Raw genomic sequence first — 288358 nt, forward strand, 5'->3', positions numbered from 1 at the left:
GACATGTTAGGGATTTGCCACACTGTCACGCAGATGTTATCTGCATGGCAAATCAGGGATGTTCATGGGTGGAGCCGATTTTTTGGCGCGAACAAGTCGGAACCAAGAACACAAACCCGAATTTGAAATGCTAAACAAATTCGCTACTCACTACTCAGGACCCCAGTGCTGCAAGGCTGCAGTGTTAACCACTGAGCCACCGTGCTGCTTTTAGTATCCTATATGAACTGAAATTCGGTTTTTGGTTTTATTGTTTTTTCTCTGCCCCTCTTTTATTTCCTTTTACTATCCTCTCTACTCTGTATTTCTGGGTGTAAAATTAGCCTTTTTAGATGATCAGATTGCAGATTTTAGTAATTTCCGTGCAAGAATGAAATAGATTGGCCTCGAAGTCTTTACCCATTTTCTAACTTTTCACATGTTTTGGTCACCTTTTCATCAACTCATTCTGCCTCTCTTCCCTTCTCACCATTTGTTTCCTATTTTAACAGTCTACTATTTTGGCAATATAAAACACCAATCGGCTTCACCAGTATAGGCATTTCCATAGCTGTGAGCTACTCTGAATTATTACCCGCCTTATGCCACTTTGCTGCACACTCCGTGAAATCTGCAACATATTTGGGGGATGTGTTCAATGTGTCGGAGAGGAAATGGTAAGAATAATTTTAGACTGTGGTCAAGGTTTCTAGTGTAGGAGAGATGAAACAATCCCTGGACTCTGGCACAATCTAGGAATGCAGCTGCACCCTTTCTGGCCTGAAGTGTTAGGACATGCCAACGTCAGCTGTGTCTAAACACATTCTTTATATAGCATATGTGTTTCCTTACAATAACCAGACGAGGCGTCCAGTGCTTCAAACTTGAAGACTTCAGACTTGAAAGGAAAGCTACCACTTCACTCAACTCCAACAGTGTTATTAAAGGTTATTGTGAAGAAGAGTCCAGCCCACCCACTACGTGGTCCTCTAATATGCAAACTCAGTGGTAAAGTAGAGACAGAGCGTAAAAGGCTCTTGACACTGAGTCATCGCAGCGTCACTTCAAAACTTTCGTGACAAGTCGTTTTGCGTCCTGAAATCTTACGACAAACCTCAGGGGGATACACACCTTCTTACTAAGATACTAGGAAGCGATGGAAATTCCTCACTTGGAGATAGACTTATTGACACATCCACATAGTTGCGGAATTACTCACTGTTATGGGCTTCGTTTCCTGCTACTGAAACAGCTGTGTTGTCTTTTAAAGGTATCTGAAGAACACTGAATATTTTTCGGGAAGATGCAGAAAGATGTAGGAAGAGAGAAATAAATAACTTGCTCTTTGCTGTCAGCGGTAACATCTTGTTCTGACAGCTGTGAGGGTGTAGCTATGGAATTAGGATTAGAAGAGTCATTTACAAAGTTGCAAAAATTATCTTATTAGAATGGAGACAGGGTGAGCCCAGACTTGGAAAGCCATCAAACCACGTGCAATTAACAGAAATGTATGCTTAGAAAAATTATATCTTTCAGAGCAAGTTTCTGTTATATACTTTTTTTTATACTTTGGATTTTTTAAATATTTTTATATGATATAATTTAGCATTCGCCCTGACCAATTATACAATTGCTCACTTGTTAAGGGTTCATTCACACATCAGTTTTTCAGGTAAGAGTTTTATCCATTTTTTTCACAGATAGCACTCATACCTATGATAGTCTATGGGGATGTTCAGATTAATTCCTCAGAGCAAGTGGTCATTGCAAAATCGCAGACAAATGTCTGATATTGATCTGAGTGTCAGATCAAAATTGGCAATGAAAGTCTATGGGTCCACAAAAAAATCAGACAACGCTCAGATAGGGGGAAGGAGGAGAAACTTTATTTTTCTAATCAGTGAAAGAAAATTATGAAACTGATGGAAATGATGAAAATGTGATGAAACTCTCATGGACCGTATTTTTCGGACTATAAGATGCACCGGACCATAAGACGCACCTAAGTTTTAGAGGAGGGAAATAGAAAAAAAAATGAAAGCAAAAAATGTGGTCATGATGCACTGTTATGGGGGAGGGGGTCTGCTGCTGACACTGGTATAGGGGTAATGTCCCCCAATTCTGTATATATATCCCCCATCCTGGTATATACCCCCATCCTGGTATACATGCCCACCCCCACTTTCTGTTATACGTGCCCCCCCATCCTGGTATACATTGTCACTAGTGTTGAGTGAGCACTAAAATGCTCGGGTGCCCGAAACTCGGGCCGAGCTCACCTTGATACTCGGGTGCTCGACCCGAGCAACGAGCCCAATGTTAGTCTTTGCGAAAAGAAAAGAAAGGGCGCATGTGTAGACTCACAGGGCTATTTATATAATTTAAAAAGTGCCAGTACACTCACCTGTGATGCTTGTGTACGTCTACACAACCAAGATTAAGCGTGTGATTAATGAGGCTCCGGGTCACCTCTATTTGTAGTACCGTCCTGTCGGTGTTTGCCTCGCAACTCCGTGCTCCTCAAGTGGTCACACGATCCTGCTGGACCAGATACCACGTCACCGCAAGTCCTCAGTAGTTTAACCCGGTGGCTGGATAACCGCAGGTCCTCACACATCCAAATATGCCCGGCTGCTCCTGCCGCTTTGGCTCCGTATGGAGATATTTCACAAGTAAACAATGGTGCAGCGGTCTCAGGGAGCGCCAAAGGAATACTGGACAATTTAATAGATGGCAACCGACTTTTATTCTTCCTCCAATACCACTACCATTGGCAGTGGTATTGGAGGAAGAATAAAAGTCGGTTGCCATCTATTAATTTGTCCAGTATTCCTTTGGCGCTCCCTGAGACCGCTGCACCATTGTTTACCAATGTTAGTCTTTGGGAGACCCGAGCATTTTTGCGGCGGCACCCCCGGCAGTCTTTTAAAAGCCTAACAAGTGCCCAAAACGATAGTGACAGTGCTCAAATGACATGGGGACAGCATGGGGATCGCCCCAGGAAGCATTTCTGACCCCCAGGTCAATGCTGTCAACAACGTGGTCAGAGGTATTAAGCCATTTTACGGGCTCAGAATAAAAAATTCAAAAACGAAACTGACACGGTTGTCCTGTGAAATAAGTTCCTTTCCAGGGTAAAGACTTGTGTATAAGGTAAAATAAATAACCAAAAAAAAAATACTCCTCCACACCTTGGGCTATGTTCACAAGTAGCATTTTTTATGAGTTTTTTCACTTTTGTATTGCTTTCAAACGTGAAAAATGCATTCACTGGGAAATGTCATTTTAACATTTTACAATCTTATCTGGCTATGTGCTGTGTGACACATGCATACAGTGCTGAAAAGACATGGGAACAGCATAGGGAAGACCCCTGGAAGCATCTCTGACACCCAGGTCACAGCCTAAAAGTGTGGCCATTAGAAGTGATCCTTGCCGCATCAGGAGATGCAGACTTGCAACTATCCCCGTGCAAGTCCTTGTTCCAGGGCAGTGTTCAATTGTACCTCCCCCATTCCTTGCAATGCAAGCGCAAATATGCAGCCAACCAACCACCCACCCAACCACCCGCAGGCTGCAATACCATACTGCTAGCTTTCACTTGAAATGGGGCCTTTTAGTTTGGTGGAGGCCGAAGCTGGCCACTACCTCATGGCTGCTTCGGCAGCGAGATATCCATACTCAGTCCCCAGCCGCCCGGCGGTGGGGTGTCCACGCTCGGTACCCAGCCGCTAGGGGGCGGCTGGGTGTCCATACTTGGTCCCCAGCGGCCCCGCGGCCGGGTGTCCACACACGGTCCCCAGCCGCCTGGGGGCGGCCGGGTGTCCATAAACGGTCCCCAGCCGCCCCTATTTATCCTGTTACCTTGCCACACACTTTTCTTAGCCTGGCCTGCTTTAGGGCAGCATTGGATGAGCCCACAAGAGAACCAGATTCCTCCGGTGGGCCCTGGCTTCTCCATCAGGGGAGTTGAGAGTGCCAAGGTGAGGAGCATGATGATGATAGAAGTTAGCACCTGCTTTGTTTTCTTGGAATGCAAGCGCATGTATGTAGTAGCGGCTAGGCCTGAGGTGTTCAGCGCTTTGGCACATATCCTACCTGCTCCGAGGATTGTTGGATGTTTTCCTGCTATTATCCCAGTTCTATGACTCCCGTTAAAACAAAGCTTCAGGTGATAAATGATGGATGAGGTGGTGGCAAAGGAGAAAGAGCAGGAGGAACAGGGACCATTCACATCAATATCAGGCCAGTCAACCACACATGTCTTGTAGGATATGTTTCTGTACCAAAAGGAGCTGTTCGGCTACACAGTTATAGGGAATACAGTGAGTGCAATGCCTACCAAAAATTTAGAGGCACTCCAATGCCCCTTGGAAGTGACATGGAGGTCAGAGGGCCTTAACTAAACCATTTTTTCCATTTATAGCAACTGGGTCTCCTGTGCACTGTTGGCCTAAGCAGTGAATGGAAGGCTTTCCAAAAATTAGGAGGAACTGCAATGCCCCTTGAAACAGAGGTGGATTACAGCGTACTAAAAATTTTCTACCCATTATTGGGGAGTGGGTCTCCCTTAGTGTTCGCCTATGCAATGAAAAGCAAAAGCTGACTAAAATTAGGAGGAAATGCAATTCCCTTTGGAAGAGTCGTGGAGGTCGCAGTAGCTTAACAAGAATGTTTTAATGCCCCTTGGAAGAGACGTGGACGTAGCAGTAGCTTAACAAGATGGTTTTAATGCCCCTTGGAAGAGACGTGGAGGTCGCAGTAGCTTAACAAGCCGGTTTTAATGCCCCTTGGAAAAGTGGTGGAGGTCACAGTAGCTTAACAAGACGGTTTGAATGCCCCTTGGAAGAGTGGTGGAGGTCGCAGTAGCTTAACAAGACGGTTTTAATGCCCCTTACAAGAGCCATGCACTACAGCATGTTACAAACATTATTCCCATTATTGGGGAGTGGGTCTCCCAAAGTCTTTGCTTATGCCTTCCAAGCAAAAGCTGCCAAAAATTAGCATGGAGGAACTTGCAATGACCCTTACAAGAGCCATGCAGTACAGCATATTACAAACATTATTCACATTATTGGGGAGTGGGTCTCCCATAGTCTTTGCTTATGCCTTACAAGCAAAAGCTGCCAAAATTAGGATGGAGGAACTTGCAATGACCCTTACAAGAGCCATGCAGTACAGCATGTTACAAACATTATTCCCATTATTGGGGAGTGGGTCTCCCAAAGTCTTTGATTATGCCTTCCAAGCAAAAGCTGTCAAAAATTAGGAGGAAATGTAATGCCCGTTCGAAGAGTCATGGAGGTTAGAGTTAATTAAAAACAACATTTCAATGCCCCTTGGAAGAGCTGTGGAGTTGAGAGTGGTTTAACAAGACCCTTTTAATGCCCCTCGGAAGAGACGTGGAGGTCGCAGTAGCTTAAAAAGACGGTTCTAATGCCCATTGGAAAAGTGGTGGAGGTCACAGTAGCTTAACAAGACGGTTTTGATGCCCCTTGGAAAAAAGGTGGAGGTCGCAGTAGCTTAACAAGACGGTTTTAATGCCCCTCGGAAGAGACGTGGAGGTCCCAGTTGCTTAACAAGATGGTTTTAATGCCCCTTACAAGAGCCATACAGTACAGCATCTTAAAAATATTATTCCCCTTATTGGGGAGTGGGTCTCCCATAGTCTTTGCTTATGCCTTGCAAGCAAAAGCTGCCAAAAACTAGGATGGAGAAACTTGCAATGCCCCTTACAAGAGCCATGCAGTACAGCATATTACAAACATTATTCTCATCATTGGGGAGTGGGTCTCCCATAGTCTTTGCTTATGCCTTACAAGCAAAAGCTGCCAAAATTAGGATGGAGGAACTTGCAATGACCCTTACAAGAGCCATGCAGTACAGCATATTACAAACATTATTCACATTATTGGGGAGTGGGTCTCCCATAGTCTTTGATTATGCCTTCCAAGCAAAAGCTGCCAAAAACTAGGAGGGAATGCAATGCCCGTTCGAAGAGTCGTGGAGGTTAGAGTTAATTAAAAACAACATTTCAATGCCCCTTGGAAGAGCTGTGGAGTTCAGAGTGGTTTAACAAGATGCTTTTAATGCCCCACGGAAGAGACGTGGAGGTCTCAGTAGCTTAACAAGATGGTTTTAATGCACCCCGGAAGAGACGTGGAGGTCGCAGTAGCTTAACAAGACGGTTTTAATGCCCCTTAGAAAAGTGGTGGAGGTCACAGTAGCTTAACAAGACGGTTTTAATGCCCCTTGGAAAATGGTGGAGGTCGCAGTAGCTTAGCAAGAAGGTTTTAATGCCCCTCGGAAGAGATGTGGAGGTTGCAGTAGCTTAACAAGACAATTTCAATGCCCCTTGGAAAAGTGGTGGAGGTCACAGTAGCTTAACAAGATGGATTTAATGCCCCTCCGAAGAGACGTGGAGGTCGCAGTAGCTTAACAAGACGGTTTTAATGCCCCTTGGAAAAGTGGTGGAGGTCGCAGTAGCTTAACAAGATGGTATTAATGCCCCTTGGAAGAGACGTGGAGGTCGCAGTAGCTTAACAAGATGGTTTTAATGCCCCTTGGAAGAGACGTGGAGGTCGCAGTAGCTTAACAAGACGGTTTTAATGCCCCTTGGAAGAGACGTGGAGGTCGAAGTAGCTTAACAAGACGGTTTTAATGCCCCTTGGAAAAGTGGTGGAGGTCGCAATAGCTTAACCAGACGGTTTTAATGCCCCTTGGAAAAGTGGTGGAGGTCACAGTAGCTTAACAAGACGGTTTTAATGCCCCTCGGAAGAGACGTGGAGGTCGCAGTAGCTTAACAAGACGGTTTTAATGCCTCTTGGAAAAGTGCAGTAGGTCGCAGTAGCTTAACAAGACGGTTTTGATGCCCCTTACAAGAGCCATACAGTACAGCATCTTAAAAATATTATTCCCATTATTGGGGATTGGGTCTCCCACAGTCTTTGCTTATGCCTTCCAAGCAAAAGCTGACAAAAATAAGGACGGAGGAACTTTCAATAATGGCAACACGGACCACGGTCACCCTGGTGGTATAGTGGTGGTGGAGGCTGAGGATAAGGAGAAGAACATAAAACAGCTGAAATGAGGAAGCGTATACCCATGTGTGGGTGTGAAGCGGTGCATGTGAATACACCTCCCGAAATAACACAGTGGATTTGACTTTATGTTACTCTGTTGTCATTTGGTGGTGTTGAGAAGTCTGGCCCAATCCAGCCCTTGTTCATTTTGATAAGGGTCAGCTTGTCAGCATTGTCAGTTGACAGGCGAGTGTGCTTATCAGTTATAATTCCCCCAGCGGCACTAAAAACACGCTCCGATAACACGCTAGCGGCAGGCAGGCCAGGACCTCCAAGGCGAACAGAGTGAGTTCATTCCAAGTGTCCACCATGTATACCCAATAATTAAAAAGCACAGAGGAATCACGGAGGACGCTGATATGGTCGGCAAGGTACTCCCTCACCATCTTTTGAAACTTTCCACTCCTTGTGAGAGTACCCCGCGCCTCAGGGTCTGTCCGAAGGGAGGGTCTGAGAAAACTGTCCCAGAACGTTGACAGTGTTCCCCTGCCTCTGCTGGATTGGAGTTGCGTCTCTCTCGCATATACGCCTTGGTTGGGCAACGAATTTTGACCTCTGCCGCTAGCGTGCCCAGATGGGAATTTTTTTAACATTTCTGCAGCAAGGGCTTTCTGGTACTGCCCCATTTTTGTAGACCTCTCCACCTCAGGAATAAGAGAGTGAAAGTTCTCCTTGTAGGGGGGTCTAAAAGTGTCACCAACCAGTAATAACTGTCACCCAACATTTTGACAACGCGAGGGTCACGGTTAAGGCAGCGTAACATAAAGTCAGCCATGCGTGCCAGACTGGTAACGGGCAAGACTTCCGTGTCCTCACCAAGATGACGACTGACCATGCTCTCCTCCTCCTCCTCCTCCTCCCCCCTGTCCTCAGGCCACCCACGCTGAACCGACAGTATGACAGTTGTACAGGTACTACCGTCTACAGCGCATGATACAAGCTCCTGTTCTTCCTTCTCCTCCTCCTCCTCTCCCTCATTGTCCCCCAGTGCACGTTGGGATGAGATGAGGCAGGCCTGTGTGTTATCAACCGCTATGGCTTCTTGATCCATCTCATCATACTCTGGCTGCAAAGCCTCCTCTTTAATTCTCTGCAGAGAGCGTTGCAAAAGACAGACAAGTGGAAAGCAGACGCTAATGATGGCGTCATCGCCACTCACAATCTTGGAAGACTCCACAAAGTTTGTCAAGATGGTACATATGTCAGACATCCAGGTCCACTCCTGAGGCCTTATGTGTGGAGTCTGACCTGGATATCGACGGCCTTGTTGCAGCTGGTACTCCACAACTGCTCTCTTCTGCTCACAAATCCTTTGCAACATGTGGAGGGTCGAGTTCCAATGTGTGGGGACATCACACACCAGTCGGTGTGATGGAAGCTGCAAACGCTGCTGCAACACAGCAAGGGCAGCGGAAGCTGTAGCCGACTTGTGAAAATGAGCTCCCAGGCGGCGTTCTTTGACGAGCAGATCGGGCAACTCGGGGTACGATTTAAGAAACCGCTGAACCATGAGGTTTGTAACGGGTCTGGGAGGCGGAACCTCTGAGCTACTATACAAGGGGGCGGTCCTTGTAAGGGAGCGGGTGGCGACCAGGGAAGACGGGCAGGCAGTCACAGCAGGTGACTGGGACAGTCTCTGGGTGAACGCGGTGGAGGTCATGGCAAGTGACCGGGGTAGTCTCTGGATGAACGGGCAGGAGGTCACGGCAAGTGACCGGGGCAGTCTCTGGATGAACGGGCAGGAGGTCACAGCAAGTGACCGGGGCAGTCTCTGGGTAAAGGGTAGGTACGACCTGTGATGGCTGAGTCTCCAGGTAGGCTAGCAGGCAGATGGTAGATGTGTGCTCCCAGGTGAGCAAGCGAGAGTCTCTGGATAAACGGGTGGTCACAGCATGTGACGGCGGAGCCTCCAGGTAGGCCAACAGACAGGCAGCAGATGAGCGCTCCCAGGTGAGCGGGCAGGAGTCTCTGGAATGGCAGGTGGTCACAGCACGTGACGGCGGAGCCTCCAGGTAGGCTAGCAGGCAGGTAGCAGATGTGCGCTCCGAGGTGAGCGGGCAAGCTGGTCCATAGACAGACTGACAGGAGTAGGAAGGCAGACCGTCGGACCTCAGGCTAGCAAGCAGGTAGGACGAATGTCAGGCAGGAAACAGACAGCAAACTGGCAGGTTTCTGGCAGGTAACTGGCAGGTAACTGGCAAAGGGACCTGAGGGCTGAAGCAGAGTAGTGAACAGTGCAACAACATTGCTCGGGCACCTCCATTTTGGAGGAGGTGCCTTATAAATGGTGAAGTACTCCGGCCATTGGCCGGGGACTCCTTAGAACGGCGCACGCGTCCCCTTTAAGAGGGAGGGAGCCCGCGCGCGCGCGCCCTAAGCACAGTGGCCGGGAAGGAGCGCGCGCTGCCAGCAGAGCGGGAGGAGGACGCCGGGCTCGGAGCAGAGGGGTGAGGGGAACAGCGTCCCTGCCTAGCAGAGGGCAGGGACGTCGGCGCTACAGTACCCCCCCCTTTAGGCCCCCTCTTTTTTAGGCCAGAGAGAAATTTAGCTAGGATGAGAGGGGCATGGATGTTCTCCCGGGGCTCCCACGTTCTCTCTTCAGGACCAAACCCCTTCCAATCTACTAGAAAAAAGGTCTTCCCTCTTACCCTTTTGGTGGCCAGAATGTTCTCTACCTCAAATTCGTTTTCAGCGGAAATCGGAGCAGGAGGCGTACCTGTAGACTTGGAAAAAGAGTTAAGTACCACAGGTTTGAGGAGAGATACATGGAAGGAGTTAGGGATCCGCAAGTTGGCCAGGAGTTTCAATTTATAGGCCACCGGGTTGATCTGACTGATGACCTCCAGAGGACCGATGAACCAAGGCCCTAACTTATAGGAAGGAATCTTGAGCCGGACATACTTGGACGAGAGCCAGACCTTATCCCCTGGACGGAATTGAGGAGGATCCAGACGTTTTTTGTCAGCATGTCTTTTCATATGCTCGGATGACAGAAGGAGTGCGGACCGGGTACTCTCCCATATGGAGGAAAATTTGTTAACAAGAGATTCCGCAGCCGGATTGTCCACCGAGGTGGAGACGGGAAATGGGATCCGAGGATGCTGACCGAAGACAACAAAAAACGGGGATTTGGAGGAAGATTCGCTCTCGTGATTGTTGTAAGAAAATTTGGCCCATGGCAGGAGATCCACCCAGTCTGAATGGTGGGCATTAACGAAGTGCCGGAGGTAACTGGTCAGGTTCTGATTGATCCGCTCCACTTGACCATTAGACTGTGGGTGGTAAGCGGAGGAGAAGTCCAGGGTGACGTCTAGCAGTTTACAAGTGGCTCTCCAGAAGCGTGAGGTGAACTGTACCCCACGATCCGACACGATGTGGAGGGGCAGGCCATGAAGACGGAAGATGTGGCGGATAAAGTCTTTAGCCAGCTCGGGTGCAGACGGGAGGCCTGGCAGGGGAACGAAATGAGCCATCTTGGAAAAGCGGTCAGCGACCACCCAAATGACCGTACAACCGGCAGAGACGGGGAGATCAGTTATAAAGTCCATTGCTATATGCTGCCAGGGGGCAGCAGGTACTGGGAGCGGAAGGAGACGACCGGCTGGCAGATGTCTCGGAACCTTGTTGCGGGCGCAGGACACACAGGCAGAAACAAAGTCTATTACGTCCTTGTGCAGGGTAGGCCACCAGTAGTGCTGGGTAATAAGCTGGAGGGTCTTTTTCTGACCGGCGTGGCCAGCTAGTTTAGACGAGTGACCCCAGTGTAGGATCTTCTCCCGATCAGGTACTGATACGAACGTCTTACCGGGAGGGAGACGATTTAGACTCACGGGAGCCACCTGCATTACTCTGGCGGGATCGATGATGTGTTTCGGTTCTTCCTCGAGATCAGACACCAGAAAGAATCGGGACAAGGCGTCCGCCTTGATGTTTTTGTCAGCCGGGCGAAAATGAAGAATAAAATCAAAGCGAGCAAAAAACAAGGACCACCGAGCTTGGCGCGGGTTAAGTCTCTGGGCACGCTGGAGATAAGCCAAGTTCTTGTGGTCAGTGTAAATTATTACCGGGTGAAGAGCCCCTTCGATCAGGTAACGCCACTCCTCCAATGCCAGCTTGATGGCCAATAACTCTCGATCTCCTATGGAATAGTTGCGCTCAGAAGAGGAGAAGAGTTTGGAGAAGAAGCCACAAGTTACCATTCTCCCGGAAGATGATTTTTGGGTAAGTACCGCTCCGGCTCCAGAGGAGGAGGCGTCAACCTCCAGGAAGAACTGCTTGTTCCATCTGGGCGATGCAGCACCGGGGCGGAAGAGAAGGCCTGTTTTAAGGAAAGAAAGGCCTCCTCTGCTTCGGGCGGCCACTCTCTGGGATTAGTGCCCTTACGGGTGAGCGCGGAAATTGGGGCAGTCCGGGAAGAGAAGTGCGGTATGAAGAGGCGGTAGTAGTTGGCGAAGCCCAGGAACCGCTAAATGGCCTTCAACCCCTCCGGTCGGGGCCACTTCTCGATGGCAGACAGTTTCTCTGGATCCATTCGCAGGCCGGTCTGAGAAATAATGTAGCCCAAAAACGGAAGCGAGGTCTGCTCAAAGAGGCACTTCTCATATTTAGCGAAGAGGTGATTCTGCCTGAGCCTGAGCAGGACCTGACGAACGTCTCTCCGGTGAGTCTGGAGATCCGGAGAGAAGACCAAGATGTCGTCCAGGTACACCACTACGCAGGAGTAGAGAAGGTCCCGGAAGATGTCATTGACCAACTCTTGAAAGACGGCAGGAGCGTTACAGAGACCAAAGGGCATTACCAGATATTCATAGTGGCCGTCCCGGGTGTTGAATGCAGTCTTCCATTCATCCCCTTGACACGGACCAGGTTGTACGCCCCACGGAGGTCCAGTTTGGTGAAGATTCTAGCTCCCCTCAGACGATCAAATAATTCTGGAATGAGCGGAAGGGGGTACTTATTCTTCACCGTGATCTGGTTAAGGCCTCTATAGTCTATACAGGGACGGAGAGAGCCGTCCTTCTTTTTTACGAAAAAGAAGCCTGCTCCCGCCGGGGAGGTAGATTTCCGGATGAATCCCCTGGCCAAATTCTCCTCAATATATTCGGACATCGACCGGGTCTCAGCAGCGGACAATGGGTAAATACGCCCACGGGGAGGCGTAGTACCGGGTAACAGGTCGATAGGACAGTCGTATGGTCTATGAGGGGGTAATGTCTCTGCCTCCTTTTTATTAAAGACCTCAGCAAATGACCAATAGGGAATCGGAAGTCCAGGTAGATTAGTTGGGGTAGGAGAAGGACGGGCGGGATGAACAGGAAACAAACAAGTCTTATGACAGTCCTGTCCCCAGCGAAGGACTTCTCCGGTCTGCCAGTCAAGCACGGGTGCATGTCTCTGGAGCCAAGGTAGACCTAGTAAGAGGGCGTGAGAGAGTCCAGGCAGAACATGAAAAGAGATGCTCTCAGAATGCAGCATTCCCACCTGCAGAGTTATGGATTCGGTGATGAGTTGGATGGGACGTGGTAAGAGGCCCCCATCCACAGCAGCGACAGATAATGGTATAGCCAGAGGTTTGGTGGGAATGCGGTATTTTTCTACCAGGGCCTGTGAAATAAGATTCCCGGCCGCTCCAGAGTCAAGTTGGGCTAGTTCGAAATAACGATTCTCCCCGCAGATAATTAAGACTGACAGCAGCAGAGATGGAGAGGATTTATTCTTGTCCAGGTCGACCTCTCTGAGCGAACCTAGACACAGGCGTTTCCCGACCTCTCCGGGCAGGTACGGATCCGGTGCTCCTTACTGCCACAGTAGAAGCAGCTCCCCTCGGCACGGGGTAAGTCCTGAAGGGTTTTGAACATCTTGGTCTGGTCGACCTGCATAGGCTCAGGAGAGTGTACCTGGGGAGAAACGGAGGGAGTGACGGGTTTCTGAAAAGTAGGAGCTAGACGTGGAAACCTCCTCTCACGGGTGACTTCTTTGGCACGCTCCTGGAACCGTAGGTCAATCCGGGTGGCAAGAGTTATTAGGTCATCGAGAGTGGTAGGAATGTCTCGACCGGCGAGTTCATCTTTAATACGGCCGGACAGACCCTCCCAGAAGACAGATACCAGAGCGTCGTTATCCCAGGCCAGCTCCGAGGCAAGGGTACGGAACCGTATGGCATATTGGCCCACGGTGAGACTTCCCTGACGGAGGCGTAGCAGAGATGATGCGGATGAGGTCTTCCGTCCAGGTTCGTCGAAGACTTTCCGGAAAGCCGTGAGAAAGGCAGGCAAGTCGGACACCAGGGGGTCTCCTCTCTCCCATAGAGGATTTAGCCAGGCCAGGGCCTCTCCGGTGAGATGGGACATGATGAAGGCAATTTTGGCCCGGTCGGAGTTAAACTGGTGGGACAGGAGTTCAAAGTGCAGGGTGCACTGAATTATAAAGCCCCGAGCCTGAGCGGAGTCGCCTCCGAAGCGAGGAGGTGCAGAAAGCCGGTGTCCGGGGTAGGATACCATAGTATTGGTGGGCAGCGGAGCTACCGGATTGCGAGTCATGGCACTGGCGGTGGTTGCTGGTGGAGCAGTCAGAGTGTCCAGGCGAGAATTGACATTCCCCAGGTGACCCAGGATGGACTCCTGTTGGGACCTCTGACGGGACAGTTCATGACACAGGTCCGAGAGTGAGGGAGCTTGGGTGCCACCGGGTTCCATGGCCCGAGCAAACTGTAACGGGTCTGGGAGGCGGAACCTCTGAGCTACTATACAAGGGGGCGGTCCTTGTAAGGGAGCGGGTGGCGACCAGGGAAGACGGGCAGGCAGTCACAGCAGGTGACCGGGACAGTCTCTGGGTGAACGGGCTGGAGGTCACGGCAAGTGACCGGGGTAGTCTCTGGATGAACGGGCAGGAGGTCACGGCAAGTGACCGGGGCAGTCTCTGGATGAACGGGCAGGAGGTCACGGCAAGTGACCGGGGCAGTCTCTGGGTAAAGGGTAGGTACGACCTGTGATGGCTGAGCCTCCAGATAGGCTAGCAGGCAGATGGTAGATGTGTGCTCCCAGGTGAGCAAGCGAGAGTCTCTGGATGAACGGGTGGTCACAGCATGTGACGGCGGAGCCTCCAGGTAGGCCAACAGACAGGCAGCAGATGAGCGCTCCCAGGTGAGCGGGCAGGAGTCTCTGGAATGGCAGGTGGTCACAGCACGTGACGGCGGAGCCTCCATGTAGGCCAACAGACAGGCAGCAGATGAGCGCTCCCAGGTGAGCGGGCAGGAGTCTCTGGAATGGCAGGTGGTCACAGCACGTGACGGCGGAGCCTCCAGGTAGGCTTTCAGGCAGGTAGCAGATGTGCGCTCCCAGGTGAGCGGGCAGGAGTCTCTGGAATGGCAGGTGGTCACAGCACGTGACGGCGGAGCCTCCAGGTAGGCTAGCAGGCAGGTAGCAGATGTGCGCTCCCAGGTGAGCGGGCAAGCTGGTCCATAGACAGACTGACAGGAGTAGGAAGGCAGACCGTCGGACCTCAGGCTAGCAAGCAGGTAGGAGGAATGTCAGGCAGGAAACAGACAGCAAACTGGCAGGTTTCTGGCAGGTAACTGGCAGGTAACTGGCAACGGGACCTGAGGGCTGAAGCAGAGAAGTGAACAGTGCAACAACATTGCTCGGGCACCTCCATTTTGGAGGAGGTGCCTTATATATGGTGAATGAAAAAATCACCGCACAGCTGTTGATGAGTGGTGCTCGAGTAGGGGCCGAACCCGTAACGTATAAGAATAACCTCGGCACTCAATGGATATGCAAAGAAGGTAATTTTATTATGCAGTCCACACAAAAAAATAAACGTTTCGGTCCCAGATCCCATTGAGTTGCATTTATACTTTATGTTATAATCCTTGAATGTATTATTTTGTTTTCATTTTATTATTTTCTGACTGCATCTACTTATTTTGCAGCAATACTGATGAAGGTCAACTGTGACCGAAACGGTTATTTTTTTGTGTGGACTGCATAATAAAATTACCTTCTTTGCATATCCATTGAGTGCCGAGGTTATTCTTATACGTTACGGGTTCGGCCCCTACTCGAGCACCACTCATCAACAGCTGTGCGGTGATTTTTTCATTTATCTGATTTACCGGTCCACCTGCACGCTGTCGGGATATGACTTCCAACACTTTTTCTTACAACGCGGAAGAAGCCTCTTCCATACTTGCACAAGCTAATTTATCTTGTGATTTTTTGAGGGTCCCCCCTAAGGAAACCAGAGGTCGTGATCTTGAAAAAGAACAGAGACACCTCACCAATCTTGAACTTCACTGTGCCACCCTTACAGAATATCTGAGGGTCCAACGTATACCCAGAGGTCTCAGAGTACCCTTAAGACCCACCCTTTTCTCTGATCTACCGGATTACTGCAACCGTTTTGAACAGATTCTTAACAAATGTTCACTTGATCTCATGACATTAACTGTAGACTTTCTAAATAAGGCGATTTCTTCAACGAGGGATCAGATCAAGAACACCGAGAGACAACTCTCATCTACATTCAATGCTGATGAGTGGTCCACCTTACAAGCTAAGATTAAAACTAACATTGATCTACACCGACAGGAAACCGAGACCCGGAAAAGACAAAAATTCCAGAGAGACACTGAGGACTACGAACTACAAAGAGTCTACCGATGGCAAGAGAAACGTACAACGGGGGGAAATTCTCGCCGTTTTTTCCACTCATCAACAGATATCTCCTCTTCAGGTTCAGAGACCAACAGAAGAGACCAATCTGTTTCCTCTTCTCGTTTTTTAGGACAGTACAAAAGACGCCCATCCAGAAGAAGACGCGAAGAGGCGGGCAGCATCAGAGGAGGCATGGATTTCACCAGGATAACTCGCTCGCAGACCCAACGCCCCTGGTGGTAAATATATCATCTAAAACCTTGAACGGTGCCCAAACCTCCCTATTACAGAAAGGACTTTCCTTTTGCCCCTCTTATCGCCCGAATACCTTCAAACTGGAGATGGAACTTCAACGGTTCTATCGCTCACTTAGATTGAAGGTTCATTTTGCCCAAACAACCGGTCCTGTAGCCACTGATCACGTGTCAGTATCTTCCTCAGAACCCCAGGTAGCCATTACTTCCAAAAGCCTAGGCCTCTATACTCGCAGCCCATATAGACCACCTCAAGGCTCACATGCCCTCGAAACATTCATTGGTTTCGTTGACAGTGCATTTCAGGACCTTCGGTCCAAAGCTGACAGAGGCAAGTTACACTACGAATCCAATTTATCATCTCTTGACCAACAGGCACTTAACAGCCTGAGACAGGACAAAAACATCATTATCAAACCCGCTGATAAAGGGGGTGCCATAGTGGTGATGGACAGTACACAATACATCGCTGAAATCGAACGACAACTTAACGACTCCACCACGTATCGCCGTCTATCTCATGACCCCACCTTTCAATTCAGCAAATTGATCAAGACTGTTACTGACCGATTTGCTGGAGCCGGTGTTATTGACACTAAAACATGCGAATTCCTCACTAAAACACACCCTGTGACACCGGTCTTCTACATACTACCGAAAATTCACAAAAGCTTAATAAATCCTCCGGGCCGACCGATCGTAGCCTCCACGGACTCTCTTCTCTCTCCTCTGGCCATTTTCCTGGAGAAAATCTTGACTCCTCTTACTCAGAGAAGTCCGGCTTTTCTACTGGATACAGGAGCCTTCCTGACGACACTGGGTAATTTGGGACAAGTGCCCCCAGAAGCTTTATTAGTCACATTTGACGCCCGAAATTTATATACATCTATACCTCACGACACCGGTATAGCCACAGTCAAGACTCTCATGACCGAGTCTTCTATAGATCCTTCCATCATAGACCTCTCCATCGAGTTACTCACACTCGTCCTCACCAAGAACTATTTCTTATTTCAGGACACCTACTACCTTCAGATTAAGGGCACTGCTATGGGCTCCAATGTGGCCCCCCCATATGCGAACTGCTACATGGCCAACTTTGAGAATTGCATGGTGTACACAAACCAATTATTCCAGTCATACTCCATCGTATGGAAAAGATTCATTGATGACATTTTTTGCATCTGGGCCGGTCCATTGGAGTCCCTTGAGTTATTTCACAATTTCCTGAACAGTGCATGGCCTGATTTGGGCTTCACCATGACACATGACAAATTTCAGATTAGCTTTTTAGACACCTTGGTACTTAAGGACACTGAGGGGCGCCTTAGCACAGATCTTTTTCGCAAATCGACGGACCGGAATGGTCTACTACATTTTACTAGCAATCATCCCAAACCTATGAAAACATCTATCCCCAGATCCCAGTTTAAAAGGGTCGAACGTATTGTCTCAGATCCAGACACAAGAAATCTTCGATTACAAGAGATGCAATCCAAATTTAGAGAACGGGGTTACCCCTCTTCCACTCTCCAACTCGGAACAGGGAATTCCAGCAACAATACGGCTTCGGGCTCCAAGGAACGCATCCCTTTTGTTCATACATTTCATCCTTATGCCTATCTGATTCACAAAACCATAAAAAAACATTGGCACTTACTACAAGAAGCACACCCTACCATATTGTCATTTAAACAACCTTTTATGCCCTGTTTCAAAAGAGCTCCCAACATCAAAGATGCACTGGTACATGCTGATATTGGCAGCAACAAAACAGGCCAGACACAACGCTTTCTCTGCAATCCTAAATCAGGCACATTCCCATGCCTTCATTGCCATCAATGCAATAATGTGCTTAAAGGCAGTTCCGTTTTTCATCCCCAGTCAGGCAAGAGATACACTATCAAAAATTACTTCACATGTGACAGTTCGTTTGTGGTTTACCTCATTAAATGTCCGTGTGGCATGATTTACATTGGAGAAACCACACAACCTATAAAAGATCGTATTTCTAAACACAAATCGACAATCAGATGTAGAAATATGTTACTACCGATCCCGCACCATTTCATTACAGTAGGACATAATATATCACAACTTAGATTCCAAATCCTGGAACAGGTACCACCATTACGCAGAGGTGGTAATCGGATCTTACGTCTCAAACAAAGGGAAGCATTCTGGATCCACGAGTTGGATTCCAGGACCCCCAAAGGTCTGAACAGGGAATATGACTTATCTGCTTTCATCTAATAGGATACATAGTACCCTGCTCTATATCGTGATTTTATGCTCAGCCACGCTGTTTTCTGTAATGTAACTAGTTACTCTGATTTATATTGTCATTCAATGTATCTCTTTAACATGACTATATTTCTATAGTATATGATGCACAATGCTCGGTTTACATGTACTCATTCGTTGTTTCTTTTCTCCCTAGAAAGCCCTGCCTTCCATTCCTGCTCTCCCCTCCAGTCCCCTCCTCCGTTTCCTTGACTACTGCGCTTGCCCAGATCTCCTGATTCTCTCGGCCGGTCACTTCCTGTTGGTGGAACGCAAGCCTCTGGACCGCACGCGTCACATCCGGTGACGTCACTTCCTCTTCCGCTCTAGCGCGCTCTGCAGCGCCTCGTTCCTCTCACTACATATATAAATAGGGACCCTCCACACCTCTTACCTGTGCCTTCTACTAGCGGGGGATACCGCGTAGCTCTGCCCTCTTCACCCAGGTATAGTACTGTCTCTCCCTGGACATACACTGCTCTTCAGCAAGCGTCTCACCTCTTTAAATTTATACGCTTCCAGGAAGCCTTGTTACCTTTTGTGCATATCATACGAACGGGGGATACCGCGTTATATAGTTCTCCTCATTCACTACTACTTCTACTACTACTCAGGTATTTTTACTATGTCTTTTAGACTGTGTGTCTCCATTATACCTGGCGCCTTACCTCTGCATATACTTTTACACAGGTAACTCCAGAAACCTTTCTTCTGGACCATCCAGCCACATACACCTTCTCCTTCCTCTTGGTATGTTTTCTTCCGCCTCTATTAACTACATCCTCCTCTACCCTACATCCTCCTCCACCCTTATTCCACTTTCCTTCCCAGATCCCATTGAGTTGCATTTATACTTTATGTTATAATCCTTGAATGTATTATTTTGTTTTCATTTTATTATTTTCTGACTGCATCTACTTATTTTGCAGCAATACTGATGAAGGTCAACTGTGACCGAAACGTTTATTTTTTTGTGTGGACTGCATAATAAAATTACCTTCTTTGCATATCCATTGAGTGCCGAGGTCATTTATATATGGTGAAGTCCTCCGGCCATTGGCCGGGGACTCCTTAGGACGGCGCGCACGGCCCCTATAAGAGGGAGAGAGCGCGCGCGCGCGTGCCCTAAGCACAGTGGCCGGGAAGGAGCGCGCGCTGCCAGCAGAGCGGGAGGAGGACGCCGGGCTCGGAGCAGAGGGGTGAGGGGAACAGCGTCCCTGCCTAGCAGAGGGCAGGGACGCCGGCGCTACAAGGTTAAGCACATTAGCCAGGCATGGTACGTGTATGATCTCGCCTCACCTCAGAGCAGCCACCAGGTTACGGCCATTGTCACACACGACCATGCCTGGATGTAGGTTCAGCGGTCTCAGCCACAGATCTGCCTGCTCTTTCACAGCTGTCCAAAACTCTCAAGCAGTGTGAGGTTTCTCACCTAAGAGTATGAGTTTCAGCACAGCCTGTTGCCGCTTGGCGGAGGCAGTACTGCAGTGCTTCCAGCTTGTAACTGATGTGGTGATATCTGAGATTGAGGCTGAACATGAGAAGGAGGAGGAGGAGGATGATGCGCATGAGCTGTACACTGTGGGGGCAGCTGTGACTGACATAGGGCCCACAATCCTCGGTGTGGGGAGGATGTGTTCCGTCCCAAGGTCCGACTGGGTCCCGGCTTCCACTATGTTTACCCAGTGTGCCGTGAGGGAGATGTACCGTCCCTGGCCACAAGCACTTGTCCACGTGTCTGTTGTCAGGTGGACTCTCCCAGTAACTGCGTTGTTGAGGGCACGGCAGATGTTTTGGGACACCTGCTTGTGTAGTGCGGGTATGGCACACTGGGCAAAATAGTGTCGGTTGGGGACCGAGTACCGAGGGACGGCCACCGCCATAAGGTTGCGGAAGGATTCCGTCTCCACCAGACTAAAAGGCAGCATTTCCAATGCAAGCAGTCGAGAAATGAGCGAATTTAGCACTGTGGCCTATGGGGCGTTGGCTGCGAATTTTCGCTTTGGTTCAGAGCTCTGGGATATGGACAATTGAACGCTGCGGTGGGACGTGGACGTGGACGTTGATGCTGTTTCTTGAGAAACTGCCATAACAAGTGAAGACTGAGAGGAGGGGGCATCTTTGCATGCAGTATGGACAGGGGATTGCCTTGCACACACAACAGGGGGTTCTATTGCTCGCACAACAGCGGAAGAAGCAGTGGTGACACCCGCTGACACTGGTCGTGGACCCTGGGGTTCACCCCACAAAGTCGGGTGCTTTGCTGCCATGTGCCTGATCATGCTGGTGGTGGTCAGGCTGGTAGTTTTCTCACCCCTGCTGATGCTGGCATGGCAGGTGGTACAAATGGCCTTTTTAGGGTTATCAGCAGAGTCTTTAAAACAATTTTAGACTCTGGAAGACCTAGAGGTTGTACTGGCAAAGTCCCTCGTGTTGGTGTTAATGGGAACTGTTGCCTGCCTTCTCTGTGCGGCCACCACACTGCTTCTTCCTGCCTGTTGGGGTACTCTGCCTCCCTCACCCTGTGTGCTCCTGGCCTCGCTCTGCATTTCCTCCTGCTACGTTGGGTCAGTTTCTAGATCATCCACCACCTCCTCCTCTTCCACTTGCGCACCACAATGCTCCTCCTCACTTCCTGGCAATTGTGTCTTGTCATCGTCCACCTCTTCTGACAAATTGCCAGCGTCGACTTCCTGTGGCCATGGCTGTTCAAATATTTGGGTATCGCTACATGGGATCTCCTCTTCCACCACTTCAAGTGGAGCAGGCGAGGGGCACAAATCTGGAAATGGACCAGTGAACAGCTCTTCAGAGTGTCCAAGTGTGGGATCAGTTGCTGTCTGACGACACTCGGCATGGTGGGAGGAAGGAGCATCAGGGTGAGGAGGAGTATGTGGTCGAGGCTCACGGCTACTAAGATTTGACCGTTTGGAAGACAGACCGGAGGTGGTGGTGCCCAGGTAACTGGAAGTATTATCTGCTATCCAATTAATAACCTGTTCACACTGAACAGTTCGCAATACTAGTGTTGTTCTGTGCTTCCCTAGTAATACGGTCAAGAAGTGGGAGCGAGAAGATGTGGCTGTTGGTTGTGGCACATTTTCACCTTGGCCACGGCCCGGTCCTCTTCACGCACCATCACCAGTTCCATGTCCCTTGCCACGCGCCTTGCCCATTGTAAAGGAAGTAAAATAGCTTACACTCGCACTATCAATGGAAAAAGGGTAATAGAAAGTAGATTAGAACCGTAGAAGAGGAAAACCACACTTCTATTTCTCTGGCCTACACCCGACCCTTTTAAACAATCTGAACAATCAGGGAGAAACTATTACTGTTTTTCTTTACGGAAAAAATACCAAAAGCTGAATAATAGAGATTTTTTACCGTGGAATGGCAAAACCACAGTTATTGTTTACTGAGGTATACCAGACAATTTTAAATAGATATATTTGCGGCTGAACCGTGAGCGACACACTCAAGCTGTTTATTTTTAGGTAAAAATGGCCCAAAAGTGGATAATACAGAGATTTGACCCGTGGAACTGCAAAACCACAGTTCTATTTCTCTGGCTTACACCAGACTATTTTAAACAGATATATTGGTGTCTGAACAATCAGGAGACACTATTACTGTTTTTCTTTACGGCAAAAAATGCCAAAAGCAGGATAATACAGAGATTTGACCCGTGGAACTGCAAAGCCACACTTGTATTTCTCGGGCCTACACCAGACTATTTTCAACAGATATATTTGTGTCTGAACAATCAGGGAGACACTATTACAGTTTTTTTTTTACGGCAAAAAATGCCAAAAGCAGGATAATAGAGATTTTTTACTGTGGAACGGCAAAACCACAGTTGTAATTTACTGGTGTATACTAGACTCTTAAAAAGATATATTGGTGTCTGAACAATCAGGAGACACTATTACTGTTTATCTTTATGGCAAAAAATGCCAAAAGCAGGATAATACAGAGATTTGACCCATGGAAATGCAAAACCACACTTCTATTTCTCGGGCCTACACCAGACTATTTTAAACAGATATATTTGTGTCTGAACAATCAGGGAGACACTATTACTGTTTTTCTTTAAGGAAAAAATACCAATCGCTGGATAATAGAGATTTTTTACTGTGGGACGGCAAAACCACAGTTACAATTTACTGGTGTATACCAGACTCTTTTAAACAGATATATTGGTGTCTGAACAATCAGGAGACACTATTACTGTTTTTCTTTATGGAAAAAATACCAAAAGCAGGATAATACAGAGATTTTTTACCGTGGAACAGCAAAACCACAGTTATAATTTACTGGTGTACACCAGACTTTTTAAAAGATATATATTTGCGGCTGAACAGTGAGCAACACACTCAAACTGTTTTTTTTTACGTACAAATGTCCCAAAAGTGGATAATACAGAGGTTTGAACCATGGAACTGAAAAACCACACTTCTGTTTCTCTGGCCTACACCAGACTGTTTTAAACAGATATATTTGTGTCTGAACAATCAGGGAGAAACTATTACAGTTTATTTTTTACGGTAAAAAATGCCAAAAGCAGGATAATACAGAGATTTTTTACCGTGGAACAGCAAAACCACAGTTATAATTTACTGGTGTATACCAGACTTTTTTCAATATATATATTTGCGGCTGAACAGTGAGCGACACACTCAAACTGTTGTTTTTTAGGTAAAAATGGCCCAAAAGTGGATAATACAGAGGTTTGAACCGTGGAACTGCAAAACCACACTTCTGTTTCTCTGGCCTACACTAGACTATTTTAAACAGATATATTTGTGCCTGAACTGTCACAGACATACTTTTTTTATTCTTGGGGGAGGGGGGACACCAAAAGGTTAATAAGACGGGTATTTGTACAGTGTGAAGGAGGAAAAAAAAAAAGAGGATTTAAATTTTAAAAACAGGATTTTTCCTGGCCCCTCAGGACCTGGAGCTAAGTCCAGAAATTTCAGCAACAGGAGCACACAGGACTATAATGCAGCATTTGCTGGTATAACCACTGCATCTCCTATACAGCCTGCCTGCCTGCCTGCCTGATATTTGGGATGGATATTAGTCCTGAGAAGGACTGTTCATTTGATTTGGCAGCCTTTACAGACCCTACAATAACTATTTCGCAGTATAAATCTCTCCCTAGCTCAGCAGCGCTTTCCCTACACTAGCTGATCCGGAGCGACTGTGTCCAAGATGGCGGCGCCCGGTTTTAAATACTCGAGGTGACGCTGTGCGGCCAGCCAATCAATGTAATGCCCACAACCAACATGGCTGCGGCATTACAGTGACTGGCTGGCAATCCCAGCATGTTCATTGGCTCCGTAAAGAGCGCCCAACATGCAGGGCGGAGACCCAAGTTCCCGCCCGAGTAACCCGGAAATGCTCGGTGATCGCCGAACATCCCGAGTAGCGTGATGCTCGGGCGAGTACCGAGCAGTTTCAAGCATGTTCGCTCAACACTAATTGTCACCCATCCTGGTATGGATTTGCACCCTCATCCCCATCCTGGTATACATGGCACTCCCATCCTGGTGTAATGCAGGTGTCAGAATGCAACGCGCAGAGTCACAAAAGGAGAGCAATCAAATAGCTATAAATAACTATTTATATATATATATATATATATATATATATATATATATATATATAATTAAACAAAGCTGACAGGGATTGCAACAGGGGTTAGTGATGAGAACACTATCACAATAGCAATTACAATAGCAATAACGCACAATACATCACACTAGCAATAACAATAGCAATAAAATCCTTCTCTAAAATACTGTATCTAGCCCAAATATGGGACTAGCACTGAAGTTCACTGGTTCTGCAAATGGCCCTAGCGGGGGTCTCCGGTTATTCCCGCTAGGCCTTTAAGTCTTTTTCTGACAAAGTCAATTAGATCCCGTTTGGCTTGTTCCACCTCACCCGTCCCCTTCCCAACCTGATACCCTAAACCCGATTGTTCCCAGTACCGTGAGGGAGCGGTTGAAGTGACAGCTGTTAGAACCCTCCTGTTAGTTTTTTTTTCTATTTTGTTGGTCACATGACTTTGTGCCTATATGATCCAGCTCCGCCCTTCTGGCCTTGCTGGACTTCAGTGTTTCATTTACTCTTAAGCTAGCCAGGTGCCTTGTACCTAACTCAGTAGTTTGCTTGGTCCTTGGACCACTAGTACTTTTGTTTATTTGTCTTTGCTCTGATACAATTTCTGCTAGGAGGTGTCCATCTATATCCCAGTCCTTAGTTCTTGCAGGGACCCCTCCCTTATATCTATAGGTCTGTGTTCAGACTAGCCAAGGACTTAGGCGGGTCTGTTCACAAGAAACAGGTCCCCCGCTGCATCATAGGGAATCAGCTTAGTCCTATTGTAGGGACAGTTTTCCTATCTTTCCTTAGTCATTGTAGCAGTTCATAACAGTAAGTTGAGCCCAAAACAAAAATAATACACTCTAAGGAAAGAAATCAGATATCAGCATGGTGTCGGTTCAGGACTTGGCTCATCGCCTACAGGGACTGTCTTTGGAGGTGGCCGAGCTCCAGCAACACTTGAGTAGCTGTCCTGGAGCGCATTTTGTGGAACCGAAGGTAGGACTGCCAGATTTTTTTTATGGTAAACATCAAGATTTTTTTTCCTTTAAAAACGCTTGTTTATATTTTCGTTTGAGACCCAGATCCTCTGGGAATGAATCACAGCGCATTGGGTTTATAATGTCACTTTTGCGCAAATAACCACAGGGATGGGCCTTTTCTCTCCAACCTAATGATCTGTGTTTTAGATCAGTGGAAGATTTTTTTTCTGCTATGGGGTTGTTGTATGATGATCCTGATCGAGTCTCATCTGCTGAAACTGAATTAAGACGTTTGAAGCAGGGATCAGGTGATGTGGAAAATTATTGTACATACTTCAGAAGAAGGTCGGCCGAAGAGGAATGGAATGACTCGGCATTAAAATGTCTGTTTCTTGCTGGTCTAGGTGAAAGGGTTAAGGATCTGCTGATTGCCTTCCCAACACCTAGAACCTTGCAGGAGGCAATGCAATTAGCTATATGTGTGGACAGGAGACTGCGTGCTAGGATTAATGAAGAGAAATCTACTGCTATGGCAGCTCCTAGTTTTCAGAGGGTCTGCTCGGAAGGTGGAGAACCGAGGGAGATTGGGGCGATGTCACCCCATTCTCAGGAATAAGACCGCAGGTTTGCTAAGGGATTATGTTTTTATTGCGGTAAATCTGACCACTTTATTAAGAACTGTGTGCTTCGTTTGAACAAAGAAAAAAAAAGGTCAGTTACGCCCGTATAGCCTGTTTAAACTCAAAGGGAGTATTTCTTTCTGGGAGCACCTCGTTTCAGGAGGAGTTGATCAAATTTTGGGTATTTGTGGATTGTCGTTCTACACTCAATGTGATTGATATGGGATTTTTGGAAAAACTTAAATTAGAATCCAAACCTTTGTCATCTCCTATTTCTGTGGTTGCTGTTGATGGCCCTCCTTTGAAATGTATTGCTCACATGGTTTTTGAATTTCCCCTCACCATTAATGGTATTCACCAAGAGAATTTGGATTTGGTGGTATTAAATAATTTGCCTTCTCCAGTGGTTTTGGGGTTACCTTGGTTAAAATTGCACAATCCTGTACTGGACTGGTCTACTCATGAAATTAAGTCTTGGAGTCCTAAGTGTTATGATAAATGTTGTAACGGTCGCATTGCTGCTGTGGAAAGAGGGGAATTACCTGTACCTATTCAGGATTTTTGGAAGGTTTTTTCTGAGGAGGAGTCGCAAGTTTTGCCTCCTCATAGGGACTATGATTGCACCATTGAGTTTGTCCCTGGAGCTACTCTTCCCAAGAGTCGCTTATTTAATCTGACTATCCCTGAGAGAAAGGCCTTGGAGGAATACATACAGACAAGCTTGGCCGCCGGTCACATTAGACCTTCTAAGTCTCCTGTGGCTGTTGGATTTTTTTTTGTAATAAAAAAAAAGGACGGCGGTTTACGTCCATGTCTGGAATTTCGCGAAATTAATAAAATTACCGTACGCAATTCCTACCCACTGCCATGAATTCCTGACTTGTTCAACCAGTTAGTGGGGGCCAAGTGGTTCTCTAAAATTGATCTCCGGGGGGCATGCAATTTGTTACGAATGAAGGAAGGTGATGAATGGAAGACTGCTTTTAGCACTCGGTGGGTCATTTTGAAAATCTGGTTATGCCTTTTGGTCTTACCAATGCACAAGCGTTTTTTTCAGAACCTTATTAATTACATCCTAAGACTGTTGATCGGTAAGAATGTGGTGGTGTATTTGGATGACATTTTGATTTATTCGCCGGATCAGGAGTCTCATTGGAAGAGCATACATGAGGTATTGCAGTTGTTAAGTGACAAATCACTTTTTGCTAAGCTGGAGAAATGTGAGTTCGCTGTGCAGAGAATCTGTTTTTTTGGGCTACATTATCTCCAGCGAGTGCTTGGAGATGGACCCGGTGAAGGTTCAGGCGGTGCAGGAATGGCCTAGGCCTATTGGTTTGAAATCGATACAGAGATTTTTGGGTTTCGCCAATTATTACAGAAAATTCATTAAGAATTTTTCTATAATTGTTAAGCCGCTGACCGATCTCACCAGGAAAGGTGCGAATATGGTTCAGTGGACTACTGAGGCCATTGAAGTTTTTGTGTATCTCAAGGAGAGGTTCAGTTCTGCCCCCATCCTTATGAAGCCTGATGAGACCAAGCTTTTTTTGGTCGAGGTTGATGCCTCTTCGGTGGGGGTCGGTGTTGGTTTGTCTCAGGATAAACAAGGATGGAGTACATCCCTGTGCTTTTTTTTTCAAAAAAATTTTCTGAGACCGAACTTAATTACGATGTTGGTAATCAGGAATTGCTGGCTATTAAACTCACATTTGAACATTGGCGTCATCTCTTGGAAGGTGCTAAATTTCCCATTCAGGTTTTCACTGATTATAAGAATCTGATCTATCTTGATGCTGCCAAGCGCTTGAATGCCCGTCAGGCTAGGTGGGCACTTTTTTTTTCGCGGTTTAATTTTTCTGTTACTTACATCCCGAGTACCAAGAATGTAAAAGCTGATGCTTTATCTCGCAGCTTTTCTCCCATGGTTGGTACCGAGGAGGAGGAGAGCATTTTACGGGAAGGTGTTGTGATAGCAGCATTGGACTCCGTTTTGGAAGATGGGATTCTGAAAGCCCAAGAGGATGCCCCGTCTAACACTCACCATGGGAGGTTGTTTGTGCCTAGGAACTTTAGGAGAGATTTGTTTGTTGAGTGTCATGAGTCTCGGTTGGCAGGTCATCCTGGAATTTCTGAGACTAAGAGACTTATAGGTTGCAGTTTTTGGTGGCCTGGGTGGCAGAAGGAAGTCATTAAGTGGGTGCATCAATGTACTGTGTGTGCTAGATCTAAGTCTTCACATGCTCCTGCTGCGGGGTTGCTTTGACCTCTGGAGGTTCCTAGAGCACCTTGGACGCATCTTGCTATGGATTTTATTACTGACCTTCCTGCCTCTGAGGGATTCACTGTCATCTGGGTGGTCGTGGACCGTTTTAGCAAGATGTGTCACTTGGTTCCTTTCATCAAACTGCCCAGCGCTAAGACACTCGCTAAGGCTTTTGTTAAGAAAATTGTCAGACTCCATGGCGTTCCTACCGACATTGTTTCCGATAGGGGACCTCAGTTCATGGCTCGTTTTTGGCGTGCCTTTTGTGACAGGTTGGGAGTTCATTTGTCATTTTCATCTGGATATCATCCTGAGTCTAATGGACAGACAAAAAGAAAGAATCAGGATGTTGAACAGTTTTTGCGTTGTTTTGTGGCTGACAATCAGGAGGGGTGGTCTGAGTTTCTGCCACTTGCTGAATTTGCTCTTAACAACCATACATCCTCTTCTGCTGGGTGTTCTCAATTTTTTTGTTGTACTGGGAGACATCCGTCGTTTGGGTCATTCTCCAAATTGGTATCGGCTGTGCCGGAGGAGGAGAATTTTTCCGGTGATTTGGAGAGAGTTTGGACTGATGTACGTTGTAACCTTCAAGAGGCTAACAAAAAATCTAAGAGGTACTTTGACAGGAAACGTCAAGAGGTTTTGTTTCCCGTTGGTGACATGGTTTGGTTGTCCTCTAAGAATCTGCGGTTGAAAATTCATTCTAAGAAATTGGGCCCGAAGTTTGTAGGGCCGTTTAAGGTACTTCAGGTAGTTAACCAATCTGCTGTTAGGTTGGAGGTTCCCACCTCCTGGAAGATTAATCCGGTGTTTCATGTTTCCTTATTGAAAATAGCTGATGTTTCGGATACGGACGCCACTGTCTCTGTTCCTCCGGTGGTGGAAGACGGTGAATATGAAATTTCTCGCATTCTTAATTCTAGATGGCATAGAGGGAGATTGAAGTATCTCGTCGCTTGGAAAGGTTTCGGTCCCGAGGATAACTCCTGGGTAAAGGCGGATGATGTCTCTGCTCCTAGACTTGTCGGAGCGTTTCACAAGAGGTTTCCTTATAGACCTGGGCCTGGAGGATCTGGAGGATCCTCATAGAAGAGGGAGTACTGTTAGAACTCTCCTGTTAGTTTTTTTCTATTTTGTTGGTCACATGACTTTCTGCCTATATGATCCAGCTCCGCCCTTCTGGCCTTGCTGGACTTCAGTGTTTCATTTACTCTTAAGCTAGCCAGGTGCCTTGTACCTAACTCAGTAGTTTGCTTGGTCCTTGGACCACTAGTACTTTTGTTTGTTTGTCTTTGCTCTGCTACAATTTCTGCTAGGAGTTGTCCATCTATATCCCAGTCCTTAGCTCTTGTAGGGACCCCTCCCTTATATCTATAGGTCTGCGTTCAGACTAGCCGAGGACTTAGGCGGGTCTGTTCACAAGGAACAGGTCCCCTGCTGCATCATAGGGAATCAGCTTAGTCCTATTGTAGGGACAGTTTTCCTATCTTTCCTTAGTGCTTGTAGCAGTTCATAACAACAGCCCTGTTTAGTGATGACACTCGTCGGCTTCTGCTGACATGATCTCTCCGGCACAACTTGTTTCTATCCTCTCTTTGTCCTGTCAATCGGGGCGGTTTACCACATCGTCGGTAGAAGGGTCTTGTATATTTCCTTAATGTCATATTCAAGTCCTGGTCCTCTTCCGTAGCCGTGACACCCGAGGGACTGCTGCACTGAATCCCGCACTCGTTCACCGGCAGCCACCAGTCTTGCCTCACGGGTCTCTCACCCCGGTCTCTCTCGCTGGTTCCTTCAGCCCGTCCGGCCTGCGTCACGTCTCTCTCTGTGTCTGGCGCCCAAATCACCTCAGGCACTGCCCACTCGACCGTTAAATTTTGAAATCCTCTGCTGGAGGTCACCTGACCAGGTCCAGCGTGCAAACTTGAAATGCTCACCAGATGGCGCTCTTTCTCCTTATTACATACATCTCGCATTGATTCTCTGAAAGTCTTTTCTCCTTCTATTACACTGGTATGCATGGCACCCCCATCCCCTCATCCTGGTATGCATGGCACCCCCATACCTTCATCCTGGTATGCATGGCACCCCCATCCTGGTATGCATGTCATCCCCCATCACCGTGCAAAAAATAAAAGGATTCTACTCACCTTTCTACCCTCTGCTCCAGTGCTGCGTCCTGTTCTTTTGCCAGCAGCTGATCTCAGCATATGAGCCACGCATTACATCACTGCCATGCGTCCTCACATGCCGAGATCAACTGCCGGAATAGTCACTGCTCTCCACGCTGGAACTATGGACATGGGGAGCAGTGACTATTCACTCTCCTTAATAGCGTGCACAGTGTCAGACGTCAGCCCAGCCATGGCTCCTGCAGCGGCCGGGCAATCACGTTTTCCCGCTATTAAAGAGCATGAATGCTCACTACTCCCCATGCCCATGGGAGTGGGGAGTAGTGAATATTCATGCCCTTTAATAACGGGCACACGTGACCACCAAGCCGCTGCAGGAAGCTGGCGGCTTGGCTGACACTGTGCATGCTATTAAGGAGAATGAATATTCAGTGCTCCACATGCCCATGGGCTTAGTGAATATTCATTTTCTTTTAACAGCGGGCACATGCAAGAGATAAAGCCGCCAGCTCCAGCCTCCTGTGCCTCGCTCCTCCACCACTGCCTCTCCCTGCCCATCCACAGCCACAGCAACAAGTATACATTTGGACTATAAGACGCACCTCCCACTTTCCTCCAAAATTTTGTAGGAAAAAAGTGCGTCTTATAGCCTGAAAAATACAGTATATCACTGGTGAAACTCGATCTGCTTTTCTCATACGCCAAAGAAACTGATGTCTGAATGAGGCCTTACTTTGTTCTGTAGACTATGAAGAATTCATTAAGACGTCCAATTTTTGCGTACGAGTGTTATCCATGATTTTTATAGATCGCACTCGTACCTGTGTTAGTCTATGAGGCCATTCATATGTTTGACTTTTTCCGCTGACCGAAAGGTCCTTGGAAAATCATGGAGACATGTTCGATTTTGATCCGAAGGTCGGATGAAATTCAGCAATGAAAGTCTATGGGTCTTGAAAAAAATCAGACTGCACTCGGATGACAACAGACAATTTTTTTTTTACATTTTTCCACATACGAGAAAATCGGATAACACTTGGACCACACTCTGATCAGAATAATAGGTTATTTTTTCTCGTATGAGGAGACATTGTTTTAGACAAAAAATTGGCAGTGCAAGTCTTTGAGTCTGTGAAAAAATCTGACAGCATTCAGATGCCATACAAGTGCTGTCTGCTTTTCACAAACTGATAGATAGGAGAAACTTTTTTTTTTCTCATCAGTGAAAAAAACTGATGAAACTCTGACCAAACAGATGAAACTTCGTCCGTTTTTTTCATATCTCAAAAGAACTGACGTCTGAATGAGGTCTAACTTTTCTCTGTAGACTAGGAAGGAGTCAACAGAGTTACCTAAAATTCAGAAAAGACACTTAAAGTGGATCGGTCATCAGATATTCCTTCAAATATGTATAGCAATAAACAGACCTGATGAAGCTGGTGTATTTACATTGGAAATCCATTTAGGAATAGCTGAGTAATTCTAATATTAAAATAAGCATTTTTGAGCTACAGTTTGAGTTATAAAATTATTATTTTAATAAGAGACAGGAATACTTTCAAAAATAATTTTACAGCCATTCTAAGATGGATTTTCAAGGTGAATACACCAGCCTCAGGAGGTCTATTTAACACTATATATATATGTAATGTGAATTCTGATAACAGTAGGTCTAAGGGCCCCGTCACACTAAGCGATGCAGCAGCGATCCCGACAACGATACGACCTGTCAGGGATCGTTGCTGCATCGCTAATACATCACTGGTGAGCTGTCAAACAGGCAGGCTCACCAGCGATCAGGGGAGCAGCGATATCGTGGAAAGAATCGTTCCACGATGTCCTGCTCCCGTTACCAGCCTGCTGCAAGCAGGAGCAGGCTGGTAACTATGGTAAACATCGGGTTACTAAGTGCGCGTGTGCCCCTAGTAACCCGCTGTTTACCATGGATACCACTCTGCTACGGTGCGCGGGAGCCTCAGCGCACCGTAGCAGAGTGGTATCCATGGTAAACAGCGGGTTACTAAGTGCGCGCGTGCCCCTAGTAACCCGATGTTTACCATAGTTACCAGCCAGATCGTTGGTCCCGCTGGTCACACACAGCGATGTGTGCTGGCCAGCGGGAGGCCAACGACCAAAAAATGGTCCAGGACACTTTGCAACGATCAGCGACCTCACAGCAGGGGCCTGATCGTTGCAAAGTGTCACACACAGCGACATCGCTGGTGAGGTCGCTGGTGAGTCACCAAAACCGTGACTCAGCAGCGATATCGCTAGCGATATCGCTATGTGAGACGGGGGCTTAAGAGATGTTTCCAGTGTTGTATGTAGTTTGTAATGTGAAATCTGGTGGCAGATCTGCTGTAATGACAGATGAAAGCTTCATTGTGTGGCAGAGGCCTTAGATAAAGCAAGATAGTGGGATTTTACATTGTATTCAGCTGGGGTGAGAGGCTGCACTTCATCTCTCCTTGAATGTTATATTACAGTTTTGACGCTCTTATGTCTTTTTTCCCCATTCATTGCAGCTGCCATAAAGCGCTCATGCTGTGCTGCACTATTTATACAGACAGAACAGGAAGGAAGTGAGGGTCTGAAATATTCCGTCCCCCGGGGAAAAAATATGATTCTAAGATACATTTTTTCTCAGACCCACAACTAACTAATGAAAAAGAATAAATAAATTAGGCCTTTTTATTTTTAAATCAATAATTTGAGTTAAAATTATGCTCATATATGAAATAATAATATTAAAGATTGCAAATAACATGAGCAAAGTAAAAATAAAAAAGGAATCCTAGAAACAGACATTTTAAAAGGGAATGTTTCATCCATTGGAGAATGTTGTCGGCACACACTGGTGAACTGCCTATTATGTGTGATGGATCCCGCTTTGTGTACTATACATAGAAGTTATCTTTCACAGTAATTATGTCTGTAATCATAATGAGACTGCTGAAAAGCTATCTCTATGAACATTTTCAGAGGCTCAGTGGCCAAAGTAACATCTGCAAGATTTTTTAATACATGGAGAATGTGAAAAAAATATCATCCAAAATTCTTAAACATGTTTAATAAAAAATATTGCTAAAAAATAATTTCAATTTCAATATGAACTTAAAAACAACCTTAAATGCCAGTATGGAGGCTGGAGCACCAAATACTATACATTGTATTCAGATTTGATACGTGAGTATTTTGACCATATCAATTTTATGCAAATTTTTATATAAACCTGATTTCTTATTGAATGGAGAAGATCAGGTGATGTGTATTTGTGTAATGAGAAGGGTGAAGCTTAAGGCCAGAGTCACACTACCATGTAACACCACCGAGTGCTATGCTATAAAACATCACATAGCACTCGGTCCAGTGTTATTCTATGGGGCAGCTCAGATCACCGTTTTTTTTCTCAGGCGTATTTGGCGTGCGTGCAAAATATATGCATATATAGTGCGAGACTTGCCAATGCAAGCTTATAGATGCGAGAAAAAAAATCAGACGCCACACGGACCATCCATATGCCGTCCGAGCTTTACTGATACATTACCATTCTGCAACATAGAACACTGTAAATGCTCTTGTAAATGATTGGGGAATAATAGTTGTAGAGAAAAAAAAATGCATTGCATACGGATGCCATACGGATACATGGGCGAGAAAATATTGCATCATCGCATTGCAATCGCATTACACACGGATTACCATACGGAGAACACTCATGCAACTCACGGCAATGAGAATCAGAATGATTTTGTCTACATGTAGTGTGACTCCGGCCTAGGGATACAGCTCCCTTTATCAAGCGACTTGTTTTCCTCAGGCAAAATGGGCCAAAAATCGAACTTATCTGACTCCGAAAAGTCCAAAATTGTTACAAGTCTTACAGAGGGATGCAACACTCCTGAAACTACTTAAATATTGGGGTGATCACAGAACCATCAAAAGTTTTGTTACAAATAGTCATCAGGGTCGCAAGAAATGTGTTGAGTAAAAGCTGCACATTAACTGTCAAAGATTTGAGAAGAATCATACTTGAAGTGACCAGGAAGCCACTATCCTCCAGTACTGTCATGTTCCAGAACTGTGATCTACCTGGAGAGCCCAGAAGTAGAAGGTGTTCAGTCCTCAGAGACATGGCCTATGTGAGGAGGCTGAGCCTGAACAACACTGAACAAGGCACTGAAGGGGAAAAGTCAAGACTGGGCCAAGAAATATCTGATTGTTCAAAGGTTTTATGAACTGATGAGTTGAAAGAGTGACTCTTAACGGACCAGATGGATGGGCCCGTGGCTGGATCAGTTACGGGGACAGACCTCCCTTTCCACTCAGATGCCAGCAAGGTGGAGGTGGGGAACTACTATGGACTGGCATTATTAAAGATGAGCTAGTTGAATATTTTTAGGTTGTAGATGGACTCAAAATCAACTCCTAGATCTTCTGTCAATTTTTAGAAGACCCTTTTTTCAAGGAGTGGTGCAGGAAAAGTTAGCATCTTGCCAGAAAACCACAATTTTATACAGGACAATGCTCCGTCACGGCATTGAAGTCTCCACCATTCTGCTGCTAGTAAAGGCCTTAAAGATGACAGAATAATGACATAGCCCCTTCCTCACCTGACTTAAACCCTAATCAGACCTTGTGGGCCCTTATTAAATAAAAGATTTAAGGTGAAGGAAAACAGTCACCTCTCTGATCAGTGTCTGGGAAGTGGTTGTTGGTTTGCCCAAAGAGTTGATCTCACATAGAATGAGAAATTTACAGACTCTATGGATGAAAGGCTTTTGACTGTTATTGAAAAGAAGGGCCGCTATATTACTATATCGGTCACTGATATTTTTTGGAATGTAGGAAATGTATTTTTGTACATTTTGAGGCGTTTTCTTTATTATTCTCACTGTAACAGATGAAAATAAACTATTGAGATGGGAAAATCTTTCAATTTTTTCATTTACTTGTCCAGTAGTTCTACATGCACAGATATTCTCCTAATAAAGACAAAGCCTCACTTTTACTTTCTTCAATATTCTGGATTCAGGTTTATTGAAGGGGATATCCGGGGCTTTAAAAAAAAATGTACCTAAGTTGCTACCTACTTGCTTGCTGTGCCCAGAGCCGTTCTCCACCGGCACAGAGCTGTCACAGACTTCCACTATTGTCATGTCAACAGAAGGGCAGTTTTTTTTCCTGTTGACAAGGGAGGACTACTGGTGTAATGCTGATTGACAGCCGGCTCCCCACTGCCTAATAGGGTGAAGCCGGCTGTCAATCAACATGACACCAGTAGTCCCTCCCTGTCAACAGGAAGAGAAACCGCTGCTGTGTTGACAGGGAGTAGCTGACTCTCCGACAAGAGCGATCAATGACCGGCGCCAGGTACAACAGGTAGATAGTAGTATTGAGCGAGCATGCGTCAAACTGCTCGGTACTCGCCCGAGCATCTCACTACTCGGGATGTTTGGCGAGCACCGAGCATTTCCGGGTTACTCGGGCGGGAGCTCGGGTCTTTGCCCTGCACGTTTGGCGCTCTTTACAGAGCCAATGAACATGCAGGGATTGCCAGTCACTGTAATGCCGCAGCCATGTTGTTTGTGGGCATTACAGTGATTGGCTGGCCGCACAGCGTCACCTCGAGTATTTAAAACCGGGCGCCGCCATCTTGGACACAGTCGCCCGGGATCAGACAGTGTAGGGTCAGTTCTGCTGAGTTAGGGAGAGATATATAGAGCGAAATAGGTAGTTTAAAGGAGTCTGGTGTAGGCCAGATAGCTAGAACATTGGTTTTGCAGTTCCACAGTTCAAATTTCTGTATTATCCTGCTTTTGGCCTTTTTTCCGTAAAAAAACAGTAATAGTGTCTCGCTGACTGTTCAGACACAAATAGATCTGTTTAAAAGATTCTGGTGTAGGCCAGATAACTATAACTGTGGTTTTGCAGTTCCACGGTTCAAATCTCAGTATTATCCAGCTTTTGGCCATTTTTCCGTAAAAAAAAAAGAGTAATAGTGTCTCCCTGACTGTTCAGACACAAATATATCTGTTTTAAAGATTCTGGTGTAGGCCACATAACTATAACTGTGGTTTTGCAGTTCCACAGTTCAAATCTCTGTATTATGCAGCTTTTGCCCTTTTTTCCATTAAAAAAAGCAGTAATAGTGTTTCGCTGATTGTTCAGATACAAATATATCTGTTTAAAAGCTTCTGGTGTAGGCCAGATAACTATAACTGTAGTTTTGCAGTTTCACGGTTGAAATCTCAGTATTATGCAGCTTGTGGCCTTTTTTCCGTTAAAAAAAACAGTAATAGTGTCTCGCTGACTGTTCAGACACAAATATATCTGTTTAAAAGATTCTGGTGTAGGCCAGGTAACTATAACTGTGGTATTGCAGTTCCACGGTTCAAATCTCTGTATTATGCAGCCTTTGGCCTTTTTTTCCGTAAGAAAAACAGTAATAGTGTCTAACTGACTGTTCAGACACAAATATATCTGTTTAAAAGATTCTGGAGTTGGCCACATAACTATAACTGTGGTTTTGCAGTTCCACGGTTCAAATCTCAGTATTATGCAGCTTTTGGCCTTTTTTCCATAAAAAAACAGTAATAGTGTCTCCCTGACTGTTCAGACACAAATATATCTGTTTAAAAGATTCTGGTGTTGGCCACATAACTATAACTGTGGTTTTGCAGTTCCATGGTTCATCTCTGGATTATCCAGCTTTTGGCCTTTTTTCCATAAAAAAAAAACAGTAATAGTGTCTCGCTGACTGTTCAGACACAAATATATCTGTTTAAAAGATTCTGGTGTAGGCCAGATAACTATAACTGTGGTTTTGCAGTTCCACGGTTCAAATCTCTGTATTATGCAGCCTTTGGCCTTTTTTCCTTAAAAAAAAACAGTAATAGTGTCTCCCTGACTGTTCAGACACAAATATGTCTGTTTAAAAGATTCTGGTGTAGGCCAGGTAACTATAACTGTGGTTTTGCAGTTCCACGGTTCAAATCTCTGTATTATGCAGCTTTTGGACTTTTTTCCGTTAAAAAAACAGTAATATTGTCTCGCTGACTGTTCAGACACAAATATGTCTGTTTAAAAGATTCTGGTGTAGGCCAGATAACTAGAACTGTGGTTTTGCAGTTCCACGGTTCAAATCTCAGTATTATGCAGCTTTTGGCCTTTTTGCCGTAAAAAAAACAGTAATAGTGTCTCCCTGACTGTTCAGACACAAATATATCTGTTTAAAAGATTCTGGTGTAGGCCAGATAACTAGAACTGTGGTTTTGCAGTTCCACGGTTCAAATCTCAGTATTATGCAGCTTTTGGCCTTTTTTCCGTAAAAGAATACAATAATAGTGTCTCCCTGACTTTTCAGACACAAATATATCTGTTTAAAAGATTCTGGTGTAGGCCAGAGAAATAGGTAAGGCGCGTGGCAAGGGACGTGGAACTGGACGTTCTGGTGATGGTGCGTGTAGAGGACGGGGCCGTGGTCAAGGTGAAAATGTGCCACAACCAACAGCCACATCTTCTCGCTCCGACTTTTAGACCGAATTACTAGGGAAGCACACTACAACACCAGTATTGTGAACTGATCAGTGTGAACAGGTTATTAATTGAATAGCAAATAATACTTCCAGTTAACTGGGCACCACCACCTTCGGTCTGTCTTCCACACGGTCAAGTTTTAGTAGCCGTGAGTCTCGACCGCATACTCCTCCTCACCCTGATGCTCCTTCCTCCCACCATGCCGAGTGTCGTCAGACAGCAACTGATCCCACAGTTGGACACTCTGAAGAGCTGTTCACTGGTCCATTTCCATATTTTTGCCACTCGCCTGCTCCGCTTGAAGTGGTGGAAGAGGAGATCCTATGTAGCGATGCCCAAATATTTGAACAGCCACGGCCACAGGAAGTCGACGCTGGCAATTTGTCACAGGAGGTGGACGATGATGAGACACAATTTCCACGAAGTGAGGAGGAGGATGAAGGTGCGCAAGTGGGAGGCAGAATACCCCAACAGGCAGGAAGAAGCAGTGTGGTGGCCCACATAGAAGGAAGGCAACAGTTCCCCGTAACACCAACACGAGGGACGTTGCCAGTACAACAGGTAGGTCATCCAGAGTCTGGAATTTTTTTAAAGACTCTGCTGATAACCCCAAAAAGGCCATTTGTACCACCTGCCATGCCAGCATCAGCAGGGGTGACAAAACTACCAGCCTGACCACCACCAGCATGATCAGGCACATGTCAGCAAAGCACCCGACTTTGTGGGGCCAACCCCAGGGTCCACGACCAGTGTCAGCAGGTGTCACCACTGCTTCTTCCGCTGTTGTGCGTGTAAGAGAACCCCCTGTTGTGCGTGCAAGGCAATCCCCTGTCCATACTGCATGCAAAGATGCCCCCTCCTCTCAGTCTTAACTTGTTATGGCAGTTTCTCAAGAAACAGCATCAACGTCCACGTCCACGTCCCACCGCAACGTTCAATTGTCCGTATCTAGAGCTTTGAACGAAAGCGAAAATTCGCAGCCAACGCCCCACAGGCCACAGTCCTAAATTCACACATTTCACGACTGCTTGCGTTGGAAATGCTGCCTTTTAGGCTGGTGGAGACGGAGTCCTTCCGCAACCTTATGGCGGTGGCCGTCCCTCGGTACTCGGTCCCCAGCCGACACTATTTTGCCTGGTGTGCCATCCCCGCACTACACAAGCACGTGTCCCAAAACATCTGCCGTGCCCTCAACAAAGCAGTTACTGGGAGAGTCCACCTGACAACAGACACGTGGACAAGTGCTTGTGGCCACGGACGGTACATCTCCCTGACGGCACACTGGGTAAACATAGTGGAAGCCGGGACCCAGTCGGACCTTCGGACGGAATGCATCCTCCCCACACCGAGGATTGCGGGCAATATGTCAGTCAGAGTTGCCCCCACAGTGTACAGCTCTTGCAAATCATCCTCCTCCTCCTCCTCATGTTCAGCCTCCATCTCAGATATCACCACATCAGTTACATGCTAGAAGCACTGCAGTACTGCCTCAGCCAAGAGGCAACAGGCTGTGCTGAAACTCATAAGCTTAGGTGATAAACCTCACACTGCTTGTGAGTTGTGGACAGCTGTGAAAGAGCAGGCAGATCTGTGGCTGAGACCGCTGAACCTACATTAAGGCATGGTCGTGTGTGACAATGGCCGTAACCTGGTGGGGGCTCTGAGGCGAGGTGAGATCACACACGTACCATGCCTGGCTCATGTGCTTAACCTCGTGGTTCAGCAGTTTCTTAAATCGTACCCCGTGTTGCCGGATCTGTTCGTCAAAGTACGCCGCCTGTCAGCTCATTTTCAGAAGTTGGCTATAGCTTCCGACGCCCTTGCTGTTTTGCAGCAGCGTTTGCAGCTTCCGGCACACCGACAGGTGTGTGATGTCCCCACACATTGGAACTCGACCCTTCACATGTTGCAATGGATTTGTGAGCAGAAGAGAGCAGTTGTTGAGTACCAGCTGCAACAAGGCCGTCGATATTCAGCTCAGACTCCACACATAAGACCTCAGGAGTGGACCTGGATGTCTGACATATGTACCATCCTGTCAAACTTTGAGGTGTTCACCAAGATGGTGAGTGGCGACGACGCCATCATTAGCGTAAGCATCCCTCTTGTCTGTCTTTTGCAACGATCTCTGCAGAGAAATAAAGAGGAGGCATTGCAGCCAGAGTATGATGAGATGGATCAAGAAGCCGTAACAGGCAATTACACACAGCCCAGCCTCATCTCATCCCAACGTGCATTGGAGGACAATGAGGGAGAGGAGGAGGAGGAGGAGGAAGAACAGGAGCTGGTATCATGCACTGTTGATGGTAGTACCTGTACAACTGTCATACCATCGGTTCAGCATGGGTGGCCAGAGGACAGGGGGGAGGAGGAGGAGGAGAGCATGGTCATTCGTCATCTTGGTGAGGACACGGAAGTCTTGCCCGTTACCAGTCTGGCACGCATGGCTGACTTTATGTTACGCTGCCTTAACTGTGACCCTCGCGTTGTCAAAATGTTGGGTGACAGTCATTACTGGTTGGTGACACTTTTAGACCCCCGCTACAAGGAGAACTTTCACTCTCTTATTTCTGAGGTGGAGAGGTCTACAAAAATGGGGCAGTACCAGAAGGCCCTTGCTGCAGAACTGTTAAAAAAATTCCCATCTGAACACGCTAGCGGCAGAGGTCACAGTTTGTTGCCCAACCAAGGCGTACAGGCGAGAGAGACGCAACTCCAATCCAGCAGAGGCAGGGGAACACTGTAAACATTCTGGGACAGTTTTTTGAGCCCCGCCCAGCTTACAGGCCCTGAGGCGCGGGGTACTCTCACAAGGAGTGGAAAGTTTCAAAAGATGGTGAGGGATTACCTTTCCGACCGAACCAGCGTCCTCCGTGATTCCTCTGTGCCTTTTAATTATTGGGTATCCTAGCTGGACACTGGGAATGAACTCGCTCTGTATGCCTTGGAGGTCCTGGCCTGCCCTGCCGCTAGTGTGTTATCGGAGCGTGTTTTTAGTGCCGCTGGGTGAATTATAACTGATAAGCGCACTCTCCTGTCAACTGACAATGCTGACAAGCTGACCCTTATCAAAATGAACAAGGGCTGGATTGAGCCAGACTTCTCATCACCACCAAATGACAGCAGAGTAACATAAAGTCAAATCCACTGTGTTATTTCGGGAGGTGTATTCCCATGCACCACTTCACACCCACACATGGGTATACGCTTCCTCATTTCATCTGTATTTTGCTCTTCTTCTTATCCTCAGCGTCCACCACCACTATACCACCAAGGTGACCATGGTCCGCGTTGCCAGCATTGCAAGTTCCTCCATCCTAATTTTTGGCAGCTTTTGCTTGGAAGGCATAGGCAAAGACTATGGGAGACCCACTCCCCAATAATGAGAATAATGTTTTTAATATGCTGTACTGCATGGCTCTTGTTTGCCAGCATTACAAGGTCCTCCGTCCGAATTTTTGGCAGCTTTTGCTTGGAAGGCATAGGCAAAGACTATGGGAGACCCACTCCCCAATAATGGGAATAATGTTTTTAATATGCTGTACTGCATGGTTATTGTTTGCCAGCATTGCAAGTTCCTCCGTCCAAATTTTTGGCAGCTTTTGCTTGAAAGGCATAGGCAAAGACTATGGGAGACCCACTCCCCAATAATGGGATTCATGTTTTTAATATGCTTTACTGCATGGCTTTTGTTTGCCAGCATTGCAAGTTCCTCTGTCCAAATTTTTGGCAGCTTTTGCTTGGAAGGCATAGGCAAAGACTATGGGAGACCCACTCCCCAATAATGGGATTAATGTTTTTAATATGCTGTACTGCATGGCTCTTGTAAGGGGCATGAAAACTGTCTTGTTAAGCTACTCTGAACTCCACATCTCTTCCAAGGGGCATTAAAACCGTCTTGTTAAGCTACTGCGACCTCCACCACTCTTACAAGGGGCATTAAAACTGTCTTTTTAAGCTACTGTGACATCAGCGACTCTTCCAAGGGGCATTAAAACCGTCTTGTTAAGCTACTGTGACCTCCACCACTCTTCCAAGGGGCATTATAACCGTCTTATTAAGCTACTGTGACCTCCACCACTCTTCCAAGGGGCATTAAAACCATCTTGTTAAGCTACTGTGGCCTCCACCACTCTTCCAAGGGGCATTAAAACCGTCTTGTTAAGCTACTGTGACCTCCACCACTCTTCCAAGGGGCATTAAAACCATCTTGTTAAGCTACTGTGGCCTCCACCACTCTTCCAAGGGGCATTAAAACCATCTTGTTAAGCTACTGTGGCCTCCACCACTCTTCCAAGGGGCATTAACACTGTCTTGTTAAGTTACTGTGACCTCCACGTGTCTTCCAAGGGGCATTAAAACTGTCTTGTTAAGCTACTCTGAACTCCACGTCTCTTCCAAGGGGCATTAAAACCGTCTTGTTAAGCTACTGTGACGTCCACCACTCTTCCAAGGGGCATTAAAACCATCTTGTTAAACCACTCTGAACTCCACAGCTCTTCCAAGGGGCATTAAAACCGTCTTGTTAAGCTACTGTGACCTCCACCACTCTTCCAAGGGGCATTAATACCGTCTTGTAAAGCTACTGTGACCTCCACCACTCTTCCAAGGGGTATTAAAACCGTCTTTTTAAGCTACTGTGACCTCCACCACTCTTCCAAGGGGCATTGAAACCGTCTTGTTAAGCTATTGTGACCTCCACCACTCTTCCAAGGGGCATTTAAACCGTCTTGTTAAGCTATTGTGACCTCCACCACTCTTCCAAGGGGCGCTAAAACCGTCTTGTTAAACCACTCTGAATTCCACATCCCTTCCAAGGGGCATTAAAACCGTCCTGTTAAGGTACTGTGACCTCCACCACTCTTCCAAGGGGCATTAAAACTGTCTTGTTAAGCTACTGTGAACTCCACCACTCTTCCAATGGGCAGTAAAACCATCTAGTTAAGCTACTGTGACCTCCACCACTCTTCCAAAGGGCATTAAAACCGTCTTGTTAAGCTACTGTGACCTCCACCACTCTTCCAAGGGGCATTAAAACTGTCTTGTTAAGATACTGTGACCTCCACGTGTCTTCCAAGGGGCATTAAAACTGTCTTGTTAAGCTACTCTGAACTCCACGTCTCTTCCAAGGGGCATTAAAACCATCTTGTTAAACCACTCTGAACTCCACAGCTCTTCCAAGGGGCATTAAAACCATCTTGTTAAGCTACTGTGACCTCCACCACTCTTCCAAGGGGCATTAATACCGTCTTGTAAAGCTACTGTGACCTCCACCACTCTTCCAAGGGGTATTAAAACCATCTTGTTAAGCTACTGTGACCTCCACCACTCTTCCAAGGGGCATTGAAACCGTCTTGTTAAGCTATTGTGACCTCCACCACTCTTCCAAGGGGCGCTAAAACCGTCTTGTTAAACCACTCTGAATTCCACATCCCTTCCAAGGGGCATTAAAACCGTCCTGTTAAGGTACTGTGACCTCCACCACTCTTCCAAGGGGCATTAAAACTGTCTTGTTAAGCTACTGTGAACTCCACCACTCTTCCAATGGGCAGTAAAACCATCTAGTTAAGCTACTGTGACCTCCACCACTCTTCCAAAGGGCATTAAAACTGTCTTGTTAAGCTACTGTGACCTCCACCACTCTTCCAAGGGGCATTATATCCGTCTTGTTAAGCTACTGTGACCTCCACCACTCTTCCAAGGGGCATTAAAACCGTCTTGTTAAACCACTCTGAACTCCACAGCTCTTCCAAGGGGCATTGACAATGATCCAAAACACCGCTCCAAATCTACTCAGGCATTCATGCAGAGGAACAATTACAATGTTCTGGAATGGCCATCCCAGTCCCCAGACCTGAATATCATTGAACATCTGTGGGATCATTTGAAGAGGGCTGTCCATGCTCGGCGACCATCAAACTTAACTGAACTGGAATTGTTTTGTAAAGAGGAATGGTCAAAAATACCTTCATCCAGTATCCAGGAACTCATTAAAAGCTACAGGAAGCGACTAGAGGCTGTTATTTTTGCAAAAGGAGGATCTACTAAATATTAATGTCACTTTTCTGGTGAGGTGCCCATACTTATGCAACTGTCAAATTTTGTTTGAATGCAGATTGCACATTTTCTGTTAGTACAATAAACCTCATTTCAAGGCAGAAACATTACTGTGTCCAACACTTATTACATATATCAAACTGAAATAGCTGTTGCAAAAACACCAATCTTTATAAAACATTAAGCTTAAGATTAATAGGGGTGCCCAAACTTTTTCATATAACTGTACATGCGCTTGCATTCCAAGGAACAGAAAGCTAAGGAGATGGAAGGCCTCATGATCATGAATAATTTACTCATTGTGTAGGAGGCCGACCACTGCTGCTGTCTACCTTCTCAACTTTGTGTTGAAGCCTGATTGACCAAGGACCCGCAATCCTCTATGTCTGGAGGACGTATTGCATGCCAGTGTCCAACTGTGTCCAGGCTTCCACAATATTAACCCAGTGTGAATGCGTCAGTCAGATGGACCATCCCTGGCCACATTCACCTTTCCACGTGTTTGTGGTTAGGCTATTGTTCAAATAGGGGCGGCTTGGGACCGTTTATGGACACCCGGCCGCCACCAGGTGGCTGGGGACCGTGTGTGTGCACCCGGCCGTGGGGCGGCTGGGAACCAAGCGTGGACACCCGGCCGCCGGGCGGCTGTGGACTGAGTATGGATACCAGGCCGGCGATGCAGCCATGACATGGTGGCCAGATTCCACCTCCACATGCCTAAAAGGCCCAATTTCAAGTGCAAGCAAACAAGCAGTATGGTATTGCAGCCTGGGGGTGGGTGGGTGGCAGGCTGCATACTTGCGCTTGCATTACAAGGAATGGGAGAGGTACAATTGAACACTGCCCTGGGACAAGGACTTGCACGGGGATAGTTGCAAGTCTGCATCTTCTGATGCGGCAAGGATCACTTCTGATGGGCACACTTTTAGGCAGTGACCTGGGTGTCAGAGATGCTTCCAGGGGTCTTCCCCATGCTGTTCCCATGTCTTGTCAGCACTGTATGCAAGTGTCACACAGCACATGGCCAGATAAGGTTGTAAAATGTTAAAATGACATTTCCCGGTGAATGCATTTGTCACGGTTGAAAGCAATACAAAAGTGCAAAAACGCATAAAAAATGCTACTTGTGAACATAGCCCAAGGTGTGGAGGAGTATATTTGTTTTTGGTTATTTATTTTAACTTATACACAAGTCTTTACCCTGGAAAGGATGTTCCTTAACATATTTCACAGGAAAACCGTTTCAGTTTCATTTTTGAACGTTTTATTGTAAGCCCGTAAAAGAGGCTTAATACCTCTGACCACGTTGTTGACAGCAGTGACCTGGGGGTCAGAAATGCTTCCTGGGGCGATCCCCATGCTGTCCCCATGTCATTTGAGCACTGTCACTATCATTTTGGGCACTTTTTAGGCTTTCTACAGACTGCCCGGGGTGCCGCCGCAAAAATGCTCAGGTCTCCCATAGACTAACATTGGGCTCGTTGCTCGGGTCGAGCACCCGAGTATCACGGTGAGATCGGCCCGAGCTTCGAGCACCCGAGCATTTTAGTGCTCGCTCAACACTAGTAGATAGTTGCCTCTCTTAGCATTTACATACCTGTTATTGCTAAGGCACTCTTTTTGTTTTGTCTTAACATCCCGGATATCCCTTTAACCTCTTGGATTGACCGGCAGCATTGTAATGGTTCAATAATAAAATAAATCAGCAAAAGTACAAATTGCCTACTAATTGTGCAGACAGAGTATAAGCTATTGACAGATGTACTCACTCTTTGTTCACTGATATTTTGGCCAGTCATTGTGCTTATCAAGTTTTGATATTTTTAGGGTAATTGGAGTATGATCAGAGCAAAATTTCATATGAACCTAACCATGATTCTTCAACAGTATGTTTGAAGTATGTTCAGTATCATAAATCAAAAATCCAAATATTCAGTAATAAATTATTTATTTTACTCACTTAGATAGCGCCGTCATGTTCCACAGCGCTATACAGATATTATCTTCACTATTCACTTTGAGGCTGGCAATTTAATTTCTTTATCTCTTTGGATTATGGGAGAAAATCCATGTAGATATGGAGAGAAGATACAAATCCATTGTAAGATGTTGTCTATGTGTAAATTTGAACTCAAGAACCCCGCGCTGCAAAGCAACAGTGCTAACAACTGAGCCACCATACTACCCAATGTATACAAATTATCTCTATTGCAAAGCACCTAGAAGATATCCTATAAGTTATTGTCTGACCCTTTAATCAACCTGGCACATTACCAGGGTTAAGTGTCAACCCAGTAACTCATTTACAGACAGCTGTTTCGAGGTGCTTGATTATCATCAGTATAGAGCAGAGTCTATTTGGCCTTCATTCAGCAGGAGAAAGATAATTTGCATACTTTTCTCCAAAGAAGCATTGCCTGTAAGATGCCATATTCTGCTGGTCTCTTTAGAAGGATTTAATACTTTCCCCATGCTGACTCAAGGGAATCTCATTCAGCTAATCAGAGTCTTCTACTCCACGTGGATTAGGGGAAAGCTCACCGAAACAACTGCCTGTAGATGAAGCTCTAACTCATCTCTAGTCATTTTGTAAGGCTTGTAAAGAAAATGATGTGTAAGGCAACTCTAACTAACTTTCCTATGTGGAAGGAGTGAGAAAACTCATTTGCATATTTTTCTCCTATGGAGCTGTTATGATCTGCAACAAGTACTAAGGAAAGATAGGGGAAAGCTGTCCCTATAGTAAGACTAAGCTGAATCCCTACGATGTAGCGGGCTGCCTGTTCCTAGCGAACAGAACCGCCTTAGTCATCGGCTAGTCTGAACGAAGACCTATAGCATAAAGGGAGGGGTCCCTAAAAGAACTAAGGACTGGGACAAAAATGGGACACCTCCTAAACTGAGAAGTTGTTGCAGAACACAAAAAGACAAACAGACAAAAAGGTACTAGAGGTCCCAGAAGGACAAAACGAACTGACAGAGAAGCACCTGGCTAGAGAAACAGTTAAACACTGAAGTCCAGCACAGCCAGGAGGGCGGAGCTGGAATATAAAGGCAGGTGGTCATGTGACCGCAAAACACAAGATGGAAAAACAAATAGGAGGGTTCTAACAGTACCCCCTCTTTTATGAGGATCCTCCGGATCCTCCAGGCCCAGGCCTATCTGGAAACCTCCTGTGGAAAGCTCTAACAAGCCTAGGAGCAGAGACATCATCCGCCCTAACCCAGAAGTTATCTTCGGGACTCTTCCAGGAGACAAGATACTGTAATCTCCCTCTATGCCATCTAGAATTCAGGATACGAGAAATTTCATATTCGCAGTCTTCCACCACAGGAGAAACGGTGACAGTGGAATCCCTATCTGATACATCAGCCTTTTTCAACAAGGAAACACGAAATACAGGATTAATCTTCTAGGAAGTAGGGATATCCAACCTAATCGCAGACGGTTTAACAACCTGAAGCCCTTTAAATGGACCCACATACTAAGGACCCAGTTTTTTAGAGGAAATCCTCAACAGCAGGTTCTTTGAGGACAACCAAACCATGTCACCCACAGTAAACAAAACCTCCTTATGTTTCCTGTCAAAATATTTCTTGGACTTCTTTTTAGCCTCTTGAAGGTTTCAACGTACATTAGTCCAAACTCTCTTCAAATCACCGGAAAAATTCTCCCCCTCCGGCACAGCCGACCCCAATTTGGAGAATAAACCAAAAGACTGATGTCTCCCAGTACAACAAAAAAAAGGAGAACACCCAGTAGAGGAGGATGTATGATTGTTAAGAGCAAATTCTGCGAGAGGCAGAAACTCAAACCACACCTCTTGATTGTCCGCCACAAAACAACGCAAAAACTGTTCAACATCCTGGTTCTTTCTTTCTTTCTGTCTGTCCATTAGACTCAGGATGATACCCAGACGAAAATGACAAATGGACTCCCAACCTGTCACAAAAAGCACGGCAAAAGCGAGCCACAAACTGAGGTCCTCTATCAGAAACAATATCCGTGGGAACGCCATGAAGCTTGACAATCTCCTTAACAGACGCCTTAGCGAGTGTCTTGGCGCAGGGCAACTTAATGAATGGAACGAAATGACATATCTTACTAAAACGGTCCACGACCACTCAGATTACAGTAAAACCCTCGGACACAGGAAGATCAGTAATAAAATCCATTGTGAGATGCGTCCAAGGCGCACTAGGAACCTCCAGAGGGCAAAGCAACCCCGCAGCAGGAGTATGTGAAGCCTTTGACCTAGCACACACAGTACATTGATGCACCTACTTGATGACTTCCTTCTGCCATCCAGGCCATCAAAAACTGCGACTGATAAGTCTCTTACTCTCCGAATTTCCTGGATGACCTGCCAACCGAGACTCATGACACTCCACAAACAAATCTCACCTAAATATTCTAGGCACGAACAACCTCCCATGGGGAGGGTTAGATGGAGCACTATTTTGAGCTTTCAGAATCCCATTCTCCAAAACGTAGTCCAATGCCGCCACCACAACTCCTTTCTGTAAAATGCTCTCCTCCTCCTCGGCACCTACCGTAGGAGAGAAGCATCGGCTTTAACATTCTTAGTAACAGGGATATAGGCAAAAGAAAAATGAAACCGAGAAAAAAAAAGTGTCCTCCTAGCTTGATGGGCATTCAAGTGCTTGGCAGCATCCAGATAGATCAAATTCTTATGATCTGTTAAAACCTGAATAGGAAATCTAGCGCCTTCCAAAAAATGACGCCAATGTTCAAACGCAAGTTTAATAGCCAGCAACTCTCGATTTCCAACATCATAATTCAGTTCGGTTTCCGAAAATTTTTTCGAAAAGAAGGCACAAGGATGTACTCCATCCTTGTTCTCCTGAGACAAAACTGCTCTGACCCCCACCGATGAAGCATCGACCTCAACCAAAAAAGGCTTGGTCTCATCAGGCTGCATAAGGATAGGGGCAGAACTGAACCTCTCTTTGAGATACTCAAACGCTTCAATGGCCTCAGTAGTCCACTGGATCGTATTCTCACCTTTCCTGGTGAGATCGGTCAGAGGCTTAACAATTACAGAAATATTCTTAATGAATTTCCTGTAATAATTGACAAAGCCCAAAAATCTCTGTATAGATTTCAAACCAATAGGCTTAGGCCATTCCTGCACAGCCTGAACCTTCACCAGGTCCATCTCAAAGCCCTCGCTGGAGACAATGTAGCCCAAAAAACTAATTTTCTGCACAGCGAATTCACATTTCTCCAGCTTAGCAAAGAGTGAATTATCACTCAATAACTGCAAAACTTCACGTACACTCTGCCAATGGGACTCTAGATCTGGTGAATAAATCAAAATGTCATCCAAATACACAACCACATTCTTACCAATCAAAGGTCTCAGGATGTCATTAATAAGGTTCTGAAAAAATGCAGGTGCATTGGTAAGACCAAAAGGCATCACCAGATTCTCAAAATGACCTACCGGAGTGTTAACAGCAGTTTTCCATTGATCACCCTCCTTCACTCGTAACAAATTGTATGCCGCCCGGAGATCAATTTTAGAGAACCACTTGGCCCCCACCAACTGGTTAAACAAGTCAGGAATTAACAGCAATGGGTAGGAATTGCGTACGGTAATCTTATTAACTTCACAAAAATCTAGACATGTATGCAAACCCCCATCCTTTTTTTTAACAAAGAAAAATCCAAGTGCCACAGGCGACTTAGAAGGTCTAATGTGACCAGCAGCCAGGCTAGTCTGTATGTACGCCTCCAAGGCCTTTTTTTCAGGGATAGTCAGATTAAACAAGCGACTCTTGGGAAGTGTAGCTCCAGGAACAAACTCAATGGCACAATCATAATCCCTATGAGGAGGTAAAACTTGCGACTCCTCCTCTGAAAAAACCCTCCAAAAATCTTGAATAGGTACAGGTAATACCCTTTTTTCCACAGCCGCAATGTGACTATTACAACATTTATCATAGCACTTCGGACTCCAAGACTTAATCACATTAGTAGACCAGTCCAGCAAAGGATTGTGCAGTTTTAACCAAGGCAAACCTAAAACGACCGGAGAGGGTAAATTATCTAATACAATACAAGTCCAAAATTTCTTGGTGAACTCCATTGCTCCATTCATAGTGAGGGGAAATGCAGCAACCTTGTGAGTAATGCATTTCAAGGGAGTGTTATCAATTGCAATCACAGAAATAGGTGATGACAAAGGTTTGGATTTCAATTTAAGTTTTTCCAAAAACCCTTTATCAATGACATTAAGTGTTGAACCATAATGCACAAATACCTGAAATTCAATCAAATTTTCCTGCAAAGTACTACTCCCTGAAAGAAATACTCCTGCAGAGCGTAAACAAGCTATACGGGCATAACTGACCTTTTTTTTTCCTTTACTTAAACGAAGCTCACAATACTTAATCAAATGGTCAGCTTTAACACAATAAAGACACAATCCCTCGGCGAACCTCCGGTCTCTTTCCTGGGAGGGGAGCGACTTCGCCCCAACCTCCATCGGTTCTCCGCCGTCAGAGCAGATTTTATGGGGACTAGGACCTGGCATTACAGGAGTCTTTACCTCATTCTGTCTAAATCTCAGTCTCCTATCCACATGAATAGTTAATTGCATGGCATCCTGCAGAGTCTCAGGTGCAGGGAATGCAATTAGCAAATCCTTAACCCTTTCACTCAGACCAGCAAGAAATAGACATTTCAGAGCAGGATAATTTTCAACATCACCTGACCCCTGATTCAAACGCCTGAGTTCTGCCTCAGCAGATGAGACTCAATCAGGATCATCATATAATAGCCACATAGCAGAAAAAAATTCTTCTACAGACCTTAAACATGGATCATTAGGTTGGAGAGAAAAGGCCCACCCCTGTGGTTCTTTGCACAAAAGTGGCATAATAAAACCAATGCGCTGTGATTCATTCCCAGAGGACCTTGGTCTCAAACGAAAATATAACAAACAAGCATTTTTAAAAGAAAAAAAATCTTGCTGTTTACCATAAAAGACATCAGGCAGTCCTACCTTGGGTTCCACAAAATGCGTTTCAGAACAGCTACTCACGTGTTGCTGGAACTTGGCTACCTCCAGAGACAATCCCTGCAGGTGTTGAGCCAAATCCTGGACAGAAAACATACTGATCCCCTAATTTCTTTCCTTTTAGTTTTTTTGGGCTGGACTTACTGTTATGATCTGCAACAAGTACAAAGGAAAGATAGGGGAAAGCTGTCCCTATAGTAAGACTAAGCTGAATCCCTACGATCTAGCGGGCTGCCTGTTCCCAGAGAACAGACCCGCCTTAGTCCTCGGCTAGTCTGAACGAAGACCTATAGTATAAGGGGAGGGGTCCCCAAAAGAACTAAGGACTGGGGCAAAAATGGGACACCTCCTAAACAGAGAAGTTGTTGCAGAACACAAAATGACAAACAGACAAAAAGGTACTAGAGGTCCCAGAAGGACAAAACGAACTGACAGAGAAAGGCACAGAAGCACCTGGCTAGAGAAACAGTTAAACACTGAAGTCCAGCACAGCCAGGAGGGCGGAGCTGGAATATAAAGGCAGGTAGTCACGTGACTGCAAGACACAAGATGGAAAAACAAACAGGAGGATTCTAACAGGAGCATTGCCGATAAGCTCTATACTTAGCTAATCTGTAAGCTCCCCCCCTTTACATGTCGGTTTAAAACCAGTATCGGAAAAAACGGTACTGGTGACATCAGTGTGACATCACTATGACAGCGTTTTTCCATTATGGATAAAGAAAGAATGAAATTACAAAGTTTCTCCCATACTTTGCAATGTTGCACATGGAAGCCACATGAATGCCATCCGTTTGCTGTACGTGTTTTTCTTGGACCCATAGACTTGTATATTGCTTCCCCGATATTTCATAAATAAGGTAATATAGATTATTCATAAACCAGTGATGTGTTATCTGAGTCAATGTAAACTTTGTTAGCTCTGTATATGTCAATATTTGGCAATGAAATAAATCCCACAATACACCTATAGCAAAAAAGAAAATTCTGGCGCTCTTCTTTTCTTTACATTTGGTCATTGCACATCATTCATCAGAAAATTGTGATCTGGACTGATCACTGTATTGGGGAATACTATACTGCTCAAAAAATAAAGGGAACACTTAAACAACAGAATATAACTCCAAGTAGATCAAACTTCTGTGAAATCAAATTGTCCACTTAGGAAGCAACACTGATTGACAATCAATTTCACATGCTGCTGTGCAAATGGAGTAGACAATAGATGGAAATTATTGGCAATTATGAAGACACACTCAATAAAGGAGTGTTTCTGCAGGTGGGGACTACAGACCAAATCTCAGTACCAATGCTTTCTGGCTGATGTTTTGGTCACTTTTGAATGTTGGTTGTGCTTTCACACTTGTGGTAGCATGAGACGGACTCTACAACCCACAGATGTTACTCAGGTAGTGCTGCTCATCCAGGATGGCACATAAATGTGAGCTGTGGCAAGAAGGTTTGCTGTGTCTGTCAGCGTAGTGTCCAGAGGCTGGAGGCGCTACCAGGAGACAGGCCAGTACACCAGGAGACGTGGAGGGGGCAGTAGGAGGGCAACAACCCAGCAGCAGGACCGCTACCTCCGCCTTTGTGCAAGGAGGAACAGGAGGAGCACTGCCAGAGCCCAGCAAAATGACCTCCAGCAGGCCACAAATGTGCATGTGTCTGCACAAACTGTTAGAAACCGACTTCATGAAGGTGGTATGAGGGCCCGACGTCCACAGATGGGGGTTGTGCTCACGGCCCAACACTGTGCAGGATGCTTGGCATTTGCCACAGAACACCAGGATTGACAAAGTTTCCATTGGCGCCCTGTGCTCCTCACAGATGAAAGCTGGTTCACACTGAGCACATGTGACAGACGTGACAGAGTCTGGAGATGCCATGGAGAGTGATCTGCTGCCCGCAACATCCTGCTGCATGACCAGTTTGGCAGTGGGTCAGTAATGGTGTGGGGTGGCATTTCTTTGGAGGGCCGCACAGCCCTCCATGTGCTCACCAGAGGAAGCCTGACTTTCAATAGGTACCGAGATGAGATCCTCTAACCCCTTGTGAGACCATATGCTGGTGCGGTTGGCCCTGGGTTCCTCCTAATGCAGGACAATGCCTGACCTCATGTGGCTGGAGTGTGTCAGCAGTTCCTGCAAGATGAAGGCATTGAAGCTATGGACTGGCCCGCCCGTTCCCTAGACCTGAATCCGATTGAGCACACCTGGGACTTTATGTCTCACTCCATCCACCAACGTCATGTTGCACCACAGACTGTCCAGGAGTTGGCGGATGCTTTAGTCCAAGTCTGGGAGAAGGGAGGAGGGCAGCATGGTGGCTCAGTGGTTAGCACTGCAGCCTTGCAGCACTGGGGTCCTGGGTTCAAATCCCACCAAGGACAACATCTGCTAGGAGTTTGTATGTTCCTCCCATGTTTGCGTGTGTTTCCTTCGAGTTCTCCGGTTTCCTCCCACACTCCAAAGACATACTGATAGGGAATCTGTATTGTGAGCCCTGATGGGGACAGTGTCTGTAAATTGTCTGAATTGTAAAGCACTGCGGAATATGTTGGCACTATATAAATAAAAAGATTATTATTATTATTATTATTCATTCAGATCTTGGATGTGTTATTTGAGTGTTCCCTTTATTTTTTTGAGCAGTGTATATGCATTTGCCTTTCGCTAGGGGCACATTTGGTATATGAAGGATGAGGGCCACATGCAGGCTTGGACTGACCCACAGGAGAACAGGAGAATCCTCCGGTGGGCCCCTTTGCAGGAGTGGGCCTCCACCCTCTTATATGAGCGCCCTCTTATATGAGCACAATATACTTGAATCACTACAGTATGTACAGAAAAAGGCAGCATCTTATTCATTTAAGAATCTACCCAGTTCATTGTTATATAAATTTGTGATTGAGGATAATGTCACAATTGCATGTAGCTGAAAAGCGGGGCCCTGGAGTTGGTTACTTGTGGGCCCTTGGCACCCCTGTCTGACACTGGCCAAACTTCTCCCAGCTCGAAATTTGGACAATACTACCTTATAGTTTTTAGTTTTACTGAACAAATTCATTGGTGTATATTACATTTTGGCCTTTTAAAGGCATCTGACATACAGTACAGACCAAAAGTTTGGACACACCTTCTCATTTAAAGATTTTTCTGTATTTTCATAACTATGAAAATTGTACATTCACACTGAAGGCATCAAAACTATGAATTATATACTTAACAAAATAGTGTGAAACAACTGAAAATATGTCTTATATTCTAGGCTCTTCAAAGTAGCCACCTTTTGCTTTGATGACTGCTTTGCACACTCTTGGCATTCTCTTGATGAGCTTCAAGAGATAGTCACCGGAAATGGTTTTCACTTCACAGCTGTGCCCTCTCAGGTTTAATACGTGGGATTTCTTGCCTTATAAATGGCATTGGGACCATCAGTTGTGTTGTGCAGAAGTCTGGTGGATACACAGCTGATAGTCCTACTGAATAGACTGTTAGAATTTGTATTATGGCAAGAAAAAAGCAGCTAAGTAAAGAAAAACGAGTGGTCATCATTACTTTAAGAAATGAAGGTCAGTCAGCGCGAAAAATTGGGAAAACTTTGAAAGTGCCCCCAAGTGCAGTTGCAAAAAGCATCAAGTGCTACAAAAAAAACTGGCTCACATGAGGACCGCCCCAGGAAAGGAAGACCAAGAGTCACCTCTGCTTCTGAGGATAAGTTTATCCAAGTCACCAGCCTCAGAAATCGCTGGTTAACAGCAGCTCAGATTAGAGACCAGGTCAATGCCACACAGAGTTCTAGCAGCAGGCACATCTCTTCAACAACTGTTAAGAGGAGACTTTGTGCAGCAGGCCTTCATGGTAAAATAGCTGCTAGGAAACCACTGCTAAGGACAGGCAACAAGTAGAAGAGACTTGTTTGGTCTAAAGAACACAAGGAAGGGACATTAGACCAGTGGAAATCTGTGATTTGGTCTGATGAGTCCAAATTTGAGATCTTTGGTTCCAACCACCGTGTCTTTGTGCGACGCAGAAAAGGTGAACGGATGGACTCTACATGCCTGGTTCCCACCGTGAAGCATGGAGGAGGAGGTGTGATGGTGTGGGGGTGCTTTGCTGGTGACACTGTTGGGGATGTATTCAAAATTGAAGGCATACTGAACCAGCATGGCTACCACAGCATCTTGCAGCAGCATGCTATTCCATCCGGTTTGCGTTTAGTTGGACCATCATTTATTTTTCAACAGGACAATGACCCCAAACACACCTCCAGGCTGTGTAAGGGCTATTTGACCAAGAAGGAGTGATGGGGTGCTACGTCAGATGACCTGGCCTCCACAGTCAACAGACATGAACCCAATCGAGATGGTTTGGGGTGAGCTGGACCGCAGAGTGAAGGCAAAAGGGTCAACAAGTGCTAAGCATCTCTGGGAACTCCTTTAAGATTGTTGGAAGACCATTTCCGGTGACTACCTCTTGAAGCTCATCAAGAGAATGCCAAGAGTGTGCAAAGCAATCATCAAAGCAAAAGGTGGCTACTTTGAAGAACCTAGAATATAAGACATATTTTCAGTTGTTTCACACTTTTTTGTTAGGTATATAATTCCACATGTGTTAATTCATAGTTTTGATGCCTTCAGTGTGAATGTACAATTTTCATAGTCATGAAAATACAGAAAAATCTTTAAATGAGAAGGTGTGTCCAAACTTTTGGTCTGTACTGTAGCTGAAAGAAAAAATATGGTTAGCAAATAGTGATGAGCGAATGTGTTCACCACTGTTCTGTACTCACTCGAGCACCTCACTGCTCGAGATGCTCGGCGCTCTGCAAGTATTTCCGGGTTGCTCGGGAGGAAACTCGGGTCTCCTCCGTGCATGTTTGGTGCTCTTTAGCGTGCCAATGAACATGCAGGGATTGCCTGCCACACACTGTAATGCCGTGTTGGTTGTGGCATTACAGTGATTGGCTGGCCGCACAGCATCATCTGGTCTATATCAGGCCTGGCGCCGCTGTGCTCGTCACAGTCACTCCGGAATCAGACAGTGTAGGGAGAGGTGCTGCTGAGTCAGGGAGAGATTTGCTTCTTCATAGTTAGTATAGGTATTCCACAACATATATCTATAATATCCATCTGAACTAACTAATCAGTGGTGATAGCAGGAATTAGGCAGGCGGGCAGTGTATGTGGCAGACTGCAGTGCATATAGTGCAAGAGGGTCCATTGAACGTCCTGTTAGTCTAGGTATTCCACAACATATACAGTATATATGAGCTAGGCAGGCAGGCAGTGTATGTGGCAGACTGCAGTGTATAATACAGCACAAGAGACTCCATTCCAGTCCTGTCTGCAGCTTCTGTTACAGATATTTCTACAAATAGCACCAGGTATCAGGGGTCAGGGATAATTATTTTTTTGATCTTAATCCTGATTATTTGGTTAAAAAGCAATCCAGAGAACACCGTTTCTCTCCTCCATTTGCTTGTTGGCACTGCAGAATACAGCCAGATCCTTTCCATATTACAGCACTAAAAATCCATATATTTAAAATTGTGGTTTGTCCATCACATGGATCACATATAAGTGCGCTGAAAATTCTGCTATTTCTGGCATCCATTGAAATTTTATTGCAATGTGTCAGGGAAGTTATTGACATGAGGTCGCTGTTAAAATTAGTTACCTACAGGCCAGCTATTTAAAACTGTGGTTTTCCGTCACACGGATCACATATCACTGTGGTTCAAATCCAGCCATTTGTAGTGAACGTGGAAAATATTGTCCTCCATTTAAAATGGGCAAGGCACGTGGGACGGGGAAGTGGACGTGACGATGATGATGGTGCATGCAGAGGACGAAGCCTAGGCCGTAGGCTAGCTGAAATTGTGCCACAACAAACACCCACATCTTCTCGCTCGACCTTCCTGTCCCAATTAATAGGGGACCGCAGAGCACCACTATTGAACACAGAGCAGTGAGAAAAGGTTATTGGTTGGATAGAAGATAATGCTTCCAGTCACTTAGTCACCACCACCACCACCCTGTCTTCCACAAAGTGAAGTCTCAGTAGCCGTGAGTCTGGACCGCATATTCCTCACCCCGTTCCTCCTTCTTCCCACCATGCAGAGTGCCTGGAGACAACTGATCCCACACTTGGACACCCCGAAGAGCTGCTCACTTCTCCTTTAATAGATTCGGGCCTCTCGCCCGGTCCACTTGAAGCGGGGCAAGAGGAGATCGCGTGTAGAGATGCCCAAATATTTGAGCAACCACGGTCACACGAGGGTGATGGTGGGAAACGGTCACAAGAGGTGGATGATGATGAGACACAATTGCCAGAAAGTCAGGAGGAGGACCAGGGTGCGGAAGTGAAAGACGAGGTGGTGGATGATATAGTAACTGACCCAACCTGGCAGGGGGACATACAGAGTGAGGACAGCAGCACAAAATGGGAGGGAGGCGTAGCATCACAACAGGCAGGAAGAAGCAGTGTGGTGGCCGCAGACAGAAGGCGGGCAACCGTTCCCCGTAACATCAACACGACGTAAGTTGCCAGTACAACTGTTAGGTCTTCCCGAGTCTGGTTATTTTTTAAAGACTCTGCCGATAACCCCAAAAAGGCCATTTGCACAACCTGCCAGGCCAGCATAAGCAGGGATGGCAAAACTACAAGCGACTAACCACCACTAGCATAATCAGGCACATGGCAGCAAAGCACCCGACCAAGTGGGCCGAACCTCAGGGTCCAGCAACAGTGTCTGCAGGTGACACCACTGCCTATTCCGCTGTTGTGCGTACACGCCAATCCCCTGTCCATGGTGCATACCAAGATGCCTCCCGCCCTGCAACTGTTGTTGCACACTTTCAACTAGCACCATCAGCAAGCGCGTCTACGTCATTGTCCCAGGGCAGTGTTCAGTTGTACCTACCCCTGTCCTTGGAATGCAAGCGCAAATACGCAGCTAACGCCCCACAGGCCACACTACTAAATTCACACATTTCGCGAATGCTTGCCCTCTAAATGTAGCCTTTTAAGCTCGTGGAGATGGAAGCTTTCCGCAACCTCATGGCGGCGGCTATCCCTCGGTACTCGCTCCCCAGCCGCCACTATTTCTCCCGGTGTGCCGCCACCTCATTACATGAGCACGTGTTCCACAACATTAGCCGTGCCCTCAACAACGCAGTTACTCGGAAAATCCACCTAACCACGGACACGTGAATAAGTGCTTGTGGGCAGGGACGGTATATCTCACTGACGGCACACTGGGTTAACATAGTGGAAGCCGGGACCCAATCGGACCTTGGGACAGAACGCATCCTCCGACGCCGAGAATTGTGGGCCCTGGGTCAATCAGTGTTTCCCCCACATTCTCCAGCTCCTGCACCTCCTCCTCCTCCTCAATCTCTTCAGCATCCATCTCTGAAATGACCACATCAGTCGCTAGCTGGAAGCACTGCAGCACTGCCTCGGCCAAGCGGCAACAGGCTGTGCTGAAGCTAATATGCTTAGGTGACAAACCACACAAAGCTGAAGAGTTGTGGACAGCTCTGAAAGAGCAGGCAGATCTGTGGCTGACACCGCTGAACCTACAGTCAGGTATGGTCGTGTGTGACAATGGCCAGAACCTGGTGGCGGCTGTGAGGCGAGGCGAGCTCACACACGTACCAAGCCTGGCCCATGTGCTTAACCTCGGCTCACTGACTGGTGTGTGATGCCGCTAGCGTTTTATCAGAGCGGGTTTTTAGTGCCGCCGGTGGAATTATAACTGATAGGCGCATTCGCCTGTCAACTGAAAATGCTCACAGGCTGACTCTTATAAAAATAAACAAGGACTGGATTGGGCAGACTTCTCAAAACCACAGAATGATAGCAGCGTAACATAAACTCAAATACAGTGTCTTTTTTTGGGGAGGTCTAACTCTATTCCCATGCACCTCTGTCTTCACACCCAGACATGGGTATACACTTCCTGATTTTGTCTATTTGTTCTTGTCCTCCTCCTTCTTCGGATCCTCATCCTCCACCACCATATCACCACCATATATACCATATCAACATATCTACGTCTCTTGCAAGGGTCATTGGAGTTCCTCCAAATTTTTGGCAGCCGTTGCTTTGCTGCATAGGCAAACATTATGGGAGACCCACTTCCTAATAATGGGAACATTGTTTTTAGGAGGATCTCTGACCTTTACATCTATTGCAAGGGGCATTGGAGTAATTCCACATTTTTGGCAGCCCTTGCAGTCCCTGCATACGCAAAAACAGTATAGGAGACCCACTCGTTAATAATGTGAACAACAATGCATAGCCGGCTGATGCCTCTCTAACATCGAGGGTCGACTGCTGGCCCTTTAAGAATAGTAAGGGCCGCCTGATGGCCCTATAAAAATAGGTTTGTGACTTTCAGAGTCCCTTCATCATAAATGAAACAGGATGCGTCTGATGATGTGTCACACACCACATGGCCAGATAAAGTTGTAAAATGTTAAAATTACATTTCCCGGTGAATGCATTTGTCTTGAAAGCAATGCAAAAGTGCAAAAACACATAAAAAACGCTACGTGTGACCATAGCCCAAGGTGTGGAGGAGTATTTTTGTTTTTGGTTATTTATTTTGCCTTATATACAAGTCATTACCCTGGAAAGGATGTTCTTTAACATTTTTCCCAGGAAAATCCATTTTGGTTTTGTTTTTGTATGCTTTATTGTGAGTCCGTAAAAGTGGCATAATATCTCTAACAACGTTGTTGACAGCAGTGACCTGGGAGTCAGAAATGCTTCCAGTGGTCTTCCCCATACTGTTTCCATACCATTTGAGCACTGTTTTCATCGATTTGGGTAATTTTTAGGCCCTCTGCAGACCCCCGGGGGGAGCTGATGGAAAAATGTTCAAGTTTCCCATAGACTTACATTGGCTCGATACTCGGACCGAGTACTTGACCAATCCAATTTGCTCGACTCGAGCAACGAGTCCCCGAGCATTTTAGTGCTCGCTCATCACTATTAGTAAACTATAAAAACATGACTATGATAGTTTCATGCAGCAACATGCATTGACCATTGATTCCTAGAGTATGCACTGACTGAGGAATGCAAACATGTGTGATAGTTTGGTGTGGTGATCTATTTAAACTGCTTCTCTTTGAAATCCTTATTATCTTCAGTGAAATATAATTTGGGGAAAATACATTAAAGGGTTTTCACCTGGTGTAGACACAACGGAGACCAGACTTATTCCATCCTGTATGAGTGAAAAAGTGTGCAACAGCTTCGACTAATGGCCGTGATTCAGAGCTGACTCATCTGGTCCTCAGTCTCCGCTCCTTAAAACGTAATTGTATGTGAAGTCTTTTCAAACAAACAGGTATTTTTATTACTTTGGTATGGTGCCAATTTGTGTTTTGAGGAATAAATTGAAAATAAGTTAATAAATAAAGTGTTTTATAAGAGATCTTGATGTAATGCACAACTGGGGAATTGTGCCATTGACTAAAGTTTGTTATGTGTTTATTGGTCAAATTTAGAATTGCTCATTAAAGTGTTAATTATTATAATGCTACATATGGCACAAGTTCTGCTTTTTGACAATGCGAATGTACCAAAAATTTGTGCAATGCATGAAAGCTGACCAATTGACTGTTACACGTAAAGTGATAGTAGTAGCATCACGTCAAATTATAAAGAGTCCATATCTCGGTAGAAAGTAACATAATGATTTGCCCTGCCACATTGGGACCATTGCCATGCTATACTGCTCCTATGTTTCAATGGGTTGTTATCCCACTAGCAACATTTATCTCATAGCCATATGATAGGTGATAAATTTATGATTAGTAGGGGTCCAACCATTGAGAATCCAACTGATCTGGAGAAAAAGCGTCTTATTTACCCATGTTCACATGCGTGACTACTGCCTTATTCACTTTTAAGAGTATACGGGAATAGTATTGCATGTTGAATGAAATTATTTCCTCTATTTGCACTATTGCTTCTATCAGACAGGAAATGTGGGTCCCCCTTCTCAGTATCATTGGGGTCTCAGAAGTCAGACTCTCACCAATCATTTATTTAAACCTAGAGTTGACCGAATCTATTAAAATTTGACTCAGACAGGTTTCGCTCACATTTAGTGCGAATCAAATCTGCAAGAGAAGAGTTAAAAAATAATAAACTTTTATTAATGCCTCTCTTTCCCCTCCCCCATACCTGCCGTGATGGATTTACTCCACACCAAATCCTAAGATCAGCTTCTCTACCATCTTCTTCTTCCTCCAGGACTTTCGGCAGGTGTCGTCTTTGACTAGGCTTCATGGGTCACAAGGGGTGTGATTTTTAAAATTGGAAGACCAGATAGGGAGTGGGGGGGGGCTGTGGGACATGTATTAGTAGGGCCCAGGAGAGCAGAGTATAAAAGGTGATTTTTTATCCCCTTCCCTGCCCTCTGAATACAGCAAATTGAATCCTCAAAATTCAGATGCTACATTCCAAATTTTGGGTGAAATTCATAGCAAGTATTGGCATACTCTCACTTTTGTTTAGAATTAATCCTTAGAGTTATCCTCCTGGTAGGTGTTATATTTTGTTTGAAATTTGGTTTCTGTCCAAAAAAATGTTTTTTTTCCCATATTTTTAATTGGATTTTGCTTTGTTTTACACAGAAGCAGAGCTGAGATCATCATCTTTTTACTGATGACCAATGTTAAATTGGGTTGACAACCAGAACTATACTGTTCCTTAGTCTGATTAAGAATTTAGAACATCTTAATCACCACTCAACCAGAATCAGGCATTGTTTATATAAAGATTAGTGATGAGCTAGCATGTCCTGTTAACCCACTCCGTGCTCATGATTTGCAACTGTTTGACAGCTTTAATGCATGTGAGGAATGCCTGTTTCTTAGGCATTCCTCACATGTATTAAAGCTGTCAAACAGTCGCAAATCATGAGCACGAAGTGATTAAAACATGACACCCGAGCACGCTGAAGACACTCGGAAAACACCGGAGCATGCTCGTAAGTCTCGAGTAATGAGCATGCTCGCTCATCACTAATAAAGATAATAAATAATAATAGATGATTTGGCCATTAGTGTTTGATCGGAGATGAGGTTTGTGGTACTATAGCCGGTTCAGCAGTGCATCAGTCCTGGGCCATCGTCAGTGAGAGGGCCTGGTTACAGCTGCTGCTCACTATGTAAAGAGCGGTGACTGAAGCCACGCCTCTGACTGAAAGCCGGAGACTGCCGGAAGGAAAAAAGTTAATTTCCTCCTGGTAGTCGTTCTCTTGGTGTTGCGGCCGCACAACTTTAGAGCACTGTTAACCTGCAAATTAACCCCATATCTGCAGATTGAGAGGGTTTCTTTTTACATGACAGGTTCCCTTTAAGCACTCAGGTCCTCAGTACATTTCTATAAATTTACATGGCAGGCTGAGCTGCTGCGGTTCCTTCCACTCCTCAATAATATCACTCACAGGTGATGGGGGAAGATTTAGGAGGGAAGAATGTCATGATCTGACTTGTTACACCGGTGGCTCCTATTACAGGACCGCGCTGGTATCAGTGATCTCTGCACCACCCGCCATCCTGTCACACGTTATTAAAGGCAGACGGAATGGTAAGGGGGCCAGATGTTATATACCAAGCAGGGCCGGCTCCAGGTTTTTCTGGGCCCTGGGCGAAAGAGTCTCAGTGGGCCCCTTTAACACATACCACGATTCATGATGCAGAGATACGGCGGAGAAATATATATATATATATATATATATATATATATATAGTACAATGCAAGGATTTCAATTCTTACATTACATGAGTGATATCTATTGTAAATTCCACAATAGCTCAGAAACTGGTGAATTGCTCCATACGGAATACTGGCCCCCATATAACGCTTCATACGGAATACTGGCCCCCATATAACGCTTCATACGGAATACTGGCCCCCATATAAGGCCCCATACGGAATACTGGCCCCCATATAAGGCCCCATAAGGAATACTGGCCCCCATATAAGGCCCCATAAGGAATACTGGCCCCCATATAAGGCCCCATACGGAATACTGGCCCCCATATAAGGCTCCATGCGGAATACTGACCCCCATATAAGGCTCCATGCGGAATACTGGCCCCCATATAAGGCTCCATGCGGAATACTGGCCCCCATATAAGGCTCCATACGAAATACTGGCCCCCATATAAGGCTCCATACGGAATACTGGCCCCCATATAAGGCTCCATACGGAATACTGGCCCCCATATAAGGCTCCATGCGGATTACTGGCCCCCATATAAGGCTCCATACGGAATACTGGCCCCCATATAAGGCTCCATATGGAATACTGGCCCCCATATAAGGCTCCATACGGAATACTGGCCCCCATATAAGGCTCCATACGGAATACTGGCCCCCATATAAGGCTCCATACGGAATACTGGCCCCCATATAAGGCTCCATACGGAAAACTGGCCCCCATATAAAGCTCCATACGGAATACTGGCCCCCATATAAGGCTCCATACGGAATACTGGCCCCCATATAAGGCTCCATACGGAATACTGGCCTCCATATAAGGCTCCATACGGAATACTGGCCCCCATATAAGGCTCCATACGGAATACTGGCCCCCATATAACGCTCCATACAGGATACTGGCCCCCTTATAAAGCTCCATACAGGATACTGGCCCCCATATAAAGCACCATACAGGATACTGGTCCCCTTATAAAACTCCATACGGAATACTGGCCCCCATATAAAGCTCCATACGGAATACTGGCCCCCATATAAGGCTCCATACGGAATACTGGCCCCCATATAAGGCTCCATACGGAATACTGGCCTCCATATAAGGCTCCATACGGAATACTGGCCCCCATATAAGGCTCCATACGGAATACTGGCCCCCATATAACGCTCCATACAGGATACTGGCCCCCTTATAAAGCTCCATACAGGATACTGGCCCCCATATAAAGCTCCATACAGGATACTGGTCCCCTTATAAAACTCCATACAGGATACTAGCCCCCATATAACGCTCCATACAGGATACCGGTCCCCTTATAACGCTCCATACAGGATACCGGTCCCCTTATAACGCTCCATACAGGATACTGGTCCCCTTATAACGCTCCATACAGGATACTGGCCCCCATATAATGCTGCATGCAGGCTGTTACCCCCCACATAATGCCCCATACAGGCTGTCCCCCCCTTATAATGCTCCATGCAGGCTGTTACCCCCCACATAATGCCCCATACAGGCCCCCCCCTTTTAATGCTCCATGCAAGCTGTTACCCCCCACATAATGCCCCATACAGGCAACCCCCCCCCTTATAATGCTCCATGCAGGCTGTTCCCCCCCACATAATGCACTATGCAGGTTGCCCCCCCTTTATAATGCCCCATGCAGGCTGTTCCCCACCTTATAATGCCCCATGCAGGATGTCCCCCCCTCTCTTTATAATGCCCCATGCAGGCTGTTACCCCCCACATAATGCCCCATGCAGGATGCCCCCCCCCTTATAATGCTCCATGCAGGCTGTTCCCCCCCACATAATGCACTATGCAGGCTGCCCCCCCCTTTATAATGCCCCATGCAGGCTGTTCCCCACCTTATAATGCCCCATGCAGGATGTCCCCCCCTCTCTTTATAATGCCCCATGCAGGATGCCCCCCCCCCTCTCTTTATAATGCTCCATGGAAGATGCCACCCCCCCTTCTCTTTATACTGCCCCATGCCTCCATACATTAAAAAAAAAAATCAAATACTCACCTCCCTTCTCCTCACCTGTTACCTGCTGCCCGCTGCCCGCTGCTCGGGTCCGAACTCCAGCGTTGTCGGCGTCTTCCCGCTCAGCGCTCCCTGTGACGGCTCAGGGGAGGGCGCGGTGGAAAGACGTCACCACGCCCTCTGACGTGAGACGTCACAGGGAGCGCAGAGCAGGAAGACAGCTGATCTGCGGAGGCACGGGGAGAGGTAAGTATCCAGCTGCCGGGGCCCTGAGAAAGCGGCGGAGATGGGCGGGCGCTGACACCGCTCTCCTCCGCCCATAGTCCAGCGGGGTGCTGCCTGCTCAGGGCCCCGGCATTTGCCCGGGTGCGCCGGGTGCTGACGCCGGCCCTGATACCAAGGATGATGAGTCTTAGTGAAAAATGAATTAGTTCAATTATTAAATGGTGTCCCGGAACTTTCGACCCTATATTGACCATACGTTAAAGGAAGACTGTACCCACATTTTCTAATTTCATGTGTCCTTCTCATACTGTAACTTTTTCTGCCTCTCCTATCATTAGTTATTAGATCCAGGTCCATATATGAGGAATAATGACCCAATGCTGACAATTTATTCCAATGTGTCCAGCAGGAGTAACAGAGGAACTGCACAACACCAAGCTCTGTCAAAAGATGCTCCAGCATTTTTCTTTCATGGGGAATACAAGTATTTAATAATAATAATAATAATAATAATAATCTTTTTATTTATATGGCGCCAACATATTCCGCAGCGCTTTACAATTCAGACAATTTGCAGACATTATCGGCAGATAAATCATAGTATCAGTGGGACCGCTTTAGCAAATGAATATATCACTTATGGAGCTACATATATAAACTCAATACCTACGGTTATGACAATATACAAAATATAAGTATATATATTCAAAATACATTAAAAACATTTTCTTTAACAAAACTAAACAATGTTGTATATACAAGTTTATCTCAACTGCTCTTTTATACAGGCAGTATTTGGTATCTCTAAGTATACAGTGTTTTGGTATATACTTGTATAAAGTAAAATCTTCACATACACGCAGTAAGATATGTAGCACTACCTGCCCACTGTAAATCTAGGTCATGGTGTCCAATTGAGCTTGTATTCAGAAAGTAGTCTATCTACATGCTACACTGCTCTTTAGAGTTATCTAAAGCTAATGAAAATGCAAATTGCACAGCATGTAGGATTTTCAGAAACTCTGCAGAGTCCATGGGATTTGCAAAATCCAGGCTGGACAGCTGCAAGCTATAGAGTTCTTAGAGGATGGAAAATCCTTGTTGAAACATACAGTACGGTCTTGAGTTGCAGAAAATAAATAATGTACATGGCAGAAAGAACTGGCCCACTGCATATTAAAGAAAGCTTCATTGCAACAAGCACTTCAGGATGTCTCTGCGGAAAAATATACAGAATGATAGAATATCAGCTTATAAAGTGAGTGATAGTGCAATTAGATAGATAGCGATATATGGGATAGATAGCGATTAGTGATGAGCGAGCACTAGAATGCTCGGGTATTCGTTGTTCGAGTCAAGCAAATTGGAATACTCGAGTGCTCGGTCCGAGTAACGAGCCCAATGTAAGTCTATGGGAAACTCGAGCATTTTTCCGGCGGCTCCCCCCTGCAATCTGCAGATGGCCTAAAAATTGCCCAAATCGATGGGAACAGTGCTCAAATGACATGGGAACAGCATGGGGAGGACCCCTGGAAGCATCTCTGACTTCCAGGTCACTGCTGTGAAAAATGTTGTCAAAGTTATTATGGCAATTTAACGGAATCACAATAAAACATACAAAAACGAAACCAAAATGGATTTTCCTGGGAAATATGTTAAGGAACATCCTTTCCAGGGTAATGACTTGTATATAAGGCAAAATAAATAACCAAAAACAAAAATGCTCCTATGGGCTATGTTCACACGTAGCGTTTTTGATGCATTTTTGCACTTTTGAATTGCTTTTAACCAAGACAAATGCATTCACAGGGAAATGTAATTTTAACATTTTACAACCTTATCTGGCCATGTGGTGTGTGACACATGATCAGACACATGCATACAGTGCTGAAAAGACATAGGAACAGCATAGGGAAGACCCATGGAAGTATCTCTAACTCCCACGTCACTGTCTAAAATTGTGCTCATCAGGAGTGATCCTTGGCGCAAGCGAAGATGCCTCATGCCATGGACCTGTAATTGCAGACTTGCAACAATCACCGTCCACGTCCTTGTCTCATCGCAGCATTCAGTTGACCCTACCCCATTCCTTGGAATGCAAGCGCAAGTATGCAGCCAGCCAAAGGCTGCAATAATAAATTGCCAGATTTCTGGGCAGCTGCTTGAACTTGAAATGTGGCCTTTTAGGTTTGTGGAGGCGGAAGCTGTCCACAACCTCATGGCGGCGGCCGGGCGTCCATACTCGGTCCCGAGCCACCACTATTTCTCCCGGTGTCGTCTCCGCCTTCCACAAGCATGGATTCCACAACATTACCAGTGCCCTCCCCAGTGGACTTACTGGGAAGGACCGCCTAACCACAAACACGTGGACAAGTGAATGTGGCCAGGGACAGTACATCTCATTAGAGCCAAGTCCACAGTAAAAAAGCAGCCATAAAGTGTCCAGGAACCTTCCCACACACTTTTCTTAGCCAGGGCTGCTTCTTGGCAGGGTTGGACAAGCCCACCAGAGAACCGGAGACTCCTCCAGGGGGCCCTGGCTTCTCCTTCAGGAGAGTTCATAGTGCCGAGGTGAGGCCATGATGATGATAGAGGCCACCATTTGCTTAGTTTTCTGTTACTTGGAATGCAAGCGCGAGTATGCAGCCAGCCACCCACCCACAGGCCGCAATAGTAAACTGCCCGATTTCTGGGAAGCTGCTTGCACTTGAAATGTGGCCTTTTAGGCTCATGGAGGCGTAAACTTTTCACAACCTCATGGAGGTGGCTGGATGTCCATACTCGTTTCCCAGCCGCCGCTATTTCTCGCGGTATCGTCTCTGCCTTCCACAAGCGCGGGTTCCTGAACATTACTGATGGTACTTTTCTGTGGGAATCTGCTTGCCTCCTTCCAGCCTGGAATATTTCCAGTAAACTATGGCATGACGCCAAGGTATTAGCACTGCCCCCAGTACCAGTAGCGAAGTCATCTCAATTTCCTTCTCAGGAATCGTATTTGGTAGACTGAATGGCTGCCCAAATACATTAGTTTCTCACAAAGGAGCTGAAGATAGAGTGGCAGTAGGTACAAGTTTCTCCAGCCTGTTAGATATCAGAGGGTGAACGGCAGCACATTGGCTCAGTGGATAGCACTGAAGCCATGCAGCGCTGGGATCCTGGGTTCAAATCCCAGCAAAGACAACATCTGCAAGGATTTTGTATGTTCTCCCCTTGTTTGCGTGGGTTTCCTCCTCAGTAAAAAAGCAGCCATAGAGTGACCTTCCCACACACTTTTCTTAGCCAGGACTAATTCTTGGCAGGGTTGGACGGTCCCACCAGAGAATCCTCGGGTGGGCACTGGCTTCTCCATCAGGAGGGTTCATGATGATAGCGCAAACTTTGCTGCAGCTATGGGGCTCTTGAGCGGGGGAGAAACCTGAGCTCTCAGAATCAAATCCTCTGGTGGGCCCAATGTTTTTCAGTCTGAAACTGCTTCTCAGTGGGAGTTGTACTTCACCACTGCCATATTCTTTAGTTCAGTGAAAGGACTGGCATAGAGGGAAACCGTATCTGCTCTGGCTGTCATTTCTCCGTCACCAGGTTCCGCCCATTGTCACACATGACCATGCCTGGCTGTATGTTCAGTGGTAAGAGCCACAGATCAGGCTGCTGTGTTACAGCTTTCAATAACTTTGCAGCAGTGGGTGGTTTGTCACCTAAGCATTAAGCATGTTATCTTCAGTACAGCCTGTTGTCGCTTGGCCAAGGCAGTACTGCAATGCTTTCAGCTTGTGACTGATGTGGTCATTTCGGAGATGGAGGCCGAACTGGAGGAGGAGGTGCAGGAGCTGAACAACGTGATTATATTGAGGCTACATTGGCGAGTCTGGCTTTTATAATAAAGAAAGATACTACTGTGTTTCATTTATTTATTTTTTTTACGTTATTTTTTAAGACAAGTGCATTCAGCAGGAAATATCATTTTAACACTTTACAATCTTATCTGGCCATGTGGTGTGTGACACATCATCAGACACATCCTGTTTCATGTATGATGGAGGGACACTGAAAGTCACAAAGCCTATTTTTATAGGGCCATCAGGCGGCCCTTACTATTCTTAAAGGGCCAGCAGTCCGACCTCGCTATTGTTAGAAAGCCATCAGCTGGCTATGCTTTGTTGTTCCCATTATTAATGAGTGGGTCTCCTATACTGTTATTGGGCTGCCAAAAATTTGGACGCTACCCAATACCCCTTTAAAGAGACATAGAAGAGGGTCTCAGTAAAAAAAAAATGTTCCCATTATAAAGGAGCAGGTCTCCTATAGTGGTAATGCCCATGCTGTGACTGCAAGAGCTGCCAACATTTGGGAAAAACCCCAATAACAATTTAAAGACACATATAGGTGGGCCACAGTATCGAGTAAGACATGTTCCCATTAGAAAGGAGAGGGTATGCTATTCAGTTATAGGATATGCAGCGAGTCCAACGGCTGACAAAATTTAGGAAAAACCCTATTAACAATTTAAAGACACATAGAGCTGGGCCACAGTAACGACATGTTCCCATTAGAAAGGAGAGGGTCTGCTATAAAGTTAAAGGGTATGCAGTGAATGCTGCCAAAAATTTGGAGGAGCTTCAATGCCCCTTGCAATAGACATAGAGGTCGGAGGGCCTCCTGAAAACAATGTTCCCATTATTACAAAGTGTGTCTCCCATACTATTTGCCTATGCAGTGAAGCAACGGCTGCAAAAAATTTGTAGGAACTCCAAGGCCCCTTGCAAAAGACGTAGATATGTTGCTATGGTACATATGGTGGTTATATGGTGGTGGAGGATGAGGATGCAGAGAAGGAGGAGGACAAGAGTAAATAGACAAAATCAGGAAGTGTATACCCATGTCTGGGTGTTAAGACAGAGGTGCATTGGAATAGAGTTAGACCTCCCAAAAAAAAGACACTGTATTCGAGTTTGTTTCTCTGCTCTCATTCGGTGGTGTTGAGAAGTCTGCCCAATCCAGCCCTTATCCATTTTTATAAGAGTCAGCCGGTCAGAATTCTCAGTTGACAGGCGGATACGCCTATCAGTTATAATTCCACCGGCAGCACTAAAAACCCGCTTTGATAAAACGCTAGCGGCAGGGAAGGCCAGGACATCCAAGGTGTTTAGAGCCAGTTCATGCCACGTATCCAGCTTGAATACACAATAATTATAAGGCACAGAGGAATCATGGAGGATGTTGGTACAGTCCGCAAGGTACTCTCTCAGCATCTTCCGCAACTTTTCCCTCCTTGAGAGTACCCCGCGCATAAGGGCTTGTGGGATGGGAGGGTCTAAGAAAACTGTCCAAGAACTTTGACTGTGTTCCTTTGCCTCTGCTTGATTGCATTTGTGTCTCTCTCATACTCCTTGGTTGTCCAATGAACTGTGACCTCTGCCGCCAGCGTTTTCAGAAGGAAATTTTTTTAATAATTCCGCAACAAGGGCCTTCTGGTACTGACCCATTTTATTAGGCCTGTCCTGCGCGGGAATAAGAGACAGAAAGTTCTCCTTGTAGCATGGGTCTAGAAGTGTCACCAACCAATAATGACTGTCACCCAAAATTTGAACAACGCGAGGGTCACGGGAAAGGCAGCATAACATAAACTCAGCCATGTGTGCCAGACTACAAAGAGGCAAGAATTCCGTGTCCTCACCAAGAGGGCAACTTACCATGCTTTCTTCCTCATCCTCCTCCTTTTCCTCCTCCTCCCTATCTTCAGGCCATCCACGCTGAACAGACGGTATGACAGTTGTACAGGTAGTACCATCTATAGCGCAGGAAACTAGCTCCTGTTCTTCTTCCTCCTCCTCTTCCTCAGTGTCACCCAATCCACGTTGACCTGAGATGAAGCTTGGCTGTGTGGAATCACCCTGTATGGTTCCTTGCTCCATCTCATCATGCTCCGCCTGCAATGCATCCTCTTTAAATGTGAGCAGAGAGCGTTTCAGAAGACAGAGAAGCGGGATGGTGATGCTAATTATGGCGTCATCGCCGCTCACCATCTGGGTGGAGTCTTCAAAGTTTTGGAGGATGGTACATATGTCTGACATCCATGTCCACTCCTGAGGTCTTATGTGTGGAGTCTGACCTTAATAATGAAGGCCTTGTTGATGCTGGTAGTCAACAACTGCTCTCTTGTGCTCACAAATTCTAACCAACATCTACAATGTAGAGTTCCAATTCGTGGGGACATCACAGAGCTGTCGGTGAGCTGGAAGCTGCAAATGCTGCTGAAGCACTGCAAGAGCGGAGGAAGCTGTAGCTGACTTTCTAAAATGGGCAAACAGACGGCGTAGTTTGACAAGCAGATCTGGCAGATCCGGTTAGGTTTTGAAAAACCGCTGAACAACAGCCTCAGAGCTGCCACCAGGTTCCGGCCATTGTCACACATGACCATGACTGGCTGTAGGGTCAGCGGTGTCAGCCGCAGATCTGCCTCCTCTTTCAGAGCTGTCCACAACTCTTCAGCATTGTGCGGTTTGTCACCTAAGCATATTAGCATCAGCACAGCCTGTTGCCCCTTGGTCGCGACTGATGCGGTCATTTTGGAGATGGATGCTGAAGAGGAGGAGGAGGAGCAGGAGCTGTAGAATGTGGCGGCAACCCTGATTGACCCAGGGCCCGCAATGCTCGGCGTCGGGAGGACGTGTTCCATCCCAAGGTCCGACTGGGTCCCGGCTTCCAGTATATTAACCCAGTGTGCTGTCAGCAAGATGTACCGTCGCTGCCCACAAGCACTTGTCCACGTGTCCATGGTTAGGTGGACTTTCCTAGTAACTGTGTTGTTGAGGGCACGTCTAATGTTGTGGGACACGTACTCGTGTAATGCGGGGATGGCACACCAGGAGAAATAGTGGCGGCTGGGGACCGAGTACCGAGGGACAGCCGCCATGAGGTTGCGGAAAGCTTCTGTCTCCACGAGCCTAAGCACAATCATTCGCAAAATGTGTGAATTTAGTAGTGTGGCCTGTGGGGTGTTGGCTTCGTATTTGCACTTGCATTCCAAGGATTGGGGTAGGGACAACTGAACGCTGCGCTGGACAAGGATGTGGACATGCTTGCTGATGGTGCTAGTTGAGAGTGTGCAACGACAGGTGCAGGGCAAGAGGCATCTTGGCATGTGCCATTGACAGAGGATTGGTGTGCATGCACAACAGAGGAACAAGCAGTGGTGTCACCCGCAGACACTGTTGCTGGACCCTGGGGTTCGGCCCACAAAGTCGGATGCTTTGCTGCCATGTGTCTGATCATACTGTTGGTGGTAAGGATGCTAGTTTTGAAACCCTTGCTGATACTGGCATGGTAGGTGGTGCAAATGGCCATTTTGGGGGAATATACAGAGTCATTAAATTATAACCAGACTTTATGAAGACCTAACAGTTGTACTGGAATCTTCCGTCGTGTTGGCGTTACAAGGAACGCTTTTCCGCCTTGTGTCTGCAGCCACCACACTACTTCTTCCTGCTTGCTGTGGTGCTACGCCTCCCTCCCCCTGTGTGCTGCTGTCCTCGCTCTGTATGTCCCCCTGCCAGGTTGGGTCAGTTACTATATCATCCACCACCTTCCACTTCTGCACCCTGTTCCTCCTCCTGAATTTCTGGCAATTGTGTCTCATCATCATCATCATCCACCTCTTGTGACAGTAATTGCACTTTCCCACCGTCGCCTTCGTGTAACCGTGGCTGCTCAAATATTTGGGCATCAGTACACGCGTTCTCCTCTTGACTCGCTTGAAGCTGGCCAGGCGAGTGGCCTGAATCTACAAATGGAAAAGTGAACAGCTCTTCTGAGTGTCCAAGTGTGAGATCAGTTGTCTCCGGGCACTCGGCATGGTGGGAGGAAGGAGGATCAGGGTGAGGAATATGTGCTCCAGACTCACGGCTACTGAGACTTGACCAGGTGGTAATGGTGGTGGCTAAGTGACTGGAAGCATTATCTGCTATCCGACCAACAACCTTTTGACACTGCTCTGTGTTCAATAGTGGTGTTCTGCGGTCCCTAGTAATTGGGATAGGAAGGTTGAGCGATAAGATGTGGGTGTTTGTTGTGGCACAATTTCAGATTGCCCACGGCCACATCCTCGTCCTCTGCATGCACCATCACCATCACATTCACTTCCCTGTCCCTTGCCATGCACCTTGCCCATTTTTAATGGAGGACAATATTTTCCACATTCACGAGAAATGGCTGATTTTGGAACGCAGTTATATGTGATACGTCTGACAGAGAACCACAATTTTAAATAGCAGGCCTGTAATTTGCTAATACTATTCTTCACAGACACCTAGTGTGAATAGCTTGACAGACACACTGCAACGAAATGAAAATGGAAGAAATGTCTGATTTTGGAACACTCTTATAGGTGATATATCTGACAGAGAAATATGGTTTTAAATGGTAGGCTTATAATTTACTAATATTATTCTACACGGAGACCTAGTGTGAATAGCTTCACTGACACACTGCAACAGAATGGAAAAGGAGGCAAATATTTTCAGTTCAAATTTCTGGATTTTTATTGCTGGAACAGATCTGGCTTTATTCTGCTATGAGAACAAGCAAATGGAGCAGAAAAATGGTGTACTCTGGATTTTTTTTAAGCAAATAACCAGGATTAAGATGAAAAAAAAAAATTTCCTGGCCCCTGATATCTGGGGCTACGTCTAGAAATATCTGTAATTATTACAGCAGCAGCAGACAGGACGTTCAATGGACCCTCTTGTGCTGTATCATACACTGCAGTCTGCCACATACACCACCTGCCTGCCTAGGATTGATTGTATGCAGCTGGATTAGTCCTCAGAAGGACTGTTAGTTCAGATGGATATAAATATATGTTGTGGAATACCTATACTAACTATAAACAAGCAAATCTCTCCCTGACGAAACAGCAGCTCTCCCTACTCTGCCTGGTTCTGGAGTAGACTGTGAAAAGCATGGCGGCGCCCTGTCTTGTATACACCTGATGATGCTGTGCGTCCAACCAATCACTGTAATGCCCACAACCAACATGGCTACGGTATTACAGTGCATGACAGGCAATCCCTGCCTGTTCATTGCCGCTCTAAAGAGCACCAAACATGCAGGGAGGGGATCAGAGTTCCTGCCTGAGAAACCCGGAAATACTCGCCGAGCGCCGAGCTTGTCGAGCATAGTGATGCTCGGGGGAGTACCGAGCAGTGGCGAGCACGTTCGCTCATCACTAATAGCGATATATGGGATATATAGCGATATATGGGATAGATAGATGCATAACTGGAGTCCTTTGGGCTCGATTGCAACTTTTGGACCACCTCCAGCTGATGATGAAGAAAGATCAGTTTTGTTAATATACGCATTTCAGAGTTGAACAAACTCCTTTACCAGGAAGTAATGCAAACTGCTCTTAACTGTTAAACACCATCACCTCCATTGGATATCTTCTTGACCAGCAGAATTATCCTTATATCCCTCTCTACTATTCCTATAAAATAATTATGTCCTTTGTGTCTCCATTCAATAAATTATGTCCTCCGTTGTGCCCCCATATAATAATTAGGTCCTTTATTGTCCCCACATACAATAATTATGTCACCTTTTGTGCATTCATATAATAGGCATGTCCCCATTATGCCTGCATTCAATAATAATATTCCTCTTTGCCTCCATGCAATAAACATACAAAAGTAATGTCTCATTTGTGCCTCTACACAATATTAATGCCCCCTTTGAGCCCTACCATGCTCCAATTTAAAAATGAATAAGTAAAAATAACCTTTTACCTTGCTCCTACAAAGAGCGCCAATGTGCTCAAACTTCTCCTTGGATTCCTGAGGCCATGAGCAGGTTAGATGAAGTGTCATTGTTGCAAACAATACTCGCTCATGACTCACGTACCTTGGATGCGACCATAAAGGGAGACTCCTCTTCCCACTCACTCGTCCACTCACCGATCGCTAAAGGCCAACAATGAGCTAAGCACAACCCACAGACGGTCCTCACATCTCTGGTACACTTTACGCTGCCACCACTCACTGTTTTACCAGGTCAGTGAGACTTTTGCACTGGGCAACATACTGGTATACATGCATACCCAACTTTCTCAAGATCCTGAATGGTTAACTACTTGCACTCTGACTACAAGGTAACACAACCAAGCTTTTTCTCTCCTTGAGGTCATGGGTAAGTTAGAGCAATGAAGAACAAACTGAAGTACAGAAGCAGAAAAAAGAAGTACAGTACTTAAAAAGGTTTCAAAAGATGTAATAAAAAAGACAAACAGTACATAAAACAGTCATATAAAAAGGATAAGTAAAGAAACCTTTCACAAGTGCATCGTGAGATTTTTTGTAGGGGAGACACCGCCAAAAAAGTTGTGGTACAAAATGACCATATGCATGTGACTCTTCCTGATCCGATTCTGATATTCAGTAGATGAGATGTTAAAAAACATCTCACCAGTAGTGTTGAGCCACCCCCGTAGTGTTCGGGTTCGGTTCGATTCGTCGAACACCGGGATGTTCGAGGAACTGTTCGTAGAACTGTTCGTCGAACACCTTAGAACACCGTCGAACACCGTTAAAAGCAATGGCAGGCAAACAAAAACACATAGAAACACATAGAAAACACCTTCAAAGGTGTCCAAAAGCTGACAAACTGCTCAGAAGACACTCTCTTTAAAAAAGCCGGCCGGCAATTCAGCAGCGGCAGACACCGGTACCCGACAATTTAGACAAGAAGGAATAGAGCATCACACATAGATTAGATAGATAGAAACATGTCAGTCACACATATAAGAAGCACAGTGACAGTGTTGGTTACTGTACTTGTCATTTAGTGTAAAGGATTTATTAAAAAAAATATTAGTGTTTTCATGCACCATCTCTTTAAAAAAGCCGGCCGGCAATTCAGCAGTGCTACCCAACAATTTGGAACAGAAAGAATAGAGCTTCACACATAGATTAGATAGATAGAAACATGTCAGTCACATATATAATAAGTACAGTGACAGTGTTGCTTACTGTACTTGTCATTTAGTGTAAAGGATTTATTAAAAAAAATATTAGTGTTTTCATGCACCGTCTCTTTAAAAAAGCCGGCCGACAATTCAGCATCTGTACCGGACAATTTAGAACAGAAAGATAGAGCATCACACATAGATTAGATAGATAGAAACATGTCAGTCACATATATAAGAAGTACAGTGATAGTGTTGGTTACTGTACTTGTCATTTAGTGTTAAAATAAAGGATTTATTAAAAAAAAATTGGCGTGGGGTTCCCCGTAATTTTAGGCTCTAGCGGAGGTTAAGCAGACAGCTGGGGCAGATGTTTGAAGCCTGGGAAGGGGGTAATACCCATGGAGCTTCCCAGGCTACTAATATCTGCCCCCAGCTGAATACCTAGCCTTTAGTAGCTATTAAAATGGGGGCCGCCCAAAAAAAAGGAAGTGGGGTCCCCCCTATTTTAATAGCTAGCAAAGGCTAGGCAGACAGCTGGGGGCTGATATTAATAGCCCAGGAAGGGTGCCATGAATATTGGCCCCCTCCCAGGCTAGAAACACCAACCGTCAGCCGCCCCAGAAATGGCGCATCCATAGGATGCGCCAATTCTGGCACTTAGCCTCGCTCTTCCCACTGCCCTGTAGCGGTGGCAGTGGGGTAATAGGGCTGGGGTTGATGTCAGCTTATAATGCCAGCTGACATCAAGCCCAGGTTAGTAATGGAGAGGCGTCTATAAGACACCCCCATTACTAACCCCATAGTCAAAGTTAAAAAAAAAACACAAACACCCAGAATAAAGTCCTTTAATTCAAATAAACACACAATTCTTTATTGTTCTAAATTAAACCATTCTTACCGTCACGCCCATTCCAGCTGAAGCCAACGATCTCCTGCAATAAAAGAAAAATAATAAAGCAACATCATCCTTACCTTTCCATGGTTCGCAGGACAGCTTCAGCTCTGCTACATCGAGATGACAGGCTGGACTGCAGCAGAAAGCTGCCATCCTGCCTGTCATCCCGCAGACACTGAGAAGCGCAGGCATGCTTGCGCTCCTCAGTGTCTGGCTGTGACGGCATCCAGATGAGCCGAAGTCATGTCCAATGAACTCGGCTCACCTCATGCACGTCACTGACAGCGTGGGAAAATTCTCCTGCACTAAGCGCTTCAGCGTAAGAACTTTTCCACGCTGTCAGTGACGTGCATGAGGCGAGTTCATGTCCAATGATCTCAGCTCACCTCATGTACGTCACTGACAGCGTGGGAGAATTCTCACGCTGTAGCGCTGAGTGCAGGAGAATTTTGCCACGCTGTCAGTGACGTGCATGAGGTGAGCTCATGTCCAATGATCTCAGCTCACCTCATGTACGTCACTGACAGCGTGGGAGAATTCACACGCTGAAGCGCTGAGTGCAGGAGAATTTTCCCACGCTGTCAGTGACATGAGGTGAGCCGAGTTCATTGGACATGACCTCGGCTCATCTGGATGCCGTCACAGCCAGACACTGAGGAGCTCAAGCATGCCTGCGCTTCTCAGTGTCTGCGGGATGACAGGCTGGATGGCAGCGTTCTGCTGCGGTCCAGCCTGTCATCTCGATGTAGCAGAGCTGAAGCTGTCCTGGGAACCATGGAAAGGTAAGGATGATGTTGCTTTATTATTTTTCTTTTATTGCAGGAGATCGTTGGCTTCAGCTGAAATGGGCGTGATGGTAAGTATAGTTTAATTTAGAACAATAAAGAATTGTGTCTTTATTTCAATTAAAGAACTTTATTCTGGGTGTTGTGATTTTTTTTAAATACTTTACTAGAAATTCATGGCGGTCATGTCTAATATTGGCGTGACCCCATGAATTTCGGGCTTAGGGGCAGCTGATAATACCAAGCTGGCCCTAACCCCTTTATTACCCAGTGAGCCACCGCACCAGGGCCCTGGATGAGTTGGATACAGCGCTAGAAGATGGCGCTTCTATGAACGCGCCATTTTCCGGGGTGGCTGCGGACTGCAATTTGCAGCGGGGGGGGGGGGGGCAGAAAGCTTGGGTCTCCCTGCGCTGCGGATTCCAGCCCCCAGCTGCCTAGTTGTACCTGGCTGGACACAAAAATAGGACGAAGCCCACGTATTTTTTTTTAATTATTTCATGAAATTCATGAAATAATTAAGAAAAAAAGGCCTTCCCTATATTGTTGTGTCCGGCCAGGTACAAATAGGCAGCTGGTGGTTGGGGGCAGCCCGTTCCTGCCTGCTGTACCTGGCTGGACACAAATATAGTGCGAAGCCCCACTTCAATTTTTTTCAATTATTTCAGGAAATTCAATAAATAATTTTAAAAAAATTGACGCGGGGCTTCGCACTATATTTGTGTCCAGTCAGGTACAGCAGGCAGGAACGGGCTGCCCCCAACCACCAGCTGCCTATTTGTACCTGGCCGGACACAACAATATAGGGAAGCCCTTTTTTTCTTAATTATTTTATGAAATAACTTAAAGAAAATTGACGTGGGGCTTCGCCCTGTTTTTGTGTCCAGCCAGGTACAACTAGGCAGCTGGGGGCTGGAATCCGCAGCGCAGGGAGGCCCAAGCTTTCTGGGCCACCCCCGCTGCAAATTGCAGTCCGCAGCCACCCCGGAAAATGGCGCGTTCATAGAAGCGCCATCTTCTGGCGCTGTACCCAACTCATCCAGGGCCTTGGTGCGGTGGCTCACTGGGTAATAAAGGGGTTAGGGCAAGCTTGGCATTATCAGCTGGCCCTAAGCCCGAAATTCATGGAGTCACGCCAATATTAGACATGACCACCATGAATTTCTAGTAAAGTATTTAAAAAAAACACAACACCCAGAAAAAAGTCCTTTAATTGAAATAAACACACAATTCTTTATTGGTCTAAATTAAACCATACTTACCATCACGCCCATTCCAGCTGAAGCCAAAGATCTCCTGAAATAAAAGAAAAATAATAAAGCAACATCATCCTTACCTTTCCATGGTTCCCACAACAGCTTCAGCTCTGCTACATCGAGATGACAGGCTGGACCGCAGCAGAAAGCTGCCATCCAGCCTGTCATCCCGCAGACACTGAGAAGCGCAGGCTTGCTTGCGCTCCTCAGTGTCTCTCTGTGACGGCATCCAGATGAGCCGAGTTCATGTCCAATGAACTCGGCTCACCTCTTGCACTTCACTGACAGCGTGGGAGAATTCTCACGCTGAAGCGCTGAGTGCAGGAGAATTTTCCCACGCTGTCAGTGATGTGCATGAGGTGAGCCGAGTTCATTGGACATGAACTCGGCTCATCTGGATGCCGTCACAGAGAGACGCTGAGGAGTGCAAGCAAGCCTGCGCTTCTCAGTGTCTGCGGGATGACAGGCTGGATGGCAGCGTTCTGCTGCGGTCCAGCCTGTCATCTCGATGTAGCAGAGCTGAAGCTGTCGTGGGAACCATGGAAAGGTAAGGATGATGTTGCTTTATTATTTTTCTTTTATTGCAGGGGATCGTTGGCTTCAACTGGAATGGGCGTGATGGTAAGTATGGTTTAATTTAGAACAATAAAGAATTGTGTCTTTATTTCAATTAAAGGACTTTATTCTGGGTGTTTGTGTTTTTTTTTAACTTTGACTATGGGGTTAGTAATGGGGGTGTCTTATAGACGCCTCTCCATTACTAACCTGGGCTTGATGTCAGCTGGCATTATAAGCTGACATCAACCCCAGCCCTATTACCCCACTGCCACCGCTACAGGGCAGTGGGAAGAGCGAGGCTAAGTGCCAGAATTGGCGCATCCTATGGATGCGCCATTTCTGGGGCGGCTGACGGCTGGTGTTTCTAGCCTGGGAGGGGGCCAATATTCATGGCACCCTTCCTGGGCTATTAATGTCAGCCCCCAGCTGTCTGCCTAGCCTTTGCTAGCTATTAAATTAGGGGGGACCCCACGTCATTATTTTGGGGGGGTCCCCCATTTTAATAGCTAGTAAAGGCTAGGTATTCAGCTGGGGGCTGATATTAGTAGCCTGGGAAGCTCTGTGGGTTTTACCCCTTCCCAGGCTTCAAACATCTGCCCCAGCTGTCTGCTTAACCTCCGCTAGAGCCTAAAATTATGGGGAACCCCACGCCAATTTTTTTTTAATTAAATCCTTTTTTTTAACACTAAATGACAAGTACAGTAATCAACACTGTCACTGTACTTCATATACATGTAACTGACATGTTTCTATCTATCTAATCTATGTGTGATTCTCTATTCCCTCTATTCTAAATTGTCGGGAACCGCTGCTGAATTGCCGGCCGGCTTTTTTAGAGAGACGGTGCATGAAAACACAATTATTTTTTTTAATAAATCCTTTACACTAAATGACAAGTACAGTAAGCAACACTGTCACTGTACTTCATATATATTTGACTGACATGTTTCTATCTATCTAATCTATGTGTGAAGCTCTATTCTTTCGGTTCTAAATTGTCGGGTACCGGTGTATGCCGCTGCTGAATTGCCGGCTTTTCATGTTTCACTGTGAGCACTATTCCCATCGATTTGGGCAATCACTGTAATGCCACAACCACCATGGCTGTGGCATTACAGTGAGTGGCAGACAATCCCTGCATGATTGGTGCTCTAAATAGCGCCAGACATGCAGGACACGCTTTTGGTGCACGAACAGTTATCGAACATAACCTCGAACAGCCGAATTTTTGCAAATCGTTCGGGTTCGTTGAACAACTCGAACACCGCCCAAAACAGCTCGAATTTGAGATTGGCGAACAGTTCTAGTCGAACACCGCTCATCTCTACTCACCAGACCCCTGACTCCTCCCTCAGCTGAGGTAAGAGGAGCACGGCTGATCAGATTCGATTCTAATCCAGTTTTAGCCCTCATTTCTGCTGTGGGTCATATTTTTGCCCCGGAACCTACTAGAGAAACAATATGGCCATTAAATTACTGAACATCCTTCAAGTACCGTATTCTATACATAACACACATGAATATGAAATATTACGCTACTGTAGGATATCACCCAACTTTTGCAATTTTACCTACAGATGCAAATATGTTCCCTGATCATGCATATATTCACGGATTCTGTAAAACTATAATTATAATACAAAATATATATATATATTCATTTACCTTGTCCTGACTATGCAGTAGAGCCAGAAAGGCTGCACAAAATGAAAGCATTGAAGCCCCTGCTTTTAACACCTATGTGCCTGTGGAGGCATACAGGGAAACATCTGCTGGCCCAAATGGTTATACAACATTGACAGCTACTAGTGTTGAGCGAGCACTAAAATACTCGGGTGCTCGAAGCTCGGGCCGAGCTCGCCGTGATACTCGGGTGCTCGACACGAGCAACGAGCCCAATGTTAGTCTATGGGAGACTCGAGCATTTTTGCGGTGGCACCCCCGGCAGTCTTTTAAAAGCCTAACAAGTGCCCAAAACGATAGTGACCGTGCTCAAATGACATGGGGACAGCATGGGGATCGCCCCAGGAAGCATTTCTGACCCCCAGGTCACTGCTGTCAACAACGTGGTCAGAGGTATTAAGCCACTTTTACAGGCTCACAATAAAACAAAAGTGAAACTTTTTTCCTGTGAAATATTTTAAGGAACATCCTTTCCAGGGAAAAGACTTGTGTATAAGTTAAAATAAATGACCAAAAACAAAAATAGTCCTCCACACCTTCGGCTATGTTCACAAGTAGCATTTTTTATGCGTTTTTGCACTTTTGTATTGCTTTCAACTATGACAAATGCATTCACCGGGAAATGTCATTTTAACATTTTACAACCTCATCTGGCCATGTGCTGTGTGACACATGCATAAAGTGCTGAAAAGACATGGGAACAGCATGGGGAAGACCCCTGGAAGCATCTCTGACTCCCAGGTCACTGTCTAAAAGTGTGCCCATCATAAGTGATCCTTGCCGCATCAGAAGATGCAGACTTGCAACTATCCCCATGCAAGTTCTAGTCCCAGGGCAGTGTTAAATTGTACCTCCCCCATTCCTTGCAATACAAGCGCAAGTATGCAGCCTGCCACCCACCCACCCCCAGGCTGCAATACCATACTGCTTGCTTGCTTGAACTTGAAATTGGGCCTTTTAGGCATGTGGAGGCGGAATCTGGCCACCACGTCATGGCTGTGTTGGCGGCCTGGAATCCATACTTAGTCCACAGCCGCCCGGCGGCCGGGTGTCCATACTCAGTCCCCAGCCGCCCCGCGGCCGAGAGTCTACATGGTCCCCAGCCGCCTGGGGGCAGTCGGGTGTCCATAAACGGTCCCCAGCCGCCCCCATTTCTCCTTGGAACATCCCCCCACACACTTTTCTTAGCCCGGCCTGCTTTAGGCAGCATTGGACGAGCCCACCAGAGAACCAGACTCCTCCGGTGGGCCCTGACTTCTCCATCGGTGGAGTTGAGAGTGCCAAGGTGAGGAGCATGATGATGATGACAGAAGTTAGCATCTGCTATGTTTTCTTTTAATGCAAGTGTAAGTGTGCAGCCTGCCACCCACCCACCCCCAGACTGCAATTCATACTGCTAGCTTGCACTTGAAATTGGGCCTTTTAGTTTAGAGGAGGCCGAAGCTGGCCACTACCTCATGGCTGCTTCGGCAGCGAGGTATCCATACTCAGTCCCCAGCCGCCCCTATTTTTTCCTGGTGTGCCTTATACATAAGATTAAGCGCGTATACCAAAACATTACCTGTGCCCTCCCCAGTGCATTTAGTGGGAAGGAGAGCCTATTCCGCTGTAGTGTGTGCATGCCAAACCCCTGTTCATGGTACATGCGAAGATGCCTCCCACCTTGCACCTGTCGTTGCAGACTTGCAACTATCCCCATTCAAGTCCTTGTCCCAGGGCAGTGTTCAATTGTACCTCCCCCATTCCTTGCAATGCAAGCACAAGTATGCAGCCTGCCACCCACCCACCCCCAGGCTGCAATACCAAACTGCTTGCTTGCTTGCACTTTAAATTGGGCCTTTTAGGCATGTGGAGGCGGAATCTGGCCACCACGCCATGGCTGTGTCGGCGGCCTAGTATCCATACTCAGTCCCCAGCCGCCTGGTGGCCGGGTGTCCCCGCTTGCTCCCCAGCCTCCAGGGGGTGGCCGGGTGTCCATACTCGGTCCCCAGCCACCCTTATTTGTACCGGTAACCTTTCCCACACTTTTATTAGCCTGGCCTGCTTTAGGGCCGCATTGGCCGAGACCACCGGACTATCAGACTCCTCCGGTGGGCCCTGGCTTCTCCATCAGGGGAGTTGAGAGTGCCAAGGTGAGGAGCATGATGAGGATGATAGAAGTTAGCATCTGCTTTGTTTTGTTGTAATGCAAAAGCATGTATGTAGTAGCGGCTAGGCCTGAGGAGGTCAGCATTTTGGCGCATATCCTACCTCCTCCGAGGATTGCTGGATGTTTTCCTGCTACTATCCAAGTTCTATGACTCCCGTTAAAACAAAGCTTCAGGTGATAAATGATGGATGAGGTAGTGGCAAAGGAGAAAGAGCAGGAGGAACAGGGACCATTCACATCAATATCAGGCCAGTCAACCAGATATGTCTTGTAGGATATGTTTCTGTAACAAAAGGAGCGGTTCGGCTACACAGTTATAGGGCATACAGTGAGTGCAATGCCTACCAAATATTTCGAGGCACTCCAATGCCCCTTGGAAATGACATGGAGGTCAGAGGGCGTTAACTAAACTTTTTTTTACATTTATAGCAACTGGGTCTCCTGTGCACTGTTGGCCTAAGCAGTGAATGGAATGCTTTCCAAAAATTATGAGGTACTGCAATGCCCCTTACAAGAGCCATGTGTGGCACCCCAGGGGTCTGGTCACCACAGTAATAGAGATTACGTCGGAGAGCAAGTGGGAGGTTTCCTGGTCAGCATCCCTTAAACATGCAACATCCTCCTGCCCCAGTCCTGGGAGGGGAGAATTCTGCCCTTATAAACTGGATCTGGGGTGGGGTTGAGTGAGTCAGAGAACAGAGACCAGTCAGAGTCAGAGTGAGAGCACGGGAAAGTAACAGCAAGGAGCTCTGTAGGAGCTAGGAGCTAAAGACGAGGGGCTGGAAGCTGAGCAGAGCTCGCCCTGGCAGAAGACAATAGGAACCGGACATAGGAGTCCAAAGCTGTGAGGACTTATATATCCAGCAGCAGAAACCAGCCGGCAGGGGATTTCAGGTCCTCTGGCCATAGAAGCCTGGAGGCTCAGTCACAAGCAAGGGACCAGCACCGCCGTCGTGGAGCGGAGGCTAACAGAAGGCCCCAAGTCACCAGCCATACGGGTGAGCACTACACGGTACACTCAGGGACGTGGGCTACTTCTAACCGCTTACAGCAAGGTAGCCAGGAAGAGTGCAGACAGACGGGGAGGCCTACAACTCCACCTGGCCAGGGGAACTCCTGCTTGCTCACAGACTGACCAGGCCTCTTATGCTAGCCAGTACTCCCGGGAGGGTCTACCTTATAATCATCAGTAAAGACCCTGAACTGCACTGCAAAGACTCTGAGTCATTCCTGCTGCGCTCATGCACCATCACCCCCATCATCCACACTCACTGCCCTGAGGCTATACTCCTCCCGAGGGGAGTTATCCCATTTTATGCTGCGCACACAACACCAGCCTCAGCGGTCTGCCTCGCAGCGGTGGTACTCCCTGACCGCAATCCACGGGTGGCGCAGTCGGACAATTAACCTCAAAACCTAAGAAAGATTGCCACTGGTTTGACCAGCCTGAGCCACGGGACCGGGTCACCGCCACGGAGACAACAGACCCCAGAGACCCGGCACCGGGTATACCACACACGTGTACACACGGCCCAGGGGGCACGTCACATGCAGTACAGCATATTACAAACATAAGTCCCATTATTGGGGAGTGGGTGTCCCATAGTATTTGCTTATGCCTTGCAAGCAAAAGCTGCCAAAAATTAGGACGGAGCAACTTGCAATGCCCCTTACAAGAGCCATGCAGTACAGCATATTACAAGCATAAGTCCCATTATTGGGGAGTGGGTCTCCCATAGTATTTGCTTATGCTTTCCCAGAAAAAGCTGCCAAAAATTAGGAAGGAGCAACTTGCAATGCCCCTTACAAGAGCCATGCAGTACAGCATATTACAAACATAAGTCCCATTATTGGGGAGTGGGTCTCCCATAGTATTTGCTTATGCATTCCCAGCAAAAGCTGCCAAAAATTAGGACGGAGCAACTTGCAATGCCCCTTACAAGAGCCATGCAGTACAGCATATTACAAACATAAGTCCCATTATTGGGGAGTGGGTGTCCCATGGTATTTGCTTATGCTTTCCCAGCAAAAGATGCCAAAAATTAGGACGGAGGAACTTGCAATGCTGGCACCCTGGTGGTATAGCGGTGGTGGCGGCTGAGGATAAGGAGAAGAAGATTAAACAGCCGAAACGAGGAAGCGTATACCCATGTGTGGGTGTGAAGCGGTGCATGTGAATACACCTCCCGAAATAACACAGTGGATTTGACTTTATGTTACTCTGCTGTCATTTGGTGGTGATGAGAAGTCTGGCCCAATCCAGCCCTTGTTCATTTTGATAAGGGTCAGCTTGTCAGCATTGTCAGTTGACAGGCGAGTGTGCTTATCAGTTATATTTCCCCCAGCGGCACTAAAAACACGCTCCGATAACACGCTAGCGGCAGGGCAGGCCAGGACCTCCAAGGCGTACAGAGCGAGTTCATTCCAAGTGTCCAGCTTGGATACCCAATAATTAAAAGGCACAGAGGAATCACGGAGGACGCTGGTACGATCGGCAAGGTACTCCCTCACTATCTTTTGAAACTTTCCACTCCTTGTGAGAGTACCCCGTGCCTCAGGGCCTGTAAACTGGGCGGGTGTCAGAAAACTGTCCCAGAACTTTGACAGTGTTCCTCTGCCTCTGCTGGATTGGAGTTGCATCTCTCTCGCCTCTACGCCTTGGTTGGGCAACGAACTGTGACTTCTGCCGCTAGCGTGTTCAGATGGGAATTTTTTTAAGAGTTCTGCAGCAAGGGCCTTCTGGTATTGCCCCATTTTTGTAGACCTCTTCACCTCAGGAATAAGAGAGTGAAAGTTCTCCTTGTAGCGGGGGTCTACAAGTGTCACCAACCAGTAATGACTGTCACCCAACATTTTGACAACGCGAGGGTCACGGTTAAGGCAGCGTAACATAAAGTCAGACATGCGTGCCAGACTGGTAACGGGCAAGATTTCCGTGTCCTCACCAAGATGACGACTGACCATGCTCTCCTCCTCCTCCTCCTCTTCCTCCTCCCCCCTGTCCTCAGGCCACCCACGCTGAACCGACGGTATGACACTTGTACAGGTACTACCATCTACAACACATGATAGCAGCTCCTGTTCTTCCTCCTCCTCCTCCTCCTCCTCTCCCTCATTGTCCCCCAATGCACGTTGGGATGAGATGAGGCTGGGCTGTGTGTAATCGCCCGCTATGGCTTCTTGATCCATCTCATCATACTCTGGCTGCAATGCCTCCTCTTTAATTCTCTGCAGAGAGCGTTGCAAAAGACAGACAAGTGGGATGCTGACGCTAATGATGGCGTCATCGCCACTCACCATCTTGGTGGCCTCCTCAAAGTTTGTCAGGATGGTACAGATGTCCGACATCCAGGTCCACTCCTGAGGTCTTATGTGTGGAGTCTGACCTGAATATCGACGGCCTTGTTGCAGCTGGTACTCCACAACTGCTCTCTTCTGCTCACAAATCCTTTGCAACATGTGGAGGGTAGAGTTCCAACGTGTGGGGACATCACACACCAGTCGGTGTGCCGGAAGCTGCAAACGCTGCTGCAACACAGCAAGGGCGGCGGAAGCTGTAGCCGACTTGCGAAAATGAGCTGACAGGCGGCGTACTTTCACGAGCAGATCTGGCAACTCGGGGTACGATTTAAGAAACCGCTGAACCACGAGGTTAAGCACATGAGCCAGGCATGGTACGTGTGTGATCTCACCTCGCCTCAGAGCCGCCACCAGATTACGGCCATTGTCACACACGACCATGCCGGGATGTAGGTTCAGCGGTCTCAGCCACAGATCTGACTGCTCTTTCACAGCTGTCCACAACCCACAAGCAGTGTGAGGTTTATCACCTAAGCTTATGAGTTTCAGCACAGCTTGTTGCCGCTTGGCGGAGGCAGTACTGCAATGCTTCCAGCTTGTAACTGATGTGGTGATATGTGAGATGGAGGCTGAACATGAGGAGGAGGAGGATGAGGAGGATGCGCAGGAGCTGTACACTGTGGGGGCAACTCTGACTGACATAGGGCCCGCAATCCTCGGTGTGGGGAGGATGTGTTCCGTCCCAAGGTCAACCTGGGTACCGGCTTCCACTATGTTTACCCAGTGTGCCGTCAGAGAGATGTACCGTCCCTGGCCACAAGCACTTGTCCACGTGTCCGTTGTCAGGTGGACTCTCCCAGTAACTGCGTTGTTGAGGGCACGGCAGATGCTTTGGGACACCTGCTTGTGTAGTGCGGGGATGGCACACCGGGCAAAATAGTGTCGGCTGGGGACCGAGTACCGAGGAACGGCCACCGCCATAAGATTTCGGAAGGATTCCGTCTCCACCAGCCTAAAAGGCAGCATTTCCAATGCAAGCAGTCGTGAAATGTGCGAATTTAGGACTGTGGCCTGTGGGGCGTTAGCTGCGAATTTCCGCTTTCGTTCAAAGGTCTGGGATAAGGACAATTGAACGCTGTGGTGGGACGTGGACATGGACGTTGATGCTGTTTCTTGAGAAACTGCCATAACAAGCGAAGACTGAGAGGAGGGGGCATCTTTACATGCAGTATGGACAGAGGATTGCCTTGCACACACAACAGGGGGTTCTATTGCACGCACAACAGTGGAAGAAGCAGTGATGACACCCGCTGACACTGGTCGTGGACCCTGGGTTTCGCCCCACAAAGTTGGGTGCTTTGCTGCCATGTGCCTGATCATGCTGGTGGTGGTCAGGCTGGTAGTTTTGCCACCCCTGCTGATGCTGGCATGGCAGGTGGAACATATGGCCTTTTTGGGGTTATCAGCAGAGTCTTTAAAAAAATTCCAGACTCTGGAAGACCTACCGCTTGTACTGGCAACGTCCCTCGTGTTGGTGTTATGGGGGACGGTTGCCTGCCTTCTGTCTGCGGCCACCACACTTCTTTTTCCTGCCTGTTGGGGTACTCTGCCTCCCTCCCCCTGTGTGCTGCTGGCCTCACTCTGTATGTCCTCCTTCCACATTGGGTCAGTTACTAGATCATCCACCACCTCCTCCTCTTCCACTTGCGCACCACGATCCTCCTCCTCACTTCCTGGCAATTGTGTCTCGTCATCGTCCACCTCTTTTGACAGATTGCCAATGTCGACTTCCTGTGGCCGTGGCTGTTCAAATATTTGGGCATCGCAACATGGGATCTCCTCTTCCACCACTTCAAGCGTATCAGGCGAGGGGCCCAAATATGGAAATGGACCAGTGAACTGCTCTTCAGAGTGTCCAAGTGTGGGATCACTTGCTGTCTGACGACACTCGGCATGGTGGGAGGAAGGAGCATCAGGGTGAGGAGGAGTATGCGGTCGAGACTCACGGCTACTAAGAGTTGACCGTGTGGAAGACAGACCGGAGGTGGTGGTGCCCAGGTAACTGGAAGTATTGTCTGCTATCCAATTAATAACCTGTTCACACTGATCAGTTCTCAATACTGGTGTTGTTCTGTGCTTACCTAGTAATTCGGTCAAGAAGTGGGAGCGAGAAGATGTGGCTGTTGGTTGTGGCACATTTTCACCTTAGCCACGGCCCCGTCCTCTGCACGAACCATCACCAGAACGTCCACTTCCACGTCCCATGCCACGCGCCTCGCCCATTGTAAATGAAGTAAAATAGCTTACACTTGCACTATCAATGGAAAAAGGGTAATAAAGAGTAGATTAGAACCGTGGAAGAGGAAAACCACAGTTATTGTTTACTGGGGTATAACACACTTTTTTAAATAGAGATATTTGCGGCTGAACAGTGAGCGACACACTCAAACTGCTTTTTTTTTAGATACCAAAGGCCCAAAACTGGATAGTACAGTGATTTGACCCGTGGAACTGCAAAACCACACTGGGATGTCGGGCCTACACAAGACTATTTTCAACAGATATATTTTTGTGTCACAACAGTCAGGAGACACTACTGTTTTTTTTTACGGAAAAAACTACCAAAACCTGAATAATAGAGATTTTTTACCGTGGAACAGCAAAACCACAGTAATAATTTACTGGTGTATACCAAGCTTTTTAAAATATATATATATTTGGGGCTGAACAGTGAGCGACACACTCAAACGGTTTTTTTAGATACAAATGGCCCAAAAGTGGATAATACAGAGGTTTGTACCGTGGAACTGCAAAACCACACTTGTATTTCTCGGGCCTACACCAGACTATTTTCAACAGATATATTTGTGTCTGAAAAATCAGGGAGACACTATATTTTTTTTTTTTTTACAGCAAAAAATGCAAAAAGCAGGATAATAGAGATTTTTTACCGTGGAACAGCAAAAGCACACTTCTGTCTCTCTGGCCTACACCAGACTATTTTCAACAGATATATTTGTGTCTGAAAAATCAGGGAGACACTATTATTATTTTTATACAGCAAAAAATGCCAAAAACAGGATAATAGAGATGTTTTACCGTGGAACATCAAAACCACAGTAATAATTTACTGGTGTATACCAGGCTTTTTAAAATATATATATATATATATTTGCGGCGGAACAGTGAGCGACACACTCAAACTGCTTTTTTTTTTAGATACCAAAGGCCCAAAACTGGATAGTACAGCGATTTGACCCGTGGAACTGCGAACCACACTGGGATGTCGGGCCTACACAAGACTATTTTCAACAGATATATTTTTGTGTCACAACAGTCAGGAGACACTACTGGTTTTCTTTACGGAAAAAACTACCAAAACCTGAATAATAGAGATTTTTTACCGTGGAACAGCAAAACCACAGTAAGAATTTACTGGTGTATACCAGGCTTTTTAAAATATATATATATTTGCGGCTGAACAGTGAGCGACACACTCAAGCTGTTTTTTTTAGATACAAATGGCCCAAAAGTGGATAATACAGAGGTTTGCACCGTGGAACTGCAAAACCACACTTGTATTTCTCGGGCCTACACCAGACTATTTTCAACAGATATATTTGTGTCTGAAAAATCAGGGAGACACTATTTTTTTTTTTTTACAGCAAAAAATGCAAAAAGCAGGATAATAGAGATTTTTTACCGTGGAACAGCAAAAGCACACTTCTGTCTCTCTGGCCTACACCAGACTATTTTCAACAGATATATTTGTGTCTGAAAAATCAGGGAGACACTATTATTATTTTTATACTGCAAAAAATGCCAAAAACAGGATAATAGAGATGTTTTACCGTGGAACATCAAAACCACAGTAATAATTTACTGGTGTATACCAGGCTTTTTAAAATATATATATATTTGCGGCTGAACAGTGAGCGACACACTCAAACTGTTTTTTTTAGATACAAATGGCCCATAGAACTGCAAAACCACACTTCTATTTCTCTGGCCTACACCAGACTATTTTCAACAGATATATTTGTGTCTGAAAAATCAGAGGCACACTTTTTTTTTGGGGGGGGGGGCACCAAAAGGTTAATAAGATTGGTATTTGTACATTGTGAAGGAGGAAAAAAAAAAGAGGATTTAGATAAAAAAAAGGATTTTTCCTGGCCCCCGGGACCTGGAGCTAAGTCCAGCAATTTCAGCAGCAGGAGCAGCACACAGGACTGTAATGCAGCGTTTGCTGGTATAACCACTGCGTCTCCTATACAGCCTGCCTGCCTGCCTGCCTGATATACCTGGGATGGATATTAGTCCTGAGAAGGACTGTTTGTTTGATCTGGCAGCCTTTACAGACCCTACACTAACTATTTTGCAGGATATATCTCTCCCTAAATCAGCAGCGCTGTCCCTACACTGTCTGATCCGGAGCGACAGTGTCCAAGATGGCGGCGCCCGGTTTTAAATACTCGAGGTGACGCTGTGCGGCCAGCCAATCACTGTAATGCCCACAAACAACATGGCTGCGGCATTACAGTGACTGGCTGGCAATCCCTGCATGTTCATTGGCTCTGTAAAGAGCGCCAAACATGCAGGGCGGAGACCCGAGCTCCCGCCCGAGTAACCCGGAAATGCTCGGTGCTCGCTGAACATCCCGAGTAGCGTGATGCTCGGGCGAGTACCGAGCAGTGTCGAGCATGTTCGCTCAACACTAACAGCTACCTGTTAGTTACTCTTCAAACACACTCCATGTCTGCTCTTAATCAGATAATTTGCTTCAATTACCTGTTTATAGTGGGATTTCTGGCCACTATAAATGCCCCCAGCCTTTGATCTGTATAACTCTTAACCCCACTTATGACAGTCATCATCTCGATGCTTGACTGACTCTGTGCACTCCCAATCTGTGATAGGCTGCAAGCAGAAGTGTATCGCCAATGGGGCCATACCACGAGGCCACCATGGGGCACGTGAGTCAGGGGGACTCAGTGCCAGAGCCAGCACTGCCCTCCTGCATCACACTTTCAGCTACATCCACATTGTGGATGCCGGTACAGTTGAAAGCAATTATGGAGGAGGGAAGCCGTCTGCTTCCTCCCCCATCATTTTCCCTTGGCGTCTGAGATCTGACGTCTCAGTGTAGCAGGGGGGGTGACATCACTACACGGCGATATGCGACACTTCAGACCACACACAGGGGAGCAAGGGGAGGTGAGCATTTATTTATTTCTTTTTAAACAATGAATTGTGTGGCACATTATACTATATGGAGGTGCATTATACTATATGAAGTGTAATGGGGGCAAATTTTACTATATGAAGTGCAATGGGGGCATATTATACTATATGAAGGGCAGTGGGGATACATTTTTCTACATGGAGGGTTATGTGAGGCCCATTATACTACATTGAAGGCGATGTGGGAGCCATTATACTATGTCAGGGGCATTATAATACTTGGAGGATTATGTGGGGACCATCATACTATTTGGAGGGCTTTGTGTGGGGCCATTTTAATATTTGGAGGGCTGTGTGGGAGCCTTTATACTTTATGGAGGGATAGTGGGGTCCATTATACTGTATTCAGGAATATGTACGGGTCCATTTTACTGTTTGCAGGGTATGTGGGGGCCATTATACTGTATGCAAGAAATTATACAGTGTGAAGGTTTGTGTGGGGTCTATCCTACTGTGTGGATGGCTGAGTGGGGGGGCCATTATGCTGACTGGAGTCCATTATGCGGGGGGCAGGATTGTGTTGGGGCCATTATACTGTATAGAGGGCTGTATTAAAGTCATGATACTGCTTTGGGGTCACCATACTTTGCCGTGGGGGGGTATAGTAGGGTCATTCTACTGTGTGTGTGGAGGATACTGTGGAGAAATTCATTGTGGGAGTGTCATACTGTGTTTGGGGGTCACTTTTGTTGGCATCCTACTTTATGGGGGGCAATGAGAGGGAGAATCTAGGGGCTTCAATAGTAGGAAAATTAGTTTGTAAGGGCTACAAAGTTGTGACATATGCTCTTCCATGACCCTGCAGGACATTCATTTTTTTAGAGGGGGGCCCAATTTGAACTTCTGCTATGGGGCCCCATGATTTCTATGTACGTGCCTGGCTGCAAGCCTACAGCATTCCTTGACTTTCCAGTGTAAATGGTGGAGAAAGGCACCAAAGGAGTTAGCGATCGCACCCCCTGCTACCACCATTGTTAAGCAACTGTAGACAAATAGATAAATAAGAGATAAAAAATATAAAGATGAATAAGTAAATTAAAGATAGTTGAATAAATAATAGAAATTACATTCAATATTTCTTGACGCACACATGCTATATCTTGGTGCCGGTGTGTGCTACTGCAATGTTTGGTATGTATATGTTATATCCACCAAAGATTGCACCTGATCATATTTGCTTCATTATCTTAGGAGGTGCTGGTTAGTTTTATTTTTTTTCAGCGTACATTTGGAGGTAGTGAGTCGTGACAGATTCCATACTTGGCAGAACACTCCTCCTATCAGTCTAAGAATATGTTCACATTGAGTTTTTGAAGCAGTAAATTTCCATTAATATAGGAGTTTAAAACCCATGAGTTTTAATTGTAAAGTTGGAGAGTTTCGTCTCTAAAAAAAACTCAGTGGGAAGTCACCCAAAGGCTGTTTTTATTTTGTGTGAAGTCCTATGATTGTCGCAAAGAACCTGAAGTACCTTTCAAACATGCTTCTGTTGTTCCTCATGAGAACCTGAGTAGATCCAAACACATTCACACGGGTAATGTACAAACCAGGAAGACAAATACCTGAAACTGAAAGGTCCCTGTTCAGACTAGTAATAAACCCTTCTCTGACCCTGGTCTGTTCCTGCCTGACCACAGAGATTGGCACCCTAAGGTAACACAATGGCGCCCCCACTCAACGGCAGCTTACCCGGAATGCCCTTAGGAGCTCCTAGGATCGCTAGAGTAGCAGTTCTCTAAGGAAAAAAGGAATCAACACAAACTACTGCACAATGAATGAATCCAGACAGAGTAAATGAAAAACACCTGTTACCCAAAACCCACAGAAACAAAGATAACAGAACTAAAACACCCAATAAAAAGGTGTATTGGTTGTGGCTCAGTGGGAAGAGACACTGACTACAAAACATAGAACCAAGCGTTCAAATCTAGAATCACGACAAGTACTCGTTCATACATTTAGTATTTGGTCTGTACTATGCATCAGTATTTGTAAGCCAAAATCAGAAATGGAACAATCAGAGTAAAAGTATAATAGAAACACATCACCACTTCTGTATTTATCACCCACTCCTGGCTTTGGCTTAAAAATACTGAACGTGTGAATGTGGCCTTAGGGTCTCATTATAGAAAGATACAGATTTTATGGGCTGGTGGGCACACAAGAATTGACCAATCTTGAAGCACACATTGTGTCACTGTACTCTTTGGTACATAATGTATATCTAAGAGTCACCATAGCTTTCACCTATTCACATTTGCATTATTTTGTTAGGAGGTGCTGGAGAGATTTTTTTTGATAGCTAGATAGATTAAAAAAAAAAGAAAAAAATTGAAACAAAATTGGTTTTTGGGTGCCAAGCTCCCCAGGTTATCACCAAACCTCAATGTAAAGTGAAAAAATGGAGGCAGTGCATCAATTAGAGTTATGAAAAAATAGGTGGTTTAATAGCCCATAGTGATGACGACATTTCAGTTCAAAAAATGTGAACTTGTGACTTGAGAAAGGTTCACATTATGGGCTATTAAACCACCTATTTTTTCATAACTCTAATTGATGTGCTGCCTCCATTTTTTTTAACTTTAGATAGATAGATACAGTAGATAAATAGATAGATAGATCATATGAAGAAAAGAGTTATACCTCACTGAATCTATGGACTCATTTATTCGCTGTATATTTTTGACTAAATGTGTGGGATATCATATCATAAGGGGTATAAAAAATAATGGACAAATCGGTCTGTAGACAAGAGAACATATAGAAGGGAAAAATGGCCAAGCATGAAAGGATATAGGTCCCTTATCAAATAAAATAAAATACCATTAAGGCATATGCAGATAGAATAATGCTATAGACTCCCTGTTTGTATGGCGACCATCACGATGCCTTCACCTGGGAGTGATGTAAAGATAGAAGATAGATAGATAGATAGAAAGATAGATAGATAGATAGATAGATAGATAGATAGATAGATAGATAGATAGATACTGTAGATAGGTGGAAATTTGGATAAAAATACACAGTTCTAAACATTACTTATGGATGCAAAAAATGTAAAAATTAAAAGATTAGCTTTAGCGTCACACTTGGTCTCATCTATAGGAGCCCATAATTTAAAAGTTGACAGAAGGACAGATAATCAGATCATTTGTGTTTTATCAGTCTTTGTCATATTTTTTGCAACCATAACATTTTTTTGACACTTGATGAGCAATGAAAGCAAAATCCCACACTGCAGGGAGAAGAATATATTTTTACAGCAGCAGTCAGCGAGAAAGTATTTCAGTGTTTTTGGATTATAATAAAATCAAGATTAAGTTTTTATTTCAATTATCAAATTGTTACATGCACTCAAAAGAACGGATAATAAAATAAATACAAATAAGTAACTTGTAAATAGTCTTAATTAGTGATGAGGAAGCACTAAAATGCTCTGGTGCTCGTTGCTCAGGTCGAGCAAATTGGAATACTCGGGTGCTCGACCCGAGCAACAAGCCCAATGTAAGTCTATGGGAAACTCGAGCATTTTTCAGGCGGCTCCCCCCGGCGGTCTGCAGAGGGCCTACAAATTGCCAAAATCGATGGGAACAGTGCTCAAAATTTGGTGGCACTCCAATGCCCCTTGGAAGACACGTGAAGGTCAGAGGGCCTCCTGAAAACAATGTTCCCATTATTAGGAAGTGGGTCTATCATTATGTTTGCCTATGCAGTGAATACAAGGGTTGCAAAAAATTTAGAGGCACTCCAATGCCCTTGGAGGAAACGTGGAGGTCAGAGGGCCTCCTGAAAACAATGTTCCCATTATTAGGAAGTGGGTCTCCCATTGAGTTTGCCTATGCAGTGAATGCAAGGGTTGGCAAAAATTGTGAGGCACTCCAATGCCCCTTGGAAGAGACGTGGAGGTCAGAGGGCCTCCTGAAAACAATGTTCCCATTATTAGGAAGTGGGTCTCCCATTGTGTTTGTTTATGCAGTGAATGCTGGGGTTGCCAAAAAATTTGAGGCACTCCAATGCCCCTTGGAAGAGACGTGGAGGTCAGAGGGCCTCCTGAAAACAATGTTCCCATTATTAGGAAGTGGGTCTCCCATTGTGTTTCCCTATACAGTGAATGCAAGGGTTGCCAAAAATTGGGAGGCACTCCAATGCCCCTTGGAAGAGACGTGGAGGGCCTCATGAAAAAATGTTCCCATTATTAGGAAATGGGTCTCCCATAGTGTTGGCCTATGCAGTGAATGCAAGGGCTGCCAAAAATTCGGAGACACTCCAATGCCCCATGGAAGAGACATAGAGGGCCTCATGGAAAAATGTTCCCATTAGAAAGGAGCGGGTCTCCTATACTTGTAATGCCCATGCACTAAGTGTTTACCCATGGGGGGTATACATGAACATACTGTATAAAAATTTTTTTACGGGGATCATAAACACCATGGGGTGTTGCATCATGGACCACGGTCACCCTGGTGATATGGTGGTGGAGGATGAGTATGAGGAGAAGGAGGAGGACAAGAGCAAATAGCCAACATCAGGAAGTGTATACCCATGTGTGGGTGTGAAAAGGTGCACCCTGGAAGACAGGGTGGTGGTGGTAGTGGCAAAGTGACTGGAAGCATTATCCGCTATCCAACCAACAACCTTATGACACTGCTCTGGGTTCAATAGTGGTGTGCTGCAGTCCCCTATTAATTGGGACAGGAAGGTCGGGTGAGAAAATGTGGGTGTTTGTTGTGGCACAATTTCAGCTTGCCCATGGCCACGGCCTCTGCATGCACCATCACCATCAAGTCCGGTTCCCCGTCCCTTGCCATGAGCCTTGCCCATTTTAAAAGGAGGACAATATCTTCCACGTTCACTACAAATGGCTGAATTTGGAGCGAATGTATATGTGATCGGTGTGACGGAGAAACCACAGTTTTAATTGCCTGGCCTGTAGGTAACTATTTTGAACAGCAAGCCGGTGTCAAAAACTTTGCTGACACACTGAAACAAATTTTTAATGGAGGTCAGAAATGGCAGTATTTTCTGAAAACGTACAGTACAGACCAAATGTTTGGACACACCATCTCATTTAAAGATTTTTCTGTATTTTCATATTTTCATGACTATGAAAGTTGTACATTCACACTGAAGGCATCAAAACTATGAATTAACACATGTGGAATTATATACTTAACAAAACAGTGTGAAACAACTGAAAATATGTCTTATAGTCTAGGTTCTTCAAAGTAGCCACCTTTTGCTTTGATGACTGCTTTGCACACTCTTGGCATTCTCTTGATGAGTTTCAAGAGGTAGTCACCAGAAATGGTCTTCCAACAATCTTGAAGGAGTTCCCAGAGATGCTTAGCACTTGTTGGCCCTTTTGCCTTCACTCTGCGGTCCAGCTCACCCCAAACCATCTCGATTGGGTTCAGGTCTGGTGACTGTGGAGGCCAGGTCACCTGGTGTTGCACCCCATTACTCTCCTTCTTGGTCAAATAGCCCTTACACAGCCTGGAGGTGTGTTTGGGGTCATTGTCCTGTTGAAAAATAAATGATGGTCCAACTAAACGCAAACCGGATGGAATAGCATGCCGCTTCAAGATGCTGTGGTAGCCATGCTGGTTCAGTATGCCTTCAATTTTGAATAAATCTCCAACATTGTCACCAGCAAAGCACCCCCACACCATCACACCTCCTCCTCCAAGCTTCACGGTGGGAACCAGGCATGTAGAGTCCATCCGTTCACCTTTTCTGCGTCGCACAAAGACACGGTGGTTGGAACCAAAGATCTCAAATTTGGACTCATCAGACCAAAGCACAGATTTCCACTGGTCTAATGTCCATTCCTTGTGTTCTTTAGCCCAAACAAGTCTCTTCTGCTTGTTGCCTGTCCTTAGCAGTGGTTTCCTAGCAGCTATTTTACCATGACGGCCTGCTGCACAAAGTCTCCTTTTAACAGTTGTTGAAGAGATGTGTCTGCTGCTAGAACTCTGTGTGGCATTGACCTGGTCTCTAATCTGAGCTGCTGTTAACCTGCGATTTCTGAGTCTGGTGACTCGGATAAACTTATCCTCAGAAGCAGAGGTGACTCTGGTCTTCCTTTCCTGGGGCGGTCCTCATGTGAGCCAGTTTCTTTGTAGCGCTTAATGGTTTTTGCAACTGCACTTGGGGACACTTTCAGAGTTTTCCCAATTTTTCGCACTGACTGACCTTCATTTCTTAAAGTAATGATAGCCACTCGTTTTTCTTTACTTAGCTGCATTTTTCTTGCCATAATACAAATTCTAACAGTCTACTCAGTAGGACTATCAGCTGTGTATCCATCAGACTTCTGCACAACACAACGGATGGTCCCAACCTTATTTATAAGGCAAGAAATCCCACTTATTAAACCTGACATGGCACACCTGTGAAGTGAAAACCATTTCCAGTGACTACCTCTTGAAGCTCATCAAGAGAATGCCAAGAGTGTGCAAAGCAGTCATCAAAGCAAAAGGTGGCTACTTTGAAGAACCTAGAATATAAGACATATTTTCAGTTGTTTCACACTTTTTTGTTAAGTATATAATTCCACATGTGTTAATTCATAGTTTTGATGCCTTCAGTGTGAAAGTACAATATTCATAGTCATGAAAATATGAAAATACAGAAAAATCTTTAAATGAGAAGGTGTGTCCTAACTTTTGGTCTGTACTGTATATGTGATCCGTGTGACATAGAAACCTCAGTTTTAAGTAGCTGGATCTTTTGCGCTGTAATATGGAAAGGAGCTAACTGTTTTCTGCAGTGCCAACAAGCAAATGGCGCAGATAAATGGTGTTCTCTGAATTGTTTTTTAAGCAAATAATGAGGATTAAGGTCCCCCAAAAAATTATTCCTGGCCCCTGAGACCTGGGCCTATGTCTAGAAATGTCTAACAACAGCTGCAGACAGAATTGGAATGGAGCCTCTTGTGCTATATGCACTGTAGTCTGCTATATACACTGCCTGCCTATACACCCTGCCTGCCTGATATCTCTGCAGATGGATTAGTCCTCAGAAGGACTGTTTGTTGAGATGGATATGTGTAATGTACTTCTTTTCTCCCTACACTACCTAATAAACAAGCAAATCTCTCCCTAGCTCAGCAACACCTCTCCCTACACTGTCTGATTGCGGAGTAGACTGAAGACCACAGGGGCACCCGGTCTGATATATACCTGATGATGCTGTGCAGCCAGCCAATCACAGTAATGCCACAACCAACATGGCTGCAGCATTACAGCGAGTGGCAGGCAATCCCTGCATGTTCATTGGCTTTCTAAAGAGCGCCAAACATGCAGGGAGGAGACCCGAGCTCCCGCCCGACCATCTCGCATGTACTCGGCGAGCTCCGAGCGTCTCCAGTACTGAGATGCTCGGGCAAGTCCCGAGTACTTGCGAGTATGCTTGCTCATCACTAGTCTTAATTAAAATTATTCAATTACTTTTTTTTAATTATAGATGGATTCAGCAGTAAAAATATGGTTGCAAAGGTGAAAGTAGCCTTTAAATAAGCATTTAGGGGTCATGCACTGTGCAACCTTCAAGCCACATAGAACCATAATATGGCACCCATAAATTACTATGGCAAAATACTGTACCTTAATATGGCTTAAATTTTCTATGTGCCTTGCCGACACAATTTTACAATTATTCTTCTGTAACAGTATAAGGGCAGGTGTACATAACCATACATTCTCTCATTGACAGATTGAGGTCGATTATGCAAATGGCCCCTCTGATCAAACTCTGACCAGAGTGCGATCATAGTCTAATCTGATTATCTCAGATGTTGAGAAGATGGAGAAAAAAAATTCTCCATATTCTCCATTTTGTCAGTGCGCAGAAATTGGACTGCATTCAGATGTCATCTGAGTGCAGTCCAATGTTTTCCACGGACTCATTGACTGCATGACTGAATGTGATCCAAATATCGGACATATGCATGAACAAACCTTGGTCCGAGTGCGATCTGAAGTCCTGTCGGATCGCACTCGGACAGCAAATATGCTCATCTGCATCTGCATTTATACTGAGTCATATAAAGGTACCCCTCTGCAGTAGACAGAGTGCCTGCCACACTGTATGGCCTACTCTTAGCTGACTATTTTAAATCATAAAAGAGATCTCTGTTTTATAAAAAGTTAGAGCCAAGATTGTCAATGTTTTGAAAAAAATAAAAAACATAATAATAATAATAATAATAATAATAATAATAATAAAAAATATTTTTATAGCACCAACATATTCCGCAGCACTTTACAATTTTAGGGGGGATTTATACAGACAACTCAGAATAAGCATATCACATATCGAAAGGAGTGAGGGCCCTGCTCGCAAGCTTACAGTCTATGAGGAAATGGGGGAGACACAAAAGGTAAAATGTACATATATTGTATAATACAGCCTTGATATACTAAATATGATAAATAATAATACATGGACTGGTTGCCAGCCAGTATGTGTACAGTCCTGACCGAGGCTATTAAGTGCATTGTTGGTATAAACCTGAAATTGAAGAAGATTTTAATATGGGCAAAAACTGGGACAGTTAAATAAGTATGTTGAGGTGATAGGCCAGTCTAAAGAAATACGTTTTTAGGGTCCTCTTGAAACTGTGGGTATTGGGAATTAATCGAACTGTCCTGGGTAGTGCATTCCAAAGAATTGGCGCAGCACGTGAGAAATCTTGGAGACGGGAGTGGGAAGTTCGGATTATGGAGGATTTTAGTTTTAAGTCATTGGCAGAACGGAGGGCACGTGTAGGGTGGTAGACTGAGACAAGGGAGGAGATGTAGGGGGGTACTGAAGCATGGAGCGCTTTGTGGGTGAGAGTGATAAGTTTATATGGAACTCTATATTGGATGGGAAACCAATGCAATGACTGGCACAGGGAAGAGGCATCAGTGTAGCGGTTGGCGAGGAATATGATCCTGGCTGCTGCATTCAGGATGAATTGGAGAGGGGGGAGTTTAGTAAGAGGGAGACCGATAAGTAAAGAGTTGCAATAGTAGAGACGAGAATGAATAAGAGCTACAGTAAGAGTTTTTGCCGAGTCAAAGGTAAGAAAAGTCCTGATTCTTGTTTTTGAGGTGTAGATGACATGAGAGAGCAAGTGATTTGATGTGAGGAGTGAAGGAAAGATCTGAATCAAAAATGACCCCAAGACAGCGGGCTTGTTGCTGGGGAGTAATGGTTGAGCCACTTGTTGAAAACCCTACATTTCCGCTCCTCTACTGCTCCTCAGAGTTTTATGTTTAGAGATCTGCAATGGTGATGACTTGACTACAACCTGTTACCACTGCAGCCAATCAGAACTGTCATGTCTTGTAGCAGCGGTCATGTCTTGTAGAATTTATGTCACAGTTAAAGCCCTATAAATAAAATATGGCACGAAGTATTGCAAAGGCTTTAGTAGGGGAGTGATGATTATTTTGTTATTTTAAAGCTTACCCGCACTGGCACCACACTTTTTTTGAGCATGGATAGCCCCTTTAAGTTACACGTACACCTTTAACAGTTGTCAGTTATTTATTTTTCCCAGGTCATGTAGGGAGAAAAAATAGTGTGTACCAGACACCTCTCCTGATATCTTATCATCCCTGAAAATAAAAGGATAAGAAGTATAGTTGGTGAGAATCGATTTGTAGGACCAGGTCCAGCGGCCTGGTCAGAAATCTCTGCCTGCTGGACAGAAGCCATGAGACCGACCTCCTTCTCCTTTCGGCATCTGCTGCTCTTCTTTTGTTTAGCTGGTCTTGTGTAACGTCACTTGTGCAACATTGATGTTGTGCCATGCAAAGTCAACGCTAAGGCTTGTGCAAATGGCTGTATTTTTGTTCCGAGTGTGATCCAACAAAACATCGGATTGCATTCGGACCAATATTATTCTATGGGGGCTGTGCACATGTCCAATTTTTTCAGTCTCTGTCCGAGGAAAAAAATCGCAGCATGTCCGAATTTGATCCGATATTCGGATCGCCCTTGGCTATGCAAGTCAATGAGTGCGTGAAAAACATCGGACTGCACACGGATGACATCTGAGTGCAGCTCGATTTTCGCGTAGTGACCCAATGGAGAAGATGGAGATTTTTTTTCTCTACCTTCTCATCTGAAAGAATCAGATCACACTCTGATCAAAATCTAATCAGAGTGTGATTTGAATAATCAACCTGATTCTCTTGGATGAGAGAATATACGCTGGTCTGCACCTAGCCTAATCAGAAGTAATAATTCAACATGCCCATCATTCTGTCCCCTGACATTCTGCTGGAGGAGAATTGGGAAACCAACCTACACATAAGATAGTCGACTTTGGCTTGTTTGGCGCATTTTGCACTAGTGTATATGGGTAGCTTAGCTCATAGAATACCAACACCAGTCCAAATGAATATTTAAGGCGTAATTGAAACATTTCCTTATTCTGCCTTGTCCATGGGGCATTGACATAAGGGGAACACTTATAAAGCGCTGTAGGCAGAGGTAGAATCCACCGGTTATTGCATCATTTATACATACAAGATTACTGAATGTAATAAAAATTCATGTATTCCATACTGCTGGAGTAATCATAAATATATTTCCTACAGGGCTTTCTGCCATCTGGGCAAGAATACTGAAAAGTGCTTCACAAACAGACTTGTCACAAGCTTCAGCCGAAAAATGACAATTTACCCAACAAATTAGAACTAGGTGAACAGCTGTTCCGGAAAAAACTACCAACGCAGATGAAAACTTCTGCCATGGTCTTTATCTTACACTCGCATTTCCATCTCGAGACTGATGTTCACGTTAACTAGTATTCCTTTTAGACTACTTACCCCGGATGTATTGGCTGGAGCAAATTATGATCTATGATAGAATCATGTTTCCTAAGAGGAGGTATTGATTTAAAGGACCCGTTCCAGGCTGTGCCATGACAGAACTGTGCACATTAGGGATTAGCTCTGAGTTAATTTCACTTATCTCCCTATTGTACCTCACATCCTTCTTTCAGCCTCATTTTGTAGGAAGCCATTGCCGATGGATTCTTATTTCCAAGGCTTTCCATCCAATTCTTCTTAACATTCCGCAATTATTGTAATTCTTCTCGGTTCGATTCTTCATTAGTTCATAGCAGTATGACATTTACTTTATGTGCATTTCCAATGACCCAGTCAATAGTTTGCTGTTTACTATTAAGAATGATGAAGGAAGGTTGAGTAGGAGTCAAACAAGGTTATCTAGTATCTACTTTGAATGCGCCTTTCTTGCATTTTTCATTATTGCTCCGGCCGGCTGTCTGTGTGTTTAATCAATTCAAATAAAAAATAAATCATCGGGTTTGATATGAATAAAAAGTTAGAATCCAGCAGCGTGGGCCGATAGGTGGAACGCTCGAATATAAATGTTTGCCTAGAGCTTTCTTATGGGAGCCTCGCTGAACAAACAATAAGCCTCCATGGGGGTTTTTAGGAAATAAAAATTTCATTCATTCAGAGTATGAAATCTGTATTCATTGGTAATGTAAGAATTCTGAAGAACAGTATATATTCAATTCAACAATAATTTTGATAGAGGTTTCAACATTTGATGCAAATAACACAATACATGGAAAAAGAAGAGCGAGAAAAACATTTAAAATTATATGGAAGGGGAACTACTGGTATATGGTTAGTGCAATTATATAAATAAACACATGAATAAAAAAAGGAACACTTAGAATGGTTTCTTGCAGTTTGGTGCCCATATGATGGTGTCTACGGTGATGAAATGAAGTGGCTGCTACTTTGTTCTGCTGCAAGTTCCTTCATGCGGTAGGACCTGAAAAATATCGAGCATGTCAGGTAGGATCTTCTAACCCTTCTTCTCTTATCCAGTAGTAGTTTGATTCCTGTGTTTCCTATTATAAAAATGAATAACAGTAGGTTAATAAAGATGAAGCGGGACTTAAATCTAATCATGAATGTTAAATAGGAGAAGTTTTTTGCTCTTGATGTTTCAACGATGAGGAGGATCGACTGTTACACAGCTTTTCTGTGGACTACATGATGGGATGAGACTTTGAATGTGGATGCATTAGCAAATTTCACAGCATAAACTGCATACAATGTTAAATATTTCTCCAAGACCTGATGAGGCTGGTGTACTTACTCTGATAAATCATGCTACGGTATAATCCTTTTTGAAAGTAAAAACTCAGTCTTTGTCTACCTATCCTGAGTGACAGCTCCTCAATGTCCCTCCATGCCGCTGTCGCTGCTGCTGACATTTCACAGTGCTCATTACAAGCCGCAACTGTCAGTCAGGCTGTGCGGGCAGAAACTGAATACACATGGAGTCATGAGTTCTCTCGATTTTTTAACTGGACTCATAAACTGCTTATTTCAATATAAGGATCATACAGCCATTCTGACATGGATTTTGAAAGTGATTACATCATCAAAATCCATTAAGAGATCTATTTAACTATGTATGCAGTTTGTATTGTGACATCTGGTGACGTGATCTCCTTCTCTACTCCCCTCTTATCTCCTCTTCCCACAATCACATACAAGATTTCTCCCGTGCATCCCCCCTACTCTGTAACTCTCTACCGCAACACATCAGACTCTCGCCTACCGTGGAAACCTTCAAAAGGCATCTGAAGACCCATCTCTTCCGATAAGCCTACAACCTGCAGTAACCACCGCCCCACCATACCGCTGCATGACCAGCTCTACCCTCAACTACTGTATCCTCACCCATCCCTTGTATATTGTGAGCCCTCGCGGGCAGGGTCCTCGCTCCTCCTGTACCAGTCGCTGACTCTTTTTTTTTCAAGATTATTATACTTGTTTGCTATGTATACCTCTTTCTCACATGTAAAGTGTCATGGAATAAATGGCGCTATAATAATAAATAATAATAATAATAAATAATAATAAAAATACATTAATAGTTGTGCTCAAAAGTTTACATACCCCGGCAGAAATTTTCCTTTCTTGGCCTTGTTTCAGAGAATATGAATGATAACAAAAAAACTTTTTCTCCACTCATGGTTATTGGTTGGGTGAAGCCATTTATTGGCAAACTACTGTGTTTTCTCTTTTTAAATCTTAATGACAACCAAAAACATCCAAATGACCTTGATCAAAAGTTCACATACCCCATTTCTTAATACCATGTATTGCCCCCTCTAACATCAATGACAGCTTGAAGTCTTTTGTGGTAGTTGTGGATGAGGTTCTTTATTTTCTCAGATGGTAATGCTGCCCATTCTTCTTGGCAAAAAGCCTCCAGTTCCTGTAAATTCCTGGGCTGTCTAGCATGAACTGCGTGCTTGAGATCTCCCCAGAGTGGCTCAATGATATTGAGGTCAGGAGACTGAGATGGCCACTCCAAAACCTTCACTTTGTTCTATTGTAGCCAATGACAGGTCGACTTGGCCTTGTGTTTTGGATCATTGTCATGTTGGAACGTCCAAGTACGTCCCATGCGCAGCTTCCGGGCTGATGAGTGCAAATTTGCCTCCAGTATTTGCTGATAATGTGCTGCATTCATCTTTCCATCAGCTTTTACCAAGTTTCCTCTGCCTTTGTAGCTCACACATCCCCAAAACATCAGCGTGCTTTACTGTAGGAATGGTGTTCCTTTCATCATAGGCCTTGTTGACAACTCTCCAAATGTAATGTTTATGGTTGTGGCCAAAAAGTTCAATTTTGGTCTCATCACTCCAAATTACTTTGCTCCAGAAGTTTTGAGGCTTGTCTCTGTGCTGTTTGGCTTATTGTAGGCGAGATACTTTGTGACATTTGTGCAGTAATGGCTTTCTTCAGAAAACTCAACCATGCAGCCCATTTTTCTTCAAGTACCTCCTTATTGTGCTTCTTGAAACAGCCACACTGCTAGTTTTCAGAGAGTCCTGAATTTCAGCTGATGTTATTTATGGGTTTTTCTTTGCATCCCGAACAATTTTCCTGACAGCTGTGGCCGAAATTTTTGTTGTTCTACCTGACCGTAGTTTGGTTTTTACCGAGCCACTGATTTTCCATTTGTTAATCAAAGTTTGAACCCTGCTGACTGGCATTATCAATTCCTTGGATATTTTTTTGTATCCCTTTCCTGTATTATACAGTTCAACTACCTTTTCCCGTAGATCCGTTGACAATTCTTTTGCTTTCCCCATGACTCACAATCCAGAAACGTCAATGGCTGGATGAAAGAAGCAAGAGTCTGTCTGGATCCCAGAAACTCACTTAGCTTTTATACACACACACTGATTACAAGCAAACAGGTCACAGTTGAGGATGTTACCTTTAGTAGCCATTCAAATTCATTTGTGTCAAATTATGTGCATGTTATCAGGCCAAAATCACTAAGGTATGTGAACTTTTGATCAGGGTCATTTGGATGTTTTTGGTTGTCATTAAGCTTTTAAAAGAGAAAACACAGTAGTTTGACGATAAATGGCTTCACCCAACCAATAACCATGAATGGAGAAAAAATTTTTTTGTTATCATTCATATTCTCTGAAACAAGACTAAGAAAAGAAAAATTCAGCCAAGGTAAATTTTTGAGCACAACTGTAAAAATAATTTGTCATGATGATTGATTAACCCTCTGAACCGCTTTTACTGTCATGTAGCGCACTGAAACATAAGCTAATCTGTACCTTTATTTCTAAAATCTGCTGCTCTTTATTAAAGATAACACGTTTTAATCCACATGCTCTGGGTGTAATCAGAGCACTTTCCAAGACTATGCCTCACCAGTTTTGTTCCCTCTTAGAGGCACCTTTATTTCCTTGACTTACAGCTCACTGGTTGTGTAGTCAAATCAGGAAGTTGTCAATCAACAGGAGAAGGAGGCACTAGGTGTGGGAGCCAGGGTTGCCAACTTTAATTTTTATTTTTTCTGAACAGCTTCATAAAAATTCACAGACAGAAAACCATAATAAACCATAATAGTTATAAGTGATACATGTGTGCAGCCCATAATTCTGGTATGTAGACATCAGCTGCATTCACTATAAACTGTACAATTATGATAATTAGAGTCAAAATAATCTTTAGAAGTTTCTTCAGCTTAAAAAAATCACAGCAACAATTTATTTTATGGATGGGGGGGAAAGTGGCCTATTTTTACGGACTGTCCAGGAATTTCTGGATGGTTGACAACCCTGATGGGAACAGAGACGGGGAGACAGAGGTACAGGAAGTGCTCCAATTACACCCAGAGCACTTCAGCCTCATTTGCATTTGGATTAAAATGTGAATTTTTAGTCATAGAGCTGTGGATTTTATAAATATAGGAACAGATTGGCTTATGTTTCAATGAGCTACATAACAATATAAGCAGTGTGGTCGGGTTGATTGTCATGATTTCCTTTAATGTTATCAATCACATTGTATAGGATTTTATAACCCAGCCTCTAGGCATCGAGAAGATGATTACCAAGTCTCTGTAATACAGTAGCTTTGTTCTTCAGCCTCGGTAGGTTTAGTGCTGCCTTACAAGCACTCTTGTCATTACTCTGTCAACGGGAGGCCTCATGTTACCAGCAGACTGGATAATTGCATGAAACTTCATGCATCCATCTTTGCATTAAAGAAAATTGCAGAAGACAAATTGACTTTTACCTGATACCCATTACGTGATGCAAAAAGAGTTTGTCATCTTACAGTCTTAGTTTTACTGTTATCCTACCAGGAGAAAGAGCTGCTGCCATCAAGCCCCACAATGTGGATGGAACTTTTAAGTTATATCCAATATTACTGTCAGATGAATAAAGTTTGCATCTTAAAAATTAATTTAGACCCAGAATTTTTTTTTTTTACAATATTCATATAAAAAGATCAAACTTTAAAATCTTAGCAGAAGATTAAAACTTTTACAAATCACTAAACTCCGATGAGAATTTCACGTAAGATACAGAATAATAAATATAAGTTATAACAGATGTTGTTTTGATAAAGGTACAAACAGCAGATGATTCTGAAAAATCTTCTGCAGGAGAATAAAGGTTAATTATGATAACCTGTTTATATAGCACATGTGTATACAGTGGTGCTGTATGTACAAAGTATTTACTTTCTCCACTTGTGTCCACAATCTAATTTGGGAAAAGTCAAGACGTTCTCTAATGATTTTAGTGACCAAAGCAAAAGTAGATCAATAAAAGTAAAGTCTTATTAAGTCTTATATTTCATTTTCCAGTTTTATAATATGTGATATCAATCTTCTACAGTGGGGAAAATAGGTATTTGATATACTGCTGATTTTGCAAGTTTTCCCACCTACAAAGAATGGCGAGGTCTGTAATTGTTATCGTAGGTACACTTCACCTGTGAGAGACAGAATCTTGAAAAAAATCCAGAAAATCACATTGTATGATTTTTACATAATTAATTTACATTTTATTGCATGGAATAAGTGTTTGATACAGTGGGAAAAAAAGTATTTAGTCAGCCACCAATTGTACAAGTTATCCCACTTAAAAAGATGAGAGAGGCCTGTAATTGACATCGTAGGTAGACCGTAACTATGAGGTACAAAATGAGAAAACAAATCCTGAAAATCACAGTCTGGTTTGGAAAGAATTTTTTTTAAATTTTGGTGGAAAATAAGTATTTGGTCAATTACAAAAGTTCATCTCAATACTTTGTTATATATCCTTTGTTGGTAATGACAGAGGTCAAATGTTTTCTGTAAGTCTTCACAAGGTTGGCACACACTGCTGCTGGTATGTTGGCCCATTCCTCCATGCAGATCTCCTCTAGAGCAGTGATGTTTTGGGGCTGTCGCTGGGCAACGCAGACTTTCAACTACCTCCAAAGGTTTTCTATAGGGTTTAGATCTGGATACTGGCTAGACCACTCCAGGTCCTTGAAATGCTTCTTACGAAGCCACTCCATCATTGCCCTGGCGGTGTGCTTGGGATCATTATCATGCTGAAAGACCCAGCCACTTTTCATCTTCAATGCCCTTGTTGATGGAAGGAGGTTTGCACCTAAAATCTCACGATACATGGCTCCATTCATTCTTTCATGTACACGGATCAGTCTTCCTGGTCCCTTGGCAGAGAAACAGCCCCAAAGCATGATGTTGCCACCCCCATGCTTCACAGTAGGTATGGTGTTCTTTGGATGCAACTCAGTATTCTTTCTCCTCCAAACACACTGAGTTGTGTTTCTACCAAACAGTTCTACTTTGGTTTCATATGACCATATGACATTCTCCCAGTGCTCTTCTGGATCATCCAAATGATCTCTAGCAAACTTCAGACGGGCCCGGACATGTAATGGCTTAAGCAGGGGGACACATCTGACACTGCAGGATCTGAGTCCTTGGCGGCATAGTGTGTTACTGATGGTAGCCTGTCTAACGTTGGTCCCAGCTCTCTGCAGGTCATTCACTAGATCCCCCCATGTGGTTCTGGGAATTTTGCTCACCGTTCTTGAGATCATTTTGACCCCAGGGAGTGAGATCTTGTGTGGAGCCACAGATCGAGGGAGGTTATCAGTGGTCTTGTATGTCTTCCATTTTCTAATTATTGCTCTCACAGTTGATTTCTTCACACCAAGCGGCTTGCCTATTGCAGATTCAGTCTTTCCAGCCTGGTGCAGGTCTACAATTTTGTTTCTGGTGTCCTTCAACAGCTCTTTGGTCTTCACCATAGTGGAATTTGCAGTGTGACTTTTTGAGGTTGCGGACAGGTGTCTTTTATACTGATAACAAGTTCAAACAGGTGCCAGTACTACAGATAATGAGTGGAGGACAGATGAGCCTCTTAAAGAAGAAGTTACAGGTCTGTGAGAGTCAGAAATCTTGCTTGGTTGTAATTGACAAAATACTTATTTTCCACCAAAATGAGAAAAAAAAATCTTTCCAAATCAGACAATGTGATTTTCAGGATTGGTTTTCTCAATTTGTCTCTCATAGTTGAGGTCTACCTATGATGTCAATTACAGGCCTCTCTCATCTTTTTAAGTGGGAGAACTTGCAGAATTGGTGGCTGACTAAATACTTTTTTTCCCCACTGTACAATAGAAAAACAGAACTTAATATTTGATACAGAAACCTTTGTTTGCAATTACAGAGGTCAGATGTTTCCTGTAGTTCTTGACCAAGTTTGCACATACTGCAGCGGGGATTTTGGCTCACTCCTCCATATAAATCTTCTCCAGATCTTTCAGGTTTCAAGGCTGTGAATGGGCAACATTGAGTTTCAGCTCCCTCCAAAGATTTTCTATTGAGTTCAGGTCTGGAGACTGGCTGGAAACTGTGTTTTGAGTCATTGTCATGCTGAAAGACACAGCCACAACCTGTCTTCAATTCTCTTACTGAGGGAAGCAGGTTGTTGGCCAAAATCTTGAGATACGTGACCCCATCCACCCTGCCTTCAATACGGTGCAGTTGTCCTGTCCCCTTTGCATAAAAGCAACCCCAAAGTATGATGTTTTCCCCACCATGCTTCATGGTTGGGATGGTGTTCTTGGGGTTGTACTTATGCTTTTTCTTCATCCAAACACAGCAAGTTTGAGTTGCTACCAAAAAGTTTTATTTTGGTCTCTTCTGACCACATAACCTTCTCCAATGCCTCCTCTGGGTAATCTGGATGGTCATTGGTGAACCTCAAACATGTCAGGACATGTGCTTTTGGGAGTTAAACGGAGACCTAATACATTCTACATCAAACAGTGCCAATACCCCAATCAATGACAGGCTGGTATTGGCAGAACAATGCCAGCTCAAGCAGTAAGAGAGATAGAAGAGAAAACTGAGTTCCATTGGCATAGAAAATACAGCTTTTATTAGTTACAAAAAATTCAACAATAGGTAGATTTCATAATTAGTTCCTACAACAAAAGTGCATGGTGCCAGGAAAAGTGGTGCCATATAAAACAAGGCCAGTTATGTGGATAACTAGGCATAGGAAATCATGTAGAGGATACCGCATGTGTAAAGGACCATACTAGGCCACATAAATCTCATATAAAAAGCAGATCCTAAAATGATTCTTACCAGGGTGCAGGCCAGATGGGATGTGGGGCACCAAATTGTAGAGGTGATGGCAGTGAACGCCTCGACGCGAGTTTCGCTGGGAATGATGTTGCTTTCTCAAGAGGCTGTGCTGACGGGAGCAGGGGATCCTTGCGTGCCCTGCAGGATTTTAATCCATAATGGTGTAGTGTGTTACTAATGGTAATATTTGAGACTATGGTCCCAGCTCTCTTCAGGTCATTTACCAGATCCTCCCATGTAGTTCTGGGCTGATTCCTGACCTTTCTCAGAATCATCCTTACCCCACGAGGCGAGACCTTTCATGGAGCACCAGACTAAGAAAGAATGACAGTCATCTTGTGTTTCTTCCATCTTCTAATAATTGCGCCAAGAGTTTTTGCCTTCTCAACCAGCTGCTTGCTTATTGTCCTGTTGCCCATTCCAGCCTTGTGCAGGTCTACAATTTTCAACCTTGTGCCCTTAGACAGCTGTTTAGTCTTGGCCATGGTGGAGAGGTTGGAGTGTGATTGATTGAGTGTGTGGACAGGTGTCTTTTATACAGGTAATGAGTTCAAATAGGTACAATTAATACAGGTAATGAGTGCAGAGTAGGAGGGCTACTTAAAGAAAAATTAACAGGTCTGTGAGAGCCAGAATTCTTGCTGGTTGGTAGGTGATCAAATACTTTCATCAGTTTTGATCAGTTTTTGAGCGGAAAAAGAATATAAGAAGGAATTCATGAATGTGCTACTAGAATCTTACAAAAATCCACCTTTGCCAAAATGCAGATTTTTTTATAATATGCTTCCAAACAAATTCAGCAAAATTGTGGCAGCTGGTCCCCATTTTTCTGAACCATGAAAGGCCAACACAATGCTAGAAAATAAAAAAAAAAACCTGTGCTACCTTGTGCTGGCTCTTCCACTACTCCCCGCCACCTGTCCAGCACTCATCGCAAGTTCATACTGGCGTCGGTGACATTGAAATCCACAGGGCTTCAGTCAATAGCCTAGGCTTCTGGATTTTCTAGGTTTGGGAGGGTTCTGTGCATGCATCCACAAAGGTTGCGGCCCATGACATCACAACGTGTGACCTATAAAGATTTTTATTATTTTTTTACATATTATGGTCATAGACAGACCCAAAGAATACTGAAGAAAATTAAATTTGGGGAGAAGAACTTCTCTGCCAATCAAATTTCCTGGGTAAAACACTTGAACAGGCAAATTCGAATTTTGCCTGATCCACTCATTTCTATGTGCTATGCCTTATGGTCTTGTAATTATAATTAGTGTTGAGCCACCCTCATAGTGTTCGAGTTCGGTTCGGTTCGTCGAACACCCATATGTTCGTCGAACTGTTCGTCGAACACCTTCGAACACCGTTAAAACCAATGACAGGCAAACAAAAACACATAGAAACACATAGAAAACACCTTCAAAGGTGTCCAAAAGCTGACAAACTGCTCAGAAGACACAACTAACACATGGAAAAGTGACAAGTACATATAGTCATGCGAAAAAAAAAGAGGTGGAGGAGTAAAAGGAGGGGGAGACACAAATATAGGCATGTCATGCCCTTCTAAAACCAAAAAAGTGCGAAGCCGACACGGCCAGTCGGTTCCTGCCCGTGCGACCTCCGTGTCGCCCGCTTTGTGCCAGAGCCGCGGTGGACCCTGATGGCTAGCCCCCCTCTCCCAATACTGGTGCCTGTCCGCTGGTGGGTCGAGCGAGCCCCCCTGTGGTGGAGGCAGGTCTAAGCTTTCTAATTTAAATTGTCTCTCTAATTTGAATGAATACACTTTAAATCCTTTTACAAGGATCTATTGGAGGGCAAGTCTCATGCCAGCAGCCGCGTATTTCCAGCTCCAGTAGCGTCCACTAAAGCTGCTGCAGTTAAAAAGCTTTTATAAGGATCGAGCTCGGCGGTCCACCGCAAGGCGTCCTACCGCCAGTCCCAGCCCCTGTGCTTTGGGGTGCCTCCTGATGCTCTTCACTGAGTATCCCGGGGTCCCGAAGCATTTCCTTTGAAAAAATTAAGTGTCCAAACTACAGCTGGTGTAGCTTGCTTAACAGCAGGGATAATCCGCTGACTAGCAGACACTGCTACTAGGCACAAAGTATTTCCTGGGCTAAATGCAGTTAAAAATTTGTAATTAGATACTCTCGTTGGATGCTGAGAAAGCATTCCATAGAGTCTCCTGGCACGCATATATTATTCTCTTAAAAAGCTTGGGGTAGGGGTCTAGGGGACCCTTTTATAGCCAAAATGACGGCCCTGTATCGCAATACGTCACCTAGGCTGAAGATAAATGTAACTGTAGCACCCCGAGGGCTCAGTTGCTACAGCGGTATTGCACCTCACCCAGAGGTGTGATATCTCCCTCTCAGGTAAGGATGGAGTGTGGATCAGGACCCCGACACCTGCATGCATTACACCACATTGCCGTGGGGCAGGGCAACCAATATGCCCCTGAGATGGCCACGACAGTCCCTGTCCCTGGCTGGAGTGGGGGGAGGGAACACAGAGGAAGGAGAACCCTGTAGTGCAGGAGCAGGGAGGAAGTAGTTCCTGGGTGCATTGAGAAGGGAGTATAAAAGGTGGGCACCATCTTAGTTCAGTGCAGAGAAGTCTGAGCAGAAGAGACAGGGAGCAGGGGCTCTGCATGAACTCTGCTCCGGATGCGGGCCTAGTAACAGAGGCCCAGGCCTGGAAGAGGGAGAAGGAAGGAAGAGGAGCGGAGAAGGCTCCAGGAACGAGAAACGAAGGGATCCCAGGGGTGCGGATGGGTGAGTCGCCACCGCACGCCCGAATCCACCTGCGTGGAGGGGTCAGGCCAAAGGGGGAGACCAGTCCCCGAAACTACTGGAGGCGGGAAACGGCCCTCAGCTAGAAACCGGAGGCTGTGACATTTTATGTGGCGCAGCCCCTCGCTACACCCGCTAGGAAGGCACCACATAGGGTCAGGGAAACTGGTGCCAAGTTTACTAAGAGGAGGCCCGAGGCAGCTGGACAGAAGCGTTGGTAAGAAAGGTCAGACAAAGGACACACAAAGGGGGTCCTGTGAAGTGCTCCAAAGTTATCTGGGAGTTGTCTGAGCCCCTCACCTGGTGAGCACAGTACGACTTGGGCAGCCGTTACCTGCAGAAGTGGTCTGGATAATAAGAACTGTGAGTAAAGGCCCTGGACTGCATCACTGACTCCGTGTCGTTACTGCTGCTGCCCTGCACCATCACCCCCATCGTCCGCATACTCTGGCCTGAGGCTATACTCCTCCCGTGGGGAGTTATACTACGCTTTGCTGCACCCACAACACCAGCCTCAGCGGTCTGCCCTGCAGCGGCGGTTCACTCTAACCGCAATCCACGGGTGGCGTAGTCAAACATTTAAACATCAAAACCACATAAATAGTTCCGCCACTGGTTTGACCGCCCTGAGCCACGGAACCGGGTCGCCGCAACGGAGACTACAACCACCAGCATCCACCAAAAAGGGTCCGGCTCCGGGTGTCCCAAGGCCCAGGGGGCACGTCAGAACATTTTCATCACCTTTCATAATCACCAATGGGACAAGGAAGGGATGTCCTCTGTCCCCTCTCTTATACATCCTAGTGACGGAGCACCTGTTCTCATCAATTCGCCATAACCCCAATATTAGGTGGATTGAGGTGGGAGGCACCGAGTACAAGTGCTCTGCATTTGCTGATGATGTCCTAGTATATATCACTCAATCACATATATCCATCCCTGCTGTTATGGCTGAAATAGATCACTTTGTTACATGGTCAAATTTTAAAATCAATGCAGCGAAGTCTGAGGCCCTCGATGTCTCCCTCCCCAAATCCATACAGGATTCCATCCAGTCCAACTTTCCCTTTCCTGGCCCTCACAGGGTATCAAATACTTAGGAATTCCTATTCATAGAGACCTCTCCCATCTATGTTATCTTAATTTTGGGCCCTTTATTGAACAACTCCATACAGACCACGGTTGGCAAGTTAGAACTGTAAGATTCACTACGTGAACCACTGGTGTTTTGTGGAAAAGCACATGTACACTGTGTTCCAAATTATTATGCAAAAAGTGTTTAGGAGTGATAAGGGAAGAATTTGTTTGTTTGTCAGTTAAACTCATTGATGGTGATGTGTGTCAGGGCTCTTTATATCACTGTAAGCAATTGCAGACACCTGTGCTAATTAGTTTGGCAGGTGTGTCCAATGAAAGGCAAGACTACTTAAGAAGGCTGTCCCACATTATTAAGCAGCCTACATTTTCTGCCAAAATGGGAAAGAAAAAGGATGTGTCGGCTGCTGAGAAGCAACAAATTGTGGAGTGTTTAGGTCAAGGCATGACTACAATCAACATTGCCAAGACACTTCATCCTGATCATCGCACAATCAAGAAGTATGTAGCTGATTCACAGTACACACGTGTGCGTGCTGATAAGGGAAAATTGAGGACTCATTCCTACAGGCAATTACGTCAGGTTAAAAGAGCAGTGGCAAAAAAGCCTTGTCATAGCAGCAGATAAGTTTTTGAAGCTGCTGGTGCCTCCAACATCCCCCGAGCAACAAGATGCAGAGTCCTTCGGAGGTTTGCAGCTGTGCATAAGCCATCCTGTCGACCTCCTCTATCCACTGCACACAAGCAGAAACGGCTACAGTGGGCCAAACAATACATGAAGACTGACTTCAAAACTGTTTTGTTCACCGATGAGTGCCATGCAACGCTCGATGGTCCAGATGGATGGAGTGGAGGATTGCTGGCTGATGAACCCCCCACGCAAACACGGCTACAGCGCCAACAAGGAGGAGGTGGAGTAATGTTTTGGGCTGGAATCATGGGGAGAGAGATTGTCGGCCCCTTTAGGATCCCTGAAGGGGTAAAGATGAACTCCATAATGTATGTGGAGTTTCTCAAACAGCACTTCCTGCCATGGTTCAAGAAGGAGAACCGTGTATTCCGCAGCAAGATCATTTTCATGCATGATAATGCACCGTCTCATGCTGCACATAACACATCTGCATATCTGGCTGATATGGGCATAAAAGGGGACAAACTTATGGTGTGACCCCCATGCTCCCCTGACCTCAACCCCATTCAGAACCTCTGGAGCATCATCAAAAGGAGTGTCTATGATGGCGGGAGGCAGTTCACATCTAAGCAACAGCTCTGGGAGGGTATTCTGTCCTCATGCAAAACAATTGAAGCAGAAATCATCCAAAACCTGACAAATTCAATGGACGAGACAGTTCAGATGCTCCTTTCGAACAAGGGGTCCTATGTGCAAATGTAACATCACCTAGAATAAAGTTTTGAGTTGAAAACTGTTTGATTTCAGTTTCTAATAACTTGCTAATGCTTATAATTTCAAAAATGACCATTTTTTTGTTCTTTATTAAAATGAAAAGGTTGATCGAAGAGTGTGGGGGATCTAAGAGTGTGGCAACCTAGTAGTCAGGATTTCATCGAATTCTGACAATCTGAGGGTCATGTTGCAGGTAGTGCAGCAAGAAGGCACTCATGTGTCTTGCGCATCTAGGAGACCCAAAATTATTTTCCGGGCTAGATGCAGCTAAAAATTATTATTAATTTGAAAGCTGGTGGAGCTTAGTATAGATGGCCTAATAGAATCAGTACTGCACACTGCTACAAAGCCCAAATTATTTTCCAGCCAAGATACAGATAAACATGATTAGTAATTTTAAATCTGGTGGAGCTTAGTATAGATGGCCTAATAGAATCAGTACTGCACACTGCTACAAAGCCCAAATTATTTTCCAGCCAAGATACAGATAAACATGATTAGTAATTTTAAAGCTTAAAATGGTTGGTGAGGTGATTTTAACAAATCATCAAGCTTTTACTCTCCCCAGGATGACACAGGTGTAGAAAAGTCGTTTCGGATCCATGATTTGTTCATCTTTATGAACGTGAGTCTGTCTACATTATCAGTGGAGAGCCACATGTGATTATCTGTCAGCACACCACCAGCAGTGCTGAACACACGTTCAGACAGAACGCTGGCTGCGGGGCATGACAAGATCTCCAAGGCGTAAGTGGCGAGCTCCGGCCATTTATCCAGACTGGAAGCCCAAAAAGAGCAAGGGTCTAGTGACACAGTCATGGCTTCAATGTTTACTTGGAGATACTCCTGTACCATCGTCTCTAGGCGTTGACTATATGTCAGATTTCTTGTCTCCTGTGGCCTTGCAAAGGATGGGCTAAAAAAGTGGTGAAATGATTCCACAAAATTGATGTTACCAGCAGATACTGTGTTTCTGTTATGGTTTGAGTGCAGAACACTCGACGGTCCCACGGTTGGCAAATTGGAACTGTGAGATTCACTACGTGCACCACTGGTGTTTTGTGGAAAAGCACATGTAAGATTCTGCAACAGTCTCTGCTGATACTCGTGCATGCGTGCACCCCATTCTATGGCAGGAATAATTTCTGCGAATTTACTTTTGTACTGGGGATCAAACAGTGTGGCAACCCAGTAGTCAGGATTATTTCTAATTCTCACAATTCGAGGGTCATGTTGCAGGTAGTGCAGCAAGAAGGCACACATGTGTCCTGCTCATCCAGGAGCACCAAGTCCCTGTTGTGTTGGTCGCAAGGTAACAATCATGCTTCCTTCCTCTGTCCTCTCCCCCCAACCTCGCACAACAGAAATGTGATCAAGGTCTCCCTCATCTGATGAGTCTTCCATCAGTTCGTCCTCCACTTCTTCCTGGGCTCCTGCACCTTCCTCACTAGTTTGGCTGCTACCATGCGCCCTGGTAAAACCATCTCCCCCACCCTCACATGCCTGCCGCCTTGGTGCTGCCGACCGTCTGGACCTTCCGCATACAACTCCTCCTCCTCTACTTCCTCCACCTCCTCTTGTGCCACCACCTGACTCCGAATTCTGTTTCACATGTGCTCCAGCATGTAAATCACCGGAATAGTCATGTTGATAATGGCATCGTCAGCACTAAACATCTTCGTCGCCATTTCAAAACTGTGCAGAAGGGTGCATAGGTCCCTGATCTGAGACCACTCCTCCAGCGTGATTTGCCCCACCTCTGGATCTCGTTGGCCCAGGCTATACATCAGAACGTATTGCACCAGGGCTTGTCGGTGCTGTCACAGTCGCTGCAATATGTGCAGAGTTGAATTCCACCGGGTAGGCACATTGCATTTTAGTCGGTGAAGTGGCAGGCCCAACGACTTCTATAGAGATGTAAGTCGCTGAGCTGCGGGTTGCGAACTGCGGAAGTGAGCACACAGCGACCGTGCCCTCTGCAGAAGGCCATCTAGTCCGGGATAGTGGGCTAAAAATTGCTGGACAACCAGGTTCAACACGTGAGCCATACAAGGCACGTGTGTGACATTGCACCGGCGAAGGGCCGCACCCAGGTTTGCAGCATTGTCGCACACGGCCTTCCCTGGTTTCAGGTCCAGTGGAGACAACCATTCATGAAACTGCCTCTCCAGAGCTGAACACAACTCCTCAGCTGTGTGACTCACATTTCCCAGATATTTCAAAGTAAAAACAGCCTGATGTCGTTGAGCCCTGAGCCAGCATAGTAAGGAGGTGTGCAGGATCCCTTCTGCGCAGTTAGAAAGCTTGTGGCATGACCAGACAGGCTTTGGGTCCAGGTGGAGGACCGAGAGGAGGTTGAGGAGGCAGAAGCAGTGGAGGAACTTTGAGATAAAGAGGATTGACGCACAACTCGTGGGGACGGCAAGACTTGGACAGCAGCCCCTTGTCCTGCTGTCACCATAGTTACCCAGTGCCCAGTCAGCGACATGTAACGCCCTTGTCCATGTCTACTCGTCCAAGTGTCTGTGGTGAAATGCACCCTGTCACACACAGAGTTTCTCAAAGAAGAGGTGATGTTGTGTGCGACATGCTGGTGGAGCGCAGGCACACCTTTCTTTGAGAAGTAGTGCCGACTGGGCATCTGGTACAGGGGCACTGCGACGGACATAAGGTCTCGAAAATCCTCTGTATCCACCAGGTGGAAAGGAAGCATTTCTGCAGCCAAGAGCTTGCAGATGTTGAAATTCAACCTCTTAGCTTTCTCATGGCTAAGAGGAAATGGTCTTTTACTTGTCCACATCTGAGGGACCAAGGGCTGGCTGTTGTGCTTAGACGGGGTTGAGAAGGGTGTCCCTGGCAAACTGCCAGTCTGTGAGGAAGATGCAGGCGGACATGTTAGGTTGCCTTGATCCAAAGGTGGTGCTATCGATGTCAGACAGCGCTCAACACCAGCTGGTGTTACCACCTCCAAAGAAAATGATGACCTGCCAATCACGCTGGCTGTTGCGGGTAAAGAGGTGTCAGGTCTGCGTCCCAAAACAGGTGTGACTGCTGTCCCCCCAGTCACAGAGGATGAAGAGGCCGCAGATGCACAAGATGGGGCAGATGGTGGTTGGCCCGGCCGGCTAGGCCGCATTGTAGCACAGTGAACTTCCCACTGCAACTTATCCTTCATGTTCATGTGCCGGTTCATGCATGAAGAACTCAAACTATGTCTTTTTTGGCCTCTACTTAGCTTTTGCTGACAAATGTTACAGATAACATGAGTTGGGTCATCTTTATCGATCTGAAAAAATGCCCAGGCTATGCAAGGCTTAGCACCGATGCGACCTGAGGAGCCACCACGACTTGTGGTCAGAGGGAGAGTTGTGTTTGAGGATACAGTTGTTGACGTGCTTCCAGTACTACGTCTCTGTCCAGGAAGGCGCATCATGACCTCATCGTCACTAGCATCCTCCTCCACCTCCTCTGCTGACCTCATCTCTTGGCTGAATGTGGGTTGACAGTAAGTGGGATCTCCAACCTCATCATCATCATCCTGTGTGTTATCACACCCGTCGTCCTCAGAGCCAACCTGTTCCTGCCCTGACAAAAAACTAAAGTTGTCGCTCCAATCAGGTATTTGAGTTTCATCATCGTCTTCCTCATTGTCTCCACCACCAGGAGTTACAGTTTGGGAACGAGGGTCTACATTATGGTCAGAACCTGCTGCGTCCGGTCCTGGATCCGACTCGTAAAGGTTCTGGGCATCAGTGCAGATCATGTCATCGTCTGGATTCACAGAAGCTCTGGAGCCGACCTCTGATTCCCAGGCTATAGTATGAGTAAACAGCTCTGCAGACTCAACCATCTGTTCTAGCCCATACTCAGACGGGCAGCTGGAGACTTGGGAGCTGTGAGGAAGCAAGTGCAATTGGGGTGACACCTCTGAGGACTGGAGTATTTGTGATGTTGAAGTTGAGGTGGAGGAGAGACCACTTAAAGGAGCACTTGATATCCGTTGAAACACCTGCTGTTTTTGTGCCTCATCTGGAATTTGTAGCGATTGGCGTGGCCGTAAGAAAGGGATCTTATCACATTGTCCGCTAAAAGAAATAGACATTTTTGTTTGGCTGGATGATGGTCTTTCTTCTGTAGATGTTACTGTTGCTTTAACACCTACCCCATGGACAAAACCTTTTTTCCCCTTCCCAACACGCCTATTCCCCTTTCCACCAACAGCAGGCCTTTTTCCACTCATTTTGGTGGTTAACTAATTCACAACTCTGGAGATGTTTGCACAAAGAAACAATGGATGGGAACCGAGCAGAGCTGAGTGGCCAAACTGTGGTATTAGGCCAAAAGTATTGGCTGGGTTAGAAGCAGATAAAAATTATATTGAATTTGCAACCTGATGGAGGTCAGTATAGATGGACTAATAGACCAAGTCCCACACATTGCTAGAAGCCTAAATATTTTTTCAGAACTAGATGCAGAAAAAAATTAGATTGAATTTGCAACCTGGTGGAGGTTAGTATAGATGGACTTATAGACCAAGTCCCACACACTGCTAGAAGCGTAAATAATTTTTCAGAGCTAGATGCAGAAAAAAATTAGATTGAATTTGCAACCTGATGGAGGTCAGTATAGATGGACTAATAGAACAAGTCCCACACACTGCTACAAGCTGAAATATTTTTTCAGAGCTAGATGCAGAAAAAAATTAGATTGAATTTGCAACCTGATGGAGGTCAGTATAGATGGACTAATAGAACAAGTCCCACACTGTCACGGGTGTGTTGCCACGAAGATCGTCACGAGTACACAGCCTGACTTCTCGCAGCTGACTTGTTGGTGCTTTGTGTTTCTCGGCAGTGAGGGAGTTAATTCTCTCTCTCTGGGCTAGATGAGGTCCAGCCTCGCCCAGCTGCAATCAATACTTCTGTAGTGAGACTCCTTCATATACCTGCTGGTCTGTTTGGGAGGTGTCGGTGAAAGCTTTTCATTCAGACTGACAGAGTGGATCGTGGTGTTTGGAGTTGCTGAGATAAGTGTATTTGGAAGTGTTTTTTCCCTTTTCTCGCTTTATCATTTATCTCCTTTCCCGTTGGTTTTCCCTCTGTTGTAGTTGAGTAGTTGTATGCAAGGTGGTTTTGGTTTTTCCCTTGTACTGTCTCGTTCGTCTAAATACTGTGTTTGGGCACATTATTTCCTGTTCCCTTTGGTTGTGATCGGGGTCCTTCTCAGGACTAGATTACTGAGGTGCAGGGATCTTCAGGAGGTAGGGGTTATGCTGGCGGCCTGGACCTCTGTACCTTTAACAGTACCTCCAGGTTGAGGGATTAGTCAGGGCCCCAGCTTAGGGTCAGCTTAGGCCCTCTACCTCCAGTATACAGAGACAGCGTGACATTTTCACCGACCCACTTAGTTTTTCTCCAGCTACCATGGATCCAGTAGCCGGTCTAGCTCGGCAGTTGCAGAGTTTGTCCATGGAGCTGGCGGACGTTAGGTCCAAGGTTTTGCATCCTCTGGAGCAAGCCGGACCAGAACCTAAAGTAGCTCTCCCTGACAGGTTCACTGGGGGGCGGGACAAGTTTTTTGTTTTCCGGGAGGCATGCAAATTGTACTTTCGGCTGCGGCCTCGGTCATCGGGGAGTGAAGAACAAAGGGTGGGAATTGTCATCTCGCTCCTACAAGGGGACCCACAATCTTGGGCGTTCTCTCTTCCCCCGGGCTCCCCGGCTCTCCAGTCAGTGGATAGGTTTTTCGCTGCTCTGGGACTCGTATATGATGACCCAGATCGGATCTCCCTTGCTGAGTCTAAGTTACGTAGGATCCAGCAGGGAGATCGTCTGGCGGAGGAATTCTGTTCGGAGTTCCGTAGGTGGGCCACGGACACCCAGTGGAATGACCCGGCTCTTAGGAGCCAGTTTTGTCAAGGTTTATCCGACAAATTACAGGATGTGTTGGCACAGTATGACTCTCCCGCGTCACTGGAAGCCGCTATGGCCCTGGCTATTCGCGTTGACAGACGGCTTCGGGAGAGGTGCGGGATAACCCGACCCCCTGTGATGACTCCACCTCCTACAAGGTCCCCTCATATGGTGGTTCCCCTGGTCAGTCCAGAGGAGCCTATGCAATTAGGAGGGACATCATATCGGGGGAGGGGACCGGTGGTGCGCCATAAGACAGGAAGGTGTTTCTTCTGCGGGAGAAAGGGACATTTTATTGGGGGGTGTCCATCCCGTCCCTTGCAGAGTGAAGAGTCGTCGGAAAACTGTTGATCCCAGGTTGTGTGGTGGACGGCAATCTGGGAGTAGGTATTTCGTCCCTAGGTTCGTCTCAGTTTCTCGTACCGGCGGAGGTGGTGGTGGGTACGAGAACTGAGAGGATATCTGTTCTTCTGGATAGTGGGGCCGGGGCTAATCTGGTTGATGCTCGGTTTGTCCGGGTTCAAGGTATGCGATTGAGTGAGTTAGCTAAACCCATCCCCATATTCTCGATCGATGCCAGGCCTCTCGGTCAGGGAAGTTTTTTGCAAGCTGTGCATGACGTAAAACTTCAAGTGGGGGCGATACATAAAGAACTGTTGTCTTGCTACGTGTTGGAGGGTCTTCCCACTCCTATAGTGTTGGGCCTTCCTTGGTTAACTAAGCATAACCCGGTTATTAATTGGCAAACCAGAGAGATAAGCCAATGGAGTAAATTCTGTAATAAAAACTGCATGAACACGGTCATCGGTGCGGTTACTCCTTGGGTCTTACCTCCATTTCTGGCGGACTTTGAGGATGTATTCTCGGAGAAAGGGTGTCAGGAACTACCTCCTCATCGCGAGGATGACTGTTCAGTAAAACTGCTCCCTGAGGCCAAGTTACCTAAAGCTAGGTTGTATAACCTTTCTGGTCCTGAGAGGCAGGCCATGAAGGATTATATTTCAGAAAGTCTGGCTAAGGGGCATATTAGACCTTCATCTTCACCGGTGGCTGCGGGGTTCTTCTTTGTTAAGAAGAAAGATGGAGGCCTACGCCCTTGCCTGGATTTCCGTGAACTTAATCGGATTACGGTCCGAGATCCGTATCCCCTCCCACTTATTCCCGATCTCTTTAATCAGATCGTGGGCGCCAAATGGTTCTCTAAGTTGGATCTCAGGGGGGCGTACAATCTGATTAGGATGAAGGAGGGGGATGAGTGGAAGACGGCGTTTAACACTCCGGAGGGGCATTATGAGAACCTTGTCATGCCATTCGGTCTGACTAATGCCCCGGCGGTGTTCCAACACTTTGTTAATGACATTTTTCGCCGCCTGGTGGGACAGTTTGTTGTCATATATCTGGATGATATCTTAATTTACTCGCCGGATCTGGTGTCTCATCAGGAGCACGTTAGGCAGGTGTTACAGATCTTGCGGGATAATAAACTGTATGCCAAATGGGAAAAGTGTGTGTTCGCCGTACAGGAACTTCAGTTTTTAGGCTTCCTGGTTTCAGCGTCCGGTTTTCGTATGGACCCTGGGAAAGTGCGGGCAGTTCTTGAGTGGGATCGGCCAGAGAATCTTAAGGCACTACAACGTTTCCTGGGGTTTGCTAATTATTACCGGAAGTTCATTCGTAATTTCTCGTCCATGGTTAAGCCTCTCACAGACATGACTAAAAAGGGGACGGATTTTTCTAGGTGGTCTGACAAGGCTTGTCAAGCATTCTCCTGCTTGAAAAAATGTTTTGCCTCGGCACCCATACTCATTCAACCTGATGCGTCACAGCCATTCATTGTAGAGGTAGACGCTTCCGAGGTAGGGGTGGGAGCAGTATTGTCACAAGGTTCGTCCCCTGGTAAGTGGCATCCGTGCGCCTTTTTCTCTAAAAAATTGTCGTCCGCTGAGAGGAATTACGATGTCGGCAATAGGGAACTCTTAGCCATTAAGTTAGCTTTTGAGGAGTGGCGCCATTTTTTGGAGGGGGCAGTCTATCCGGTCACCGTCATCACCGATCACAAGAACCTGCTATATCTGGAGTCCGCGAAACGTCTGAATCCCAGACAAGCTAGGTGGTCATTGTTTTTTACCAGGTTTAATTTTGTCGTTACATATCGTCCTGGGTCAAAAAATGTAAAGGCGGATGCCTTATCTCGTAGTTTCCCTGGGGCCGGGAATACGGACGACCCGATTCCTATCCTTCAGGAGGGGGTGGTGGTTTCGGCAGTATGCTCTGAGCTGGAGGAGGAGGTATTGGAGGCTCAGGGGGACGCCCCTGTTGGACCTCCGGGGAGACTGTTTGTTCCAGATCAGTTGCGACAAAAGGTGATCGAGGCACACCATAACTCAGTTTTGGCAGGACACCCGGGGAGTAAAGCATCTGTGGATCTTCTCTCGCGTCGGTTTTGGTGGCCTAACTTACATAAGGAGGTGGTAACTTTTGTCGCGTCCTGTGGGGTTTGTGCGCGCTCTAAGACCTCACATACCCGTCCGTCTGGGGCCCTCTTACCTTTGAAGATCCCGGAGCGTCCTTGGACTCATCTGTCTATGGACTTTATTACAGACCTCCCTCCGTCTTCGGGTAAAACGGTCATACTCGTTGTAGTGGACAGGTTCAGCAAGATGGCACATTTTATCGCTCTTCCGGCTCTCCCTAATGCTAAAACTCTTGCGCAGGTGTTCATTGGGGAGATTGTGAGGCTTCACGGGGTACCCTCCGATGTGGTGTCTGATCGGGGGTCTCAGTTTGTGTCCAAATTCTGGAAGGCGTTTTGTGCACGGCGGGGGATGCTTTTGTCATTCTCATCGGCTTTTCACCCTCAGACCAATGGTCAGACGGAACGTATGAACCAGAGCTTGGAGACATATCTCCGGTGTTTTGTGTCAGAGAACCAGGAGAACTGGGCTTCTTTCTTACCTCTGGCAGAGTTTGCTCTCAATAATAGGCGGAGCGAGTCCACTGGTAAGTCCCCGTTTTTTGGGGCATATGGTTTTCACCCCCAGTTTTGTACTTTCAGTAGGGGGGGCTCTTCGGGGGTTCCTGAGGAGGAACGATTTTCCTCATCACTCGCTTCAGTATGCAGAGGGGTGCTGAAGAATCTGAATACTATGGGGAACCGATACAAACGTATGGCTGATAGGAGGAGAGTGTCTGGTCCGGACCTAAGTGTGAACGATCGGGTATGGTTGTCTACCAGGAATATTAAACTTAAGGTTCCCTCCTGGAAACTGGGTCCCAGGTTCATCGGGCCGTACAGAATCAGTTCTATTATTAATCCGGTGGCATTCCGTCTTGACCTCCCCCCTACGTTTAAAATTCACAACGTGTTTCACAGATCATTGCTTAAGAGGTATGTGGCGCCGGTGGTACCGTCACCTTTACCTCCCCCTCCAGTGGTTGTCAATGGTAACTTGGAGTTCCAGGTATCGAGGGTCATTGATTCACGCTTTAATCGCCGGTCCCTTCAGTACCTGGTTCATTGGAAGGGGTATGGTCCTGAGGAGAGGATGTGGGTTCCTGCGTCGGATATTAACGCAGACCGATTAGTTCGGGCCTTCCACACGACTCACCCGGATAAACCTGGCCCTGAGGGTCCGGAGGCCCCTCGTAGAAGGGGGGGTACTGTCACGGGTGTGTTGCCACGAAGATCGTCACGAGTACACAGCCTGACTTCTCGCAGCTGACTTGTTGGTGCTTTGTGTTTCTCGGCAGTGAGGGAGTTAATTCTCTCTCTCTGGGCTAGATGAGGTCCAGCCTCGCCCAGCTGCAATCAATACTTCTGTAGTGAGACTCCTTCATATACCTGCTGGTCTGTTTGGGAGGTGTTGGTGAAAGCTTTTCATTCAGACTGACAGAGTGGATCGTGGTGTTTGGAGTTGCTGAGATAAGTGTATTTGGAAGTGTTTTTTCCCTTTCCTCGCTTTATCATTTATCTCCTTTCCCGTTGGTTTTCCCTCTGTTGTAGTTGAGTAGTTGTATGCAAGGTGGTTTTGGTTTTTCCTTTGTACTGTCTCGTTCGTCTAAATACTGTGTTTGGGCATATTATTTCCTGTTCCCTTTGGTTGTGATCGGGGTCCTTCTCAGGACTAGATTACTGAGGTGCAGGGATCTTCAGGAGGTAGGGGTTACACTGGCGGCCTGGACCTCTGTACCTTTAACAGTACCTCCAGGTTGAGGGATTAGTCAGGGCCCCAGCTTAGGGTCAGCTTAGGCCCTCTACCTCCAGTATACAGAGACAGCGTGACACACACACTGCTACAAGCTGAAATATTTTTTCAGAGCTAGATGCAGAAAAAAATTAGATTGAATTTGCAACCTGATGGAGGTCAGTATAGATGGACTAATAGAACAAGTCCCACACACTGCTAGAAGCTGAAATATTTTTTCCGAGCTAGATGCAGAAAAAAATTATATTGAATTTGCAACCTGATGGAGGTCAGTATAGATGGACTAATAGAACAAGTCCCACACACTGCTAGAAGCCGAAATATTTTTTCAGAGCTAGATGCAGAAAAAAATTAGATTGAATTTGCAACCTGATAGAGGTTAGTATAGATGGACTAATAGAACAAGTCCCACACACTGCTAGAAGCTGAAATATTTTTTCAGAGCTAGATGCAGAAAAAAATTTGATTGAATTTGCAACCTGATGGAGGTCAGTATAGATGGACTAATAGAACAAGTCCACACACTGCTAGAAGCTGAAATATTTTTTCAGAGCTAGATGCAGAAAAAAATTAGATTGAATTTGCAACCTGATGGAGGTCAGTATAGATGGACTAATAGAACAAGTCCCACACACTGCTAGAAGCCTAAATATTTTTTCAGAACTCGATGCAGAAAAATATTATATTGAATTTGCAACCTGGTGGAGGTTAGTATAGATGGACTAATAGAATGATGCTATGCCCAAAAGGTTTTACTTCACTAGGTGCAGTAAAAACAATTGTATTCTATACACACGTGGTGTAGCTTGCAACACAGATAGGCTACTCCACTGACTAACACACTCTGCAATAGGCCAAAAAGGATTTGCTTTGCTAGATTTAGCCAAATGCTGTGAAAAAAACTTGCACAGCACTGGTACAGACCTGCCTGGCAAAAAGTGATAGGAACTTATGTAACCTAGCCCTGAAAAGGACTGCAATTACAATTAGTCTATACTCCCACAACCTATCTATTTAGGAGCGCAGACCTGCCTGATAAAAGTCGTAGGAAATGATGTAACCTAGTCCTTAAAAGGACTGCAATCACAACTGTTCCCTACTCCCAAGCTATCTGGTGATTTGTGCGAAAATTGGCTTGAAATTAACAAAGTATAGCGCACACAGCAACAGCGGTGCCGTCTAACACGCAGCTGCAGCAGTGAGAAAATGGTGGCGATGGGGAAAATGGCTGGGTCTTATAGGGCAAGGACATGTGACATACACTGCCAATGACACATGCCCTTGCTTGTGTGAAAAAAAGCAGTTCGCTCCGTGTGTGCACTGCTGATAGGCTGACAGATTGCACCTCCCCACTGTAAATGCGGGAAAGAGAAAAAAAAATGTAGTTCTTCATTATTCCTGCAGAGATCCATCCCCTGCCCCTCCCCCTGCCCCGCTGTACACTCAAACTGCGTATTAACATTAATTTTTAGCATTACTGAGAAAAAATCCAGTTATGATTTTGGTGCACGAACAGTTATCGAACATAACCTCGAACAGCCGAATTTTTTTCAAATCGTTCGTTTTCGCCGAACGGCTCGAACACCGCCCAAAACCGTTCGAATTTGAGATTGGCGAACAGTTCGAGTCGAACACCGCTCATCTCTAATTATAATCCTATGTTCCTAAATTATCTAAATGCATTTAAAAAAATGATTAAAAAAACAAAACTAATATAAAATGTGGTTTAATTTGTCAGTTTCAAATCAAGTTGGAACATCACCTGCACAAAAACTAGAATATATTATTCAAAAATGTTTCTTCGAAACCATCCTTAGCTAAAGAAAAAAAAATTGAAACATTACTAAAATAATGCCTTAAAACGTACACTCATTTATTTCTTTCTTAAGTGTAAAAGTCCAATAAACCTTTAATTTCTGTTGGAAGAACCCTCACTTGACATACAATTAGGGTATCCCTCCCAAACCCCTCATACATGTGAATGCTCAGTTCGGCCAAGTGTGCATGGGTGGAAGTGGCAGCCTATCTGCCAGAAGAACAAAAGAAGTTTGCGCTTTAACTCAAAATTCTTGATTTTTCGTTTCCTCTACATCATCTGTCGGAAGAGAGTTGAAAGTTGGGAGGCTCCTATTCACATAAAATAGATTGTCGGTCCCACTATTATTGGCAGGTCTTGCTAACTTTGTGTATAATTATAATTTCTGTTGCTTATATAGCACCAACATATTTTACAGTGCTTTAAAGCCCAACCAACATACTCCGTGGGTTTAGCAAACTCCCTTGACTTGCATTACACAGTAATTTGCTGCAGATTATCAAAATGGAGTTTGCTCAGAAAATCTATAGCTAATCTATCCCATATATGCAGTACATGCTCTAAGAGCATTTCTCTACATCACTTTAGCTGACATTAAATATGGAACAAATGTTTAGTAAACTCTCATTTAACTATCAGGTTTATCTGTATCTAAGAAAGCCCGGATACTAGACGACAGCCATTACAGCTCCACAGAGGTGTAGCCTGTCTAATGTTCTGATCATAAAATCTGCTTAGTTATAAAGTGACATCTATATAATTAACTATTTGTCATTTGACTAAAAATCAGTGTGGGACCTGTAATACTATAAATGTAGTCATTCTAGTTCTCACCCAAATTTTCTGAGAACAGATTTAATGACTGCATATTTTTTTTAAAAAAATAATACAATACCGTGAGTTAAAGGATCTGTATTTTCTATAGTCATTCCTATATGTCCCCAAAATGAAGCATAGCACTTCAATAATATATAGAAGAAAAATCTGAGATAGGAGGTCACAAATACAGAAGAGATCTATGATATAATAAAATGTAAAGTTTATTTCATATCAAAATTCATTAAAAAAGTTTTAACAGCATCAATAAAATCATGTAAAACAAGGGAACCTCAGAAAAGTAGAGGGTCAAAAACACATAAATCAGAAACTATGGAATAGATATGAAGATATATAAATTAAAAAAAAGTGCCAGTGCATGTACTAATTGTCATACATCCACAGTATCAAAAAAATACACTGCGTTTTTGAAACATGGACCACTCTCTATGGTAAATAAAGATGCTCCTAAAGCATAGCCTGCTAAAAGCCCAATAAGTTGTGTCTCAAGTATATAGATGTATCTTGCCCCCAGGAAGAAGCCATAGTGATGAAATGTGTATCGGGGTTACAGATGTATAGACCAAACCACTCCTCGTGAGCTCCACACCTGTCCACTTCCTCTATTTCTAAGGTTAAAGATACATCAATATACTTGAGACACAACTTATTGGAAACTTGAGCTTTTAGTAGGCTGTGGTTTAGGAGCATCTTTATTTACCATTGAGAGTGGTCTATGTTTCTACCCAACAGTTAAAGTTATCCAAAGGAAAGGCAATGACTTTAGGATTGTTGGGTGTCTGACCACTGAAACACACAACTATCCTGAGAAAAGGGCTCTAAAATGTCCCTATTGAGATAGGGAGGTGGCTGGAGAAAAGTGAGTAAAGTACCATATTTTGACTTGGCATTTTAGACCTGATTTTTAGGATTGTTGGTGGTTCCAAATGTGGAGAACCTCTACCAATCCATAAGTTATCACATATCCTTTAGATAAGTGAAAACTTAAAATTTTGAGAATAACCTTTTAAATATTCCAGCAGGATGCACAGATCACCAAAACAATAGCATAGTATAAAATTACAATGCACAACTACCTCTGCATCATGATATATAGAATTTTCCAAAATATTTGAAATTTTATTTCAAAATTTAAACTAGGGATGTTTAGGGGGTACAGAGTTTGCAATGTCCCCCAAAACCAGTACAATAAATGAATACATGAAAGTTGAGGGCCTCTGTTATAAATTTTGTTATTGGGTCCTGTTATAGTTGTGGGGACCAAGAGTGTAAAGAAGTTTTCCATTTTCAGGGTATTAATGCCGTATCTCTAGGATAGGATATTAATATTCCAGTCGATCAGCTGTTTGAAGGAGCCTTGGCACTCACTGAGCACTGAAGCTTTTGTCGGTTTTTACAAGCACACCATCTACATAGATGACTGTTTTAGTGGCTATGACAATGTTGTTCCATTGAAAAAAATAGAACACTGCAACATCCAAGACAACTAAAATTGGCTTGGGTGATTTTGACTCCTGTCAATCGAATATTAATGGCTTCACCTAAAGATAAGCAATCAATATTCTGAACATTGAAAACTCCTTTTAAGCTCTTGGGTAGAGATGAGCGGTGTTCGACTCGAACTGTTCGCCAATCTCAAATTCGAGCTGTTTTGGGCGGTGCTCGAGCCGTTCGGCGAGCACGAACAATTTGAAAAAAATTCGGCTGTTCGAGGTTATGTTCGATAACTGTTCATGCACCAAAATCATAACTGGATTTTTTCTCAGTAATGCTGAAAATTAATGTTAATACACAGTTTGAGAATACAACGGGGTGTGGGAAGGGGCAGGGGATGGATCTCTGCATAAATAATGAAGATCGCCATTTTTTTTCCCTTTCTCGCATTTACAGTGGGGAGGTGCAATCTGTCAGCCTATCAGCAGTGCACACACGGAGCGAACTGCTTTTTTTCACACAAGCAAGGGCATGTGTCATTGGCAGTGTATGTCACATTTCCTTGCCCTATAAGGCCCAGCCATTTTCCCCGTCGCCACCATTTTCTCATTGCTGCAGCTGCGTGTTAGAGGCCCGCTGCTGCTGTGTGTGCTATACTTTGTTAATTTCAAGCCAATTTTCGCACAAATCTACAGATAGCTTGGGAGTAGGGAATAGTTGTGATTGCAGTCCTTTAAAGGACTAGGTTACATCATTTCTTACGACTTTTATCAGGCAGGTCTGTGCTCTTAAATAGATAGGTTGGGAGAAAAGACTAATTGTAATTGCAGTCCTTTTCAGGGCTAGCTTACATCAGTTCCTATCACTTTTTGCCAGGCAGGTCTTATTTAGTGCTGTGCAAGTTTTTTTCACAGCATTTGGCTAAATCTAGCAAAGCAAATCCTTTTTGGCCTCTCGCAGTGTGTGTTAGTCAGTGGAGTAGCCTATCTGTGTTGCAAGCTACACCACCTGTGTAAAGAATACCAATTTTTTTACTGCACCTAGTGAAGTAAAACCTTTTGGGCATAGCATCATTCTATTAGTCCATCTATACTATCCTCCACCAGGTTGCAAATTCAATATAATTTTTATCTGCATCTAGCTCTGAAAAAATATTTCGGCTTGTAGCAGTGTGTGGGACTTGTTCTATTAGTCCATCTATACTAACCTCCACCAGGTTGCAAATTCAATATAATTTTTTTCTGCATCTAGCTCTGAAAAAATATTTCGGCTTATAGCAGTGTGTGGGACTGGTTCTATTAGTCCATCTATACTAACCTCCACCAGGTTGCAAATTCAATATAATTTTTTTCGGCATCTAGCTCTGAAAAAATATTTCGGCATGTAGCAGTGTGTGGGAAATGTTCTATTAGTCCATCTATACTAACCTCCACCAGGTTGCAAATTCAATATAATTTTTTTCTGCATCTAGCTCTGAAAAAATATTTAGGCTTGTAGCATTGTGTGGGACTTGTTCTATTAGTCCATCTATACTAACCTCCACCAGGTTGCAAATTCAATATAATTTTTTTCTGCATCTAGCTCTGAAAAAATATTTTGGCTTGTAGCAGTGTGTGGGACTTGTTCTATTGGTCCATCTATACTAACCTCCACCAGGTTGCAAATTCAATATAATTTTTATCTGCATCTAGCTCTGAAAAAATATTTCGGCTTGTAGCAGTGTGTGGGACTTGTTCTATTAGTCCATCTATACTAACCTCCACCAGGTTGCAAATTCAATATAATTTTTTTCTGCATCTAGCTCTGAAAAAATATTTCGGCTTGTAGCAGTGTGTGGGACTTGTTCTATTAATCCATCTATACTAACCTCCACCAGGTTACAAATTCAATATAATTTTTTTCTGCATCTAGCTCTGAAAAAATATTTCGGCTACGGCTTGTAGCAGTGTGTGGGACTTGTTCTATTAGTCCATCTATACTAACCTCCACCAGGTTGCAAATTCAATATAATCTTTTTCTGCATCTAGCTCTGAAAAAATATTTCGGCTTGTAGCAGTGTGTGGGACTTGTTCTATTAGTCCATCTATACTAACCTCCACCAGGTTGCAAATTCAAAATAATTTTTATCTGCATCTAACCCAGCCAATACTTTTGGGCTAATACCACAGTTTTGCCACTCAGCTCTGCTCGGTTCCCATCCATTGTTTTTTGTGCAAACAACTCCAGAGTTGTCAATTATTTAACCACCAAAATGAGTGGAAAAAGGCCTGCTGCTGGTGGAAAGGGGAATAGGCGTGTTGGGAAGAGAAAAAAACGTTGTGTCCGTGGGGTAGGTATAAAGCAACAGAAACATCTGCAGAAGAAAGACCATCTTCCAGCCATACTAAGATGTCTACTGCTTTTAGCGGACAATGTGATAAGATCCCTTTCTTACGGCCACGCCAATCGCTACAAATTCCAGATGAGGCACAAAAACAGCAGGTGCTTCAACGGATATCAAGTGCTCCTTTAAGTGGGCTCTCCTCCACCTCAACTTCAACATCACAAATACTCCAGTCCTCAGAGGTGTCACCCCAATCGCACTTGCTTCCTCACAGCTCCCAAGTCTCCAGCTGCCTGTCTGAGTATGGGGTAGAACAGATGGTTGAGTCTGCAGAGCTGTTTACTCATACTATAGCCTGGGAATCAGAGGTCGGCTCCAGAGCTTCTGTGAATCCAGACGAGGAAATGATCTGCACTGATGCCCAGAATCTTTATGATTCGGATCCAGGACCAGACGGAGAAGGTTCTGACCATAATGTAGACACAAGTTCCCAAACTGTAACTCCTGTTGGTGGAGACAATGAGGAAGACGATGATGAGACTCAAATACCTGATTGGAGCGACAACTTTAGTTTTTTGTCAGGGCAGGAAGAGGATGGCACTGAGGACGACGGGTGTGATAACACAGGGTGATGATGATGAGGTTGGAGATCCCACTTACTCTCAACCCACAGTCAGCCAGTCGATGAGGTCAGCAGAAGAGGTGGAGGAGGATGCTAGTGTCGACGATGTCAGGATGCGCCTTCCTGGACAGAGACGTAGTACTGGAAGCACGTCAACAACTGCATCCTCAAACACAACTCTGCCTCTGACCACAAGTCATGGTGGCTCTTCAGGTCGCATGGGTGCTAAGCCTTGCATAACCTGGGCATTTTTTCAGATCGATAAAGATGAAGCAACTTGTGTTATCTGTAACATTTGTCAGCAAAAGCTAAGTAGAGGCCAACAAATACATAGTTTGAGTACTTCATGCATGAACCGGCACATGGACAGGAAGCATAAGTTGCAGTGGGAAGCTCACTGTGCTACAATGCGGCCAAGCCGGCCGGGCCAGCCACCATCTGCCACATCTTGTGCATCCATGGCCTCTTCATCCTCTGTGACTGAGGGGACAGCAGTCACACCTGTTTTGGGACGCAGACCTGACACCTCTTTACCCGCAACAGCCAGTGTGATTGGCAGGTCATCATTTTCTTTGGAGGTGGAAACACCAGCTGGTGTTCAGTGCTGTCTGAGATCGATAGCACCACCTTTGGATCAAGGCAACCTAACATGTGCGCCTGCATCTTCCTCACAGACCAGCAGTTTGCCGGGGACACCCCTCTCAGCCCCGTCTAAGCACAACAGCTAGCCCTTGGTCCCTCAGATGTGGACAAGTAAAGAGGTTGAGCCATGAGAAAGAGCCATGAGAAAGCTAAGAGGTTGAATTTCACCATCTGCAAGCTTTTGGCTACAGAAATGCTGCCTTTCCGCCTGGTGGACACAGAGGATTTTCGAGACCTTATGTCCGTCGCAGTGCCCCTGTACCAGATGCCCAGTCGGCACTACTTCTCAAAGAAAGGTGTGCCTGCGCTCCATCAGCATGTCGCACACAACATCACCTCTTCTTTGAGAAACTCTGTGTGTGACAGGGTGCATTTCACCACAGACGCTTGGACAAGTAGGCATGGACAGGGGCGTTACATGTCGCTGACTGGGCACTGGGTAACTATGGTGACAGCAGGACAAGGGGCTGCTGTCCAAGTCTTGCCGTCCCCACGAGTTGTGCGTCAATCCTCTTTATCTCGAAGTTCCTCCACTGCTTCTGCCTCCTCAACCTCCTCTCGGTCCTCCACCTGCACCCAAAGCCTGTCTGGTCATGCCACAAGCTTTCTAACTGCGCAGAAGGGATCCTGCACACCTCCTTACTATGCTGGCAGCAGGGCTCAACGTCATCAGGCAGTTTTTACTTTGAAATGTCTGGGAAATGTGAGCCACACAGCTGAGGAGTTGTGGTCAGTTCTGGAGAACCAGTTTCATGAATGGTTGTCTCCACTGGACCTGAAACCAGGGAAGGCCGTGTGCGACAATGCTGCAAACCTGGGTGCGACTCTTCGCCGGGGCAATGTCACACACATGCCTTGTATGGCTCACTTGTTGAACCTGGTTGTCCAGCAATTTTTAGCCCACTATCCCGGACTAGATGGCCTTCTGCAGAGGGCACGGTCGCTGTGTGCTCACTTCCGCCATTCACATCCCGCAGCTCAGTGACTTACATCTCTGCAGAAGTCGTTGGGCATGCCACTTCACCGGCTAAAATCCGATGTGCCTACCCGGTGGAATTCAACTCTGCACATGTTGCAGCGATTGTGGCAGCACCGACAAGCCCTGGTGCAATACTTTGTGACGTATAGCCTGGGCCAACGAGATCCAGAGGTGGCACAAATCACGCTGGAGGAGTGGTCTCAGATCAGGGACCTATGCACCCTTCTGCACAGTTTTGAAATGGCGACGAAGATGTTTAGTGCTAACGATGCCATTATCAGCATGACTATTCCGGTGATTTACATGCTGGAGCACATGTTAAACAGAATTCTGAGTCAGGTGGTGGCACAAGAGGAGGTGGGGGAAGTAGAGGAGGAGGAGTTGTATGCGGAAGGGCTAACATCTGCAAGGTCCAGACGGTCGGCAGCACCAAGGCGGCAGGCATGTGAGGGTGTGGGAGATGGTTTTACCAGGGCGCATGGCAGCAGCCAAACTACTGAGGAAGGTGCAGGAGCCCAGGAAGAAGTGGAGGACGAACTGATGGAAGACTCATCAGATGAGGGAGACCTTGATCACATTTCTGTTGTGCGAGGTTGGGGGGAGAGGGCAGAGGAAGCAAGCATGATTGTTACCTCGCGACCAACACAACAGGGACTTGGTGCTCCTGGATGCGCAAGACACATGAGTGCCTTCTTGCTGCACTACCTGCAACATGACCCTCGAATTGTGAGAATTAGAAATAATCCTGACTACTGGGTTGCCACACTGTTAGATCCCCGGTACAAAAGTAAATTTGCAGAAATTATTCCTGCCATAGAAAGAGATGCACGCATGCAGGAGTATCAGCAGAGACTGTAGCAGAATCTTACATGTGCTTTTCCACAAAACAAAAGTGGTGCACATAGTGAATCTCACAGTTCCAACTTGCCAACCGTGGGACTGTCAAGTGTTCAGCACTCAAAACGTAACAGAAACACAGTATCTGCTGGTAACATCAATTTTGCGGAATCATTTCACCACTTTTTTAGCCCATCCTTTGCAATGCCACAGGAGACAAGAAGTCTGACACATAGTCAACGCCTAGAGACGATGGTACAGGAGTATCTCCAAGTAAACATTGAAGCCATGACTGTGTCACTGGACCCTTGCTCTTTTTGGGCTTCCAATCTGGATAAATGGCCGGAGCTCGCCACTTACGCCTTGGAGATCTTGTCAAGCCCCGCAGCCAATGTTCTGTCTGAATTTGTGTTCAGCGCTGCTGGTGGTGTGCTGACACATAAGCGCCCGAGGCTCTCCACTGATAATGTAGACAGACTCACGTTCATAAAGATGAACAAATCATGGATCCGAAATGACTTTTCTACCCTTGTGTCATCCTGGGGAGAGTAAAAGCTTGATGATTTGTTAAAATCACCTCACCAACCGTTTTAAGCTTTCAAATTACTAAACATGTTTATCTGTATCTTGGCTGGAAAATAATTTGGGCCTTGTAGCAGTGTGCAGTACTGATTCTATTAGGCCATCTATACTAAACTCCACCAGATTTAAAATTACTAATCATATTTATCTGTATCTTGGATGGAAAATAATTTGGGCCTTGTAGCAGTGTGCAGTACTGATTCAATTAGGCCATCTATACTAAACTCCACCAGATTTAAAATGACTAATCATGTTTATCTGTATCTTGGCTGGAAAATAATTTGGGCCTTGTAGCAGTTTGCAGAACTGATTCTATTAGGCCATCTATACTAAGCTCCACCAGCTTTCAAATTAATAATAATTTTTAGCTGCATCAAGCCGGAAAATAATTTTGGGGCTCCTAGATGTGCAAGACACATGAGTGCCTTCTTGCTGCACTACCTGCAACATGACCCTCAGATTGTCAGAATTCGAAATAATCCTGACTACTGGGTTGCCACACTCTTAGATCCCCCACACTCTTCGATCAACCTTTTCATTTTAATAAAGGTCATTTTTGAAATTATAAGCATTAGCAGGTTATTAGAAACTGAAATCAAACAGTTTTCAACTCAAAACTTTATTCTAGGTGATGTTACATTTGCACATAGAACCCCTTGTTCGAAAGGAGCATCTGAACTCTCTCGTCCATTGAATTTGTCAGGTTTTGGATGGTTTCTGCTTCAATTGTCTTGCATGAGGACAGCATACCCTCCCAGAGCTGTTGCTTAGATGTGAACTGCTTCCTGCCATCATAGACACTCCTTTTGATGATGCTCCAGAGGTTCTCAATGGGGTTGAGGTCAGGGAAGCATGGGGGTCACACCATAAGTTTGTCCACTTTTATGCCCATATCAGCCAGAGATGCAGATGTGTTATGTGCAGCATGAGACGGTGCATTATCATGCATGAAAATGATCTTGCTGCGGAATACACGGTTCTTCTTCTTGAACCATGGCAGGAAGTGCTGTTTGAGAAACTCCATATACATTATGGAGTTCATCTTTACCCCTTCAGGGATCCCAAAGGGGCCGACAATCTCTCTCCCCATGATTCCAGCCCAAAACATTACTCCACCTCCTCCTTGTTGGCGCCGTAGCCGTGTTTGCATGGGGTGTCCATCAACCAGCCATCCTCCACTCCATCCATCTGGACCATCGAGCATTGCACGGCACTCTTCGGTGAACAAAACAGTTTTGAAGTCAGTTTTCATGTATTGTTTGGCCCACTGTAGCCTTTTCTGCTTGTGTACAGTGGACAGAGGAGGTCGACAGGATGGCTTACGCACAGATGCAAACCTCTGAAGGACTCTGCATCTTGTTGTTCGGGGGACGTTGGAGGCACCAGCGGCTTCAAAAACTTGTCTGCTGCTATGACAAGGCTTTTTTGCCGCTGCTCTTTTAACCTGACGTAATTGCCTGCAGGAAAGAGTCCTCAATTTTCCCTTATCAGCACGCACACGTGTGTACTATGAATCAGCTACATACTTCTTGATTGTGCGATGATCAGGATGAAGATTCTTGGCAATGTTGATTGTAGTCATGCCTTGACCTAAACACTCCACAATTTGTTGCTTCTCAGCAGCTGACACATCCTTTTTCTTTCCCATTTTGGCAGAAAATGTAGGCTGCTTAATAATGTGGGACAGCCTTCTTAAGTAGTCTTGCCTTTAATTGGACACACCTGCCAAACTAATTAGCACAGGTGTCTGCAATTGCTTACAGTGAAATAAAGAGCCCTGACACACATCACCATCAATGAGTTTAACTGACAAGCAAACAAATTCTTCCCTTATCACTCCTAAACACTTTTTGCATAATAATTTGGAACACAGTGTACATGTGCTTTTCCACAAAACACCAGTGGTTCACGTAGTGAATCTTACAGTTCTAACTTGCCAACCGTGGTCTGTATGGAGTTGTTCAATAAAGGTCCCAAAATTAAGATAACATAGACGGGAGAGGTCTCTATGAATAGGAATTCCTAAGTATTTGATACCCTGTGAGGGCCAGGCAAAGGGAAAGTTGGACTGGATGGAATCCTGTATGGATTTGGGGAGGGAGACATCGAGGGCCTCAGACTTCGCTGCATTGATTTTAAAATTTGACCATGTAACAAAGTGATCTATTTCAGCCATAACAGCAGGGATGGGTATATGTGATTGAGTGATATATACTAGGACATCATCAGCAAATGCAGAGCACTTGTACTCGGTGCCTCCCACCTCAATCCACCTAATACTGGGGTTATGGCGAATTGATGAGAGCATGTGCTCAATCACTAGGATGTATAAGAGAGGGGACAGAGGACATCCCTGCCTTGTCCCATTGGTGATTATGAAAGATGATGAAAATGTACCATTTATCTTCAGCCTAGGTGACGTATTGCGATAGAGGGCCGTGATTTTGCCTATAAAATGGTCCCCTAGACCCCTACCCCAAGCTTTTTAAGAGAATAATATATGGCGTGCCAAGAGACTCTATGGAATTCTTTCTCAGCATCCAACAAGAGTATCTAATTACAAATTTTTAACTGCATCTAGCCCAGGAAATACTTTGTGCCTAGTAGCAGTGTCTGCTAGTCAGCGGATTATCCCAGCTGTTAAGCAAGTTACACCACCTGTAGTTTGGACACTTAATTTTTTCAAAGGAAATGGTTCGGGCCCCCGGGATACTCAGTGAAGAGCATCGGGGAGGCACCCCAAGGCACAGGGGCTGGGACTGGCGGTAGTACGCCTTGCGGTGGACCGCCAAGCTCGATCCTTAAAAAACTTTTTAACTGCAGCAGCTTTAGTGGACGCTACTGGAGCTGGAATTACCGCGGCTGCTGGCATGAGACTTGCCCTCCAATAGATACTTGTAAAAGGATTTAAAGTGTACTCATTCAAATTAGAGAGACAATTTAAGTTAAAAAGATTAGACCTGCCTCCACCGCAGGGGGGCTCGCTCGACCCACCAATAGACAGGCACCAGTATTGGGAGAGTGGGGCTGGCCGTCAGGGTCCACCGCGGCTCTGGCACAAACCCGGCGACACGGAGGTCGCACGGGCAGGAACGGACTGGCCGTGTCGGCTTCGCACTTTTTTGGTTTTAGAAGGGCATGACATGCCTATATCTGTGTCTCCCCCTCCTTTTACTCCTCCACCTCTTTTCTTTTCACATGACTATATGTACTTGTCACTTTTCCATGTGTTAGTTGTGTCTTCTGAGCAGTTTGTCAGCTTTTGGACACCTTTGAAGTGTTTTCTATGTGTTTTCTATTTGTTTCTATGTGTTTTTGTTTGCCTGCCATTGGTTTTAACGGTGTTCAATGGTGTTCGATGAACAGTTCGACGAACAGTTCGGCGAACATACGGGTGTTCGACGAGCCGAACCGAACTCGAACACTACGGGGGTGGCTCAACACTACTCTTGGGCTCAATGTAAAACACACGCCCCCAGAAGAAGCAAAGCGAAACGCGCATCAGTGTATAGGGATGCAAAGCCTGTATGTAACATAGTAACGTAGGTTGAATAAAGACCTAGGTCCATCAAGTTCAACCTCCCTCCCCCAACTGTACTCCCTACACTAACTTACTAACTAACTGGGACTGTTGGCTGTTATAAATTTTAAGGTAATATCTCTTACCAATGTTCATTGTTTTCAATCAGCCACAACTTCACTATAATATGCAGACTTATGAGTGATTAAGCTGGAACACGGGTAAGTAATAGTCATCTATTGTGTGGCTGACATTGTCTTGTCTATTGTATAGTTCCTAACCCACTGCACTATAGTCATAATCAACTGGCTTTTTCTGCGTACCCTCTTTTGTGATGCACCTTTTTAACCTTTATGTATCACGTTATCTATTCAATAACGATTTGTATACTGCTAGACTTTTTGTGTTCACTTCTTTTGTCATGTGTTTTATTTATTCTATGGCGGTGTTGAAATATCTAGAATTTTGAAGTGTTTCTCTTTCAAGCTTTATATTTTGGACTACCATTTGTTAATCAATGTGAAGCTTGTATGATGGCTTCTCAATTATCAGGTGCCATTTAGAATTCAGGTCTTCTCATATGAGGCAGAAGAATCTTAGAAACCTGGAAAATCCCATACATCTGGAATTCAAATTGTGTATTTTATGCCTAAGATACAAATACGTTGATGTGCAAAATACAATGAATAAGTATAAACATAGCTCCAAATTAGATGATTGCTTGGAAAATGTATGAAATTCAAATATCTTAATATAAATATTCCATGCATTTTTTATGTTTGATTACTTAATGTCTTGCTGTGAGATTCTCTAGCGTTGCTGATCTACTGCTGCTGCTTCAATGGACAAAAGAAATTTCTAAGCCTCAGAAAACATATTTTAGTAAAAGAAAAAAAAAAGTGCACCTGTAAGCAGTGGGGCATCACACCCTACGGTCATCTATTTAACTTCCAGCATGGAGACTGAAGCTTTTCATCATAATTACGACTTTGGAACATGGATAGTCACTAGGGAGGGTACATTGATGATTCTTGGCAAAACAAAGATCTCCTGTATTCTGTAAAGACATATGGTGACTTCTGGAATTTAATGTGTATGGGAATAATTAACACAAGTAATGAGTATCCAGCAAACTAAATTTTTTTGCCAAGTGCACCCGCTCTACTTTATTAATATTATATGAAGAAAAATACAATATAGAATTAGAAAGACAATTTCATAAAAAAAAAATAATTTTGATTTGATTGTTATTTCATTAATCTGAAATGGGTAATGTGGTGACAAGTCTTTGAGATGAAATGTCTTTGGATGATATGGTGTCATACACAGAGCCTGAATAGTAAAACATAGGAGCGGAACCCTTCAGTTGCATATTATGGTTCTGAAGATCCACAGTAAAGTACTGTATTTAGCTTTGGAGTCCATTAGCTGTAGCTTTAAATTGAACCTGTAAGCTGGTCAGTTTTAGTGCAGGACCTTGACCCAAGATACAGCACCGATATCAAAGATGGTGCAGTTACATACAGATACATAGTAATAAATCTGTCACCAGATTTTCCCTACCCAATCTGAGTGCAGCATAATGTAGAGACAGATATGCTGATTCCAGTGGTGTCACTTACTCAGCTGCTTAATATAGTTTTGAAAAATATAATGTTTTATCAACAGAAGTTTAGCACTAGAATAGCAGGGGATGTGCACACGTAAGTATTTGCAGCAGAAATTTCTGCACTATTTCTTCATCTCTTGTCAGGAAGAAATTACTTGCTTAAATTACTCGCGTTTTTGCCGCATTTTTTAACTGCACGTTTTACTCAAAATGGCTCATAGAAAGGGAAAAAAATTCAAAAAACATCACAGAAAACACCAGGTCAGATTACTGACGCGCCCCCTGGGCCATGTGTGTGTGGGTATAACCGGAACCGGAACTTTTGTGGATGCTGGGGGTTGTAGTCCTTGCGTGGCGGGGACCCGGTCCCGTGGCTCAGGGTGGTCAACCCAAATGGTGGTCTATTTATAGGGTTTTGTGATTAAATGTCCGACTATGCCACCCGTGGATTGCGGTCAGAGTGAACCACCGCTGCAGGACAGACCGCTGAGGCTGGTGTTGTGGGTACAGCAGAGGGTAGTATAACTCCCCACGGGAGAAGTCTAGCCTCAGGGCAGCGAGTGCGGATGTTCGGGGTGATGGTGGGCGGGAGCAGCAGTAACGACACAGAGTCCTATAATGCAGTCCAGGGTATTTACTCTCAGTTCTTCATCCATGTTACTCCAGCTGGTCATAATGTCCCGCGTCGCACTGTGCTCACCAGGTGAGGGGCTCGGCCTACTCCCAGATAACTTTGGAGAGTTTCACAGGACCCCCTTTGAGTGTCCTTTCTCTGGCCTGTCATACCCCACTAGTGACCTCGTTTCTGTCCGGCTGCCTCGGGCCTTCTCAGGTAAATGTTGGTGCCGTTTCCCTGACCCTATGTGGTGCCTTCCTAGTGGGTGTAGCGAGGGGCTGCGCCACATAAAATGTCACAGCCTCCGGTTTCTAGCTGAGGGTAGTTCCCCGCCTCCACTAGTTTCGAGGACCAGTCTCCCCCCTTGGCCTGACCCCCCCTACGCAGGTAGATTCGGGCGTGCGGTGGCGACTCGCTGGTCCACACCCCTGGGGTCCATTCGTTCCTTGTTCCTGGAGCCTCCTCTACTCCTCTTCCTTCCTTCTCCTTCCTCCAGGCTCCGGACGCTCTCCCAGGCCTGCCTGCGGAGCAGAGCTCGGTCTGAGCCTCTGCTCCCTGTCTTCTCTCTGACTGAACTCCACTGAACTAAGATGGTGCCCACCTTTTATACCTCCTACTCGGTGCACCCAGGAACTGCCCTCTCCCTCCTATGCACTACAGGGTCCCCTTCCTCGGTGTTCCCACCCCCCCACTCCAGCCAGGGACAGGGACTGTCGTGCTCCACTTGGAGCATATCGGTCGCCCTTCCCCCCGAAAATGTGGTGTAATGCATGCAGGTGTCAGGGTCCTGATCCACACTCCATCCTTACCTGGAAGTGAGATATCGCACATCCGGTTGAGATGCAATACCTCTGCACCGACCGAACCCTCGGGGCGCTACATTCCCCCCTGGTAAATCACAGCACGTCCGCGAGCTGGAACAGAGCAAAAGACAATGCAAATTAGGACATGCAAATTTTTTTTTTTTTTTTAACTTTTCACGCCATAAAACTGCCAACTGCACACAACTTCCCTTTATGGGAAACATTTTCTCTTTTCACCAACATATAAAACATTCTTTTTAGTAGAAAACATATAAAACATCATCAGCAGGATATCAACGGTGATGTCTCTTTTCAACAGGTCACAGTTCTTTCTGCGACAAGGTGTCCATTTTTCTTAAGGTGCAAACTTGGCAAAACTTTTGAACATGAGGGACCCGTTCGTAAACCCTAAACGTAGGCCCTGGGCGTGGCTGCAGGGCATAGGTGATTCAGCCGTTGGGCCACGTCTTCCGCCATGCCAAACGAACTTTTGTTCTGAGGTCTGTTGTTTCAACGTTTATAAAACCAATATAGGGCACTTTAGGAAGTGCAACTATTTACATGGATTGGGTGCTCCCAGTCCTCAGCCGGATAGTTCACAGAGGGTTGGCTGCTCCCAGTCCTCAGCCGGATATTACTGACCCGTTTCCGGGTAACTTTTAGCAAAACAACAGGTAACAGTCCCCAGCCGGGATGAACTTTTATCGAACCCTTTTTTTTTTTTTTTCTTACCCTGACGGGTAACTATGTACAGTCAGGCTGTCACTCATTAGTAGCGACGTCCCCCTTGTGGACGCTCCTCCTCCTCGCCGTACTCTTCAGATCCGTCCGGGTCCTCTGGGTAGTAGGGTTCAGGGTAGTGCCGTTCCTCTACCCGCTGTACATTGAGGGCGTACCACCCCCGCAGGCCTCGATGTCGGGTGTAAGACACCAAGTCCCCCGGAAACAGATCCCGTCCCCGGTGACCCTCGGGCAGGTGGCTCTCCACGTCCCTCCGGGTAACAAACACGTCAGTGTCTGTGGTGGGGTCCCGGATGAACCCCCACCCCTTCTCCTGATGGAATTTAACCACGGTCCCGGTAATTTTGGGACCGCGTGCAGCTTGGGGGTTTCGGCGGGTCTGCATCTTCTTCTCCGCTCTCCGGGCTTGCAGCTGCTCCCTCTTCCGGAGCCGCGCCTCCTCCTCCTTCTCCAGCTGCGCCACCTCCTGGCGACAGAATTCTTGCCGGCGGGCCTCAGCCGCCCGCGTCTCCTGCAAGAACCCCATCAGGTCTTCCCCGGTCTGGTCCCACTCAACCTGGACCTCCTCATCCGGGCGCTGGGAGACGGTGGTTGGCTGGGAAGCTGGAGGGAGCGGAGGAAGTGGGGCTAGGGCCTCCGAGGAAGGATCCCTCCGTTGGCTGGGGTGGACCCATCCGTGCAGCACGGGGACCGGCTCTCCCTCAGGATCGGTAAGCTGGGCGTATAAGTCCGTGCCCAGGGGTGGTAGTTTTGGGAGCGGGGGCGCTCGTGGGTGGAAAGCGCCTGGGGATTTCTGGCCTTGCGACCAGGCTTGGGGTGAGCCGCTCCCAGTTGCACCCGGGGGCAGGGGGCACGGCCTGGGGCGTGGTCCGGCGGCTGTGCTCGCAGCTTGGGGCCTAGGTGCCGGCGGTGGGAGCGGGTTGAGGCACAGCGACACCCGGGATGTCTAGCTCCGCGACGGGGTCCAGAGGCAGGTCTGTAGCATCAGGGCTGGTGGCAGGGGTGTCCCCCTTACCTGCTTCCAGGGCTTCGCTGTTCTCGGCTTCTGGCCTCCGCTCCTCGTCCTCAGGGGCTGGCTCGCTGTCCGGTGCTGGCGGCGTCACTTGCTGCCGGGTCGCGACCCGCCGGGCCATCTCCTCTCTCCATTCCGCTACGGCCTCTCGCTGCGCCTGGACCATCCACTGGTTCAGATCCTCCAGCGCAGTCCGTCAGGGTGCTGGAGTCGGTGCTGCCCGCCATCTCCGGGAGTGGTCTGCCGAGACTGATCCAAACCACACCCTGCCCCTCGGTTTCCTTCTCCTTCCGCCCCTGTTGGGGGTGGTCCCGGGGCAACCTGCTGACAATCACTATCAGGGGCAGCCCCCCCACGATGATGGACATCTCTACAGCCGCACTCATGGCTGTTGAGGGTGGGCTCCTTCTTTGGCGCCATTCTGGGACCTGGCCCATGATGGGAGGTGGCTTCTTGTTGTCTTTTGGTGCGCACATAATGGCGTCCATTCTGCTGGGGCGGGCGCCACATTCAATACAGTAAAACAGTCTCTTTTCAGGCACGTAGTACCCGGTGGTTGCGGGCACGAAATCCTGCCGACTACGTCAAAAGTTGACGCGCCCCCTGGGCCGTGTGTGTGTGGGGATACCCGGAACCGGACCTTTTGTGGATGCTGGGGGTTGTAGTCCTTGCGTGGCGGGGACCCGGTCCCGTGGCTCAGGGTGGTCAACCCAAATGGCGGTCTATTTATAGGGTTTTGTGATTAAATGTCCGACTACGCCATCCGTGGATTGCGGTCAGAGTGAACCGCCGCTGCAGGACAGACCGCTGAGGCTGGTGTTGTGGGTGCAGCAGAGGGTAGTATAACTCCCCACGGGAGGAGTATAGCCTCAGGGCAGCGAGTGCGGATGTTCGGGGTGATGGTGCGCGGGAGCAGCAGTAACGACACAGAGTCCTATAATGCAGTCCAGGGTATTTACTCACAGTTCTTTATCCACGTTACTCCAGCTGGTCATAACGTCCTGCGTCGCACTGTGCTCACCAGGTGAGGGGCTCGGCCTACTCCCAGATAACTTTGGAGCGTTTCACAGGACCCCCTTTGAGTGTCCTATCTCTGGACTGTTATACCCCACTAGTCACCTCATTTCTGTCCGGCTGCCTCGGGCCTTCTCGGGTAAACGTTGGTGCTGTTTCCCTGACCCTATGTGGTGCCTTCCTAGCGGGTGTAGCGAGGGGCTGCGCCACATAAAATGTCACAGCCTCCGGTTTCTAGCTGAGGGTAGTTCCCCGCCTCCACTAGTTTCGGGGACCGGTCTCCCCCCTTGACCTGACCCCCCTACGCAGGTAGATACGGGCGTGCGGTGGCGACTCGCCGGTCCACACCCCTGGGGTCTTTTCGTTCCTTGTTCCTGGAGCCTCCTCTGCTCCTCTTCCTTCCTTCTCCTTCCTCCAGGCTCCGAACGCTCTCCCAGGCCTGCCTGCGGAGCAGAGCTCGGTCTGAGCCTCTGCTCCGTCTTCTCTCTGACTGAACTCCACTGAACTAAGATGGTGCCCACCTTTTATACCTCCTACTCGGTGCACCCAGGAACTGCCCTCTCCCTCCTATGCACTACAGGGTTCCCCTTCCTCGGTGTTCCCCCCCCCCCACTCCAGCCAGGGACAGGGACTGTCGTGCTCCACTTGGAGCATATCGGTCGCCCTGCCCCCCGGAAATGTGGTGTAATGCATGCAGGTGTCAGGGTCCTGATCCACACTCCATCCTTACCTGGAAGTGAGATATCACACATCTGGTTGAGATGCAATACCTCTGTAGCGACTGAACCCTTGGGGCGCTACATTGCCAATGCGCTAGCAGGATTCAGCAGACCTCCATGATAAAGGCGGGGCAGCACAGGTGCAAAATACTGATGCAAACAGCCACTCAGAAACCTAATAATTCATGGAGGGGGTGGCTGTGTAGTATACATGCACACCGATGGAGCATGCATAGGGCGCCAGTCACACAGATACATGTGATGCGCAGTGTCTGGCTTACAGCCTATTGATGATGCCCATACTAGTAGATGAGGCGGTCTGCGCAGCACTATATAAGCACATCCCACAAGACAGAGGTAGAGATGAGCGTTGTTCTACTCGAACTGTTCGCCAATCTCAAATTCGAGCTGTTTTGGGCGGTGTTCGAGCCGGTCGGCGAACACGAACAATTTGAGAAAAATTCGGCTGTTCGAGGTTATGTTCGATAACTGTTCGTGCACCAAAATCATAACTGGATTTTTTCTCAGTAATGATGAAAATTAATGTTAATACGCAGTTTGAGTGTACAGCGGGGCGGGGGGAGGGGCAGGGGATGGATCTCTGCAGGAACAATGAAGATCTCCATTTTTTTTTCTCTTTCCCGCATTTGCAGTGGGGAGGTGCAATCTGTCAGCCTATCAGCAGCGCACACACGGAGCGAAGTGCTTTTTTTCACACAAGCAAGGGCATGTGTGATTGGCAGTGTATGTCACATGTCCTTGCCCTATAAGACCAAGCCATTTTCCCCGTCGCCACCATTTTCTCACTGCTGCAGCTGCGTGTTAGACGGCACCGCTGTTGCTGTGTGCGCTATACCTTGTTAATTTCAAGCCAATTTTCGCACAAATATACAGATAGCTTGGGAGTAGGGAATAGTTGTGATTGCAGTCCTTTTAAGGACTAGGTTACAGCATTTCCTACGACTTTTATCAGGCAGGTCTGTGCTCTTAAATAGATAGATTGTGGGAGTAAAGACTAATTGTAATTGGAGTCCTTTTCAGGACTAGGTTACATCAGTTCCTATCAGTTTTTGCCAGGCAGGTCTGTGCCAGTGCTGTGCAAGTTTTTTTCACAGCATTTGGCTGAATCTAGCAAAGCTAATCCTTTTTGGCCTATTGCAGAGTGTGTTAGTCAGTGGAGTAGCCTATCTGTGTTGCAAGATATACCACCTGTGTATAGAATACCAATTTTTTTACTGCACCTAGTGAAGTAAAATCTTTTGGGCATAGCATCATTCTATTAGTTCATCTATACTGACCTCCATCAGGTTGCAAACTGAATATAATTTTTTTCTGCATCTAGCTCTGAAAAAATATTTGGGCTTCTAGCAGTGTGTGGGACTTGGTCTATTAGTCCATCTATACTGACCTCCATCAGGTTGCAAATTAAAAATAATTTTTTTCTTCATTTAGCTCTGAAAAAATATTTGGGCTTCTAGCAGTGTGTGGGACTTGTTCTATTAGTCCTTCTATACTGACCTCCAGCAGGTTGCAAATTGAATATAATTTTTTTCTGCATCTAGCTCTGAAAAAATATTTGGGCTTCTAGCGGTGTGTGGGACTTGGTCTATTAGTCCATCTATACTGACCTCCATCAGGTTGCAAATTAAAAATAATTTTTTTCTTCATTTATCTCTGAAAAAATATTTGGGCTTCTAGCAGCGTGTGGGACTTGTTCTATTAGTCCATCTATACTGACCTCCATCAGGTTGCAAATTAAAAATAATTTTTTTCTGCATCTAGCTCTGAAAAAATATTTGGGCTTCTAGCAGTGTGTGGGACTTGGTCTATTAGTCCATCTATACTGACCTCCATCAGGTTGCAAATTAAAAATATTTTTTTTCTGCATCTAGCTCTGAAAAAATATTTGGGCTTCTAGCAGTGTGTGGGACTTGGTCTATTAGTCCATCTATACTGACCTCCATCAGGTTGCAAATTGAATAAAAAAATTTTCTGCATCTAGCTCTGAAAAAATATTTGGGCTTCTAGCGGTGTGTGGGACTTGGTCTATTAGTCCATCTATACTGACCTCCATCAGGTTGCAAATTAAAAATAATTTTTTTCTGCATCTAGCTCTGAAAAAATATTTGGGCTTCTAGCAGTGTGTGGGACTTGGTCTATTAGTCCATCTATACTGACCTCCATCAGGTTGCAAATTAAAAATAATTTTTTTCTTCATTTAGCTCTGAAAAAAATATTTAGGCTTCTAGCAGTGTGTGGGACTTGTTCTATTAGTCCTTCTATACTGACGTCCAGCAGGTTGCAAATTGAATATAATTTTTTTCTGCATCTAGCTCTGAAAAAATATTTGGGCTTCTAGCGGTGTGTGGGACTTGGTCTATTAGTCCATCTATACTGACCTCCATCAGGTTGCAAATTAAAAATAATTTTTTTCTGCATCTAGCTCTGAAAAAATATTTGGGCTTCTAGCAGTGTGTGGGACTTGGTCTATTAGTCCATCTATACTGACCTCCATCAGGTTGCAAATTAAAAATAATTTTTTTCTGCATCTAACCCAGCCAATAGTTTTGGCCTAATACCACAGTTTGGCCACTCAGCTCTGCTCGGTTACCATCCATTGTTTTTTTGTGCAAACAACTCCAGAGTTGTGAATTAGTTAACCACCAAAATGAGTGGAAAAAGGCCTGCTGCTGGTGGAAAGGGGAATAGGCGTGTTGGGAAGGGGAAAAAAGGTTGTGTCCGTGGGGTAGGTGCAGAAGAAAGACCATCTTCCAGCCAAACTAAAATGTCTACTTCTTTTAGCGGACAATGTGATAAGATCCCTTTCTTACGGCCACGCCAATCGCTACAAATTCCAGATGAGGCACAAAAACAGCAGGTGCTTCAACGGATATCAAGTGCTCCTTTAAGTGGGCTCTCCTCCACATCAACTTCAACATCACAAATACTCCAGTCCTCAAAGGTGTCACCCAAATCGCACTTGCTTCCTCAAAGCTCCCAAATCTCCAGCTGCCCGTCTGAGTATGAGGTAGAACAGATGGTTGAGTCTGCAGAGCTGTTTACTCATACTATAGCCTGGGAATCAGAGGTCGACTCCAGCGCTTCTGTGAATCCAGACGAGGAAATGATCTGCACTGATGCCCAGAATCTTTATGAGTCGGATCCAGGACCAGACGCAGAAGGTTCTGACCATAATGTAGACCCTCATTCCCAAACTGTAACTCCTGTTGGTGGAGACAATGAGGAAGACGATGATAAGACTCAAATACCTGATTGGAGCGACAACTTTAGTTTTTTGTCAGGGCAGGAACAGGTTGGCTCTGAGGACGACGGGTGTGATAACGCACAGGGTGATGATGATGAGGTCGGAGATCCAACACTTACTGTCAACCCACAGTCAGCCAAGAGATGAGGTCAGCAGAGGAGGTGGAGGAAGATGCTAGTGACGACGAGGTCAGGTTGCGCCTTCCTGGACAGAGACGTAGTACTGGAAGCACGTCAACAACTGCATCCTCAAACACAACTCTGCCTCTCACCACAAGTCTTGGTGGCTCTTCAGGTCGCATGGGTGCTAAGCCTTGCATAGCCTGGGCATTTTTTCAGATCGATAAAGATGACCCAACTCGTGTTATCTGTAACATTTGTCAGCAAAAGCTAAGTAGAGGCCAAAAAATACATAGTTTGAGTACTTCATGCATGAACCGGCACATGGACATGAAGCATAAGTTGCAGTGGGAAGCTCAGTGTGCTACAATGCGGTCTAGCCGGCCGGGCCAACCACCGTCTGCCATATCTTGTGCATCCGCGGCCTCTTCATCCTCTGTGACTGGGGGGACAGCAGTCACACCTGTTTTGGGGCGCAGACCTGCCACCTCTTTACCCGCAACAGCCAGCGTGATTGGCAGGTCATCATTTTCTTTGGAGGTGGTAACACCAGCTGGTCTTGAGCGCTGTCCGACATCGATAGCACCACCTTTGGATCAAGGCAACCTAACATGTCCGCCTGCATCTTCCTCACAGACCGGCAGTTTGCCGGGGACACCCTTATCAACCCCGTCTAAGCACAATAGCCAGCCCTCGGTCCCTCAGATGTGGACAAGTAAAAGACCATTTCCTCCTAGCCATGAGAAAGCTAAGAGGTTGAATTTCACCATCTGCAAGCTCTTGGCTACAGAAATGCTGCCTTTCCGCCTGGTGGACACAGAGGATTTTCGAGACCTTATGTCCGTCGCAGTGCCCCAGTACCAGATGCCCAGTCGGCACTACTTCTCAAAGAAAGGTGTGCCTGCGCTCCACCAGCATGTCGCACACAACATCACCGCTTCTTTGAGAAACTCTGTGTGTGACAGGGTGCATTTCACCACAGACACTTGGACGAGTAGGCATGGACAGGGGCGTTACATGTCGCTGACTGGGCACTGGGTAACTATGGTGACAGCAGGACAAGGGGCTGCTGTCCAAGTCTTGCCGTCCCCACGAGTTGTGCGTCAATCCTCTTTATGTCATTTTTCCTCCACTGCTTCTGCCTCCTCAACCTCCTCTCGGTCTTCCACCTGCACCCAAAGCCTGTCTGGTCATGCCACAAGCTTTCTAACTGCGCAGAAGGGATCCTGCACACCTCCTTACTATGCTGGCAGTAGGGCTCAACGTCATCAGGCGGTTTTTACATTGAAATGTCTGGGAAATGTGAGTCACACAGCTGAGGAGTTGTGGTCAGCTCTGGAGAACCAATTTCATGAATGGTTGTCTCCACTGGACCTGAAACCAGGGAAGGCCGTGTGCGACAATGCTGCAAACCTGGGTGCGGCCCTTCGCCGGGGCAATGTCACACACGTGCCTTGTATGGCTCACGTGTTGAACCTGGTTGTCCAGCAATTTTTAGCCCACTATCCCAGACTAGATGGCCTTCTGCAGAGGGCACGGTCGCTGTGTGCTCACTTCCGCCGTTCGCATCCCGCAGCTCAGCGACTTACATCTCTACAGAAGTCGTTGGGCCTGCCACTTCACCGGCTAAAATGCGATGTGCCTACCCGGTGGAATTCAACTCTGCACATGTTGCAGCGACTGTGGCAGCACCGACAAGCCCTGGTGCAATACGTTCTGACGTATAGCCTGGGCCAACGAGATTCAGAGGTGGGGCAAATCACGCTGGAGGAGTGGTCTCAGATCAGGGACCTATGCACCCTTCTGCACAGTTTTGAAATGGCGACGAAGATGTTTCGTGCTGACGATGCCATTATCAGCATGACTATTCCGGTGATTTACATGCTGGAGCACATGTTAAACAGAATTCGGAGTCAGGTGGTGGCACAAGAGGAGGTGGAGGAAGTAGAGGAGGAGGAGTTGTATGCGGAAGGGCTAACATCTGCAAGGTCCAGACGGTCGGCAGCACCAGGGCGGCAGGCATGTGAGGGTGGGGGAGATGATTTTACCAGGGCGCATGGTAGCAGCCAAACTAGTGAGGAAGGTGCAGGAGCCCAGGAAGAAGTGGAGGACGAACTGATGGAAGACTCATCAGATGAGGGAGACCTTGATCACATTTCTGTTGTGCGAGGTTGGGGGGAGAGGACAGAGGAAGGAAGCATGATTGTTACCTCGCCACCAACACAACAGGGACTTGGTGCTCCTGGATGCGCAACACACATGAGTGCCTTCTTGCTGCACTACCTGCAACATGACCCTCGAATTGTGAGAATTAGAAATAATCCTGACTACTGGGTTGCCACACTGTTAGATCCCCGGTACAAAAGTAAATTTGCAGAAATTATTCCTGCCATAGAAAGGGATGCACGCATGCAGGAGTATCAGCAGAGACTGTTGCAGAATCTTACATGTGCTTTTCCACAAAATACCAGTGGTGCACGTAGTGAATCTCACAGTTCCAACTTGCCAACCGTGGGACCGTCAAGTGTTCAGCACTCAAACCGTAACAGAACCACAGTATCTGCTGGTAACATCAATTTTGCGGAATCATTTCACCACTTTTTTAGCCCATCCTTTGCAAGGCCACAGGAGACAAGAAGTCTGACACATAGTCAACGCCTAGAGACGATGGTACAGGAGTATCTCCAAGTAAACATTGAAGCCACGACTGTGTCACTGGACCCTTGCTCTTTTTGGGCTTCCAATCTGGATAAATGGCCGGAGCTAGCCACTTACGCCTTGGAGATCTTGTCATGCCCCGCAGCCAGCGTTCTGTCTGAACGTGTGTTCAGCGCTGCTGGTGGTGTGCTGACAGATAAGCGCACGCGGCTCTCCACTGATAATGTAGACAGACTCACGTTCATAAAGATGAACAAATCATGGATCCGAAACGACTTTTCTACCCCTGTGTCATCCTGGGGAGAGTAAAAGCTTGATGATTGGTTAAAATCACCCTACCAACCGTTTTAAGCTTTCAAATTACTAATCATGTTTATCTGTATCTTGACTGGAAAATAATTTGGGCTTTGTAGCAGTGTGCAGCACTGATCCTATTAGGCCATCTATAATAAGCTTCACCAGATTTAAAATTAAAAATAATTTTTAGCTGCATCTAGCCCGGAAAATAATTTTGGGGCTCCGAGATGCGCAAGACACATAAGTGCCTTCTTGCTGCACTACCTGCAGCATGACCCTCATATTGTCAGAATTCGAAGTAATCATGACTACTGGGTTGCCACACTCTTAGATCCCCCAAACTTTTCGATCAACCTTTTCATTTTAATAAAGACCAAAAAAATGGTCATTTTTGAAATTATAAGCATTAGCAGGTTGTTAGAAACTGAAATCAAACAGTTTTCAACTCAAAACTTTATTCTAGGTGATGTTACATTTTCACATAGGACCCCTTGTTCGAAAGGAGCTTCTGAACTCTCTCGTCCATTGAATTTGTCAGGTTTTGGATGGTTTCTGCTTCAATTGTTTTGCATGAGGACAGAATACCCTCCCAGAGCTGTTGCTTAGATGTGAACTGCCTCCCGCCATCATAGACACTCCTTTTTATGATGCTCCAAAGGTTCTGAATGGGGTAGAGGTCAGGGGAGCATGGGGGTCACACCATAAGTTTGTCCCCTTTTATGCCCATATCAGCCAGAGATGCAGATGTTTTATGTGCAGCATGAGATGGTGCATTATCATGCAGAAAAATGATCTTGCTGTGAAATACACGGTTCTTCTTCTTGAACCATGGCAGGAAGTGCTGTTTGAGAAAATCCACATACATTATGGAGTTCATCTTTAGCGCCTTCAGGGATCCTAAAGGGGCCGACAATCTCTCTCCCCATGATTCCAGCCCAAAACATTACTCCACCTCCTCCTTGTTGGCGCTGTAGCCGTGTTTGCTTGGGGTGTCCATCAACCAGCCATCCTCCACTCCATTCATCTGGACCATCGAGCGCTGCACGGCACTCATCCGTGAACAAAACAGTTTTGAAATCAGTCTTCATGTAATGTTTGGCCCACTGGAGCCGTTTCTGCTTGTGTGAAGTGGATAGAGGAGGTCGACAGGATGGCGTATGCACAGCTGCAAACCTCTGAAGGACCCTGCATCTTGTTGTTCGGGGGACGTTGGAGGCACAAGCAGCTTCAAAAACTTGTCTGCTGCTATGACAAGGCTTTTTTGCCGCTGCTCTTTCAACCTGACGTAATTGCCTGTAGGAAAGAGTCCTCAATTTCCCCTTATCAGCACGCACACGTGTGTACTGTGAATCAGCTACATACTTCTTGATTGCCAAGACACTTCATCCTGATCATCGCACAATGTTGATTGTAGTCATGCCTTGACCTAAACACTCCACAATTTGTTGCTTCTCAGCAGCCGACACATCCTTTTTCTTTCCCATTTTGGCAGAAAATGTAGGCTGCTTAATAATGTGAGAGAGCCTTCTTAAGTAGTCTTGCCTTTCATTGGACACACCTGCCAAACTAATTAGCACAGGTGTCTGCAATTGCTTACAGTGATATAAAGAGCCCTGACACACATCACCATCAATGAGTTTAACTGACAAACAAACAAATTCTTCCCTTATCACTCCTAAACACTTTTTGCATAATAATTTGGAACGCGGTGTACATGTGCTTTTCCACAAAACACCAGTGGTTCACGTAGTGAATCTTACAGTTCTAACTTGCCAACCGTGGTCTGTATGGAATTGTTCAATAAAGGGCCCAAAATTAAGATAACATAGATGGGAGAGGTCTCTATGAATAGGAATTCCTAAGTATTTGATACCCTGTGAGGGCCAGGCAAAGGGAAAGTTGGACTGGATGGAATCCTATATGGATTTAGGGAGGGAGACATCGAGGGCCTCAGACTTCGCTGCATTGATTTTAAAATTTTACCATGTAACAAAGTGATCTATTTCAGCCATAACAGCAGGGATGGATATATGTGATTGAGTGATATATACTAGGACATCATCAGCAAATAGAGAGCACTTGTACTCGGTGCCTCCCACCTCAATCCACCTAATATTGGGGTTATGACGAATTGATGAGAGCAGGTGCTCCGTCACTAGGATGTATAAGAGAGGGGACAGAGGACATCCCTGCCTTGTCCCATTGGTGATTGTGAAAGGTGATGAAAATGTTCTGACGCACCCCCTGGGCCTTGGGACACCCGGAGCCGGACCCTTTTTGGTGGATGCTGGTGGTTGTAGTCTTCGTGGCGGCGATCCGGTTCCGTGGCTCAGGGCGGTCAAACCAGTGGCGGAACTATTTATGTGGTTTTGATGTTTAAATGTCCGACTACGCCACCCGTGGATTGCGGTCAGAGTGAACCGCCGCTACAGGGCAGACCGCTAAGGCTGGTGTTGTGGGTGCAGCAGAGCGTAGCATAACTCCCCACGGGAGGAGTATAGCCTCAGGGCAGTGTATGCGGAGGATGGGGGTGATGGTGCAGGGCAGCAGCAGTAACGACACGGAGTCAGTGATGCAGTTCAGGGCCTTTACTCACAGTTCTTATTATCCAGACCACGTCTGCAGGTAACGGCTGCCCACGTCGTACTGTGCTCACCAGGTGAGGGGCTCAGACAACTCCCAGATAACTTTGGAGCGCTTCACAGGACCCCCTTTGTGTGTCCTTTGTCTGGCCTTTCTTACCAACACTTCTGTCCGGCTGCCTCGGGCCTCCTCTTGGTAAACTTGGCGCCAGTTTCCCTGACCCTATGTGGTGCCTTCCTAGCGGGTGGAGCAAGGGGCTGCGCCACATAAAATGTCAGAGCCTCCGGTTTCTAGCTGAGGGTCATTTCCTGCCTCCACTAGTTCGGGGACCGGTCTCCCCCTTTGGCCTGACCCCTCCACGCAGGTGGATTCGGGCGTGCGGTGGCGACTCGCCCGTCTGCACCCCTGGGATCCCTTCATTCCTCGTTCCTGGAGCCTTCTCCGCTCCTCTTCCTTCCTTCTCCCTCTTGCAGGCCTGGGCCTCTGTTACTAGGCCCGCCTCCGGAGCAGAGCTCATGCAGAGCCCCTGCTCCCTGCCACTTCTGCTCAGACTTCTCTGCACTGAACTAAGATGGTGCCCACCTTTTATACTCCCTTCTCAATGCACCCAGGAACTGCTTCCTCCCTGCTCCTGCACTGCAGGGTTCCCCTTCCTCAGTGTTCCCTCCCCCCACTCCAGCCAGGGACAGGGACTGTCGTGCCCATCTCAGGGGCATATTGGTCGCCCTGCCCCACGGCAATGTGGTGTAATGCATGCAGGTGTCGGGTCCTGATCCACACTCCATCCTTATCTGAGAGTGAGATATCACACCTCTGGGTGAGGTGCAATACGTCTGTAGCAACCGAGCCCTCGGTGCTACAGTTCCATTTATCTTCAGCCTAGGTGATGTATTGTGATACAGGGCCGTGATTTTGGCTATAAAAGGGTCCCCTAGACCCCTACCCCAAGCTTTTTAAGAGAATAATATATGGCGTGCCAGGAGACTCTATGGAATGCTTTCTCAGCATCCAACGAGAGTATCTACTTACAAATTTTTAACTGCATCTAGCCCAGGAAATACTTTGTGCCTAGTAGCAGTGTCTGCTAGTCAGCGGATTATCCCGGCTGTTAAGCAAGCTACACCACCTGTAGTTTGGACACTTAATTTTTTCAAAGGAAATGCTTCGGGACCACGGGATACTTAGTGAAGAGCATCAGGAGGCACTCCAAGGCATAGGGGCTGGGACTGGCACTAGGATGCCTTGCGGTGGACAGCCGAGCTCGATCCTTATAAAAGCTTTTTAACTGCAGCAGCTTTAGTGGACGCTACTGGAGCTGGAATTACGCGGCTGCTGGCATGAGACTTGCCCTCCAATAGATCCTTGTAAATGGATTTAAAGTGTATTCATTCAAATTAGAGGGACAATTTAAATTAAAAAGCTTAGAGCTGCCTCCACCACAGGGGGGCTCTCTCGACCCACCAGCGGACAGGCACCAGTATTGGGAGAGGGGGGCTGGCCGTCAGGGTTCACCGCGGCTCTGGCACAAACCCGGCGACACGGAGGTGGCACGGGCAGGAGCGGACTGGCCGTCTCGGCTTCTCACTTTTTGGATTTTAGAAGGGCATGACATGCCTATATCTGTGTCTCCCCCTCCTTTTACTCCTCCACCTCTTTTCTTTTCGCATGACTATATGTACTTGTCACTTTTCCATGTGTTAGTTGTGTCTTCTGAGCAGTTTGTCAGCTTTTGGACACCTTTGAAGGTGTTTTCTATGTGTTTCTATGTGTTTTTGTTTGCCTGCCATTGGTTTTAACGGTGTTCGAAGGTGTTCGACGAACAGTTCGACGAACAGTTCGGCGAACACACGGGTGTTCGACGAACCGAACCGAACTCGAACACTACGGGGGTGGCTCAACACTAGACAGAGGCCCCAATTCACCCAACCAACACTAAAAGGCCTGGCTGCATCCTGCAAAATGGAAAAATGTGCAATAAAAAGATGAAAAATAATATACAGTACAGACCAAAAGTTTGGACACACTTTCTCATTTAAAGATTTTTCTGTATTTTCATGACTTTGAAAATTGTACATTCACACTGAAGGCATCAAAACTATGAATTAACACATGTGGAATTATATACTTAACAAAAAAGTGTGAACCAACTGAAAATATGTCTTATATTCTAGGTTCTTCAAACTAGCCACCTTTTGCTTTGATGACTGCTTTGCACACTCTTGGCATTCTCTTGATGAGCTTCAAGTGGTAGTCACCGGAAATGGTTTTCACTTCACACGTGTGCCCTGTCAGGTTTAATAAGTGGGATTTCTTGCCTTATAAATGGGGTTGGGGCCAGTTGTGTTGTGCAGAAGTCAGGTGATAAGACAGCTGATAGTCCTACTGAATAGACTGTTGGAATTTGTATTATGGCAAGAAAAAAGCAGCTAAGTAAAGAAAAACGAGTGGCCATTATTACTTTAAGAAATGAAGGTCAGTCAGTCCGAAAAATTGGGAAAACTTTGAAAGTGTCCCCAAGTGCAGTTGCTAAAACCATCAAGCGCTACAAAGAAACTGGCTCACATGAGGACCGCCCCAGGAAAGGAAGACCAAGAGTCACCTCTGCTTCTGAGGATAAGTTTATCCGAGTCACCAGCCTCAGAAATCGCAGGTTAACAGCAGCTCAGATTAGAGACCAGGTCAATGCCACACACAGTTCTAGCAGCAGATACATCTCTACAACAACTGTTAAGAGGGGACTTTTTGTTCAGCAGGCCTTCATGGTAAAATAGCTGCTAGGAAACCACTGCTAAGGACAGGCAACAAGCAGAAGAGACTTGTTTGGGCGAAAGAACTCAAGGAATGGACATTAGACCAGTGGAAATCTGTGCTTTGGTCTGATGAGTCCAAATTCGAGATCTTTGCTTCCAACCGCCGTGTCTTTGTGCGACGCAGAAAAGGTGAACGGATGGACTCTACATGCCTGGTTCCCACCGTGAAGCATGGAGGAGGAGGTGTGATGGTGTGGGGGTGCTTTGCTGGTGACACTGTTGGGGATTTATTCAAAATTGAAGGCATACTGAACCAGCATGGCTACCACAGCATCTTGCAGTGGCATGCTATTCCATCCGGTTTGAGTTTAGTGGGACCATAATTTATTTGTCAACAGGACAATGACCCCAAACACACCTCCAGGCTGTGTAAGGGCTATTTGACCAAGAGGGAGAGTGATGGGGTGGTAAGCTAGATGACCTGGCCTCCACAGTCACCAGACCTGAAGCCAATCGAGATGGATTGGGGTGAGCTGGACCGCAGAGTGAAGGCAAAAGGGCCAACAAGTGCTAAGCATCTCTGGGAACTCCTTTAAGATTGTTGGAAGACCATTTCCGGAGACTACCTCTTGAAGCTCATCAAGAGAATGCCAAGACTGTGCAAAGCAGTCATCAAAGCAAAAGGTGGCTACTTTGAAGAACCTTGAATATAAGATATATTTTCAGTTGTTTCACACTTTTCTGTTAAGTATATAATTCCACATGTGTTAATTCATAGTTTTGATGCCTTCAGTGTGAAGGTACAATTTTCATAGTCATGAAAATATAGAAAAATCTTTAAATGAGAAGGTGTGTCCAAACTTTTAGTCTGTACTATATAAGATAAATACATTACATGAGGTATTGGGGCATCTGTCTTGTGGGGTGCACTTAAATAGGTCTGGGCAGTCCGCCTAATCTAATAGTATGGGCATCATCAATAGGCTGTAAGCTAGACACTGTGTATCACACGTATCTGTGCGACTAGTATCCTATGCAAGCCTCATCTGTGTGCATCTTTAATACTACACAGCCACCCCCAACCATCCAATTGGTAGGATGCGAGTGGCTGTTTGCCTCAGTATTTTGCACCTGTGCTGCCCCCACCTTTATCATCGGGGCCTGCTTCATCCTGCTAGTGAATTGGTAATCTGACCTGATGTTGTAAGGCTGGTTTCTTTTCTGTGCACTTTTTACTCATACTTTTCCTGCAGATTTTTCCCCGCTCATAAGTGGGTGAAATCTGCAGAAAAAAATAAATCAATAATTGACAAGGTGTAGATTTAAATCTGCAGGGAAAAAATAAGCAACTTATGCATAAGACTTAAGGAATCTCATTTGCTTTGCTTGTTTTAGAAAATCCTTCAGGTTTTGTGACAAATCTGTGCAGAAGAATGTGATAAAAATGCAACATGTGCACAGACCCGTAACTTGCTGCCATGTAGTCCTCCATATTCATGAATTCTGTATAAACCCACTCCCTCCACTGATTGGTAGCTTTCTGTGCACACTGTGCATAGGCAGTAAGCTGTCAATCAGTGGTCTGGACGGGGTTATACATAGTTCAGCAGTCAAAAAAAATGGTAGACCTTAAGCAGATATAACTGTGATTTATCAAAATACAGCAAGCAGACCAGTAAGTGATACATCACTGGAATCAAGGTTTCTACCCCTACATCATGCTGCTCTCATATGGGATAGCAAAACCCTGGTGACAGATTCCCTTTAAACTAAAACAGGTTTTCCTCAAATTGAGGAAGATCCGGGTTGCAGATACCTTCTCTCAAAGAGGGCTTGGTGGTTTCACTACAATAATAGTACAAGTCTTGGCTATAACACTTTGAGATTGTGGCTTAGCAATTGCCAGTTGCACATCAGGACTGCTGCAGTCCACAATGTTACCCACTGATGCAGACCACAATATTACTCAATGTGGCAGATCACAGCTCCTCAATGTCAAAGGCCACACAAGACATAAATGATGCAGGCCAAAGAAAGGAGCAGAGGATCACATTTTAGTTGATTTTCCTGAAATTTGAGGTTCAATGCAAATTTTAACATTTTGAGATTTGATTCATGATTCACATAAAAAAAGAAAATAATAACTTGCCCAGCACCATTTCACACACTGGTGAAGCATCAGAGCGCGGGCTAATGTTGTTTGCGTGGTCAAGTGAAATTCCTCATAGTGCCCAGCAGCTGTGATTTCACATCACAGTTTATCAAGTGGATTACCATGCCTTGTATAATGGTGGTCACTACACTCCTGTTGATAGGAGACCACCAGTTCCCAGTTAAGCACAATCGAGTGCAGGAATGATAATTTGTATGACAGAGTTGCTTTCCCTCTCCAGATTCACTGGGTAAGTGAATTAGAAAGTTCATATTGAAATTAAATATATTATTCTTGTGGGGTCTGTCTCTCTTACCTTCCCCAATCTAGTATTGAGATCTGCACAAATTTATTCACAACAAATTAAATTTTGAGGAAAAATTTGGCAAAGCTAGAGAAATTTAATTTCTAACGATCCGCTCATTTCTAGTAGGCCACGGTCACTTTCTCTGGTTCAGTAGAATCACCACATGCAGTTGCAGGGCAAGCAGCCTCACTTGGTTAACAGCAGCAGGTTACTCTAATGCATACTTGTCTGTATTTTCCCAAATGTCTCAAATTTGCCAAAGTGTTTCTTTTGTCATAGCCAAAATTTTAGTAGTCATCATTTAGCATCCTATACCCACTAGCTATTTTTAGACCACTTTTCTCAAGGAGTACTATCTTCTCTAGACCAAATCTACTTTCCAGAGAAGGTCTCATGGCTTGGATAGAAGTCCATAACAAGTCAAGCTGATCTCGGGATTTCCTTTCCTCTAGTCATGCCTAACCCTAGACTCTGAACCTCTCACTGCTTTAAAGAGGTTGTCCACTATTTTGTAAATACCGTCTGTTATTATATGTGCCTGTGAGTGGCGCGATCGCTGGTCACTCATTAAGTATCATGTAGCCACCGCTGATGTCACATCAACTTCCGAATTGCCTGGATTCATCCAGGCGTAACCCAGTCACATGCACCCTGGACTGGACTGTGGGTAGTGTTTCACCGCATGTCACAGCCCAGTGTCCAGAGTGCTCTTTCCCTCTCTCCTCTGCTTTCATTGGCTGCAAGTGTACGCTGGATACTGGGCTGTGACGTGCGGTGAAACGTCGCCAACAGCTCAGTCAATCAGAGAGGGTGCGTGTGCGTGCGACTGGGTCATGACTGGATGAATCCAGGAAATCTAGAAGTTGACGTGACATCAGGAGATGTCAGCGTGGCTGCAGGTGGGGTCATGTGATACGGAATGAGCGAGTAGCGATAGCACCGCTCACAGGCACATATAACAATAGAAGGTATTTCCAAAAATACTTTTTTTAAAGGTGTAAATCGATGAGCGCATTATACAATGTAGTGGACCACCTCTTTAACTTAGACAGATGCGCTATGTCAGAGTTGAACACTGTCACACAGTCACTCTCTGACTACTGCAACTAACCATAAGGTGCAGCAACTGCCTTCTTAAAAAAGTTGTTTCCCTTGTGATAATAATAGGACCTGGCTGCAGTTTGTTAAAAAAATAACAAACTGCTCTGTACTCACCTCCCTTGGGTCCACTGATGAGTGCCCGCCACTGCTCCCAGTGTAAAACACAAAAAACAACCTTAGCAATTCCAGGTCAGATTACCAATACACTAGCAGGATGCAGCAGACCCCCTTGATAAAGGCGGGGGCCGCACAGATGCAAAATACTGATGGAGTATCCACTCACAGACCTACCAATTCATGGAGGGGGTGGTTGCCTAGTATTAAAAAAATGCACCCAGATGAGGCTTGTATAGGGTGCCAGACATACAGATGTGTGTCTGGCTTACAGCTTATTGATGACACCCATGGTATTAGATCAGGCAGGCTGCCCAGCTCTATATAAGTGCACCCCACATGACAAACACCCCAAATCACTCAACCAACGGTAAAGGGCCTGACTAAACCTTTCAAAAAGATGGAAAAATTAGATGAAAAAATAATGTATAAAATACATGAGGTATTGGTCGATATTTTGGCCAAAATACTGCTCCCAGTGTCTGGCATTGGCTGCGGTGCTGTTGTCACATTGACAGCACAACAGCCAATCAGTAAGCTCAGCAGTTCTGATGGGGTCATTCTGTCTACATAGTATAAGGCTATGTGCGCACGTTCAGGATTTGAAGGGGACATTTCTGCAGCGTTTCTCCATCTCCTTAGCAGGAAAAACACTGAGGAAAAGACGTGCGTTTTGCCACGTTTTTGATGCTTTTTTTATGCACTTTTGAAGCGTTTTTTAATGTGTTTATTGAAGCGTTTTTGCACATCAATGAATGCTTTTTGGAGTTAAATAAAGTTATTTGAAAAGGAATGTGGGACATTGCTTTAACCCTTAGATTACCGTCAGAACTGGGGTGAGTATATTGGTTAAATTAAGAATGTGTCTGTTGTATTTCAAATAAAGTGTTTACTCTGTGTCTGTGTGTTCTTTACTTTACTTTAATTAGGTTTGGTAATGAAAGAGTCTTATTGACACCTTGTCATCACCAAACCAAAGAGCTAGGTGTCTGTTGATCCCATACACCCAATCTCATTAGCATTTCCATTCATGTAATTTTTGGGGCAGCTGTGAGCTGCTATTTTTAGCCTAGGAAGGTGCCATTAGGCAAACATGGTCCCTGGCTATTACTAACAGCTCACAGCTGTTTCGTTAGCTGCTACATCCCCCCCTGATCAGCACTCAGCAGCGCTTTTGACACCACATATTTTTGCTGCGCCCAAAACGTGGTGTTCTAATGCCACACTTTTGCTGTCGGTACATATGAATCAACCGCATATGATGACAATTCACTCAGTCAAAATCTGGAGTGGAGACTAGCATATCCGCTACAGAAATTGACATGTTGCGGGTGAGTTTGGGTACGTGGCGACGAACAGGAGCCGCTGCAGGTTTGACGCTGCGTGTTTATACAGTGTCAAACCCGCAGCGTCCAGTTGTTACAGCATAGTGGATGGGATCTCTAGCAATCCCATGTCCACTATGCGTGCATCTGAGGCTGTGGATCACCCATGGACACTGACATGAGGTGCGTCTTTCAGGACCGCAGCATGACAAATTCTCTTGTGGAGTTGCTAGTCTCTGTAACAGAAACTTGACCACTAGAATGTATAGAATGCGGGAAATCCGCATGGTTCAGAGAACACATGTGGATTTACCTGTGTTTAATAGAATGCAACATTTTAGACGCAGCAAAAATATGCGTCCAAAGCGCTGCTAAGTCTGAATCATGGGCACAGAGTCTAAAATTTAAAAAAAATGGCGTGGGCTCCGGCGTCATTTTTATAACCAGCAAAGGGGAAACCGCTGGGGGCTGATATTAGTAGCCGGGGAAGGGGCCATTAGCCCACAATGTTCCCTGGCTATTAATAACAGCTCACAGCTGTTTGCTTAGATTTTACTCGCTAGATTACAGGGGGACCCAAGAAAAAAATTGACGTAGGGTCCCCCTATAAAATCTAACCAGAAAAGGCTAAACAGCTGCGGGCTGATAATAATAGCCAGGGAAGGAGCCATGGATCCTGGCCCCCTCCATGGCTAATAATATCACCACTCAGGAGTCCCACAAATGGCGTATACATAAGATGCGCCAAACCTGGCACTTAGCCTTCGGTCTTCCCACAGCTGTGTAGCGGTGGTGAGTGGGGTAATGGACTTTTTCAATAAAAAACATGGCCAGAATAAAGTATTTTAATGAAATAAAAATACACACGGTTTTAATAATTTTTTATTATATGCTCCTTCTTCTGTAAAAAATAATAAAAATAAAAATCCCTCACATGTCCACCATCACGATGTAGTCCAGATGGTCCCTCGGTGATCTGGGTCACTTCTAAAGCAGTGACATCAGCAATCATTGATGTCACTGCTGTAGAAGACAGCTATGTACACTGATAGAGGTGTAATCACTCCTGTCAGTGTGCATTGCTGCTGCAGAAGTGAGGTCACTTGGGATCATCAGCTGAAGATCAGCTGATCAGCCCTTGTGACCTCAGCATCAGTACTGGTGGGAAAATTCTTGAGAATGGTCCCACGCAGCACCGGTGCCATAAAGTGAGGTCACGTGAGCTCAGGTCCTGGCAGCTCAGCGATGTACACTGCTAGGAGCGAGCTCGCTCCCGGCAGTGTACCGCTGGGCTGAAGACATCCCGAGGACCCGGAGGACACCGGGGGATGCCGGACAGATGAGTCGTGCCGCTCTTGCTGTTATCAGTGGGAGCGGCGGTCGGATGATGATGATGACTTTAATTGAACTGCAGCAGATCCGCAGGTATAAATATTATACCTGCGGATTTGCTGTGGTTCAATTAAAGTCAATGGGCAGGAAACACTGCATAGAAAGGACATGCTGCATTTTAAAATGCAACGGCTATCCTGAGCGGGAATTTCCGCATCATGTGCACAGCACATCAGGATTGCCATTGCATTAGCTGGCAAACTGATTACCAAGCATTTTTGATGCGTATCTGCGCGGAAAAACCTCAGCGAAAACGTATTAAAAACGATACATGTGGACTTAACCTAAGAATGTAGGAGATAAGGTCCTGGATGGAAGATAGGTGGTTGGGCTCAGAGATGTAAGTCTCAGGAAAACGTGCCCCAGTAATAATAGATTACTGAGATGGTTCTTATTTTGACTTCATTTGGGGTCTAGGAGTAACCAAAAGATCCTGGGTGGGAAAGGTCGGTCCTATACTCCAGTCCTGGTTTTACAGGCCTAATAACAGGCAGCTGGGTTAACTCAGCAGATGGTGTTGTGCTGGAGCTGAAGAAAGACCGTTCATGATGGATAGTCTATGTTACAGAATGAGAAGTGCTTGGAACAGTAAGTTTTTGAAACCGTTTGCTTTGTTTTGCCGTACCAAAAAGAAAGGTCTGTTTTGTTTTTTATTTGTGCTGAAGAAAGCTGTTTTCCTTTTGGAGCTACAAAGTTTATGAAGAACAATAAACTTTACTTTGATATTAAACCCTGTGCCTGGGCATGTCCAAGCGACTACCAGAGAGCTGAAACCCCTATAATAGGCAGAGCCTCTGTGCTCACCTTTAAATAATCCCGCTCCACCTAGAATGAAGTCTGAGCAGCGCAAGTAAAAACCAACTTCAGAATAGTAAGATCTTATCATTTTTAACATATACTGTAAGTTGCAGATTACAACTAAACAATGTACAGTATGTAGTTTGAACTTGCAGTTATGTGTAATTCTTTCGTTTCTACTGCATTAGACCCATTTTCTATGACAGATGCAAAGGGAGACATTTTTTGAAAAATTGGTCCAATTAGTTTAGTGATTGGTAATATACTGTAAATTGTTATCATGAACCTGCTAATCATAACATTTAAAAAACCTAACTTCAAAGAGTAAGTGCACATTTAAAAAACTTTAACATGTCAAAAGTTTTAATTGGTTGGGGCCTGGGTGCTGAGACCTTCATCAATCACTAAAGTGTATGGGCAGAAGGGTTGATCTGAATTTCTGATCTGCTTCGGTAGCTTAGCCTGCCATTGGTTTCATCCATTGTTGGGTGTCTTAGCATCCAGAAGAGCTCCCATCAAAACTACTGGTATGTCGCTTTACCATGTCATAAGTTTATTTTGGAAAGTGAAGTGCTTAATGCCCAGTTCACTCCTTTTTTGCCTTACAATTTTTTTTTAATTTACAGATACAAATCCACATATATCATATCTACCTTTCTAATTATCTTCTTCTCACATACTAAAATAAAAAAAAAACTTTTTTTATTCTTTCTCTTTCTTCTGAAATTCCCTACCTGATTCCATCTGTCATTCCCTACACCAACGTCCTCAAATCTATTGCTCAGGAGCCGCATGTGGCTTTCAGGACAGTGATGTGAGGCTCGCGGCTGTCTGCCAGCTGAGTGCATTAGTAGTCTCCAGATGGTGACGTCTGTGAGCAGCATTGCACAGAAGAGCAGATCTGAATGTGAATATACCGGCCATGGGGATGGAAAGATAAATATGGTGTACTGGAGTTTGGATGAAGCAATAGTGTGGTGGGAGTGTTGGATCCGAGAAAACCGAATGAGGGTAATGTGGGAACTCCTCGATGTAAGTATACTGCCTGTAAGAACACATGGTCTCAATGTTATTTCTTGGGTGAAGCTTTAACTGTCATTTGACCCATCTACTACAAAAAATGGAAAGGAAGAAATTATTTTTAAAGTTGGTCAGTTTAATAGGAGTTCATGGGTGTCACTACTGGTGGCGTGTGCTGGATGTCACTACTAAGCAATAGATGTGCCTTGAACCATCTCTAATATATAACACAGATTCAAGAGCCAATCAATTGATTCTACACTAGGGCAGGACTCCCATCTTCTCTGGGCCACTCTATAGTTTTGCAATTATTATAGTGATTTCCCCCAATATTGTGCTATTTTAAATGCTTGTGAAACTCATGATATGGGTGTTGTTACACACCTGTCTCGGGTATGGGTTCTGCTTCCTTCACCTCGGTCTGCTGGCCTCTGTTGTGCTCCACATTGGGCTTTGCAGGTTGCCCGGCGTGTGATATCATCGCCTCATGCCTTTCAAAGGCCCATTAGGTCACACATCTGTGTCTTCAGATTGTTTAGTTGGTTTCTCTTCTCCTCCTGTGTATACTTTGTTACTAGCTTCTATCCTTACTGTCCTGCTGATTTCACTGCATCCATCCTGCTGTTCCCAAGATTCCTGAGTTTGTCTCATCCTCATTTCCCATGTGTCATTCTGCCACCTGCACTGACACTTGAGACCCGTGTGTCCACCCGGACCAGGGGCTTAGTGGGTTCACTTCACCAGGTGAGCTGAAACATTTTGGTATGGCAAAGCAGAGGTTATCACGATGTGCAGGCTGTGCTCACGGAAAGAATGAGATACGGAGAACACCAACACGTTTCGGCACTGGACAGAGATTTTTTACCTTGAGAAAGGTGCAGGTCTGGCACAAATGCATTTATGTGAATAGAAAACCTTGCTTATAGTCTCCAGATCTCGTTCTTTCCATGAGTACAGCCCACACTTTGGGATAATCTATACTTTGCCAAACTGCTATCTGAATGATGCTCTCCTCCAGCTACACGGCAACAGGTACGGCCCATCAGGCTTCGAGGTGTTGTGTCCTCATACAACCCTTACAGGTGAACGCTACCATTACCCTCACTCCCATATTGCTCCTTATGGTACTGCCCTATCTATACACATTTTTCCCATCCAGATCTTCCCAAAACATTTTGGCAGTCTCAAAAGATATCTGAGGACATTGCTAAAAAGTTGAGGGCAAATGTACATAAGGTGAAGCCAGGTTCCAGGCAAAATAAGCAAGACGAGTGTTTGAAAGGATAAAAACAATATTGCTTGTAACAATGACCTTCAAATACCTTTCCTACACAAAATTATATTAGTATTAAGTAAATTGTTGATATTTCCAAGGGATTCAATTAAGCATAAGAAAAAAAATCCAGTATTCCCAATTTTCTAATTCAGAATGTCAATCTATTTTATGCCAATCTGTAAATTGACAAATTAAACAGTGATAATGACCAGAGTTCATTTACATTATTGCAGTAAAGCTCTTGAATCATCCTCACATTGTACTCTCTGCATTCCAGGGACATGGGGATCTTAGACTGCAGTCAATAACACATTTAGATTTGCCTCTGGCCACTGTACAATGCCACTATGATTTATGGATTTACATTAGCTGATAATATACCAGGAAAGTTTCATGATCTAAATCTTTTCTGTAAACTCCAGTTTTCCCATATCAGAATGATATGCACGTCCAATTGCCCATTTGAGGCTGGAATACGAGACAGATGTACTCATTTCCTTTAAAAGTTTCCAAACAAAGTTTCTTGAAGGATGACTCAAGTATTACATGATGTTTATGTCCTCTTAAAGTACATTCTTAAAGGAAAATATACCTTGAAGACCAGTGACATAATACAGAGTTGCATCGTTTGAAGTTTGAATTGGAAAAGAAAATGTTAATTATTGTGTCTAGATCCCACTCATGAAAGCCTGCTTGTGCCTACAAATAACTATTAATCATTGCTGTACACAGTTCCTGAAAGTGGGTTTTACAGACTAAGTGAAGGCAATAAATCTTCATTTTCAGCAGTCTTCGCCTCATTACTTATCCCTAGAAAATTGAGACGTGTAAGACCTTTTGAGCTGTAGCATGTCTCATGTCAGTTTGGGCATTGACCTGTTGAATACAGTTTCTTCAAGACATACCCTACAACAGTATTCATAGTTAAAAAAAAATCTCTATTACACAGTAACATATTATAATTTAATACTTGATGATCCAGATATCCCAATAATCCATCTTGAAATAAAACATTGGTTTAAATAAAATTTAAAATTTCATGAAATTCACTTGTCCTGATGAATGTGAACAATTTGCTATTCAATACGCGAGAATACCCCCCCCCAAAAAAAAGTATGCTACCATCTTAAACATTGCAGAAGTTTGTATCAGCCACAGAAGGTTCACATGACGTTTTCTCGCAACCACACAGGATTCCCCATAATGCCTAGCAGCTATCACATCACATGATATAGCACAGCCAATGAGGAGGGATTATCCAAGCCACTATAAAAGCTAAAGCAACGAAAGCAGCTTCCTTTTTTTACAGCCTTGAGAGAGAACCTCAGAGTGCACATGTAAGCATTAGGCTATGTGCCAACGATGCAGAAATGCTCCGGATTTTTCCCTGAGCGTTTCTGCATCTCCCTGGCAGAAAAACCGCATGCAGATTGTACATGCATTTTTCCTGCCCGGGACAAGCGGAAGTGCAGCGTTCTTCACATGCATTTCTGCATGCGGGTTGTCAAGCGCTTTCCAAGTGATTTTAGCATCACTTGGAAAGTGCTTGACAACTTGGTCACACTAAATAAATCCATGCAACCTGCATGGATTTATATAGTGTGACCGAAACAATGGTAAAAAATAAAAAATAAATCTATACTTACCTTCTGATGGCCCCCGGTGTCCTTATCCGATGCGTCCTGGCTTGCCGGCAGCTCGCGGTGGACTAAAGGAGCTGCCGACGTCAGCGGTCGCGTGACCAGTCACATGACTAAATGACGTCACCGCAGGACCTTGAGTCCACCGTGAGCTGCCGGAAAGCCAGGACGCATCGGATAAAGACTCCGGGGGCCATCAGAAGGTAAGTATAATTTATATTTTTTATTTTAATTTTTTTTTTTTTACAGGTACTATGGTACCCGGGTCTGGGGAGAGTCTCCTCTTCTCCAAACCCGGGTACCATCCGCATATTGAAACGCATGGAATGCGCATCTGCAGATGCAGTGATGCGGATTCCATGCGTTCCAATGCAAGTCAATGGCAGCGAAAATGCCGCGCTTCCGCAAAATAATTGGTAGTGCTGCGGATTTTTCCGCAATGATAATCCGCAGCGGAAATTTCCCCAGCATGTGCACAGCACATGCGGATTATCATTGGGGAACATGGCAGACATTCTACCAAGCGTTTTTTAAGCGTTTCTGCAGCGGAATTGCCGCTGCGGAAACGATTAAAAAACGCATAATTGGCACACAGCCTTAGAGATAGGTAGAGATGGTCCTAAAGCATTGGACGTTTTTCCAATGCATTGTATAGGCAAATACGGATGCAGAAACGCACAAGAATTGGTCATGACCGGATTTTTTCTGTGAGTAAAATCCACGCAGAAAAAATCCTGACCATGTGCACAGAACTTGCAGAATGTCATAGGAAGTCATGGGATAAGGTATGCAATGCGTCTCTGGAGCGTTTCCGCAATACAAATCCGCACCAAAAAACGCAACAAAAACGCATCCTGGGAACACAGCCTAAAGATGATGTATTAGTCAGTCTGCAAATAATACAGAGTTTCAATTGATAAGGGTAGAGATAGGAGAGCTGACAGCAGGCAGGTCAGAAACTTACTACGCAGAGGCAAGAAACAGGAGGCCCTACACCCGCTCATTGGGGAGCATCCTGATATGCACCCTTCACCCTACAGTGCTCTGGGATGTGCCTGAATTTCCACCAGTAAAAGGTACTGAAGTGACTACTGTGTCCGTTCCCGTTCTTGCTCAAACCCAGCTGGGTCTCGCCTGTCCTGCATTCCCCCTGCATATGCTGCCCTGAGGCCTAGCTCCACCTGTGGGGAGCTATACCATCGAGCTTCCTTATCACCGGCCTCCGTGGACTGCTGCAGCGCTGGTGCTTCTCACCAGATACCACAGGTGGCGTCACGAACTCTTATAAAATTAACAATTATCCACCCTTTTAAATAGTGACCCCAGGGTACGGGCCCGGGAGCCGACCACCGCGACATCCCCAAGGCCAGGCAAAGGCCCGGGTACCGAGTCATCCCCATCCCCTGGTCTAGTCACATCCTCCTCCACCTCCTCTGTTGACCTCATCGACTGGCTGACTGTGGGTTGACAGTAAGTGGGATCTCCAACCTCGTCATCATCACCCTGTGTGTTCTCACACCAGTCGTCCTCAGAGCCAACCACTTCCTGCCCTGACCGAAAAGTCAAGTTGTCGCTCCAATCAGGTATTTGAGTCTCATCATCGTCTTCATCATTGTCTCCACCAACAGGAGTTACAGTTTGGGAACGAGTGTCTACATTATGCTCAGAACTTTCTTCATCTGGTCCTGGATCCGACTCATAAAGATTCTGGGCATCAGTGCAGATCATTTCCTCGTCTGGATTAACAGAAGCTCTAGAGCAGACCTCCGTTTCCCAGGCTATAGTATGAGTAAACAGCTGTGCAGACTCAACCATCTGTCTTACCCCATACTCAGACGGGCAGCTGGAGACTTGGGAGCTGTGAGGAAGCTAGTGCGATTGGGGTGACACCTCTGAGGACTGGAGTATTTGTGATGTTGAAGTTGAGGTGGAGGAGAGCCCACTTGAAGGAGCACTTGATATCCGTTGAAGCACATGCTGTTTTTGTGCCTCATCTGGAATTTGTAGCTATGGGTGTGTCCGTAAGAAAGGGATCGTATTAAATTGTCCACGAATAGAAGTAGACATCTTAGTTTGGCTGGAAGATGGTCTTTCAACTGCAGATGTTACTCCCCCCCCACGGAGAGGGGGGCTGGCCGTCAGGGTCCACCGCGGCACTGGCACAAACCCGGCGACACGGAGGTCGCACGGGCAGGAACGGACTGGCCGTGTCGGCTTCGTACTCCAGCGTAGTCCCTCTGCCCGCTCGCGCCTGTAACCTCAAAGGGATGCGCAAGCGGCTTTTCTTCCCAGGGCTGTTCCCCGCCCAGCAGGAATGTGGGGGAGCTCAGGTCGGCCTTCTACTGTACTCCCTTACCTCCCTCGCCCTCTTTCCTTCTTCCGTTCTCCATCTAACCCCTTGGCTCTGTGGTGTCCGCTCTCCCTCCAGCTCTCTCCTTCTCACAGGTGGACTACCGCGTGTATTCACACTGTGGCGAATCTTTTGGGCCCAGGCATAAGAAGTTGTCGAGGTATTGGATAATATGTGCCCCCTTAGAAACGTCCATTACAATCCATTCGAGGAAGAAACTAAACCCCTCAAATAGTGAGCAGGATCTGGACCACCCCATGGGCAAACAGTGATCTATATAGTATGCTCCTTCCCAGAAGCAGCCCAATAGGTGGACACTATTCGGAGGCACAGGTAGTAAGTAACCGGAACGCCGCATCAAAGTCTGTTTTGGCCATTAGGGTGACCCTTCCCAACTTCTTGATCCGCCTGATTGCCTTGTCAAAGGATGTTCAGTATATACTACTGTACTTGGTTCCGCGTCAATGTTGTCGTTAACTGACCTGCCCCTTGGATATGACAAATGGTGGATTAGTCCGAATGTATTGGGTTCCGTTTTTGGCACAACTCACAACGGGGATACCACTACATCTTGTAAGGAAAGTGTTCTGAATGGAACCGCCATTCTACCTAAAGATATTTATTTTTTTAATTTTCTTGTCACGACGTCTGGGTGTTGGTAGGCTGATTTTAGATTTTTACTCCAGCCTTTCTTGATTTTAGAAGGGCATGACATGCCTATAGCTGTGTCTCCCCCTCCTTTTACTCCTCTACCTCTTTTCGCATGACTATATGTACTTGTCACTTTTCCATGTGTTAGTTGTGTCTTCTGAGCAGTTTGTCAGCTTTTGGACACTTTTGAAATGTTTTCTATGTGTTTCTATGTGTTTTTGTTTGCCTGCCATTGGTTTTAACAGTGTTCGAAGGTGTTCGACGAACAGTTCGACGAACAGTTCGGCGAACATACTGGTGTTCAACGAACCGAACTCGAACACTACAGGGGTGGCTCAACACTAATGGATATGTATCTCTAATATAGTTTGGTACACCTACACTAACTAGAATCAAGCAAATCTTTCCCTATCTCAGCAGCAGCTCTCCCTACACTGTCTGATTCTGGAGTGACTGTGATGAGCATGGCGCCGCCAGGTCTGATATAGATCCAATGGCGCTGTGCGGCCAGCCAATCACTGTTTTGCCACAACTAACATGGCTACGGCATTACAGTGAGTGGCAGGCAATCCCTGCATGTTCATTGGCGCTCTAAAGAGTGCCAAACATGCAGGGAAGAGACCCAAGCTCCCGCCGAGCAAACCCGGAAATACTCAGCGAGCGTCGAGCATGTCGAGCAGTGAGATGCTCGGGCGAGCACCGATCAGTAGCGAGCATGATCGCTCATCACTACTGCAGATCACTGTTGGCCTCCTTTGCTTTGACAAGCCTATTTATGGGGAGTAAATGAAGGGAATAATGGAATATATGGCACATCACTCTTCTTAGTCACAGCAGGGCAATATTACCTCTGACAGCAACACCATCAGTTTGAATCAGTGGTCTGTACAGACCACCACCACTGCTACCATAACACAATTATTACATCGCAAACTTTCCATTCTGTCAATGACAAGTTCTGCCCCTTAGCCACTATAACAGACACCACCTAGGGGGGCTAAGGAAACATTTCACAACTCCTCCATCCAACTGATTTATTGGATGAGATGACCAGTCAGCTATTGTATTTGCATGGCATGGGGCCGGAGAATACGGAAGACACAATTTAAATGCCTAACAGTATTGCTGACTCTGTCATCCACAGTGATAGGGGCACTAGAAGTGGGTATCAGTTGTGAGGGTGGGGGCAAGGAGCTCAGCACATTTTCCACCTGAAGGAACTGTCAGCTGAATCACGTATAATGATGACGATGATGGGGATTTTGTGATGCATGAGTCCTGGGAACAGAATCGGTGTTCTGATGAGATTATGTCATCAGAAAATTAGGGTGGTGGCCTTGGCGAATCACAGCAAGGGTGATGTGAGGCTGAAAGATCCTCCAGGAAAAAATCAGCTTTTTCTGTGGTTGACTCAGGAGCAGGTGATGCTGGAGGAATATAGGCTTAATAGGGCCTGAAAGTTCTGGTTGTGGTGGTGGTGTTGGTGAGTCCTATGTGCTAGCATCTTTGGTGTGTGATTTTTTTTTCCTAGTTTATGACAGATGAATCTTCAGGCTCTGCCAGAGGAAAATAAGCAGTAAATGTCCCCTCTCAAATAGACTAGAAATTACAGCTTTTCAGCACATGAAGAGACATCACTTGCACATTTGATAACAGAAAACTGGTCAGCATGCTAAGCAAGGTTTAAATTGACATCATATCCCTTCTCTTCACACTTGTCTTTCTGGTAGCCAGGCTGCATACTCAAGTAGTACCTTGTTGATGTCATAATCAACATCATACTAACCCACAAATGCTGCTTCTTATACTACAACTACTGTTCCTTCAATGTATTGCACCGGCAGATATACATCCCTGATTGTGTGTCTCAGAAACAGGCATATGCTCCCAGTCATCTGCTTTGGTGTCAACTCAACTCCCACTTGGTCAGGTTGCTGATGGTGACTGCCAACTTCTCTCTGCCTCACTGAAAGATAGCCAACAAGCATTATTTCTCACAAAAAAGGTGTGCCACCTCTATGCTCTCACATACAGGAGAATGTGGCCTCCTCTCTTTGCTTGTCCTTGAGCTCCAAACTGCACTGCCTAACACCTGGAACAGGGACAATACGGTCTTTCACGGCCCACTAGGTGAATGTTTTGAGTAATAGCAATGCACCATCATGACCATGACATGTGATGAAGCCTCTACAGATGGGAGTTACGCCTGGTTCCTATCAGTAATCCAGCTCCTCCTACACAACTCCTCCATGTCCTCCACAATAAACATTACCCCATCCCCAACAGCAACAGGGCACAGTGTTGCATTGACCCACACCCTCAATGTTTTCATTTATGCAAATTTAAGCGCTACCAAGCATGTTTTTTACAGCTTGAGAGCGTGAACTACAAAAGACATACAGTGGACAAGATGCTGCTGTGCATCAAACAATAATTCTCATGTTGGGTGGCTCCTAGTCAACTGCAACTGGGCTACAGCATGTGTGTCAGACACATTATGACTATTTTTTACTTTTGGGCAAAATAACTCACGCTTCCTACATGGTGCAGAAATTTAAACTTGCAAAATTTCTTAACCCTGCTGTTCGTTTTGTACTTTAGTTTGTTTTATTTTCTTTAGAAAAGGGTTGAACAGGTTCACTTCTTACTATATTCAGGTATTCTTACATTCTGCACAGACATACAGTACAGACCAAAAGTTTGCACACACCTTCTCATTTATAGATTTTTCAGTATTTTCATGACTATGAAAATTGTACATTCACACTGAAGACATCAAAACTATGAATTAACACATGTAGAATTATATACTTAACAAAAAAGTGTGAAACAACTGAAAATATGTTTTATATTCTAGGTTCTTCAAAGTAGCCACCTTTTGCTTTGATGACTGCTTTGCACAGTCTTGGCATTCTCTTGATGAGCTTCAAGAGGTAGTCACCGGAAATGGTCTTCCAACAATCTTGAAGGAGTTCCCAGAGATGCTTAGCACTTGTTGGCCCTTTTGCCTTCACTCTGCGGTCCAGCTCACCCCAAACCATCTCGATTGGGTTCAGGTCTGGTGACTGTGCAGACCAGGTCATCTAGAGTAGCACCCCGTCACTCTCCTTCTTGGTCAAATAGCCCTTACACAGCCTGGAGGTGTGTTTGGGATCATTGTCCTGATGCAAAATAAATGATGGTCCAACTAAACGCAAACCGGATGGAACAGCATGTCGCTGCAAGATGCTGTGGTAACCATGCTGGTTCAGTATGCCTTCAATTTTGAATAAATCCCCAACTGTCTCACCAGCAAAGCACCCCCACACCATCACACCTCCTCCTCCATGCTTCACGGTGGGAACCAGGCATGTAGAGTTCATCCATTCACCTTTTCTGCGTCGCACAAAGACACGGTGGTTGGAACCAAAGATCTCAAATTTGGACTCATCAGACCAAAGCATAGATTTCCACTGGTCTAATGTCCATTCCTTGTGTTCTTTAGCCCAAACAAGTCTCTTCTGCTTGTTGCCTGTCCTTAGCAGTTGTTTCCTAGCAGCTATTTTACCATGAAGGCCTGCTGCACAAAGTCTCCTCTTAACAGTTGTTGTAGAGATGTGTCTGCTGCTAGAACTCTGTGTGGCATTGACCTGGTCTCTAATCTGAGCTGCTGTTAACCTGTGATTTCTGAGTCTGGTGACTCTGATAAACTTATCCTCAGAAGCAGAGGTGACTCTTGGTCTTCCTTTCCTGGGGCGATCCTCATGTGAGCCAGTTTCTTTGTAGGGCTTGATGGTTTTTGCAACTGCACTTCTGGACACTTTCAAAGTTTGACCAATTTTTTGGACTGACTGACCTCCATTTCTTAAAAAATGATGGCCACTCGTTTTTCTTTACTTAGCTGCTTTTTTCTTGCCATAATACAAATTCTAACAGTCTATTCAGTAGGACTATCAGCTGTGTATCCACCAGACTTCTGCACCACACAACAGGGCAGACCTGTGAAGTGAAAACCATTTCCGGTGACTACCTCTTGAAGCTCATCAAGAGAATGTCAAGAGTGTGCAAAGCAGTCATCAAAGCAAAAGCTGGCTACTTTGAAGAACCTAGAATATAAGACATATTTCCAGTTGTTTCACACTTTTTGGCTAAGTATATAATTCCACATGTGTTAATTCATAGTTTTGATGCCTTCAGTGTGAATGTACAATTTTCATAGTCATGAAAATACAGAAAAATCTTTAAATGAGAAGGTGTGTCCAAACTTTTGGTCTGTACTGTAACTCACATCTGTTTCATATAAATATTTACTACAACTAGAACATACAATATAATATTTGTTTTATCACATGAAGATGTACAAATGCTGCATCTTTTCCGTTTTAGGGTATGTTCACACTAGACATTTTTTATGTGTTTTTATCTGCAAATTTTCTGCTGCATTTTACAGTACCAGCAAAGTCTAAGAGATTTCCGAAATCTCATGCACACACATTGTTTTTTGAGTCATCAGTAGTTTGTGCTTTGTATGTTTGTTTGCACAATATAGCATGTCACTATGTGTCATGCAGCGTTTTTGTGACAAAAAGCAAGTACAGCAGTATGTGAAACTCATTTATTTTTGTGATTTTCCCAAGTTTACCATCTTGTCTTGGTCACCTGAAATGGCAGTTTGGATTAGTACAGTTTAATGAAATTAGTGATGCGTAAAAAGTAAACATATGCTGACAAACCTATTGTTCAATCTCACACCTTGGGTCAGTCAATGTTTACTCTCAGTATTGTGTAATTTTGGAAGAATCTCTATTTATTTATCCAAAACTTCTCTAAGAGTGGCTGGTTATTAGAGAATTATCTGATGTTAGCAGAGGACAATTTTCCTGCCTGGGCAGAAGGCTGCAAGTTCCAAATTACATTTTTGTTTGTTAGACTGAATTGCATTGGACTAATTGTCTGGGTATCGTGCCTCATCAGATTTAACTTCAGAATCAGAATTATCATAATCACTTTCTCCACCACTTATGTGGTTCTCATATTCGGACACTTTCTCCAGTTGGATATCTTCTTCAGAATCTGAGGCATTGGCAAGCTTTTCCAATTCAGTTTCACTCAATGGACGTCTTCGCTTCACTTTTATCCAACTTTCCAAATAATGGACACTCACGACTTTTAAGGAGCAAAATCAGCATTGTGGAATAAAATAGCACTATATGAATAAACAACAATAATAATAAAATCGCAGCAAACACTAACCAATTTAGCAACAATAAGAGCTTATATACTAAAGCGAAACAGACCTACACTGATCTGTACTCAAAGCCCATCCATTTGCAGTAACTTGCAAATGTATCGAGCGCACAGGCCTGCAGGAACTGGAGAAATTGATAAACAAAAGTAGATGCAATAGATTATCCACAATGATATTATAAATTATTTATGTGACTGAAAATATGGCGAGAGATCTGTTTTAAACACTATCGGGTCCTATTGACCCAAACAGTACATATGTAACAATCATTATATCATACAAAAAAATTAAAACTAAATAAAAAAAACAACACTCATAATAACAACACCTACCCATAAACAAACTCACCTAATCACGATTTGCAGATCCTCAAAATAAATAATCTGCAGCTTCACAAACTTTTTTTCGGGTAAAATAGACCCAAAAAGTACAGCAGGGTTAAAGAGTTATACCCAATTGAGGAAGTTGGTGACCATGGAAAGGGAAGTGTATCATCATTTCAACTACTCTTACTTGACAAAACCCTTCAGACATATGTTAGAGAATCTGTACAAGCAGCATAAGGCGGTGACAAACTATATCATGCAGCACCCAAATTGGAGATTTACTTACTTTGAAAATCTGACATTTGCAACTGATGGGGGATTTTTGTTGCCTACTGAAGTCCTTCAAATGTGTTACCAGTTTTTCAGTTGGCAGAACTGTGGTATCAACAATGTCATTCCCCTCAAGTTTATCTTAAAAAAAAACTTTAAAGGATGTAACATTTGAAAGAGGAAGATTAACAATTCGTACATGTTCATCACTGCCTTGGGGCTGTTGGGGACCCTCAAGGTCATTGCTACATGCAGTAAGATGTGAAAGAGGGGAAGAGGAGCAGGTGTAGAAGCAGCATTGAGTTTTCCCAGACACAGGCAAGAGTTTCATCTGATGGTCAAAGTGAAATGAATGATGGCAACAACAATGCTGGCTATGATGACTAACCATCACAGCAGGTTGTAAAAAGTTAACTTACAGGTCCCTTGGTCAGGCTGGTGATAATGGCAAGTGGTATATTTAACTGTTTTTGTCAGGTGTACTGTTAGCATCAAGCATAGGGATGACTAAAATATAGCCATGGTTTTAGACCCTAACTATAGAAAACTGACCAATTTTTTTTCTCTCTTCCAAAAGAGAGTGAAAATTGTCTTATCACCAGGATAAGCACATATCGTTGCTCAGCAAGCCTTTCACCAAACAGATGTCTGACAACCGCATTTCTGACCAGGAGACCCTCTTCTCCCCTCCATAGATACCAATGCTCTCCCATTTGTGCCAGCACTAGTGCTACAACATGTAGCAGAGTTAGCATCAACTACTATGTAGATGACATCTTGGACCAGATGTTTTATCTGCTGCTGTGCCAACCTGATGAACATCAGCAAACAGTGATTCCATGTTCAGTTATACCTGGGTTGTGACCTTTATCTGGCAGATACCCCAACCTCATGGACAACTGATTCTGTAGCTTTGACCTGTCACAAGATCTGGCCTATTTTTCTATGGGCATAATGTTTTGTACAGCCTGTGATGCACTGTCGGAGAGGGTATTAAGCATGATAAGTGTCTTTGTCATGTCCAAGCAGACCAGATCGTACTTGGCAGGTATAGAAAACCTTACATTTGTAAAAATTAATCAGGCAAAAATCAGTGCCTAATTTAATTCATTAACTGATAATGTTTAGATCAGCCATAGCATCTGCCTGCCTGTCCATTGCGTTCTACACTGTCCTGCTGCCTTCAGTGCTGATGCCACAACCCAGCTGAACATATTCTGCTTATCCATCATGTTATATCTATACTGTTCCTGTGGGGGGCTGCCAGCTCTGACCACAAGCAGTTGGACTTCTCCTTGATTGCCCAATTGTATTCTATACTTCTGCTGCTGTCACTTCCAATGCCGGTAAACATCCATGCCAGCCACAGATCTCCTGCCTTTGTACTGTATTTTAAAGCTATACTGTACTGCTTCCGCTTGGGTTGCCAGTGCTGTAGCTACACTTCCATAAATCTCCTTCCCTGGCCTATCATATTCTACACTGTGCTGTTGCTTCTTCTACCACATCCACTGAAACCGTTGAAAGACAGCCTCAGAATTCTACTGCTTAACCCTTGTATTCTATAGCTTAACTGTGCTGTTGTTTCTAAATACAGAACAGACCAAAAGTTTGGACACATCTTCTCATATAAAGATTTTTCTGTATTTTCATGACTTTGAAAATTGTACATTCACACTGAAGGCATCAAAACTATGAATTAACACATGTGGAATTATATACTTAACAAAAAAGTTTGAAACAACTGAAAATATGTCTTGTATTCTAGGTTCTTCAAAGTAGCCACCTTTTGCTTTGATGACTGCTTTGCACACTCTTGGCATTCTCTTGATGAGCTTCAAGAGGTAGTCACCGGAAATGGTTTTCACTTCACAGGTGTGCCCTGTCAGGTTTAATAAGTGGGATTTCTTGCCTTATAAATGGGGTTGGGACCATCAGTTGTGTGGTGCAGAAGTCTGGTGGATACACAGCTGATAGTCCTACTGAATAGACTGTTAGAATTTGTACTATGGCAAGAAAAAAGCAGCTAAGTAAAGAAAAACGAGTGGCCATCATTACTTTAAGAAATGAAGGTCAGTCAGTGCGAAAAATTTTGCAAACTTTGAATGTGTCCCCAAATTTAGTTGCAAAAACCATCAAGCGCTACAAAGAAACTGGCTCACATGAGGACCGCCCCAGGAAAGGAAGACCAAGAGTCACCTCTGCTTCTGAGGAAAAGTTTATCCGAGTCACCAGCCTCAGAAATCGCAGGTTAACAGTAGTGTTGAGCCACCCCCGTAGTGTGCGAGTTCGGTTCGGTTCGTCGAACACACGTGTGTTTGCCGAACTGTTCGTCGAACTGTTCGTCGAACACCTTCGAACACCGTTAAAACAGATGACAGGCAAACAAAAACACATAGAAACACATAGAAAACACCTTCAAAGGTGTCCAAAAGCTGACAAACTGCTCTGAAGACACAACTAACACATGGAAAAGTGACAAGTACATATAGTCATGCGAAAAGAAAAGAGGTGGAGCAGTAAAAGGAGGGGGAGACACAGATATAGGCATGTCATGCCCTTCTAAAATCCAAAAAGTGAGAAGCCGACACGTTCAGTCTGCTCCTGCCCGTGCCACCTCCGTGTCGCCGGGTTTGTGCCAGAGCCGCGGTGAACCCTGACGGCCAGCCCCCCTCTCCCAATACTGGTGCCTGTCCGCTGGTGGGTCGAGCGAGCCCCCCTGTGGTGGAGGCAGCTCTAAGCTTTTTAATTTAAATTGTCTCTCTAATTTGAATGAATACACTTTAAATCCATTTACAAGGATCTATTGGAGGGCAAGTCTCATGCCAGCAGGCGCGTAATTCCAGCTCCAGTAGCGTCCACTAAAGCTGCTGCAGTTAAAAAGCTTTTATAAGGATCGAGCTCGGCTGTCCACCGCAAGGCATCCTACTGCCAGTCCCAGCCCCTATGCCTTGGGGTACCTCCTGATGCTCTTCACTGAGTATCCCGTGGTCCCGAAGCATTTCCTTTGAAAAAATTAAGTGTCAAAACTACAGGTGGTGTAGCTTGCTTAACAGCCGGGATAATCCGCTGACTAGCAGACACTGCTACTAGGCACAAAGTATTTCCTGGGCTAGATGCAGTTAAAAATTTGTAATTAGATACTCTCGTTGGATGCTGAGAAAGCATTCCATAGAGTCTCCTGGCACGCCATATATGATTCTCTTAAAAAGCTTGGGGTAGGGGTCTAGGGGACCCTTTTATAGCCAAAATCACGGCCCTGTATCGCAATACGTCACCTAGGCTGAAGATAAATGGAACTGTATTACCCTGAGGGCTCGGTTGCTACAGAGGTATTGCACCTCACCCAGAGGTGTGATATCTCACTCTCAGGTAAGGATGGAGTGTGCATCAGGACCCGACACCTGCATGCATTACACCACATTGCCGTGGGGCAGGGCGACCAATATGCCCCTGAGATGGGCACGACAGTCCCTGTCCCTGGCTGGAGTGGGGGGAGGGAACACTGAGGAAGGGGAACCCTGTAGTGCAGGAGCAGGGAGGAAGCAGTTCCTGGGTGCATTGAGAAGGGAGTATAAAAGGTGGGCACCATCTTAGTTCAGTGCAGAGAAGTCTGAGCAGAAGTGGCAGGGAGCAGGGGCTCTGCATGAGCTCTGCTCCGGAGGCGGGCCTAGTAACAGAGGCCCAGGCCTGGAAGAGGGAGAAGGAAGGAAGAGGAGCGGAGAAGGCTCCAGGAACAAGGAATGAAGGGATCCCAGGGGTGCGGACGGGCGAGTCGCCACCGCACGCCCGAATCCACCTGCGTGGAGGGGTCAGGCCAAAGGGGGAGACCGGTCCCCGAAACTAGTGGAGGCAGGAAACGACCCTCAGCTAGAAACCAGAGGCTGTGACATTTTATGTGGCGCAGCACCTCGCTACACCCGCTAGGAAGGCACCACATAGGGTCAGGGAAACTGGCACCAAGTTTACCAAGAGGAGGCCCGAGGCAGCCGGACAGAAGGGTTGGTAAGAAAGGCCAGACAAAGGACACACAAAGGGGGTCCTGTGAAGCACTCCAAAGTTATCTGGGAGTTGTCTGAGCCCCTCACCTGGTGAGCACAGTACGACGTGGGCAGCCGTTACCTGCAGACGTGGTCTGGATAATAAGAACTGTGAGTAAAGGCCCTGGACTGCATCACTGACTCCGTGTCGTTACTGCTGCTGCCCTGCACCATCAACCCCATCCTCCGCATACACTGCCCTGAGGCTATACTCCTCCCGTGGGGAGTTATGCTACGCTCTGCTGCACCCACAACACCAGCCTCAGCGGTCTGCCCTGGAGCGGCGGTTCACTCTGACCGCAATCCACGGGTGGCGTAGTCGGACATTTAAACATCAAAACCACATAAATAGTTCCGCCACTGGTTTGACCGCCCTGAGCCACGGAACCGGGTCGCCGCCACGGAGACTACAACCACCAGCATCCACCAAAAAGGGTCCGGCTCCGGGTGTCCCAAGGCCCAGGGGGCGCGTCAGAACATTTTCATCACCTTTCACAATCACCAATGGGACAAGGCAGGGATGTTCTCTGTCCCCTCTCTTATACATCCTAGTGACGGAGCACCTGCTCTCATCAATTCGCCATAACCCCAATATTAGGTGGATTGAGGTGGGAGGCACCGAGTACAAGTGCTCTCTATTTGCTGATGATGTCCTAGTATATATCACTCAATCACATATATCCATCCATGCTGTTATGGCTGAAATAGATCACTTTGTTACATGGTCAAATTTTAAAATCAATGCAACGAAGTCTGAGGCCCTCGATGTCTCCCTCCCCAAATCCATATAGGATTCCATCCAGTCCAACTTTCCCTTTGCCTGGCCCTCACAGGGTATCAAATACTTAGGAATTCCTATTCATAGAGACCTCTCCCATCTATGTTATCTTAATTTTGGGCCCTTTATTGAACAACTCCATACAGACCACGGTTGGCAAGTTAGAACTGTAAGATTCACTACGTGAACCACTGGTGTTTTGTGGAAAAGCACATGTACACTGTGTTCCAAATTATTATGCAAAAAGTGTTTAGGAGTGATAAGGGAAGAATTTGTTTGTTTGTCAGTTAAACTCATTGATGGTGATGTGTGTCAGGGCTCTTTATATCACTGTAAGCAATTGCAGACACCTGTGCTAATTAGTTTGGCAGGTGTGTCCAATGAAAGGCAAGACTACTTAAGAAGGCTGTCTCACATTATTAAGCAGCCTACATTTTCTGCCAAAATGGGAAAAAAAAGGATGTGTCAGCTGCTGAGAAGCAACAAATTGTGGAGTGTTTAGGTCAAGGCATGACTACAATCAACATTGTGCGATGATCAGGATGAAGTGTCTTGGCAATCAAGAAGTATGTAGCTGATTCACAGTACACACGTGTGCGTTCTGATAAGGGCAAATTGAGGACTCTTTCCTACAGGCAATTACGTCAGGTTAAAAGAGCAGCGGCAAAAAAGCCTTGTCATAGCAGCAGACAAGTTTTTGAAGCTGCTGGTGCCTCCAACGTCCCCCGAACAACAAGATGCAGGGTCCTTCAGAGGTTTGCAGCTGTGCATACGCCATCCTGTCGACCTCCTCTATCCACTTCACACAAGCAGAAACGGCTCCAGTGGGCCAAACATTACATGAAGACTGATTTCAAAACTGTTTTGTTCACGGATGAGTGCCGTGCAGTGCTCGATGGTCCAGATGGATGGAGTGGAGGATGGCTGGTTGATGGACACCCCACGCAAACACGGTTACAGCGCCAACAAGGAGGAGGTGGAGTAATGTTTTGGGCTGGAATCATGGGGAGAGAGATTGTCGGCCCCTTTAGGATCCCTGAAGGCGCTAAAGATGAACTCCATAATGTATGTGGATTTTCTCAAACAGCACTTCCTGCCATGGTTCAAGAAGAAGAACCGTGTATTTCACAGCAAGATCATTTTTTTGCATGATAATGCACCATCTCATGCTGCACATAAAACATCTGCATCTCTGGCTGATATGGGCATAAAAGGGGACAAACTTATGGTGTGACCCCCATGCTCCCCTGACCTCTACCCCATTCAGAACCTCTGGAGCATCATCAAAAGGAGTGTCTATGATGGCGGGAGGCAGTTCACATCTAAGCAACAGCTCTGGGAGGGTATTCTGTCCTCATGCAAAACAATTGAAGCAGAAACCATCCAAAACCTGACAAATTCAATGGACGAGAGAGTTCAGAAGCTCCTTTCGAACAAGGGGTCCTATGTGAAAATGTAACATCACCTAGAATAAAGTTTTGAGTTGAAAACTGTTTGATTTCAGTTTCTAACAACCTGCTAATGCTTATAATTTCAAAAATGACCATTTTTTTGGTCTTTATTAAAATGAAAAGGTTGATCGAAAAGTTTGGCGGATCTAAGAGTGTGGCAACCCAGTAGTCATGATTACTTCGAATTCTGACAATATGAGGGTCATGTTGCAGGTAGTGCAGCAAGAAGGCACTTATGTGTCTTGCGCATCTCGGAGCCCCAAAATTATTTTCCGGGCTAGATGCAGCTAAAAATTATTATTAATTTTAAATCTGGTGGAGCTTAGTATAGATGGCCTAATAGGATCAGTGCTGCACACTGCTACAAAGCCCAAATTATTTTCCAGCCAAGATACAGATAAACATGATTAGTAATTTTAAATCTGGTGGAGCTTATTATAGATGGCCTAATAGAATCAGTGCTGCACACTGCCACAAAGCCCAAATTATTTTCCAGCCAAGATACAGATAAACATGATTAGTAATTTGAAAGCTTAAAACGGTTGGTAGGGTGATTTTAACCAATCATCCATCTTTTACTCTCCCCAGGATGACACAGGGGTAGAAAAGTCGTTTCGGATCCATGATTTGTTCATCTTTATGAACGTGAGTCTGTCTACATTATCAGTGGAGAGCCGCGTGCGCTTATCTGTCAGCACACCACCAGCAGCGCTGAACACACGTTCAGACAGAACGCTGGATGCGGGGCACGACAAGATCTCCAAGGCGTAAGTGGCTAGCTCCGGCCATTTATCCAGATTGGAAGCCCAAAAAGAGCAAGGGTCCAGTGACACAGTCATGGCTTCAATGTTTACTTGGAGATACTCCTGTACCATCGTCTCTAGGCGTTGACTATATGTCAGACTTCTTGTCTCCTGTGGCCTTGCAAAGGATGGGCTAAAAAAGTGGTGAAATGATTGCGCAAAATTGATGTTACCAGCAGATACTGTGGTTCTGTTATGGTTTGAGTGCTGAACACTTGACGGTCCCACGGTTGGCAAGTTGGAACTGTGAGATTCACTACGTGCACCACTGGTGTTTTGTGGAAAAGCACATGTAAGATTCTGCAACAGTCTCTGCTGATACTCCTGCATGCGTGCATCCCTTTCTATGGCAGGAATAATTTCTGCAAATTTACTTTTGTACCGGGGATCTAACAGTGTGGCAACCCAGTAGTCAGGATTATTTCTAATTCTCCCAATTCGAGGGTCATGTTGCAGGTAGTGCAGCAAGAAGGCACTCATGTGTGTTTCGCATACAGGAGCACCAAGTCCCTGTTGTGTTGGTGGCGAGGTAACAATCATGCTTCCTTCCTCTGTCCTCTCCCCCCAACCTCGCACAACAGAAATGTGATCAAGGTCTCCCTCATCTGATGAGTCTTCCATCAGTTCGTCCTCCACTTCTTCCTGGGCTCCTGCACCTTCCTCACTAGTTTGGCTGCTACCATGCGCCCTGGTAAAACAATCTCCCACACCCTCACATGCCTGCCGCCTTGGTGCTGCTGACCGTCTGGACCTTGCAGATGTTAGCCCTTCCGCATACAACTCCTCCTCCTCTACTTCCTCCACCTCCTCTTGTGCCACCACCTGACTCCGAATTCTGTTTAACATGTGCTCCAGCATGTAAATCACCGGAATAGTCATGCTGATAATGGCATCGTCAGCACTAAACATCTTCGTCGCCATTTCAAAACTGTGCAGAAGGGTGCATAGGTCCCTGATCTGAGACCACTCCTCCAGCGTGATTTGCCCCACGTCTGGATCTCGTTGGCCCAGGCTATACGTCAGAATGTATTGCACCAGGGCTTGTCGGTGCTGCCACAGTCGCTGCAACATGTGCAGAGTTGAATTCCACCGGGTAGGCACATCGCATTTTAGCCGGTGAAGTGGCAGGCCCAACGACTTCTGTAGAGATGTAAGTCGCTGAGCTGCGGGATGCGAACGGCGGAAGTGAGCACACAGCGACCGTGCCCTCTGCAGAAGGCCATCTAGTCTGGGATAGTGGGCTAAAAATTGCTGGACAACCAGGTTCAACACGTGAGCCATACAAGGCACGTGTGTGACATTGCCCCGGCGAAGGGCTGCACCCAGGTTTGCAGCATTGTCGCACACGGCCTTCCCTGGTTTCAGGTCCAGTGGAGACAACCATTCATGAAATTGGTTCTCCAGAGCTGACCACAACTCCTCAGCTGTGTGACTCACATTTCCCAGACATTTCAATGTAAAAACCGCCTGATGACGTTGAGCCCTACTGCCAGCATAGTAAGGAGGTGTGCAGGATCCCTTCTGCGCAGTTAGAAAGCTTGTGGCATGACCAGACAGGCTTTGGGTGCAGGTGGAAGACCGAGAGGAGGTTGAGGAAGCAGAAGCAGTGGAGGAACTTTGACATAAAGAGGATTGACGCACAACTCGTGGGGATGGCAAGACTTGGACAGCAGCCCCTTGTCCTGCTGTCACCATAGTTACCCAGTGCCCAGTCAGCGACATGTAACGCCCCTGTCCATGCCTACTCGTCCAAGTGTCTGTGGTGAAATGCACCCTGTCACACACAGAGTTTCTCAAAGAAGCGGTGATTTTGTGTGCGACATGCTGGTGGAGCGCAGGCACACCTTTCTTTGAGAAGTAGTGCCGACTGGGCATCTGGTACTGGGGCACTGCGACGGACATAAGGTCTCGAAAATCCTCTGTGTCCACCAGGTGGAAAGGCAGCATTTCTGTAGCCAAGAGCTTGCAGATGGTGAAATTCAACCTCTTAGCTTTCTCATGTCTAGGAGGAAATGGTCTTTTACTTGTCCACATCTGAGGGACCGAGGGCTGGCTATTGTGCTTAGACGGGGTTGATAAGGGTGTCCCCGGCAAACTGCCGGTCTGTGAGGAAGATGCAGGCGGACATGTTAGGTTGCCTTGATCCAAAGGTGGTGCTATCGATGTCGGACAGCGCTCAAGACCAGCTGGTGTTACCACCTCCAAAGAAAATGATGACCTGCCAATCACGCTGGCTGTTGCGGGTAAAGAGGTGGCAGGTCTGCGCCCCAAAACAGGTGTGACTGCTGTCCCCCCAGTCACAGAGGATGAAGAGGCCGCGGATGCACAAGATATGGCAGACGGTGGTTGGCCCGGCCGGCTAGGCCGCATTGTAGCACACTGAGCTTCCCACTGCAACTTATGCTTCATGTCCATGTGCCGGTTCATGCATGAAGTACTCAAACTATGTATTTTTTGGCCTCTACTTAGCTTTTGCTGACAAATGTTACAGATAACACGAGTTGGGTCATCTTTATCGATCTGAAAAAATGCCCAGGCTATGCAAGGCTTAGCACCCATGCGACCTGAAGAGCCACCACGACTTGTGGTGAGAGGCAGAGTTGTGTTTGAGGATGCAGTTGTTGACGTGCTTCCAGTACTACGTCTCTGTCCAGGAAGGCGCAACCTGACCTCGTCGTCACTAGCATCTTCCTCCACCTCCTCTGCTGACCTCATCTCTTGGCTGACTGTGGGTTGACAGTAAGTGGGATCTCCAACCTCATCATCATCACCCTGTGCGTTATCACACCCGTCGTCCTCAGAGCCAACCTGTTCCTGCCCTGACAAAAAACTAAAGTTGTCGCTCCAATCAGGTATTTGAGTCTCATCATCGTCTTCCTCATTGTCTCCACCAACAGGAGTTACAGTTTGGGAATGAGGGTCTACATTATGGTCAGAACCTTCTGCGTCTGGTCCTGGATCCGACTCATAAAGATTCTGGGCATCAGTGCAGATCATTTCCTCGTCTGGATTCACAGAAGCGCTGGAGTCGACCTCTGATTCCCAGGCTATAGTATGAGTAAACAGCTCTGCAGACTCAACCATCTGTTCTACCTCATACTCAGACGGGCAGCTGGAGATTTGGGAGCTGTGAGGAAGCAAGTGCGATTGGGGTGACACCTTTGAGGACTGGAGTATTTGTGATGTTGAAGTTGATGTGGAGGAGAGCCCACTTAAAGGAGCACTTGATATCCGTTGAAGCACCTGCTGTTTTTGTGCCTCATCTGGAATTTGTAGCGATTGGTGTGGCCGTAAGAGAGGGATCTTATCAAATTGTCCGCGAAAAGAAGTAGACATTTTAGTTTGGCTGGAAGATGGTCTTTCTTCTGCAGATGTTACTGTTGCTTTAACACCTACCCCACGGACACAACCTTTTTTCCCCTTCCCAACACGCCTATTCCCCTTTCCACCAGCAGCAGGCCTTTTTCCACTCATTTTGGTGGTTAACTAATTCACAACTCTGGAGTTGTTTGCACAAAAAAACAATGGATGGGAACCGAGCAGAGCTGAGTGGCCAAACTGTGGTATTAGGCCAAAACTATTGGCTGGGTTAGATGCAGAAAAAAATTATATTCAATTTGCAACCTGATGGAGGTCAGTATAGATGGATTAATAGAACAAGTCCCACACAGAGCTAGAAGCCCAATATTTTTTCAGAGGTAGATGCAGAAAAAAATATATCCAGTTTGCAACCTGATGGAGGTCAGTATAGATGGACTAATACAACAAGTCCCACACACAGCTAGAAGCCCAATATTTTTTCAGAGCTAGATGCAGAAAAAAATTATATTCAATTTGCAACCTGATGGAGGTCAGTATAGATGGAGTAATAGAACAAGTCCCATACACAGTTAGAAGCCCAAATATTTTTTCAGAGCTAGATGCAGATAAAAATTATTTTTAATTTGCAACCTGATGGAGGTCAGTATAGATGGACTAATAGAGAAAGTCCCACACAATGCTAGAAGGCCAAATATTTTTTTCAGAGCTAGATGCAGAAAAAAATTATATTCAGTTTGCAACCTGATGGAGGTCTGTATAGATGGATTAATAGAACAAGTCCCACACACAGCTAGAAGCCCAATATTTTTTCAGAGTTAGATGCAGAAAAAAATATATTCAGTTTGCAACCTGATGGAGGTCAGTATAGATGGACTAATACAACAAGTCCCACACACAGCTAGAAGCCCAATATTTTTTCAGAGCTAGATGCAGAAAAAAATTATATTCAATTTGCAACCTGATGGAGGTCAGTATAGATGGAGTAATAGAACAAGTCCCACACACAGCTAGAAGCCCAAATATTTTTTCAGAGCTAGATGCAGATAAAAATTATTTTTAATTTGCAACCTGATGGAGGTCAGTATAGATGGACTAATAGAGAAAGTCCCACACACTGCTAGAAGGCCAAATATTTTTTCAGAGCTAGATGCAGAAAAAAATTATATTCAGTTTGCAACCTGATGGAGGTCAGTATAGATGGACTAATAGAGAAAGTCCCACACACTGCTAGAAGGCCAAATATTTTTTCAGAGCTAGATGCAGAAAAAAATTATATTCAGTTTGCAACCTGATGGAGGTCAGTATAGATGGACTAATAGAGAAAGTCCCACACACTGCTAGAAGGCCAAATATTTTTTCAGAGCTAGATGCAGAAAAAAATTTTTTTCAGTTTGCAACCTGATGGAGGTCTGTATAGATGGATTAATAGAACAAGTCCCACACACAGCTAGAAGCCCAATATTTTTTCAGAGGTAGATGCAGAAAAAAATATATTCAGTTTGCAACCTGATGGAGGTCAGTATAGATGGATTAATACAACAAGTCCCACACACAGCTAGAAGCCCAATATTTTTTCAGAGCTAGATGCAGAAAAAAATTATATTCAATTTGCAACCTGATGGAGGTCAGTATAGATGGAGTAATAGAACAAGTCCCACACACAGCTAGAAGCCCAAATATTTTTTCAGAGCTAGATGCAGATAAAAATTATTTTTAATTTGCAACCTGATGGAGGTCAGTATAGATGGACTAATAGAATGATGCTATGCCCAAAAGATTTTACTTCACTAGGTGCAGTAAAAAAATTGGTATTCTATACACAGGTGGTATATCTTGCAACACAGATAGGCTACTCCACTGACTAACACACTCTGCAATAGGCCTAAAAGGATTAGCTTTGCTAGATTCAGCCAAATGCTGTGAAAAAAACTTGCACAGCACTGGCACAGACCTGCCTGGCAAAAACTGATAGGAACTGATGTAACCTAGTCCTGAAAAGGACTCCAATTACAATTAGTCTTTATTCCCACAACCTATCTATTTAAGAGCACAGACCTGCCTGATAAAAGTCGTAGGAAATGCTGTAACCTAGTCCTTAAAAGGACTGCAATCACAACTATTCCCTACTCCAAAGCTATCTGTAGATTTGTGCGAAAATTGGCTTGAAATTAACAAGGTATAGCGCACACAGCAACAGCGGTGCCGTCTAACACGCAGCTGCAGCAGTGAGAAAATGGTGGCGACGGGGAAAATGGCTTGGTCTTATAGGGCAAGGACATGTAACATACACTGCCAATGACACATGCCCTTGCTTGTGTGAAAAAAAGCACTTTGCTCCGTGTGTGCGCTGCTGATAGGCTGACAGATTGCACCTCCCCACTGTAAATGCGGGAAAGAGAAAAAAAAATGGAGATCTTCATTATTCCTGCAGAGATCCATCCCCTGCCCCTCCCCCCACCCCGCTGTACACTCAAACTGCGTATTAACATTCATTTTCATCATTACTGAGAAAAAATCCAGTTATGATTTTGGTGCACGAACAGTTATCGAACATAACCTCGAACAGCCGAATTTTTCTCAAATCGTTCGTGTTTGCCGAACGGCTCGAACACCGCCCAAAACAGCTCGAATTTGAGATTGGCGAACAGTTCGAGTAGAACAACGCTCATCTCTAGTTAACAGCAGCTCAGCTTAGAGACCAGGTCAATGCCACACAGGGTTCTAGCAGCAGACACATCTCTTCAACAACTGATAAGAGGAGACTTTATACAGCAGGCCTTCATGGTAAAATAGCTGCTAGGAAACCACTGCTGAGGACAGGCAACAAGCAGAAGAGACTTGTTTGGGCTAAAGAACACAAGGAATGGATACTAGACCAGTGGAAATCTGTGCTTTGGTCTGATGAGTCCAAATTTGAGATCTTTGGTTCCAACCACCGTGTCTTTGTGTGACGCAGAAAAGGTGAACGGATGGACTCTACATGCCTAGTTCCCACCGTGAAGCATGAAGGAGGAGGTGTGATGGTGTGGGGGTGCTTTGCTGGTGACACTGTTGGGGATTTATTCAAAATTGAAAGGCATACTGAACCAGCATGGCTACCACAGCATCTTGCAGCGGCATGCTATTCCATCCGGTTTACATTTAGTTGGACAATCATTTATTTTTCAACAGGACAATGACCCCAAACACACCTCCAGGCTGTGTAAGGGCTATTTGACCAAGAAGGAGAGTGATGGGGTGCTCCGCCAGACCTGAACCCAATCGAGATGGTTTGGGGTGAGCTAGACCGCAGAGTGAAGGCAAAATGGCCAGCAAGTGCTAAGCATCTCTGGGAACTCCTTCAAGATTGTTGGAAGACCATTTCCGGTGACTACCTCTTGAAGCTCATCAAGAGAATGCCAAGAGTGTACAAAGCAGTCATCAAAGCAAAAGGTTGCTACTTCAAAGAACCTAGAATATAAGACATATTTTCAGTTGTTTCACACTTTTTTGTTAAGTATATAATTCCACATGTGTAAATTCATAGTTTTGATGCCTTCAGTGTGAATGTACAATTTTTAAAGTCATGAAAATACAGAAAAATCTTTAAATGAGAAGGTGTGTCCAAACTTTTGGTCTGTACTGTATATCCTGAAACTGCTTTCACAAAAGGCATCATTTTTTCATAGCTTTTTAAGAAGCCATTGCTCCTTCATTTTCAAAACAACAATCATGTTTCAGCTCCCAAAAAAAGGATAATTTTTGGACTGCATAGTGAAAAAAACATTGAAAGACATGTTAAGAACCTTTCAAATAAATCTTTTTCTACTCACCAAACAGGGATAATTTTTTGATCATGGCTTTCTCATTGTACACTACCACCAGTAAGGTAAACTTCTCTCTACAAAAAAGGATTAAATGCTCAGCAAGGGTTCCATATAGTCCTAGGAGACCGCAGAATGTAACATAACTTTTCTAGGCAATTAAAAGATTTGCAGTGTTGTAATTCACGGTGAATCGATTCACTGCGAATCATATTACTATTCCATGAAGCTGGCAAATTTGAATGTCAAAAAAATTTCTCATCTCTAGTAATGATATTGTATCAGTTAACATGCCTGATTGAGGTGTGTTATTCATTTTGTTTCTATTTCTAAGTAGCCAGGTTGTAGGATTAATTTATCCCAGCCCACAAGGCTGACACTATGATAAGCTATATAGTGGGTGCAATAATTGGCCAATTTGCAGCAAACCATAGCACAAATGCTACAAGGAAATCTAGCTTAGTCTCTGCAGTTCATCATGACTGAAAGAGTAAGAGTTCAGAGACTACATTACTTACTCCTCATTCACAGACTGTACTACTTATCTCTGTTCATATTATAGGAAATTTGTTTAAAGGGAATCTGTCGACAGGTTTTTGCTTCTCCATCTGAGAGCAACGTGATGTATTGGCTGAGACCCTAATTCCAGAGATGTATCACTTATTTGTCTGCATGCTGCAGTTTCGCTAAAATCAGCTTTATCTGTGGAAGGATCTACTAGTTTTCTAAATGCTGAGCTTTGTATATCTCCACCCACACCACTAATTGGCAGCTTTCTGCATATGCACATTGCCAACGTAAACTGTCAATTAGTGGTGGGGGCAGTATTATACAGATTTCATGAATATGGAGAACTACTTGGCAGCAGGTTTAATAATCCTCTAGTGATAATCTTCTGCTGATAAAACAGTGATTTTATCAAAACTATAGCAGAAACAAGTAAGTGACACATCACTAAAATCAAGGCATTTGTCTCCCATGATCATTGATGCTCCCATGATTTACTTTAGTTTCAACGTTTGAAGAGAAAATATTGGAGATCCTTATTAGAGATCAGCAAGCATGTTCGCCAATTTCAAAGTCAGCACGAACATTACACATTCGGATTTGTGTTCGGATTCCAGAGCATTTTTTTTTAAAATTCAGCCAAGCGCGCACCCGAATATCAGTGGTTTCCCGAGCTGTCATGTTACTGCCGGTCAGAGCGCTGTGGGATCATGCTGTCAGTTGTCAGTGTGATACCGCAGCTGTGACTGTGACCCGTGGTAAAAAGCTTACTGCGGGTCACAGGTGCCGGCTGATGAGACTACTAAACCCATCAGCCGAGTCCTGCTGTCACTGTAAACAGCGAGCGCAGTCGACTCTGATGGGAAGAGTAGTTTCTCATCAGCCGGCACCTGTGCTCTAAAAAAAAAGTTAAAATTAATAAATAAAAATTCAAATAAAAATAATAAGCACATTATACTCACCTACACCTAATCCCCAATGCCCTTGTCCCCTGTAAAAAATAAAAAATACCATAATGCTCACCTTAATGCTAATCCCCGATGCCCATGTCACCTGTAAAAATAAAAAAATAATAAGCCACCATAATCCTCACCTATCTGCCGTAATCAACGTAATCCCGAGTGTCCCATGGCGAACTCACTTGTAGAACAGTCACATCAAGAGCAATACACTGATAGGAACGAGATCGCTCCCCCAGTATACAGTGCTGAGCTGCCATGAGAGAGGTCACTGAAGTTCAATCAGCTGATGAGCTCTGGGGACCTCACTTAGTGCACTGCCACTGCATGGCAAATGAGGTCACCGGAGCTCATCAGCTGATGAACTCCTGGGACCTCTCTCATGGCAGCTCAGCGATATACACTGACAGAGGAGTGATTACAACCCCAGCTGTTCGCTTTCGCTCTGCTGGTTAATAAAATTTAAGGGGATCCACTTGAATTCTAAAACCCTATTTCCAAAAATGTTGAGCTGCTTCATAAAATGTAATGAAAACAAGAATTCAATCATTTGGGAAATCTATTAAATTCTAATTTTATTCACAACAGAACATAAAACACAAATCAGAAGTTGAAAGTTAAAGATTTCTATTTCTTTTGAAAAAATTAACTCATTTAGTAATTGATGACAGCAACACATCTCAAAAAAGTTGGGACAAGATTATCTAATGGCTGTAAAAATAAGTGATACTAATAAAAAAAACAGCTTAGAGGTATTAATTAAGTAACATTACATGTGTATAAAAAAAGCATATTAAAGAAGCAGAGTCTCTCAGAAGCAAAGATGGTCAGATATTCACCAATCTGTGAAGAATTGTGTTTAACAATTCTCAATGCAGAAATGCAAAGATCTTGAATATCCCATTATCTATAGTATGTAATACCATCAAAAAAATTAGAGATTTTGGAGAAATCCTTGTGCACAAGAGACAAGTTCAATGGTCAATATTGGATGCTTATGATCTATGTACCCACAGGCACAACAGCCAGGTATGAATAAGTCATGCAAATCATTGCGTGGGCTCAAGAATATCTCCAGAAATCATTGTCTGTGATTTATTGTGCTATCCACAATTACAAGTGAAAGGTCTTAAAAATGTGGTCAGATGAATCAAAAAATGTTTTTTTTTCTGGAAACCAAGGACACCGTGCACTGCAGACTCAAACTCAGCGCACAGTTCAAAAGCCTGCATCTCTAATAGTATAGGGTTGCATTAGTGCCTATGACGTAGGCAGCATACAGAAGTTGAAAGGTATTATCAATTATGCGCATTATTTAGAGGTTTTAGATCACCACGTGCTCCATCTACACAACATCTATTTCAGGGTAGGCCTTTCATACTTCAGCAAAACAATGCTTCACCACACACTGAATTCACCACCATAGCATGGCTTCACAGAAAAAAAGTTTGGGGGGTGAATCGGCCGCTTGCAGTCTAGACCTTTCAGTAATAGAAAATGTTTGGTGCATTATGAAATAAAAAATCCAGAAGAGAACCCGGACTGTTGATCAGCGAGGATGCTACATCAGACACGAATGGGACAACATTACTCTCTCAAAACTCAAGCAATTATCTTCTCACTTCCCAAACATTTACGGACTGTTGTTAAAAAAAGAGTGGAGGATGCTACACAGTGATAGGCAAGACATGGCCGTGAAATAACTCTGAGATGTGTTGCTGCTATGAGTTTCTAAATGAATTGATTTTTTCAAATGTAAAGAAAAAAATGTCTAACTTTCACATTCCAACCTGTGCTCTATGTTCTGTTTTGAAAAAAACTAAGGTTATAAGAGATTTCCAAATCATTCCATTCTTGTTTTCTTTATATTTTACACAGCGTCCCAACTTTTGGAATTAGACTTGTAAAATCTCTGCAAACCTCCTGCCTTGCAATATAGTATAGACATTATGTCTAGTTCTCTGGTATAGACCATGTTTCCAACTGATGAGTAACCCTGAATGAATCACATATACAATGACCTATAGGATTTCACACATCTTTATTTCTTACAACCCGGCAGGAAGTGTGTCTACAGGTAATGACTCAATGAGATACAATTATCCATTAGCCATGTCCAGAAATGAACTAAACTATATATATATATATATAAACAGTCCGTAAATATAAGGCACTTTTTTGCCCTGTGAAGGAGATTATGTGAGGAAAAATGTCCCCTCAGTGTAGACTGGCATTGAAAAAACTTCTCTGAGAGAATATAATTATGACATGGTGGGGATATCTGAGACATGGCTGGACGAGAGCCATGACTGGGCAGTTAATTTACAGGGCTATAGTCTGTTCAGAAATGACTGTACAAAGAAGCGAGGGGGGGGGTGTGTTTATATGTAAAATCATCCTTAAAACCCATCTTGCGTGAGAATATATGTGAATCTAATGAAAATGTAGAGTCCCTGTGGGTGGAGATAAGGGGATAGGGAAAAAATAATAAATTACTGATAGGGGTTTGTTATGAGTCTCCAAAAATAATGGAAGCAGCTGAGAATATCCTCATAAACTAAATAGATGAAGCAGCGACTCAAGGAGAAGTCATTATTATGGGGGACCTCAACTACCCTAAAATACATTGGGGAACAGAAACCTGTAGTTCAAGCAAAGGTAATATTTTTTGACAACTATGAGAGACAATTACCATTCACAACTGGTTCAGGACCCCACAAGAATGGGGGGCACTGCTAGACCTAATATTAACCAACAGGCCAGACCGCATATCAAATATACGATTTGGGGGTCACTTGGGTAATAGTGATCGCAAAATAATAAGTTTTCATGTATCCTTTAATAAGATGTGTAGTAGAGGGGTTACAAGGACACTATACTTCAAGAAGGCAAATTTCCAATGGTTGAGAGATGATCTTAGTGCAATAAACTGGGACGATATCCTGAGACAAAACTACACAAAGCAAATTGGAGACATTTATTAGCATCCTGAATAGGACCTGTGCACAATATATACCCTATGGGAATAAACATGCCAGAAATAGGAGGAAACCGCTATGGCTAAATAGAGCTGTAAGGGGCGCAATAAGTGACAAATAGAAAGCATTTACAGAACTAAAGCAAGTAGGTAGTGATGAGGCATTAAATAAATATATAAAATTAAATAAATTCTGTAAAAACCAAATCAAGGCAGCAAAGATTGAGACAGAGAGACTCATTGCCAGAGAAAGTAAAAATAATCCCAAAATATTTTTTAACTACATAAATAGTAAGAAACTAAAAAAATGATAGTGTTGGCCCCCTTAAAAATAGTCTTTGTGAAATGGTGGAAGAGGATGAGGAAAAAGCCAATATGCTAAATGATTTTTTTTCATTAGTATTTACACAAGAAAATCGCATGACAGAAAACATGATTAGCGATAACAAAAATTCTCCATTAAATGTCACTTGCTTAACCCAGCAGGAAGTATGGCAGCGTCTAAATATCACTAAAGTTGACAAATCCCCAGGCCCGGATGGGATACACCTGCGAGTACTGCAGGAATTAAGTAAAGTTATAGACAGACCATTATTTTTAATCTTTAAAGATTCCATAATAACAGGGTCTGTGCCACAGGACTGGCGTATAGCAAATGTAGTGCCAATATTCAAAAAGGGGACAAAAACTGAACTTGGAAATTATAGGCCAGTAAGCTTAACCTCTACTGTGGTTAAAATCCTGGAGGGTATCCTAAGAGATGCTATACTAGAGTATCTGAAGTAGAATAAACTCATGACCCAATATCAACATGGGTTTACGAGGGACCGTTCCTGTCAAACTAATCTGATCAGCTTTTATGAGGAGGCAAGTTCTGGACTGGACTAAGGAAATGCAGTGGATGTTGTGTATATGGACTTTTCAAAAGCTTTTGATACGGTTCTACACAAAAGGTTGATACATAAAATGAAAACAATGGGGATAGGGGAAATATATGTAAGTGGGTTAAGAACTGGCTCAGTGATAGGAAACAAAGGGTGGTTATTAATGGAACACACTCAGACTGGGTCACAGTTAAGAGTGGGGTACCACAGGGGTCAGTATTGGGCCCGCTTCTTTATAATATATTTATTAATGACCTTGTAGGGGGCATACAGAGTAATATTTCAATATTTGCAGATGACAATGAACTCTGCAGGGTAATCAATACAGAGGAGGACAATTTTATATTACAGTAGGATCTATGTAAACTAGAAGCTTGGGCTGATAAATGGCAAATGAGCTTTAATGGTGATAAATGTAAGGTAATGCACTTGGGCAGAGAAAATAAAATGTATAATTATATGATTAAATGTAAAACACTGGGCAAAACTGTAACTGAAAAAGACCTGGGTGTATTGGTGGACGACAAGCTCACGTTTGGTGGCCAGTCTCTGGCTGCTGCTGCAAAGGCAAATAAAATAATGGGATGCATTAAAAGAGGCATAGATGCTCATGAGCAGAACATAATTTTACCTCGCTACAAGTCACTAGTGCGACCACACTTAGAATACTGTGTACAGTTCTGGTCTCCGGTGTATAAGAAAGACATAGCTGAACTAGAGCAGGTGCAGAGAAGAGCGACCAAAGTTATTAGAGAACTGGGGGGTCTGCAATACCAAGACAGATTATTACTAGTGATGAGCGAGAATGCTTGCCACTGGTCAGTACTCGCCCGAGCATTTCAGTACTCGAGATGCTCGGAGCTCGCCGAGTAATTTCGATATGCTCGGGCGGGAGCTGGGGTCCCCATCCTGCATGTTTGGCGCTCTTTAGAGCACCAATCATGCAGGGATTGTCTGCCACTCACTGTAATGCCACAGCCATGGTGGTTGTGGCATCATTACAGTGGTTGCCCAAATCGAGGGGAACACTGCTCACAGTGAAACATGAAAAGCCGGCAATTCAGCAGCGGCATACACCGGTACCCGACAATTTAGAACAGAAAGAATAGAGCATCACACATAGATAAAATAGATAGAAACATGTCAGTCACATATATAATAAGTACAGTGACAGTGTTGGTTACTGTACTTGTTATTTAATGTTAAAATAAAGGATTTATTACAAAAATAATAATAGTGTTTTCATGCACCCGTCTCTTTAAAAAAAGCCGGCCGGCAATTCATCAGCAGCATACATCGGTACCCGACAATTTAGAACAGAAAGAATAAAGCATCACACATAGATTAGATAAATAGAAACATGTCAGTCACATATATAATAAGTACAGTGGTAGTGTTGATTACTGTACTTGTCATTTAGTGTTAAAATAAAGGATTTATTTAAAAAAAAATTGGCGTGGGGTTCCCCGTATTTTTAGTCTCTAGCGGAGGTTAAGCAGACGGCTGGGGCAGATGTTTGAAGCCTGGGAAGGGGGTAATACCCACGGAGCTTCCCAGGCTACAAATATCAGCCCCCAGCAGAATACCTAGCCTTTACTAGCTATTAAAATGGGGGACCCCCCAAAAAAATGACGTGGGGTCACCCCTTTTTTAATAGCTAGCAAAGGCTAGGCAGACAGCTAGGTGCTGATATTAATAGCCCAGGAAGGGTGCCATGAATATTGGCCCCCTCCCAGGCTAGAAACACCAGCCGTCAGCCGCCTCAGAAATGGTGCATCCCTATATTGTTGTGTCCGGCCAGGTACAAATAGGCAGCTGGTGGTTGGGGGCAGCCTGTTCCTGCCTGCTGTACCTGGCTGGACGCAAAAATAGGGCGAAGCCCCACGTTAAATTTTTTTAAATTATTTCATGAAATTCAGGAAATAATTTAAAAAAAATTGACGTGGGGCTTGGCCCTATTTTTGTGTCCAGCCAGGTACAGCATCCAGGAACGGGCTGCCCCCAACCACCAGCTGCCAGACACTGAGGAGCGCAAGCATGCCTGCACTTCTCAGTGTCTGCGGCATGGCAAGCTGGATGGCAGCTTTCGGCTGCGATCCAGCCTGTCATCGGAATGTAGCATAGCTGAAGCTGTCCTGGGAACCGTGGAAAGGTAAGGATGAGGTTGCTTTATCATTTTACTTTTATTGCAGAAGACATTGGCTTCAGCTGGAATGGGCGTGATGGTAAGTATGGTTTAATTTAGAACATTAAAAAATTGTGTGTTTATTTCAATTAAAGTACCTAGCCGGACACAACAATATAGGGAAGCCCTGTTTTTTTCATTATTTAATGATTTTCATGAAATAATTAAAAAAAAAAATACGTGGGGCTTCGCCCTATTTTTGTGTCCAGCCAGGTACAGCAGGCAGGAACGGGCTGCCCCCAACCCCCAGATGCCTATTTTTACCTGGCTGGAAACAAAAATACAGGGAAGCCCTTTTTTTAATTATTTCATGAAATAATAAAAAAAAGGGCTTCCCTATATTGTTGTGTCCGGCCAGGTACAAATAGGCAGCTGGTGGTTGGGGGCAGCCCGTTCCTGGATGCTGTACCTGTTATGATAGGCTACAAGCACTAAGGAAAGACAGGAGATCTGTCCCTACAATAGAACTAAGCTAGATCCCTACGATGTAACGGGGAACCTGATACTGCGATCAGACCCGCTAAAGTCTTCAGCTAGTCTGAACGAAGACCTATAGATGTGAGGGAGGGATCCCTACAAGAACTAGGGACTGGGAGAAAGATGGACACCTCCTAGCAGAAATTGTAGCAGTAAAAAGACAAACACACAACAAAGAACATAAAGGTCAAAAGACCTAGCTAAACTGACTGAGAGAGGTTAAAAAGCACCTGGCTAGCTTAAGAGTAGAAATTACAATGAAGTCCAGCATGGCCAGAAGGGCGGAGCAGGATTAAATAGGCAAAAAGGTCATGTGACCAGCAAAATAGAACTCTCCTGTTAGGTTTTTTCTAACAGTACCCCCTCTTCTAAGAGGATCCTCCGGATCCCCTAGGCCCAGACTTATCCGGAAACCTCTTGTGAAACGCTCTGATAAGTCTGGAAGCAGAAACATCATCCGCCCTCACCCATGAGTTATCCTCGGGACCGAAACCCTTCCAAGCGACGAGATACTGCAAACTCCCCCTATACCGTCTAGAATTAAGGATGCGGGAAATTTCATATTCCCCGTCCTCCACCACCGGAGGAACAGTGGCAGTGGCGTCTCTATCTGATACATCAGCTTTTTTCAATAGAGAAACATGAAACACCGGATTAATCTTCCAGGAGGTAGGAACCTCCAACCTAACAGCAGATTGGTTAACTACCTGAAGCACCTTAAAGGGCCCTACAAACTTGGGACCCAATTTTTTAGAAGAAATCCTCAACCGCAGATTTTTAGAGGACAACCAAACCATGTCACCAACCGTAAACAAAACCTCTTGACGTTTCTTGTAAAAGTACCTCTTAGATTTTTTCTTAGCCTCCTGAAGATTACCACGCACATCCGTCCAAACTCTCTCCAAATCACCGGAAAACTTTCCTCCTCAGGAACAGCCGATACCAATTTGGAGAATGACCCAAAAGACGGATGTCTCCCAGAACAACAACAAAAAAGGCGAACACCCAGCAGAAGAGGATGTATGGTTGTTAAGAGCAAATTCAGCAAGCGGCAGAAACTCAGACCACCCCTCTTGATTGTCTGCAGCAAAACAACGCAAGAACTGCTCAACATCCTGATTCTTCCTTTCTGTCTGGCCATTAGACTCAGGATGATATCCAGATGAAAACGACAAATGAACTCCCAACCTGTCACAAAAGGCACGCCAAAAACGAGCCACGAACTGAGGTCCCCTATCAGAAACAATGTCAGTAGGAACACCATGGAGTCTGACAATTTCCTTGACAAAGGCCTTAGCAAGTGGCTTAGCGCAGGGCAGTTTGATGAAGGGAACCAAGTGATACATCTTGCTAAAACGGTCCACGACCACCCAGATGACCGTGAAACCCTCAGAGGAGGGAAGGTCAGTAATAAAGTCCATAGCCAGATGTGTCCAAGGTGCACTAGGAACCTCCAGAGGGCAAAGCAACCCCGCAGCAGGAGTATGAGAAGACTTAGATCTAGCACACACAGTACATTGACGCACCCACTTAATGACTTCTTTCTGCCATCCAGGCCACCAAAAACTGCGACTCACAAGTCTCTTGGTCTCAGAAATTCCTGGATGACCTGCCAACCGAGACTCATGACAATCAACAAACAAATCTCTCCTAAAGGTCCTAGGCACAAACAACCTCCCATGGGGAGTGTTAGATGGGGCATTCTCCTGTGCTTTAAGAATCTCATCTTCCAAAATGGAGTCCGATGCAGCAATCACAACACCTTCTTGTAAAATGCTCTCCTCCTCCTCAGCACCGACCATGGGAGAAAAGCTGCGAGAGAACGCATCAGCTTTAACATTCTTGGTACCAGGGATGTAAGTAACGGAAAAATTAAACCGCGAAAAAAAAAAGGACCCACCTAGCCTGACAGGCATTCAAGCGCTTGGCAGCATCAAGATAGATCAGATTTTATGATCAGTGAAAACCTGAATGGGAAATTCAGCACCTTCCAAGAGATGACGCCTGTGTTCAAATGCGAGTTTAATAGCCAGCAATTCCCGATTACTCATATCGTAATTAAGTTCAGTCTCAGAAATATTTTTTGAAAAAAAGGCACAGGGATGTACTCCATCCTTGTTTTCCTGAGACAACACCGCACCGACCCCACAGAAGAAGCATCAACCTCAACCAAAAACGGCTGAGTCACATCAGGCTGCATAAGGATGGGGACAGAGCTGAACCTCTCCTTTAGAAACACAAACACTTCAATGGCCTCAGTAGTCCACTGAACCGTATTAGCACCTTTCCTGGTGAGATCGGTCAGTGGTTTAACAATAATAGAAACATTTTTAATGAATTTTCTGTAATAATTGGCGAAACCCAAAAACCTCTGTATCGATTTCAAACCAATAGGCCTAGGCCATTCCTGCACAGCTTGAACTTTCACCGGGTCCATCTCAAAGCCCTCGCTGGAGATAATGTAGCCCAAAAAACTAATTCTCTGTACAGCTAACTCACATTTCTCTAGCTTAGCAAAAAGCGAATTGTCAATTAATAACTGTAATATCTCACGTACGCTCCGCCAATGAGACTCCAGATCAGGCGAAAAAATCAAAATGTCATCCAAATACACAACCACATTTTTGCCGATCAAAGGTCTAAGGATGTCATTAATAAGATTCTGAAAAAATGCTGGTGCATTGGTAAGACCAAAAGGCATAACCAGATTCTCAAAATGACCCACAGGAGTGTTAAAAGCAGTCTTCCATTCATCACCCTCCTTCATGCGCAACAAATTGTATGCCCCCCGGAGATCAATTTTAGAGAACCACTTGGCCCCCACTAACTGGTTAAACGAATCAGGAATCAATGGCAGTGGGTAGGGATTACGTACAGTAATTTTATTAATCTCGCGAAAGTCCAGACCAGGACGTAAACCGCCGTCCTTTTTATAACAAAAAAAAATCCAACAGCCACAGGTGACTTAGAGGGTCTGATATGACCGGCGGCCAAGCTTGTATGTATGTATTCCTCCAAAGCCTTTCTCTCAGGAATAGTAAGATTAAATAAACGACTTTTAGGAAGAGTCGCTCCAGGGACAAATTCAATGGTACAATCATAGTCTCTATGGGGAGGCAAAATTTGCGACTCCTCCTCAGAATAAACTTTCCAAAAATCCTGAATAGGTACAGGTAATTCCCCTTTATTCACAGCAGCAATGTGCCCGTTACAACACTTGTCATAACACTTCGGGCTCCAGGACTTAATTTCATTAGTAGACCAATCCAGTACAGGATTGTGCAATTTTAACCAGGGTAACCCTAAAATTACTGGAGAAGGCAAATTATTTAATACTACCAAATCCAAATTTTCTTGGTGAATACCATTAATAGTGAGGGGAAATTCATAAACCTTGTGAGTAACACATTTCAAGGGAGAGCCATAGACAGAAACCACGGCAATAGGGGATGACAAAGGTTTGGGTTTTAATTTAAGTTTTTCCAAGACTCCCCCTTCAATCACATTCAGAGTAGAACCACAATCCACAAATACCCGAAATTCAATTAATTCTTCCTGAGCTGCAGTAGTAGCAGAAAGAAATACCCCCTTAGTGTTTAAACAGGCTATACGGGCGTAACTGACCTTTTTTTTTTTCTTTGTTCATACGAAGCACACAGTTCTTAATTAAATAGTCAGATTTTCTGCAATAAAAGCACAAACCTTCAGAAAACCTGCGGTCTTTTTCCTGAGAGAGGGGTGACATTGCCCCAATCTCCATCGGCTCTCCAATGTCAGTACAGACCCTCTCAAGACTAGGAGCTGACATGGCAAAGGATTTACTCTCATTAACCCTTGCACGCAGTCTCCTGTCCTCCAGGTGTAGGATAAGCAATAAGCAGATCCTTAACCCTTTCACCTAGCCCAGCAAGAAACAAACTTTTCAGAGCTGAATCGTTCCACCCCACCTGAGCAGACCACCGACGGAAGTGAGTACAATAATTTTCCACATTACCTGATCCTTGTCTCAAAAGTCTCAATTCCATCTCAGCTGATGAGACACGATCAGGATCATCATACAACAACCCCAAAGCAGAAAAAAAACTATCCACTGATCTAAAGCACGGATCACTAGGTTGGAGAGAAAAGGCCCATCCCTGAGGTTCTTTGCACAAAAGTGACATTATGAACCCTATGCGCTGTGATTCATCACCAGAGGATCTGGGTCTCAAACAAAAATACAATAAACAAGCATTTTTAAAGGAAAAAAAATCTTGTTGTTCACCAAAAAATAAATCAGGCAATCGTACCTTTGGCTCCACAAAATGCGCTCCAGAACAGCTACTCACGTGTTGTTGGAGCTCGGCCACCTCCAGAGAGAGTCCCTGCAGGCGTTGAGCCAAATCCTCAACCGACACCATGATGGAAACTGGAGGTCTTTCCTTAGAGATATTTTTGGGCTGGACTTACTGTTATGATAGGCTACAAGCACTAAGGAAAGACAGGAGATCTGTCCCTACAATAGAACTAAGCTAGATCCCTACGATGTAACGGGGAACCTGATCCTGTGATCAGACCCGCTAAAGTCCTCAGCTAGTCTGAACGAAGACTTATAGATGTGAGGGAGGGATCCCTACAAGAACTAGGGACTGGGAGAAAGATGGACACCTCCTAGCAGAAATTGTAGCAGTAAAAAGACAAACACACAACAAAGAACATAAAGGTCAAAAGACCTAGCTAAACTGACTGAGAGAGGTTACAAAGCACCTGGCTAGCTTAAGAGTAGAAATTACAATGAAGTCCAGCATGGCCAGAAGGGCGGAGCAGGATTAAATAGGCAAAAAGGTCATGTGACCAGCAAAATAGAAAAAACCTAACAGGAGAGTTCTAACAGTACCTGGCTGGACACAAAAATAGGGCGAAGCCCTTGTCAATTTTTTTAAATTATTTCATGAATTTCATGAAATAATTTAAAAAAAATTGATGTGTGGCTTCGCCCTATTTTTGTGTCCAGCCAGGTACAGCAGGCAGGAACGGGCTGCCCCCAACCACCAGCTGCCTATTTGTACCTGGCCGGACACAACAATATAGGGAAGCCCTTTTTTTTTTTTTATTATTATTTCATGAATTTCATGAAATAATTTAAAAGAAAAATACGTGGGGCTTCGCCCTATTTTTGTGTCAAGCCTGGGAGGGGGCCAATATTCATGGCACCCTTCCTGGGCTATTAATATCAGCCCCCAGCTGTCTGTCTAGCCTTTGCTAGCTATTAAAATAGGGGGGACCTAGGCAGCTGGGGTGCAACTAGGCAGCTGGGGGCTGGAATCCACAGCGCAGGGAGGCCCAAGCTTTCTGGGCCCCCCCGCTGCAAATTGCAGTCCGCAGCCACCCCAGAAAATGGCGCGTTCATAGAAGCGCCATCTTCTGGCGCTGTACCCAACTCATCCAGGGCCCTGGTGCGGTGGCTCACAGGGTAATAAAGGGGTTAGGGCCAGATTGGTATTATCAGCTGGCCCTAAGCCCTAAATTCATGGGGTCACGCCAATATTAGACATGACCGCCAATGAATTTCTAGTAAAGTATTTAAAAAAAACACAACACCCAGAATAAAGTCCTTTAATTGAAATAAGCACACAATTTTTTAATGTTCTAAATTAAACCATACTTACCATCACACCCATTCCAGCTGAAGCCAACGATCTCCTGCAATAAAAGTAAAATAATAAAGCAACCTCATCCTTACCTTTCCATAGTTCCCAGGACAGCTTCAGCTCTGCTACATTCAGATGACAGGCTGGATCGCAGCCGAAAGCTGCCATCCAACTTGCCATGCCGCAGAGACTGAGAAGCGCAGGCATGCTTGCGCTTCTCAGTGTCTGGCTGTGATGGGATCCAGATGAGCCGAGTTCATGTCCAATGAACTCAGCTCACCTCATGCACGTCACTGACAGCGTGGGAAAATTTTCCTGCGCTTGCGGTGAGCATGAGAGAATTCTCCTGCGCTCACGGCAAGTGCAGGTGAATTTTCCCACGCTGTCAGTGACGTGCATGAGGTGAGCTGAGTTCATTGGACATGAACTCGGCTCATCTGGATGCCGTCACAGCCAGATACTGAGGAGCGCAAGCATGCCTGCGCTTCTCAGTGTCTGTGGCATGGCAAGCTGGATGGCAGCTTTCGGCTGCGATCCAGCCTGTCATGTGAATGTAGCAGAGCTGGAGCCGTCTTGGGAACCATGGAAAGGTAAGGATGAGGTTGGTTTATTATTTTATTTTTATTGCAGGAGATCGTTGGCTTCAGCTGGAATGGGCGTGATGGTAAGTATGGTTTAATTTAGAACATTAAAGAATTGTGTGTTTATTTCAATTAAAGGACTTTATTCTGCGTGTTTGTGTGTTTTTTTGTAACTTTGACTATGGGGTTAGTAATGGGGGTGTCTTATAGACGCCTCTCCATTACTAACCTGGGCTTAATGTCAGCTGGCATTATAAGCTGACATCAACCCCAGCCCTATTACCCCACTGCCACCGCTACAGGGCAGTGGGAAGAGCGAGGATAAGTGCCAGAATTGGCGCATCCTATGGATGCGCCATTTCTGGGGTGGCTGACGGCTGGTGTTTCTAGCCTGGGAGGGGGCCAATATTCATGGCACCCTTCCTGGGCTATTAATATCAGCCCCCAGCTGTCTGCCTAGCCTTTGCCTGCTATTAAAATAGGGGGGACCCCACGTCATTTTTTTTTTGGGTCCCCCATTTTAATAGCTAGTAAAGGCTAGGTATTCAGCTGGGGGCTGATATTAGTAGCCTGGGAAGCTCCGTGGGTATTACCCCCTTCCCAGGCTTTAAACATCTGCCCCAGCCGTCTGCTTAACCTCCGCTAGAGACTAAAATTACGGGGAACCCCACGCCAATTTTTTTTTTAATGAATCCTTTATTTTAACACTAAATGACAAGTACAGTAATCAACACTATCACTGTACTTATTATATATGTGACTGACATGTTTCTATCTATCTAATCTATGTGTGATGTTCTATTCTTTCTGTTCTAAATTGTCTGGTACCGGTGTATGCCGCTGAAGAATTGCCGGCCGGCTTTTTTAAAGAGACAGGTGCATGAAAATCGGAGGGCACTAGTGTGTTCCAAGTGCCCTGCTATGTTTTTCATGCACCCTCCTATATACCCTGCCTGCCTGTCTGCCTATATATTCTGCTTGCCTGACGTTTAATTGAGCACCGTTCCCATCGATTTGGGCAATTTTTGACCTTCTGCAGACCGCTGGGGGGGACCACAAGAAAAATGCTCGAGTTTCCCATAGACTTACATTGGGCTCGTTGCTCGGATCGAGCACCCGAGTATTCCAATGTGCTCGACCCGAGCTTCGAGCACCTGAGCATTTTAGTGCTCGCTCATCACTAGTTATTACACTTGGGGTTATTTAGTTTGGAAAACCGAAGGCTTAGGGATGATCTTATTACTACGTACAAGTATATGAGGTGACAGTACAAAGACCTTTCTACTGATCTTTTTACTCTGAGGCCTGAGACGGGGACAAGGGGGCATCTTCTACGTCTGGAGGAAAGAAGGTTTAATCATAATCACAGACGCGGATTCTTTACTGTAAGAGCAGTGAGACTATGGAACTCTCTGCCGCATGATGTTGTAATGAGTGATTCACTACTAAAAAGGGCCTGGATGCCTTTCTTGAAAAGTATAATATTACAGGTGATATATACTAGATTCCTTGATAGGGCATTGATCCAGGGAACTAGTCTGATTGCCGTATGTGGAGTCAGGAAGGAATTTTTTTCCCCAATGTGGAGCTCAGTGTTTGCCACATGTTTTTTTTTTGCCTTCCTCTGGATCAACATGTTAGGCTATGGGTTTAACTGGATGGACTTAGTTTTTAACGTTGATGGAAGACTATGTTACTATGTTGCTATGTAATAATGTCTCTCCTCAATCTTCCTGAGGCAGCAGGAACCGCCCACAACTGATTTGTACCAGCGTTCAGTCAGTGTGAGAGCCCTGAGCTCCTCCCAGCCGTTGCTATCGCCACCTGTTGTGTGGAGAATAAGCGTTACTTCATATACACACATTGGCCAGCAGATGGCAGGAAAGCACAATTTGCAATGCAATATATTATATCTCCTAACTCAGTACACACATTGGAACAAATCTGCTACCACACTACAACTGTCTCATTTAGCAGTAGTACAACGGGTACTGCGATGCCACATAAATTGGAGGCGTCCATGATTTTTTTGAAGCTGAAGAAACTTATGAAGATTATTTTGACTGTAATTATCATCATTTTAGAGTTTACAGTGGATGCAGATGATGTATTCATATCAGAATTATGGTCTGTAGACATAGATCACTTACAGTATAATCATAATGTTTTATTATGTTTTTTTAATGTGTCTGTAATAAATATAGTCTGTCCATGATTTGTCCGAAGCTGACTAGAAAAAATAAAGATAAAATTGGCAACCCTGCTCTGGACCTATACTATCAGCCAGAACAGAGAGTTAATTGTAGGATCAAATCCTTATATTATATGGTTAACTATTAATTTGAATGGATACAGTTTTCGAGGGAAAATTAACTTGTAGCAAATAATGCCTGTGCCCGTTGATTGCCCATGCGGCAGCATTTCGAAAATAGTAGTCTTTGGTAAGAAAACCACTTAAAGGGGTTGTCCAGTCAAAATCAATAAGTCTGCAGTTGATAATTCTGCAGTGTGACTGCAGACTTATGAATCCCCCTAGCGCACACACTAGGCGATGCGGGGATGCACCGATTTCTGACCCGGGAATGGAGGGTATGTATGAGTTATACATAATCTTGGCCAGTGGGCACGGCCTTGCTTCCATACTTTTGGAGGGACGCCGCGCCCGCTAGTCGGCCATGCCCACTGGATGGTCGCATCACTAGGTGGGGCGTGGCCTTTGCACAATACAAGTGTATGGAGCAAGGCCACACCCACTAGAAGGTTAGTATGTATAATTATACACATCCTCCAGTCCCTGCAGACTTACCGATTTGGACCGGACAACCCCTTTAATTATGCTAACATTCAGTTTTAATATTAACACTAATGTGGTGTATTATTCTTTTTTTGTATTATTGATAAATGGGTTTATTTATCTTGCTTTTCAGTTTTCAAGATGCCACCTTTGAATTTTACTGAACAATCTACTGACAGCTTAGTTATTAGCCAGGGTGCCCGAGCCTGTGATCATGCCTCAGAAAGTCTTCCATACACACAGGTGTATCTTAATGGTCTATCATTTTTCCTATAGTGCAAGTTTTCCAGTTTTCTGGAGATCCAAGGATTGTGATCTCCCGGCACTTTGTGATCAGTCCATGTCTGATCTGTGTACAGAGTTCTTGAATATATTGATGTTAATAAAGCAAGAAATAAAATCAACGACTTCAGCCCCCCATACATATGAGACAAATGTCAGCTGAAGACGCCAATACCAATAGGTTACAGCTAACAGTCTAATATGTATGGGAGGCCCGAACAATTGAATGTAGGTAACGTTAAAGACCCCGCATATTTCATTGCGAACTGCCAACCTTTTTCTTTTCTCCGAGAGAAGCCACCCCCAATGAGAAGTTTCTCATAGAGAGCATAAGAGTGCTCAGCAGAGTGAGCGCTACTGTGTATGCAAGAGATGCCATCTAATGTTTATTGGGGACTTACCTCTCCCCAATTTTGACAATGAGAGCTAAAATTTCATTAGAAAAACTCTGTGCAAATTTTATTGACTCCATATTTTAGAATTCACCATAAATCCAAAAAACGATGATTACTGGTTGCCAAATCAAATCGAAATCACCATCTGTGAGCTATAGTTTATTATAAGGTGATTAAAAGAAATATTTTAAGGAATTGCTATAAATTCTATGCAATAAACACTCTAGTAAATCAGGATTATGTTTTCCATCTTGAAAAATGAGAAGATAATGAGAAAGTATGAAGTTGAGTGCCGTTAGTAGACTCTTATACATATGGATCATGTGGCCACAGGCCAGGCAATTTGGCTGAAACATTGTGGAATCTGGAAGAAATGGTAAATGCTCACAGACCTTTGGTTGGCTCCATTTTTAAATATACAATACACAATCTGATTTCTTTGTTATCAGCCATATTTGAAGAGGACTCATCACCTCTGCTAATGTGACTGTCTTAGTAAATACTTGTATCCTCTGTTACATAATTTATTGTGAGTTTGTGAAAGATAATTGCTTACAGGTTGGCAAACAGTCATCTTATGTGTGTGGCTAGCTTTAACGTGAGTTTAGGATTAGAGATGAGCGGTGTTCGACTAGAACTGTTCGCCAATCTCAAATTCGAGCTGTTTTGGGCGGTGTTCGAGTTGTTCGACGAACCCGAACGATTTGCAAAAAATTCGGCTGTTCGAGGTTATGTTCGATAACTGTTCGTGCACCAAAAGCGTGTCCTGCATGGATTGTCTGCCACTCACTGTAATGCCACAGCCATGGTGGTTGTGGCATTACAGTGATTGCCCAAATCGATGGGAACAGTGCCAACAGTGAAACATGAAAAGCCGGCAATTCAGCAGCGGCATACACCTGTACCCGACAATTTAGAACCGAAAGAATAGAGCTTCACACATAGATTAGATAGATATAAACATGTCAGCCACTTATATACGAAGTACAGTGAAAGTGCTGCTTACTGTACTTGTCATTTAGCGTAAAGGATTTATCAAAAAAAATAATAGTGTTTTCATGCACCGTCTCTTTAAAAAAGCCGGCCGGCAATTCAGCAGCGGTACCCGACAATTTATAACAGACAGAATAGAGCTTCACACATAGATTAGATAGATAGAAACATGTCAGTCACATATATATGAAGTACAGTGATAGTGTTGGTTACTGTACTTGTCATTTAGTATTAAAATAAAGGATTTATTATTAAAAAAATTGGCGTGGGGTTCCCCTTAATTTTAGGCTCTAGCGGAGGTTAAGCAGACGGCTGGGGCAGATGTTTGAAGCCAGGGAAGGGGGTAATACCCACGGAGCTTCCCAGGCTACTAATATCAGCCCCCAGCTGAATACATAGCCTTTACTAGCTATTAAAATGGGGGACCCCCCAAAAAAAATGACGTGGGGTCCCCCCTAATTTAATAGCTAGCAAAGGCTAGGCAGACAGCTGGGGGCTGATATTAATAGCCCAGGAAGGGAGCCATGAATATTGGCCCCCTCCCAGGCTAGAAACACCAACCGTCAGCCGCCCCAGAAATGGCGCATTCATAGGATGCGCCAATTCTGGCACTTAGCCTCGCTCTTCCACGCTGCCCTGGTGCGGTGGCAGGGGGTAATAGGGTTGGGGTTGATGTCAGCTTATAATGCCAGCTGACATCAAGCCCAGGTTAGTAATGGAGAGGCGTCTATAAGACACCCCCATTACTAACCCCATAGTCAAAGTTAAAAAAAACACAAACACCCAGAATAAAGTCCTTTAATTGAAATAAAGACACAGTCCTTTATTGTTCTAAATTAAACCATACTTACCGTCACGCCCATTCCAGCTGAAGCCAACGATCTCCTGCAATAAAAGAAAAATAATAAAGCAACCTCATCCTTACCTTTCCATGGTTCCCACGACAGCTTCAGCTCTGCTACATCGAGATGACAGGCTGGACCGCAGCAGAACGCTGCCATCCAGCCTCTCATCCCGCAGACACTGAGAAGCGCAGGCTTGCTTGCGCTGCTCAGCGTCTCTCTGTGACGACATCCAGATGAGCCGAGTTCATGTCCAATGAACTCGGCTCACCTCATGCACGTCACTGACAGCGTGGGAAAATTCTCAAGCTGAAGCGCTGAGTGCAGGAGAATTTTCCCACGCTGTCAGTGACGTGCATAAGGTGAGCTCATGTCCAATGAACTCAGCTCACCTCCTGCACGTCACTGACAGCGTGGGAGAATTCTCCTGCACTCAGCGCTTCAGTGTGAGAATTCTCCCACGCTGAAGCGCTGAGTGCAGGAGAATTTTCCCACGCTGTCAGTGACGTGCATGAGGTGAGCCGAGTTCATTGGACATTAACTCGGCTCATCTGGATGCCCTCACAGAGAGACACTGTGGAGCGCAAGCAAGCCTGCGCTTCTCAGTGTCTGCGGGATGACAGACTGGATGGCAGCGTTCTGCTGCGGTCCAGCCTGTCATCTCGATGTAGCAGAGCTGAAGCTGTCATGGGAACCATGGAAAGGTAAGGATGATGTTGCTTTATTATTTTTCTTTTATTTCAGGAGATCGTTGGCTTCAGCTGGAATGGGCGTGATGGTAAGTATGGTTTAATTTAGAACAATAAAGAATTGTGTGTTTATTTCAATTAAAGGACTTTTTTCTGGGTGTTGTGTTTTTTTTAAATTCTTTACTAGAAATTCATGGTGGTCATGTCTAATATTGGCGTGACCCCATGAATTTCGGGCTTAGGGCCAGCTGATAATGCCAAGCTGGCCCTAACCCCTTTATTACCCAGTGAGCCACCGCATCAGGGCCCTGGATGAGTTGGGTACAGCGCCAGAAGATGGCGCTTCTATGAACGCGCCATTTTCCGGGGTGGCTGCGGACTGCAATTTGCAGCGGGGGTGGCCCAGAAAGCTTGGGCCTCCCTGCGCTGCGGATTCCAGCCCCCAGCTGCCTAGTTGTACCTGGATGGACACAAAAACAGGGCGAAGCCCCACGTCAATTTTCTTTAAATTATTTCATGAAATAATTAAGAAAAAAGGGCTTCCCTATATTGTTGTGTCCGGCCAGGTACAAATAGGCAGCTGGTGGTTGGGGGCAGCCCGTTCCTGCCTGCTGTACCTGGCTGGACACAAATATAGTGCGAAGCCCCACGTCAATTTTTTTAAAATTATTTCATGAATTTCCTGAAATAATTTAAAAAAATTGAAGTGGGGCTTCGCACTATATTTGTGTCCAGCCAGGTACAGCAGGCAGGAACGGGCTGCCCCCATCCACCAGCTGCCTATTTGTACCTGGCCGGACACAACAATATAGGGAAGCCCTTTTTTTCTTAATTATTTCATGAATTTCATGAAATAATTTAAAAAAATTGAAGTGGGGCTTCGCACAATATTTGTGTCCAGCCAGGTACAGCAGGCAGGAACGGGCTGCCCCCAACCACCAGCTGCCTATTTGTACCTGGCCGGACACAACAATATAGGGAAGGCATTTTTTTCTTAATTATTTCATGAATTTCATGAAACAATTAAAAAAAAAGTACGTGGGGCTTCGCCCTATTTTTGTGTCCAGCCAGGTACAACTAGGCAGCTGGGGGCTGGAATCTGCAGCGCAGGGAGGCCCAAGCTTTCTGGGCCCCCCCCTGCTACAAATTGCAGTCCGCAGCCACCCCGGAAAATGGCGCGTTCATAGAAGCGCCATCTTCTGGCGCTGTACCCAACTCATCCAGGGCCCTGGTGCGGTGGCTCACTGGGTAATAAAGGGGTTAGGGCCAGCTTGGTATAATCAGCTGGCCCCAAGCCCAAAATTCATGGGGTCACGCCAGTATTAGACATGACCGCCATGAATTTCTAGTAAAGTATTTAAAAAAAACACAACACCCAGAATAAAGTCCTTTAATTGAAATAAAGACACAATTCTTTATTGTTCTAAATTAAACCATACTTACCATCACACCCATTCCAGCTGAAGCCAACGATCTCCTGCAATAAAAGAAAAATAATAAACCAACCTCATCCTTACCTTTCCATGGTTCCCACGACAGCTTCAGCTCTGCTACATCGAGATGACTGGCTGGACCGCAGCAGAACGCTGCCATCCAGTCTGTCATCCCGCAGACACTGAGAAGCGCAGGCATGCTTGCGCTCCTCACTGTCTCGCTGTGACGGCATCCAGATGAGCCGAGGTCATGTCCAATGAACTCGGCTCACCTCATGCACGTCACTGACAGCGTGGGAAAATTCTCACGCTGAAGTGCTGAGTGCAGGAGAATTCTCCCACGCTGTCAGTGATGTGCATGAGGTGAGCTCATGTCCAATGAACTCAGCTCACCTCCTGCACGTCACTGACAGCGTGGGAAAATTCTCCTGCAATCAGCGCTTCAGCGTGAGAATTTTCCCACGCTGTCAGTGACGTGAATGAGGTGAGCCGAGTTCATTGGACATGAACTCGGCTCATCTGGATGTCGTCACAGAGAGACGCTGAGCAGCGCAAGCAAGCCTGCGCTTCTCAGTGTCTGCGGGATGACAGGCTGGATGGCAGCGTTCTGCTGCGGTCCAGCCTGTCATCTCGATGTAGCAGAGCTGAAGCTGTCGTGGGAACCATGGAAAGGTAAGGATGAGGTTGCTTTATTATTTTTCTTTTATTGCAGGAGATCGTTGGCTTCAGCTGGAATGGGCGTGACGGTAAGTATGGTTTAATTTAGAACAATAAAGGACTGTGTCTTTATTTCAATTAAAGGACTTTATTCTGGGTGTTTGTGTTTTTTTTAACTTTGACTATGGGGTTAGTAATGGGGGTGTCTTATAGACGCCTCTCCATTACTAACCTGGGCTTGATGTCAGCTGGCATTATAAGCTGACATCAACCCCAACCCTATTACCCCCTGCCACCGCACCAGGGCAGCGTGGAAGAGCGAGGCTAAGTGCCAGAATTGGCGCATCCTATGAATGCGCCATTTCTGGGGCGGCTGACGGCTGGTGTTTCTAGCCTGGGAGGGGGCCAATATTCATGGCTCCCTTCCTGGGCTATTAATATCAGCCCCCAGCTGTCTGCCTAGCCTTTGCTAGCTATTAAATTAGGGGGGACCCCACGTCATTTTTTTTGGGGGGTCCCCCATTTTAATAGCTAGTAAAGGCTATGTATTCAGCTGGGGGCTGATATTAGTAGCCTGGGAAGCTCCGTGGGTATTACCCCCTTCCCAGGCTTCAAACATCTGCCCCAGCCGTCTGCTTAACCTCCGCTAGAGCCTAAAATTAAGGGGAACCCCACGCCAATTTTTTTAATAATAAATCCTTTATTTTAATACTAAATGACAAGTACAGTAACCAACACTATCACTGTACTTCATATATATGTGACTGACATGTTTCTATCTATCTAATCTATGTGTGATGCTCTATCTTTCTGTTCTAAATTGTCGGGTACCGCTGCTGAATTGCCGGCCGGCTTTTTTAAAGAGACAGTGCATGAAAACACTATTATTTTTTTAAATAAATCCTTTACACTAAATGACAAGTACAGTAAGCAACACTATCACTGTACTTATTATATATGTGACTGACATGTTTCTATCTATCTAATCTATGTGTGAAGCTCTATTCTTTCTGTTCTAAATTGTCGGGTACCGCTGCTGAATTGCCGGCCGGCTTTTTTAAAGAGACGGTGCATGAAAACACTAATATTTTTTTTAATAAATCCTTTACACTAAATGACAAGTGCAGTAACCAACACTGTCACTGTGCTTCTTATATGTGTGACTGACATGTTTCTATCTATCTAATCTATGTGTGATGCTCTATTCCTTCTTGTCTAAATTGTCGGGTACCGGTGTATGCCGCTGCTGAATTTGCCGGCCGGCTTTTTTAAAGAGAGTGTCTTCTGAGCAGTTTGTCAGCTTTTGGACACCTTTGCAGGTGTTTTCTATGTGTTTCTATGTGTTTTTGTTTGCCTGCCATTGGTTTTAACGGTGTTCGACGGTGTTCTAAGGTGTTCGACGAACAGTTCGACGAACAGTTCCTCGAACATCCCGGTGTTCGACGAACCGAACCGAACCCGAACACTACGGGGGTGGCTCAACACTATTTAGGATGGATAATTTACAGGTAATGATTAAATCACCAAACATCTCTTGACTTTTAGGAACTAACTAACTAGTACCAAAAAGATTATCATATCTGCATTTGGGTGCCCATAAGAGACAAGGAAGGAACCCTCCTGTTTATATATAAATATATAAATAAATAAATAAATATATATATATATATATATATATATATATATATATATACACACTGCTCAAAAAAATAAAGGGAACACTTAAACAACAGAATATAACTCCAAGAAGATCAAACTTCTGTGAAATCAAACTGTCCACCTAGGAAGCAACACTGACTGACAATGAATTTCACATGCTGTTGGGCAAATGGAATAGACAATAGAAGGAAATTATTGGCAATTATCAAGACACCCTCAATAAAGGAATGGTTTTGCAGGTGGGGACTAGAGATGAGCGGTGTTCGACTAGAACTGTTCGCCAATCTCAAATTCGAGCTGTTTTGGGCGGTGTTCGAGTTGTTCGACGAACCCGAACGATTTGCGAAAAATTCGGCTGTTCGAGGTTATGTTCGATAACTGTTCGTTCACCAAAAGCGTGTCCTGCATGTCTGGCGCTATTTAGAGCACCAATCATGCAGGGATTGTCTGCCACTCACTGTAATGCCACAGCCATGGTGGTTGTGGCATTACAGTGATTGCCCAAATCGATGGGAACAGTGCCAACAGTGAAACATGAAAAACCGGCAATTCAGCAGCGGCATACACCTGTACCCGACAATTTAGAACCGAAAGAATAGAGCTTCACACATAGATTAGATAGATAGAAACATGTCAGTCACATATATATGAAGTACAGTGACAATGCTGCTTACTGTACTTGTCATTTAGCGTAAAGGATTTATCAAAAAAAATAATAGTGTTTTCATGCACCGTCTCTTTAAAAAAGCCGGCTGGCAATTCAGCAGCGGTACCCGACAATTTATAACAGACAGAATAGAGCTTCACACATAGATTAGATAGATAGAAACATGTCAGTCACATATATATGAAGTACAGTGATAGTGTTGGTTACTGTACTTGTCATTTAGTATTAAAATAAAGGATTTATTATTAAAAAAATTGGCGTGGGGTTCCCCTTAATTTTAGGCTCTAGCGGAGGTTAAGCAGACGGCTGGGGCAGATGTTTGAAGCCTGGGAAGGGGGTAATACCCACGGAGCTTCCCATGCTACTAATATCAGCCCCCAGCTGAATACATAGCCTTTACTAGCTATTAAAATGGGGGACCCCCCAAAAAAAATGACGTGGGGTCCCCCCTAATTTAATAGCTAGCAAAGGCTAGGCAGACAGCTGGGGGCTGATATTAATAGCACAGGAAGGGAGCCATGAATATTGGCCCCCTCCCAGGCTAGAAACACCAGCCGTCAGCCGCCCCAGAAATGGCGCATTCATAGGATGCGCCAATTCTGGCACTTAGCCTCGCTCTTCCACGCTGCCCTGGTGCGGTGGCAGGGGGTAATAGGGTTGGGGTTGATGTCAGCTTATAATGCCAGCTGACATCAAGCCCAGGTTAGTAATGGAGAGGCGTCTATAAGACACCCCCATTACTAACCCCATAGTCAAAGTTAAAAAAAACACAAACACCCAGAATAAAGTCCTTTAATTGAAATAAAGACACAATCCTTTATTGTTCTAAATTAAACCATACTTAAGGTCACGCCCATTCCAGCTGAAGCCAACGATCTCCTGCAATAAAAGAAAAATAATAAAGCAACCTCATCCTTACCTTTCCATGGTTCCCACGACAGCTTCAGCTCTGCTACATCGAGATGACAGGCTGGACCGCAGCAGAACGCTGCCATCCAGCCTCTCATCCCACAGACACTGAGAAGCGCAGGCTTGCTTGCGCTGCTCAGCGTCTCTCTGTGACGACATCCAGATGAGCCGAGTTCATGTCCAATGAACTCGGCTCACCTCATGCACGTCACTGACAGCGTGGGAAAATTCTCACGCTGAAGCGGTGAGTGCAGGAGAATTCTCCCACGCTGTCAGTGACGTGCATAAGGTGAGCTCATGTCCAATGAACTCAGCTCACCTCCTGCACGTCACTGACAGCGTGGGAGAATTCTCCTGCACTCAGCGCTTCAGCGTGAGAATTCTCCCACGCTGAAGCGCTGAGTGCAGGAGAATTTTCCCATGCTGTCAGTGACGTGCATAAGGTGAGCTCATGTCCAATGAACTCAGCTCACCTCCTGCACGTCACTGACAGCGTGGGAGAATTCTCCTGCACTCAGCGCTTCAGTGTGAGAATTCTCCCACGCTGAAGCGCTGAGTGCAGGAGAATTTTCCCACGCTGTCAGTGACGTGCATGAGGTGAGCCGAGTTCATTGGACATTAACTCGGCTCATCTGGATGCCCTCACAGAGAGACACTGTGGAGCGCAAGCAAGCCTGCACTTCTCAGTGTCTGCGGGATGACAGGCTGGATGGCAGCGTTCTGCTGCGGTCCAGCCTGTCATCTCGATGTAGCAGAGCTGAAGCTGTCATGGGAACCATGGAAAGGTAAGGATGATGTTGCTTTATTATTTTTCTTTTATTTCAGGAGATCGTTGGCTTCAGCTGGAATGGGCGTGATGGTAAGTATGGTTTAATTTAGAACAATAAAGAATTAAAGAATTGTGTGTTTATTTCAATTAAAGGACTTTTTTCTGGGTGTTGTGTTTTTTTTAAATACTTTACTAGAAATTCATGGTGGTCATGTCTAATATTGGCGTGACCCCATGAATTTCGGGCTTAGGGCCAGCTGATAATGCCAAGCTGGCCCTAACCCCTTTATTACCCAGTGAGCCACCGCATCAGGGCCCTGGATGAGTTGGGTACAGCGCCAGAAGATGGCGCTTCTATGAACGCGCCATTTTCCGGGGTGGCTGCGGACTGCAATTTGCAGCGGGGGTGGCCCAGAAAGCTTGGGCCTCCCTGCGCTGCGGATTCCAGCCCCCAGCTGCCTAGTTGTACCTGGCTGGACACAAAAACAGGGCGAAGCCCCACGTCAATTTTCTTTAAATTATTTCATGAAATAATTAAGAAAAAAAGGGCTTCCCTATATTGTTGTGTCCGGCCAGGTACAAATAGGCAGCTGGTGGTTGGGGGCAGCCCGTTCCTGCCTGCTGTACCTGGCTGGACACAAATATAGTGCGAAGCCCCACGTCAATTTTTTTTAAATTATTTCATGAATTTCCTGAAATAATTGAAAAAAATTGAAGTGGGGCTTCGCACTATATTTGTGTCCAGCCAGGTACAGCAGGCAGGAACGGGCTGCCCCCAACCACCAGCTGCCTATTTGTACCTGGCCGGACACAACAATATAGGGAAGGCCTTTTTTTCTTAATTATTTCATGAATTTCATGAAATAATTAAAAAAAAAGTACGTGGGGCTTCGCCCTATTTTTGTGTCCAGCCAGGTACAACTAGGCAGCTGGGGGCTGGAATCTGCAGCGCAGGGAGGCCCAAGCTTTCTGGGCCCCCCCCGCTACAAATTGCAGTCCGCAGCCACCCCGGAAAATGGCGCGTTCATAGAAGCGCCATCTTCTGGCGCTGTACCCAACTCATCCAGGGCCCTGGTGCGGTGGCTCACTGGGTAATAAAGGGGTTAGGGCCAGCTTGGTATTATCAGCTGGCCCCAAGCCCAGAATTCATGGGGTCACGCCAGTATTAGACATGACCGCCATGAATTTCTAGTAAAGTATTTAAAAAAAACACAACACCCAGAATAAAGTCCTTTAATTGAAATAAAGACACAATTCTTTATTGTTCTAAATTAAACCATACTTACCATCACACCCATTCCAGCTGAAGCCAACGATCTCCTGCAATAAAAGAAAAATAATAAACCAACCTCATCCTTACCTTTCCATGGTTCCCACGACAGCTTCAGCTCTGCTACATCGAGATGACTGGCTGGACCGCAGCAGAACGCTGCCATCCAGTCTGTCATCCCGCAGACACTGACAAGCGCAGGCATGCTTGCGCTCCTCACTGTCTCGCTGTGACGGCATCCAGATGAGCCGAGGTCATGTCCAATGAACTCGGCTCACCTCATGCACGTCACTGACAGCGTGGGAAAATTCTCACGCTGAAGTGCTGAGTGCAGGAGAATTCTCCCACGCTGTCAGTGATGTGCATGAGGTGAGCTCATGTCCAATGAACTCAGCTCACCTCCTGCACGTCACTGACAGCGTGGGAAAATTCTCCTGCAATCAGCGCTTCAGCGTGAGAATTTTCCCACGCTGTCAGTGACGTGCATGAGGTGAGCCGAGTTCATTGGACATGAACTCGGCTCATCTGTATGTCGTCACAGAGAGACGCTGAGCAGCGCAAGCAAGCCTGCGCTTCTCAGTGTCTGCGGGATGACAGGCTGGATGGCAGCGTTCTGCTGCGGTCCAGCCTGTCATTTCGATGTAGCAGAGCTGAAGCTGTCGTGGGAACCATGGAAAGGTAAGGATGAGGTTGCTTTATTATTTTTCTTTTATTGCAGGAGATCGTTGGCTTCAGCTGGAATGGGCGTGATGGTAAGTATGGTTTAATTTAGAACAATAAAGGATTGTGTCTTTATTTCAATTAAAGGACTTTATTCTGGGTGTTTGTGTTTTTTTTAACTTTGACTATGGGGTTAGTAATGGGGGTGTCTTATAGACGCCTCTCCATTACTAACCTGGGCTTGATGTCAGCTGGCATTATAAGCTGACATCAACCCCAACCCTATTACCCCCTGCCACCGCACCAGGGCAGCGTGGAAGAGCGAGGCTAAGTGCCAGAATTGGCGCATCCTATGAATGCGCCATTTCTGGGGCAGCTGACGGCTGGTGTTTCTAGCCTGGGAGGGGGCCAATATTCATGGCTCCCTTCCTGGGCTATTAATATCGGCCCCCAGCTGTCTGCCTAGCCTTTGCTAGCTATTAAATTAGGGGGGACCCCACGTCATTTTTTTTGGGGGGTCCCCCATTTTAATAGCTAGTAAAGGCTATGTATTCAGCTGGGGGCTGATATTAGTAGCCTGGGAAGCTCCGTGGGTATTACCCCCTTCCCAGGCTTCAAACATCTGCCCCAGCCGTCTGCTTAACCTCCGCTAGAGCCTAAAATTAAGGGGAACCCCACGCCAATTTTTTTAATAATAAATCCTTTATTTTAATACTAAATGACAAGTACAGTAACCAACACTATCACTGTACTTCATATATATGTGACTGACATGTTTCTATCTATCTAATCTATGTGTGATGCTCTATCTTTCTGTTCTAAATTGTCGGGTACCGCTGCTGAATTGCCGGCCGGCTTTTTTAAAGAGACAGTGCATGAAAACACTATTATTTTTTTAAATAAATCCTTTACACTAAATGACAAGTACAGTAAGCAACACTATCACTGTACTTATTATATATGTGACTGACATGTTTCTATCTATCTAATTTATGTGTGAAGCTCTATTCTTTCTGTTCTAAATTGTCGGGTACAGATGCTGAATTGCCGGCCGGCTTTTTTAAAGAGACGGTGCATGAAAACACTAATATTTTTTTTAATAAATCCTTTACACTAAATGACAAGTGCAGTAACCAACACTGTCACTGTGCTTCTTATATGTGTGACTGACATGTTTCTATCTATCTAATCTATGTGTGATGCTCTATTCCTTCTTGTCTAAATTGTCGGGTACCGGTGTATGCCGCTGCTGAATTTGCCGGCCGGCTTTTTTAAAGAGAGTGTCTTCTGAGCAGTTTGTCAGCTTTTGGACACCTTTGCAGGTGTTTTCTATGTGTTTCTATGTGTTTTTGTTTGCCTGCCATTGGTTTTAACGGTGTTCGACGGTGTTCTAAGGTGTTCGACGAACAGTTCGACGAACAGTTCCTCGAACATCCCGGTGTTCGACGAACCGAACCCGAACACTACGGGGGTGGCTCAACACTAGTGGGGACCACAGACCACATCTCAGTACCAGTGCTTTCTGGCTGATGTTTTGGTCACTTTTAAATGTTGGTTGTGCTTTCACACTCGTAGCATGAGACGGACTCTACAACCCACAGAAGTTGCTAAGGTAGTGCAGCTCATCCAGGATGGCACATCAATGCAAGCTGTGGCAAGAAGGTTTGCTGTATCTGTCAGTGTAGTGTCCAGAGGCTGGAGGCGCTACCAGGAGACAGGCCAGTACACCAGAAGACATGGAGGGGGCCGTAGGAGGGCAACAACCCAGCAGCAGGACCACTGCCTCTGCTTTTGTGCAAGGAGGAACAGGAGAAGCACTGCCAGAGCCCTGCAAAATGACCTCCAGCAGGCCACAAATGTGCATGTGTCTGCACAAACAGTTAGAAACCGACTCCATGAGGGTGGTATGAGGGTCCGAGGTCCACAGATGGGGGTTGTGATCACAGCCCAACACCGTGCAGGACGCTTGGCATTTGCCACAGAACACCAGAATTGGCAAAGTCGCCACTGGCGCCCTGTGCTGTTCACAGATGAAAGCAGGTTCACACTGAGAACATGTGACAGACGTGACAGAGTCTGGAGACGCCGTGAAGAGTGATCTGCTGCCTGCAACATCCTTCAGCATGACCGGTTTGGCAGTGGGTCAGTAATGGTGTGGGGTGGCATTTCTTTGGAGGGTCGCACAGCCCTCCATATGCTCGTCAGAGGTAGCCTGACTGCCATTAGGTACCGAGGTGAGATACTCAGACCCCTTGTGAGACCATATGCTGGTGCGGTTGGCCCTGGGTTCCTCCTAATGCAGGACAATGCCAGACCTCATGTGGCTGGAGTGTGTCAGCAGTTCCTGCAAGATGAAGGCATTGAAGCTATGGACTGGCCCGCCCATTCCTCAGACCTGAATCCTATTGAGCACATCTGGGACATCATGTCTCACTCCATCCTCCAACGTCACGTTGCACCACAGACTGTCCAGGAGTTGGCGGATGCTTTAGTCCATGTCTGGGAGGAGATCCCACAGGAGACCATCCGTAACCTCATCAGGAGCATGCCCAGGCGCTGTAAGGAAGTCATACAGGCACGTGGCGGCCACACACAATACTGAGCCTCACTTTGACTTGTTTTAAGGACATGACATCATAGTTGGATCAGCCTGTAGTGTGTTTTTCCTCTTTAATTTTGGGGGTGACTCCAAATCCAGGCCTCCATTGGTTAATAAATTTGATTTCCATTGATGATTTTTGTGTGATTTTGTTGTCAGCACATTCAACTTTGTACAGAACAAAGTATTCAATGAGAATATTTCATTCATTCAGATCTAGGATGTATTATTTGAGTGTTCCCTTTATTTTTTTGAGCAGTGTATATTTATTGGGTGTGAAACGTGGCTATCTATAGTTAGAGAGGGCACAGTTGTGAATTACAATTTTTACTTGGAATGGTGAGTTGCATAATAACTAATTATATATTAATGGTGGGTGCACATCTGTATTCAGCTGCATAGTGTAGAAGAGGAGGAATGTGCTCTGGAAGCAGTGCTCTAAATTACAGTGTGTTATTTTATGCAGAGAAGAGTCCTAGCTCGAAGAAGTGATGGAGGTCTGCACTGGATTAAGGAGAAAAGCAAAGATGGAGGACTTCACCTAGAGACATCACCGGTGAGTCAGTGTGTTATCTGTACACTGACACTATATACAGAGCTCCTGTTTATAATGTCACTGGTGATCATTGTATTACCTGTATGCTATACACTATAAACAGAGCTTCTGGGTATAATGTCACTAGTGATCACTGTATTACTTGTACACTATACACTATATATATAGAGCTCCTGTGTATAATGTCACTGGTGATCACTGTATTACCTGTATACTTACACTATACACTGTATACTATGTACAGAGCTCCTGTGTATAATGGCACTTTTGGTAATATTAGTATTGTGTTTTTTTATTAATGATCAGTATTGTAGTATTCGGTCACTATGTGGTGGTAATATGTGGTCTGGTCATGGTGTGACGGTATTTGTTCCTTGTATGTGGTATTATTCGATCACTATCTGGTGGTAACATGTGGTGCGGCCATGGTTTGTCGGTATTTGTTCCTTGTATGTGGTATTATTCGGTCACTATGTGGTGATAATATATGATCTCGTCATGGTGTGGCGATATTTGTGCCTTATATGTGCTATTATTCTGTCAAAATGTGGTGGTAATATGCGGTCTAGTCATGGTGTGGTGGTATTATTCCGTTAGGGGTAGGGTCATGTGGTGTCGCTATGCCCTGATACCCTATGTCCTTGCTTATATCAGTCCCAGGGGATCTCGCTCCCTGTTTCAGTTCCCACAGCAGGGCATTACCTTGTACCAAGGTCCCTTTCATGCTGGACAGTACCTTCAGTAATCACAGCAGGGTGCTACCTCGTCCTAAGGTCCCCTTCTTGCTGGACAGTAAGTTTCCCGAACTTCTAAGCCTTTTTCTTGCAGGGTTCCGCACCTGCTTGTGTCATTCTCCAGCCTCTATAACTAGATCCTTTTTCTCATGAGCTTTATAGCTGCACCACTAGGAAAACCTGTCTTTCTTCTTTCACATCCTCTTCTTGACTATCATTGATTCTCTTTTCCCAGAATCCCACAGAACTCCTTCCCACTACGGGCCATACTTCTAGTTAACTCTCACACACCTGTCTCTGTTCTCTTGTTGCTGGGCAAAACTTAACCTTTCACTTAGTTCTGTACAAGAGTGAAAAGGAAGACAGTGACATCATGTGACCGTTAATTTCCCTGTGGGCTGTGGAACTAATTAACACTTTAACACAAGAAAATATACCAGGAACTAAACATTATTCACATCCTGCATATTTTATACCACAGTAGTTTTGATGTCTGATGAGGGGGGAACACGGCAGTTGGTCCATCCCCTCACACGCTATGAGTATTCTCCGGTGCCAGAAACAAGTGATCATGTGACTGCAGGGATGTATTCTCTAGGCCACATTCTGGCTAGACGTGTGCGGCCTTGCTCAATAGAAATGAATTGAGATAGGCCACGCATTTCTAGTCGGAATGTGGTCAAAAGTAAGATACTTGTTGTCTCGATACTACCAGGTCTTGCCCCCAGAACCGGCGAATCCGGACAGCACGTCATGTCAGGATTTGCAAGTCTGCAGTCACATAGAGTGACTGCACACACATGGAGTGACTGCACACACGTGGAGTGACTGCACACACGTGGAGTGACTGCACACACGTGGAGTGACTGCATACACGTGGAGTGACTGCACACACATAGAGTGACTGCACACACATAGAGTGACTGCACACACGTGGAGTGACTGCACACACGTGGAGTGACTGCACACACATAGAGTGACTGCACACACGTGGAGTGACTGCACAAACGTGGAGTGACTGCACACACGTGGAGTGACTGCACACACGTGGAGTGACTGCACACACGTGGAGTGACTGCACAAACATGGAGTGACTGCACACACGTGGAGTGACTGCACACACGTGGAGTGACTGCACAAACATGGAGTGACTGCACACACGTGGAGTGACTGCACACACATAGAGTGACTGCACACACGTGGAGTGACTGCACACACATGGAGTGACTGCACAAACATGGAGTGACTGCACACACATGGAGTGACTGCACACACATGGAGTGACTGCACACACATAGAGTGACTGCACACACGTGGAGTGACTGCACACATGTGGAGTGACTGCATACATTTGTTCAGAACATGGACAACCGCTTTAAAGTCAAGGCTTGTGGATGCTTTTTTTCCTGTGTCTGTATAACTGAATGTCATGACTTAGATGCTGTTTTATATCCTTACAAGACATTAGGCGAATCATTAGAAAAGGATATTCTTTGTCTGCAATAAAGACCTAGTTCCATCTCGAGTTACTCAGTAGTCTGCATACAGAACCTCACGTTTCTTTTCTGTGCTACAAGGTCAGGTGATGAGCAAAAGGTCTAGGGAAAAAGGTCAATGAATGAAATCAGCAGATTTGGAAGCAGAAGTGCAATTATTAAGATAACAAAGGATCAGCTTCAGGCTTTAATATAGATCTTCATTTTATTAACAACCATGCAATAATATGGGAGATGTGAAGATACACTAGCACTTAATACAGGAGAAGATGCCTTTGGGCTTGGACACAAGGAGTTCATATGTATTTTAGAATTAGCCAGCAGTGTCACAACATTATGATTTGCCCACAGTGAATGGAAAAAGATCAAGAGATCTTATTATTTCAGGTGAAACTCATTTCCTCACTAATTAAGTGCAGACATAAATTGACATTCCCATATTGATGTTATAATAAATGTGACCTTATCATAGTGAAGCTGAACTTCTACTTGCCGCAATGTTTTATTTCATTTATATGTTTTTATGCCCAGTAACGAATACCATTTCAAGTTTGCAATATAAACTATAAGTTCAAAATGGGAAAAAAAAAGTGAAACTAGCCTATTATGTAGCAGTATACCTTTTTACACTCTACCCATCAATTTAGGGTTATATTCCAGAACAGTTTCTTAAAAGAATCATAAAAAGTGAACAAGCACAAAAATGAAAAAAATATATATTGTAGTAATTGCCCTTTTAATTTTTTGCTTTTAAACTTATTTGTTTCATGCTTCAATTAAAACTTTAAAAAAAAGAAATAAATTTATGTTCCTCAGAAGATCAGCCATATTCCCCACTCTTCACTATCCTTTGTGTAGATGTAAGGCAGCTGGCTGCTTACCCCTCTGCAAGAGGAAAAAAGAGGGCTTAGGCCTACAAAGTCGAAATGCAGGTGACTAAATGAAATTGATCTGCAGATAATGAAAGGGGTATTCCTTCAAATGAAAGTTATTCACTACTTCTGATCATTGGGTGTCCTCAAGCATTTCCAGGTAAGAGACTTGGTGGTAGTAATAATGAATAATACAAAGGTTTGTGAATAATACAGAGATTTAATTGACAAGGGGAGAAAAATAGATTGGAGAATTTCTTGCAACAGCAGTGCTAGTTTCTATGTGATTGATCAGTGATATGGTGTACCTGGTGACTGTCCTGATGCATTTCATTACACATTTATTTATTCATGAATGCACTAGAGAGCAGCAGCATGGCAGTGCAATATATCTAAAAGAAAAAAAAAATGAAATCAGTGTCAGTCAGACGGTGTGCTTGCTTGTCACAAGCGACCGCATTGACTTATTTGCACTTCTTATTCACTTTTTTTGTAAAGGGTGTAATATTTGTTTTTCAAAAATGCAAGAAAAAATTCACCAAAATCCAGACATTGAGCTGTGACTCAACAGCTGTCTACAAATATTTCAAAGGCTGTCACACTATTGAGGGATCATCATTATTCTCATTTGCACAAAGTAAGACTAGAAGCAATGGAATGAAACTGAAAGGGAGAAGATACAGATTAGATATTAGAAAAAACTTTTTGACAGTGAAGTTGATCAATGAGTGGAACATGCGGCCACGAGAGGTGGTGAGTTCTCCTTCAATGGAAGTCAATGGAGGCTGCACAGACACCTGTCTGAGATGGTTTAGTGAATCCTGCATTGAGCAGGGGGTTGGACACAATGAACCCGGAAGTCCCTTCCAACGCTAACATTCTATGATTCTAAGTATGTGCGTTGTGAACAATTTTTTTTTCACAACTGTCTTACTAGCCAAATTTTACACCTGTTCACACTGCACCATTTCAGTGCCCTTCTGTAGATGCTGGATTTTAGGATGTGTACCTACATAGTATTTTTTATCATGTTATTTTGAGAAAAGGGGTTGAATTTTGTTTAAAAACATAAATATTTTGTTGTATTCATCTGTTTTTCTAGTCCAATTTAATAACTGTAATGCCACACTTATACAGAGGGCTACTGACACATTTTGCTTTCTGTATGTGTACCTACCTACTTGGCATTTCTTGCTATGTTTTTTATGGCAAAGATTGGATAATTGGGGTTGAAAAGTTTTTCAAAGTTAATCATAGTGTTGTACAAAATGTGTGGTAAAAAAGAGCCAATGCAATGGATGGGGTTGTGAAGTAGAAAACAAAATGGATTTCACATCTAAGAATGTAGGAGACGCAAGCAGAAGCAGCACCAACACCACTGGCAACTGCGGTCTGAACAGTAGTAGTACCAAACACAGGCCACTATTGACCTCCTTTACCTCTGGCAAATGTATTACTGCAGTGCAAGCAAAGGGCATTATGGAATATATGGCACATCACTTGTCTCAGTCACAGAAAAATAATGTTATCTCTTGACAGCAAAACAATTAATTTGAATCAATGTTCGACAACGAACAGTCTGCTCGATCAGAAATGACTAAGAGGGATAATTTTTGGACCGTTGTTTAATTTACAAAAAACATGAAATGTTTGTTTCTGCTCTATGTTGCTAAACTGGACTGTTGGTTACCTTTCATTTCTAAGCTGAGGTCACTTTGACATTACTAATGCAGTGTTTGTAGAAAAGTGTGTGAAAAGTGTTGGACACAGTACTAGAAGACCTCATAGTGTTACACACGTCTTTTCATGGCAGTTGGAGGCTTTGCAGTATTGCAATTTATGGTGAATTGATTTGCTGCGAATTAAGTTTTTAGAAATTTTAGTTTCAAAAGATTTGACTATCTCTAGTTTTAAGCACATAATAAATAGGTCTAAAACTAGACATGACCATTTGTACCAAACGTACCAATGTTTTGCACCTATTTGAATGAAGAAAAAATACAGAAAATTGAGAATTTTGTTCTAAGGAGAACACTCAGATCAGTTGATTCATTCAATGCTCAGCAAATATCAAAATTCCAGACAAATATCTAGTCTTAATGCATTCCTATACAAGGACCATTATCTAGGCTAAAAAAAAGACACATTGGTATAGAAGAGGCGGAGTGTTAAGGTTCTGCTGAATAGTGAAAACAGCATTTTACTTTGTAAACTAATCAAGATGAATGTAAGCCATAGCTTTTTCCAAAGTGGCACCCTGCTAAATGCACTGTCTAATTCAATATAAGCAGAGGGAGCGCTTCACGACTGTTTCCCTTTAAGCTGCCTTCATAAAAGATCAAATAAACAGAACTGATTTGCAATCTCCCTTTCTTCAATGTGGTGGGTACAATATCCAGCGTTTGATTGCAGATGCTGAGACATCTTTGTTGTGGAATTGGCAGGGTGACAGTAACAGGATATGATATAAAAAATATTGCTGAAGAAAGAGCAATTAAACATTAATCTCAGATTTAGAAATAAGGGGCGCCGCCTGCTCCCTTAGAAGCTCCAGCAGGATTTAAGCCTGTTGTACAACGCTGGTGACCATAATTGTTTCAGCCAATGGTAAACGCCAGACATCTGCTTATGTTCATGAAGATATGATTGCCATTAAGCGCTTGGAAGGAAATAGTGTTAATGTGTGCAATGCAGATGATAAGCAAGCACATGGGCTAGAATTATCCAATATGAATGTGTATATGGGTTACTATTTAAGGGGTATTACAGGGATAGAAAACCATGACTTCAGTCTTGCTAATATAGTGCTACACCTGCATAGAGGTAGCTCTTTTTTTCATGTCTTGTATATTTTGGAAAAGTTGGGTTCTAAATTACTTTATTATTATTATTATTATTCTTTTAAAAGAATTACATTTTGCATACTTGTTTTACTAGTAAAATTTAGCAACCATATGTTCCACAAGAATAGTGGGGGCTGGTGTCACATCTTCCTTTCCATGCTTGGTTATGGCTTTTTGTTGTGAGAATAATGATTAAAGTTAAAATATAAATAAAAAAAATTATACATACAGTATATTACTTTTGTCTTCCCTGTTTTACTAGTCCATTTTAGTAATTTTATGCCTTACAACAAAACTGTGGTGATGGTGCCGCAGTTTCCTTTCCATGTCTGTACATACCAACTAGCGTAGCATTCTTTGTTTTTGACATGGAGGAGGTGAAAATGATGTCTACAATTTAAAACAAAATGATGTACACATTAATTTTGCCATACCTCTTTTACTAGTCCATTTTTGGAACCATACAACCCACAACCATAATGCGAGCTGTTGCCGCAGTTTCCTTTTCATGTGTGCACATACCTGCCAATAAGCATTCTTGGTTATGGCTTTTTCTTGTGGAAGAAGATAAAATATTGTTTCAAATTTAAGAATGAAATTAAAATACTTTACATACTTTTTACTTTTTGCATACTTGTTTTACTATATCTCACAACTATACTGTGGACTGCTGTCACATTTGGAAACCTTGTACCTTCCTGGGATTTGTTATAACATTGTCCTCTATGGTCAGACTTCTGGCCATGACCTATTGATATGTGATGGAATGCACCATTCAGTACGTTGTAGATTCTGTAAGAGCAACATCAAGCAGTGAGGTGATGGATAATATTATGCGGAATACAAACTGGAGCTTGTGTTACCTCGACATGAGCCATTGATAGGTAATATCTTAATGTCTGGTACTAAATCCCGAACACAGACTTCTTACTGTACGTTCATGTTACTGTATGAGTACGGCAGCCTAATAAAGCTTGTAGAAAGGCTGCAGCGCAGCCAATCAACAAGCTTTAAGGCTGTGGGCACTTCCGGTCCCATCACAGCCATGCCAAGTAATGTCAAGACTGTGTTTGGCAGGCTCACCACATGACCCGGCATGACAGCGTAAAATAAATAAATAATTATATCTAAATTTAATGGAGGCACCATTTCTGGAGCAGCTGAGGGCTGGTCTTATTAGGCTGGGAAGGGTTCAATATCCATGGCCCTTACCAGTCTATTAATGTCAGTCCCCAGCTGTCTGCATTGCCTTAGCTGGTTATTGAAAAAAAAGGGACCACACATCATTTTTTTTAGGGTCTCTCAATTTTTAAAAAACAGCAAAGGCAAACAAGACAGCTGGGGGCTGAAATTAATAAGCTGGAAAGGTCCATGGATATTGACGCCTCCTCAGAATAATAAGACCAGCACACAGCTGTCTGCTTTCCCATGGCTGAAAAATAGGGGGGACCCCAAGTCATTTTTTTCATTCATTTATTTATTTGTTTATTAACAAGTACAGTAAAATACTCACGCAAGGCACTGCTCCACTCAGACCTCTGCATTCTGGTTCAAGATTATTATTTTTTTTTTATTCTATGTTATTTTAAGTCCTTTTCCTACCACATTTGTTCACAGGGCAATTGCCCTATTTTGGTTCCTTTTGCAGCCTCTTAGCCCTTACTACAACCATTCTACAGCCATTTTACAGCACCAATCTTTGGTCCCCATTTACTTATATGGGGTGTGGGTCTGGGGTCAAGTTCAGGTCAAATTTGGGTACCCGAACAGAACTTTGGACTCAAGTTCGGCCGAACCCACCGAACCCGAACTTCCACAGGTTGACTCATCCCTACTTACAACTGCTGTTTCCTACTCGCTTATAAATGCTCTTTAGAGCTGAGCCCTTTGGACTTTCTTTGAGATGTGCTGTTAAAGATAATTCAACATTTTAGGAATTGATTTGCTGGGCTTCCTTAAAAAATGTGTTTTTATTATGTCTTAAAAATAATCCATTGCTTCTATTTTTTCCATCTTCTACCTTCATCCATGCATGGTGTAAACTTCTCGATTTTAGGAGCTGGGCTGACGAATAAAAGGGTGGCGCACAAGATTAAAAAGAAAGTTTCAGAACAAAATTCTTCATCTTCCATGAATCAAATGTTCAGTGTGTTTCAGCTTCTTGATAATTTAAAATGAAATTATTTTTTTTCAGAGGTATTATCTGGGGTGAATTTCCAATGTAAGACCCTCTGAAGGATTGAGCCCCTACCAGTTCTGGGCATAAAATGCTTCTTTTTTTTTTAGAACAAAATTCTTCATCCTCCATTACTCATGTTTTTGATATGTCTTAGTGTCTTCCTCATTCCTTGTGAAATAAATTTTTTTGGGGGGCCAGCATCTGGGGTGAATTCCACGTGTAGAACTTTATGCGTAATAACACTCCTGTCTCAGTGTGTTCCGGCTGGCGTGGAGAGCGGTCACATCACTGATGTGACCATTCTCCAAATCATCTGGATCGTCGTGCAACATAGCCATTAATGGAACATTGTCGGACCGGTGAGGAATATGGTGTTTTATTATTTTTTATCTAAGGGGTAACATTTCTCCAAAACACAGTGTCTGCAAATTGAGTTTATGGTTCTGGCTTATATCCTAAGTCATGTAATAAGGCTCGTTAAAGGGTCACTATTCACTTTTGGGATTGCTACTTCCTGTAGGTGGCACTAGAGTTCTGGTCCTCTTTCTCTATGAAGAGACAATTTTTATTATTTTTTGTCTTTTGTGGGACATGGGCATCAATAAATTATCGGCGTAAAGGTGAATATAACTTTGCTTTTTTATTTTTTGTGATTAAATAGGTAAAAGAGGGTTCGTTTTATTTATTTCAAGTAAAGGAGTCTGTGTGTTTATTTGAATAAAAATACTTTTTCACTGTGTGTCTTTACTTAATTTTCACTATGGGGTAAGTAATGATGCCTCTCCATTACTAACCTGTGGGCTTGATGTCAGCTGAAATTACAAAACTGACATATACCCCACAACTATTACCCCACTTGCCACCGCATCAGGGCAAATAGGAAGAGCCGGGCAAAGCGCCAGAATTGACACATCTAATAGATGCACCTTTTCTGTTGCGGCTGCTTGCTGCAATTTTTAGGCTGGGGAGGGCCAATATCCATGGCCCCTCCCCAGTCTAAGAATACCAGCCCCCAGCTGTCTGCTTTAGCTTGACTGGTTGTCAAAAATGGGGAAGACCCTGGGCCTTTTTTTTTAATTATTTATTTAAATAATTAAAAAATATGGTATAGCTACCCCTCTATTTTTGATAAGCAGCCAATATAAACCTGACAGCTGGGGGCTGGAGCCCGCAGCTGTTGGTTTTGCCTGCACTGGTTATCAAGAATAGAAGACACCCCCATGTCATTCTTTATTATTTATTTATTGCACAGGTGCTGGCTGATGAATACTCTCATCAGCCTCGCCCGCTCTTGCTGCTATCAGAAAGAGCAGGTGTCGGAGGATGAAAGTAGTACTCTCATCGGCCGATGCCTGTGACTAATGGTACCTTTTTACTGTTGATCAGAGCTACTGGCTCACATGCTGTCATTTGACAGAGTGAGTACCACAGCGCTCTGACCGGTGGTAAGAAACTTACCACCGATCAGAGCCACTGGTGTTTCTTGCACTGTCACACAGATGACAGCGTGGGAAACACCCGATGCTTGTGCTGCCGAACCTGAACAATAACACGGACTTCCTGGAGAAGTGCATTGAAAAGTATGGAAAGTGGGGGGCTCTGGACTTTCACAAAATGTCGGCTGAGCCCCCACATGGCCGAACACCACATCCTACCAGTCTGGAACCCGCAGCATTGCTCCACTCTTACCTCTGCAGAACACCAAGTCCTACCAACTTGGGGCCCGCAGCATCTGATGCCTCCACGAGCTTCCTGCAGCAGCGTCCCTGCCACCTGGGACCCCACTCCACCGCTGCCGCCCCCCAGGTAAGCTACCGTAAAAGTGGATTATAAGATGCACCACCATTTTATTGAAAAAAAAAATCCTATTTTCCTCCCCAAAATTTGGGGTGCGTCTGCAAAATATGATATATATATTTTTTCTGCTATATATCAGCGTGTTTCATAAGCCCTTGACAAACATTAATATCTGAAAATGTCTCAATATGGAATATTTATTTCCAGTTAATTTCTTTTATCTGCTTTTAAAAATGTAAAGAAATTAACATGTTACTTTTATACAGATAGATTTCATTTATCTTCAAATTAGAGATATAAAATTAAAATATTGCCCAGCAACTAAGCAAGCAAATTCTTCCCCACAAAACATATTATGTTACACATCATGCTAGTTATTTATTTCTCAGACTTGGCTCTGTATCCATATAAATCTGAAATATTGTTTCCAAAAGTTCACTGTCATTTATTTTATCTAAGATAATGTAGTGCAAACATGTGTACAGTGTGATCCTTTGTCTCCTCTACATTTTTTACATGTATGTAGAGTTTAATTACAATTTATGGAAAATCCATGATTGCTCATGTACTAAGATATTCTGCTTGACCTAAAAAACACATGCCGTCACTTATTTAATTTATTGTGACCCTGTATTCTATTTATTTTTTTCTTTAAAATATAACCATTGTCTTATTTTTATTCAGATTTATTATTAATTTGCATCCCCTTTTCGACTGAGTGATTTTCCATTGTTGTGCTTTAACTTTTTCCTTCATTTCTTCCAAGTAACATAATTTTTCATTTTTTTGTCGACATACTGTAGAAGTTTGAGGGTTTGTTTTGTGGGATGAGCTGTAATTCCAAGTGCTGTGAAATTGCGGAAAAAAAAAATTAAAAAACGTTACTCCTCAATTGTTTGGTAAGAATGACTCGTGAACAAGATTCTTCAGTTCACTAGGATTAAGGTTCGTACTCACGACCATAAAAATTGGACTGTGCTATCCGTGGTTTTGACGGGTAGCACTTGTCACCATGGTTTTTTATGGGGTCGTGCTCATGTCCGATTTTTTTCCGTGGACTGAGTCTCTAATTTTCAAGATCCAGAGGAGCTTGTAATTATTTATGACACCTTTCATGCAGGCTTATGAAAAAATTGCATCTTTATTATTTCATCATCATTTTTGCATTGTTAGTAGCTAGTCTTTTACATCATCTATTTAGTCTATTGATCCTTCAGTATTTTATCATCTAAGGGTGACCAATCAAAAAACACCAACTCAGCTCTGATGATGTAGTCCTAATTACAGTGGCATCACCTACTTTTATAAATGCCCTTTGAGTAATGTATAGAGTTTTAGGATTTCTGTGCTTAGTTTCTTAGCATGTTGACATGTTTCCATATGTTTTTTCAGCTATGCCTCGTTCCTGCATTAGCAAAGCAGATCGTTTTTGCTACATATGTAGAGAAGTCACTTTTGTGTCAAAAAGGCAAAACTTGACTACTATAATAAGGAAAGCCTACAACCTGTATTTTGGCTGCCGAATAGGAGATCAGGACAAGAGTTGGGCTCCATACATATGCTGCAATAGATGTGCATCACATCTTACCCAGTGGTTGCATAGGAAGAGGCAATCTATGTCTTTTGCAGTTCCAATGATCTGGAGAGAGCCAACCAATCACTACCAATTGCTATCTTGCATGTTGCCATCCCAAGGAAGAAGAAGTGGACTTTACAGTATCCAAATATTCCATATGCAATATGCCCAGTGCCACATACAGAAGAACTGCCGGTTCCAAAAGCATCAGAAACATTTTCAGTCGAGTCAAGTGAGGAAGAAAAGGTTGCTTGGTGTCATGAAGCATCTTCCTCTCACAATCCAGACTTTCTGTAAGCAACCTCAACTGAATCGCACCTTATAACACAAAGTGAATTAAACAATCTTGTTAGAGATTTGGATCTGCCTAAGACTAGTGCTGAGCTCTTAGGTTCCAGACTACAACAGTCCTAGAGGACGATGTTTGGATTTCTTTGTTCCACAACCGTGATAAAGATTTTGTCCAATACCTCTTCATGGAGGGTGACCTCATGGCATGCAATAACATCAACAGTTTAATGGAGGCTCTGAAGATAAGTCATAATCCATAGAAATGGAGGCTCTTCATCGATTCGGCTTAAACAAGCCTAAAAAACCGTCTTTCTGCATAATGGCAATGCACTACCTTCAATTCCAGTTGATTATCCAGTCCACATGAAAGAAACCTATGACAACATGAAACAGCTGTTGAGGTGCCTGGGCTATGACCAACACTTGTAGCCCCTCTGTGGAGACTTAACCCCTTCGCAACCTTGGGATTTTCCTTTTTTGCATTTTCTTTTTTTGCTCCCTTGTTCCCAGAGCCATCGCGTTTTTATTTTTTGTCTAATATGGCCATGTGAGGGCTTATTTTTTGCAGGACGAGTTGCACTTTTAAACGCCTTTACTAGTTTTACCATACCATGTACTGGAAAACGGGAAAAAAATTCCAAGTGTTGTGAAATTGCAAAAAAAAATGCAATTCCAGAGTTGTTTTTTGTTTTTTTTTCATTCCACGTTCACTGAATGCTAAAACTGACCTGCCATTATTATTCTCCAGGTCATTACAAGTTTGTAGACACCAAACATGTAGAGGTTCTTTTTTATTTAAGTGGTGAAAAAAAATTAAAAATTTTGCTACTTTTTTTTATAAAAAATGGCGCCATTTTCCGAGACCCGTAGAGTCTCCATTTTTTGGGATCTGGGGCCGGTGAGGGCTTATTTTTTGCACGCCGGGCTGACATTTTTATTGATAACATTTTGGAGTAAATACAATGTTTTGATCGCCCGTTATTGCATTTTATTGCAATGTTGTGGCTACCAAAAAAACGTAATTCTGGCACTTGAAATTTTTTTCTCATTACGCCGTTTACCGATCGGATTAATTCTTTTTTTATATTGATAGATCGGGCGAGTTTGAATGCGGCTATACCAAATATGGGTATGTGGAGTTTACTTTTTATTATTTTATTTTGAATGGGGAAAAGGGGGGTGAATTAAACTTTTATATTTTTTGAGTTTTTTAAATATTTTTAAAAACATTTTTTTTTTTTTACATTTTGCATGCATCTAGACTAGAAGCAGCAACTGTCTGATCGCCTCTGCTACATAGAGATGATCAGCAGATCACCTCTATGTAGCAGAAATGCTCCTGTACTATGAGCGCCGACCACAAGGTGGCGTTCATCGTGATCATTTCATGACAACCACTGGAGTCTATTGCAGACCCAGGGTGGTCATGACCACCCATCGGTGACCCGCGATCACATGACGGGGTCACCGATGGGCGGGTTTAATGCCGTGCTTCCAGCGCAGCAATGTTAAATGCCGCTGTCAGAGATTGACAGCAGCATTTAACATCTTAACAGCTGCGGGTGGATAGCGATTCCACCCGCGGCTGTTGCGGGCACATGTCAGCTGTAATAATCAGCTGACATGTACCCGGTTCAGTGCGGGCTCAGCGCCGGAGCCCTTACTGAACCGGGGGTGATGGCCCGGGGCGTACTAATACGCCCCAGGCCAGTAAGGAGTTAAAGTTGGTTGCCCTCTTAACTGGTCTCCAGGGTGGAAACACAAAGTACATCTGCTTTCTGTGTAAGTGGGATAATCGTGCAAGAGAATATCACTACAATAAAAGAGATTGGCCTCTCCAACATTCACTTCAGCCAGGGAGAAGAACTGTCCTGCATCCAGCACTTATTCACCCATATAGGATTTTGTTACCACCATTGCATATCGCACTGGACCTAATGAAAAATTTTGTAAAGGCAATGAATAAAAATGCTAAATTATTCAAGTATCACATTGATAAATTTCCAAGATTGAGTGAAGCAAAGATAAAATTATGTTTTTCAAAATTATATCAAGCAGCTCAGTAAGTGATACTGATCTGGAGTCAGGGTTTCTGTCTCTACATTATGCTGCTCCCAGATGGGGTTGAAAAAACCTAGTAATAAATTCCCATTAAGAATGGTGTACAAAACAGTCTACTGGCCTATGATTAGGTGATCTTCACTTTGTTATATTATCTCTGGCAAACAAATTATATAATTTTATTCTTCTACATGTATTTAATATAAATATTACTTAACACTGCATAGTTTTTTTTTAAAGTATTGTGATATATTTTTTTGCACCTACAAACTTATCTTAGGAAATCCTTTGTGACTTTGTTTTGATAGACAATTTAGTCGTTGCCATTTAATATGATTTATTTCCCTGGGTGCTAAGTAAAGTACATTTACTAAATGATACACATCTACATGCACAATGGTAATTACGTCTTTTAATTGTATATAATGTGTACAGTGCAACAAGAAAAACAATGTGATGTCACTGTCTGTAATCGCATTAGTACCCTATTAGTTTGCAATTAACCGACCTTCCAATTTCCTACTTAATAACACACATTCTGTTATTACATCAGCTCCTTATCTAAACAGTTATGTTAACGATGGCTGGGGAATTCAGACATAATGCATCCTGATTTTCTGATAGAAAGAAAACCCAAGACACAATCTGAAATCCTTCTCCCATATGTTTTGACTAATGTGTACTCTATGTATAATGAACTGCATTAGAAATTAATAACATAACATTGTTACATCAATTTTAGCGTACAGAATATTCATAATCTAGCATGTAGATATGTATTTATTAGGAATTTATCTCACGATGCTGCTTTGTTGTTGATACAATATTTTTTGTGTCTATTCACACTGGGAATTGTATTTTTTAGATTTGGAAAAATTGACAAATTTGCACTCATCTCTTCTGATTAGGTTTCCATTTTCTGTAATCAAATAGTTGATACAATTGTTCAAAACTACTGTAGTTTAACTAATCCAGATTTAAACTAGGCCATAAGGCCAAAATATAAGCAGTCTGTCTTTTCACAGGAGGAGTACCAAGCTCTTGAATCAGACGAGGCACCATGCCACAAATCTTACTTCAGAGACTGGAATAAGATTTTTGGCATAAGTTATGCTAATGCTTGTCATGAGAGGTTGCCACGTCCAGTTATGCCCAAGCTCCCTCCGCTTTGTCAAAGATTGGCGAAAATGGTGTGAAAAGTGAAAACGCCAAAAGTTGCTAAATTTTTCCCCAAAATTTTGCGGTTTTTCAAAGCTTTTTGCACCATTTTTCTGGCGTAAAACATTTGATGAATTGGGACCACAGTGCATAAAAGTCACCAACGCACTGTTGACTCCAGAACTGCATTGCTCCAAACCTCATCACAATTAAAGATGCCCTCCCACTAACTTATAATAATAATAATAATTTTTATTTTTATAGTGCCAACATATTCCACAGCACTTTACAAATTTTAGGGGGGACTTATACAGACAATACAGAATAAGCATCTCTCATATCAAAAGGAGTGAGGGCCCTGCTCGCAAGCTTACAGTATATGAGGAAACTTCTGTATTCATTAAATGTGTGTGTATATATTCATGTTATCTAGTGTTAGTGTATCAAAATACTTACCTATCTCAACTTTCTCCTGTGTCCAGCACTGTTCTCTTGCAGTGCTGGGGTCTGGGGTTTAATTAAGTTAGTGATGTGTAAAATGTAAACATTGCCTGAGGTAGGTGTGAGATTTAACAATACCTGTGGCCCAGTGAGGTGTGAAATTGAACATTTGTGAAATTGATCCCTGACCAATTCAATGTCAGACCATAGTGTGAAAATAAATAGTGTCCTACAAACTCAATGCACTGCCAGTGTCTTAGGTAAACTATTCCTGACCAATTCACATCCCCCTACTATTACATTTGAATTCTGGTTAATATGGTTTCACATATGTTTTGCATTGGTTACCTTTGTTCATGCTTCTGTGGTGGAAGCAAAGCTGAACTTTGGGATTCTGAAAAACGCAGAAAAAAAAAGCAGCAAAAAACAAGGAAAAAAAGAAAGAAAAATCCCCAACAAACCTTCCTGGCAAGAGATCAGGTTTTGCCGCAGAAAAAAAAAAAAAAACACTGAAAAAACGCAATGTGTGAACATAGCCTAAGAATTAACATCCTGCAGATTTAAATCTGCTGCTAATCTGCAAGGAGAAAATAAGCAATGTGTGCATGAGACTTCAGGAACCTCATTCACTTTGCTGGTATCATGAAATCTGCGCACAAAAAAATGTGACAAAACCACAACATGTGCACAGGTTCTAAAATATTATATATCCTTGCTGCCCACATTAACCAATCAGAGCTCAGCTTTTATTTTTTTTAGCAGCTCTGATGAAATTAAAGCTGGTTACTGATTGGTTGGGATGGACAACAAAGGCAGCTTATCTTTTTTGACAGTTTCAATAAATCTAAGTGTAATAATAAAAAATAAATTCTGCTATGTTTGGTGCAAAAAATGCGTGGTGTGGTGCATGGTAAGGGTTTTGAAAGACCACCAGAGAGAGAATGCACTGGTTCCCTCAACATAATTTAGTAAGGCAGATTTATGAAAACTGTCTAAATGAAAAGCTGCCTTTGTTGCCCATAGTAACCAACCACAACACAGCTTTCATTTTACCGAAGCACTTTATGAAATGAAAGCTGAGCTCTGATTGGTTGCTATAGACAACAAAGCCAATGGGCTTGATTTATCAAGACTGGTGGTGCTCACGCTGGTCTTGATGAGGAGGTGTGCTGGAGTCAGACACTTATGATTTATTAGGAGGTGCACGCCTCTTCATGAATCTGGAGCGTCTGACGAGTGGCATGCACCCCTGTGCGCTGCACCAGTTAGAGACTGGAATGAGATTTCTGGTTACATAACACCACAAATTAAATGAACTGTGGTGTCATGCCCCCCATCCCACCCCAGCTTTGCTCATTTCAGAGGAGCCTGGAAATGTTAAACATCACAAAATTCAGGTATAACTCCTAGTTGCAACTAAAGTTTGCAAAGTATTTACACTAGAATTCCGGCATGAAAGCTCTGATGAATCAAGCCCAATGATTTTTAATACAGTTTTGATAAGCGAGGGCCGGTGCATCAGGAGTGTTTCCTCCTGTTTCACTGCAGGAGTGTTTCCTCCTGTTTCACTGCAGTAGTTCTCAGTTATGTCGCCCGTCTCTGTATTACACATTTCATCTCTTCATGCACACATTGTCTCCGTGCCAAGATCGTCCACACTGTATGATGTTTATTAAGTATATACTGTCCACAGATCACACTTTATTAATAGCTCAATGTATAGATACGTAAAATACAATTTATTAAATGGACCTGGTATGAATGTAAGCATGTGGCATTATTTATGTATATTAGCAACTACCGGAGAAAACAAACAACGAAAAAGATTTATTCAGCAAACATATAGAGAATATGATTAAATGTCTGCAGATCCATGATGTGGTACTGGGTAAGACAAAAAGAAGCTTTACCTGGAGATGATTACCAATCCCCATTGAGCAGTTTTCTCAGTGGATAACATAAATGCTGAATGCAGGAATGCATATACATTTACAGGGAAATATCCTTGGAAGAGGACAGGAACTCTAGAGCTCCCTTTGTGGGTAGCTATGCTACGGCCACTGCCCCACTATCAGTATTTGGTCAGTATTTTTTCTCAGGAGTGGAAGCCAAAACCAGGAGTGGAGCAATCAGAGAAAAGGTATAATAGAAACAAGTCACCAATTCTACATTTATCACCCACTCCTGGTTTTGGCTCCCGCTCCTGAGAAAAAATACTGGCCGAATACTGATTGTGGGGCCGTGGCCTAAAAATCATATCGACCCTTTAACAAGTCTTGCCATATGACTTAGGGCTCGTGCAGACATCCATGGATCTCGGTGCAATCACAGACTGCCATGCACAAACTGGCCCGAGCGTTACAGCCTCATAGAAATATATGAAGCTGACATTCTCTGATAGGGGGACCCAAGGACTGATAAGAGATCAAACCAATCTCATGCTAAGCCCGGGTTCACGCAAGTGAATTTCACAGCCCATCTATGAACCACAACACCCGGTCTGGCCATGGGTCAGCCTCATTGCTGTCCTTATCTGGACCATGAAATATGCTGTGTGAACCCAGTCTAAATCATATGGCAAGGATTGTTAATGGCTCAATATTTTTCTACTCCAATAGGTGGCAAAAGAGATCTAGTCCTCTTCATCTCTGAAGAGGCTATTTGCATATTTAGTTTCTCAGAGGAGCATTGCATGGCCTATAAGTCTCGTTACACTAATTTGGCACTCAGTACAAGGAGAGACTTTAGCCCTTACATTATATATATATATATATCTCTATATATATACACTGCTCAAAAAAATAAAGGGAACACTCAAATAACACATCCTAGATCTGAATGAATGAAATATTCTCATTGAATACTTTGTTCTGTACAAAGTTGAATGTGCTGACAACAAAATCACACAAAAATCATTAATGGAAATCAAATTTATTAACCAATGGAGGCCTGGATTTGGAGACACCCCGAAAATTAGAGTAGAAAAACACACTACAGGCTGATCCAACTTTGATGTAATGTCCTTAAAACAAGTTAAAATGAGGCTCAGTATTGTGTGTGGCCTCCACGTGCCTGTATGACCTCCCTACAGCGCCTGGGCATGTTCCTGATGAGGTTGCGGATGGTCTCCTGTGGGATCTCCTCCTAGACCTGGACTAAAGCATCCTACAACTCCTGGACAGCTTGTGGTGCAACGTGACGTTGGTGGATGGAGCGAGACATGATGTCCCATATGTGCTCAATCGGATTCAGGTCTGGGGAACGGGCGGGCCAGTCCATAGCTTCAATGCCTTCATCTTGCAGAAACTGCGGACACACTCCAGCCACATGAGGTCTGGCATTGTCCTGCATGATTAGGAACCCAGGGCCAACTGCACCAGCATATGGTCTCACAAGGGATCTGAGGATCTCATCTTGGTACCTAATGACAGTTAGGCTACCTCTGGCGAGCACATGGAGGGCTGTGAGGCCCTCCAAAGAAATGCCACCCTAAACCATTACTGACCCACTGCCAAATCGGTCATGCTGAAGGATGTTGCAGGCAGCAGATCGCTCTCCACGGCGTCTCCAGACTCTGTCACGTCTGTCACATGTGCTCAGTGTGAACCTGCTTTCATCTGTGAACAGCACAGGGCGCCAGTGGTGACTTTGCCAATCCTGGTGTTCTGTGGAAAATGCCAAGCGTCCTGCACAGTGTTGGGCTGTGAGCACAACCCCCATCTGTGGACGTCGGGCCCTCATACCACCCTCATGGAGTCGAAGTCTAACCGTTTGTGCAGACACATGCACATTTGTGGCCTGCTGGAGGCTCTGGCAGTGCTCCTCCTGTTCCTCCTTGCACAAAGGCAGAGGTAGCGGTCCTTCTGCTGGGTTGTTGCCCTCCTACGGCCCCCTCCACTTCTCCTGGTGTACCAGCCTGTCTCCTGGTAGCGCCTCCAGCCTCTGGACACTATGCTAACAGACACAGCAAACCTTCGCGCCACAGCTTGCATTGATGTGCCATCCTGGATGAGCTGCACTACCTGAGCAAATTCTGTGGGTTGTAGAGTCCTTCTCATGCTACCACGAGTGTGAAAGCACAACCAACATTCAAAAGTGACCAAAACATCAGCCAGAAAGCATTGGTACTGTAGCATTGGCGTCTCTGCCCTCTGCCAGGCAGAGACGCCATCCTTCTCACCTTCCCGCTCCTGGCGCGGCGTCCTCCAGCGCTCCTCTCCCCGCTGCTGCCGGCACGCGCTCCTTCCCCGGCACTGTTCTTAGGGCGCGCTCGCGCTCCCCCTCTCTTAAAGTGACCACGCGCGCCATCCTAAGGAGTCCCCGGCCAATAGACGGAGGACCTCCCATATATAAGGCACCTCCTCCACTATGGAGGTGCCCGAGCAAAGTTGTTGCACAGAATACTTACCTCTGCTTCAGCCCTCAGGTCCCGTTGCCAGCCTGACTTCTAGTCCTGTCGGCCAGCTTGTCTACTCTCCAGCCCGACAGTCTGCCTCTGGTCATCCGCCAGTCTGTCTATGGTCAAGTCCACCTGCGTACCAGGAAGCACCTGCCAGTTACCTGCCTGCTACCTGTCGTGTCTGCTAAACCCGCTCACCTGGGAGCGCACATCTGCTACCCGCCTGTTACCTGCTAGCCTACCTGGAGGCTCTGCCATCACAAGCCGTGACCACCTGCCTGCCAGCCTAGAGACTACAGCCTTCTTGCCGTGACCATCTGATAGCCTACCTGGAGGCCCCCGCTGTCACTTGTCGTGACCACCTGCCTGCTTGCCAAGAGACTTCGTCCATCACGTACCGTGATCTCCCGTCAGCTAACCCAGAGACTCCTGCCTGCCTGTTGTGTCCTTCCACTATACCGGTCAGTCCCAGCTGTCTGACCTGTGGGAGCCACCTGCTCTCTTACAAGGTCATCCCCAGAGTAGCACCTGGTCCCTCTGCTCGGTCCCTCCCTGGGTACGTTGTCATTAGCCGCCGTCCGACCAGGGTCGGTCTGGGTTGATACTTAGTTACGCCCCTCTGGGTCCCTCCTTGCACCGCGGCACAGAGGTTCCACCACCCGGACCCCTAACAGTTTGCTCGGGCCATGGAACCCGGTGGCTCCCAGATCTCCAATCTGCACCAGGAAGTATTACGTCAGAGAACTCAGCAGGAAGTGGTGCTATCCTATCTACGGTCTGTTAACTCTCGTCTATGCGCATTGTTTGACTCGTCTATGTCTATCTCTGGCCCAGCCGTGCCTGTTCCTGCGGCAGCGCAGTCCAGTCCCATTATGGCACCCGGCTATGGACCTCAGCTCCTGGCACCTCCACGCTTTGCCGGCAACCCCGCTTTAGATCGGGGTTTCATAAACCAGTGCACCCTGCACTTTGAGCTTTTGGCATACCAGTTCATCTCCGACCAGGCCAAGGTGGCCTTCATCATGTCCCATCTCACTGGGGAGGCACTGACATGGCTAAATCCCCTGTGGGAGAGAGGGGACCCCCTGGTGTCCGACCTGTCGTCATTCCTCGCTGCTTTCCGGAAAGTCTTCGATGAACCTGGATGGAAAACCTCTTCTGCCTCCTCTCTGCTACGTCTCCGCCAAAAGAGTCTCACCATGGGCCAATATGCCATACGGTTCCGTACCCTCGCTTCTGAGCTTGCCTGGGAAAATGAGGCTCTGGTGTCTGTCTTCTGGGAGGGTCTTTCCTGTCGGATTAAGGATGAGTTAGCTGGTCAGGACATTCCTACCACCCTGGATAACCTGGTGTCACTAGCTACCCGGATTGACATCCGGTTCCAAGAATGTGCCAAAGAGACTACCTTGGAGAAAGACTTTTCTCGCTTTGCTCCTACTTTCCTGAGACCTGCCTCTCAACCAGTCACTCCCTGGGCGCACTAGCCTGAACCTATGCAGATCGACCAGACCAAGATGATCAAATCTCGCCAAGAGTCACGCCGAGCCGAGGGAAGCTGTTTCTATTGTGGCAGTAAGGAGCACTTCATCCGTTCCTGCACGGAGAAGCCGGGAAACGCCAGTGTCTAGGACCGCTCGGAGAGGTCGTCCTAGACAAAAATAAGCCCTCTCCATCCCTGACTTTGTCTGTCTCTATCTCCTGGGGAGAAAACCATCACTTTGAACTCACCCACCTGGATTCTGGAGCTGCTGGAAACCTCATTTCCCAGTCCCTGGTTGAGAAATACCGTATTCCCACCAAATCTCTGGCTGAACCATTGTCAGTTGCCTCCGTGGATGGAAGACTCCTTCCAGTGACCATCCTGCCCGTCACGGAACCCATAACCGTGCAGGTGGGAAAGCTGCACTCTGAGAAAATCTCCTTCCATGTGCTACCCGGACTCTCTCACTCACTATTGCTAGGCCTACCTTGGCTCCAGACTCATGAATCCATGCTAAACTGGCAATCCGGTGAAGTACTCCGGTGGTGGCCGGACTGCCATAAGACCTGCCTGGTTCCGGTTCGCCCGGTTCGTCCACCACCTACCCCAGCTAATTTACCCGGTCTTCCGGCTCCTTACTGGCCCTATGCGGACGTCTTCGGTAAAAAGGAAGCAGAGACTTTGCCACCTCATAGGCCATATGATTGCCCGATCTACCTGGTACCTGGCGCCACTCCACCCCGTGGGCATATTTACCCGTTGTCTGCGGCCGAAACCCGGGCCATGTCTGAGTACATTGAAGAGAACCTGGCAAGGGGATTCATCCAGAAGTCTACCTCCCCGGCTGGAGCCGGATTCTTCTTTGTCAAAAAAAAGGATGGCTCGCTACGCCCCTGTATTGACTATAGAGGACTCAATCAGATCACGGTTAAAAATAAATACCCCCTGCTGCTCATCTCCGAGTTATTTGATCGCCTTAAAGGCGCCAGGATCTTTTCCAAGCTGGATCTACGTGGAGCATATAACCTGGTCCGTATCCGTCAAGGAGACGAGTGGAAAACGGCATTTAATACCCGGGACGGACACTATGAGTACCGTGTGATGCCCTTCGGTCTTTGCAATGCTCCCTCCGTCTTCCAAGAACTGGTCAATGACATCTTCCATGACCTTCTTTACTCCTGCGTGGTGGTATACCTGGACGATATCTTGGTCTTCTCTCCGGATCTTCCCACACACCGGAGGGATGTTCGTCAGGTCCTGCTTAGGCTCAGGCAGAACCACCTCTATGCTAAATACGAGAAGTGCCTTTTCGAGCAGACCTCTCTTCCATTCCTGGGCTATGTTATCTCCCAGACAGGCATGCGAATGGATCCCGAGAAGCTCTCTGCTGTCCTAAAGTGTCCCCGTCCGGAGGGGTTGAAGGCGATACAGCGATTCCTGGGCTTCGCCAATTACTGTCGTCTCTTCATTCCACACTTCTCGTCTCGAACTGCCCCCATATCTGCGCTCACCCGTAAGGGGGCAAATCCCAAGTTATGGTCGCCCGAAGCCGAGGAGGCCTTCCTTGCCTTAAAGCAAGCCTTCTCCTCTGCCCCAGTTCTGCACCGTCCAGACTGCAATAAACAATTCTACCTGGAGGTTGATGCCTCCTCTTCCGGAGCCGGAGCAGTACTTACCCAAAAAATCTTCTTCCGGGAGAATGGTAACCTGCGGCTTCTTCTCCAAAATCTTCTCCTTTTCTGAGCGCAACTACTCCATAGGAGACCCGAGAATTGCTAGCCGTCAAATTGGCGCTGGAGGAGTGGCGCTATCTGCTTGAAGGGGCTCTATACCCGGTGATCATCTACACAGATCACAAAAATCTGGCATATCTCCAAAATGCCAAGGGACTTAATCCGCGTCAAGCCCGGTGGTCTTTGTTTTTTGCCCGCTTCGATTTCATCCTTTATTTCCGCCCGGCGGACAAGAATGTCAAAGCTGATGCCTTGTCCCGATCCTTCCCATCCTCCGATCAAGAGGAGGAGGCTATGCACATCATCGACCCCTCCAAGGTGATGAATGTGGCCCCCTTGGATTTGACTCGTCTTCCATCCAGCAAGACGTTTTTAGTGGTTCCAGACCGTGAGAAGGTTCTTCGCTGGGGTCATTATTCTAAACTAGCTGGCCAAAAGAAGACCTTCCTGCTCATTTCCCGGCATTACTGGTGGCCTACCCTGCGTATGGATGTGGTAGACTTCGTCTCTGCCTGTTCATCTTGTGCCCGCAACAAAGTTCCCAGACACTTACCAGCCGGTCATCTCCTGCCGCTTCCTGTACCTGTTGCCCCGTGGCAACACATTGCTATGGACTTCATTACCGATCTCCGTGTTTCTGCCGGGTGTACTGTCATTTGGGTGGTCGCGGACCGCTTTTCTAAAATGGCCCACTTCATTCCCCTGCCTGGTCTCCCGTCTGCACCTGAGCTGGCTAAGGACTTTATCCGCCATATCCATGGCCTACCCCTCCACATCGTGTCGGATCGAGGGGTTCAGTTCACCTCACGCTTCTGGAGAGCCACATGTAAGCTGCTGGATGTCGCCCTGAATTTCTCCTCCGCTTACCATCCTCAGTCCAATGGTCAAGTGGAGCGGATCAATCAGATCCTTACCAGCTACCTCCGGCACTTTGTTAATGCCCACCATTCTGATTGGGTGGACCTACTTCCTTGGGCCAAATTCTCTTATAATAACCACGAGATCGAATCATCTTCCAAGTCCCCGTTCTTTATAGTCTATGGCCAACTTCCCCAGATTCCGTTTCCCGTCTCCGCTTCTGTGGACAACCCTGCCGCTAAGTCTCTTTTCAGCGAATTTTCCACCATTTGGGAGAGTACTAGGTCCGCACTTCTTCAGTCCTCCGAGCGGATGAAGAGATAGGCTGATAAGAGACGTCTGGATCCGCCTCAATTCCGTCCGGGAGACAAGGTTTGGCTCTCCTCCAAACATGCGCGGCTCAAGATACCCTCCTACAAGTTAGGTCCTCGCTTCATCGGCCCTTTCGTAATCCTCAAGCAAATTAATCCAGTGGCATACAAGTTAAAACTCCCGGCTACCTTACGGATTCCCAACTTCTTCCACGTATCTCTCCTCAAACCCGTTGTCTTTAACTCTTTTTCCAACAATCTAGGTACTTCCCCTGCTCCAGTTTCCACTGAGGACGTCTTTGAGGTAGAGAGTATTCTGGCCATTAAGAGGGTAAGAGGAAAAAACTTTTTTCTGGTAGATTGGAAGGGGTTTGGTCCTGAGGAGAGAACTTGGGAACCCAGGGAGAACATCAACGCCCCGCTGATCCTTGAAAAATGTCTTTCTGGCCTAAAAAAGAGGGGGCCTATAGGGGAGGGTACTGTAGCATCGGCGTCTCTGCCCTCTGCCAGGCAGAGACGCCGTCCTTCTCACCTTCCCGCTCCTGGCGCGGCGTTATCCAGCGCTCCTCTCCCTGCTGCTGCCGGCGCGAGCTCCTTCCCCGGCTCTGTGCTTAGGGCGCGAGCGTGCGCTCCCCCTCTCTTAAAGGGACCGAGCGCGCCATCCTAAGGAGTCCCCAGCCAATAGTCGGAGGACCTCCCCATATATAAGGCACCTCCTCCAATATGGAGGTGCCCGAGCAAAGTTGTTGCACAGAATACTTGCCTCTGCTTCAGCCCTCAGGTCCCGTTGCCAGCCTGACTACCAGTCCTGTCTGCCAGCTTGTCTACTCTCCAGCCCAACAGTCTGCCTCCGATCATCCGCCAGTCTGTCTATGGGCAAGTCCACGTGCATACCAGGAAGCATCTGCCTGTTACCTGCCTGCTACCTGTCGTGTCTGCTAAACCTGCTCACCTGGGAGCGCACGTCTGCTACCCGCCTGTTACCTGCTAGCCTACCTGGAGGCACTGCCGTCACATGCCGTGACCACCTGCCTGCCAGCCTAGAGACTACAGCCTGCTTGCCGTCACTTGCCGTGACCATCTGATAGCCTACCTGGAGGCTCCCGCAGTCAATTGTCGTGACCACCTGCCTGCTTGCCAAGAGACTTCCTCCATCACGTACCGTGATCTCCTGTCAGCTAACCCAGAGACTCCTGCCTGTCTTTTGTGTCCTTCCGCTATACCGGTCAGTCCCAGCTGTCTGACCCGTGGGAGCCACCTGCTCTCTTACAAGGTCATCCCCAGAGTAGCACCTGGTCCCTCTGCTCAGTCCCTCCCTGGTTACGGTGTCGTTAGCCGCCGTCCGACCAGGGTTGGTCCGGGTTGATACTTAGTTACGCCCCTCTGGGTCCCTCCTTGCACCGCGGCACAGAGGTTCCACCACCCGGACCCGTAACAGTTACTGAGATGTGGTCTGTGGTCCCCACCTGCAGAGCCACTCCTTTATTGAGGGTGTCTTGATAATTGCCCATAATTTCCATCTATTGTCTATTCCATTTGCACAACAGCATGTGAAATTGATTGTCAATCAGTGTTGCTTCCTAAGTAGTGTTGAGCCATCCCCGTAGTGTTCGGGTTCGGTTCGGTTCGACGAACACCGGGATGTTCGTGGAACTGTTCGTTGAATACCTTAGAACACTGTCGAACACCGTTGAACACCGTTAAAACCAATGGCAGGCAAACAAAAACACATATAAACACATAGAAAATACCTTCAAAGGTGTCCAAAAGCTGACAAACTGCTCAGAAGACCCTCTCTTTAAAAAAGCTGGCCGGCAATTCAGCAGCAGCATACACCGGTACCCGACAATTTAGACAAGAAGGAATAGAGCATAGATAGATAGAAACATGTCAGTCACATATATAAGAAGTACAGTGACAGTGTTGGTTACTGTACTTGTCATTTAGTGTTAAAGGATTTATTAAAAAAAATAATAGTGTTTTCATGCACCGTCTCTTTAAAAAAGCCGGCCGGCAATTCAGCATCGGTACCAGACAATTTATAACAGAAAGAATAGAGCATCACACATAGATTAGATAGATAGAAACATGTCAGTCACATATATAATAAGTACAGTGATAGTGTTGATTACTGTACTTGTCATTTAGTGTTAAAATGAAGGATTTATTAAAAAAAAAATTGGCGTGGGGTTCCCCGTAATTTTAGTCTATAGCGGAGGTTAAGCAGACGGCTGGGGCAGATGTTTGAAGCCTGGGAAGGGGGTAATACCCACGGAGCTTCCCAGGCTACTAATATCAGCCCCCAAAAGAAACGACGTGGGGTCCCCCCTATTTTAATAGCTAGCAAATTCTAGGCAGACAGCTGGGGGCTGATATTAATAGCCCAGGAAGGGTGCCATGAATATTGCCCCCCCCCCCAGGCTAGAAACACCAGCCGTCAGCCGTCCCAGAAATAGCGCATCCATAGGATGCGCCAATTCTGGCACTTAGCCTCGCTCTTCCCACTGCCCTGTAGCGGTGGCAGTGGGGTAATAGGGCGGAGGTTGATGTCCGCTTATAATGCCAGCTGACATCAAGCCCAGGTTAGTAATGGAGAGGCGTCTATAAGACACCCCCATTACTAACCCCATAGTCAAAGTTAAAAAAAAAACACAAACACCCAGAATAAAGTCCTTTAATTGAAATAAAGACACAATTCTTTATTGTTCAAAATTAAACTCTACTTACCATCACGCCCATTCCAGCTGATGCCAACGATCTCCTGCAATAAAAGTAAAATAATAAAGCAACATCATCCTTACCACGACAACTTCAGCTCTGCTACATTCACATGACAGGCTGGACCGCAGCAGAACGCTGCCATCCAGCTTGCCATGTGGCAGACACTGAGAAGCGCAGGCATGCTTGCGCTCCTCAGTGTCTGGCTGTGACGGCATCTAGATGAGCTGAGTTTATGGCCAATGAACTCAGCTCACCTCATGCACGTCACTGACAGTGTGGGAAAATTCTCCTGCGCATGCGGTGAGTGCAGGAGAATTTTCCCACGCTGTCAGTGATGTGCATGAGGTGAGCTCATGTCCAATGAACTCGGCTCACCTCATGCACAGATTTCCACTGGTCTAATGTCCATTCCTTGTGTTCTTTAGCCCAAACAAGTCTCTTCTGCTTGTTGCCTGTCCTTAGCAGTGGTTTCCTAGCAGCTATTTTACCATGAAGGCCTGCTGCACAAAGTCTCCTCTTAACAGCTGTTAGAACTCTCTTGTTAGTTTTTTTTCTATTTTGTGGTCACGTGACCTGCTGCCTATTTATTTCAGCTCCGCCCTTCTGGCTTTGCTGGACTTCAGTGATTTTTGACTCTCTATCTAGCCAGGTGCTTTTGTACCTATCTCTCTAGTTCGTTTGGTCCTTTGGACCTCTGAGTACTTTTTGTCTGTTTGTCTTTTTCTCCGCTGCAACATCTGCTAGGAGGTGTCCAATTTTGTCCCAGTCCTTAGTTCTTTTAGGGACCCCTCCCTTTATTCTATAGGTCTGCGTTCAGACTAGCTGAGGACGAAGGCGGGTCTGTTCACAAGGAACAGGTTGCCCGCTGCAATGTAGGGAATCAGCTTAGTCTTATTGTAGGGACAGATTCCCTTTCTTTCCTTAGTTCTTGTAGCAGATCATAACAAGTTGTTGAAGGGATGTGTCTGCTGCTAGAACTCTGTGTGGCATTGACCTGGTCTCTAATCTGAGCTTATGTTAACCTGCGATTTCTGAGGCTGGTGACTCGGATAAACTTATCCTCAGAAGCAGAGGTGACTCTTGGTCTTCCTTTCCTGGGGCGGTCCTCATGTGAGCCAGTTTCTTTGTAGCGCTTGATGGTTTTTGCAACTGCACTTGGGGACACTTTCAAAGTTTGCCCAATTTTTCGGACTGACTGACCTTCATTTCTTAAAGTAATGATGGCCACTCGTTTTTCTTTACTTAGCTGCTTTTTTCTTGCCATAATACAAATTCTAACAGTCTATTCAGTAGGACTATCAGCTGTGTGTCCACCAGACTTCTGCACAACACAACTGATGGTCCCAACCCCATTCATAAGGTAAGAAATCCCACTTATTAAACCTGACAGGGCACACATGTGAAGTGAAAACCATTTCCGGTGACTACCTCTTGAACCTCATCAAGAGAATGCCAAGAGTGTGCAAAGCGGTCATCAAAGCAAAAGGTGGCTACTTTGAAGAACCTAGAATATAAGACATATTTTCAGTTGTTTCACACTTTTTTGTTAAGTATATAATTCCACATGTGCTAATTCTAGTTTTGATGCCTTCAGTGTGAATGTACAATTTTCATAGTCATGAAAATACCGAAAAATCTTTAAATGAGAAGGTGTGTTGAAACTTTTGGTCTGTACTGTATATATATATATATATATATATATATATATATATATATATATATATATATATATGAAAAAAATAGTAGAAACAGCACTCCAAAAATAGATGATTTATTAGCTCAGCAAGAGCTGTGGCAAAGTTTCGGCTGAATACAGCCTTTTTCAAGCTTGAAAAAGGCTGTATTCAGCCGAAACATTGCCACAGCTCTTGCTGAGCTAATAAATCATCTATTTTTGGAGTGCTGTTTCTACTATTTTTTTCATATGCAAGAAGGTTTGGTATTTACCTGGAGGGGCACCCACCCATTTACAAGTTGTTTGCTTGTGCTGCTCTTTTTCTTTTTTTTTCTCTCTCTCTCTCTCTCTCTCTCTCTCTCTCTCTCTCTCTCTCTCTCTCTCTCTCTCTCTCTATATATAATTATTAGGTAATTAATTTGCCACATATTGGATAGCAAATCTGAAATGCAGTTCATAATCAGTTGTATTTATTTAAAGAAACACTCCTCCCATCAAAGTTTTTATCCTCCTAATATATTGCAGTCATCATATTATATGACATTGTGCACTTACAATTGTTCATTTTGCCTTTCTACCCAGATATTTCTTCTCTTTTCCATTAAGTCTATGACATCACGTGATTTAAAACTGACTTGCTGAATCCTCTGAATCCTTCTAAGCTCTTTGTAGAAACAGGAAGTCTCTTTTCCCTGCATGAGTCATCACTACAAAAGTCCCTGGCAGGGGGAGGAGGAGAGGAACTGAGTCAGTAGTTGAAGAGAGGGATGATTCATGCAGGGAAAAGAGACTTCCTGTTTCTACATAGAGCAGATAAAGAGAAGAATTAACAGAGTTGAAAGGCAAAATGAGCAATTGTAAGAACACAGTGCTATATAATATGATGATTTCAATATGTTAACAGGATGAAATTTGATCAGAGTGTTTCTTTAAAGGGTTGTTAATACCTTTATGAATGGGCATTGGCAGATAGTTCAATTTTGCAATTTACTGCGTATTAACATTTTTAGCCATTCTTGAGATAGTAATACTTTTGTTTATAGCTCTTTACTTAGGAGACCGACTACAGCTGCTAAACAACAGAACATGTGTAGTGCTTACAAGCTCTTTTCTATTGACCTTGTAAGCATTGTTTTGAAGCTGCCTAGGATTGATAGAGTGCAATGCTACCTCCGAATCGTGGCAAGTTTCAGTGCTTAAAAGTTAGACAGCAGTGGTGGTCGGTCTCCTAGGCAACAAGCTGTAAACAAAAGAAAAGAAAATTGTTAATAGCTCAAGAATGACTTTAAATTTTAATAAGCAGTAATTGTAAAGTGCTTATTTTTAAAAGCATTATCTGAAAATATTCATATATGAAGATGGAAATAAACTTTTAAAATCTTACTGGCAAATACCTTTAGGTGGTATTTCAGTTTCCACACATAAGATATTTCTTCTAAAATGAAAAAGGTATACATTTTCCAATATTACTTTATGTATGAATAATTCATTAAATGTGAATCTTTTTTGTCAATTCCAGAGCATAAAAATCAGTCCTGATCAGATGATTGACACATAAGTACACGGCTCATTACAGTACAGTTATCAGAGCTGTGTCTTGTAATGATCCCAACCCGTTAGTCCATCACAAGTAATCAATGATTTTTATCCACTGAAGTTTACGTCTCATTTTATCTCTCTAGTTTTTCTCTCTCCTTCCCACCTTTTTAGAACCACAACATATAGTAACTAAATGAGGGTTCGCTGGATGAGTTATAATTTTGCTATGTTGAGTCATTGAATTTGAGCATAGTTTGTATATTGGAGAACAGAAAGATTATTTTTTTTTATATTGCCATTGTATTTTGGGCTTAGTTTTAACACTTTAACGTGTGGTGAAAAAAGAGCTGTGAACTCTGGGATAGTATGAGTATATCAAAATAGTTATTTTCTGCTTTACTATTGTTAAAAAATAAAAAAAATAAAACACTTTTTTATTGGTACTACTTTGACATACTTTTTAAATACACTTAGTCCGGTTTCACACGTCCGTATATTTCCGGTACCGGAAAAAACTGTACTGGAGATCTCCCTTGTGTCCATGTGCACCTGTGTGGCACACCTGTGGCAACCATGTGCCGCATAAGGATCACACGGACCGGCAGAGTGCTGAACACTGCCCTCATCATTGGTCCCTGCTGGGGCTGCGATCAGCACCAGCAGGGACAATGATAAGGGTAGTAGTAGTCTGCTCCCGCATTGTCCCTGTGTAAAAATAAGACTAAAATAATAAAATCCTAATACTCACTTGTCCGGAGATATAACAAGAAATAACAGGAAATAAATAAACAGAAATAATTTTTGTTAGGGTAAATTCGAATAGGGATAAAATTAAAACTTATAGGAACATAACAAGCTACGTAGTTGGGGAAAAAAAAACCTTATCTGTTCCCTTCTTTTTAGTTGTTTATTGCACTATGGTCCGATTCTAGTATTGTGAAATTAGATCTAACCTTCTATTTAAACCATGTGGGATACATGTGTCTAACAAGAAAATCCACTTACTTTCTCTTTTTAACACCAATTTATCTATTGCTCAACTTGGCTTTTTCCCTGTGTAATCTATAATCACCATTGTATACAGAAAAAAATTTTTTTTTTCTTTTTATAGTTACATATTTATGTTTTTCAATTCATGTTCTATGTATACTCTGTCTATATGGAGCATCAAGGTAACTAACAGTGATAATGTTGAGACTTCCTCGGTGTGGAAAAGGCTGATATATGCATACTAATTGGGGTCACACCCAGTTGGTTGTAGCTTCTCCTCCAAACAATTATATGCCTTATATATTCCTTGTCAGCTCTATCTAGACAAGGTTTGGACCTTGAAGAAGACACTACACGTGTCGAAAAGCGTAGTCCAGAGGAGTCTCTGCGTCTATACTGTTCTGTTGTGTGGACTATGGAAAATATTTTAATGGAATTTGAATAAAAGTCGTTTTTTATAATCACCATTGGAGGAATAGCTTGAGAAATGTCTTGCAAATCTTCATATATATATATATATATATATATATATATATATATATATATACCTCATATGTCGCTGGCCTCTCTTTGATGCGGGCTTCGGCGCTGAGCCCGCATCGTTTCAGGCACATGATAGCTGATCTGATCAGCTCTCATGTGCCCCTAACAGCCATGGGTGGAATCGCGATACATCCACGGCTGTTGACATGTTAAATGCAGCTGCCAATCTCCAACAGATGCATTTCACATGGCCGCGCCAGAAGCGCGTCATAAGACCCGTCCAACGGCGTGCCTATAACATTGTGAATCACCGATGGGTTGGCATAACAACCCGGGCTCTGCAGGATACCTCTGTGGTTGTCATTGCCGATCTGCTATGAGCACCGCTCAGCGATTGGCCCTCATAGCAGATGAGCATTTCTGCAACGCATAGCAGGGATAAAGCTCTCCTATGTGTAGTGCAAAAGATCTGATGATCGCAGCTTCAAGTCTCCTATGGAGAGTCTTTTGAAGAATGTAAAAAGTGTAAAAAAAAAGTTTTTCGAAATACTAAAAAAATATAAAAGTTCAAATTACTCCCCTCTCGCCCCATTTAAAATAAAACAATTTAAAGTAAATCTTTCACCCCCTGGGAGATATCAGATCTCTAACATGGGCATACAGGTTATAGAAAAGTAAATCTATACATACCTGTATGGCCCATAGCAGAGTTATGAATGCAGAGAAAATGGTTTTTATCACCTCTGTTTTCCACAAAGTTGGAGTCACTGTCACTTCCCGGCGCCTGCACAATAGAACCCTGTGGTGCAGTGCACAGAGAGACGGACCGGGAGGGAACAAAGAGTGCTCTATGTGAGCGGTGCTTTGCGCATGCCCGGGAAGTCAGGAAGCACAGTGCACATCACAGCGCCCTGTAACATGCAGGAGAAGGGGGGAATATGGTAACTAAGCATATAGGCGGGGATTTCGGGGAATAATAAACAGTCAGGGCTTTGTTGGCGTCCCTCGGACGCCAAGCCTGTGGAGAACAGAGGTGATAAAACACTTTTCTTTGCAATCAAACCTCTACTATGGGCCATACAGGTATGTATAGATTTACTTTTCTATAACCTGTATGCCAATATTAGAGGTGTGATATCTTCCAGGGGGTGACAGATTCCCTTTAAAAAAATAAAAAATACACATTTGATATCACCACGTTCAGAATCGCCCGATCTATCAAAATATAGAAAGAATGAATCCGATCGGCAAACGGCGTAATGAGAAAATAGAATCAAAACGGCACAACTACGATTTTTTTGGTCGCCGCAACATTGCAATAAAATGCAATAACTGGCAATCAAAATATCGGATCTACACGAAAATAGTATCAATAAAAACGTCAGCTTGGTGCGCAAAAAATAAGCCCTCATCTTACATTCCGTAGAGGGGTTGATGGATGTTCCAGAGGAATTTGGCTGTCTATGGGTTGCATTAGTAACCATCAGTCCCCTGCGATCGCATTGCAGTAGGGCTGATGGAGTGAAAGAGGAAACCCCTCCCTCTCACAACCATCTAGATCTTGTGGTCACTATAATCATCAGCATAAAAAGGGTTAAGCAACCATTGTAGCATAGTGTCAGCTACAATACACAGCTGACACCCATATCTTCTGGCAGCGGCTTTGCTTTTATAGCGGCTTCATCACCATGATGCACATGTATATCACCTTGTGGGAACTCCTTGCATGCTACACTACAATGTGTGCACAATTATTACACAAGTGAGTATTTTGACCATGTCATCATTTTTATGCCGATTTTCCAACTCAAGCTGTATAAACTTGAATTCCCAAAATTCTTAAACATGATTAATAAAAAAAAAATGCTAAAGCAATAATTATAATTTTAATGTGAACTTAAAAACAACCTGAAATGCCAGCGTGGGGGATGGGGTACTGATCACTGTACATTGCAAGCAGAATTATTAGGCAAGTGAGTAATTGATTATATCATAATTTTATGCTGCGTTTCCAACTCTGCGCTGTATAAATGTGAATAATTATTGGATGTAGCAGATCGGGTGATGTGTATTTGTGTAATGAGGGGGGAGAGGCCTAAGGATACAACATCTTTTATCACGGTGTGCAAAATTATGAAACCGCTTGTTTTCTTCAGGCAAAATGAGCCAAAACTAAAAGATTTAACTGAGTCTGAAAAGTAAAAAATTGTTTGACATCTTAAAGAGGGATGCAGCACTACTGAAATTGCTGAGATATTGGAGTGTGATCACACAACCATCAAATGTTTTGTTGCAAATGGTCAACAGGGTCGCAACAAAACTTGCTGATAAAAACAGACACATATTAACTGCCAAAGGATTGAGAAGGATAAAATGTGAAGTGACCTGGAAGCCATTATCCTCCAGTGCTGTCATATTCCAGAACTGCAACCTCCATAGAGGTCCAGAAGAACAAGGTGTTCAGTGCTCAGAGATATGGTCTAGGTGAGGAGGCTGACACCAGACCACCATTGATCAAGACACAGAAGTGGGAGGTGTTCAGTGCTAAGAGACATGGCCAAGGTAAGGAAGACGGAAACCCAACCACCACTGAACAAGACACAAAAGTGCAAGGTGTTTAGTTCTCAGAGACATGGCCGAGGTAAGGAAGGCGGAAACCCAACCACCACTGAACAAGACACAGAAGTGCAAGGTGTTCAGTGCTCAGAGAAAGGACCGAGGTAAGGAAGGCGGAAAATCAACCACCACTGAACAAGACACAGAAGTGGAAGGTGTTCTGGTCTCAGAGACATGGCCAAGGTAAGGAAGGCGGAAATCCTACCACCACTGAACAAGACACAGAAGTGCAAGGTGGTCAGTGCTCAGAGATGGCCAAGGTAAGGAAGGCGGAAACCCAACCACCACTGAACAAGACACAGAAGTGCAAGGTGTTCAGTGCTCAGAGACAAGGCCAAGGTAAGGAAGGCGGAAACCCAACCACCACTGAACAAGACACAGAAGTGCATGGAGTTCAGTGCTCAGAGACATGGCCGAGGTAAGGAAGGCGGAAACCCAACCACCACTGAACAAGACACAGAAGTGCATGGTGTTCAGTGCTCAGAGACATGGCCGAGGTAAGGAAGGCGGAAACCCAACCACCACTGAACAAGACACAGAAGTGCAAATGTCAAGACCGGGCCGAGGTAAGGAAGACTGAAATACTTTAGTATTTAGCTTAGTTGACATTCTAAAATCATGCCCAGCCTCAGGAGAACTACCATGGCAGCTAAAAAGACCTTTAGTGGCCTTAGGTTGCCATGATGATTCATTGGTACCCTGCAATCACATCACTAGGACCGATGGGTGCAGGCACACTCGCACAGGCAATGCAGCCATTTAAATGCTGCTCTTAATTGTTGACAGTGGCATGTAAATGGCTAAACAGCCGCAATTGGAACTAACAGCTTGCATCAGCCATGTAACTGAGCCCACTCCATATACCCCTTGCACACAACCAACATAAATTTAATTTATATGGTCACAAACGAGCTAAAGATATTTCTGACAACAAACTTATTAAATGTTTCTTATAACATGCAGAAGAATTGTGAATGCCGCTCTGGACTACAATACAGACTAGAGCACAGGATCGATACAACACAAGTAATACACTGATTTATGTCCAGTGGATTATCTGTTGATGTAAACTGTAACATTGTCCTCGTAGACAAACATACCAAAGAGAAAGCTCAATAATGTGTGGAAAAGCTAAAATGATGAACTTGTAGGCAATAAATCTGGTGATCATACTAGTTTTGACTTTGCTTTCAAGTTGTCATTGAAACCCTGGCGTTGTTCGTTGCCCAAGTCAGCAAACATCAGATGTACATTTCGAAGCCCATGACAGTCCCAGGAATCTTTGGCATGGAGAGATGTCTTTAGCAGCAAGAATTCTAGGAATTGAAAATCTCTCATGAACTATTTACTGGAGTCCGCAGGGTGTAGACTGTCATTCATTACTAAGATACTTTAAAGGTTTGCATCAGATCCACATTGCAGAAGCCGCACATATGTATATTATGTAATCTGGTGCAGAGGTGTGTGACCTTAAAATACAATTCATGCAGACAGGGACACTTAATTTAACCCCTTACTGTATCATAATATAACAGTGCTTCATGATATGCTCCTCTTATACAGACCCTCCATCCCCCACTGTAAACGAGTCTCTACATTCCTAATGTTGTTGCTCTACAAAGTTACCTCTGTTCAGCTTGGTCCTCGTGGGATTAGTGCAGAATATTTATTGGATTTTTTTACAAGCCTAAAATGGAAGATAGTAACCTCTCTACACATGAATGATGTCATGCAAGGTAGAGGACTTCTAAAGTTCCATATCCTTGTGCTTATTCCTTATTCCATCACTTCAGGGATTTCACCCTCGTCTGCCTCTATGTATGTTTTGTGGACTTATGGCAGTAAGCATTAGTGAAATTCAAATTAGGCAGATCAATTGAATTTTGTCAGGAGGAGATGTATTTGATACAAATCTCTACAAGACCCCAGAGCATAATGAATATATAGTGAAAAAAAGTAAAAAAAATAAAATCTATTCTCCATTCACCTGTCCCGCCGTCACAGCTCCCTATCTGCTGAGCTTACTCCGGCCTCTTTTTTTTCCATGGCACGCAACATACTCTTCCTCTGTCTTCACTCTGCACAAGGGCTGAGTATGCTTCTAAGGCCACAGCCCCACTATCAGTATTTGGTCAGTATTCGGTCAGTATTTTTTCTCAGCAGTGGGAGCCAAAACCAGATGAGGAACAATCAGAGAAAAGGTATAATAGAAACAAGTCACCAATTCTGCATTTATCACCCACTCCTGGTTTTGGCTCCCACTCCTGAGAAAAAATACTGACCAAATACTGATATTGGGGCCGTGGCCTAAAGGTCAAGATGGCGGCGTGTAGGTATAAGACTACAGGCAGGGACCTTAGATTAGAAGCACTACTCCAGGGCTGAAATAAAAAAAACGCTGGAGTGGTGCTTAACTATAGGCATAGTATGTGTTTTTCATGGACCCATGGACTTGTATTGGTACTTTTCATCTGGGCTGTTGTCAAAAAACAGACATGTCTCTGTGAGTTTTGAATCAACACATGGGCCGTGAAAAAAGACGGACATGTGAATAGCACCGTAGACTAAAATGGATTTGTTGATCCGTATAAAACACGGATAGAGCACGTTTGTGCAACATGGACGTCTGAATGAGGTCTTAATTAGCATGATTTGTCATTTTGAGAGCTCTTCCCAGAAAACAGGGAGGGCATAGTATGTGACTGTAGGGGGTAGGGGGGGGGCACAAAGAATTACAAAGCCTGTAATCAGAAATGTGCAGCGGTATACAGACAGAAATAATACCACATGCAGGATAAATCAGAAAGTGTAGATCATTTTAAACCAACATCTACTCTGATTTAGAGACCTTTTTACCAAAGGATCATCATCATTTCTAAGAAAATATTAAATTGCAGCTCCGGTTAATTCAAATATTTATACTGAACATTAATTATTCTACACATTGATTTAGTTATTACACGAGTCCAACAATGTCTTACAGATTGCTCCATATAATAAGAATGGCTTCTAGGAAAGATCTATACAAAGTAATAAGATTATGCTAATTAGGCGACAATGCGCCAAACACTAAAATGTTAAGTATTTAGGTTACATAATTTTAACAGCATAATATGGATGATTGGTAAAGATAGGCGGATTATAATGAGGGCAATCTGGGCCCGAGGCTCCGAAGGGCTATGTCCAGAATGTCCACATTACAATGTATTGTGCTCCGCCATCGGGCAAGGGGGCGAGGTGAGTATGTGTTTTTTTTTTTTTTTTAATTAAGGTGTATGGGACATGTGCCTATATATATGGGCTATGTGAGGGCTTGTACTGTATATAGGTTGCTATGTTGGGGTTCATACTGTACAGTGGCTTGTGAAAGTATTCCACCCCCTTTGGCTTTTTACTTATTTTGTTACATTACAACCTGTGTTTAAATATTTTTGTAATCTGATTTGTGTGTGCTGCATCAGCACTAAATAGTCTAAGTTGGTTAAGTGAGAAAAATATAGGCATAAATTAAATTTATGGTATCAAATAACTAAAAATTGGCATGTGCATATGTATTCACCCATTTTGCAATGAAGCCCCTAAAGATTTCTGGTGCAAGAAATTACGTTCATAAGTCACATGCTTCGTGATAGGAAGTCCACCTGTGTGCAATCTAAGTGTCACGTGGTCTGGCAGTATGTACACACCTTTTCTGAAAAGCAACAGAGGCTGCAACACCATTAAGCAAGAGGCACCACTAACCAAACAACATCATGAAGACCAAGGAGATCTCCAAACAAGTCAGCGACAAAGTTGTTGAGAAGTACCAGTTAGGGTTGGGGTTTAAAAAGTATCCCAAACTCTGTTGAACCTCCTGGAGCACCATCAAATCCATTATTTTCAAATGGAAAGAACAAGGTACCACAACACACCTGCCAAGAGAGGGCCACCTACCAAATCTCACAGCCCAGGCAAGGGGGGCATTAATCAGAGAGGCAGCACAGAGACCAAAGGTAACCCTGAAGGAGCTGCAGAGTTCCCAAGTAGAGGCTGGAATATCTGTCCATACGACTGCAATAAGCTGGTCACTCCATAGATGTGGCCTTTATGGAAGAGTGGACAGAAAAAAACTTTACTTACACACAAAAATTGTAAGGCTTGTTTTAGGTTTGCCAAAAGACATATGGGAGACTCCCCAAATGTATCGACAAAGGTGGTGTGGTCAGATGAGACAAAAATTGAACTTTTTGGCCACCAAAGTAAACGCTGTCTTGCACCAAACCAACACACCACATCACCCCAAAGCACCATCCCAACAGTGAAACATGGTGGTGGCAGCATTATGCTTTGGGGATGTTTTTCAACAGAAGGGACAGGGAAAATAGTCCGAGTCGAGGGTAAGATGGATGGTGCGAAATACAGGGACATTCTTGAGCATAACCTGTTTCAGTCTGTCAGTGAATAGAGAATGGGACGGAAGTTCACTTCCAACAAGACAATGACCCAAAGCATACCTCTAAAGCAACACTCGAGTGGTTTAACAGGAAAAATGAAAATTTTTTGGAGTGGCCTAGTTAAAGCTCAGACCTTAATCCAATTGAGAATCTGTGGTCAGACTTGAAGATTGCTCTTTACCAGTGGAAACCATCTAACTTGAAGGAGATGGAGCAGTTTTCCCTTAAAGAATCGAAAAAAATCCCAGTGGCCAGATTTGGAAAGCTCATTGAGATTTATCCAAAGCGACTTGCAGCTGTAATTGCCACAAAAAGAGGCTTTACAAAGCACTGACTTTAGGGGGTGAATAGTTATGCATACTTAAGTTTTCAGTTCTTTTGCCATTTTTGTTGCATGCTTCACAATAAAAAGAAAACTAAATGTACACAGTTATAGCCATGTTCTTTTCATGAACGGATGCAAACCCTCAAAAAAACTGTGAAACTCCTAGTAGTGAGGGAGCAAAATGTGAAAAATGCTAAGGGGATGAATACTTTCGTAACCTGTGTATATAGGGCGATATGTGGGGGCTCATACTATATATAGGGAGCTATGTGAGGTCTCGTACTGTATATAGGCAGCTATGTGGGGGCTCATACCATATATAGGAGGCTATGTGGGCTCATTCTGTATATAGGAGGCTATGTGGGGGCTCATTCTATATATAGGAGGCTATGTGGGGGCTCATACTGTATACTGAATAAGAGGCTATGTGAGGTCTCATACTGTATATAGGAGGCTATGTGGGGGCTCATACTACATATAGGAGGCTATGTGCAGGCTTATACTGTATATAGGCAGTAAAATGAAAAAAAGGTTTTATCCAGCTCACAAGTGAAGAATATGTTGTCGATCCGACAGTGCAAGGACAATAGGTTGTCCAGCAACTGGGGGCGGGAATTAAACCAACAATTTATTAGAAAAATGTTAAAAAAGTTATTTGTGAGAAGGCAGCGAGGAAGCGCTAATAGGGACTTATAGGGAACTTATAGGGAAAAAAACAAAATCTGTAAGAAACAAATAAGAATAGCAAAAGAGGAGACAGAGAGACTAATTGCCAAAGAAAGTAAAACGAATCCCAAACTGTTCTTTAACTATATAAACAGTAAAAGGATTAAAACTGATGGAGTTGGCCCATTGAAAAATAACCTGGGTAAAATCATAGAGGGCGATGAGGGTAAAGCAAACCTACTCAATAGCTTCTTCTCCACTGTTTTCACAAAAGAAAACAATTTATCGGAGGAAATCCAAAGTGATAAAGTAAACCCTCCGCTAAATATCACCCACCTAACCCAGGAGGAAGTTCAGAAACGCCTAAATAATATCAAAATAGACAAGTCACCAGGCCCAGATGGCATACACCCCTGGGTACTAAAAGAATTAAGTAATGTGATAGACAGGCCGCTGTATCTTATATTCAAGCACTCTTTATGGACAGGGACTGCCCCACTAGACTGGCGCCAAGCAAATGTGGTACCAATATTCAAAAAGGGGTCTAAAAGTGACCCTGGGAACTATAGACCAGTCAGCTTAACGTCTGTTGTGGGTAAATTGTTTGAAGGATTTCTTAGAGATGCTATTGTAGAATATCTTAATGATAATAACTGTCTAACTCCATATCAACATGGATTCATGAGAGATCGCTCCTGCCAAACAAACCTGATTGCCTTCTACGAGGAGGTGAGCTCACAGCTGGACCGGGGAGAGTCAGTGGATGTTGTATACCTTGACTTCTCCAAAGCGTTTGAAACCGTGCTACACAAAAGGTTGGTATATAAAATGAGAATGCTTGGTCTGGGGGATAATGTGTGCAAGTGGGTAAATAGCAGGCTGAGTGATAGAAAGCAGAGGGTGGTTATCAATGGAGTAAGCTCAGGGTGTGTCAGGGTTACTAGCGGGGTGCCTCAAGGGTCTGTCTTGGGCCCTATATTATTTAATAGATTTATTAATGATCTAGTGGAAGGGTTGCATAGTAAAATAGCAATATTTGCAGATGATACTAAACTTTGTAAAGTAGTTAATACAGATGAGGATAGGGCACAGCTACAGGAGGATTTAGATAAATTGGGGAGTTGGGCCAAAAAATGGCAAATGGGGTTCAATGCCGATAAATGTAAGGTCATGCACATGGGAAAGGAAAACAGCAGTCACCCATACATATTAAATGGGAAAACGTTGGGGAAATCTGACATGGAGAAGGACCTGGGCGTCTTGGTTAATAGCAAATTAAATTGGAGTGCCCAGTGTCAGGCAGCAGCTGCGAAGGCAAATAGAGTCATGGCATGCATCAGAAGAGGAATAGGGGCATATGATGAGAACATTGTTCTTCCTCTGTATAAAGCGCTGGTAAGGCCGCACTTAGAATATTGTGCACAGTTCTGGGCTCCGGTGCTCAGGAAAGACATATTGGAGCTAGAGACGGTACAAAGGAGGGCGACTAAGGTAATAAAGGGAATGGAGGGACTAGAATACCCAGAGAGGTTGTCAAAATTAGGCCTATTTACGTTGGAAAAGAGAAGGCTTAGGGGAGACCTCATAAACATGTATAAATACATCAGGGGGCAGTACAGAGATCTCTACCATGACCTGTTTATACCAAGGATGGTGACTAAGACGAGGGGGCACACTATGCGTCTGGAGGAAAGGAGGTTCCTGCACCAGCATAGAAGGGGATTCTTTACGGTCAGAGCCGTGAGACTCTGGAACTCTCTGGGAGAGGAAGTGGTGATGTCCAACTCACTTAATGAGTTCAAGAGAGGCCTGGACGCCTTTCTTGAGAACAATAAAATTACATCTTATGCTTAGTGATAGTTAATTAATCCAGATTGGTGTCGGGAAGTGAATTTTTTCCTCAATGATGTCAATTGGCCTATACCGCATGTTTTTTTTTTTGTTTGTTTTGTTTTTTTTTGCGTTCCCCTGGATCAACGCTGCGGAATAGCTGCAGTGCACAAGAAATAGGCTGAACTGGATGGACGCTTGTCTTTTTTCGGCCTTATAAACTATATGTATAAACTATATGTGAAGAAGAGCAATTCCTGGGAATATGCACATTTTTACACTTTTCGAACTATTGCATTCGTAATCATAGTGTGGTATCACTATGATTAAGAACACAATAGTTCAAAATGCATAATTGCTTTTTTTCCCAAATAACTTTTTTAACCTTTTTAACTTTTTTAAATTCTAATAAATTGTTATTTTTAATTACCTCCCCCGGACCTGTTGCTGGACAACCTCCTTGAACTTGTATATAGGCAGCTATGTGTGGGCTCATACTGTATATAGGAGGCTATATGGGGGCTCATACTGTATCTAGGTAGCTATGTGAGGGTTCATACTTTACATATGTAGGGGGCTGTATGTAGACTCATACTGTTAGTAAGCAGCTGTGTGTGAGCTTATACTGTATGTAGGGGGATGTGTGAGGGCTCATATTGATGTACTGGCTATGTGGAGGCATATTGCTGGGGCCTGTGAGGGGTTATCCTCATTACAGTACGGCTTTTGGTCTCCTTTTCTAGTCTTGATTGAAGCAATACCCTGATAAATGCCCGAATGACCAAAAGAAGGAGAAATGCGTTGGAAGAAGATGATATACTGTATATATATATATATATATATATATATATATATATATATAAATGCTCAAAAAAATAAAGGGAACACTCAAATAACACATTCTGTACAAAGTTGAATGTGCTGATGACAAAATCACACAAAAAATAATCAATGGAAATCAAATTTATTAACCAATGGAGGCCTGGATTTGGAGTCACCCCCAAAATTAAAGTGGAAAAACACACTACAGGCTGATCCAACTTTGCAGTAATGCCATTTAAACAAGTCAAAATTAGGCTCAGTATTGTGTGTGGCCTCCACGTGCCTGTATGACCTCCCTACAATGCCTTGGCATGCTCTTCATGAGGTTGCGGATGGTCCCCTGTGGGATCTCCTCCCAGACCTGGACTAAAGCATCCGCCAACTCCTGGACAGTCTGTGGTGCAACGTGACGTTGGTGCATGGAGCGAGACATGATGTCCCAGATGTGCTCACTCGGATTCAGGTCTGGGGAACGGGCGGGCTAGTCCATAGCTTCAATGCCTTCATCTTGCAGGAACTGCTGACACACTCCAGCCACATGAGGTCTGGCATTGTCCTGCATTAGGAGGAACCCAGGGCCAACCGCACCAGCATATGGTCTCACAAGGGGTCTGAGGATCTCATCTCGGTACCTATTGGCAGTCAGGCTACCTCTAGCGAGCACATGGAGGGCTGTGCGACCCTCCAAAGAAATGCCAGCCCACACCATTACTGACCCATTGCCAAACCAGTCATGCTGAAGGATGTTGCAGGCAGCAGATCGCTCTCCACGGCGTCTCCAGACTCTGTCACGGTTGTCACATGTGCTCAGTGTGAACCTGCTTTCATCTGTGAAGAGCACAGAGCGCCAATGGCGACTTTGCCAATCCTGGTGTTCTGTGGCAAATGCCAAGCGTCCTGGACGGTGTTGGGCTGTGAGCACAACCCCCATCTGTGGATGTCGGACCTTTCTAACCATTTGCGCAGACACATGCACATTTGTGGCCTGCTGGAGGTCATTTTGCAGGGATCTGGCAGTGCTCCTCCTGTTCCTCCTTGCACAAAGGTGGAGGTAGCGGTCCTGCTGCTGGGTTGTGGCCCTCCTACGTCCCCCTCCACGTCTCCTGGTGTACCGGCCTGTCTCCTGTTAGTGCCTCCAGCCTCTGGACACTACGCTAACAGACACTGCAAACCTTCTTGCCACAGCTCGCATTGATGTGCCATCCTGGATGAGCTGCACTACCTGAGCAACTTCTGTGGGTTGTAGAGTCCGTTTCATGCTACCATGAGTGTGAAAGCACAACCAAAATTCAAAAGTGACCAAAACATCAGCCAGAAAGCATTGGTACTGAGATGTAGTCTGTGGTCCCCACCTGTAGAACCACTCCTTTATTGAGGGTGTCTTGATAATTGCCAATAATTTCCATCTATTGTCTATCCCATTTGCACAACAGCATGTGAAATTGATTGTCAATCAGTGTTGTTTCCTAAGTGGACAGTTTGATTTCACAGAAGTTTGATGTACTTGGAGTTATATTCTGTTGTTTAAGTGTTCCCTTTATTTTTTTGAGCAGTGTATATATGTATGTGTGTATATATATATATATATATATATATATATATATATATATATATATATATATATATATATATATATAATATATATCTATGTATAGGTAGTCTATGTCCATGGGAACAAGACTATGAGGTCTATGGTTTCTTAAACTAAATAAATAAAGAAGGAACTTTTTAAGTTTTTTTATTATGGTTTACATGCATAAGGGCCCCATAGGTTGATTGCTTTGTTTGTTGATTGAGGGTGCTATGTGGGGGCTCATATTGTATGTAGGGGGCTATGTGAGGGCTCATACTGTACATAGGGGGATGTCTGTATGCTTAATTCTGCTCAGTATTAAGTCATACAATTAACATAAAAACATTTATAATTAATATGTTAATATTAATATTGAGCAGAATAATTTCAGCTTATTAGTGCGGCCTGTACAACAGTCAGTCATGGTCTCTCATATGGCCCCTTGGGAAAATTAATCTCCAACCCTTGCTCTATTATGTATAGCGCGGCACTCTACGCAAGCTGGTATCTCTATTATTTTACATTTACAGATGTGCACCAGAGCACATGTGTGTTACTCACATGACCTATCACATGATCTATTAAAAGGGATCATGTGACATGTCATGTGATAGATAGGGTACCTGGAGGGACCCCACATCTTCTAAACTGCCCGGGGCCCTGGCCACTGTTAATCCGCCTCTGTTGGTAGAGTTGGGTGAATTGAATATTTATAATTGAAAGTAATTTAGAATTTCAAAAAATTCATTAAGTACAGTGAATCTGAATGAAACAGGAGCCAGTTGTGATTTTGCTGTATTCTAAGGGACTAGAAAGGGGTTAAAATAAATAAAGAATATAAAATGTAGCTGCCCTCTCCTATCCATCTGTGCAGTCCCTCTCTGCCCTGGTTCGATCTTCAAGCACCCGCTTAGTTCAGTCTGCCATGTCACTGCATCTTTGGCCCCTCCATGTTACAAAGTCATGACATGCCTTCTTCCAACATCGAGACATCACATGAGGCATAGTCATTATTATTATTATTTATTATTATAGCACCATTTTTTCCATGGTGCTTTACATGTGAAAAATGTAATGCACACGCCCTGACTGGCGTGTGCGTGTATATGTAGTGATTCCACTGGACCGTACCGGAGAGTGAATACCTGGAGGGGCGTAACTAAGTATCCACCCGATCCGACCAAGGTCGCACGACGGCATACGACGCCAGTGCACCAAGGAGGAACCGAGCAGAGGGACCAGGTGCTACTCCAGGTCAGACCCCGGACACGGCTGTTAACCCACACCGGGGAATACTGGAACAGGCAGGTTAGGCTGACACACAGACTGGTGGGTATAGGCAGACACAGCTGGTATGCAGACGGGTGGATGCTGGTAAGCGCGACTGGTATGCAGGCAGGAAGGTACTGGCAGGTACAACAGGTTGGAGCATAGAGAGGATAGGACCCAGTACAGACTGGGACTCAGGAACAGAACTGCAGATGCGGTGGACAAACACAGCAGAGTGAGGCCGCCCGGAGCGGTGAGCAATAGTAGAGCAGGACGAGGCCGCCTGGAGCGGTGAACAAGAGTGGAGCAGGGCGAGACTGCCGGATCAGTGAGCAAAGGGTCAGAGCAGGGCGAGACTGTCGGAGCAGCGAGCAAAGGGTCAGAGCAGGGCGAGACAGCCGGAGCAGCGAGCAAAGGGTCAGAGCAGGACGAGACTGCCGGAGCAGCGAGCAAAGGGTCAGAGCAGGGCGAGACTGCCGGAGCAGCGAGCAAAGGGTCAGAGCAGGGCGAGACTGCCGGAGCAGCGAGCAAAGGGTCAGAGCATGGCGAGACTGCTGGAGCAGCGAGCAAAGTGTCAGAGCAGAGCGAGACTGCCGGAGCAGCAAGCAAAGGGTCAGAGCAGAGCGAGACTGCCGGAGCAGCGAGCAAAGGGTCAGAGCAGAGCGAGACTGCCGGAGCAGCGATCAAAGGGTCAGAGCAGGGCGAGACTGCCGGAGCAGCGAGCAAAGGGTCAGAGCAGGGCGAGACTGCCGGAGCAGCGAGCAAAGGGTCATAGCATGGCGAGACTGCTGGAGCAGCGAGCAAAGGGTCAGAGCAGAGCGAGACTGCTGGAGCAGCGAGCAAAGGGTCAGAGCAGAGCGAGACTGCCGGAGCAGCGAGCAAAGGGTCAGAGCAGAGTGAGACTGCCGGAGCAGCGAGCAAAGGGTCAGAGCAGAGCGAGACTGCCGGAGCAGAGAGCAAAGGGTCAGAGCAGAGCGAGACTGCCGGAGCAGCGAGCAAAGGGTCAGAGCAGAGCGAGACTGCCGGAGCAGCGAGCAAAGGGTCAGAGCAAAGCGAGACTGCCGGAGCAGCGAGCAAAGGTCAGAGCAGAGTGGAAACCGCAGGAGCGGTGAGCAAGGCAGAGCAGGCAAGATCCGCCGGAGCGGTGAGCGAGGCAGAGCAGGCAAGAACCGCCAGAGCGGTGAGCAAGGCAGAGCAGAGGGGACAGGGCTCTGTTCACACGGAACAGACCAGAAGGGAAAGGCAGAACCAGATACACACAAGATATTTGCAAAGAAGTAGCGAGTGTACTCTAAACTCACAAATGGAAGTACAGCGACAACGAGTAGGAGTTAGGTGCAGGTTCAGACTCTGCAGAAAAAGGGAAGGTACGGGCATAGAGAAAAACAGGAAGCAGGTTTAGGAGACAGTTCAGACAGGAACTGTTACTGCAACAAATACAGGAACGAGTCTGGGTATGCGGCCCCCAGAAGGCGGGACGAACAGGCTAAGAGCGTGTTCACACGGGCCTGGAATTACAGCCTCCAGGAAAGGCAGAAAGACAGCTGGCTAGAGTGCACAGACAGGACACAGATCAGACACGGGAACTGATACCGCAAGGCAGGAAACATAGACAGGACCTGGCACATCAGTGACTAGAAGCCAACTGACAGAACAAGATGCTCAGGCATGGATTCCAAGGAGGAGCTGGTTTAAATGCCAGGTGACAGACAGCAATAGGCTGAGGACGCATTAGGGGTGTGTCTGCAGCAGCTACAAGAAACAGGAAGTTCGGCGGGCGTCGCCCTAAGCAGCCAGAGCAGAGCAAAGCAGACAGTATGGAAAGAAGCCAGAGTGGCAGTCTGGACTGGAAATCAAGTGCGCGCTCTTGCACAGTGGGAGATGGACCACTATGCAAGGACGCCACCAGGTATGTTACAAAAAAGGGGTACACATAGCAAAAACAATTACAAAAATCTTGAACAAAAATGAGTCAGTGACTGGTACAGGAGGAGAGAGGATCCTGCCCGCCAGGGCTCACAATCTACAAGGAATGTGTGAGGATAGAGTTAGTTGTGCAGCGGTATGATGGAGTAAGGGTTACTGCAGATTGTACGCGTGTCAGTAGTGGTCGTTCTTCAGGTTCCTTTTGAAGGTTTCCACAGTAGACGAGCGTCTGATATGTTGTGGTAGAGAGTTCCAGAGTAGGGGGATGTGGGGAGAAATCTTGTATGCGATTGTGGGAAGAGGAGATAACAGGGGAATAGAGAAGGAGATCTTTTGAGGATCGGACGTTGCATGCAGGTAAGTACCAAGAGACTAGGTCACAGATGTATGGAGAAGACAGGTTGTGGATGGCTTTGTATTCCAAGGTTAGGGTTTTGAACTGGAGTCTCTAGGCAATGGGGAGCCCGTGAAGGGATTGACAGAGTGGCCGGAGAATAGTGTTGGTATGCAGATTCTTGGTTTAGGATTCTTGGTTTAGGAATGTGCGATCCGGGAGATATTTTTGAGTTGGAATCCGCAGGAAGTGGAAAGGGCTTGGAAATGTGGTTTGAAGGAGAGATAAGAGTCCAGGGTTACCCCGAGGCAGCAAGCTTGTGGGACTGGGGAGAGTGGGCAGCCATCAACTTTGATGAGTGAGATGGTGGAAAGATGATGAATTCAGTTTTATCCATGTTAAGTTTTATAAATCTAGCAGAGAAGTAGGATGAAATAGCGCACAGGCAATATGTGAATTCTGGTAAGTAGGGAGGTGATATCAGGTCCAGGGAGGTAGATCTGTGTGTCATCAGCATAGAGGTGATACTGAAAGCCGTGAGACTCTATGAGCTGTCCCAGGCCAAAGATGTAGATGGAAAAAAACAGGAGTCCTAGAACTGAGCTTTGGGTGACACCTACAGATAGGGGGAGAGATGAGGGGGTGATGTGTGAGTGGGAGACGCTGAAAGTCCGGTCTGTTAAGTAAGAGGAGCTCCAAGATAGGGCCAAGTCTGTGATGCCGAGAGATGAGAGAATCTGTAGCAGAGAGAGAATGGTCCACTGTGTAGAAGGCAAATGACAGGTCCAGGAGGAGGAAGAAAGAGTAATATCACTGGGATTTAGCAGTTAGTAGGTCAGCAGTGACTTTAGTCAAGGCAGTTTCAATGGAATGGTGTGGCTGGAAGCCAGATTGTAAGCAGACAAATAAGGAGCAGGAGGAGAGGTGGAAGGACAGTTCAGAATAGATGTGTTGTTCCAGTAGTTTTGAGGCATAGGAGAGAAGTGATATGGGGTGGGATTTTTGAGGATGAGTGGGATTTTTGAGGATGGGTGTGACCGAGGCATGTTTGAAGCATGAGGGGAAAAACCAGTTAGTGACGGGTTAAAGAGGTGGGTTAGGGTTGGAATGAAGACTGCAGCAAGCACAAATGCTTGAAAAACTCTTCAAAATCGTTTAAGGAAACAAAAAACTAAAAAACTTTCCAAAGAAGAGGCATTTTTTGAAGTGAAAAGGAGATAAAGTAAAAAATCTAAAAGGTTTTTTAAAAATATTGAAAGTTTAAATATTCCAGCCTTTTCCCTGTCTAAAAATAAAAAAATAAAAATTAAAACGCATATTTGGTATCGCGATATCAGTAAAAATCCAATCTATCAAAATGCTCTACCTTCCTAAAAATGCTAAAGAAGCAGTCAAAACATGTGTACTCCATAATAATATTAATAATAATAATAATCTTTTTAATCCAAACTTAATTTTTTTACTCCAAAATGATAGCAATAAAAATATCAACTTACAAAAAACCAACCCTCACACAGCCACTTTGACAGAAAAATAAAGAAGTTTCAGGTCTCAGAAAATAGCAACACAAACCAATTTCTTTACAAATTTCACCATTCAACCCCTTAAAGACTGGTTGATATTTAGTCTTTGTGCTTTCGATACCTGTCCACCCTTTGTCCAAGAGCTATAACTTTCCATTGACATAGCCATATGAGGACTTGTTTTTTGTGGGATGAGTTGTAGTTTTGAATGATACCATTCATTTCAACATTCAATGTACTGGAAAAGGGTGCAGTGAAATTGTGGAAAAAAAATAATTCTGACATGATTTTTTGGGGGATTTTGTTTTTACAGCATTTTGAGATAAAAAAATGACTATGAAACATGATTCCCCAGATCAGTACGATTATGGCAATATCTAACTTGCATAATTTTTTTTTATCTAAATGGTGAAAAATAATTCAGAAAAAAAAAATGTTTTGTTTGTGCTAACATTTTCCTAGACTTGTAACATTTTGATTTTCCCATTGAGTGAGCTGTTTAAGGGCTTGTTTTTTGTATGCCAAGCTGAAGGTTTCATTGAAACCAATTTGGGGTACATACAACATTTTGATGGCTTTCTATTGCATTTTTTTAAAGGAGTAGTACTCAAAAAAACCCGCTTTAATAGACCAGACTTTTACAGTTCTGTATATACCAATGATGTTTTTATTATTATTTTATTATTATTATTATTATTGTTATTATTATTAGTATTATTATTATTATTATTGTCACTATCATTATTATGTCTTTATTTTTAATGAGAAAAAAATTAGTGATTAAAATGTTTATTATTTTAATAAATATTTTTACAACTTTTTTTTATTTTTTTACTTTCATTTTTGGTCACTGTAAAGGACATAAGCTTGAAATTTTTCGATCACCTATATTATAAACTGCAATGCCTTCATAGGAGTACTAAGATGGCTGCGACAGTGGCCTTCAGTGGGCCTAAGTAACGCATTGATGCCTTGTGATCGCATCACGGGAAGTAAATAGGAGCTGGGGCATGCGGGCAATGGCACACAAACCATTTAAATGCCATTATCACAGATTGACAGCAATGTTTAAATAGTTAACAGTTGAACTCTGCTGGTGGCTGTTAGACACAGATGCCCTGTATATTATATAAGCACCTTCTGCCACCATAGAGAGAGCTCAGCTCCTGAGCCCTTTCCATGCACGATCACTGATACATGTGTAACACCCCTTTAAGCCGCCTCCGTGGGAAGGGTTTCCAGTACTTCTTACCTCAATATGGTGCAGTGCCTCCACCCAAATGTTGCTGGGAGCTGTAGTAGGATGCAGGAGGGTCTTCTTCTACCAGGGGTCGACTCGGGAAACACCTGCCCACCTCAGTGCACACTCACAAGAGATAAGGTTGGAACAATTAACAGATTTATTTATAAAGGGGGTTAAATCTGCTCTGCTTGTTCACCGCACCTGCGGGTTTTGCTCTGCTCTGCATGTCTACCGCACCTGCGGGTTTTGCTCTGCTCTGCTTGTTTACTGCACCTGTGGGTTTTGCTCTGCTCTGCTTGTCTACCGCACCTGCAGGTTTTGCTCTGCTCTGCTGTCTACTCCATCTGCGGGTTTTGCTCTGCTCTGCTTGTCTACCGCACCTGCGGGTTTTGCTCTGCTCTACTTCTCTACCGCACCTGCGGGTTTTGCTCTGCTCTGCTTGTCTACTGCACCTGCGGGTTTGGCTCTGCTCTGCTTGTCTACCGCACCTGCGGGTTTTGCTCTGCTCTGCTTGTCTACTGCACCTGCGGGTTTTGCTCTGCTCGGCTTGTCTACCGCATCTGTGGGTTTTGCTCTGCTCTGCTTGTATACCGCACCTGCGGCTCCGTTCCTGTATCCCAGTCTGTACTGGTCCCTATCTTGCCTGCATTCCTACCTGCCAGTGCCCACCGGTCTGCATGCCAGCCGTGCCTGCCAGTGCCTACCGGTCTGCATGCCAGCCGTGCCTGCCAGTGCCCACCTGTCTGCATACCAGCCGTGCCTGCCAATATCCACCTGTCTGCATACCAGCTGTGCCTGCCAGTACCCATCTGTCTATATGCCAGTCTAACCTGCCTGTTCCTGCATTCCCCGATGTGGGTCAACAGCTGTGACCAGGGTCTGACCTGGAGTAGCACCTGGTCCCTCTGCAGGGTTCCTCCCTGGTTCACGGAGTCGACTGAGCCGCCGTGCGACCTTCGTCGGACCGGGTTGATACTTAGTCACGCCCCTCCAGGCCCTCCTCGGTTTATGGTCCAGTGGGATCACTAATCATGCTCACACCAGTCAGTCCAGGTGTGTGCGTAACAGAGATATTTATATATATATGTGTGTGTATATATATATATATATATATATATAGTACAGATTAAAAGTTTGGACACACCTTCTCATTTAAAGATTTTTCTGTATTTTCTTGACTATGAAAATTGTACATTCACACTGAAGGCATCAAAACTATGAATTAACACATGTGGAATTATATACTTAACAAAAAAAGTGTGAGATAACTGAAAATATGTCTTATATTCTAGGTTCTTCAAAGTAGCCACCTTTTACTTTGATGACTGCTTTGCACACTCTTGGCATTCTCTTGATGAGCTTCAAGAGGTAGTCACCAGAAATGGTCTTCCAACAATCTTGAAGGAGTTCCCAGAGATGCTTAGCACTTGTTGGCCCTTTTGCCTTCACTCTGCGGTCCAGCTCACCCCAAACCATCTTGATTGGGTTCAGGTCTGGTGACTGTGGAGGCCAGGTCATCTGGCGTAGCACCCCATCACTCTCCTTCTTGGTCAAATAGCCCTTACACAGCCTGGAGGTGTGTTTGAGGTCATTTTCCTGTTAAAAAATAAATGATGGTCCAACTAAACGCAAACCGGATGGAATAGCATGCCGCTGCAAGATGCTGTGGTAGCCATGCTGGTTCAGTATGCCTTCAATTTTGAATAAATCCCCAACAGTGTCACCAGCAAAGCACCCCCACACCATCACACCTCCTCTTTCATGCTTCACGGTGGGAACCAGGCATGTAGAGTCCATCCGTTCACCTTTTCTGCATCACACAAAGACACGGTGGTTGTAACCAAAGATCTCAAATTTGGACTCATCAGACCAAAGCACAGATTTCCACTGGTCTAATGTCCATTCCTCGTGTTCTTTAGCCCAAACAAGTCTCTTCTGCTTGTTGCCTGTCCTTAGCAGTGGTTTCCTAGCAGCTATTTTACCATGAAGGCCTGCTGCACAAAGTCTCCTCTTAACAGTTGTTGAAGAGATGTGTCTGCTGCTAGAACTCTGTGTGGCATTGACCTGGTCTCTATTCTGAGCTGCTGTTAACCTGCGATTTCTGAGGCTGGTGACTCGGATAAACTTATCCTCAGAAGCAGAGGTGACTCTTGGTCTTCCTTTGCTGGGGCGGTCCCCATGTGAGCCAGTTTCTTTGTAGCGCTTGATGGTTTTTGCAACAGCAGTTGGGGACACTTTCAAAGTTTTCCCAATTTTTCGGACCGACTGACCTTCATTTCTTAAAGTAATGATAGCCACTCGTTTTTCTTTACTTAGCTGCTTTTTTCTTGCCATAATACAAATTGTAACAGTCTATTCAGTAGGACTATCAGCTGTGTATCCACCAGACTTCTGCACAACACAACTGATGGTCCCAACCCCATTTATAAGGCAAGAAATCCCACTTATTAAACCTGACAGGGCACACCTGTGAAGTGAAAACCATTTCCGGTGACTACCTCTTGAAGCTCATCAAGAGAATGCCAAGAGTGTGCAAAGCAGTCATCAAAGCAAAAGGTGGCTACTTTGAAGAACCTAGAATATAAGAAATATTTTCAGTTGTTTCACACTTTTTTGTTAAGTATATAATTCCACATGTGTTAATTCATAGTTTTGATGCCTTCAGTGTGAATGTACAATTTTCATAGTCATGAAAATACAGAAAACTCTTTAAATGAGCAGGTGTGTCCAAACTTTTGGTCTGTACTGTATATATACATCAGATCTAGTTAATTGATCACTATATGGATAACTCAGCACAAAAAAATTCCCCCTATTTATTAACCTTTTTCAAAGGATATTTCTACATGTTTTTCATAAGATACAAGATAAATTTGCTAACATCAGGGAGATAGAAGCTTTTTCCTGCTCTTTTTCTGTCCAGTGCAGTATTACCAGTGTCTCCTGAGGCAATTTAAAACCTGGCAGCAGTCCCAAATGTCCTGCTTGACAATCCCCTTTCCACACAGCTGGTATAATGTGAGAGAGGCATGTGAATGATGAAAAATAGCCTTCATTCATTGTCAAGACGCCATGGGCAATTTTGAGTCCCCAGCATATCTTCTAGTTCTTTCATGTAACAGGATGGTCGAATTGGAGAATTTGTTCACACATCTAGTTCAAAACAGCCACACATTGCAGACTAAATTTACCGAAGGGGAAAGGCTTCAAGATATGCAAGTACCCAGACTCCGTGTGGATTCCATGCCTTCAAGACACAGAGTAATGGAAAATAGAGTATACACATAACATATTCCAGAGTTTAGTACAACTCCGATAAAAATACCCAGACACAAGTGAAAATCAAGGCAATACATTGTTTGCACAGATTCGTTTTGAGTTTTCAGCTCTTGAATTCTGAGTTTATATAAGGTTCCAACTTGTTCCTTCCACAAACCCAAACTTCAAAAACATGCTGAATGGGTTAAAGAGGACCTTTCACCATATTTTTCATGTTGCACTGGACACACAATGTAATAGTGGCTGCAGAGCAGAGTGTTTTTTTTGCTTTTTTTTTAATTTTTACTTTCCATTGCAGAGATATTACCAATCAAATATTTGACACCTAATGAATTAACTTTAGTTAAGTCCAAGTGGGTGTTATTAGATATTTTCCACTGGTTCGTGTACTTCTGCATTCTTTATGATGCTGACCAATCATAAGTAGGCAGCAACATATATGTGCAGAAGGACCAGTGATGATGTCATCAAGGCCTCATTACCACACAGTCCACAGGTCCTGCCATCCAGAGTGTGCAGCTGAAATAAGCACTTAAGATATACTACACAGCACAGAAGTGTAACGCTATTAACAGTTAATATTTCCACTCGTCTGTGCTGTGTAATATATCTTCAGTGCATATTTAGGCTACACACTCTGGATGACAGGCCCTGTGGACTCGGGTCACGTGACCTTGATGACATCATTACAGGTCCTTCTACACTTCTATGTCCTGCCTGCTTTTGATTGGTCAGTGCCATACAGGAGGCAGAAGTACACACCCCCAATAAAAACTATCTGATAACAGATACTTGGACTTAACCAAAGATAACTCATTAAGTGTCAAATATTTGATTTCTAATATTTTGGCAACAAAGAGACAAATTAAAGAAATATATATATTCTTCCCTGCCACTATTACATTGTATAACCAGTTCTACATTAAAAAATTGGTGACAGATCCTCTTTAATTGATTGACTACCTATGACACTACTCTTAAGACAGCTTCACATATCCATGATTCACAGTCGAAGTAGAGGCCATGATAACAGACTGACCTCAGGTCTCCTGACCCAAACTCAACTATTAAGGCTGTTAAGTTCGGGTGAGGAAACCTGCAATGGTCAGGACATCGTGGACAAGACTTGGACTGCAAAATAAGGAAGTGCAAGCAAGGCTCCCTTTATATAGAGATGACCTCAGGTGACCTCATATCAACACATTAAGTTTGTAAGTAAAATGAGCAAGGAATGGAGGGGACAGTGTGCTAGCTTTACATTTGTTAGTTTTAGCAAACAGAGAAAATCTTTATCATCTTTTTCTCCACTTTGAACCTTTCTGACTGACTTTTTTTGGCTATGTGGTAATGATAAGACAGACATGCTGGACTGGTCTATTTATGCAGCTGTCATTTTTTCAGCAGCAATAAATGAGTAGTTGAATGCTGCAGTGATTAAAAGATTAGTATGTTCAAAAGTGGCAAAGGGAACAAAGACAACCCCAATGACCTTTTACTCTTGTCATGTGTTCTGAAAAGCATTTCCTCCTCCAAGAAAAAGTACTTTAAAACACAAGTCCCCCTGTAAGAGAACTTACTGTATAATACTCCATCCAGCTCTTCCTGAATTATCGGAATATACTTACCCTACCACGCTCTCCTGCCACCTTATCTGCCACCCATGGTGCAAAGTTTTATATGTTTTTCTTCCAGTTATTGACCTCTGGGCCATCTGGCCACATGTTCTGGTATTCTTACATTAGTCTGATTTTCTACCTCACAGACCCTAGGATAAAAGCAAAATGAGCAAATACCTGTAATAAGTAAATAAATGAATAGTAATAGTACATGTAAATAACATAGGTTACTTAGTTGACACTATTTTGATCAACATAGTATAAAGACCATCCCACCACGACAAGGTGTACCCAATCAAGATGGACCCTAAAGGCCCAGTCACACTAAGCGAGATCGCTAGCGAGATCGCTGCTGAATCACAAGTTTTGAGACGCAACAGCGACCTCAGTAGCGATCTCGCTATGTTTGACACTTAGCAGCGACCAGGCCCCTGCTGTGAGATCGGTGGTCGTGTCGGAGTGGTGTGACGGGGCCTTAACTCTTGTAGTTCACCTCGCTTTGTGCCAGCAGGCCTCAGAATAAACAGAAGCAGAGCAGGACCTTTTCACAGTGGGATGACTTTTGCACTACTGCTCCATTCACACAAAAGGACAGTTCTCAAGATTAGTGGTAGTTTTAGCAGCCAGACACCCAGTGATCATACATTTATCATCTATAAAATAGCAAAATGAATTATAATTAAAATGATGTTACAAATGCATTGCCGCTCTCTGACCCCACCGGTCTCCGTTCTCTTGGCTTCAGCAATGCCATAAAAAATCTGCAGTCACTGGCATCAGCATTAACCTCAGTGGTGTCAAAGCTCCACTGCTACAGCATGTGATTGGCTGCATTAGTCAAAATGTCACGTCATCTTTGCCCATAAAGGTGTATTCCAGGAACTTAAAGTTATCTATTATCCATAGGAAGGAAGCTAATTTTCTGGTCGCTGGGAGTCCGATAACAAAAATGTAGCTTTGGATCACAATAATGAGGTTCTGGAAACCCCTTTCTTGAGTACAGCAAAGGTGCACATTCTTAACCTCCTCTTCATTCATTGTCTTTGTTGCCCCATAAAAATTCCAGGCACTGCATTTGGCTATTTTGGCAATCTTATAAACAATGCATGAAGCGAAGGTTGGGTATGCACACAGTTCTCACGGTCGTTGACATTTGAAGGAGACGGACCCCATAGAGATTGGTTAGTTATCCTCTACACCAGGGGTGGGAATTAATTTTCCAGAGGGGCCACATGAGAGACTGTGACTGTTATGGAGGGCTGAACCAATAGGCTAAAATAAATTTTGCTCAATATTAATATTAACATATTAATTATAATTATTATTTTATATTAATATTAATTGTATCACTTAATATTGAGCAGAATTAAGTATGCTGACATCCCCTATATATTGTATGAGCCCACACACTGCCCCCGATAAACAGTATGAGCCACCACACAGTCCCCTTATATATAGTATGAGCCCTCACATAGCCTCGTATATACAGTATGAGCTCTCATATAGCCTGTCTATATAGAATATGAGCCCCCACATAACCCCTTATATACAGTGTGAGCCTCCACATAGTCCACTATATACAGCAGGGCATGGTGTGGACCCTGGGGCTCTGTTCTCAACCTTTCGGCTGTCTCAGTCAGCCAGACTAGAACAGTCAGAGGGCTGAATGTGGCCCATGGGCCGCACTTTGCCCACGTGGGCTCTATACTATAGATTAGGATTAATTTTCAGTTTTGGGAATACCCCTTAAATCACTGGAGTCTGGAAAAGAGAGACTATTGTAAGAGGGAGGTGAAGTAGATAAACATTGCCCTGACATGATGGGTCAATAAACCACTATATTTTGGATACCTTGGAGTGCTACCTTTATCTTTTTTGGATATGTTTGGAGGTTTGATATTGCCTATTAGGCGTTGCACCCACTTATAATTATTTGCCATTTTGCTGGTGCTGCGTCTGTATTTTGCCATACAGATAGATAGATAGATAGATAGATAGATAGACAGACAGACAGACAGACAGATAGATAGATAGATAGATAGATAGATAGATAGATAGATAGATAGATAGATAGATAGATCAGATAGTTTGGAATAATGGAATTGTCATGACTTCACTTTTTGTTCAATTATTGATGACTGTGCTTTTTTCAGATTTTACATAAAAAATGAAATATATTTTCCTGTATTGTATGCGCACAGTGTAATAATATATTGGTCATGTCTTAAATCAATGCATATGTTATTGCTGTTAGGAAGTCAGAATCCATTAGTGAACTTAACTGATAGGTCACGAAAAGTAATAGCCAAATTAATATTTCATCAGCTTTTTGTAGAACTTGCTAATGGGAGCCAAGTAATTCAGCAGCAGCGTTTTATTCAATGTTACATCATTTATTCACTGGACGTTATCTGTAATTTTACACCCAGTGAGCGCTTTGTATTAGAAAGTGCAGGATTTTTCTCATTCATTAAATCTTTTTTAATTGAACTCCATTCATAATATCGATGGTTCAGTCACTGGGCTGCAGAAACCTTTTATATTACTAGTTTTATGTTTTAATACATTTAGACATTTAGGTCATATACAGTAGAATACAATGTTCTGCTTCTTGCTATAACAATGTACTTTTTGCTGTAAAAAATGTTTACAAACACTTTGCTGTAGCATTTATTTTAATCCCTTCGCCCCCGGTTGATTTTTTGTTTTTCGTTTTTCTCCTCGCATTCTTCCAAGGGCCATAACTTTTTTTATTTCTCCATCCACATAACAGTTGAGGGCTTTTTTATGTGGGATGAGATGTACTTTTGAATTACGCCATCCATTTTATCATGTACTGCACTGGAAAGCGGGAAATTCCAAGTGTGTTGAAATTGCAAAAAAAAGTGCAATTTTCCAATTGTTTTTTGGGGGGTTTTATTTACCATGTTAACAGTATGGCAAAAATGACCTGGCAATATCATTCTCCAGGTCAGTATGAACACGCAGATACCAAACATGTATAGTTTTTTTTCATTTAAGTGGTGAAAAAAAATCTGAAATTTCTAAATAAAAAGTTTTTGCTTCTGTCACGCCATTTTCCAAGACCCGTACCGCTTTCAATTTCTCCGATATGGGGCTGTGGGAGAGCTTATTTTTTTGCTCCTTCAGCTGATGTTTTTATTGATGCCATTTTGGGGTAAACACAGTGTTTCGATCGCCTCTTATTGCCTTTTATTGCAATGTTTCGGCAGCCAAAAAACTGTAATTCTGGTGTTTCGCTTTTTTTCTCCTTACCCCGTTTACTGATTGGATTAATTTATTTATATTTTGATAGATCAGACTTTTACAAAAGAAGCGATACCAAATGTGAATTTTTTATTTTCATTGTTTTATTTTTTTAATAGGGCAAAAGGTGGATGATTTGAACTTTTGTGAGTTTGTTTCTTCATATTTTTAAAACCTTTTTTTTACTTCTTACTGTATTTAATAGTCTTAGAATTATAGAATTAGAGAATGTTAGAATTGGAAGGGACTTCCAGGATCAATGAGGCAAACCCTCTGCTCAATGAACGATTCACTAAACCATCACAGACAGATGTCTGTCCAGCCTCTGTTTGAAGACTTCCATTGAATTAGAACTCATCACCTCTCGTGGCCGCCTGTTCCACTTATTAATCACCTTCACTGTCAAAAATAATTTTTCTAATATCTAATCTGTATCTTTTCCCTTTCAGTTTCATCCCATTGCTTCTCGTGTTTCTATGAGCAAATGAGAATAAGGATGATCCCTCTACACTTTGACATCCCGTCAGATATTTGTAGACAGCTATTAAGTCTCCTCTTAGCCTTCATTGCAAGCTAAACATTCCCAGATCCTTTAAATGTTCCTTGTAAGACATAGTTTGCAGTCCACTCACCATCCTGGTGGCTCTTGCCTGAACTTGCTCCAGTTTTTCGATGTCTGTGGTGTCCAGAACTGGACACAGTATTCCAGATGAAGTCTGACCAAGAGGAGTAGAGGGGGATAATTACTTCAGGTGATCTAGACTCTATGCTTCTCTAAATACATCCCAGAACTGTGTTTGCCTTTTTTTGCTGCTGCATCACACTGTTGACTCATGCGCAGTCTGTGATCTATTAGCATACACAAGTCTTTTTCACACGTGCTGTTGCTTTGTTCTATTGCTCCTATTCTGTAGTTGTCATTTTTGTTTTTCTTTCCCAAATGTAGAACCTTGCATTTATCCCTGTTAAAATACAATTCTATTAGTCATTGCTCATTGTTCAAGCTTATATAGATCCTTCTGAATCCTTTTACTGTCTTCTCTTAGGGGACTGGAAGCTGCGATAGTCTAATCGCTTGTACTGAACATAGAAGTGCTGCAGCACTGCTATGTATAGCAAAAATCACAATCTCCTATGACCGGAAGCTACAGGCTGGCTTTCATAGGAGTATAGTAATGACAGGCACGGTGGTCATCAGCAGACCCTTGGCTGTCATGAAAGCTTATTAATGAAAGCTTATCAATGCCCCGTGATCACATCACTGGCACACTGCTGCTGCTGTTGCTCTCTCCTGCCAGCACGTGTTAAATGCCCCTGTCTGAGGTTGAGAGCGGCATTTAACAAATTAACAGCCACGAGCGGAGCTAGCATAGCTTCCCCCGTGGCTGTTAAAGGCAAATGATAGCTGTTTAAATCAGCCATCATCTGCTGGGAAAGATGCATCAGAGACCCGACATGTGATATAAATGTACATCATATGTCGTGAAGTGGTTAAAGGGGAAGTGTCATCAGAGAACAGACATTGTTAAAATTAGAATTTTATTTTCCACTTTTTTTATATTTTACTTTTCTTTGATCATTTTTTTTAAGCTAGCTTCATAAAATACTTATACGTATACTTATAAATATATAATATACATATATAGTCTTATATAAAAAGTCCCAATAGGCTTTTTCCAAGTATTGCCGTGGTAATGTTATCCACAAGACATTACATAATAAACTATTAATAAACTGGCTACTAAAAATTCTTCTTTTCTGTAATTCAGTTTTGTTGTATAGGAGGATGAGAATTATTTTATTTTCCTACTTTACACCCCTCTCCCACTTGTAGCAACATTGTCCCTCTTTCTACCATTACTCTGCTACCATGAGAATTGTCCTCTTAACCATCCTATCTCCTAATACCAACTACACTTTCCTTTTTTCTACCCCTCTCCCCTGGAGGCTACATCCACACTCCAATCCCTTCTGACTTATTCCCCACTGATGGCATAATTTAACCCTTTCTCGCTTTTTCATAAATTGTTAGTAGATTTCATCCTAAATTACCCTTCTTGACTATAATATTGTATATAAACTTTGTTATTATTATAATATGTAAGTTTAAGGTAGCAATCTTCATTCCTTCATTTATTTTCAGACCCCTTAAATGAAGCTTTATCATGTTCCAAGTTTCATAATATTCTTTCTTGGTGATGTCCCTCCTATTAATCTATGGTGGTTTTGAGGTCTATGTGTAGTACAGGCTTAATTCTTCACTGGTTTCCTCTCCAAGTGCTTTCAACAGCCTGGTTTTTATGCCCTCCCTGAGAACAAGGATGCTTTCTCCCTGTCATTACTTCTCTCAGATCTGCCATGTGCAACCCAGACCCCCACCTTCTTCCATCTCTAACACTAAGAGAAGGGGAAAGAAGAGAATTGAGAGCGATTTGGGCCAGAAGCAGTGCTTTCCTGTTTTTTTTTTGTTAGATTTTGCATAGCAGCTAGCTAGAGGAAGAATATACAACCCCTGGCAAAAATTATGGAATCACCGGGCTCGTAGGATTTTCATTCAGTTGTTTAATGTTGTTGAAAAAAAGCAGATCACAGACATGGCACAAATCTAAAGTCATTTCAAATGACAATTTTAGGGCTTTAAGAAACACTAAAAGAAATCAAGATAAAAAATGTGGTACTCAGTAAGGGTAATTTTTTTCAGACCAAGCAGAGGGAAAAAATTATGGAATCACTCAATTCTGAGGAAAAAATTATGTAATCATGAAAAACAAACACACAAAAGAACACTCCAATACATCACTAGTATTTTGTTGCACCTCCTCTGGCTTTAATAACAGCTTGCAGTCTCTGAGGCATGGACTTAATGAGTGACAAACAGCACTCTTCATCAATCTGGTTCAAACTTTCTCTGATTGCTGTTGCCAGATCAGCTTTGCAGGTTGGAGCCTTGTCATGGACCATTTTCTTCAACTTCCACCAAAGATTTTCAATTGGATTGAGATCCAGACTATTTGCAGGCCATGACATTGACCTTATGTGTCTTCTTTCAAGGAATGTTTTCACAGTTTTTGCTCTATGGCAGGATGCATTATCATCTTGAAAAATGATGTCATCATCCCCAAACATCCTTTCAATTGATGGGATAAGAAAAGTGTCCAAAATATCAATGTAAACTTGAGCATTTATTGAAGATGTAATGACAGCCATCTCCCCAGTGCCTTTACCTGACATGCAGCCCCATATCATCAATGACTGTGGAAATTTGCATGTTCTCTTCATGCAGTCATCTTTATAAATCGCATTGGAATGGCACCAAACAAAAGTTCCAGCATCATCACCTTGCCCAATGCAGATTCGCGATTTATCACTGAATATGACTTTTATCTAGTCATCCACAGTCCACGATTGCTTTTCCTTAGCCCATTGTAACCTTGTTTTTTTCTGTTTAGGTGTTAATAATGGCTTATGTTTAGCTTTTCTGTATGTAAATCCCATTTCCTTTAGGCGGTTTCTTACAGTTCGGTCAGACATTGACTCCAGTTTCCTCCCATTCGTTCCTCATTTGTTTTGTTGTGCATTTCCTGTTTTGGAGACATATTGATTTAAGTTTCTTGACGCTTTGATGTCTTCCTTGGTCTACCAGTATGTTTGCCTTTAACAATCTTCCCATGTTGTTTGCATTTGGTCCAGATTTTAGACACAGCTGACTGAACAACCAACATCTTTAGCAACATTGAGTGATGATTTACCTTCTTTTAAGAGTTTGATAATCCTCTCCTTTGTTTCAATTGACATCTCTCATGTTGGAGCCATGATTCATGTCAGTCCACATGGTGCAATAGCTCTCCAAGGTGTGATCACTCCTTTTTAGATGCAGACTAATGAGCAGATCTAATTTGATGCAGGTGTTAGTTTTGGAAATGAAAATTTACAAGATGATTCCTTAATTTTTTCCTGAGAATTGAGTGATTACATAATTTTTTCCCTCTGCTTGGTCTGAACAAAATTACCCTTACTGAGTACCACATTTTTTATCTTGATTTCTTTTAGTGTTTCTTAAAGCCCTAAAGTTGGCATTTGAAATGACTTTAGTTTTGTGCCATGTTTGTGATCTGCTTTTTTTCAACAACATTAAACAACTGAATAAACATCCTCCGAGCCCGGTAAATCCATAATTTTTGCCAAGGCTTGAATATTATATACAGCTGCAAAATGATGAGAATTTTTTAATGAAAGCTGCATAAATTTGCATTTTTCAAGCAAATGAACAGTGAAATAATTACAAAAAGTCAATGTAAAAGTAAAAATACACCTTAAAGGGTTGTCTGATGGAAACATGTTGATTACTTATTGACTGGTGGGGGTCCGACCATTGAGACTTGCACTGATGAGCAGAATAGGGAATTATTTTCCAAGAATGGACCAGCAACTCAGATCCTCAACAACCGGCTTCATTCATTCTTTATGGGGCTGCCTGAAAAAGCTGACTGAAGCACTTGTAGCCCCATAGGAAATGAACGGAGTCATGTGTTGCAAAAATCGGACCCCCACCGATTAATAAGCTATCACTTATCTAATAACAACCCCTTTAAGTGTCAGTAAGTAGTACTTCACCTGTAGTGGCCACTGAAGTGGAAATGATCAGCTTGGAGTAACTTTCCCTGGCATAAATCAACCATTTTCCAGGGTTCGGAAGCCGCACCCTCTGTAGTTATTTTGTCTGTAATGAGACATTGAAATGTTTGATTTTATGATAAATTATCATTGTGATGACTGGTGCCATTAAGTGGGATTTTTTTCTTTAATGCATGATCATGGCAGATCTAATAATGCAGCATCTTTGCATTATTGACTTGATAGCAGCAAAATTGCAGTGTCATTTATCTACTTTAGAGCTTTGCTGTCTCCTTCTCAAAATGCATTTTCCTCCAATTGTTAGCTTAATAGATAAGGGAAAATGGGAATAGTGAAACACTGTAAGCTGGGTTACTCAGAATTCAATCTGTGTTGTGTAAAATGAGCACAAAGTAACAGAATGAACTGGAAACTATGTAATCTGAAAGTAATACTCTGCTAAAATGCTTCAATCCCCAGTGACATTAACCCTTCACACAGCTAGAACTGCAATGCTTTAAAAAGTAATTAAATAAACATTAAAAAAAACATTAATGAGCGGAGCTAAAAATTGAAATAAGTGCAGCAAAATAAGAGTGTGGGAAACATACTCTCATAATAGTACATTTTTATCAGCGGCTATTATAGTTTCTGAAATAGTAAGTAAAGAAATGATTATTAAATACCTTTTGTTGCATGTTACAGAATAACAATAAATATTAAAGGGGTTTCCCCAATCTTAAAAAAATGACCACTCAGCTAAGATGTAAGTGGCCTAGTCCTAAGGCCCCTAATGTTAATTTAAAGCACAGGGCAAAAGTGTTCATCTCGCTGGGCAGACGGCTGCAGCTAACGCAAGAGCACATGCACAGCAGTGTACGGACCTAGGCTTGGACTGGCCCACCGGAGAACAGGAGAATCCTCCGGTGGGCCCCTGTGCAGGAATAGGTCACCACCTATGAGCAGGACTTAGCACAATATACTTGAATCACTATGTACAGACAAAGGTAACATCCTATTCATTTAACAATCTACCCAGTTCATTGATATATAAATTTGTAATTGAGGATAATGTCACATTTGCATGTAGTTAAAAAGTGGGGCCCTGGAGTTGGTTACTGGTGGGCCCTTGAAACTCCAGTCTGACACTTTAGGGACCCATTGATCCAAAAAATATATAACACATCCCCTTTAACAACTGAAATTGCCATCTTAGATCTATAACCCCAATTTCAAAAAGGTTGGGCCTCTATAAAAAATGTAAAGAAAACAAGAATCCAATAAACTGGAAATCCCTTGTCGCCATATTTTATTCACAATAGAACATAGAGCACAGATCAGAAAGTGAATACTGGACATTTTTCCATTTCATTTGAAAAAATTAACTCATTTAGAAACTGATGGCAACAACACATCTCAAAATAGTTAGGCCCAGGCCATGCCTACCATTGTGTAGCCCCCCTCAACAGTTGAGACAATTGCTGGTGTTTTGGGAGAGGAATATTGTCTCATTCTTGTCTGATGTTGGATTCTTGCTGCTCCACAGTCCAGGGTCATTGCTGGATTTTTCATTTCATAATGCCCCAAATGTTTTTTATTGGTGAAAGATCTGGACTGCAGACGGCCGGTTCATCCCCCAAACTCTTCTGAGAAGCCATGCTGTTGTGATGGATGCAGTACATGGTTTACCATTGTCTTGCTGAAATATGCAAGGTCTTACCTGTAATTGATATTATCTGGATGGAGCAAATGTTGTTCTAAAACCTCTATATAATGATGCTTATCATTGATAGTGCCTTTTGTGTGCAGAATGCCCATGCCATAGGCATTGGTGCAACGCAATACCATCAGAGATGCAGGAACTGTGTGCTGATAACAAGCTGGATGGTCCCTCTCCTCTTACACAGGACATGGCATCTGCTGTTTCCATAAAGAATTTCATATTTTGATTCATCTCACCACAAAAGTTTTCCATTTTGTCTCAGTCCATTATAAATGATTTTGGGCCCAGAGAAGATGGCAGTTTTTCTGGATTGTGTTGATATTTGGCTTCTTCTTTGCATGATGGCGCTTTCACTTGCATTTGTGGCTCACACGACAAACTGTTCACATACTATGATTTTTGGAAGTATTGATGAGCCCATGCAGTGATTTGCATGACCAAATCATTCAAATTTTTAATGCAGGGCCACTTGAGGGCCAGTAGATCACAAGCATGCTATATTGACTATCAACTTTGTCTCTTGTGCACATCAATTTCTCCAGAATCTCTGAATCTTTGATGATATTATGTACGGTAAATGGTGAGATATTCAAGATCTTTGCAATTTTGCAATGAGGAACATTTTTCTGAAATTGTTCCAATATTTTTACATGCAGTGTTTCACAGATTAGTGAACCTCTGAC

The 288358-nt window shown here is 44.7% G+C and overlaps 1 long non-coding RNA gene across 1 annotated transcript; it reads right to left on the reverse strand.

Moving 5' to 3' along the window:
• Positions 1-102832: 102832 nt before the first annotated feature.
• Positions 102833-223920, reverse strand: LOC141257987 (uncharacterized). Its single transcript, XR_012318159.1, has 3 exons — positions 223716-223920; positions 140180-140331; positions 102833-103176 (listed from the first exon to the last, which is right to left on the reverse strand). It is a non-coding gene; the product is annotated as an uncharacterized lncRNA (long non-coding RNA).
• Between the last annotated feature and the right edge of the window lie 64438 nt (positions 223921-288358).

Source organism: Phyllobates terribilis, unplaced genomic scaffold, assembly GCF_046119375.1.
Source record: "Phyllobates terribilis strain yellow unplaced genomic scaffold, ASM4611937v1 Scaffold_3__8_contigs__length_932513732, whole genome shotgun sequence".
Lineage (NCBI taxonomy): Eukaryota > Metazoa > Chordata > Amphibia > Anura > Dendrobatidae > Phyllobates > Phyllobates terribilis.